Genomic DNA, 288,358 nt, shown 5'->3' with positions numbered 1-288,358 from the left:
CTCCCTCTTTGTGGCAACCCCTTAGATATTGGAACACTGCTATCATATCATCCCTAGTTCTTTCATTAAAGACAAGGTATACCCCTACTTTAGTATGTGAAATATAAATTTAAAACATCCCTTCAATTTTATGTTTAGGCTACAATGGCAGGGATATGTCTTCCCTGCAGGGATAAGCAGCGAGTTCCAAACATATATGCTGTGAATTCTGCAGCCTTGATCAATAATGCTATACCCAGGTAGGAAAATACTAGATCAGTGGGAATCCAAAGCTTCCCTGATATGTTCCCAAATCAGTTTCTAACCTTTGCTAACCCTGCAAACTGGACTGATTTCACTGGGACAGAACAGCCTCATTTGGAAAAAGGAAAAGGGTATAAGACAATATTTTTTTAAAGCACAAAAGTTGCTCTTCCCTCCATTTTGCAGTAGATTTTTTGCCTTGTCTGGTTCTAATGTCACAGCACTCCAAAATGTTAGGTTGGATTGCTGTATCTCTTTAGAAGAGGGGTCTTCTTCAACTTGGTCCTTTTATGACCCATGGACTTCAACTACCAGAGAAGTCCATGAGTCATAAAAGGGCCAAGTTTGAAAACCCCTGCTTTAGAACATGTTGACTGACAGGGTGACCTAGACTGACAGGGATTTTAATTATATTTACAATTCTAACTCTATTCTTTAATTTATTTTAATTTATTTCAAATTTTTATTTTTAATTTACTGTACAGAGACCTTTACGTTTTGTTGTTGTTAGCCGCCCTGAGTCCCTCGGGAGATAGGGCGGGATATAAATCCCATTAATAAATAAATAAATAAATAATCAAATTAATAGATTCAGCTTGTATGGAGCCTTGAAAGAGCACTTTGTTTCAATTGCATCTTCAAAGCACCACTTCAGTGGGATTCAGCATTCTACCAATAGACACTTCTGTGCAAAAGATATTTCCACTAAAGCAAAATGACCGGGCAAAATATTGAGTGTCACTTCTAGCAATTGTGTTTTGAATCAAGGCAGCTCTGCAAAGCAGCACCACATTACACTATATTAAGCAACACATTTGATTCAAATTGGTGAGAAAAACTACTTCAATACAAACATAAACAAAAACCTCATATTACAATAAAAGAACAGAATCTCCTGCAAAACAAAGACTTTTACAATATACTTTTACAAAACCCCCACAAGTTTTTAAGAACCCTTTGATGGCCAAATCCCTCAATTTTTTTAAATGGTCTTAAAGAGGATGGAACCACATCATAAATTGGGGTTGAGATGATTCCACACATTTCACCACCATTCTCTCTTTATCTTAGGCAGAAAGACATTGCTGAATCAGATATCTCTTCAGCTAGCATGATTATTACCACCATTTTCAAATCCTTTTAGATGTAAAAGAGGAGGCAGAGCCGGGTGGAATTAAGAAAGTGATCAGTTTGGAGTTATTATTTGCCATACTAAGTATCCAAGTTCAGCCCCCCCCCCAATTCCATTAACTCTTATCTAGCACCAATTTTGTATTGACCGTTAGTTGATTAGAACTCTTTATATAGACTTCAGCAATAAATCTTCTAAACCAGGGGTCCCCAACCTATGGGCTGTGGCCTAGGACCAGGCTACGGACTCTTAGCCAGTGGACTGCTGAAATGGCTGGCCGGTGCATACACACATGGGCGCGCATTCCCCCCCACACACACACTAGTACCTGCAGCCCCGTTTGTACATGATGCATGCGGGCACGAACAGATGTGCGTGGCCCACTTGTACATGCGCAAATAGTGCCGCTAGCTGCTGTGGGGGTGTGCAGCCATATGCACATTGCATCAGCCCATGCTGCATACATGAACGGGGCCACTAGTGCCACACCAGTGCGCATGGCCCCGTTTGTGTACATGCGCACCAATCTGGAAGCTGCTCTCCTTCCCTCCAGGCTGTGAGCCCAGAAAGGTTGGAGACCTCTGTTCTAAACTGCAACTTAATGTATGGTTCTGATCCTTTGTGCCTGAGACTAATAGTTTAGTTTATTGATTAGCCCATAGGCCATATCAAAATACAGACCTCTAAACCCAAATTATTAAAATCTTGTAAAACAATCTAAAATGAAACTGAAGTAAAATAAGATAGAAATATATTTCAGTATCACCCCTGCAATCTACCTCAATCAGTCCCACATATGCCAATCTCAGCCGAACATTTTACTCAAGTACTGTGCGTGTTAAATGTTGTTTTCAGAGTCTGCCCACATGTAAGGTATGTTTTAATATAGGGTTCTCAATGGGTCATTTGTTTAATATATGAACCCAGGTACCTGAGTCTCCCCCTCTTATACAAATAACAATCAAATAACTGACACTACTAGAATAACAAGAACCCTGTATATTACAATTAGAAATATATTTAGAAAGCCTCCAGCAATATAAAAAATGTCACAACTTACCCAAGAGGTCAAGAAACTCCAGTGTAGCAACACAGCAAAGCTGAATATTTTTGTCATAAAAACTATAAGAAAAAACATTGGGAAATTTAAAGTAGCTTCTGATTGTAGAAGTTGTACAATAATACAAAACAGTTCAAATCGTGGTATTAAATAATATTCCATACTGTACAAGTAGACCTCGATGTACGACCACAATTGAGCACAAAATTTCTGTTGCTAAGCGAGATAATAGTTAAGTGAGTTTTGTCTCATTTTAAAACCTTTCTTGCCAGTTATTAAATGAATCCCTGCAGTTGTTAAGTTAGCAACATTGTTGTCCAGTGAATCTGGCCTCCCATTTGACTTTGTCAGGTCTCAGAAGATGATCACATGATCTAGGACATTGCAATCATCATAAATATTAGTTGACAAGCATTTGAATTTTGATCATGTGACCATGGAGATGCTACAACAATCTGAAGTGTGAAAAAGGGTCATAATTCACTTTTTTCAATGCCATAACTTTGAATGGTCACTAAATGAATTGTTGTAAGTGAAGGACTATCTATATATCAAAATATCAAAGGTTCAGTTGCTAAGTTTCAGATAAATTTTAAAATATTTCAAGTGCTACTTAAAAATGTGGAACTGGTAAGTATAGTAATTTGCTAAACTGTTCACAAAAATGGCAACTTCCAAAAGAGTTCCATCTACCGGTATTAAACTTAAGGAAATTGAAAAGAAAAAATAGATCCAGTAAAACAGGAAAATAAACATTTTCCCTTCTGGCAAATTTCCATATTTTCTTAATAAAATGATAATTTAGCACAAAAAAACTAGCAACTTGTTCTCTTTATACTTTTTTGAGGAAAACATTTAAAATGCAATTCTGAATAGCTTTTTGCATAAGCAAGTCATCAAGGCAGTGAATTGAACCAAATGTGAAGACTTGTTTATGGTATATCAAGCTGCATGCAAAATGGTTTTTGAAATTCTCATTTCTATCTCAATCATGTTATTTTAATAAAAACACAGCTTCTCTGTTATTTACATATCTGGACATCTTCATGTGAAATGGCATTTGACATCTATGCTGAAAACTGGGACAATAAGCAAGCCCAATAATTTCCATTTGTTAAACATGGGAATTGCCTACTATTAAAATGTCCTTTCTCATCTTCCAAAATGCACTTAGTATTAAAACTAAAAAAGCTATTTTTATTCTAAATCTAGTACTTGTTCCCATATTTGAGAGAAAAAAAACATGCCACCTCTTTATTTATGTTCACTCACAAAAGTAGCAATAATTAATATCAAAATTCTCAGATCCATGATCAAATTTTATTGAATCTATTTTCCAGAGCTAATAGGAGTAGCCACTAAGAATACCCCTATTTTACAGTAATTGCTATTTTCTCCACAAATTGTAGTTACTCCTATTGCTCTATTAGGCCAGGAGTTACTGTAGGGTAGGGAAATTAGTCTGAAGTCACTTAACTAAGTGATCACAATTACTGAAAAGTGGTGACATACTTTCCTATCATTCTGAGATGGTAAATCCTTAAAGTCTGTATGTCAATCTGGAAACTTACCAACCAGTTTAAAAAGGATCCTTGAATCATCCAAAAATTTAACCTTCCCAATCCTGCTTACATTGTATCAGTCACTGTGCCCACTGTAATCCTTGTCCATCAAAAAATTGTGGACTTCGGTAATCAAGTACAATAGTTTCTAATCCACTGTAGAGTTAATACGATTACAACTACTGATTGTTCTAAAGATCAACAAGGCTATAACTGCCCCCAAAATAAGGAACATAATTTAAATGAGCAAAAATTCAAATAGAAAGACCTGGCAGTAGAATAAGTAAATATTGTTCCCAAATGATGGTATAGGGTTTCCTGCTTGAGCAGGCGGTTGGACTACAAGACCGCCAGGGTCTCTCCCAATTCTGTTATTCTGTTCTAAACATCAAGTTAGAAAACCAGGAAAGTTGTGAGATCTATTCCTGCCTTAATACAAACCCAACTGTGTGATCTTAGACTAGGTCATGGGTGTCAAAATTGCCACATCATGTGACATGTTGCAACATATCACGACTCTTTTTACATTGCTGGCAATGGGGTGGGCGCAGTTTCGGTATGATGAAACCTGCCCATGGGCTTGCAGTTTGACACCCCTGGGCTAGATGATCTCAGCCCTAGGAAGGAGACAATTAAAAAAACAGCAGGGACTAGCAACAGTTGCCAAGACTCAAGACAGACTTTAAGGCACTCCCCCCCCAAAAAAAGGGCTGCAATCCATACTGCATACACTATGGATTGCAGTGGGAATTATTTCTAATAAGCATCCGTTGTGCCAGTTGGAGTCCACCCACTTATCTAAAAAGTTGCTAAGGTTGAAAAAACACTGCCTTAGCCTCCCTGCGTATTGTGCCTAGTGAACTACATGAACAACTGTCATTCCCTGCTTTCTTTTAATTTTGAAATCAGATATTTTGGGTGATGGAAAGGCTGGTTCTTGCGAAGTACTCTTAGATTCATCTGACTTATTATTACTGGAGTTTAGAAGGATTTGCAAGCAGCGACATGAATACAGCTGCAAGACCATCAGTTCCTAGCACGAAGTCTCAGGAAAGACGCAATGACAAAGCTGTATTTTACTATATCCATCCATCTAGCCGAGGAACACACCTAATACTCCTGCCTCCTATTTTCCCCACACCCACACCCGCACGTGAGTTGGGTGGGGCTAAGAAAGACTGTGGCCCAAAGCGGAGCGGGCTGGGAATTACGGGACATTTGCCCCGCTGACTCCTGCTTCGGATCTACTGCGCCAGCGTGCGTAAGACTTCACCTGTTGAACTTCTGCAAGGGAGTGGGATGCGACAACAACACATTGGCAACCGTAAGAAAGCTGCGGGGAAGGTCGCCTGCGATTCTTAAGAAGCTCAGCGCCCGCCCCCGCGGACAGCAAGCCGAGGAAAGGGTCCGGATCGCCGGGACCGCGCAGGCGAGGAAGGAGCCGAGCTGGGGCGCGGGTACGTCTGGCGCGTGCACGACGGCGAGGCCCCGGACCGACGTAGCGCGCGCGGCCACCTTCCCTCCCTCCCCCGATGCGAGACGGCTGCGCCCCCCCCTCCGGTCCCCCCCCAAGATCTCGGCTCTAGGGTTCACTCACCCGCCAACCGGAAGGAGGAAGTAAAAGGAAGCCAACTTCCGACTGGAGCCCGCCTTCACCGGTATTCCCGAGCGGACGGGGAGGTGAAGGGAGGATTTACGTCGTCCCTTCCGGGTAGGAAACCCCGCCTCTGCCTTTAAAGGAACGGGACTTACTGGGGCAAACAAGAGAAAGACGAAACCTAACCCCGCCAAAAAACAGACTTGCACTGCGCCGGGCATAAACGCCTATGAATGCTATTATTAATACTAATATTAATCTTTTAAGTTTTAATGTTAATACTATTAGTATGGAAAATAATAGAGAAATATATGGGTGCGGTTGGATTGCTGGAAAGCCTTCCAGAAGCCCTGGTGGCTAGGGAATTCTGGGAGTTGAAGTTGCTGAGGTTGAGAAACGGGTGTAAACCATCTCTTGGTTATCTGATCTTTTGTATTCTTAATTGTAGCTAAATGAAACGGAGCGGCAACGCAGCCCAGTAAATATTTCCTCCACCCTTTGATTAATAAAGACCGCTCTTCAGATAGTCCTCAATAACTGTCCAGCCTTTTCCACTTTTTATAAATCCCAAATCTCCACTCCTTACTTGGCAGCTCCCTCTTTTGGGGCAAGAAAAGACTGGCTGAACCACTCTCAGATCAGAAAAATGTCTCGTCGTTTCGATAAGCATTCCCCTCCCCTCATTTTCTTGCTTTCGCCCGGCTGGGGAAAAAGAAAGCAAATTGAACCAAGAAGTGAACTACCTTTTTCTACCTCTGCACTTTTCTACCTTGGTAAGCCCAAGCGGCATGCTCTCCGGAGGGCGGGAGAGCCGGTGCAGGCGCCGAGCATGAGCGTTGGATGGAGGGAGTGGACGTGAAAGGGGCGGTGAGCACGTGGGTCTATTTATTTATTTTTATTTATTTTAATTCCATTTATATCCCGCCCTTCTCCGAAGACTCAGGGCGGCTTACAAACTTAGCAGTAGCCTTCATTCTATGTATATGCCTGCTTATTAGGGCTTTCACACACACCCCAAGCGGCATTATTACAAAGTCAGCTTAATTGCCCCCAACAATCTGGGTCCTCATTTTACCTACCTCGGAAGGATGGAAGGCTGAGTCAACCTTGAGCCTGGTGGGATGCGAACCTGCACTAATTGCAGGCAGCTGGGGTTACTTAAGGAGGCATTAGCCCACTGCTCCACCAAGGCTCTTTAGGCGGAAGATGTCCTGAAAAGGGCGTGGAGTCACGAAAAGCTGCTAGAAAGGTTAGGTCTTCCTGGTGGAAGATGTCCCACCCAGTAAAATGCAACTTTTGGTGGAATGAAGGTCTGTCTTTATTAAGTATTGGGTTCTGACACGTAGAGAAGACGCCAGGCAGATGAGTACAAACAAACTAATGTTTTATTAGCAGTCACTATCAGTACTGAGGGGTTAGGGATTACAAGCAAGCTTGTATATGTTCGTTCAACCAATCAGATTGAACCTAACAATCCCGCCACTAAAACTCCCGCCACTAAAACTCCCGCCAGTTCAAACATGTGAATAGCTGTTTCCCAAAACCTAATACACAACAGTCTCTGTATCCATCCATCACCTTGTTGGTCTCAGAAGGACTCCATCCGAGCAAGACTTCATGGAATTCAGTTCAGCCCAACAAACTGGATCTTCTTCCAATCATTCTCATTTCATTGGTGTTAATGTTTATTTTTAACTCTTGACAATATTGCAAATAATACTCAGGAATTATCTGTGGATTTCACTCAAAAACATATGTAACTGAAAATGCATGGACAAAAGGTTTACCACCCAGAGTTATACTGTAGTAAGATGGGTAGCCAATAAATTAAATAAATTTGTCCCTTTTTCTAAAGCAGTTGAGCAATGATTTACTTGAAAAACTAAATATTCTGCACTTAATTTGAATAATGTGGATAATACTATGTCAGAGCGTGCACAATCTTATTGTGCAAGATAACCCAGTAGTAAACACAGTAAACAGTGATATATATAAATGGTGCTAATACAGCAGGATCCAACACACCAGTTACAGCAGGAAATGGAAGAAAGAGCACACATCTGCGGAGCCTTCCCTTTTATACAAAGGCTCTTAAAGAGACATAGACCCAGCTGGCTTTTAAAGGGACATAAACCCTGCTGAGTCATTCCCAACATTACATCATACAACTTACATTACATCAGCTGGTTAGTTTCTAAGTCAGGGGTGTCAAACTGCCAGCCTGCAGGCCAGATGTGTCACACCAAAACCGCGCCCACCCCATTGCCGGTAATGGGAAAAAAGCCACGATACATCACAACACGTCATGTGACATTGCGAGTTTGACACTCGTATTCTAAATCATAACCTTGACACTCCTCCCATTTAAAGCTAAACAGCGGTTAACCCAAATGCTTTTACACATTCTTGATGCTTGCCTGCATTTAAAGGCTTAGTCAACATATGAACATTCCTTCTGTGTAAATCCTTGCATTATATTAACCGTGCCTTATACTGCAGTTTATTATTGTGTAAAACCTTTTTATATACCCATTTATACTCCATGGCCTTTTGTCCTTCTGTTAATCTCATAAGGGTAAACACCTGATGCACATTCATAGACTCCATTTCTCTGTCCAAAGCTTCCTTCCATTTATCCTGTTCTACTTTAGGCAATGATAACATCTCTTGGTAATTATGGGGTTCATACTTACACTATACGCTCTAACCCCACTTGCTGAGAACTGATCAGGAGGTACGCCTTTATTGCTACATTCAGACCTCCTCAGTAACATCTGTTCCTGTGTTTCTGTGACTTCTCTCTTTACCTCAGGTCTATCCTCTTTTATTCCTAGTATTTCGTACCTGCTATTCTGCTCATCCTTGGGCTTTGTGTAGCCTCTCCTTCCTGAGAACTAGCGCTACATGTTGGCATGAACACCTTGATGTTAGCATGCAAAACTAGCAGACCTTGAAATCACAACCTTCTTTGTTCCATCTGTGAATCTATATCCTCTGAAACCTGGCTCGTAGCCAACAAACCTAGGTTTCCTGGCCTTTTTCTGTCCCTTCCTTCTGGTGCTTTTGGGAATATGCACCCAGGCATAACTGCCAAATGTCCTTAGGTGAGCCAATGAAGGTTTCCTTCCATATAACAGGTAATATGGAGTTTCATTGATAGCAATGTCCTGTTTACTAGATAGTTGGCTGTTTTCATGGCTTTCCCCCGGTACATTTTACTTATTCCTGCATCTGCCAGCAGTGAGTCTTACATGGTTTTCAAAATGCCATTCCTCTGTTCAGCCACCCCATTTTCTTCTGGTGAGTATGGTTTTGTAGGGCTATGCCTTATGCCTAAGTTCCTCAGCCACTTTTGGAGATTGTCAGACATGAACTCTGTTCCCCTGTCTGTTTGCTGTTGGCATACTTTATGGCCATATCTTCGCTCTGCAAAGTTCACCCATTGCCTGAACTGTTGATGAACTTCTGTTTTGCTCTGTAATAAATAACAAAACCCATATCTGTTGTAGTCATCTACTAAGACTAGTATGTATTTAGCTCCTCCTAGAGAGGGCGCCATAGGACCAATTAAATCGGCATGCACTAACTGCAAAACTCTGTTTGCCTTGAGCTTTTCTTACTTACAGGATACACTCTGGACTTCGACTCCTTACAAATAATGCAATCTAAATATGTGTTGCATTGCTTAATTTTAAGTCCCACAGCTAGGTCTGGTATCCTTTGCAGGACTTGCATGACCTAACCTCCTGTGTAATAAATGTACGGAATTATCATGCGTGGGAGTGTTTGTAAGTGTTCATGCACAACCATCCTGCTTCTTTTTTAACACGTATAAATTATCCAGCATAACACCTTGTGCACAAATCCTCCCACCTTTTCTGATGGTGTATTGACCCTTTGCAAATAGTACTTCATACCCCATATTATCCAAGCTCGAAATACTGAGTAAATTATGGTCTAACTCTGGTACATATAATACATTATTCAATATTTTTCCCAGGTACATAAACTTTACCTTCTCCTTTAACAGCAGACTGTTGTCCATTAGCCAAGCTAACAAACATATGCTTAGCTGGTCTTAGTTTTGAAAACAGTTGTGTGTCATTTGTAATATGTTGACTCACCCCATGTCCAACAGCCAAGTGTTTTTTTTTCAGTTAAAGTTGCTGCTAGGGAAAATGTTGGTTGTGTAGTTCTACGATCATGTTTCATTGCTCCTCTGTTTTCCTCTCAGGGCAGAGTCTCTGGTGATGTTCTGCAGAACCACACGTGAAGCAGCGTTTCACCATACAAATGTTTTCAGCTGCTTTACTGGCATCTTTGGACATTGCAGTTGTAGGCCTGGTTTGTGCATTGTCACCCCACTCTCTGCTACCTGTCCAGCCATTTCTGTTCCTCCTCTAGCAACTGGCCAGTCAAATAACTCATGGTTAAGTCTTGCATGGACTCTAAACTGGTCACTATGATGTCCCATGAATTGTCTAAAGAACCTTATGTGCCTCAGTAAAAGTCATTCCTCTTCTAATTCTAGGAATGTCTTTCTCATGGACTGCAAATGAGTAGACATGCTCTCTCCCAGTTTCAGTTAGGCTTTATATAGCTTTCTTGTCAGCATTACTTTGCTGCTCACAGTCTCTCTCACGCACACACTGTGCTGAACTTCCCAGAACTCTTTGACAGACTGGAGACCCCTCACGTGTATCAGCTGGCTACCCTCCAAACTCAGGATTATGCGGGCCAATGCTTTCTCATTCTTTCTCCAGTCCCCATCATCCAGGGCTGCAGGTGGATCAGCAACTATCATCCACAACTACTACCTTCTCAGGTACATCTCCATTTTCAGACTTCAGGAGTGGTAGTTTGTCTCATTCAGATGAGATACTATGAAACCTTCTCCCATCATGTTGATGGAGTCCATGTTGCCTGCTACCACCACAAACCACTACAAATCACAACCCTTAACTTCTCTGGCTCTGGGTCAAGCTCTCACTGGGTTTCTCCTCACTCTGGGCCCATAACCGGTCAGAGCGTGCAGTGTCTTATTGCACGAGATAACCCAGGAGTAAACACAGTAAACAGTGGTCTATATTAAATGCTGGTTTATCTTACACTATCTATGATATCGTACACCAGGAACAATATACATACATGTGCTAATACAGTAGGATCCAACACACCATAGTTACAGGAGGAAACGGAAGAGAGAGCACACATCTGCAGAACCTTCCCTTTTATACAAAGGTTCTTAAAGAGACACAGACTCAGCTGGCTTTTAAAGGGACATAGACCCTGCTTAGTCATTCTCAATATTACATCATACAACTTACATTACATCAGCTTGTTAGTTTCTAAATCATAACCTTGACATCCTAGTTAGAAAATTCTTCCACCAATTTATTTGCAATTAATCTCCTTCAGATTCAGAATAGAGAACTTCTAGTTGAGGAGTTTTGGGGTGGGGTGAGTTGAGGTTTTCCCCCCCTAAAACTGTTAAATCTGTTTGGACGTCTGTGGTTTGAGTAGTTTTGGAAGCTTCAAGAAAATATTGGGGTATTGCATGTTGCCCATCCTACCATAAAATGTTGGTGGCAAAACCATCCAAATCTTTACATATGCCAGGTTTCATTAAACTGTATTTTTTTTTAGTATACAAGCATTTAAGAAAAAGGTGTAAGCAGTGAAAAAAATAGTAACTTCCTAACTGCCTCTCTGGGGCTGTATAATAAGTTCACTTTTTCCAAATAATTGTCTACTATTAGTAAACATTTCACGTTTAATATGTCTACTGCCCTAGAATCATTTAGTACTCATGCATCTTGCCTTTAAAATTAATCTTAAGGGTAGCAGAGTTGATTTTAATTCACTTACATAGAGTATGACTTTCAGGCTATTGCTCTGTAAAGAATTGTCCCCGGAGTGAATTAATGTTATGCTTCCTCACAAACTGTTTATCTGGCATAATTCCTTGACTCTTTTGTATTCTACTTGCTGAGTAATATCCCCCCTTGTTTCTGGGTGAATTATGCTGCTTCCGCTGCAAATCTACATTGGTGACGCTTTTCTGAAGGGCTGTGAGAATTAATTCTTTTTCCTGGTGCTTATTTTTTTCCAGCTTATAAAATAAGTGCTCTATCAGCACTTTGTCAGCCTTGTATGACATAGATCCAGTATTTACACATCACCAAATAGGTAATATAGCTGATACTTTCTTACACTTCTACTAGAAATAACCAAACTCCTTTTATGTTATTAAAAGTTAAACTGTTTTTTAAACATACAGGCATATGTGTTGCATAGTTACAGACCAGCAACATCTGCAAAGTAGAGTCAACATCTGTGAGCTTGCAACTGCAGTATATGTGCAAAAGAGGCAAAATTTGAATAATGTTATTGTGCCCTCCATATTGTAGATCCTCCAACACAAACCCAGTGGATGTTCAAGCTATTCTGTTATAATATAAAGTCTCATATTGTATCCATTACAGGATGCAGGCAGCCTTCAAACCAAATCAAGAAAGTTGAATTTAAGCAGGAACCTTGATTATACGAAGTTGCCAAATGTCCCTTGACCCCAAACAGCTCAGGTTAAGCAACTGGGACACACAACCTAAGGTCCAAGTAAAATCTGATTCTTTTCAGCCCAGAATTTTATGCTTATCCGTTTAGAAAGCAGTGAGCTTAAAGTGTCAAAGTCTTGGCTTCAAGCCTAGCACTCTTTTCTTGTAATTCATTGCTCCTATTTTTGATCTTGGATCAGAAATAAAATACTAGTTCACAGTCTTTTGATGATCTCAAACTGAGATGTTCTTGTCTGTGGCGTTTAAACTTTTTTTTTGTTACTATTATCACTTGGATGCCTGGCGCACTACAGCCAAGACCTACTATCAAAATGTCAGCCCCACTAGGTAGTTCATTCCAGAAAATCTGCTCCATAGGAACACTACAATTACTTTTATTGAAATTGGCTATAATAATGAAGTCTTGCTAGTTTGATTGTGTTGTACCTCTTCCTCCTGGTATGGTTTGGTGAATTAGGGAGGTATCTATCTGAGCCACATCCAACTGTTATCTTCATTGTTCTGGACCTAAATATGCTTCAGTTTCTTTAGCCTAGGTAACAGTTCCTGCATACCTTCCTCAAGGTTGTCTTCCTTACTTTCTATTTACAAGTTCTAAACTGGGTCTAAATTCTTCCATGACCTTCACTCTCCATATTTTACTTCTAGTTCCTAATTAGAGTCTTTTCCAATGCAGTGTTTTATATATATACTGTATTGAACTACAACACCCACCACCTCTGGTTGGAGTAGATATAAATTGTCCAACAGAGCAAGAATGAGAAAGACTGTTGATGTAGTGGAATATGCAGATGGGCTTGGGGGATGAGAGAAAGAGATGCTGTCTAGGAAATGATCATACAAAAGAAGGGGGAATTTCAGCAATCATTTAATAGAATCTTCACAAATACAATAGATATTAATTCTGAACAACCAGTTCTTTATAGTTCTTTTTTGTTTCATTGATTGGCTCTTAAGCTGAGTTCAACTTAGCTGCTCAGTCTCTACCCTACTGTAGACTTGGGGATGAATCTTGCAGAGAAGAATTACCCATAGGATTTAAAGCATCTGATACTATCAGATTAATACAAGACAGCATGGATTTCCAGTTTCAAGAATGTTACTTTTCTCAGAAGCAATGAACATTTCACACACCGATCATAAAATGTTGAAGTATAGTCTGTAAGGTTTAATTGTATTGATAGTCTTTCAATCTACCTCTTGTTATATTTTGCTGAAAGAGAAATGGAGATCAGAAAAATCCTAAGCCTGCAGCTATATTGCTGGAAGCAATAATTTTTTCTTACTTCCTGACTTAAATGCTAGCTGAATCACTGTTTAATATTTTGAACTATGTCTTTATAATTGGCCATGCAAAATGCATACAGCTAGTCCTAAACTGATCTCTCTTTTCAAGCCAGTGTAAGACATCAGAATATGTGGCAATCATTACAAATTTCCAGATTCATACGTGGTTAGATTAAAGAGGTTATATTTAATTGGTATATATATCAAAGTATCTTCCAAGTTGGAAATAGCTATTTATAAATAGGATTTTAATTATTTATAGAGATTTATTTGTAGAGAGCAAGAAAGAATAGGGAATCTTTTATCAAAACCTTGCTACATTTGAGTTTATTGAGGACTTTTACATGTCATTGTGACTTACATTATGAAAAAATGAGATTGAAATCCAACATCTGCCCTGTTGGGAACTGCTGTGATTCTTTAGCTTCTCCACACTGCTTTGCTGTTCTCCGGGTTCTTTTCTAAGATATGCCCATTAACTGCCTCTATGTATCACATTATTTTAATTTTTAGGATTTTTTTTAAACAATAGAAAATGCCAGCCTCACTTAGTCTTAAGAATGTTTTGGGGGGCTTTGTGTCTATATCACGGTTGTCCCAAAGGTGTTTTTTCAAAAAGCAACTGGTCTTTCTTTGTTTTTCCTGAAGACGTTTCACTGGATGAGGACTGAAGAAGCTTCTTGGATGAGAAGCAAGATGTCTTCAAGGAAAAACAAAGACAGTCCAGTTGCCTTTTGAAAAAGCACTCTTGGGGGCCTTTGTCCTCTGGAGACACTATTAGAAATCAAAACCAAAGGGTGCTGTCTCCCTGTGCTTTTAAAGCAAGCTGAAGTGCTAGAGGGAATCTACGTGAGATAGGAACAGGTTGTAGGAAGTTTGTCTCCTAGTAAATTGAGCTTTTGTGACAAGTTATGCCATTTAAAAGCAATGCTTTTAGCATGCTTTGAAAATTCCCAGTATGCCCACCGGCCCAAATGTTTAAGGATCTGTATGCCAAGATCAGAGTAAGTATCATGAGTTCAAAGCCTTTACTGATAGAATGGCCAATTCCTCCACATAAATGGAGACTAGTGATTATCCTCCTGGTTAACAATCAGGTGTAAAGCAAAACTGTCAGAATAAACATTATGCTTTTACACATTTGTAAATCCTTGATATACATCACTGGCTTATTCCAAAACATTCTTTATTGCAACATTTTTTTCCCTATTGAGAAAGGTAACATCATCTACTTGGTTAGCTTCAAAATCATACAGGATGCTGTTACGGTAGATTGGTTGAGGACAAAAAGCATGACCTATTGACTCGGAACACAGATTAATTTGCAATTTTTGCCCTTGAAGCTGAGATAAGAAGTATAGAATGTGCCGCTCTTCTCATCTCTGGTGCCTTTGAAACAAACATATTTGAGAAAAGATTACAGATAGCAATATTCAACAATTTATTGTGTTAGGTAGATAGAATTGGTTTCCTTGGTTGATGAGTTTGTTATCTAGCAATTCTAAAATGGGGGGAAAGGGTAGTGAACCAGCATTTTTGTTACATGTAAAATGAAAGCCTGTTAATATTGACTCCAAAGTCTTTTAACTAAACGCATTTAATGTGCAACACCTCATTTGTTCAAAAGGTGGGATTATGCAGTTCTGAGATAATGGCTCTTGAATTAGGTATGCTTTAAGTATAGCCAGCAGAAGAAGCACCATTTTAAACTAATGACAGGAAACATATTCATGGTCTTATGTGAGAGTCACAATGTTAGTTACAAACCAAATAAAAGAACAAATTGGAACTCACAAGGGAATTATTTGGGGGTGATGCTGTAACTTGTAATGGTTACATTTTTAACTTTCCATATTGTAAGTCCTGATTCCAGAACTGGTGGACATATAGCTTCTGACATGAGTTCAGCACACCATTGAGATCAGTGATTCAGGTCCTGGTTTTCAAACTTGTTTAGGTCTTGGAACCTGTCCCATAATCACTAATCAAAAGGCATTAGTGATAGAAAGTTGGTGATAAAAAATAATCTATTTATTGTAAAAGGAAAATTAATCTTAACAAAAAAAATTAGCATTAATCTTCACATTATTTTAGAAACTCTTGCATATTTTTCCAATAATTGATTTTATAATAGATTTTGAAATGTTACATCAGATGGTTGGTATACTTTACTGCATGAGGTATCCATGTAGATGGATACTTCAACATGGCATTATGTGAATTCAGGTGCTTTAGATATTTTTCTTAGGATATACAGGTGAAACTCAAAAAATTAGAATATTGTGCAAAAGTTCATTTATTTCAGTAATGCAACTTAAAAGGGGAAACTAATGTATGAGATAGACTCATTACATGGAAAGCAAGATAGTTCAAGCCGTGATTTGTCATAATTGTGATGATTATGGCTTACAGCTCATGAAAATCCCAAATCCACAATCTCAGAAAATTAGAATATTGTGAAAAGGTGCAATATTCTAGGCTCAAAGTGTCCACTCTAATCAGCTAATTAAGCCATAACACCTGCAAAGGGTTCCTGAGCCTTTAGATGGTCTCTCAGTCTGGTTCAGTAGGAATCACAATCATGGGGAAGACTGCTGACCTAACAGTTGTGCAGAAAACCATCACTGACACCCTCCATATGGAGGGAAAGCCTCAAAAGGTAATTGCAAAAGAAGTTGGATGTTCCCAAAGTGCTGTATCAAAGCACATTAATAGAAAGTTATGTGGAAGGGAAAAGTGTGGAAGAAAAAGGTGCACAAGCAGCAGGGATGACCGCAGCCTGGAAGGAAAAGGCCATTCAAAAGTGTTGGGGACTTTCACAAGGAGTGGACTGAGGCTGGAGTCAGTGCATCGAGAGCCACAACACACAGACGGATCCTGGAGATGGGCTTCAAATGTCGTATTCCTCATCAAGCCGCTTCAGAAGCATCTTACCTGGGCTAAAGAAAAACAGACCTGGTCTGTTGCTCAGTGGTCCAAAGTCCTCTTTTCTGATGAGAGCAACTTTTGCATCTCATTTGGAAACCAAGGACCCAGAGTCTGGAGGAAGAATGGAGAGGCACTCACTGCATGATGCTTGAAGTCCAGTGTGAAGTTTCCACAGTCTGTGTTGATTTGGGGAGCCATGTCATCTGCTGGTGTTGGTCCACTGTGCTTCATTAAGTCCAGGGTCAACACAGCCGTCTACCAGGAGATTTTGGAGCACTTCATGCTTCCTTCTGCAGACGAGCTTTATGGGGATGCTGACTTCATTTTCCAGCAGGACTTGGCACCTTCCCACACTGCCAAAAGCACCAAAACCTGGTTCAATGACCGTGGGATTACTGTGCTTGATCGGCCAGCAAACTCGCCTGACCTGAACCCCATAGAGAATCTATGGGGCATTGCCAAGAGAAAGATGAGAGACATGAGACCGAACAATGCAGAAGAGCTGAAGGCCGCTATTGAAGCATCCTGGTCTTCCATAACACCTCTGCAGTGCCACAGGCTGATAGCTTCCATGCCACGCCGCATTGAGGCAGTAATTGCTGCAAAAGGAGCCCAAACCAAGTACTGAGTACATATGCATGCTTATACTTTTCAGAGGTCCGATATTGTTCTATGTACACTCCTTGTTTTATTGATTGCATGTAATATTCTAATTTTCTGAGATTGTGGATTTGGGGTTTGCATGAGATGTAAGCCATAATATCACAATTATGACAAATCATGGATTGAACTATCTTGCTTTCCATGTAATGAGTCTATCTCATATATTAGTTTCCCCTTTTAAGTTGCATTACTGAAATAAATGAACTTTTCCACGATACTCTAATTTTTCGAGTTTCACCTGTATAAAGCTCTGCATTAATCCTTACTTTTCTTTAGCTCAAAAATGACATTTCACAGCTAAGCACTGGCTATCCACATCACTTTTTAATCTTCCCAGAATATCTCTGGATTCAGAAATGAAGGTATCAATTGGAGGTTGACATCTACTGCCCAGTCCTGACCACTTTTCAAAATAAAGAATTCAAGGGTTCCTACAATATTTGGACATATGATTATGCTAATAAGATGTATCATCAGAAGGTGATCAAAACACATGATTCCACTCATAAACCTTCTCTTGGGGAATCCAGGCAAAAGTAACAATTTTTATGTGTATTTTATTTAAATTATGTTATATTCCATTACTGTATTCTGTAATAATGAAAACCGAGGGCTGTAAGATATAATTGTCAATCTAAAACAGTATTTTATACCTTTCATCACTCCAGATATGTAGGAATTATCATTCCATTGACCACACTACAATACAATCACTTTGGCCCTGACTCTATTGGTTTTTGGCAAGGCCTTGAAAACCTAGTTTTGCCAATCGATAGTTCTATAAATTGGGATGATAGATGATAGATAGATGATAGATAGATAGATAGATAGATAGATAGATAGATAGATAGATAGATAGATAGATAAACTTAGTACTTAGTTTGATACTTGCACATAGCAGCAACTTAAAGATGGGCCCTGAAAATGCTTCAGCATGTTATTGTTATAAAAGAATTAGTTTATCAGATTCCTGTTCAATCAGTCAAAGAGTAGGAGAAACTAAGAACTTGAATATGAATTAGATATGTAAAACAGATGGAAATAGTTTATGCAGAATGTTTGAAAAAAATATAGTTACTTTGCAAACTGAAACAGAAGTATTATGTTTCTTTCAGATCCTCAAACTACAGATGGTTTATCTGTTTCCTTATGAACTCCAATTTTAAAACTCTTGACTATTATGGTAGTAAAACCACCTAATCTCCTTTATTATTTATTTACTGATTGCCAAACTTAGAGCCCCACTTGAAGAGAAATTGCTTTTGGTCCATATCATGATATTTCAGATATATTAATTGAAAGAAGTACCTTAAAGCAATAAGCTGTTCTGTTTCCTGTTTTATCGCTCAATGCTTCTGGCTATCAGGGAAATTGTGAAGATGGTGCTGTTTGGTCTAAGTGTGCTTTTCACAGAATACTTTTATTCCATTTGTAAACATTATTGTATATTACTGAATTTTTCTGACATGGGCTTGTATGAGGATGTATGATATTTCTTATTTATTATAATTCTCATAGACTCTATGTGTTTTAGAGATATTACATTTCCACTTGCCTATTTTAAAACTGGAAAATATTTTAATTTTGCACTGCATTTTGGAAAAAAAATATGAATAATGTCTTTGTCCTAATAAGAATGTGATTTCTGACAGGCTTTATCTCCTAATAGCTGCTCTTTGTTAGTCAATTATCCAAAGAAACAAACCTTTTCTATGGAGTGGAGGCTGTTTCAATCCCAGCTTGACAAATTTCAGGAAAAATGAGAGATGTCTTCAGATCACCTATGCAATAGAGTAGGTAAAATATCTTTGGGGTGAATGAGACAGATAATGTGTGGTTACACTTGTGTACTTTGCACTGATCTTTTTTATGTGTATCTGCACAGATAATGATAGTCATTCCAGGGTAGCGGTTGTAGGATTGTAACCTTAGTGTCTGATATACATGCACAGGAAAAAAGAAAGATTTCCTTGAAAATCAATTTCTGTAACATTGTCATTGATTTCAATGATGTAATTACACCATGTCTGGAATTCATAGTGGACCAACATCTGTCCATAGATTATTAAGATAGCATTAGACTGGAACCATATTAAACCAGATGTCATGTAGTCTTATAACCTGTATCTAAAGAATTAATTACTGTAAATCACAATCTCAAAAGAGCTCTGATTCAGGGGTCATTCTTGCTGGCTTGGAGGGACAGAATTATGCCATGGCTGAAAACTCAGTAACATCAGAAAATGCATAAAATTTTTCTTTCTTTCTTTTTCTTTCTTTCTTTCCTTCCTTTCTCTCTCTCTCTCTCTTTCTTTCTTTCTTTCTTTCTTTCTTTCCTCTCTTTTTCTCTTTTCTTTCTCTCTCTCTATTAATCCAAATATTTATATAAATGGTACCATCTGGATACTATCACAACAGCTCATTTCTCTCTCCTCTCTTTCTATAGTTTGGCACTATATATGGATGTAACAGAGGGCATTTGCTGGAATAAAAAATTTATAGATTGCATTGTTGCTTTGGATAATTGTTGGGTCTATGTGCCTTATAAAACTTTGTGTCCATTTTAACTGGATCACACATTTTGTGACTTCACTAGCTCCTCATTTCCATTAAAATATATCATCCATTTTGTTAAATTAAATCTCTCTGAAAGCTTAAACTGGTTCTATAATTTTAAAGAAAAATTATAAATTGCAGCCTGATACTGTGGATGTGCTCAAGATTTCACATGCAATGTAAGACATCACCAAGAGTGTTGCAGTGGGTATCGCTGTCCTTTTGTTCATTTTGCTGTGCCAGATCCTCTTCATATCTGCAATTTAATTATCCTCAAGGCAAACCCATTAAGTGAAATGTGACTTAAATGTTTACAGTTAAGGCATATAAATATTATGCGCTCCCCCCTCCTCCAGTCATTGAACAGACATTGGCAGGGAGAAAGGTGCTTGCCTGACTTTGAGACAAGATGTACAAGGGGAAGTTAATTTATCAGCTCAATCGAAATGGCTGCTAATTTTAAATAGCCCACTATATATTTCTTCAGCAAAAAGACCCATTTTCCTCCTTTCCATAAAACTGTCTCATAATGAGAATAAAGCAGTTCCCATGTGGGCTGTTATCCAAAGGTAATCACAGTACTCAGGGGTACAATTATGTTGATAACCATATTCTGTATTACATCTTATCGATTAACTAATAAAAGTGTAACAATGTTATTTCAGGAAGGCCAAAGATATTTCAGTGTTTAATACACAAGCATATTTCCTTCTTTTGTTCATCCCAAGTCACAATTACTCTAATTCTGTTTACAACCCTTGTGTAACAGCATTCTGAACACATTTCTAAATCAAGAAACAGATAAGAATGTGAAGCAGCCTTCCCTCAAGTCATGGGGATAAACTATACTTATATTTTTAAATAAATAAAATGTATTTATAAAATTAACAGGCGAGTTTGATACTCTTCAAGATGTCAGAGCTCTGGATGTTGTTCCTCATTATCTGGGTAAAGTACTTCAGTATCTCTCTTATAGAAAGATGAACCGGAAAAGTTTGCATCTGTGGTAAGACTGGGACAGTAGACATTGTCCCAATTTTATGAACCATTACAAGCTTCTTTGATCTCTCCTTATTTCATTGGATTTGGAAGCCTTAGCATCTGAATCAGTTCCAATGGAATACTAAAACAATACTGTTATTCATTTTTAGGGAATTATTGCTTTAAAAGAGTGGGAAACTTGCTGCTTATCGACTGGAGATTCTTTAACTCTAGGCTGAATGTAGATCTCATGATTTCAGGTGATTGTGGGCAGACTCACTTGACCAAAAGGAGTGGCAAAATTGTAGCTTGCCTCATATTTCGCCACTTTGCGTACAATCTAACATACACATATGGATGGTAAAAAGGTAAAGGTAAAGGTTCCCCCGCACATGCGTGCTAGTCGTTTTCCAACTCTAGGAGCCGGTGCTCATCTCCATTTCAAAGCCGAAGAGCCAGCGTTTGTCCGAGGACGTCTCCGTGGTCATGTGGCCAGCATGACTAGACACCAAAGGCGCACGGAACGCTGTTACCTTCCCACCGGAGTGGTCCCTATTTTTCTACTTGCATTTGTTTACATGCTTTCGAACTGCTAGGTTGGCAGAAGCTGGGACGAGTAACAGGTGCTCACTCTGTTACGTGGCACTCGGGATTCGACCTGCCAAACTGCCGACCTCCTGATTGACAAGCTTGGCGTCCTAACCCGATGGTACAAAACCATATTTTGAAAAGGTCTCTTAATATTTGGATATCAAAATAGAAGGTCTTTATGTATTTCCTAAATTCTAACTGGACTTCATTTTATTGATGAGAATTTCTAAAAGCTGGATGATAGCATGAGAAAACATACCTATAGTATGTGCTATCTTTGCTTGAAAAAGAGAGTAGAGATGTTTTAGATTTCATAGGAAATGTTCTCTAACAGAATGAAAAAAAAATGCAGAAGGGTTGGCTTTTGGGGTACGCCTTAAGAAGAAGGGAAGAAGGAAGGTAGGAGAACTTCAATGAAGGTAATAGACAGCAATTAGAAGGACTTGGCTCTGGCTGTGGAAAATGTACAATTTTAGGAAAAGCAACTGTGTGGCTGGTAAACCTACACTGCATTGGGCAGTGTTTGCACTGCTTGGTTGTTAGTTCAAGGGCAGTTCTGGAGAAGCTTGCAAGAGAGAGTTGTTGGTGATGATCTGGAGAAATGTGCTGAACCCTAAAAGGAGAGGAAGCATTATAGGTATGTATCTATCTAAAGCCAAAGGCTCTAGATCAGGGGTCCTCAACCTTGGCAACTTTAAGACTTGTGGACTTCCACTCCCAGAATTCCTCAGCCAGCTGCCTGAGGAATTCTGGGAGTGGAAGTCCACAAGTCTTAAAGTTGCCAAGGTTAAGGACCCCTGATCTAGATGGAACAAAAAGAAATGGAAGAAAAGATAAAAGGTTTTACAAGTCAGAAAACAGCCAGCTACCAACCTAACTGAAAGGAAATTGCAACCAACCTTAGTGCTAAATTAGGCAAGGTAAGTTAATATTAGGAATAGACTACTGCAAATAAATTAAGATGGTGCCATCATCTGGACATATATATATATATATATATATATATATATATATATATATATATATATATATATATATATATATATATATATATATATATATATATATATGCTTAAAGTGTTAAACCTATAAAAAATATATATGCTTAAAGTGTTAAACCTATAAAAAAACCCTTGCTCTTACCTAGCAGTTTTGACTGCTGATCAACTAAAGTTTGAGACGAGTCAGGAATTTGCAACGGGATGCACAACAATTAGTTGTACGTGACAATTGAAACTATAAGAATGAAAATGTTTTTCCATTGTTTCTTAAAAAATAAAAACAAAGTGAAGACTTGGACTGACTTTCTATCCAATCTTAAAAATTCAGAGAATGTCTGTCCCATTTGCAAGGTGGAAGAGGAACAAGAAATAATAAGGGTATTTTTGTTATTTATATCAGCTAATAAATTAGGCTCAGATTTCCTCCAGGCCACATGGAAAGGGTGACCCTTCTCTGTATTTTAATTTCCTAAAAGAGGACAAAGCTGTTATCTGCCCTTAGTCCGTAAATAGTTGCACAATAACAACTTCTTACTGATCTTGGATGTTTTATAATTAAGGCCACTATGGGGGGTGAGGTGTTACCCCCTGTTGATAGGGCCCGCAACTTGGGTGTCCTCCTGGATTCACGGCTCAGTTTGGAAGATCATATAGGAGCTGTGGCCAGGGGGGCTTTTGCCCAGGTTCGCCTGGTGCGCCAGTTACGGCCCTATCTGGACCGAGATGCGCTACGCACAGTCACCCATGCGCTCGTGACCTCCCGGCTAGACTACTGCAATGCTCTCTACATGGGGCTGCCCCTGAGGACCACTCGGAGGCTTCAGCTGGTGCAGAATGCAACCGCGCAAGTTGTGATGGGAGTCTCCCGATACTCCCATGTAACACCTCTTCTCCATGAGCTGCATTGGCTTCCAGGAGATTCAAGGTGCTGGTGATGACCTATAAAGCCCTAAATGGCATGGGCCCGGATTATCTAAGGGAACACCTGCTGCCAGCGTCAATTTCCCATTGTCCTGTGCGCTCCCACAGGGAGGGCCTCCTCAGGGTACCGCCGGTCAAGGATTGCTGACGGGCGATCCACAGGGGGAGGGCGTTCTCTGTGGGCGCGCCTGCCCTATGGAATCAACTGCCAACGGAACTCCGGATTGCCCCCGACCTTCGTTCATTTTGCCGGGACCTAAAAACCTGGCTCTTTGAGCTATCTGGTCTGGACTGAGGGGTTTAATGTTTTTAAATTGTGATTTAATTTTTGTGGCTAGACTGAATTTAATTTTATTTTAATTTTATATTGGATTGTTTTTAAATTTTGCCTTGTAAACCACCCTGAGTCCTTTGGGAATAGGGCGGTATATAAACCGAATCAATAAATAAATTTTGCCCTGATCCCTATACCCAAGGGTGAGTGGATGAAGAGTCACTGCTGGTAGAAACATTCTTTCACTGTGGCCTGGATCACCTTAATACCAGTTAATGAGGAGCAACAGACTAGAACAAATTGTGGTCAAAAGTACTGCAGGGTCTTTCCTTCGGTTACTGGTGGCATCAAGAGAGATTGTTCCCTGGTGGCCATTTTCTAGATGACTAAAATAATGAGTCTCTTTTCTTTTTAAAATCTGCAAAGCCTCCCTCTGAATTACCTGCTGGGTTGAATGGGAAAGAATGTTCTTTTTCCAAAGAGGGAAACCTAGTTCATAGATCATGAGGAAGAAGAAGAAAAAAACCACACCAGTGATTTTGGCATTCAGATTATCTGAAAAATGTCATTAGGGAAAAATGACAAATATTAAGAGCCTGATGAAATGTTAAATTTATGCATCTATTCAAGGATAGGCCCATTCTAATCTCCCATGGGGGAAGGCTTACAATTAGGGTGCCAAGACTGAAACTGCAACTGCCTTGGTGAAAGGTATAAAGGATTTTAACAGGCAGATTTGTGTCAATAGAAGGAGATTCTGTTCAAATATCCTGGCTGTGTTTGTAATTGCTAGAAAGGAATTAAGTGGATTGAACTCATCAAGAAAATTCACAAGCCCCCCCCCCACTGGCTCTAACTTTAGATGTCAAGACCCCTGACTGAAATAAATGCGCTCCACATACATTGATAAGTCTTTGCTACATCACATGATTATTGTGTTTCATTTTAGACTATGATATTTCCATTCAGTTGAGATACGCTATCAAGTTCACTTGATAATGGAATAAAGAATATTTGCTAGATTCTGACTGCTTCTGCATACTGAGAAATACATGACATTCATACTGTTATATTTGGCAGTCCCTTATTAATAAACACTCCATATTTAAAAAGAAAAAAGTATACTTAAAAACAAATATGAGTAGAAATATACTCATATTTTACTCATACTATTTAATCCATATTTACTATACTTTTCAGAATGGGAGCTAAGTAAAATTAATTGGTAGCAGAAAAGAGTCTCACCAGGAACAAAACTTTACTTAGAAGAGTAAACAGCTAGTTAAGAGAATTCAGTATTTGCACAGTCAGAGTAGATTTGTGTCTCTGTAGATTTTTTTCAAATGATACAGGTTGCTAATTATTTGAATGAGCTAATTAAGAAAACAAAGTGCACATGTTTGGTCTTCTGTTTACAATAAAAGTAGCCCAGAGAATTTTTAAAAAAAGAAGAGATAAAGGGCATACTTGCAATTATATATATTCCTGATTAGATGAAGTCTATATTTAAAGCCAATGGACTTCTGTTTCTGCAAAAGAAAAGTTAATGTAAATTTATCTTCTATTTGAATATATATTCAAATCCTATTTAGCATAAACCACACTATTTCAATAATCCATTTTAATAAAGAGCAGATGTGGATATTAATATATACAGGGAAGGGAGTGGGATTCTGAAATCAGGACCAGAAGAACTGGTAATATGGTAGAAGCGATGAGGGTGAGAATATCATCTCCAGAGAAGCTGAAGTTCAAGTCTGCACATGTTTTCTTCAGTCCTTCATTCCTTAGTCCTGACTTCAGACTAAGGGCAAGTAGGCAGTGGCCTAGTTCACTTGAATGAGTGGATAACCTTGGAGGATGAAGAACAAAGTTGTATAGAAACTGAATAAATAAAATAGGATTCCCATTGGGGAAGTACATCACTGCAGGTGGCTACTGGACTAATTAGCTGACTCCACCTCTCCCTTGCATTTTCTGTTAATGTAGCCTCACAATAAAGTTCATCTAGATGTGTATCTTGTCTGAATTACACAGGAGGGTTATCATCAATCTTGCGAGTCTGAAGGTTCAAACTTCCTTCTATCACTTTTCACCACCACTCAGTTAGGACAAGTACTTTCTAGGTTATTTCCTCTTGATACGTCATCCATTGGGAGCTCTCCCCTCTCTTGTGCCAATTCTGAGGGGGCACCACGATTACCCATCCTTCCAAATCATCCTAAAAATGCATTGTGGAGAAGTGGCACAATCAGTCAGTATGATCAAATAGGAGATCCACTTACCCTTGATTTGGTACTGCCCATGATTCATCCATAATAAAATTAAAGTTAATGAAAATTAAGTTTGAGCGAAATCAGAGTGATTTCTAAAAACAGTACATGCTTTGAAAATGAGCTGTAAGACTGAAAATGGGAATCAGTTTAAGCCACATGAACCTGCTTTGCAGAAGTGACAGGTAAACCACATCATACCAATGTGCAACCCTAAATACTAGAAATGTGTAAACATGATTTGTAATAATATATACCAATTTTTGGATAGAGATTTAACATGATAAATCAGAACAAAAACTTAAAAGAAAATATTTCACTTTATTTTCAACAAGATTTGGCTTTCCAAGTCCATTTCTCTTGAAAAATTAGCTATACTGCCTGGTTTTATTGTAAATCTCTCTCTTTGGAAAGCTTTTACCTGCTGCTCTTTATGAAAGAAACTATTTGTCAGTCAGGAAATAGCATAATAGTTTGTGAATTTATATTCTTGTTTAATAGTGGGGCCAGAGATCGATCAGTTATTTCTGTTTTATGTCTTGTAATTACCTATGCTCTGCAACTGCCTCACAGTCAGCACCTTAATTATTATTCAATATGTTTTTATGGTTATAGGAACCATTAGTAGGTATTTTATTTAGTATGTACCTAGTAAAAATGGAAAATTTCAATATAAAACAATGGTTTAAATTGGCCTCCTCACTGCTTCCCACACCTTTTTTTCCCTAGTCAATTTTAATTGCTATAATTTAAATAAACACATCTGATAAGCTGGCTTCTCTTCTTGAGATCTTCTCCAGAAGCAGAAATTTAGGATGGACAGCCTCTCTCTTAAGGGTCACATCCTGGGTTGTTACCAGTTGTTCAACAGGCATCAATTAGCTGTTACATCTTCCATTGTCTCCATGAGAGGTCAAACCACATGCTAAAAGTCTCCTGGCTGAGCATATGGAGTGGAGAAAAGCATCTTTTGGATCAGGTACTAGTCACCATGGGGCATGATGTTCAGGAGATGTAGTTCAGAAGTTTTACAATGCCAGAGGCTGCTCCTATGATCCTTATGGTTTTTTTTTAAGAGCAGAAGATGTTTGCTTCCTCTTTAGGCATGGGACAACAGATACTCTCACCCATAGTGACTTGGCTAACTCAATGTAATTCTCCTTTGGTCTTCACTGTGAGTCATGCTTCATTGTTACTGCCTTTCCATTTGCAATGAAGATACACAGAGTTTCAACTGAGAGCAACATGCCTCATCATTATCCTGTTGACCTTTAATTGGAAATTGATTCTTCTGCAAGGCTACAGCAACAAAAACAGAAAGAAATATATTGAATAATTTAAGATTTCCTAAATGATCATTTTCATGATTTCACAAAACTCAGGTATAGAATAGTCTTGTAGAACTATTCAATAAAAGCAAGAGAGTATCAATGCAGAGTTGCGTTTTGTTTTTTTTTTAAAGTGAGATTTCACTTTTTAAAAGGGAAAAAATTACCTCGCTGCCTTGGCCAGAAGAATAGATAAAGCAACACTTAGTGGTATGACTGCTATGAGGAATTGCAGTGGCTTTAGCGGAGCTTTTGGAAATGATACATTAGTTTGACCTTTTTTACTGCCTTTCTGTAGAATTTTAGGAAGAGCATATTTTCAGGCAATAAAAAAACTATTTCTTCTAGAAATATAATAAAGTCTTCTGCAAGTTGAGCTAACATCATTTGCTTCCATGGAAATAGAAAGACTTAGTTCTCTGGTTCTAAAGTTTAGAAAATTATAATGCTTAGAACAGGGGTCACCAACCCCTGGTCTGTGGGCCGGCACTGGTCCATGGCATACCAGCAACCAGGCTACACAAAACAACCAAAGTCCCATCCATGGGATGCAGGCAGCATGCAAAACCATGCCCCTCCAATCCATGGAAAAACTTTTCTCCACAGAACTGGTCCCTGGTGCTGAAAAGATTGGAGGCTCCTAGTTTAGATGATTCTAATGTTTAGCAGATTCAAATGCTAGGAAAGCTGGGAGGGAGGGAAGAAGTAGAAGACAACTAGCAATAATATGGATGGATCCAGTCACAGTGGCAATGAGTGTACCTTTGGATGACCTGAAGGATCAGGTTAGGGACAAATCATCACAGAGACAATCTATGTGGTTGCTAAGAATAATGACTTGATGGCACATCATCATAATCTCTTGGGATAGTTTTGCAGCTTCCTTTCTAGTTTACAGCCCAAGAATTATGAATAGTTTCCGATCCCAATACTAACCAATTCTGATCCAATTCAAATTTACCAAGATCAGCTAAGATTGTCTAAGCCCTACTGCCTGCTGGGTCAATAAGTAATAGAATTAGATAATTAAAATACATTTTTATTTAAAAAACTTTTAAAAGCTGATATATCTATTTAGTTCAAAATGTAGTCTAGTACATGCATTAACAGGTAATATCTGGTATTGCAGTTTTATTGTTTCTATTTAAAAATTGTATGCAAAGTATGGCTACTACAGACAGGTAACATTTCCTCTGTCAGCAGTTAAAGGGATAATGGTGGTGACTGGAAATCCCTCTTCCAAGTTCAGATGATTTCTAGGAAAAGTTTATGTGGCTAGGTCTAAACCAACCATGCTGGTTCTACCTTTTTTGTTCTTTTATTCTAAAAGCAGATTAAAAAAATGTTCCTTTTATTTTTATGTGACTTTTTTATTTTAAATATTTGTTTTTAATTCCCTGCAAAATGAACTAATTTAAAGCCAAATAATTTAAATTCTCTGATTTAATCCCCAAGAGTATTTGAAGAACCGATTTACAATATTTCCCATTTGAGATTCTGAAATGAGCTTTCTTGAACAAACATGGATATCCAGAAACTATTTAAAAATGCGGTATCTTCCTTTACACCAACTAGAGTTTTCAGTCACCAGTCCTGAAAAGAATATGTCCTTTGCTTAGAACAGCTATCTGTATCACCAGGGTATCTGATAGTCTGGATTTATTAGAACTACATTTCCCACAATTCCCAATTAGTAATGATTATACAGGTTGTGAGTTTGGGGAACAATAGTCTGGACATATTGAGGGTGCCATGGGTGTCCACAGAGTATGGTGAAAAAGTCAAGATCGCAACTGCAACAATGTGATCAAAGCTCTGATTATAGTCACCATCTTGATTTTTTTTTAACCATACCTTGAGGACACCCCTGGAGGGTGCCAGGCTGGAAGAGCTGGCCAAGAGACCAATTATTATCAGGGAGCAAAGTGATTTTTCTCAACTTTAGAAATCCTTTCACTTATGAAATTCTCCTTGAGCTCGCTAAGTGCTCAATGGCAGTGTAATCCAAATTTCGAACTTTTATTCTTTTTTGCTTACAAAGCAAGACTCAAAAAATAAAAGGCCACGGGGAACTTTTCTCCAGTAGCCACACAGCAAAGTTATTTGCCTGCAGTTGCCTGCCACTCAGGTATGAAGACAGGCTGTCATTTCCTGCACCCCACTGCCCCTTACTGCCTTGTTCCAATTTTTTCAAGCCCTACAGCATTATTGTTTGATGTGTCTGGTGGAGGAATTAAAGTAGATGAAGATTGAGGATACCACTCCCTTAGGTAATATGTATTCTGATTCCCTCCAGCTATCTGGCTGACAGTGCCTCTCTTCTCATCCCAGCCCCATTCCCTGCCCTTGAGATGGGGAATAATTAAAACTCCCCTAAATTAGGTGTGGCAGAGTTGGATGTGCAGCTGAGATCCAGAAAGGTGTACAAACTAGTTAAATTGGGGGGATATTATATGGAGAAAGTTAGCTGCATGCATAATTCAGCAAAAATAAAAAGAAAAGAAAAGAAGATAACTCCTGTTTTTGGTAATTATGAAATGATCTTTAACATAGTTTTGCATTTCTTCAAATAAAACTCAAAGCTAGGATAAATGGAATAAAAAGGCGAAATAAGATAGATTTGAATTGTTAGGCATTCTGGTTGCCCGAAATGTGTCCTCTAATGGTTAAAAAGTGCTATTTCTGTTTTGACAAAAGGGAGTCTGTGCCCAGAGCTTTTTCCCTCTCTCTTAAAAAGTAGATCCCTCTTTCTTCAGTTCATTGGAATTTCTGGTATCCACAAAAGCAACATTGAATCCTTTGCTTGATACAGAAAATTATTTAAATGGTGGGATCTCTATGTTAATTGCTGTTAGTTTTGTCTCTCAAGTTTTCAAGGGAATAAAATAATGGTGCATTGTAATTCTGTTTTTCTAACCAGGTATGGCTGCCGAAGACTGCTTTAGGAAATGGAATTTTGAAATGCTTTTTAAAAATAATTCATTGTCTGTAGTTTACAAGAAAAAGTGGGTTTCTCTAAGACCATATTAATATACCCTAATACCGGGGTGGCAAACCTATGGCACGAGTGCCACAGGTGGCACGCAGAGCCCTCTCTGTGGGCATGCATGCCATCGCCCCAGTCCTAGGCCTTCAATCCCCTCCATGAGCAACCTGCATCAATACCAGCGCAGGGCAAGGTTGCTGCGCCCGCCCTGGCCTCCTCAAGTGTTTTTTTTTTACTAACCTGCCTTTCAGCTGCATTCTGTTTCTCTGTTCACTTCTCAGCCTTCGCCGCATATTTGTGGGACTATCGGTAAAAAAAAAAGTTCCATCCGACTTTCTAACTTCTCTCAAGATCTCAAGAAGTTAGAAAGTCTGATGGAACGTTTCTTTTTTACCCATAATCCCACAAACATACGGTGAAGGATGAGAAACGAATGGAGAAATGGAATACAGCTGAAAGGCAGGTTAGTAAAAAAAACGCTTGGGGGAGGCGAGGCCATCTGGCCATCGTGGGCATGGCAACCTTACCCTGCATAGTGGCAGGAGGGTGGGGCGCGTGCCCTTCCCATACCAGGCCAGCCCCTGCAGCCTCTGGGCAGCCTTGCTGGGTGGCGGTGGGCAGGGTGTTGAGGTGGGGGCCAGCAGGCTGACCAAAGCCGCAGGTGGAGTGCCAGAGGCTTGGGAAGGGAGGGCGCTGAAGTGGGCAGCTGGGCCATTGGCAAGAGCAATGCGTCTAAGAGGAAAGTGGCCTCAGAACAAGTGGGGCAAGTAAGGAAAGAAATCGCTTCCCCCAGAAATTGCCTTTCTTTCCTTACCTGACTCTCAGCCCCATGCTGTTTCTCCTTTGCGATCTGCCGCCATTGCCGCATGCAAGAAAACAAAGGAAGGTTTTTTTGGGGTAAAAAGGTCAATCAATTGCAACTTCTCGTGAAAGACCTCAAAGTTGGAATTGATTGATTGACCTTTCCCCCCCCAAAAAACCTTAGTTTCCTTGCATGTGGCAGCGGTGGCAGATCGTAAAGGAGAAGTGGCGGCGGGAGAAGAGTGCTCTGCAAGGGTTGGGTCGGGGCGGTGGGAGAAGGACGTTCTGCGAGGGTTGGGTCGGGGCGGCAGGAGAAGGGTGCTCTACGAGGGTTGGGTCCAGGCAGTGGGAGAAGGGCGCTGTGCGAGGGTTGGGTTGGGGCGGCAGGAGAAGGGCGCTGTGTGAGGGTTGGGTTGGGGCGGTGGGAGAAGGGCGCTGTCCAAGGGTTGAGTCAGAGAAAAGAACTTTGCAGCTCTGCCTACAGAGCCACCAAAGCTGTAGCTGAATGGGCAGGTGAGGGGGATACCTGCCCCACTTGTTCCATGGCTGCTTTCAGCCAAGCTGCATTGCAGTAGCATTGGGCGCAATACATGAGGTGGCAAACAGCTGTGTCACGCTGAAACTGGCCGTTTGTCTCCTCCTACAGAATGCCGCTGCCATGAGGCCGCAGAACAAGCCGGGTGGCAGTAAGAAACCGGTATACTGGCAGCCTCATGGGAGTCACATTGGGTGCAACACGTGTGGTGACAAACAGCCACCTCGCACTGAAACTGAGGGGCCAGCAGGCTGTGGCTTCTGATGGACACAGTTGGCCCCCATGTGCTCACTGTGTGCAGGGACCAATGGTGTCAGGCAGCAGCTGCTCTGGCCCCTGCCTTGCCTCACCCTGCAGGACAAGCCTCCTGCCCACTGTCCCACCCACCAGAGACCCCCTGAATCTCCCCCAACCCTGCCAGGCCCCCGTAGGCGTTCCTCCCCACGAGCAACATTGAGGTGGCACATCCACCCCGGCCATGCCCACCTAGTCTGCCATGTCCACCACAGCCATGCCCTTCCAATGGGCCATGCCCACCCAATGGGCCACACCCACCCAATGGGCCACGCCCACCCAGCACCCGATGATACATGTGGGTTTTGGGTTGCAGTTTGGGCACTCGGTCTCTAAAAGGTTCGCCATCACTGCTCTAGAGCCTATTTCTGAGCCTAATGATACTACTAATGGCAGAGAATTTCTTGGCAATATTGCATCTATTCAAAGTATATTTTCACTAGAGTTGCAAACTGTCTTTGGGAGTTATTTCTCTTGAAAAATGACAGCAATGTCCAAAATAACAACCTAATCTGAAAATGGAGCTGAGAAAATCTAATCTATTCCCACATGATTGCGAATCTATCAGAATGGTATATATACAGTACAGTCCACCTTCCCTTAAGTTCTCAAAGCAGAGAAAATTCTTTTATTGGAGGCCACTATAGGGAGTAGCTTTCAAAGCCTAGGACCTTCAAGAAAAGGGAAAAGCATTTCAGGACATTTGTCAGCTTGATTTTTCAATTTTATAATGAATATTTAAAAAATACAGTGGAATTCCTGAAGTGCTCATAAGTTCCTGATTCAAGTCTACTGACTATAAGGTATGCTCTTGCAAATAAGTAGAAATTGGTTTTGCCCAGGGTCAAAAGTCCTGTGTACATTTGTGTTCACAAAACCATTTTTCAAATTTAGTTTGAATTGACTTAACTTTTCTGGGCAGAGTTACCACTAAAGAAGCATTTAGGAAAGCTGTTATCTTCTTACCTACCTACCTTATATATACCATGAATCATAACCACAATCTGATTCTTGTTAGATTAACTGATTGACTGATAATAGATTTCCTACATCTAATTGCTGTATTACTGCCCAATCAGACCTGAAGATGTATATCTTTTCAAATTCTTTTTTTTACAAATTTTATTGATTTTCTGATATTACATTTACATATTTGAAAAGCAATGTGGTGGTTGGGTAGTAGTAACTCAATTACATACAGATAGGTTGACTCAAGGTTGACTCAGCCTTCCATCCTTCTGAGGTAGGTAAAATGAGGACCCAGATTGTTGGGGGCAATTAAGCTGACTTTGTAATAATGCCGCTTGGGGTGTGTGTGAAAGCCCTAATAAGCAGGCATATACATAGAATGAAGGCTACTGCTAAGCTTGTAAGCCACCCTGAGTCTTCGGAGAAGGGCGGGATATAAATAGAATTAAAATAAAATAAAAAAAATAAAAAATATCATTAGTACAGATTTAAATTGCTACCATAAACATTACCTCTCTTTTTCCCTTCATATATACTATTTGTAGATTTAAAGACAAGTTTCATCCTATCAATCACATAGAAAATAACTTTCTCACATATATCCATAGTTTTTAGTTTACACATATTCTAATTGTTTTAACATACAATCTTTTAGACAATCAATGACCTAATAGATTTTTCAATTTTAATTTCCACTAACATTTAGATTTAACGTTTGATATTTATCATTCCCAAGATTTTTAATATACTCCCAATTCATCTATCACCATTTTTCACAAAATTTAATATTCAAAATACACATCCCATTTACTTAACTTCTCACCCTCTATGTCAACAAATTAAGGATACAATATGATATCCTTCCTTTTTGCTAATTTCCAATTGTTTTTTTAAGTAGTAATAAAAATTTCTTTTTATTTCAATATTTAATACTTCCTTTCTTCTTCTTTGTATCTGCTATCTCTTGCTTAAACTGATAATTTTCATCTTTAACATTTCATATAGACCTATTTATTACTTTCAACAATAGGTTTTTAGCTTGTCTACATTATTCACCTTTACATGACCTTTATGCACAAATCAATATTCAAATTAGCTATTAATATTTATAATGCTAAATTTTAATCACCAATTTTTTTTCTTTATCTCGGTTCATAACAATGTCATGTGTTCAACATACATATCTATTTAAGTACATTCTGTTTCAGATTTCAATAAGATGGTCGAAATTCCATTCTTCTTGAGTCTTATTCTGGCTTTTTTCTTTTGCCAAATCATCTTCCATGTCCTTGTTTTTGGGTCATCAAACCAATCTCCTTGTAATATCATGTATATTAATTGATACTGGCAAAACTATCTGATTGCCATTTTTTTGAGAGGACTTGTAGGTCTAGTGGGTCGTCTCTTTATTCTTCCATACCGACATAGTTGTTCTGAATTATTCCAACTGTTCTTTTTCTAAATCCTCTAGTTCCTTCTGAGTTATATAAGAAACCTTTTCCTTTTTCCAAGTTGTCAATGTCTTTTCTGGATTTTCAAATATCAATATTTGTTTAATAGTAGATTCTTCTGTCATCGTACTTGAATGTTTCATTTTTTCTATTGTATTTTGTATAGATGATTCTTTAGTTGTAGTCAAAGTTTGGGCTTTCATATCTGGGCTGTCTTCTTGTTTCTTCACATAGCCTCTTAGTATTTCATTGGTTGTGGTAAGAATTTGGATTAATGTTTTTAACATAGCAACAGTTTGTTGATCTTCATCCATAAATAAATTTTGTTCCTGGTCTTCTTCCATATTGGTATTTTAAGCTAAAGGCTTTACACTTAGAAAATCCAAAAGAGAGATTTTTTTTCCTAGGTAGGAAACACAAAGCCTTTCACAGCTGTTGTTTCAAAGTTCTCAAGGTTATGTATCTTATCTATTTCCCTGGGCAGTCAGCCAGGCCCCTTTTAAAGTTTCCCTTTGGGTCCCAAAGTTGTCTTAATCTTTTCAGTTTTTCTTTTCTTTTTTTCATAAGAAAGAATCCAGATTTCCAACACAAGTAGACAATGAAATATAGGAAATAAAAGATCTTTCAATCCACATGCTTTGAGAAATAAAGTTCCAATTGGGATTCAGTTACTTTTTCAACGTTTAAAACACCCCTGGGTATTTAGTTGCTGCTCTTTCTGGAGTGAGGACAAGAGTTCCCCTTCCCTCACCACAGGGGGGAAAATACATAGCAGCTTAAGGAGGTACAGAAAGTAATTAGGGTATAAAAGAGGTAAATCTCACCCAGTCTCTTCCGCACTGCTTTAAGAGTTGCCTGGTGGAAAATGTGACTTCAGCTGTTCACAGCCTAGGGACGAGCCATAATGGCCGATCCTTTCGTCCGCCAGTTTGGAGGGATCACCAGGTCTCACAGGAGAATTGTGGCTCTCCTGCGATCCAGCGAGCGCCCCTCCTTACTGGTTGCCTTTTCAGGGCAACTTTTGGCCCTTTTCAGGATCCCCAGCAATGCGAAACTGGATGGGGGGGAGAGAGCAAGTCTCCCAGCCGTCCATAGCAGCTGCGTGACAAACCAGAAGTCGTATATCTTTTAAAATTCTTTTTAGCACATTGTACAACACTTTATATTCCTAATATTTTTATCTCACTTGCCTGGTTCTTCTGTACTTCATTTTTTCATCATTCTAATTAATTTAGTGACATTCACAAGTAGGTCTGCTGCATTGTTCACTCTGAGTGGTAAACTGTAGCATATCCTGTAATTTCATAGCTGACAGATTCATGTTCTTAGTAGCATTAAAAAAATTTAAAGTCCTTTTTAAATGTGTTAGCTATCTGGAAAAATTGCCAGTTTTAGTTACAAGTTGTGTATTTTTGCCTTATATACCTTGTCACATTTGAGCTTCACATATTTTAAAGGATGAAATCATGGCAGCAACTGTATTCTGAAGAATACACTATGCAAAAATAATTGCTGACTATAGAAGGAATTGGAAAGAAGAGATCTCAATCACAAAACATCTTGTTTGTTACAAGCTGTCATGCACCTTAAAGTTTGGTAGAGGGATTTCTTAATGACGACTGATCTCTGAGAAGAGCAGGACAATTGATTCAAGAATTCACATAGGGATGTGAGGAATGAAATATAGTATTCAGACAAGGTTTAATAAATCATCTCCATGCTCTTTATAAATCCCAAGTACTCAAAAAGAGCACACACAGCAGTAAATAGGATGTTGCCACAAGTCTATCAGGATACGGGTTATGTGTTTGTAGCTATCTGCACCTACATTTAATACATTCTACTACTAATAAATTAGAAACTTGTAATAAACAAGCACAAACCTGCCTGCCTTGTTAAAAATAAAAAAGAAAGTGATGCTCTGACTGATTTGATTGAAGTGTCTCCATCGCAGAGGTGCTCATTACCCTGAGATGACACAACCAAGTTTTTTCCCAAAAGAGAAACCAGAAACTCAAATGAAGCACAGCTGTTTTTATAGCAAAGGAAAGTTTTTTTAGATTCTTAGAATTTTATTCCACAAAGCTGATTCAATTTAGATAAGACGACACTGTTTGCAGATCCTTTTGCTAGGATGGATGACTTATTAACATTTCTAACTTTTTGTACTTGAGTTAAACTGGACAAAGTTCTGGGTTCAGTATGAAACACAACAAGCTCTGCAACTCTGTTCCATGCTAGGCTAGTTTGGCAGAGTGAGGCTGTTTTTCAAATAATCTTTGATGTAAAAAATAAACAGAAAAGGTAACTGCTATGGGTAAATGTAGCTAAACAATGCCTGCAGCATGGGTGGCATCTTTTTAGTCTTGGCTAACCCCGGCAAACTTTTGCACCTGTTCTGCCTGAAAGCTAAAACAGAACAGCTGGACAGATCATGTCCTCTTCCTTGTAAGATGGATTCAAGGCAGGTAATGAACTGATTGTGTGCCATTTCTTTGCCTTTGTCTCATTTTCATAATACAAAGCAAGACAAGGACTCCCCGCATCCATGCAAGAGAGTCTTGAAAGAGTGCAAAAATTTTGGGCTCAATAATAAACAGATTGCCTTTTCTTCCTCACATCCTCTTAATCCACCAGTGCTCAAGCAGTGACAAATGAGGATTTATAGAGAAATGACTACATTTACCTGCTTTATTTACTTATTTACTTATCACATTTGTTTATTTTTTATAGGTCAGTCAAATTCATCACAACTCTGAGCACTCTGCATTTATTCCAGTTTTTTTTAAATTTCAAAACCATTTTGTTTCTGATCATCAAACTATTGCTCTGATGAAATCCACAACCATTTAGTTGCAGGAAGCAATGTAAAGTTTACCTGGAGATATCACAACTGTGATATGAGAATACCTACATCTGACGTTTGACTCCTGTTTTGCTACTATCTCACAAATTTTCAAGATAGTCCATAGTCTATCCATAGTCCATTGACCATAGTCATGAATTGACTTGTCAGTTCACCCTACTGGATGCTGCCTTGTTTTGTTCCCCTATCTAGATACTAAAAGTAGGATTCCTGTAACTTTTAACTGGGCAAAAGGATACACCCCAGAGCAAAACCTTTTGAATCAAGATACCTTAAATGGGCTTACAAAATGCCTCCAAAATCCAGGTCCATGACTCCATGGAATTGAAATCTGCAAATTTTATAAAACATTTTATGACATAAACATTCTCATAAAGCAGTTTATGATACACTACAAAAGTGTCATCAAATATCTCCTGTGCTGATGTGTGACTCTGCTATATAGCTCAATATGGACTATTTTCAAGGCAGATACAACTCTGAATGTAATCCCATTTTTTTCAGTGAAGGCAGTCTATTAGAAGTCTGTCATTGTAGAAATGAGGAAATACCTCTGAAACAATGACTCAGTGAGGCACGAGTTGTCTAGTTGCCAATAAATCCATTTAGTTAAAATTAGAGGATCAAAGGATTAGAAAATGAGTAAATTACAAAGAACTGTAAATCAATCTGTTTTAGAACAGAAAGCAAAAAACAGGATTATTAATTCAATCTGATATAACGTATACACAGCCTTTCCTGCTAAGTTTATTAACCCACAGTGTCATCTTTGTCTTATTCAGAGATGGCATCTGGATTCTAGAATGCTGTCTCCCAAAAATCAATAAAGAGCTTGTTGTTGTTGTCCTTTTGGTGTCTTCTGAAAGCTGAGCTACCCATCGAGGCTGGTTTTTGTTTAAATTAGAATTCCATATTACCCAAGGGGAAGAGAAAATTATTATTTAGACCAGGGGTCTTCAAACTCGGCCCTTTTATGACTCGTGGACTTCAACTCCCAGACTTCCTCAGACCCAGATTGTTGGGGGCAATTAAGCTGACTTTGTAATAATGCCACTTGGGGGTGTGTGAAAGCCCTAATAAGCAGGCATATACATAGAATGAAGGCTATTGCTAAGCTTGTAAGCCGCCCAGAGTCTTCGGAGAAGGGCGGGATATAAATGGAATTTAAAAAAAAATAGTAACATATTGTGTATTTAATGTATAGTATACTTCCCTTACTCAGCTATACATCTTTATGTTGCTATATGAGCCCTTGAAAATTAATTGTATATTTAAATTTGCAATTAGTTGTCAACTTTTTAACTAAGCTGTTCTGATCAGTTCCCAATTACATATAGCTGTTGTTCATGTCCTGCACCACAGAGCCAAAAACAAAATATAGACTCAATAAATATCTACTGGGGAAGTTCTACCAACTCAAAAATGTTAAATCAGTTTAGAATTATGTGCATGAAATATTTTCAGTTTTAAATAAAACATGAAATCACATATGAGAGATGTATGTATATCAGGACAGACAGTGTATATTACCTTTGATATGTGATCCATAATTAGAAAAAAAAATGTTGAAAGAGGCATGATACCTGTCAATTATCAGCTAGCAGAAAATTCAACTAAAATACATAATTCATCAACATGCTGTCCTTTGTTGTTAAGCTGATTGATACCCCTCTAATATAACATGCTTTATTCAAATGAAAGTGAATCTGGGTAAAATCTGATACACTGTATTGATTTTAAAATATGCACGAGATGTAAAATTTTAGCAATTAAAACACAGTAAAGTCCATATATCTGTTGCATAAAGCAAGAAATAACACTTCTAGTGTTAGATAGTCATTATAGTCACTAGATAAATGTATTTCAGGTTAGTCAACTGTAACATTTTAATGGGGATATGACATCTATTTTATTTTCAACTAGCATACTAGTTTTTGTAATTTTTATCTTTATGCTATATAAACTGCACTATACTAATTAGTAAGACAGCCAATGTGACTAAACAGAAAAATAATTGAAGTTAAATATTAATTTTTTAAAAATAGTTCAATGTAAATAAATAAAAAAGAAAACCATGAAGCTTTCAAATAAAAACTACACAAATAATACACCAGCAATGAAAGGCTCAAGCTACCACTCTGCTTTTTCCTTCCTGTCTTTGTTACTGGCTCCTTAATGTTCCTTTTGTTTTACTAAGTTTCTTCCCTGCAGCAGGGAACGTCATCTTACAAAAACGAGCAAACCTTTCAGATTCTGGGACTCTTCCTTGTGGCTGACTATCCAATAGTCCTTGAGCCAGAAGAAAACTATGCTGGCATAAAAATACTACAGCCTCTAGCAAATCTCTATTACTTGCAGGCACAATGCTGGCACCTTCTTTATGGTGTGCAGGCTGGGACAGAGGTTTGATTGTTCCAGATTGATTGTTCCATGCTGGTTTCCTTACCTTCCCACTCAACCTCACCACTGATGGAAAAGCATCCATCAGTCACTCTCCTTAATACGTGATGCACAGAGTAGTGCTATCTCTAGTCTCCTTTCGCATCCTGGTTTACTGCTTTTCCAGAAGAGAGGGCTAAAGCCAGGTTCAAAATCAGCCTAACAGCTGTGGAGATAGCTGTGCAGTGAAGTGGGAGAAAGGAAGGATTTTTCTGCCTTGCATTACCATGTAGTCCTTCCACTACTATTATTGGCCAGTGTTTCTATCCAGGGGATTGATTCAGAGATTGGATGATCAGAGGCAGAGCCCAGTCTGAAAGATACATTCTAGACACTACCTGCCATCTAAAGCAGGATGCTCTGGAAGATGGTGATAGGAACTGGAAGGAAGGAGCATGTCCAGGCAAGAATAGCCAACTGATGCTGGGCTGTTCTACCACCTAGGGGGGCCACCTGATTGTATCACGTGGTTGGTAAAACATATCACATTGCTATGTGCAGAGGAAAACATTTGTCACCAGTAGAATTTAAGTTTGACTTAGGAATTGGCTAGGGATAAGATGACAGGGACGCGGTGGCTCAGTGGGTTAGGACGCTGAGCTTGTCGATCGGAAGGTCGGCAGTTTGGCGGGTCGAATCCCGAGTGCCGCGTAACAGCGTAAGAGCCTAGGTGGAGCAGCGGGCTAATGCCTCCTTAAGTAACACCAGCTGCCTGCAATTAGTGCAGGTTCGCATCCCACCAGGTTCAAGGTTGACTCAGCCTTCCATCCTTCCGAGGTAGCTAAAATGAGGACCCAGATTGTTGGGGGAAATAAGCTGACTTTGTAATAATGCCGCTTGGGGTGTGTGTGAAAGCCCTAATAAGCAGGCATATACATAGAATGAAGGCTACTGCTAAGCTTGTAAGCCGCCCTGAGTCTTCGGAGAAGGGCGGGATATAAATGGAATTAAAATTAAAAAAAAATAAAACAGAGTGAGCGCCTGTTACTCGTCCCAGCTTCTGCCAACCTAGCAGTTTGAAAGCACGTAAAAATGCAAGTAGAAAAATAGGGACCGCGACGGTGGGAAGGTAACAGCGTTCCGTGCGCCTTTGGCGTCTAGTCATGCCAGCCACATGACCACGGAGACGTCCTCGGACAAACGCTGGCTCTTCTGCTTTGAAACGGAGATGAGCACCGGCCCCTAGAGTCGGAAACGACTAGCACGCATGTGCGGGGGAAACTTTACCTTTACCTTTACTTTAAGATGAAGGTATCATGAGGTCCCTGCAAAACAAAAAATGAAAATTGCTAAGATATATTTCTGCTGCAGTTAGATGCAAATGAGGAATGAACCTTAATTTGCTAGTCATCCAACTTCTCAGTGATTCATTTTGCTCCGCAATGCCTCTCTGGTCAGGTTTCTTTGTCAGCAATCTTCTTTGGATTAGTCAAGAGTAAACTTTCCTTCACTGATCTATACTCATTCATGTTGCAAACTGGATTTTCTCTATAATGGATGTATACCCTTTTGCGTTCTCAGAAGCTTGATTCATTTGAACATCAGTACCTTACCACAAAGGAGCATGGATAATTAAGTGCAAGCTAAGCAGGAAGCCTTCTATATGTAAAAACAGCAGTGTAGAAGGAAGTACACTGGATCTGGTTTCCTGAAGTTTTGCTGTGCTGCCTCATCATGATTGGAGGATGATCCTGGAAAGGATGAGTCAAGAATGCAGTGGATCTATCCACATCCAATATGCTGAATGCATATTGAAGAAAGCTGGACTGAAAGAAGTTGAGCATAATTTGAAAACTGGAGGGAGAAAGATATAGCTGAAAATAATTTGCAAGCTCTAGTAATGAAAGTAAAGTGAAAAAAATGGCACTAGGGTAAAATATAAAGATCAAACTCATGATAACAGGTACAGCCACCAGCCTTATAATTGAAATGAAAATATTGAAGTGATAAGACAGGTTCTGCCTATTAGAATCAACTATCAATAATAAAGGAAACAATTGTCAAAAAATATGTCACTTGGTAGAGGAGTCATGAAGACTTTGGAAAGGAGATTCAAATGCTGTGATGTGTCTATCTTCGAAGATCAAAATGGTGGAAGCATTGACTTTTGCTATTACTGTCTATGGGAGTGAAAATTGGACTTTCAAGAAGCAGCACAGAAAGAATATTGGCACTTTTGAAGTTTATTGCTGGAGAAAACTGAGAATATCATAGATAACCAACAAACCAACCCAGATTTCTCACTCAAGGCAGGAATGACCACACTCAAAAATTATAATTTGGACACATTATGTGACAACCTAGCTTTCTGGAGAAGTCCATAATGCTGGGAAAGGTGCAAGGAAAAAGGATGAGCAGCAAGGTAAGGGGTGTTAATTCAACTGGTGATGGATGCACAGCTGGAAGACCTGAAGGCTGGGGACAGGTTGACAAGGAAAAAGACATTGTCTCTAAGGGTTGACACTAACTTGATGGCACACAAACTGGTTTAATAAACATGCAAATGAATTTGTACTGGCTTGTGTGATAGTGGTCTTCAAATATGTGAAGGACTATCATTTAGAAGACAGAACAGGAGAAAGGACAAGAAACAATAGATTTAAAGTATAAGAAAGCTGATTTTAGTTGAGCATCAGAAAACAAAACTAACAGGAAAAGCAGTTCAACAGGAGAACATATGGTTTTGGAAGGTACTTAAACAGAGGCTGGATGGTCATCTGTCGTAGATGCTGTAATAACTGATTTCTGCACTTAACAGGGAGTTGTACTAGATGATCCTATAATCTTAGAATTTTATGAAATGAATTTCTGCTTCAACAAGGTAAAGCAGCCAAAATGATATGAATCAAACGGAATGACAAAGATATGTGAATAATACAATATGTAATCATGTTGCATAAAAGGGACCCATTATCTCTCTTTTAAACATTCCACAAATATTTTTGTACCCCACTTTTAAATTGCTTATGCTATTACTTTTCTCCAACATATATATTTTAGCGCCCTTTTGAAAAAAATGCTAGATCAATTTTTTTAGACAACAATATAATCAGATTCTAGATTTATTTTCTTTGTCAGGATTTTAAGAGAACTATTTTTAAAGCCTGCATTATTTATTAATTACAGTAACATTTGGTTTACTTTGCTTTCAGTTCATCTGCCAAACTAAGAGGCAATCTGGCTCAGCAATGCATGCGTGTATCACAGATTAATCCCCTTAGAAATTAACTGAAATGACTTATTAGAAATGAAAGCAAACATTTTGCCTGTAACACAGCCTGAATGGCCTCCACCCTTTGTAGACAATAATTGAGTTGAATGTGGGGTATGATAGCAAAATTAAAGAAAACTGGCACAGCAAGTTTTAGGAGTCTTACAAGGTGTGATAAAGGTTTCAAAAATGCCTGTGAGAAAAATAAGCAAAAAATAGAGGGAAAACCTCCTCAGTGTTTATAATATGTATAAAGTTGTTTTAGCAATATATTGACATAGCTACAAAAATAACTGGTGTATCTCTTCTAGGTAAGAAGGTAACATTGTCACCAGAAATGATGTCTGTATCACTTCAGATAAATGACAGCCTGGAGTTATAATGAAAGTACAAAAGATACATTGGTTAGTCTTGTTTTAAATAAATGTGCTATAAAATTACTATATGTGCATAGCTTGGAGTTAACAACACACTGTAGATTGATTATGTTACTACAATGTTATATTTTTCAATAATATTAAGGGTATTGGGTAAAATGCCTTTTAGTGGCCTCAACAACTTCCCCCACTAATCTATCATTTCTCTTGATTTTTCTTTCTTCCTTGACACTTCCATTTTGTGATTGCACTGCAGAGCTATGGACCTGTATACAGAAATTTTGCCCCAGAGAAATCACTACTAATTGCCTTCATAGTATTGCATTTATGCAGTTCAGAAAATTGTTTATAAAATCAAATTTGCTCAGAACATACAATTGAGGTTCAGTAATCTCAAGTACTGGAGAACAAAGAGAACCCAAAATAAAGTGGGTAATTATACTCTTCCCTCCAGACTATTCTGGATAGAAAGAAAGAAGTAATAGTAAAATGAACAGGGTGAGCTTCAGTCTATCCTGATATGTCTATGATACATCAGATAAATAAAGTACTATTGAATGAATTCATGAAGTCAAGTAATCTTAACCCATGGCATGAATTTCATTTGTTCCACCAAAAGTGTTTTTATTCTCAATCTGTTACATTGAATGAAAAACAAACTGCAGTAAATCCAAGAAGAATGCTTCAAATTTACTTAAAATAGAATTTCACTTTCTACAATGGAGAAAAGGGGAAAATGCATAACTTAAGTTTGAGATAAACATTTTATATGTGTACTTCAAATGAATCCCAAATGCATTTTCCCAGAGTTGTGATACTAACCATGCATTCTTTTTTTAAAGTAAAGTGAAGCATAAAAAGTATCTTATGGAAGAAAAAATCTTGATTATCATGTCCCTAATAAAGAATAGGATACTATTCCAAAAATCAATAACAGAAACAGTGCTATTAAATATAAGGTATTAGAACTTTCCCAATTATGATTCAAGAGAACATTAAAGAATAATGAGGCAAAGCTTGAACAGCTTTAGGCTTTGTACTATAATGAAACACAGTCAACATGATGGACAAAATAACTACAAAAACTGTGTTGCGTACATTTTTAAGATAAAAAATAATCATTAGATTCAAAGGAGGTATATTTACATCATTTCAGAATAAAGGGAATTCAAAGGAGCCAAGTTGGTAGTTTATCACAGATACTTGGAAGATGAGTTTCATTCCAGAGTATTATCCTGAGTGGTTGGACATCCCTGAGTACCAGGTTGCCAAGAAACAACTAAATAAAGAAGTGTTGAGTTCAAGGAAATGAAGGGACTGAATAGCTGCCAAAAGTATTTTGAAGTTTGGTTGCAAACACACTACTTGGAATGTAGAGTTTCCAAGTTCTGCACAGTTGCTGCAAAGCAATTCCTTTATGTTACACTGCAGAACAGGCAGGAGAATAAACTATAAAGTACACAACAACCAGGTAGAAGCATCAGGATCCTTTTTTTTCTAGCTGCCCTAAGGCTCATGTTTATCCAGTTTCTCTCAGAGCAACAGTGTAGAAAAAACAAAGTCCTGGGGTGGTAACAGGTATACAAAATACAAATTATAGATGAGTAAGAGGCATTCTCACTGAGCTGAATGCATTCATTCTCATCACAAACCAAACAAGTAATTATCCCTTGGATACACATATTGTGAAGATCATATGTACTGTACCTTTGTTTCCCAACCATTTTTTTTGCTTGTCTAAGCTGAATGTGATATCAGTATAAATATATTGTATAATTAGTGTGGGAATGCATGACTGATAAATGGCTGATATTTATTAATTTTGGGAAATGGTACTAATATACAGCTCAAGTCCTACAGGCAAGTTACATAAGATTTAAACAGCTTTAAAATGAATGTTTAACTAGGACAGAATTGCCACCAAGGAAAATTACAGTAACGTGACACACAATTTTTGCAATTTTATTTAAAGTAAAACAGAATCACAATTCTCTGAAGAACTTGTCAATATCATCTTGACCATTTACCATGTTCTGATCATGCAAATACAACATTCACAGTTGACAACTTTACTTTTGAAATAAAACCATTCAATATCACACAATCAGTAATATGCAGCAAAGTTATAGATGCCAGTTCCAAGCTTTTAGAGGTTCTTGCAGTTCTATAGTACTTAATTGTGTTTAGTATATAAATCCAAATACAGCATATCTGCATGGATCTGTATTCATCTTGCATGGGAAATTACTGAAATCTGCTACAGTATTACTACTGCTACTACTACATTATAACATTTGTGTTAGCTTCTCCTATAAAAAGGAGGCAGAAGCTTCACCAGTAGTGATGCAATCGAGAAACCAGACTGCATATGTCTCTACACACACTCGAGCTGAAATGTCAGTTCCCTATAGAAACTCTTACAGATAAAAAGCATTTTTCCTGTTGGCATTTTCCAAGGAGCAAAAAGTTTTTCAGACTCTTACTTTTTATTTTTTAAATGCCGTCTTTTCAATTATTCTCTTTATAGAGAAATAGGAAAATAATTTGGTTTTAATGATTAACATCTAAGGCTGAAAATAGAAGAAATAATAAACTACCACTACTACTACTACTAATAATAATAATAATATAATGATGATGATGATGATAATGTTGGAAGAGACCTTGTAAGTCTTCTAGTCCAACCCGCTGCTCAGGCAGGAAACCCTACCATTTCAGACAAATGGTTGTCCATTCTCTTAAAAACTTCCAGTGTTGGAACATTCACAACTTCTAGAGACAGGTTGTTCCACTGACTAATTGTTCTGTCAGGAAATTTCTCATTAGTTCTAGGTTGCTTCTCTCTTTGTTGCCATTCATTGCTTCTTGTCCTGCCTTCAGGTGCTTTGGAGAATAGTTTGACTCCCTCTTCTTTGTAGCAACCCCTGAGATATTAGACTACTATCGTGTCACCCCTAGTCCTTCTCTTCATTAAACTAGACATACCCAATTCCAGCAACCGTTCATTATGTTTTAGCCTCCAGTCCCGATCATCTTTGTTGCTCTTCTCTGTACTCTTTCTAGTCTCGTGGTGACCAAAACTGGATGCAGTATTCCAAAGGTGGCCTTACCAAGGTGTTATAAAATGGTATTAACGTGATAATGTTTTGCACATCCACACAGTACACCTCTTTTAGTGTGTGTGTGTGTGGGGGGAAATCAGCCCTGGGCTACCATTTTTCCTTTATTTCCCCTATTCCTGAGCTTGTAAAAATAACTACCAGGTTACGCCACATTGACAAAGAGATGAAGCATCAAAGCAGTTCAGACAATAAACACATCCTTTTGGGAAAAAAAAAGATCAACTGAGGTTGAGCCAGCATGAAGCTCCCTCACTCTACATGTTGCTTTCAGGTAGAATTTAAGGGAGGCATTTAGGCCACCAGGTTTAATCCCTGGTTCATTACAGAAACCCAAATGAATACATAGCTAAAAGATGTTTGTCCAGCCTCTGCTTGAACACATCTAGTGCAGAGGAACTCAAAACTCAACTCAATCCAGAACCTCTTTTTTAGGTTCCAATCTCAATTGGAAAAAATGAAAGGGAGGTAATAGGTTGAAACCATTTGTGAATCTTGAATTTGAAGACCAAGTGACTCATGCCACCAATAAGCTACATGATCATTTGTACATAGGTGGAAAAAAATTCCCATGCTCCTGGTCAGCTGTATATAGGATGGATGGAATCTGCCCAATAAATCTTAATGTTTGAAATGTTGCAGTAAAGTGTATTTCCATACCCAAGAAAATTAGGACTATTCTTAAAAGGGCTGGCAGGGCAGCTGAAACTAAAAATGGTAACTTTCCAGTAATGGAACTGAAGACCCTTAGAGAAGCATGGCACCTAGCCATATTTGAATACAGTATCTTGCAAATTTTGGTAGGAATGGCAATGCCTGAAGTGTAACTTGTTATTAATCAGCTGAAAAGCAGCAGTGCTGCAGCTGAACTTAGCAAAACCTATGAGTATGTTGGTCATGCAGGGAATAAGGCATGTAGTCAATCTGCCTTTTCTACAGTTTGATTATAGGGAGTCATCTATTGGGCAAGCAAGTCAATTCCTGAAGCTGTTGCACCATATTCTTTTTCAGGGTGTTCTGGAGTGTGGCAGATAGGAAAAAATTCTGTGATTCTTTGCTACTGACTCAAGTATTTATTAGGTTCTCTTGGAAAAAAAGCTGCTCTCCCTTGCCTTGATGCACCTAAATATCTGCTATTGTTTGAAGTGTGATTTCAATGGCATTGACTCTTCAGCCTGTCATAATCTACTGACCACAAGGGGGCAGTGGGTGTAAATAGTTAAGAATTTACTGTGTCATCTTTTGTCACTCTGTTTGCTCTTTGTCTAAGATATTGTTAATTTCATGTCACTTCCTTCTGCCTTTGTTCTCAGGCATGATGCATGAAGTATAGGCACTGTGGCTCTTCTCCTGGGAGGCTTTACCTCTCTCAATAAGGTATTTCCTTAAATAAATCCAATACTGTAGTTAGAAAATCTGCTTCACTAATTGATGCTCAGTTTCCACGTTTCAGGAGTTCTCATATGCAATTTCCAGCAACTGTACCATAAATTGATCATTAACCTTTTTGTAATGGAATAAAGGTAGATTAATTGAACATAAATTGATATTGGTTGATTGGAGGGATGGGGTACAATATTAAGAGATAATTTGGATGGAAGTTACCTAGGCCACTTCAGATGATACATAAATTCAAGCAATTATTTCAAATTATCAGTGTACATTCACATACACGCACACACGTATACACAAATTGCCACCTTTTCCAGGAAGACTGACTTAGAGAAAAAGTTGAAGGAAGAATCTTCAGGTCCATTCAATTTAGCTTAATGACTCCGTGTCTTAAAATCCAGCTCCAGGACCAAAACATCCATACTTGAAAAATGCTATTTTACTTGTTAACAAGGCAGTTCAGCTTTCTTAGTGGCAAAATAAACTTCTTAGATTTTCTAAGTGGGTAGTCTGTTGCAGAAGACACAATCATATTTATTATTATTATTATTATTATTATTATTATTATTATTATTATTATTATTATTATTCAGGTTTATTTAAGTTTTTATTTTGATTGTATTAATCTGTGATGTAATACTTCTAATCAGTGACCTGATTAGATACTAATTTAATACTAATGCTTGCCATTAAATAATACAGTGGAACTGAACACAACACTGTCACTGTCCATCAGTAGCAAGAACTTTATGGCCTCCTTAGCATTTCACATAAACCTTTGGATCCAAGCTGGAAATGCATTCTCAGTTTTTCATTAAACTGAGCGTTATACAGCAGGCTGTGCCATTCTGGTGAATAGGCAGAAAACAAGCATTTAAATTTGTTCTCATCACATTAGTATAATTCACAAATTAAGCAAAGAAAATGTATTTTACTTTCAGCGTATGCTTGCCTTTCTTCTTTTAAAGAAAACATTTTTGTCATTATTCCCTTAATTTCCAATGTTAGGCTATCACTGCCATTGCCATTGTGGCCAAGTCACCTCATGAATCCACAAGGAAGGCAGTTTGAGGCATAAAAGCAGCTGGAAGTTAAGAAAAACTAGTGGAGAAAATTGTAAAAAAAAACCAGCACAAAACCATGGTTTCAATAAACATGGAACAATTATTGGAAAGGACCTAAACTTTGTCTGGGTTCTCACAAATTATTTAATTTTTTTAAGAAATGTTATCAGAAAGGAGAGGAGGAAATAAATACAAGGTAAAAAAATCTCTAATTAATACCATATTTATAACCTGAAGGAATTTTAAATATTCCAAATATATACTGCTCAAAAATAAATAAATAAAGGGAACACAAGATAAGACTTCCTACTATTAAATACAGTACATTGTGTTGTTTAAGTGTTCCCTTTATTTTTTTTTGAGCAGTATATTTCGTTTTAATATCCTTTACTACATGGATCATAGAAATAGTTTTTCATTAAAACTGGTTATATAATCACAAATGAGTTGTGAACTGCCAATCACAGCCAAAATTTATTGCCAAGTATAAATAATACGGTGGGGGTCTATTAAACACTTTTTAAAATGCAGTTATTTATAAAAAGCCAAAAAGGGTAACAAACTAGAACAAACATGATGTGATAAAACTAATCTACAGAGAGCTATTTAATAGGTTACATAATTAAATTATGTTAAAACTAAGAATAAAAATTGCTAGGAACAGAAGATACCAAGTATCAGGCCTATCTTGTAACATGAATCAACAAGGCCAATTTACAGAAGCATATTCAAAGCCAAGAAACAAACTTGTGTGATGTTTTTAGCACAGTTGGAACCTCAGATTTCCAAATCAAATTCTCAATCAATAATAGGGGTTTAGAAGTAAATCACATAAGGCTTAGGCCAGAGAGCAGAAGGCACCAAATATTTTACATGCTGATATATTAGATTGCAGAGCATATCTAACTGAAGGCAAAAGAATACTTTTGGTAGTTGATGCATTAGAATTTCAATATAATCAATATACCTTATGTAAAAAGAATGAAAAAAGTGGAACCATGTTGAAAAATGTATAAAAGTGTACAATATATTTTGTGGATGTTTGTATTGTTTTAATGCTTTTGTAAATTTTTTAATTGTTTTATAATTTTAGAATTGTAAGCCACCCAGGCATTTGGTTGAGGAGGGGGGCTACAGAAATTAAATAAATAATAAACAGCCAAATCATGAATTCAAAAATTTAATATTAAAGTTAGGAAATTTGTTGTTGTTGTTGTTGTTGTTAGTTGCAAAGTCGTGTCTGACCCATCGCAACCCTATGGACAACGTTCCTCCTGGCCTTCCTGTCCTCTACCATCTTCTGGAGTCCATCTAAGCTCACGCCTACTGCTTCAGTGACTCCATCCAGCCACCTCATTCTCTGTCGTCCCCTTCTTCTCTTGCCCTCAATCTGTCCCAGCATTAGGCTCTTCTCCAGTGAGTCCTTCCTTCTCATTAGGTGGCCAAAGTATTTGAGTTTTAGCTTCAGGATCTGGCCTTCTAAAGAGCAGTCAGGGTTGATCTCTCAAATTATATTATGAGGCTGCTGCTTTATCAGTGATAAGTGATTGGTTTAATTTAACACAAGCGAGATTATTAAATCTTGAAGGTTATGATTTGTTATTTGGATGGCATGCATATTTATTGTAGGGTTGATCTCCTCTAGGACTGACTGGTTTGATCGCCTTGCAGTCCAAGGGACTCGCAGGAGTCTTCTCCAGCACCAGAGTTCAAAGGCCTCAATTCTTTGGCGCTCAGCCTTTTTTATGGTCCAACTTTCACTGCCATACATTGCAACTGGGAAGACCATAGCCTTGACTATACGCACTTTTGTTGACAGGGTGATGTCTCTGCTTTTTAGTGTGCTGTCTAGATTTGCCATGGCTTTCCTCCCCAGGAGCAAGCGTCTTTTAATTTCTTGGCTACAGTCCCCATCTGCAGTGATCTTGGAGCCCAGGAAAATAAAATCTATCACTACCTCCATTTCTTCCCCATCTATTTGCCAGGAATTGAGAGGACCAGATGCCATGATCTTGGTTTTCTTAATGTTTAGTTTCAACCCAAGTTTTGCACTCTCCTTCTTCACTTGCAACAAGAGGCTCTTTAGTTCCTCTTCACTTTCTGCCATTAGAGTGGTATCATCTGCATATCTTAGGTTGTTGATGTTTCTTCCGGCAATCTTAATTTTTGATTCATCTAGCCCTGCCTTTCTCATGATGTGCTCTGCATGTAAGTTAAATAGGCAAGGCAACAGTATACAGCCTTGCCGGACTCCTTTCCCAATTTTGAACCAATCAGTGGTTCTGTGTCCAGTTCTCATTGTTGCTTCTTGGCCCGCATATAGGTTTCTCAAGAGACAAGTAAGATGGTCTGGTACACCCATCTCTTTAAGGACTTGCCACAGTTTGTTATGATCCACACAATCAAAGGCTTTAGCATAGTCAATGAAGCAGATGTTTTTCTGGAACTCTCTAGCTTTCTCCATGATCCAGCGTATGTTGGCAATTTGATCTCTAGTTCCTCTGCCTCTTCGAAATCCTGCCTGCACTTCTGGTAGTTCTCGATCCACATACTGCTGAAGTCTAGCTTGTAGGATTTTAAGCATAACTTTACTAGCATGAGAAATGAGTGCAATGGTGCGATAGTTTGAACATTCTTTGGAACTGCCTTTCTTTGGAATTGGAATGTAAACTGATCTTTTCCAATCCTGTGGCCACTGTTGAGTTTTCCAAATTTGCTGCCAAATTGAGTGTAGCACTTTTACTGCATCGTCTTTTAAGATTTTGAATAGCTCAGCTGGAATACTGTCACCTCCACTAGCTTTGTTGTTGCTCAGCTTTTCTAAGGCCCACTTCACTTCACATTCTAGGATGTCTGGCTCGAGGTCACTGACCACCTCATCGTGGTTATCAGGGACGTTAAGATCATTCTTGTATAGTTCTTCTGTGTACTTTTGCCATCTCTTCTTAATCTCTTCTGCCTCTGTTAGGTCCCTGCCATTTTGGTCCTTTATCATGCCCATTTTTGCATTGAACGTTCCCTTCATCTCTCCAATTTTCTTGAAAAGATCTCTGGTCCACCCTATTCTATTGTTTTCTTCTATTTCTTTGCACTGTTCATTTAAGAAGGCATTCTTATCTCTTCTAGCTATTTTCTGGAATTCTGCATTCAATTGGGCGTATCTTTCTTTTTCACCCTTGCCTTTCACTTCTCTTTCTTCAGCTATTTGCAAAGCTTCCTCAGACAGCCATTTTGCTTTCTTGCATTTCTTTTTCTTTGGGATGGTTTTAGTTGCTACCTCTTGTACAATGTTGCGAACCTCTGTCCATAGTTCTTTAGGAACCCTGTCTATCAGATCTAATTCCTTAAATCTATTTGTCACCTCTACTGTATATTCAACAGGGATATGATTTAATTCATACCTGACTGGCCTAGCGCTTTTCCCTACTTTCTTCAGTTTAAGCCTAAACTTTGCAACGAGAAGCTCATGGTCTGAGCCACACTCAGCTCCTGGTCTTGTTTTTACTGACTGTATAGAGCTTCTCCATCTTTGGTTGCAGAGCATATAGTCAATCTGATTTCTGTGTTGACCATCTGGTGATGTCCATGTGTAGAGCCGTCTCTTGGGTTGTTGGAAAAGAGTGTTTGCTATGACCATCTTATTCTCTTGACAAAATTCTATCATCCTGTGCCCTGCTTTACTTGTGGATATAAGGGTTAGGGATATAAGGATATAAGGACAAGCAATTTTTCCTGCTGGGTAATATGTATCAGTCAATACAACTGTATTTATTTGCAGCAATGTCTTGTGACTTCAAAAAGACCCTATAAACATGGGAGAGTGTATCTTGTGGGCTTGTCCATTTTCTGTTAAATGCATAGTTCATAATCAGCTATACTATCATGGTATCCATTTACAAGAGCAGTGTACCAGAACAATCAGGAGAATCTCCCCCCCTGCCGTCCGGTCTTTCTTCCTCGGAGGACCCTGCAAAGGGTTAAAAGTCGCCCTGCAGGGGCGACCGCCGTGAGGAGGCTATCTCTCTGCGATTGCAGAAGGGCGGCAGCCCTCCGTTTGATCCGGAGCTACTCTACAGCTACTAAGCTGTTCCCTGCCGAAAGCCAAAATCACTATTAAGCACAAAGGGGACCTTACCCTTACTTCCCGAATTACTTTCCTGTGGGACTTTCTTGAAAATCTTTTTTCCCCTTCTTGAAAGATCGGTGACTGCTTACTTGGGGATTTACAACTTTAAAGCCTCAAAAGAAATCAAACGACTAAGCTAAATAACTAAGCAACCCTATCTGTACCTCTGAAATTTTTGGGCCACTAAAAAGCTTTTTATTGCTTATTTTTACGGGGACCTACTACCCTATTTATTACTAAAATGAATTAATTGGATAAAAGACTTATATTAGTCTGCAAAAGGATTGTACATGTTATTGAGGATATCTTGTGGCGAAACCTGGTATAGCCAGTAAACCTTTTTTTTACTCTGAGATCTGGCTGTAACAGATTTGTCCTTGACGTTATCTTTAAAGATAAAAAGTGGGAACACTTGGCACTGAAAACAACCTTTAGGAATAGTGGAGGTGGACTTTTATTAAAATAGCCTCCACTAAAGGCCTATTTGTAAAATACTAAAGAAATGGAAGAATATATGCCACCACTTGACTAAACTCATACTTGATACAATTTTGGCAATGACTGCAGAAATAAAAACCAGAGTTAAAGACAAATCTGACAGCACAAACCCACCAAATTAGATTCTTACTTCAACTGATGAACTGATAATCCAAAAACAAACAGAGGATGAGGAATTTAACAACAGGGGACTTTAAAGTACAACAAGTACAATCCACTGAGAGCCTTGATGCCCAAACTTTGATTTCAACTATAAAACCTACAATCCAACAAGCAACAGAACCTAAAGAAAGCAATACTAAGATGGAGGATGCCAAAGGCCTTCAAATACAGTACACCAAGACTTCAACCAATCAAACAATAACTACAATACCAGACATGACCTCTTACCTAGGCCAGATGGATTTGAAAGAAGACCAGATTGAATTAACAACAACTGCCCTATGCCAAACATGGAGATTGGATTTACTGGAACAAAAATTTAATGACTATAAAGGGGTCACTCTCTATGAAAAATTGATAACTGGATGGTCTCCCTGGATTCAAACGACGTGCATAGGAAGAAAGGGAGACACATTTGAAAAGCTAAAGGCAATGATATAGAAGCCTGCATGGCACAAGAAGAAAGCTAGAATTAGATTTTTAAAAAAATAAATGAATTTTTCTTATTTTTCTGTTGTAAGTGTTAGGACTTGCAATAATAAGACTTAAATTCTTCTCTCAATGGGCCAAAAAGAACTGTTAAAAGATATAAACTGAGTCTATATTTAGGATCTAGATTTTTAAGGGAATGAAAATTAGCTACAAACAATAAAACATACTTTGTTAACTATAGATGAATTGTAAGGATGACATATAGAATATGTATGTATTTCAGATATAATTACTATATAATGAAATAGATTAGCTATCATAACATAACTTTGAATTATACTATAGAATTTGCAATGATATAATAAAAGATTATTTTAAAAATTGATGAACTATTAAGATGATAAATTGAATATATCTGTTGTAATGATAGAGCTAAAAAATTTTTCTTAATGGGCTAAGGGGAATCTTTAAAAGATACATATTGATTTTATACTTAACTTTTAGACCTTTAAAGGAAAGGAAGGTTAGCTATTAGAATTGACTTATATTACAGAATTTGGAAGGATACAACATATTTTTTCAATAATTGGTGAACTATTAAGATGTTAAATAGAATAAATTTGTATAACATAAGAATACACTGAAATGAACGATATATGTATTTTAGACAGGATAATTACTATATAATGAAATGGGGGAAATGGGGACTACCCAAAAATTAAGTTTTCTTTTATATATTATAGGCTAGTTCAGAATATCTTGTTCCAATTAGGTAAAACTTAAAAACAGGACATGGATATGTATATGTGAAAATATATTGAAAATTGTTCAATAATTGACTGTGTTATAATTAGAAATTTATTAATTTGATTAATTTGACTAAGCTATTATAACTAAAGGAATTCGAGAGGGAATTCTTGTTGATGTAACTTGACCTTTCTACAAATGACTTTGTTATTTACTATTCTTTACTTTTAACTACCCAACCACCGTATTGCTTCATAAATACCTGGATGTAAAACTAAAAAATCAATAAAACTTGTATTAAAAAAAGAAAAAATACCTCATTACTTAGTCAAAAAGAACTAATGAATAATAAAAATATATTTTATTACCTTTGCTTTCAGGATGTGCTCTCTTCTGTGTCAAGAATTGTTTTTAAGATCCAATGGGTCTGTTGGCTTGAATTGAATAGAACTGCCATACACATGCAGTGCATCTTTTGTTAACAATAAAGGAAATCAATCTGTGTGCTTTTCTGTGTGCAAGTATGTGCATATAAATGTATTTTACAATCTTCCCATTTACTACTTTATTTTAGATGTACTTTACTTTAGATTTCTGTTCATTCTGTAACAGATTAAGTCAGACTCATTTTCTTCAAATTAACAGGAAATTACAAAGGTCAGATTATAATTTAAATGAATGCCAATGTCAAAGCCAAGAGATAAATTGATGGTAAAATGATGGAATCCAGATATCAATCACTTTGCTATTCTTTACTTTTACATGTCATATGTAGTTTAGTTGCAAGTTATTCTCCAGAATTTGTCCTTATATGTACAAGGCTGTTCTAAAAACATGACACAAGAAGACAAGTGATACATATTTCATCATTTTCTGAACTGAAGGATAAGATAGAATGTGCTTCTTTATCTCAAGATATCTTCACATAGTGGAGACTTTATGAAAATCTTTCTAAACGTAACATAAAAACATTCATGCATGTTGTACATTTACCAACTTGTATATTTCATCTAGGGACGCGGTGGCTCAGTGGGTTAGGACGCTGAGCTTGTCAATCAGAAGGTCGGCAGTTTGGCAGGTCAAATCCCGAGTGCCGCGTAACAGAGTGAGCGCCTGTTACTCGTCCCAGCTTCTGCCAACCTAGCAGTTCGAAAGCACGTAAAAATGCAAGTAGAAAAATAGGGACCACTATGGTGGGAAGGTAACAGCGTTCCATGCGCCTTTGGCGTCTAGTCATGCCGGCCACATGACCACGGAGACGTCCTCAGACAAGCGCTGGCTCTTCGGCTTTGAAACGGAGATGAGCACCGGCCCCTAGAGTTGGAAACGACTAGCACACATGTGCAGGGGAACCTTTACCTTTACCTTTATATTTCATCTTATGTATGTTCAGAGCATCATTACTGTCCTTCTTATAACACGTTTTTTCCCTTCAAATAAGAAAAAGCCCAAAGATTAAAATCAACAAACCATCTGCTTCATAACTGCTTCTTACATATTTTCTTGTAGTAGTTATGTCATTTAATAGTTGTGTTAAATTCTAAGCATGTTTTTGATAGTACTTTTCATTTCATGTCAGTATATTAGAAAGATGCAAATCAGTGCTGTGTTACATTTCCTGATTTATCCTGCCACTGATACTAATATAATCTACCTGCAATAATTAATTTAAATTGCAGATTTCAGTCCCTTATAAGCTCTGACCTTTTTCCAGGAAAAACAGATTCCACTTAACTTCAATCTTCTCTGAAGGAGCCTGGTACGTATTTCAACACCCATTTGTACGATTGGCAATTTGGGGTATTACAAATAACTTTCTTTAATGATTTTTCTAATTTCTGTATCAGGTGAGGTAGACTTTAATAGTGTACTACAAAACCTTTTAAAGTGGAGCTGGGAAATGAATATTCCATATCCAATACAGTATTATAACTCATATCATTGTAATTTGTATAATTTGAGAGGTTCCATAAAATATATTTTCCAATTACATAAAACAAGGCAGGCGTAATGAGAAAAAAGGTGCAAGAATCTCGAAGCTACTTTGTCAATTGACTAATGAAATGAAAAGCTAGTGAAAATCAGATTACAGAAGAGGAATTAGGGTATTTTTCTCATTCTGGACCATGTAGAGCTAAATGAGATTGTTAAGTAAATATAGTATATATAGGATGAAGGATTATGTTTCATTTTTAAAAAATACAAAAGGAAACTGCAATTTTAGCCAAAATTCAGGAGCTGCTTTTTCCCAAATAAGTTATAAAGGAAACATATGTCAGCTGCTCATTTATAAAATAACCCTCATGAAAACAGTGTTCCCCCCAAAAAAGTTCTTGCCATAAAGAATGGTGCAATTTATTAGGAGCCTCTATTTCACATTTTTTAATTCTTGATTATTAACTCTATCTGAAGTCTGTAGTTTCTTCTTTCAATAGACTAAAACGTATTGAAGTACATTGCCTAAAATGAAATCAGCATTATAAAGAATGTTAATTTTAAATTTGATTCCATATAAATAAATTAGCATATTCATGTGGTTTTCTTGACAAATATAATAAGCAGTTTGCCATTATTTTATTTTAGGAAGTTTTTTTTGCTCACTCTGGTCTACAGCCTTGGAATTTCAGTTCTTTATTACGGTAACTTCCCCATTAAATCAAACTGGGTAGTATTCAATCAGGTAATATTTAATGACTTTTAGGCAGAAAAATAACAAATTGACCTCAAAATCTATGACAACTTCCCCAAACACCAGAACATCACAACACTGGAAAAAAAATCAAAACTTACACTGCTCCATATTTGAAGCTTTATCTTCTACTCTCTAACTCCAGGTAAGCACTATAGGTATCAGCTAACGTCCATGTAAGCTAAAGTAGAATGTAAAAGATAGAATGGCCTAGAGAATATGTTATTGTATTAATACAATATGGAGCAGTGTAAGTTTTGATTTTTTTTCCAGTGTTGTGATGTTCTGGTGTTTGGGGAAGTTGTCATAGATTTTGAGGTCAATTTGTTATTAGCTTGAATTTTCAATTTCTCTGGGGGATGCCACCCTTTACAGATATATTTTTTATTAGGAAATGTCCTTTGTTTTCATGCTGGTAAGATTCAAGATTAACTTTTCCATGCTGTAGTCTAAAACTGGCATTTATTGCAAGCTGCCTTCAGTTCTTAAGATTTAGGTTCTTAACAAGATTAATTATGGGAAATTGAATTTATATTTTCAATTTTAGCTGACTTTTCATTTGAAATATTTTTAAAACATTTTGAAGTGGAAACTGGTGATTTCCTTAACTAGGCAAGAAAAACCAAATGCACAGGTATAATATAAGAGGTACCTTGATCAATAGTAGTAACTGTGAGAGGGATCTTGGAGTCCTAATGGACAATCACTTAAATATGAGCCAGAAGTGTGCCGCAGCTGCCAAAAAAGGCAAAACAGTGCTAGGCTGCATTAACAGAGGGATAGAATCAAGATCACGTGAAGTACTAATACCACTTTATAATGCCTTGGTAAGGCCACACCTGGAATACTGCATCCAGTTTTGGTCACCACGATGTAAAAAAGATGTTGAGACTCTAGAAAGAGTACAGAGAAGAGCAACAAAGTTGATTGGGGGACTGGAGGCTAAAAAATATAAGGAACGGTTGCTGGAATTGGGTATGTCTAGTTTAATGAAGAGAAGGACTAGGGGGTGACATGAGAGTAGTCGTCTAATATCTCAGGGGTTGCCACAAAGAAGAGGGAGTCAAACTATTCTCCAAAGCACCTGAAGGCAGGACAAGAAGTAACAGATGGAAACTAATCAGAGAGAGAAGCAACCTAGAACTAAGGAGAAACTTCCTGACAGTTAGAACAATTAATCAGTGGAATAACCTGCCTCCAGAAGATATAAAATGCTCCAACACTGAAAGTCTTAAGAAGAGATTGGACAGCCATTTGTCTGAAATGGTATAGGGTTTCCTGCCTGAGCAGGGGGTTGGACTAGATGACCTCCAAGGTCCCTTCCAACATTATTATTATTATTAGATTGCCTATGAAGGAATTAAAAAGAACTCTTTGAAAATAATCTCAACCATAAGTTTATATTCTGATATATATAATTTGGCTAAAATTCTCACCAACTGCATGACTACAGCAGGAAATTATTTAAACTAGAGTAATTTAGACTTATTCTGATTTGAACCCATACTTGCACTCTGTGGAGTTCTTCTCATAGTGGATTAAGATGTTAAAATGGCAAGTTTTCCTTCTCTGCATCCCCCATCTCCCAAAGAAAGCTGATGTGGATAGTGTCAGACCCACTATAACTGCATGAAAAGTGGTACCAGTTGCTTCAGATGAAGAAAAATGTGATCTTAATGGATTAATCTCTAAGTTAACGTAGGTTTCAATTCAAAGAACTGCATGAAATGTAGACTTCAAACCCTCAATGAACATCAAAAGTACTTTTGAAATCACAATTTCTTTCGATTGAGAAAGGATTGAGTTATTCCAGCTTGAATCTACTGAAAGGCAACTGTCAGCAACAGGTTCCATTGCTTTCATAAACAAAAACTCTATTGCGCAGATGAGGCTGTCTAGATACCACTTAATGTTACCTATGAGAAGTGTCCGTTAAGTTGAAATTGTTCAGTAATCATTAACCAGAGCAGATGGTTAATACCAATGTAGTTTTCTTTAAACACTAAATGCTTTAATTTCATCCAGTTTGTTAGCATTGTGGAATTAAGCTTTTCACCATAGGCTACCCATATTTAAGTTGGACCATATGTTAAATGAACTTATGCTACTTTCTTCACCTAAATTTATGTGGTATCTGTCTGTAGAAATAATGCTCCTTTGACAATCTATAGCTACCTAAGAACTGCTTGATAGACAGGTGTCACCTAAAATGTTTCCTTGTATCGTACATATTCCCATACTAATATTGGAATGGTGGGGTGTGCTTATCATGAAGCAAAGACTGTGGGGGGACGTAATAGCTCTGTTCAAATACTTGAAGGTTTGTCAGGTACGGTAGGAGAAAGGGCAGAGTTGCTGAGAGTTCTTCCAGAAGACAGCACAAAATGGGTTTATATTACAAAGTAGATTTTGATTGCACATCAAAAAGTATTTCTGAATAATAAGAACTATTTTGTAATGGAAGAAATTGGCGCTTTCTCCTTTGCTATAGATGTTGGTTCGTTGTTTGCCAGAGATGCTGTAGCAGTGGATTCTACACTGGCATAGGGTTAGATTAGATGATCTCCAAGATCTCTTCCAATTCTTTTACTCCATGAAGTATGTACGAACTTTGCTACCTCTAAAAGATTAGCAGGTAATAAACTAAAAGATTATTGTACGGTACCTAGTTTTGCAAAAAGAAGTGCAGCCCTTACACTGAATTAGATGATGAAAATATGAACCCTCAAGTCATAAAAGCACAAATCTGTTACAACACATACATTAAGTATGTCTTATTCACCCATCTCAGATCTAGATGGGAAGCTATTTTATCTATTGATGATCACGTTCCATTTTATAAAAATTAGACTTGATGGTTTAATAACACCGTCATACTTTTAGAAAATAATTTTCTAACAATTTAAACACAGAACATAATATTTAAATAATATGCTCTTTTTAAACCATGTAGTTTTTCTTTTCATATAAGCATGAGCTTGGGAGTTTTGAATCAAATGCCTACCTTACTTTGTACAAGACAGGAAAATGAACAGTAAATAATGTGCGGTTCAAGGTAGATTTTAAAAAATGGGAAGCAAACTAGATTTAGTTATCAATTTTAATATGTTTCTTTTCTAACAGGATTGTCCTTGACTCCTTTTTGTTTCACTAATCTTAACGATCACCAGCCAATTCTAGTTAGAACTTAGTACACTTTTCTACAATTATTTTATAAATCATTCAGGGAAGGTCATCTAGAAGCAGGGAAATCTGGGAGGAAACACACTTCAATCTATTTTCCATGTATATGCTGTTTCAAACATAAATAAAGAAAACTCCAAAGAAAAAATTCACTGAGGCACAGAAAAGTCGTGAGTGGATTGTAAACACTAAAGTGACTTTCATAGCTTTTCTGCTCTACTGCATGTCAAAGAGCTTTTAAAATTAAGGCAATATGTACTTATGAAGAAAAGGTAGTCATCCCAATATTTTCAGATCTATTCATACCAGCTTAGTTTGAATAATTATAAAATAATGTCTAGTTAAGTCTTAGTAAGGAAACAACTTATTTTTCTATAAAATGATTTACTTTTAATATTTTAATAACTTGTCAACCTACATATTGTGTATAAAAACAAGCTTCACTACTAAAATAAATCCTGAGTTTCCTAAAAACATTATTACAGCTAACAAAAGCAAGCACTGGGTTTATAGCAAAAGAAGCCATAATAAAGTTAACTACACTGAGGTCAGAGTGTGGAAGGTTATGATCATAGTATTAGACAACATTCCTAAATGTGTTTGGAAATCTCGTAGGTTCAGTAAGATTTCTTTAAGCAGTTACAAAAAAATCAAATAATTGTTCTTAGTACAACTTTAATGTTAAAGATTGGACTTTCTCATTCTCTTCATCTGATGCAGTTTATTTTCTTGAATTCCACAATGTACTTTTAATATTGAGACAATACTAACTTTAATCAAAGGTATCTTAAATTTAAGAACAGGAAACTACTAAAACACCTACTTTTCAGCAGATAAACATTGATATTTGCTCTGAAATAAATCATTAACCTTTCAAGTAATTCATCTTCAGGACATTCAAGTGACGATAAACAAAGGGGTAAGATAATCTCACAGAAGTACAACTAGCAGAGATAATCAGGCTGTCTCAGACAATTGGGTGGGAAAGACAGCACAATGTTGTTTGTAAAAACAAAGAAGAATGTAGCTGAAAAGAATGCATCATTTATTTCTGACAATTTAAATCTTCAGTTTATGTATATTTTTAAAATTTGAGAAATACTAATAATTTTTGACAACTTAATTTATACTTAACTTTATACAAAATTACCATTTACTGAGCAACCTAATTTTAGATAATAGTTCTCTGTAGTGTTAAAATAGCATTCTACTCAGATGAGTTCAGCCTCCATGATGCTTCTTGCCTATCCTCTTTTCAGTATCTTATTTGTCTATAATATGGAAAAATTATATTAACTATATAACTGCTGCTACCCTAATTTCTCCCTGGGGGCATATTACAGACATGTGTGAGACTTATTGTACATCTATAAGGAGCTGTGGGTACTTTCTAACATTTTCTTTTCGTAAGTTAATTGTACTAAAATACCTTACCCAGCCCCAAAACAAATATTACACATTTGCTTCTGATTTGTAATCCAGGTTTATTTCTAAGATTAGGAAATGTTGGGAAGTTTGTTTTTTCAAGCTCAAGCAAAAAATGAGTTAAGTTTTACCTTACAGAGCTTGCTGGCTAATATTTTTTAAATAATTGACAAACCTAACTGTAGATTTTCAGTCTAATGGTATACTTGGAGTACATATGGGCGGTATATAAATGTAATAAAATAAATAAATAAATAAATAAATAAATAAATATGCATTCCATTAAAAATTCTTTTCTGCCTCCATGCTATCATAAGCTTGAAGGAAGAAAAAATATATTGGCAATGACCTGGTATATTTTATATCAGTCAACTTTACTGATGTAAGGAATATTCGGTTCAGTACTGTAAAATATATGCGGCTTTTTTCAGCGTACAAATGGATTTCTTGTATAATGCAAACCCAGTATCAATAGCATGTCTCTTTATTACATCTTTTCAGCAATGTAAATGAAAACCTAACAGGTTTATCAAAATACCTACTGTTAGAATGCTTAGCTTAAAATAATTTGCAAGCGATAGACGTGGATCATTATTCATCATATCTGAAAAAGACAAAAAAATAGGCATACAGTATTTCAGTTTAATTTAAGCCTGTATCATCTAAAAAGCTAACTGGAGAAAAAATGAGGAAATGGGAAGATAATATTGAATAAACAAACAGCCTTTATAAATGATTTCTTAGAAAAAAACCTTGGTTATTTCTATTGCATTAATAAGAAATTCCAATGCAGTATGACTAATAGTTTATATTGGGCATCATTGCAACCTCATCGTATACTTGACAAACTACTAATTTCCGGAAAGTATTTAAAACAGCATTTAAAACATTTTATACTGTACAAATAAGAATTCTTTAAAGGCCAAACAGATTTTCATACTTAATTTTTATATAAGAAAATATATCAGCTATGGATCTCTTGTATCAGCTATGAATTTCTTATACTCTCCCTGGTACAAGAACACTAAAAAAGCAGAAACTGAATAAGAAATATATTACTTCATTTATTAATGTATTTAAGATGAATATCTATTTTACTACTCCAATTCCTAGGCTTCCTGACTCCACAATGATGCTGGGTGGCTGAAAACTTAAAAATGTTAAAGAAAACAACATATATAGGTACATCTCAAGTAACAACCACAACCGAGACCAGAATTTTGGTTGCTAAGCAAGGTGGTTGTTAAGGGAGTTACACCCAATTTTACAAGCTTTTTTGTCATGGTTAAGGGAATCACTGCAGTTAAGTAAATCATGTGGTGGTTAAGCAAATTGGCTTTGCTTGTCGGAAGCCAACTGGGAAGGTCACAAATAACAATCACATGGATCTAGTACAGACATGTCAAACTTGCAACATCACATGCCACACAACGTATCGGAGCTTTTTCGCCATTGCCAGTAATGGGTGGGCGTTGTTTCCCGATGATGATGTTTCCCGTCTGGCCCGTGGGCTGGCAGTCTGACACCCCTGCTATCATGCCGTAACTATCATAAATATATGCTGGCTGCCAAGTCCAAATTTTGATCACATGATTATGGAGATGCTGTGACAGTGTAAGTCACTTTGAGTGCTGTTACAGTCACTACAACTGTAAGTCAAGGACTACTGTATCAAAGAAAAAGAATGCAGCTGACGAGAAAACCAAAGGCAAAAGTGGCTCAACGACCATTCCAGCCTAAAGCCTTAGAGAAATCTTCAGAAATTCAAAAGAAATAACAGCACTACCCATCTGTGATGCAGTTGGAGAGAGCAATTGTCTATCAAACATTGAAAGATTAAGCTTTGACTGAAATTTATTTATAAGATCCATAAAGTACATCAAATATGAATATATCAACATCTGTCAGTAATGACCTGGTATACTTTATATCACCCGAATCAGTCAATCTCTATACAAAAAAAGAACCAACACAGATCCAATTATTAGAATTGTATACCAAATACAGTGACTTTTTTATTTGGTCATTTTCAAAGCAAGCTTTCCTCATTTTTCTTTCTTCTGAACTAGCACTGAGGCATAAACAAACTGTTAAGTCTATAAATCTCATGAGGGAGTTGTTGGTCTTTGGTGTACCATACGGTGCAATGTTTTGATGATTTTATTGCCTAGGCCCAGAGGAAAATAAAGCACCACACTTTATCTTTTTCCACATCTGAACTTCTAAATATTTTTGCTTATTCTCACTTTTTTTTTAAAAAAAAATCCTTTTCCTTCATTGCATAACCTAACAAGTTAAAGTACCATCAAGAAAAGCCTGACTTTAGAGCCATGAAATTTTGATGGCCCTTGGCCACGTTCAGGAAATGATTTTGCCCTTTTCTTCCCTTCAATATTCTATATCGGCCCAAACGCACGAAATTTCAAATGCTCTATCTATCCAAACGCTATCCAACATCAATCAAGGGCAGCCAGATGCTGCCATTCACCGAGATTATAAAATTCTGTCAAGAGAAATTTACACCCTCTAATGAGCCACAGAAACTTACATTATAACAAATTCTGCTAGTCCAGGGGTCTTCAAACTTGGCCCTTTTATGACTTGTGGACTTCAACTCCCAGAATTCCTCAGCCAGCTGGCTGAGGAATTCTGGGAGTTGAAGTCCACAAGTCATAAAAGGGCCAAGTTTGAAGACCCCTGTGCTAGTCTTTGTGCACGACAAATTTCTTTGGGCTTAACTCGCCTACCTCCTTTGGAAACGCCACGCCACAACCGAATCGGCCCTCCGTGAAGCTTTCCGCCACATTTCAGGCCCAATCTCAGATATCTCTATGGCCCCATCCGTTCCCCAGAACCCCCCCCCCCCGCGATGAGGCTTCTAACTGTCGGGGGAACAAGGCAAACACACAAGAACGTCGGAACCACCAGAAACAGCCACCTCTACGAAGCTCAAACCCCCCTCGAAATCCACAAAACGAAAAGCGAGTTCTTCCAACTTTATAGCGTCCACCCCCGGGAGGAACATCCTCATCATTCCGAGTTTCCGTGCCCAAGAAATAAAAAAATGCCCGCAGCCTCCCCTCAGCACGGCTGGTCATTCGCTTGACCTCCCGTTTCCTCTCAGGTGCAGCGCCGCCGCGGACTAAAGGAGAGCGGCCGGACGCCGAGCCGCGCGTCGGCGACAGCGGCGGCTAGCCTTCTTTCCTCGGCACGCGGATAAGAGGTTTTCGCCTAGGGCGGGTTCCGCCTTCCCGGCCGCGACTTTCTCCCCGGCTCCGGGGAGAGGCGAAGAGTACCCGGCGGGGTAAAGAGTAACGCGCTGGGCCCGCCCAACGCCGCCTCATTCGTTCCTTTCCGTAAACGGCGCCAGAAGAGTAAGCCCCGGAGCCCCGCCCACTCCGCCCACCAAGGACAGCGCGCGGGAAGCGGCATTTCCCTCCCCCCCCCCGGGAAGGTAGTCTTGGGCGAGGTCGCTGCGTAACGCTCGCGCGCCCCTGGCGTGTCTCCTTTTTACCTCCCTATCAACTCGGGACGTGCTTCCGAGAGCCGCGCTGGGAACCCCGCCCCCTGGCCCATTTGGGATCGGCCGAATACAGGCCTCCGGCTCGGAGCTCCACCCTACCACGTTTGAACACAGCCGCCGCCAAAGCCGTCACGGCTGACGCGGCGAGCACACGGCCGCAGGGCGCGTTCTATTTATGTTTGTGGCCGGCTAATTTTTGCATATGCCCGCCCCTTGCTCCTCCTCTCCTTTTGTGGTCCAGGCGGAAGGGTCCCTCCCCTTTTGCCCGTATATAGCTCTGGTAGGCGGGACCCGCCGCTCCGGCTGTCTCTCGCTGCCTTCCTGGTGCCGTTTATAGAGTAAAACCACTTCCGCTGTCTGCTTAGAAGCGGCGCGATCATGGCGGAGCGCGGACAGCTCCCTATCCCCGCCAAGCGCCTTTGCTGCAGACCTGGGTATGGGGCTGGTTGCAGGCCGGGGCAGCGGGCGGGCGGCGGCGGCGGCAGCGGCGGCGGCGTGGATGTCGGCCTCGGCGGCGGCGGGGCACTTTGCGTCGCGGGACCCTCGTCGGCCGCCGCTGCCGCTTCCTCCGCCGCCGTCGCTTTCCCCTCTGCCCTCGCCGCGGCTTATGCCGCCTTCGGAGTGCTTCCATTGGGCAAGACGCAGAGCCCGGAGTCGCTGCTGGACATCGCGGCGCGGCGGGTAGCGGAGAAGTGGCCCTTCCAACGGGTGGAGGAACGGTTCGAGCGCATCCCGGAGCCCGTGCAGCGCCGCATCGTCTACTGGTCCTTCCCCCGCAGCGAGAGAGAGATCTGCATGTATTCTTCCTTCAACACCGGCGCCGCCGCCGAGGATTCCTCCGCCGGCAGCGTTTCAGCCGCTTCCTCGGGCGGGGGTGCCGCCTCCGTGGCTTCCACGGGTACCGCCGGCGGTGGCGCCTCTCTCGCCAGCGCCGTCTCCAACAACAGCGGCGGAAGCGGGGGGACCAACAACGCCGCGCCCGGCGGCGGCGGCGGGACAGACCCCGCTGCCGACGAGAACCGCCTGCCCTTCCGCAGGGGCATTGCTTTGCTTGACGGCGGCTGCGTCGACAACGTTCTGCAAGTCGGTGAGTCATTCGGGCTTCGGTGGGTGGAAGCGGCGGCGGCGGCGGGAGGGTGATGCCATCGTTTCGCTCCCCCCGCCCGGCTTTGCTTCCCGTCCCACGGTCTTTGCTTCGGGTCACCGTCTCGTCGGAGTCCTCCCTCCCGCACGCATTCTTCAAGCTGACTCTCTTGCCTCATTCACCTGTACGCTCGGGCGCCGTCCTCTTGCTCCAGCCGCCCGAAACACAGCCCCCCCGGAACCTTTTTTTCCTATTAAGTTTTCTTTATTCTCATCCCCCCCGCCCCGTCAGTTCCCTAAGAATGCAGACTGCCCGGGCACCTTCCTTCTCCCCACACCCGCCCTCCCCTTCCCGGTAGCTTCTCTTTTAAATCTCCTGTCTTGCGGCTTCTCCTAATTCCAATTTGTCTCTTGCACCCAGTCAAGCAACCGCCCTCATATTTCTTGGGATTCCTTTATATATTTGTTAAAAAGACATTACTAATCCTAGAACGTTCTGCCAGTAGCTTATTTTTGCTGTCCCAACACCTTCCAGAACCTCACATTTCCCATCTTTTATCCTATACAAAATCACCCATCCATACAAAATCCATAACTGTTACTTTTATTTTTCTCTTTATTCTCCTCATTTTCCTCTCCCAAATATCCGGGAGTATGAATGGCAATGAATCAGCAAGAGAAATCCTCTGGGAAGCTTGGCAGGGAGAGATGGAGGAAGGGAGAGAGGGGAAGAGTATCTTTGGGATTTGCCAAGGGAGACTGTGAGCCTTTAAACAAAGACATTTCTAGGACAGCAGCACTTGAGAAGGAAATAACATCTAGTCTTGGTTTGGCACAGAGTCCTAGAGTGCTTTTGTGTCCAGCCTGCATCTCCAGGTTTTTGTTATCGATGGCAGTGAGGGTAGGTCATTGGGTCATAAAGCTGTCAGAATGCTGATGAAACAAGGAAGGTCTGTCTGCGATGCTATGCAGGGGCGGGGAAAATGGGCTGCCAAGGAGGAACTGTTGTGCAGGAAGGCAAAGCCTGCCTCAAGTGCTGCCAAATAGATAGAGGATGTAGTTGGTTTCTTTATCTCTCATTCTACCTTGCTGCAGAGCAGGGGAGACTGCTGATTTCTTCCTGAACTAATACTGTACTTTCTCCGCAGTACTTGGGCTGTTCTTTCCATTCCTCTTTAACTCTTGCTTTCTTTCAGTCATGGAGCTTTGTAGGTGGATTTCCATCCTATTTCTGTCCTTCAAGGAGGTGAAGGTGGGGAGTGGTGACTTCTTCCAGTTAAGGGGGTGCTAAGAGTCTGTAGGATGACTTCCCTTTGCCTCTGCTTGAAGGACAAAATGGACAGATGGTTCCCTTTTAAAAACTTCCTGCTCAGGGCAAGGCGAGGCTCTCTGTGGTGCTCAGCCTTTTTTGTTGATTTTTCAAGAGAGTTATATTTTGGCAGTACATCTGTGATGGCTTTTTGGAAATTCCCCCTTGAAGAAGCTACCATCCTTCATTTTCATGTTTGTGTCTTTTTCAGAGAGACTTTTTTTTCTGCATGAAAAGGAGAAGCCAAACAAAAGAGCTTCTTTCATTGCTTTTCACTGTCTACAAAATAGCAAGGAGCTGACAATGGGGAAGGCAATCTGGAGATGTTAAAGCTGCACAACTCTATTTGTCCTCTGTGCAGATTTGCTCAGCTTCCTCTCTCTGTTGGGAATGTAAATGCGATCTATGAGTTTTGTGGGTTTATTCTCCCCCACTTTCTAACCCTCCACTACGTAGACCTGTGTTTTCTTGGTATTTAAAAACGTGACTATTTCAGTTAAAATTGCCAGCTGTGTTACTATGGGATTTATATCTGTATGCAAGCTAAAAGGTTAAGGCCAGCCTGAGTCAAAATGGAATTGTTGAATTGTGAGGCAGACCACATTCTCCCCATATTGCCTTTCTGCTTTTACTGCAAATGGTTTAGCTTTGGGCACCTCTATGTTCTAATTAACATTCCTCAAGACTTCTGTTTCTATCCCTCTAGCAGAAGTTGGAGGCACCTCTCCATTTGTGGTGCCACCACTAGAACAGAGCCTCTTCTGGTTTGGCTGGTCTTTCTGAGAGTTCCCCCGCTCCCCCCCCCTTGATTCCACTTGTAAAGGATGAGAAATGACAGTAGTGTATGTAGTGAGGGTTTCTTGGCTGATTACATTTAAGCTTGGAATTCACTGTGAAAATAAAGCCAAGAGGTGATAAATAAAAGATGCAATCTTCTCTGAGAGACAGACACCCAGCATGGGCTTAGCTTTGCTTGCTTTCAGCATTTAGAAGAGGCCTCATTAAGAAATCGTGAAAAGAGGAGGGGGAACCCTTGTGAAACATCAACAGGAGAAGAGAAAGGGTCTTGAATGATGTTGTCAAAGGCCAATGCAAGGCCATATGCATTAATACAACTTGTGCCCACTGCTGCTTTTGGAACATCTAGTAAATACTTCATGCTAAAAATGTATTTTCATTTTCTTCTTTACATGATCTGTTTGGAAAACCTCCAGGTTAGTAATGGAAACTTTGCCTTTTACAGCATTATTTAAAATGTGACTTTATATGGGTGTGGTGAGAAAAAATATAACAAATCCGGAGGTTTCCCAAATCATGAATATGCATTACTGTATTTGCATGCTGTTCATTCCCAAGGGCTCTGAGAGCTAACAGGAACAACATACAGTAAAAATTCCCTGCAGTAAACGCTGGGCTTAGTAGGATTGGTAAAAAAAGTTTTATATAAGACAAGCAAACTAAATGAAAAAGTTTAGCAGACTTTTATAAATGGTCCTTTTCCTTAAGATGCTGAATACTATTATCATTTTAGATGTTATCTTTTAAATTGGTTTAAATAATTATTCTTGTTTAGATTAATGGGAAGCTGCCTTTGAAGCTGCTTTAACACAGCCCTTTGATTAAGAAAATGTCTGTATAAAAAAAACCATTCTCCTGTCATATTGTTCAAATGTGTACAGTGTATGACCAATCCACCAGGGTCATCTGTTGGCATAGTAACCTGTTAAAATACTGTTCTGCAGATTGGCATAATTTCTATGTAAACATTTATAGTGCTGGTTAATATGTCTTCAGTGTTAAAGAATTTAACAATAGTGACTAATACTTTGTGTTAGTCATTCAGTTTTGTTATCTGAAATTTAACAAAAACACAATATAGGAAGTTCAGATTGTTGCCTCTTACAACTTAGTATTGTCAGCACAGCCTAGACTCTTTCTACAACCTGCCTGCAAATTCTAAGTATTAAACCTAGAACTTTTCTAGTGCTAGGTAGGAACTCTGTCACTGAACTAAGGCCCTTTCCCTAATCAAAATAAATATTATTTGGAATTGTTTTAAATGAGAGTTTATATGACACCTCTGCTATGAAAAACATTAATATATAGTCCTATAGTCAATCTTACTGCTAAAAACCTACATTATAAATAAGCACATGGAACAGGTTTTAAAATGTTTTAATAGGCTAGAATTATGCCTCATATGGAATATCCTATGCTTCCATATTATTGTTGTCTAAAGTTCCATAGCTAGAATTTTTAAAATAAAAGATATGTTTGTCAAACTGCGGTCAAGGTTATATGCCGATTTGTTTGTGTGTGTGTGTGTGTGTGTGTGTGTGTGTACATTCTTAGTTCTTTAGTTCCTTGAATCTAGTGCATAGAGAGCATATCACAGCTATTACTAAATACTTCTATTGTATAGCCATAGTTGCATATTATATATTTGCGTAAAATCTATGGGAATTATTTTTTTAACTATAGTGTTAATGTTTAGAATGAAAGAAATGGGAACATACCGGTAATACATATGGTATGTTTATTGGAAATCTACATATTTTTATTATTTTTAATAAGAAATTAATCTGGCTTTGTCACTGGCTGGATTTGATCTGCAAAACAATTTAGCAACCCCAGATTTTGCTACTTTTAAGATAGCAAGATTTGCACTCTAATTCGCAAGGCTACTAAGAATAAGCATTTTCTTATGTTTACAGTAGATAAGCAATTACATGGCATTCTTTGTAATGAGAAGCCTTACAGTCACATTAAAAAAAAAAGCTTACAAAAAGATATAGTTCCTTTTGAAGCTCAACCCTTTGTCTAGAGCACAGGTCTGCAACCTGCGGCTCCGGAGCCGCATGCGGCTCTTTCAGCCGTCTCCTGCAGCTCCCAGTCCTCTGCCATGTGCATTTAAAAAAAAAAGTGGGACTAAAAAAGTTCAACCAATCAATTCAAATATGCAGGGTAAGTGCATATCTCGCCTTGGCTCCACTCTTCAGTCAAATCCTGTTCTGCGCATGTACGCGCATGTGCACACATTTTTTGCGGCTCCCAGTTTTTCCTTTTGTGAGGGAACCAGTTCCGAGTGGCTCTTTCACTGTTTCAGGTTGCTGACCCCTGGTCTAGAGATACACTTTTCTCCCTGCTAATGTTTTCAGTCAATAAAAATAATTGAAAATTATTAATGAAGTAACCTGGACATAAAAGCCTTAACTAGATTGATGGAATTTGGAGCATCTAAAACATCCGATTTTGGATTTTAAAGTTTGGTAGTTCTAATAATGTACTACATATTTATTAGGAATTTTCATTCAGCTGTGTCTATAGCTTGGTTTGTTTAAGTAGATAATTTAGTTTTCTGATTGCTCTTTCAGATATCAGCATCTGTCTTTGCTAGTTGGCATGATATTCAAGGTATTAGTTATGATCTTTAAGTCCCTACATGGCATGGGTCCGGGGTACCTCGGGGACCACCTGCTGCCGGCTTCAACTCCCCTCCGCCCTGTGCGTTCCCACAGAGAGGGCCTCCTCAGGGTGCCTCCGGTCAGGGAATGCCGACTGGCGGCCCCCAGGGGGAGAGCCTTCTCTGTGGGTGCCCCGGCTTTGTGGAACCAACTGCCGGTGGAGCTCCGGATGGCATCGGACCTCCGAACTTTCCGTCGTGGTCTGAAGACCCATTTGTTTGAATTGGCCGGTCTGGCCTGATGGGGGAGCTGGGTTTTAAATTGTTATTTTAGATTGCATTATTGTTTTTTTAATTGGGCACTGATTTAATCTTTGTTTTAACTTTTGTATAGTATGGTATTTTTATTTATATGCCCTGTGAACCGCCCTGAGTCCCCAGGGAGAAGGGCGGTATATAAATTAAATAAAACATAAAACATAAACATATATTTGAGATGAATAAATCATGCCAGCAGAGCTGTAGATTGATATGTGATAATTCCAGTTGTAGTTTCATTTGTACACATGTGTAATAATTGCTTCATAGCTGATGCTATGAAATTTAAAGGAGCTTGGCATATTTTGGAGAAAAAATTGTAACAAGGAAGTGTGGATAAAACTATAGCTTGAGCAAGTTCTGTTTCAGATTTTTTCCTGCCTCTTCTCATTCATGAGGACTTCTTATTCTCCAAGAGGTTCTTTGTATAAGATTCCAACACCCCTAGGTCAGGAACTAATAAACGATTTGTTTTCTAAAATGTTGGCATGGTTAATCTTCTTATGACTTTAGGCCTGAGAAAGGTGGAACAACCTGCCTCCAGAAACTCTGAATGCTCCGACACTGGACGTTTTTAAGAAGAGACTGGACAGCCATTTGTCTGAAATGGTATAGGGTTTCCTGCCTGAGCAGGGGGTTGGACTAGATGACCTCCAAGGTCCCTTCCAACATTATTGTTGTTGTTGTTGTTGTTGTTGTTGTTGTTATTATTATTATTATTATTATTATTATTATTATTATTATTATTAAATTCTGTTTCCAATCAGAGCATATTTACATAATTATTGCATAGTTAACTTTGAAAATTAGTTTATAGTTATTTTTTATGAGCCAATACTTCTGTCCATTAATATGTTTCTAAAGGTTACCTTTTTAAATGTAGTCTGTCTCTGTAACTTCTATATACAGAAATTTGAAGGTTGTTTTTTTAGCAGTACCTGTTTTCTATCCACTTCCAGTTCATATAAAAAATAAAAAAAAATGTGTTGGGATATTAGAAATCAAATGGCTTTTGAAATGAAGTTAGATTTACTTGATTATTACCTCATTTCTAGGGAAATTTTTAAATCTACATACTTGATGACTCTGTGTTAAATTTTGCACATTTTGGCACTAACTATGGTGTGTATAACCCACATCCCCTAAGCATGTGTGAAGTCAGTAGTAAAACAAAAATAGCTAAAACATTTTATATTGCACAACTTAAAATACTTCTAGAGGGTAAGCAGGTTAGAATTTCACCTAGTTAATCCAGTTTTGATGCCAAAAAGCCTATCGGGTGTTCATGCAGCACAACACCTGTACATTGTGTATACTTATAAGTACAAAAGTGGGTGTATTTGTTTGAATTTTTTTTTCATCAAAGCCATCTGATAGATTGTACCTAGGCATTCCAAAGCCAGCTGAATTTTAGTACTAAATGCAGATGGCATATAAATAATCAGATTGTCTTCTCTAGTTGCTATATTTTAATATCACTGTTTTTGAAAGACAATACAAAGACTGGCTGGAGGATATGGTTGTGCCATTGTTCTGGTTCACACAGCTGATAAACCATAATGCAGCGTATCTGATTTTATTTTAATCTCTTCTGTGAAAATAATCACTGTAGTGTGTGAAGCATGATTTACATGTTTTTCCATAGAAAAAGCAATGTATAATTTTTAAAAAATCTTTGTAAGAATTTTATATCCCTACTGAAATACTTTTCTAGTCTCATCTGTAGGTTTGTTTTTTTAAAGATGAGCCCAATAGTACTTTATTGCTTTATAACAAACCATTTACTGTGTCTCCAATTCCTGCCTGTTAAGGTTCCTAACTCTCAACTCCTGTTAAGGTCTCTAACTAAATTGGGCCTTTTAAAAAAACAACAACCAAGAATTTTATTTATATAAATATAAATATAAATAATATAAATATAAATAAATAAAAGACCTTGTTGCAAGTGTGTGGCAGTCTTTGAAATAGCTGGAAATTGTGTTTGGGCAGTGGCTGAAGAAGTCTGACATTAATTGGAACAATGCTGTAGAACTTGTCAATAAATTTAAATTCTCCCTTCTGGACTTAGCTGATCAGATATGCTGGAAGCTCATTTAAAAAATTAACATGTTGTAAATCTAGGTGATTTACCTCTTGTCTTGTTTTAGCAGCTTGTCTGTTTTTATAAGTTCCTCTTTTATTGTTAATTGGTGTCAGATCCATTGATGATAATAAAGAAATTCATGGAAGACTCAGCGGAAATGGAAGGTCAGGTTGAAGGGAGGCGAATCATTAGGCATAAATTCCAAGGGTTCTCTTATTCCATGAAGCCTGAAACTAGGAAATGTTTGGATTTTTAGGCATAAGGTCCTTGTTAATTTTAACATGCTAGTAATTTTTGGCCCTATTTAAATAAGCCCTTTAAACCTGTCTCTACCCTACGCCCTGTATGAGAGTGGACGATTTATTTATTCGCTAAATTTATTTTTATTTGCAGCCTCTCTCATCTTGGGGCTACTCTAGGTGGCTTACAATAATAAGGAAGAAAAGGAGTGCAAACAGAAGAGAAGTAAAAAAATAATGGAACAATAAAATTAATAATGATAAAGAAACACAATGAGAATAATACAACAGTATGATAACCAGAAAGATGGGTGGGTGGAGAAAAGAGACCAAGGGGTGGGGGAGGTGGAGTTTGTCACCAGTCTAGCGGCCACCTCCAGTGTAGAAGTCCCCCATTTGATCTCCTGGCCAGCTGGCAAAGCCAAGTCTTTAGTTTCTTGTGGAAAAATAGGATGATGGGACCCTTGTGAGGTATTTTGATCTTATGAATGATTCTTGCTTTTTTTCTGAGTTTTGAGTGATGTGGTTTCTTTATTTTTAATCTTCTGTTTTAATTGCTATATTTTAAGATGCCCAGAACCATGAGAGATTGGGGCAGTCTATCAGTTATTTAAAGAAATAAATTCCATAATATATTATTAAAATCTTAAATATTTCAGTAACAGAGCATGTTAATAAACTTTCATGTGTGGGCAGTTAGACTGTGGATTTGAAACCAGGGATTGGTGAGGTACCGGCTAGGTAGAGCACTCAGATTCTCTTACAGTAGGTCCAGATTACTTATGGCTGCTGAGCAGGACCAGTAGTCTGTGCCTTCACTGGCTGTTTCCTCTACAGCCATAGCCCCAAGGTAAGATCCAAGGTTAAAGTCCAGCAGATTGACCAAGATGGAGGAGGAAGAGGAGACGAGGCAAAACCAGTTATTGCAGACAAAACTGGTTGTCTAGTTTAGATAACATTGTGCAATAATTGCTTTATTAAATTATGCATTTGTAGATATTAGATTAAAGATTAGTACATCTAATCTAAGGGGACAACAGAGAATGAGGTAGCTGGATGGAGTCACTGAAGCAGTAGGCGTGAGCCTAAATGGACTCCAGAAGATGGTAGAGGACAGGAAGGCCTGGAGGAACGTTGTCCATGGGGTCATGATGGGTTGGACACGACTTCGCAACTAACAACAACAACATCTAAATATTTTAGCATCTGTATTCCACAGGAAATTCTTAAAACATAGTACAGAACTTGAACTATATATGATCATGGTTACCATCTTGAAATGTTTAGAATACTTCTATATAGTGGCTAAGTAACTGGAACATGATTTATTATTAGAACAGTTGAGCCCTGCATTATGTATTAAGCTGTAATACCTCTAAATCTTACGGGATGTATTTCTGAGTAGAAAATCATTACATGGAATAATGTAATTTAGAAATTAGAGCGGTCCAGCCAAGTTGTGTACTTTGAAGTCCCATTGATCTGAATGGAAAGGTGTTAAGCACATTCATAAATCTGGGAGCTAAATGCTTAGTTTTGTCTGGACAATGTCTAAATTATTGTGAAATGAGAATATATGAATATGTTAAGTTTGCTGTGTGACCATTCTTATCCTCACTGGTAATGTTATTTTGTAAACTGAAATCATTTTTATTTTTTAAAAATATTTTACTTTTGCTAATTCAAGATGATTAGAGTAACAAATATAAAACTTGTAAAAAATATAGTATGTTTGAAGGGAATTTTTTTTAAAAAAATATTTTTACAAACTAGATGTCTGCATTTGGAGTCAAGCAACTTTGAGCTTTCAACCCACCAAAGTAACCCTGTTTACTTCGTTTATATCCATTTATGAAACCTGGTGGCACTACATAGCTCATGGTGTAAAGCTAGATGTATTTATATCTTCTGTGAAGAAATAAAAAAAACTATGAAAATAATCATGTTAATATCTAGCCAGGTAAAAATAGAATAAACTTTACATTCAAGAGCTATTAAATATAGTGTCTAATATTAAAATAGAATTTAATTGTATTTCAAATCCTAATAAGACAAAGTGATAATAAGAAATTCTTATGTGAACACAGGACACTTCATATAGGCAAGAGCAGTCTTTCTCAACCTCACCGTTTATGATGTATGGACTTCAACTTCCAGAATTCAAGCCATGCTGGCTGAGGAATTCTCGGAGCTGAAGTCCACACATCTTAAACCCGCTGAGATTGAGAAACACTGGACTAGATTAAATAGTGGCAGTTAAGCTACTGATGAAGATCATCTGGCATAGGAAGTGGCAGATACCTGACTGGCCTCTGGATTGAGCTTCAGCTTTTTAAATAATTATGCAAATAGCTTGTCTACTCAGGATGTTGGCTGGCAGGGAAAATGTCTCTAATGCAAGTTCACTGATACTTATTTAACATCTAAATTCTCAGATATATTAAATATCAACTACATGTCTGATGGCTGTATTATATTTCCTAAATGTTTGAATTCCCCTCTCCCACCACCCCACTTTTCTAACTCTTTAACTGTAGGAATTTTTGCTTGCTGCTGGGCTGCAGTTAATTTCAGGTCTGAATCATTTTATTGAACACTTTTAAATTGTTGCTCTTCTGCACTTGATAACAGTGCTGTTTTTTGAGCAAAATGTGTTTCCCACTTGAGTCAGCATGAAAAAGATTTTCTGTTAAAGTAGTCAGCTGTTTACTTGAGAACAGCTGACAAAATTTCATAGTTTCAGGCTCAAAGGGTAAAATGAGCTTGTCCTTTAGGCAGGTTTGGATAGATTCCAGGCTTTGAGAAACAACCTAAGTATCCAAGGAATGGATTTTCCCCCCACTTTTCTCTCTTACATTTTGCCTCCTGAATAATCACAATGATTGGTAGAAGGTAATTTTGGTAATTTCCCATATGATTAAAACTAAAGCTTGTAAACAGCGATTTATTTCTAGATAATAATAGCAGAACTTGAGATATGAGTAGTTAAATAGTAGCAGTTCAATTTAAATGTAAGGAAGTTTTACAGATTATTTTTCTTCTGTAGATATGCTGATTCCATCTGAATATATATATATATATATATATATATATATATATATATTCATTCATTCATTCATTCATTCATTCATTCATTCATTCATTCATTCATTCATTCATGTATGTTTGGGGCCTAGCAAGGTAATCTAAATAGTTAACAAGCATTTAACACATATCTCCCTTGCTTCTCAGCTAACAAAGTGAGATAGAGTTTGTGGCCTAAAGGTTAAAACAACTGCATAATGTGCAATCAGCCCAGGTTCGAATCTCAGAAGGGTATGGCTGACTGATGAAAACAAATAAGTTTGAAATGCATATCAGTCTCCCTTTAATTCTTTGTTAGCAATCTAAAATTTACACAAATATGAGCTGTCACTGTTGTGACTACTGCCTGTGGATGGCCTTCGGTTAGGCCAAAACAGGAAATAAAGATTTGTCCCATGTTTGGGGCCTAGCAAGGTAATCTAAATAGTTAACAAGCATTTAACATATATATATATATATATATATATATATATATATATACATATACATATACATATACATATACATATACATATACATATACATATACATACATATACATATACATATACATATACATATACATATACATATACATATACATATACATATACATATACATATACATATACATATACATATATATATATATATATATATATATATATATATATGTTTTCTGAGGTTTTCGCGGGTGCCTGTATGTGGATCCTTGGTTTTTCGGGTTTTTCCCCGCGTAGAACTAAAGGTGTGGGCGCAACGTTTCGACGGAGTCCCATACATCATCATCAGGCTTTAGCTTCCTTCTTCTGGGAGAAGCATGTGGCTGTTAGTTCCTCTTTTTTAAACTGCCAGAGGGGGTGTGTTCTGTGGAGGTGTGCTCTGATTGGGTAGGGGACCAAGTGTGTTCTGATTGGGTGGGAGTGTGTTTTGAATGGTGGGTGTGTTCTGATTGGGTGGGGGGGTGTTCTGAGTGGATGGGCTGGTCTCAGCTGCCAGCTCCAGAACTGAGCTGGTGAGTTGTGCTGCTTTTGTTCGGCTTCGTGTTTGTGGTGGTGCCATGTTTTTATAGTGGGTGTCAGTTTGCTTATTGTGTGGTTTGGAGGGGTTTAAAGTGGCTGATGTTGCAGCTGTGGTTAGGTTTCTGTTTTGTGGTTGTGTGTCTTTATCGTTGTGGGTTCGGATTTGCTTTTTGAATGGTTGTGTGGTGGTGATGTCATGTGATGTTATCATGAGTTTGGGTTTGGTATCATTCTTGGTGGTTGGGCCTCGTCTGTCAATCAAGGCGGGTTTCCAAATGGCTGGTAGACGAGAGGTATCATCTTGTGTATTCATGCTGTGGGGGCATTTTTCTATCTCAATGGCTTCTCTGATTATTCTGTTGTTAAAATGTTCAATTTTGGCGATAGTTTTGGTTTTTTTAAAATCAATTTCATGTCCCGTAGCTTCAAAGTGTTGGACCAGGGATGAAGTTTGTTCTCCCTTTCTGAGTGAGTTTTTGTGCTCTTCAATGCGTGCACTTATTCTTCTGTTGGTCTGTCCGATGTATGTGGTGGGGCAGGTGGTGCATGGGATTTCGTATACTCCTTGGTTTTCTAACCCAATTATGTCCTTGGGGTTTCTTAGGATGGTGGATATTTTTCTGTCTGTGTAGAATGCTGTTTTGATGTTGTGTTTTTGGAGGACCTTGCTGATTCTGTCTGTGGTCCCTTTTAAGTATGGGAGGAGGGCTTTGCCATTTTCTTGTTCTCTGTCTTGGGTTTTTGTGGGTGTCTCTCTTCGGATTAAGTTGGTAATCGTGTTTCTTTGGAATCCATTGGCTGTTAGTACATTAGTGAGAGTGTGTAGTTCGGTTTTTAGGTGTTGTTCGTCAGCTAGGTGTTTTGTTCTGGAGATGAGTGTCTTGGCTACGGAGTTGATCTGTGCTGGGTGGTGGTGTGAGAGTGCGTTCAGATAGCGGTTTGTGTGTGTTTTTTTATGGTAGATAGTGTGTCCTAGGGAGCCGTTGGATTTCTTGTAGACTAAGACATCAAGGAAGGGAAGTTGATTGTTAGCTTCTGCTTCCATGGTGAATTGTATTTTGGGGTGTAGGCTATTGAGGTGTATGAGGAAGTCATCCAGTTTTTCTTTGCCGTGTGGCCAGATTACGAAGGTGTCATCTACGTATCTGAGCCAGAGTTTGGGTTTGTGGTTGGATTTTTCTAGAGCGAGGGTTTCAAAGTGTTCCATGTAGAGGTTTGCGATGACAGGTGAGAGGGGTGATCCCATGGGTGCTCCTTCCATTTGTTTGTATCTTTGTCCATTGTAGATGAAGTATGTGTTAGATAGGCAGTGGTTGGTCAGATCTTGGATGTGTTTTGGGGGGTTGTATTTATTTTGGATAGCTGTCAAGGCTTCTTTGATTGGCACTTGGGTGAAGAGGGATACAACATCGAAGCTCACAAGTAGGTCACAGGGCTGTAAGTTTAGTTTACTTATGATACACCTCAATAGCCTACACCCCAAAATACAATTCACCATGGAAACAGAAGCTAACAATCAACTTCCCTTCCTTGATGTCTTAGTCTACAAGAAATCCAACGGCTCCCTAGGACACACTATCTACAGAAACCTAACCACAGCTGCAACATCAGCCACTTTAAACCCCTCCAAACCACACAATAAGCAAACTGACACCCACTATAAAAACATGGCACCACCACAAACACGAAGCCGAACAAAAGCAGCACAACTCACCAGCTCAGTTCTGGAGCTGGCAACTGAGACCAGCCCATCTACTCAGAACACCCCCCCACCCAATCAGAACACACCCACCATTCAAAACACACTCCCACCCAATCAGAACACACTTGGTCCCCTACCCAATCAGAGCACACCTCCACAGAACACACCCCCTCTGGCAGTTTAAAAAAGAGGAACTAACAGCCACATGCTTCTCCCAGAAGAAGGAAGCTAAAGCCTGATGATGACGGATGGGACTCCGTCGAAACGTTGTGCCCACACCTTTAGTTCTACGCGGGGAAAAACCCGAAAAACCAAGGATCCATATATACTGTATGTATGTATATATATATATATATATATATATATATATATATATATATATATATATATATATATATATATATATATATATATATATATATATATATGTTTAAGTATTTGTCAAGGCTTTTTGAATGGACCTTGCTAATTAACTCTTTCATTCCTGTTTTGGCCCGGCTCAGGGCTTATCCACAGGAACTAGTCAACTTATGACAGCTCATTATTTGTGCAAATTATTCAAATTGCTAATAAAGAATTTGGGAGGCTAAGAGGCTAAAAGCAAGGTCCATTCAAAAAGCCTTGACAAATACTTAAACATATATTTGCCTTGCCTTCCAGCTAATATAAGAGAGAAAGAACCCCGTGGCTCAGGAGGTTAAAACACTCCCTGATATACAATCAGCCCGGGTTCGAATCTCAGATAAAGGGTATGACTAACTGATGAGAACATAAATGAGTTCGAAATGATCATCTTAGCCTCCCAAATTCTTTATTAGCAATTTGAATAATTTGCATATATATATATATATATATATATATATATATATATGTGTGTGTGTGTGTGTGTGTGTGTGTGTGTGTGTGAAATGCTTGTTAAGCATTCAGAATACACTTCCTTAGTCCTAGACACAGGACAAATCTTATTTCCTGTTTCAGCCTAGCCCAAGGCCATCTACAGGCAGTAGCCACAGCAGTGGCAGCTCATATTTGTGTAAAAAAATTATTTGGCTTGTTAGCAAGCCAAAATTTTTTTTTACATATATATACAGTTGCAAGAAAAAGTATGTGAACCCTTTGGGATTACGTGGAGTTTTGCATGAATTGGCCGTAAAATGCGCTCTAAACATCATGTAAGTCACAACAATAGAAAAACACAGTCTGCTTAAAATAATACTACACAAACATTAGCTGTTGTCATGTTTTAATTGAACATAAGATGGAAACATTCACAGTGCAGGGTGGAAAAAGTATGTGAACCCCTAGCCTAATGACTTCTCCAAGAGCTAATTGGAGCCAGGAGTGAGCCAACCTTGACTCCAATCAGTGTGATGATATTGGATGTGTTGCTGACAGCTGTCCTGCCCTTTAAAAACACACACCTGTTTTGGGTTTACTGGTCTCAAGAAGCACTGTCTGATGTGAACCATGCCTCGCAGAAAAGAGCTCTCAGAAGACCTACGATCAGGAATTGTTGACTTGCATGAAGCTGGAAAGGGTTACAAAAGTATCTCCAAAAGCCTTGATGTTCATGTGTCCACAGTAAGACAGACTGTCTACAAATGGAGAAAGTTTAGCACTGTTGCTACTCTCCCTAGGCGTGGTCGTCCTGTAAAAATGACTGCAAGAGCACAGCGCATAATGCTTAATGAGGTAAAGAAGAATCCTAGAGTGTCAGCTAAAGACCTACAGAAATCTCTGGCACATGTTAACATTTTTGTTGACACATCTACAATAAGGAAAACATTAAACAAGAATGGAGTACATGGGAGGACACCACGGAGGAAGCCATTGCTGTCCAAAAAAAATATTGCAGCACATTTGAAGTTTGCAAAAGAGCACCTGGATGTTCCACAGCACTACTGGCAAAATATACTGTGGACAGATGAAACCAAAATTGAGTTGTTTGGGAAAAACACACAACACTATGTGTGGAGAAAAAAAGGCACAGCACACCAACATCAAAACCTCATCCCCACTGTAAAACACGGTGGAGGGAACATCATGGTTTGGGTATGCTTTGCTGCCTCAGGGCCTGGACGGATTGTTGTCATTGAGGGGAAAATGAATTCCAGAGTTTATCAGGACATTTTGCAGGAAAATGTACGACCATCTGTCTGCCAACTGAAGCTCCGCAGAGGATGGGTGATGCAACAGGACAATGACCCAAAGCATACAAGTAATTCAACAAAACAATGGCTTCAACAGAACAGAATACGCCTTCTGGAGTGGCCCAGTCAGAGTCCTGACCTCAACCCAATTGAAATGCTGTGGCATGACCTTAAGAGCGATTCACACCAGACATCCCAAGAATATTGCTACACTGAAACAGTTTCATGAAGAGGAGTGGTCCAAAATTACTCCAGATCGTTGTGCAGGTCTGATCTGCAACTACAGGAAACATTTGGTTGAGTTTATTGCTGCCAAAGGAGGGTCAACCAGTTATTAAGTCCAAAGGTTCACATACTTTTTCCACCCTGCACTGTGAATGTTTCCATCTTATGTTCAATTAAAACATGACAACAGCTAATGTTTGTGTAGTATTATTTTAAGCAGACTGTGTTTTTCTATTGTTGTGACTTACATGACGTTTAGAGCGCATTTTATGGCCAATTCATGCAAAACTCCACGTAATCCCAAAGGGTTCACATACTTTTATCAGCCTAACCTAAGACCATCAACAAGCTGTAGTCACAACTGTGACAACTCATTATTTGTGTAAATTTTTTGGATTGCTAACAAAGAATTAAAGGGAGACTGATATGGCCATTTCAAACTCATTTGTTCTCATCAGTCAGCCATACCCTTCTGAGATTCGAACCTACCTACCTACATACATACATATACATATAAACATACATATACACACACATATACACACTCATCCAGCTGAGGATATAAGACCATAATTCTAAGATACAATTAATACGTCTTAGTTAATAATTTGAAGGGGAGATGGGAAGATGATTTGTCCTGATAACCACAAATATCTAAGACACATTGCCATATAAATTTTTCTTCTGGTAAGGAAAAATTTTACTTTATCAAAATATAACTGCCTTCCCCCTCCCCCCCCCGGTGCTTCCCTCTTTAATAATGAATTGGATGTAATTTCTTTTGGGGTCCTCCAGGTAACAAGGGAGCCAGTTTTCTTCTTTCTTTTTTCCATTTCTTTCTGCAGCTCTGAAGAATTACTTCTATTGTTGTTCCTCAGTCCCGCTGAACACTTTTTAAGGTGCGGGAGAAAATCAGCAAAAATCACCTCCTCTTATTTTAATCAGCAGAAATCGCCAATATGAATTAGAATTTGAAAGCAATCCATTGTTTATATAACAACTTCTGACACCCCTCCCAAAAAACCCAGAGCGTTGTGAAGGAAATGATAAGAAGAAATATAAGACAGTTATTGTAGATCAGGAATGGACAGTTTGTAGTCCTTTACCTGATGAGGGTGATCAATAGTGTTCATCATTTTTAATGATCATAGACTGTGTTGATGACATCATCTGTTAATCAATGTTGGTGAAGTAACATCAAGTTAAAAAAAACATGCATAGGTTATTAAAAGCCTGATGCAGGTCTTCTTGATTGTCATGATCAAATACTGTTTGCAGTCTATTTTGTAGATTGTAGATATATGAAATGCGTATGTACATTAATAACAAAGTAACCAAAATATTATTCCAGTTATAATTTTAAAATTGTTGAAAAGCATTTAAGATTGTGTTTCATTTGGAAGATAAATTTAATTTTCAAAGGTGGTAGGAATAAGACAACACCAGTATTGCTTTCTTTCCAATCTAGTGTGTCTACTACCTCATAATTTTGATTTTTCTTAGCATGTATTATGTGTTTATTAATGGCCTTTATGAGCATTTAGAGTAGATAAAATTGTATACATTTGTATGCACTTATATAAAGCTAAGTGAGGGACGCAGTGGCTCAGTGGGTTAGGACGCTGAGCTTGTCGATCAGAAGGTCGGCAGTTTGGCAGATCGAATCCTGAGTGCCGCGTAACAGAGTGAGCACCTGTTACTCATCCCAGCTTCTGCCAACCTACAGTTCGAAAACACATAAAAATGCAAGTAGAAAAATAGGGACCACTACGGTGGGAAGGTAACAGCGTTCCGTGCACCTTTGGCGTCTAGTCATGCCGGCCACATGACCATGGAGACGTCCTCGGACAAGCGCTGGCTCTTTGGCTTTGAAACGGAGATGAGCACCGGCCCCTAGAGTTGGAAACGACTAGCACGCATGTGCGGGGGAACCTTTACCTTACCTTTAAAGCTAAGTGACTTTAGAAGTGTGTTTTGTTGATTGTGGTTCAAGCCAGAATGCATTGGATGTGCTGACTGATGCCTGGAGGGAGACATTTAAATCTTCCTTGTGCAGCATCTTCTGTGATCACTTTTCTATTGAATAGACAAGGAAGATACTGAGTAAGAAGAATAACCCTTGTGGGCCATTATTAAGTAAGTTATGGCTTTCTCAGTCAACTAAACAGATAATAAGTGATGTTATGTAGTATGATTTGACAGTGGCAGATGACAAGAAAAATATAGCAATGGCTTGTCTCCCCACAAACACCACATCTTGTTGTCAATTGGTTACACATGAAGGAGGGAAACTTAGCTAGACATTTCCTTTTACGTGCCCTTTCCAAGAGTAGAACATTTTGACATTTGATTCTTGATTTTTCCTTTAATGTTCATTAGTAATAGATCTTCATGGAAAAAAATCATTTTCATAAAGGGCTGAGGTCTCCAAACCAGTTATGGCAAAAATAAAGTTATGGATTTTCTACTTTAGAAAATACAAATATATACTAATGTCAATACTTCCAAATGAGTGCTTCACTTTTTCCTTCTGGATTATACCAGCCCAGCGTTATTTGGAATTATTTTGTCTAAGGAAAACTCTGTAAATATGCTTAGTCCTCAGGAAATGATTTAAATATCACGTGTTCTGTCTACATTATTAAGATCCGTCTAAAAGCCTGGGACAGCTGTAAGTTTTTTTTATAGTCAGAAATTTTATTTTTTAATATAGTTTTATTAAAAATAGCTTTTAAAATAATGTATAATTACATGAACTTTATCTGATATAATTAATATGACATAATATTTACAGACAGTCTTAACTTATCACGTTTGGGGTCAATTTTCCATTGCTAAACAAGATGATTGTTAAGTGAATTGCACCAGATTTTACTATCTTTTTTGCCACACTTCTTCAGCTAATCATAGTAGTTGTTAAGGAAATCACTCAGTTATTAACTGAGTCTGGACTCTCTTGTTGACTTTGTTGGAAGCCAGCTGGGAAGGTTGCAAATGATCACATGACTCCAGGATTCTGCAACCATTGTAAACATATGCTGGTTGCCAATTGCCCAGATTTTGATCACATGACTGTGGTATCTGAAATGGTTGTAATTGTGAAGACTGGTCATAAGTCACTTTTTTCGGTGCTGTTGTAACTTTGAAGAGTTGCTAAATGAATGGTTGTAAATCAAGGACCACGATCATGGCATAGAAGAAATACTATCTGTATAAATTTTTGAGTGACTAGCTCCGAAGCTACAGCAATAATGATTATTGTATTCATTTGTCAAGGTTAGCTTAGCCCAGAAACTTCTTAGAAGTTGCAAAAATGTTCTTGATTAGCTGCCTTGTGTTCCTGGAATAAAGTTCCTAATGAACATTAAAATAAGATTTTTATTATGTTTAATGTCATTATTTTAAAAAAAACAAAGTCTGATCTTTATATATTTAACTCAGTTTGAGTTGATGAGTCTGGTAGAATTAGCTATGTTATGGTTTCTAATATTAGATGTGAGTTTCTAAGTGACATGCTTCCCAAACACATGTGATGAAATGATCTGGATTGAAAATTAGTTAAAATGTCTGGTGAGCCCAGTTGTTCTCTAACTTCAGCTTTTCAAAACAGGTTTTCAATTGTCATGTATATAAATATAAATGTTTTAGCGATTTGAGATCCTAATCTTCTATAAAATAACGTCTGTACTTGGTGAACTTTATGATCAGAGGTTCTTCTGTTCCAATCTTTCTTACATGAAGCTCAATTTTGATCCAGAAATATTATTTAGCATTAAATCGTCCAAAGGCTTAGATTTGGCTTGAGCTGTCTTAATACTTAGAAACTTACAGGTTGGCTACCTAGCCCTGGATCGCTCAATTTCACATATACTTTTATTTTTAAGGAGTCAAATTAATCCCATCTTTAATAGGTTTTTTTCCCAAAAAGAAATCCTTGTCCTTCATTAATTATTTTTTTAGAGTAAAAGTAATTCCAGATGAACTTTATATTTTTGTAATTTAGCAGAAGGCAGTGAATAAAGATATGAAATGTTTTTGCTCGAGTATAAAATAAAATGGTGTTCCACAAAAGTGTTTCAAAGTTTGGGTTAGGGCCAGAAGTCTATTTCTCCATAAACAGGTTATGTTACATTAGGATGAATCCAGACTTTATCATAATGAGTGGTAGTCTATGAGGTTAGTCAGAATTCAAAAGACGTTCTTTGCACACAGGAGACCATTAATGAAACATTTGTCTTTGAATTGTTAGAATAGCTACAATTTTTGAGTGCTTATAGGACAGTTTTCTGCTTGTTTTTTCATGTGTTTTGCATATGGAGTCAACTGAGAACAGCTGCAAGAGTTGTACAAAAGAGGTGGCTGCTTGAAGAGAGGTGGTTCATTTGTGCTCTTGCATATTGCACATGTTCTCTACTGTGTCTGACCCCGATGAGCGCCAGTGAACCTGTTGTGATGATGTAATAGTCTCTTGTAACAGAACAGCAAAGGGGGCATTTTTACCTCCTTAGTATCCTTACATTTTCATAATTTATTTCAAAAGACATCTGGGACATGAGAGGGGCTATAGATTTAAAGAAAGTGGGTGAGAGTCATATTCCTTGAGTAGAACTCTTCTCTCTCAATCGTAGATTTTGCCCTTTGACAGCATGCCTGGCATTAGTTTTGACTAATTTAATTTCCCTTGATTTCAATAGGTCTGTTCCTAATTTAGTCTGAAAAATATCAGTCAGTAAATTGGATTGAATCCAGAGCAGGAGCTGATCTTACCATTCTTAAAACTCACTGTTGTTATCTACAGCTTGAAACAATATTTTAATAAGATAAATCCTAGCCTAATATTCTAGCTGATTCGCTGAGATCTAGCCAACTTTGAATTAAAATTATAGCATTACCACATAAAGCAAATGGGAGAGGCTGTTGCTAGTGTCTGCTTGGTACTAATACAACATAAGATTAGAGTTCTCACAAATTCATTTCAAAACAGAATTAAGTATTAAGATGTTGGTAAGGATTGAAGGGTTGTGATATAAAAATGCTTACAGTACAAAACATATCACCAGCCTACCTTTTACAGTACAAATTATGTAAGGGCAATCATTGAGTAATGGAGATAAAGTGGTTTTCTTTACACCCGTGAGTAGTCGTTTCACACATTCCTCTTCTCCAATGCATACATAGCCTGCCTTACAGTTTTCCATTTTTTAGAACTTAGCATAGGTAATTCCTGTCTATCCATGACTTCTACATGGCCTAATTCTAAAATTCAAAAATCCATAGTAAGATTTACATTTTTAACTTTGCGGTTACAGAAATGCAGGTGATTCATCATTAGAAGGTAGACATATTTCTTCGTCCCAATCCGACCTTCTGGGTTTAGGTTCCTGGATTTCTTGGAAGGAAACTAGGTTCAGAAAAAGGTAAATCTACTCGGAAGGTCTGTCCAGTTAGATAAATGCTTCTGCTTTTACTTGCAGGCATAAAACTACATGATACATTTTGAAACTGAAAACTGAAGGAGCCATTTGTCTGTTACTAAACACTTTTTATAAGAAATCATGAGCGCATAGGAATCTAAGATTTTATCTCTGTAAACATAATAAACTACAGCTGGAAAAAAACATGAAAGGCTAGTCATATAATTATCTAATGGCTTCTTAGATATTACCAATTACTTTTTGATTAAATCAGGTAAAAGTCCCCTTGAAGTAATAATATTGCTTGGTATACAAATGAGTTCTCTCTAATTCTCCACTAAATTAGCCTTACTCAGACTTGTGGTGTTGGTAATGAATAGTGAAAGTGTAATTCCAATAAATTTGGAGGACACAGGGTGGGGTAAATATTTCCTCTATAATGCGTTAGCCAAAAATGAAATATATGATTCAGCAGTAAGAATCAATTCCCACTCACAAAAAAGAACCTAAATATAGGCTATTGGCTTCCTGAGTTCTCTTCATTTGCATGAGTTGACTAGGGCAAAAAATCCTCCCAAATTGCTCTGTCTTGAAAATACGTAGGGATTAGATGGGGAATCCTCTTTTTTCTCCTGACACAAGTAAGTAGATCATGGGTGTCAAACTCGATTGTGTTACGTGACGCATCGTGACGTATTGTGACAGTTTTTGCCTTTGCAGACCCGGGGTGGGCGTGGTCTGCTCATGACGCATCTGGTACATGGGCCGCCAGTTTGACACCCCGATGTAGATGAATTGGCAACTTACTGCTTCCTCCTCTAGTTAAATATAAAAGGATCAGCTAATTATAAATTAGAAACCACAAGTCAAAATCTGAAGGTTGTGTTTACTGTGTGACTTTAAGTCTGCTCTGTATGTATATGTATTAACATTCTGAAATGTTGGAATAATACATGTATGTTCTGGTATCTATAGGAAAAACCCATTCAGACAAATGGCTCAGAGCATTTGGAAGCGTTAAACTCATTCATTTTTTTTGAGAAATATTGGGTTAATTCAGTTTCTTTAAACTGATTTAAAGGTAACATAAGCTTTCTAGGAGCCTACCCAGATTATTTTATGAACCTGGGAATAAAAATGGATTGTTTTCATATCCCAAAGACTAGAAGGGAAAATAAATCTCTAAGCTGTTTCTTTTACAGTTAACATTTTGTAAACAATTCAAACACTATTTAAAAATGAAGCAGCAAAGCATTTTGAAATCCAAGAGCAGTGAGACATGTAGTTCTTCTGGTAAGGAACATTGTTTAAAATATGAATGCTTTTCCGGAAGTTTTAACCATGATGTGCTACTCCTGATATTTAGTTTACGTTATATATCTTATAAGTTCCTCATCTCTTAAACATTATACTGCTTCAAAATTGCAACAAAGTATAAATACTAAAACAGATGTCCCTGTAATTATTATACAAATGCTCTGTTGCTATTTAATAAGTCTTTGAGATAAAAACCCATTTCCTTAAAAGGTTTGGTGAACAGTAAATAGTATCTTTAACTGGTGCCGAGAAGTAATAAAAGAGGGCAGCCAAAAGGGGAACAAGAACAAATTCCATCAATAAGCTGGCAAAAACAAAAATCTCTTGTTTTTAGTTGCATTGGTCTCAAAAATGATTTTAACGGTATGCTGTTAAAGTGTAAAACATTCAGCTGGCTGTTTTCTTCATATTGCCTATTATAAAACCATTGTATTCACTTTAAGAGCAGCTTTTATGTTCATGGCAAACATATTAGGATAACAAAAGATCATTAATTAGCTAAAGCTGGAGTTGGGATTCTAGATCAGGAATGCTAGATGGGCTGACATCTGAGGTTGCAGAGAATATTAGGGGATTGGGTGAAATGTAACTGCAGGGATGTTCCTGTAGGTGGGAGATATGTCACAAGCTATGAGAATATTAATATTGCCTGTCACATAGGTGAAATATTACATGCAGTTAATATCTTGCTATTGTTGGTGAGAGTTATGAATTATAGAGAAGTGTGTATGGATGATATCAAAACTATGTTTGGTTATAGCCCATCACACTGACTCTAAGCTTAAACTCTCTGTGGGAGCGCCAGCCCTATGGAATCAGCTCCCCCCTGATCTTCGGATGGCCCAAAACCTCCAATCCTTTCGCCGCGGCCTCAAAACACTCCTGTTCCACCAGGCTGACCTGGACTGACAGGCATTTTAATTAATTATATTTAGAATTTTTAATTTATTTTTTAATCTTTAATGTTAATTTATTGCACAGATGATTTCAATTTTATTTTTATCTTGATTTCTGTGCTTATTATATGTTTTGTTGTTAGCCGCCCTGAGTCCTTCGGGAGATAGGGCGGGATATAAATCCCATCAAAAAATAAATAAATAAATAAACTGCTACCTTTGTACAATATTCTGTTGTTCTATGGTCAAGATGCCCCTCAAGAAGCTTCAGCTGAACTTCAACTGACCTCCCTGTCAGCATTTGGTGAGACAACCTAATTTCTTTTTTATATATCTGCAATCTAATCTTGCAGCAGCTAAAAAGAATATAATGGTATAAAAAACCATAATGGTTCTTGTGAAGGTATATGGATGGAAGTGGTAGACAGCAAAGCTGAAACATTCCATTGGCTCAGTTAAAAGACTGAGACTCAATAATAACATATTTTTAATTTAATTTTCTTTTTCTTTCCCTTTTTTTCTTTTATATTGGGTTTCTTTGACCACAGACCCGAAAATAGCATCTCATTTTTATTAATTAGTCAGAAAACTTTTCTGTATGAAATTAAAATAAATACTTTGAATCATATACAAATCCCCACCTGCATAATAGTTGATGTGGTCCAACAGCACCTAGTTGAAAATAAACTCTTTCCATCTGAGCAGTAAGGAAACTGCCCAAACAGCAGAGGAACAAAAGATCAGCTCCTAACTCACAGGATAATTTTGGACAACTGCAGAAGAAGAAAAACCATTTTGAATGTAGTTTGGATTGATTACAAGAAGGCACTCAACTCCTTGCTACGTGACTGAATAACCAAGTGCCCAGAAATAACAGGAGTCATAGAAACATAGAAGCTTTGTGCAAAGTTCAATAGCAGAGTGGAAGATGCAGTTGTGGTCAGTAGTGATAGACTGGGAGAGGTTACTATCAAGAGAGGAATCAGCAGAATAGAAGAGAAAGAGCAGGAGAAAATTACAAAACACAAAGATCTGCAAATACAAGTAGAATGACTGTGGAAAGGACTCAATAGATGGATAAAAATGCCACATCCAGTCTGAAGATCTGGCTGACTGTGCAATCAACCATAATAATAACTTTTCAAGGCAAGAATAGTGTATAATGTCCAAAAAGGAAATCAGACAAGATGATTATTCAAACAAGCAAGAATATTTGTATGACACTTTCAGGCATTCAGACCATTTCAAAAGCATTATCTTGCTATATTAAAACAACACAGTAAGGCTAAGCCTATATTACCTCCATCGCAGTTTAGATTCTAACTAATAATAGATCAGCTTAGATGCAAGAGCTTAGTAAAAGCTCTTTTTGAAGCTTCCTGTGATGCAGTTTTCCATAAGGAAATGCAGTATGAGGGCTAGAGAAGGGAGATGGCAGGATGACAATCAGATGAAAAAGAAAAGAGCTGAATATTTTGCAGATGGTTGCCTCCTTTACAGGTAGTCCTCAACTTAGAAAAGTTCATTTAGTGAGCATTCATAATTACAAAGGCACTGGAAAAAGTGATTTATGAACATTTTTCACAGTTACAATCTTTGCAGCATCCCATAATCATATGATCAAAATTCATATGAGTGGCAACTGGTTCATATTTATGACTCTTGCTGTGACCCGGGGTCATGTGATCACTTTTTGTGATCTTGTGACAAGCAAAGTCAATGGGGAAGCCAGATTCACTTAACAACCAAGTTACTGACTTAGCAGTTGTAGTTATTCTCTTAACAACTCAAGCAAGAAAAGTCGTAAAATGTCTCATTTAACAATAGAAATTTTGGGCTCAATTGTGTTCGTAAGTCAAGGACTACCTGTATTGTTAAACAATTCAGAAAGTTTTGAGGGGGGGGTCCTTGGTGTTCTCTGAGCTTGTCTGTTTTCTTTCGACCAGCACTGATCATGTTACCTAGTTTGGGTAAAACAACCCAAGCTCAGAGAGCACCAAGGACCCCTCATTTCAACCCTGAGCTACAAATATTCTCCTTCATCAGGATGTTTTCCTGGCCAGATTAATTTCAGATGTGTCTGGTAATAATGAGCCATACCTTCCAGACTGGTGCTTGTGTGCACATACTCCAGGCTAGTGTTAACTCTTGGTGACCACTTGGATAAATCTCTGCAGGTTTTTTGCTAAGTTTTTGGAAGTGGTTTGCCTTTGTCTGCTTCCTAGAGTAAGGGAGAGTGACAGGCCCAAGGTCACCCAGCCAGCTTTGTGCTTAAGGCAGGACCAGATTTCATAGTCTATTGGTTTCTAGCCAAATTTTAAATTAAACTTTTCCTTACTAGAATGTTGTTTTCTCCAAATATTCATTCCTCTTTGGTCAATCACTGTCTTTTATCCTGGCCTATCTTCTCTGTTGCTAAGAAGATAAAATGATTTTAGAACAATCTCTGCTGTCTGATTTCCAAAGAAGAATTGATCTGGTCAATGACTAAAGCTCTTTACTTGTTTACAGTGCCAAGCTGGGTCCTCAACTTGGTGCCCAGGGCTTCTAATGTTCCCACAAAAGTCTTCTTGCCTGTCAAATTCCTGGTTCCACCTGATTCTATAAATTTTTAAAAGTGTTTATTTAGCTAAAAAATAGAAATCTAGTAAAGGAAAAACAGAAAAACCACAGTAGCAGAATAACTGCAGGCAGAGGTTTAATTGACTGCCCAAAGAGAAGCAGAATTATTATTACCGTAATTATTATTAATGTCCAAGACCAAACCAAGTAAAGAAGAATTGTAGGTTTGTCTTTTGTGGAAAGAGGCTAAAAGGTGGTGAGACGGTGATATTTGGATAGCCCTCAGTAAATGAATTTCTCTCAGGAATGAGCAAGCTCCCAGTAACCATTTTGTGGGAGCATCCACAAAATATTCCCAAGACTTTAAATGTGTTCAGCAGACATTTTATTTTATTTTATTTTATTATTTATTTTATTTATTATTTTATTATTTATTTTATTTTATTTTATTTTTAAAGAAGTTGGGAACCCTTGCCATACTACATCAATTAAATTAATGTTTTTCAAACTTGGCAATTTTAAGATGTGTGGACTTCAATTCCCAGAATTCCCCAAAGAGCATGGGAAACATGGCTAAGGAATTCTGGGTGTTGAAATCTACACATTTTAAAGTTGCCGAGTTTGAAAACACTTGAGTTAACTTTTCAACCTAGTTTTAGTGAACGTTTCTTAATCTTACAATGCAATTGCTAGTATGTCCCTAATGATATCCTTGGCTTTACAGATACTTCCTCAAAAAGCTTTTTGTATGTAAGTTTTGGAAACCTTTGAGGTTGTGTTTTTTTTTTAAGAAAAATCACCTAGAAGGTCTTTAACTTTGGAATCATGCATGCTCTAGAAGCCTCAAACTCTCCTCAGCTTTTAAATGGGAAAGTTAAGCGGGCTGCTTAACCTCTCCCTCTCTCTCTCTCTCTCTCTCTCTCTCTCTCTCTCTCTCTCTCTCTCTCCTCTAACCTTATCTGTCTTCACACCCTGTCAGTTGTTCTGTCTCAATGCCATTTGGGAGATCAGGTAAAGAGAGGGTTAAAGGTGGCATGGGCTGAGGCATTATGCAAGCTGTTAAGCAAAAAGGAAGTGCATTACAAAATGCTGAGCTCAGTCGACTGGCCCACTGCCAAAGCTTGCTTTCTTCACTACAGCTGAGGGCTTTCTAAGCTTTCCACCAGTGGGTTTATCTGAACTGTTTAGGAATGCTGCCTGAGTCGCCAGCTGACGTCAGCAGCAGCAGTTCAGCTCAGGGCCAGGCCAGGCTGACGGTGAAAAGGGGAGAGGCGTCGCGTAGGCTGGCCGGCTGGCTGGATGTTTGTGTGTGTGCGCACAAGCAGATGCTTATATATGAACATGCACTCTTGCTGGACATGGCTGGAGGAGGAGAACTGCAGCTGAAACAACGGGTTTTACTTTCTCTGTAGCTTTTCTACAGGAAACTCCATTGTAGAAACTCCTGCTGTAGAAAATGAACTCCCCACTATCAACGCTGCTAACATCGAATGTTATGGCTTGACAAGAGATGAAGAAGTAGCCATTTCGTATGTTAAACTTGTGTATTGCTTTAAGACAGGGCTTTTCAACCTTTTCACCCGTTGTACCACTTTTAGGATAAGGCACTCTCCAAGTACCACCAGTCGCCCAGCAAGGTGTCAAAAATGTGACCACCACCCCCCCAAAAGGAAAAAAAATGATAAAGTACAGGTAGTCCTCGACTTACAACATTTCGCTTAGTGACTGTTCGAAGTTACGATGACACTGGAAAAAGTGACTTATGACCATTTTTCACACTTATGACTGTTGCAGCATCCCCAGGGTCATGTGATTTACATTCGGATGCTTGGCAACTGATTCATACTTATGACGGTCAGTGTCCCAGAGTCATGTGATCACCTTTTGCAACTTTTTGACAAGCAGAGTCAATGGCTGGGGGGGTAGCTCATCACTCAGGTTGCAGGGTGCCTGTGTGGGGGGAATCCATGGGTCTTTGGTGGAGGGGGTGGGACTGGGGTGGGTGCCTTCCTTCCCTACCTCTCTCCCATTGTCCCTTCCTTCTTTCCTTCCTTTCTTACCTACTTCTTTGTCCCTTCCTCCTTCCCTTCCTTCCATTGTCCCTCCCTCCCTCCCTCAGGTTACAGGGTGCCTATGTGTGTGTGTGCGGGGGGAATCCAGGGGTCTCTGGTAGAGGCGGGTGGGACTGGGGTGGGTGCCCTCCTTCCCTCCCTCTCTCCCATTGTCCTTCTTTCCTTCCTTTCTTACCTCCTTCTTTGTCCCTTCCTTCCTTCCCTCCCATCTCCCCCTCCCTCTGCCCCTTCCCTCCTCCCTCCCTCCCTTCTCTGGGAGCTTGAGGTTTCTAAGTGAGGCCAGTAAATACTTGCTGCAAGGAAAGCAATTGGGACGGTGCAGCAGAGCGAATTGGTGTTTCTCCACGCGTGCTGATCAGCCTGCGCGGAGAAACGCCGGATCTCGAGTCTTCGTCCCAACTGCTTGCCTTGCTGCAAGGAAAGCAATTGGGACGGTGCAGCAGAGGGAATTGGCGTTTCTCAGCACGCGTTGATCAACAGAAAGCAAGCTGAAACAAAGAGAGGGAGACTGTCAGGAGCGTGAGATCTCCTGCAAACTCTCTTGCTCGGTTGCAGCTTGCTTTCTGTTGCAGAAAGCAAACTGAAACAAAGAGAGGGAGACTGTCAAGAACGCGAGATCAGCACAGGCTGAGAAACGCCGATCTCGTGCTCCTGGCAATCTCCCTCGATTTCCACTTGTGAAGGTCGGGGCTGACCTTACGGAGTCGCCAGAGCTCCCGTGGGCCTGGGAGGATGCATACACAGGGCCGCTGATCAGCTGACGACTCTGTACCACCGGCCCCGACCTCCGCCGACAGGCTCGAGTCACCGGAGGTCGGGGCCAGCTGTACAGAGTCACCAGCAGTGGAGGGGGTAGGGAGTCAGGCGGGCGCATTTTTCCCTCCACATTCTGATGACTTCACCTACCTTGGCGTGGATCAGGAAAAAAAACATGGGCCTTGATTCCCACCTGCTGCTGCAGGATGAGTCCTGGGGACTCATTGCTGCTTTGCTTTCCCCTCCATAAAGAACATCGGGAAGAGGAGAGGGAGGAGGAAAAGAAAATGAACACCTACCTGCCGAGGATGTCTCTGTCCCCTTCAGGCTCAGGCTTGCTTCTGGGGGAAGGTTACTGACAATGAGTCCAAGGGGAGGGCGGGGCCTCACTCTGCGCCTGCGCTCTTCGCCTGCAGGCTGCCAGCAAGCAGCATATTTTCTGGCAGCAAGTGAGCTGGTAAGGTGGTAAGGAGCGGGGTGGGAGGAGGCGGGGGGGAGGAAGGCAACGCCGTGTACCACCAGCCAGGTGCTCACGTACCACCAGTGGTACACGTACCACTGGTTGAAAAGCCCTGCTTTAAGAGATTGGATTAAGGTTGGGAGGGGGAAGAGGAGGATTGTTCCTCAAGGCCATCTGAAATTAAAGAAGATAAGAGCTTGGCAGGTTTTCTAACAGAAGGGAAACTGATTCTTTAAATTAATTGGAGAATATGATTAATGACAAAATTAGAAAGGTGGAGAATTGTGTTTTAATATATTGTGCAAGGGGGTGGAGATTTCAGATTCCAGTTTCCTTCGAGCAAGCATTAGCCGGTGTATTAGGCTAATAAAGGACTTTTAAGGTAAACAATGCTTCAGAGTCACTTGAAAAGCCCATACGTCGGAAACTTGACACCCAGATTTTTAAGTACTGTTCGGCAAGGGGATAAGGCAGTCCTCTTCTAAATGTATATCTTAGAAAATTAATGCCACCCATTACAATCAAAATATTTGTGTGCTGTCATAGCCTGGGCTCCTCTTGTTTTATAACTGGATGAGAAAAACCTGGTATAAAAGTGGAGTCTCCAAAATCAGAATTCGCTTTACTATTGAAACAATGTTTGCTTTCCTTGCTGATTTCAGAAATGAATAGTTAATTGAGTCATTATGACCCAGATTCGTACTCATGCTCTATTGCCCAGCATTCAGAAAGCCAGGGCAGTTGATGAAAAATAAGGCTTTATAAACAAAGCCTTATTTATAAAGCCTTATTTTTAAATTATTTACAAATAGCTTTATGTCTATATAATGAAAACATGAATTGGAAATATTAGCTATAAAACATATGGTTGGATTTGCAGCAAGTTCTTCACAATTAAAGGAATGCTGTGAGGCTGCAATCCTGTAAATGTAATACATATATCAAGATGTTTCACATAGATTAATGAACATCTTTCATTTTAGGTCAGAAGAATGAAATGTTTTAGTTGTGTTGGTTTCCACCATGGTCACTATATATTTTTCATAGGGCATGGTGGCTGAGAGGTTAAGATATTGGTCTTGTTGACCAGAAGGTTGGCAGTTTGAGTCCTGAGTATCGCATGACGGAGTAAGCTTCCGTTATTTGCCCCAGTTTCTGCTGACTGAAAAGTTCGAAAGCAAGTAAATGCAAGAAGATAATAGATATCACTTTGATGGGATGGTAAAACTGTTCCATTCACTTTGGGTGCATAGTCATGGCAGCCACATGACCATGGAAGTGTCTTCGGCTGTGAATGGGAGATGAGCACTGCCCTCTGGAGTTGGATATGACTGGCAGGGGAAACCTTTACCTTTTTACCACTATGCTTTAGTTGTGTGGTTCTACATCATGGTCACTATGATCTCACAAAAACGTTTGAAAGCAATACTGGTTTTTTATTCTTTGAAGGATTTCCATTCGAAAACAGTTGCAAAAGGGAAGAGGAAAGAGTGATTCAAACTGGGAAGTTGTACTTTGCCCATTCTGAAATGGAATTGTAAGCATTTGTCTGCAAAATAGCCGTGGGTTAAGTAATTATACTAGTTTTCATTCCATTTTGCTTGCATTGTTTCACTGAAACCCCTTAGGATGGATGTCTGTTCCTCAATAATATTTATCCACTGGAATTTGATGTGCCCCTGTTTTTTTCTGATTGGTCCAAGGTTGACACAATTGTAAAGGAGGGATGATCTGTTTGTTCATTTAGGAAAGTGAATTAAAGCTTCGAATGACATGTCAGCATCAATAGAAATGGAGATATTTGAACTGGGGTTTGTATATAGGCCAGCACTATACAATTTTTAATCAGTAATATGCATATCCAATCAGTACTGATAATGTCATTTAGGAATGCTAAGCAACTTTGAATAAAGGCCTGATATGTAATACCTTTCTTAACGCAGGCCTGGTTGTTCAGGTTTATACATTTTCTCCTGGGAATTAGCCATATGGTATTCAAATTAAGACATAGATGTATCTTGTATCTATTACAAAGCCTTATTCAGGGGATTCCTGTGTATTTTATGGTTATCTTTCCAGGTTCCCTGCTTTTCCCAGCACATAGTCCAGATCATAAAATCTGTAATTTCTACAATCTGTTGAGAATTGTGGGGCATATGAAAAACATACAAAAATTTCTTTGCAAATACCAGGGAGGAAACTTGCTTCAAAGAGTCCAAGCTCCAGGCTGTATAAGTTGTTGCAGGAATGCAGAATGTCTAAAAACATTCATGATAAACAATCAGAAATAAAATGCTATTTGCTTTCCAAGAGTAACAGTGGAGTTCATTTGATCAGTGCAAAACCTATCCCCATTATTTTATATGTGTGTAATTAAATCTGTTTAATTCACAATGCTATACTTTGTCAAAAAGACTATGCTAGGGAATGTACTTCCAGTTGCTTTTAATTGAACTTTTAAAATCAAATTCAATGAGAAAAAATAAGTATTTTTTTCCCTAGTAAAAGTCATTGCAAAAAAACCCTTGGACAAATCTTAAAATTGGGCAACTTGTTATCTAATATTTCTGTCACAATATTTAAAATATTAAACTTACATTAGAAGCCAATTTGGAGCAGTCACCATAAATTTTGACATGGTAAAAGATGATTTTTAAAGCTTTGTTTCTCTAAATGCATTGGAAGCACTGAATGAGATATAGTTTTAGCTCCTCTCTTAAAGCCTTTCTGACTATTCACCCATTTTTCTTTATACCTCATGTAATAGCTGATTATTCTAGGATATAATTTGGCAAGATAGCAAAGTACAAATTCCTCATTTTTAAAGCTGTTTACATATGAAGGACAGTCACTTCTTGTAGTATCAGGTATCTTTTCCCAAAACATAAAGTCTTATTGTTGTAATGACTCAATGATCTTTCAAACTGTTGAGGAAACAGGTGTCTTTTTTTTCTTTGAGCACTGGAAAGCTCATTGCTTAAATACAAATTTGCACAGGAATTCTTCACAACAGAAAATCTCTGTTAAGCCTATTAAAATGTGGGGAAGAAATGTTAAGTGATGTTTATTACTCTTAACAAATGTTCATATGTTCATAAATGGGAAACACATCTGCATTTTAAAACACAAGCAGAACAGTTTGAGCCACATTTTGTAATGCTGACATTTTCCTGCTAAAATGTCAGTACTTTGTGTATATTGAACCCAAGGTGGTCAAAGTTCCTGAAATTAACACAGAATAGTTAATCAGCATAGTTTGTAATTTTTAACCTGTGAAGCCAGTAACTGAAGGAACAAAATTTAAAGATGGGTTACACAGTACATTATAAAATTTTGCATCTCTATAGGTACCTATTGAAAGCAGTTGTGGCTATGTGGAAACTATATCTTCTTAGAATTTGCCTCATATTACAGGTGAAACTCGAAAAATTAGAATGTCATGCAAAGCAAGATAGTTCAAGCCGTGATTTGTCATAATTGTGATGATTATGGCTTACAGCTCATGAAAACCCCAAATCCACAATCTCAGAAAATTAGAATATTACATGCAATCAATAAAACAAGGAGTGTACATAGAACAATATCGGACCTCTTAAAAGTAGAAGCATGCATATGTACTCAGTACTTGGTTTGGGCTCCTTTTGCAGCAATTACTGCCTCAATGCGGCGTGGCATGGAAGCTATCAGCCTGTGGCACTGCTGAGGTGTTATGGAAGATCAGGATGCTTCAATAGCGGCCTTCAGCTCTTCTGCATTGTTCGGTCTCATGTCTCTGATCTATCTCTTGGCAATGCCCCATAGATTCTCTATGGGGTTCAGGTCAGGCGAGTTTGCTGGCCAATCAAGCACAGTAACCCCACGGTCATTGAACCAGGTTTTGGTGCTTTTAGCAGTGTGGGCAGGTGCCAAGTCCTGCTGGAAAATGAAGTCAGCATCCCCATAAAGCTCGTCTGCGAAAGGAAGCATGAAGTGCTCCAAAATCTCCTGGTAGACGGCTGCGTTGACCCTGGACTTAATGAAACACAGTGGACCAACACCAGCAGATGACATGGCTCCCCAAATCAACACAGACTGGGGAAACTTCACACTGGACTTCAAGCATCTTGCAGTGTGTGCCTCTCCATTCTTCCTCCAGACTCTGGGTCCTTGGTTTCCAAATGACATGCAAAAGTTGCTCTCATCAGAAAAGAGGACTTTGGACCACTGAGCAACAGACCAGGTCTGTTTTTCTTTAGCCCAGGTAAGACAGTTCTGACGTTGTTTGTTGTTCAGGAGCAGCTTGACAAGAGGAATACGACATTTGAAGCCCATGTCCAGGATCCGTCTGTGAGTGGTGGCTCTTGATGCACTGACTCCAGCTTCAGTCCACTCCTTGTGAAAGTCCCCAACACTTTTGAATGGCCTTTTCCTGACAATCCTCTCCAGGCTGCGGTCATCCCTGCTGCTTGTGCACCTTTTTCTTCCACACTTTTCCCTTCCACATAGCTTTCTATTAATGTGCTTTGATACAGCACTTTGGGAACCTCCAACTTCTTTTGCAATTACCTTTTGAGACTTTCCCTCCTTATGGAGGGTGTCAATGATAGTTTTCTGCCCAACTGTCAGGTCAACAGTCTTCCCAATGATTGTGATTCCTACTGAACCAGACTGAGAGACCATTTAAAGGCTCAGGAACCCTTTGCAGGTGTTATGGCTTAATTAGCTGATTAGAGTGGGACACTTTGAGCCTAGAATATTGCACCTTTTCACAATATTCTAATTTTCTGAGATTGTGGATTTGGGGTTTTCATGAGATGTAAGCCATAATCATCACAATTATGACAAATCACGGCTTGAACTATCTTGCTTTGCATGTAATGAGTCTATCTCACATATCAGTTTCCCCTTTTAAGTTGCATTACTGAAATAAATGAACTTTTGCATGATATTCTAATTTTTCGAGTTTCACCTGTATATGTTAGAATTAGAAATTGTAAAGACATGAATTTCGATTGGCAGAAATAGTGTTAGGGTAGAGAGCCAGTTTTGTGTGGTGGTCAAAAAAGACTAGACATGGGATAGATACTGGGTGGCCTTGGGGAAGTCACTCTCTCTCAGCCCTAGGAAGGAGACAATGGCAAATCACTTCTGAACTCTTGCGAGAAATACTGTTCAGGGAATTGTTCAGGCACTCTCTGAGAATCAGACACAATTGAACAGAAGGGAAAAATGCAAGTTTAAGATAATAACATATCAATATAAGAAGAAAATGCAGCATTTTAAATACTATGATATTTAAATGTTCATATTTTCAGAACAGTAAGTGATTTAAGGGAAGAGATAGAAGAACAGTATTTTTTTAATGCAGGTCAAAGAATTGGAATATTACTCTGCAAGTTTTTAATGTGATTCATTATAACAATTTTTATTATGTTTTGTGGTTAATTTCATTAAAAAGATGAGGCAAATTCTGGCAGAATCAGGTTTGTACATAGCTAGGATATAGTGTCAATTTCTGTGCATGTTGCAACTAATAAGAATAATAATTCCTTATGTATCACCACTTTAAGTTCATACATATATATATAGAAAGCAACTGAGTTCTTGCTAGGGGAATAACAAAGAAATGTTCTAATAATACTTAGAAAAAACATAGGTGTAGCTCAGTAATTCCATTTCCCATGACATTGAACCTGCTTTTTCACCAGCAGATAGGCAAGATAAGCCTTTGACGGCCTGATGTGTTTCAAAACTATATTAAATTTCCCCTGGTTTCCAGACAGATATTTGCTAGAGGTGACTAAAATTGCAATTCAGCCAATCCAGAAAACACAAGATTTCAGAAAGGTAGACAAGATCAACTGACATGAGCTAGTATTGTTGTAGTATGCTAAAATAACAGTAGTGAGTAATGTCAAGAATTAATGAGATATAGCTGAGAACCAGTTATTCCAAATTAATATCCATTGTATAGAAATATAATTCTATATCCAAGAGCCCATTTTTTTTCTCTTTCATGGACATTATGAAATGTATGTTATATATACAGTATAGTATGTTACAGATACCATCTGGTGAATTGTATGAAGATAGGTTGAATAGTGATTGAGTTCTATATAACTGAAACCAATAAGATACAGACCTTAAAGCTGTTTTGACAACTGAGTAATAGAGAGTAATATCAAGGATTTTCTTAGCTGTAGCTATTTCTACAATTCAGTACGCTACGTTCATCCCTGTTTCAGAATAAAGATTGCTTAAGAATATGGGAAAGAGAGTAGATGAGCTATCCCATGATTTCCAGAATTGTTACATAGATCTTAAAATATATCAGGGCAGAAAGCGTAAAAGAAATTTATGTAGGTCTAACAAATCAGATTTAATTGGAGGAAAGGTCCCACAAGTGCCACTTTGGTATACTAACCAGCTATTATATATCCTTACCATTAGGTCTCTCTCCAGGCCTGCATAGAATTAATGGGAGCAGACACAGAGAGATTTCTCTGTGTGTGATGTACTCAGTGTTTAATCTAAGTACAGGCTGACTTAAGCAGGTTAGTTTTGTTAAGTCTTGATTTATTTGTTTTTGTTCATGAGCTCCTTAACAATATTTTCCGTTTCTAGAAATAGGAAACCTTATTAGATAAGTTCTAGAAGGGGGGAAATCAAATACTATCATTGTCATGCTGTTTCTGACAACCTATTGGTTGTGAGCATTATATCCTTTTGGAAAGACTTAGGTCATGCTGTCTTCCTGGTATGATTTGTACAGAGTTAAGAACATGCTGAAATTTGTAGAGCAAATTCTTCTCCAACTAATGATTTTGAGTTGGCAGATTACCACTGTCTTTTGATCTAATGTAATCTTGTATAGTAGCAAGTCATTCAAAATATCTTAGCTGTGTGGATGATGTATGACTAAACCTTCAGAAAAGAGATTGGAAATTTTTGTCCTTAACACTGAGGCACTAAAGCTTTGCTTTAAAAAATCTGAGAAGTTAAGTGGTAATCCATGTAAATTTGGTAATACTAGAACAGGGGTGTCAAACTCAATTTCATTGAGGGCCGCATCAGCATTGCGGTTGCCCTCGTGAGGAATGAAGAAATGGACCATCGCCTGGAAGTGGCCAGCACATGGCCCTTGCCTACTTCACATATCTGGCTTGGTGGGCTCTAGGGGAGGGGATGCCATGAGCAGCATGAGAGTCGATGTTACCTGCACAATGCTGCCCAGCCCCCAGCCTGCCCCGTTTTGGCAGGCAGCAGGGTGCTCTCCTCACAGTGCTGAGAGACTGAACCGGGTGGCATGAATCTGAAAAGAAGTGCAATGCTGCCCAGCCCCTAGCCTTCCCGAAGTAGGGAGGGCCATGTGCTGGCCACTTCAAGGCAATGGTGCATTTCTTCATTCCTCACAAAGGGGGATACCTCCCCAGCATGCGCCCAGTGGGTGGGGTCGACGCGGTAGGGGCTGGTCCCTTGCTGTTTCCAGACGGCCTTGTAGAGCTAAGACTGAATGCGTTTCAGCATAGATGGCCACCACAAAATTGTACATTGGCTCCTGGCCAGCCTGGTCCAAGGCCAAGGCAGCAGGGGCCGTTCCCTCACTGTTTCCAGGATGGGTTCGCGGGCCACATGAAAACACTTTGCGGGCCGGATCCAGCTCCCGGGCCTTGTGTTTGACATGTCTGCACTAGAATAATAGGGTCTTACAGTAAGAAAGTAAAGTCTGTCTTTAACCCAACAGATCAGCATGCCTTTCAGTTGATTTGAAATGAAACTCCTATCATCTAGAAAAATTGGCATTGAATAAGCTATCTTTCCTTTTTCTCAGAGTTATTCCTAACAAGGATATGGAAAGTAAGCTTTGACTAATCAGTTCATGTTATATCAGAACACATCAGTGACCTTGCTTTCCTCACTAAAAAGATGAAGATGAATATACATACTGAAACCATTGTTTTTTTCAGTACATTGAAATACTTTCTGATTCTGCAATCTGTAAGAATTTCGTGCAGTGCAAATGCCTGAACAGCATGTTATTTGCAACAAACAGTTCCATGCATATCACTAATTAAATCAATGTGGCGCATAAGTTCTTTGTCTATATTAATATTCAATGCACATATTGTACTTGAATTTTTTTAGAAGAGGCATGGATCTTTACGTTGAAATACCTACTAAAAGTATTGTGTACTAGTGGCAGGTATCAAGTAATTATGTTTATACCTGCATAGTGGGATTTCTTATTTTGTGTGGTTTCAAACTTAAATTCAAAGTAGGACCACCAAAGCTTCTATTTTCTTAGGCTTGGATAAATTAAAGCAAATAAATGTGGAGGAAAAAGTCTGTATCTGGAAGAAGACAGAATATAATTGATGGATGAATGGATATATATACCACAATTGGTAGCAATCTTTTCCTGCTATTTTCAAACTATGCTATATGCTCCAAAATTGGCATGATACAATTAAAATAAACAGTCCCCTGAAAAACCTATGAAAGCCCCATAAAACATGGTTCAGCCCACTATACATTGCTGTTTTGCCCACCTAGAGCCCAGCCAAGCAAAAAAAAATATTTAATTTAGGCTCCACTTATTTTTAAAGAACAAAACTCATCTAAAGAACATGGATAAAATTGAGAGGCTATATTCCAACCTCATCTCTAATTGGATAGATCTAATCAATGGAATAGCTTGCCTTCCAGAGTTGTGAGGACGCCACCAGGGATGGTTTTCAAAAATATACTGGACAAACATTTGACCAGGATGATATAAGGCAGGATGCATCATGCGCAGACCACACCCATCCCGGCTCTGCAAAGACAAAAAATGTCGCAATTTGTCATGATACGTCACGTGATGCGATCAGATTTTACACCCTTGGTATAACGTCTCCTGCCTTGAGCAGGGGGTTGGACTAGAAGACCTCTGAAATCCCTTCCAGTCCTATGATTCTTTGTTGTAATTTAAAATAAACTTCCTTTCTCTTTAAGAGAGAAAAAGGAGGAAATGAAGACAGTAGGATAAAAGATAACATAAAAAATTAACTGATTCCATTGTAGTATGAGTATGAATTTTGACTAGAATTTAAAGATTACTTGAGTACTTGATAATGAAGGCAAAGGGACCAGCATCTGACTGAAGAAGTTTGGCAGCAGCTATTTCAATGATGTTTGAGAAAAAAGAGCTGTCTTGCCTTTGGGCAGGAGTATATATTATGAAATATTTTTTTTTAAAGTTTGCCAAATTTATCACAAATAGAAAAGAACTGGAATAGAATTGTTCAAGCAAATACTATTTGTAGACATTTTTGTAAGGCTTTATTTCATGCCATATTTATGGAAACCAAGATTGGTGGGCAGACATGATGCATTATATTGTCCTGTGCGGATACATTTGCTCGGTTATTCTGCTTCCTGTGTGATGACGTATTTCTTTGTGGATTTTAATCATCAGGTAGAGTAAGATCAGGGCCTTTCTCTTCAGGTGGATTCCCATGGTATAAGTAAGCCATAATGGGGTTTGTTTCATTTTGGCTTATCACGAAGCAGGAAACCAGGTGCTGATTTGTTAAGGCAAGGATATGCCCCTTGTGTGATAAGTTATGGTTCATTTCTGTAGGTTTTATCAAATAAACTGCATGCGTGGTTTCACCTAGATACTAAGCTAAAGCGTGGTTTATAACCATAATGTTTGAGTATGTACAGTGTGTGCAACCCAAATGTGGAAGATTGTGAGGAAGGTGGGAAAGAAATGAAAATAGACATGAAGAATCAAGCAATGTTGGCAGTGAATCTGATGAACAGCAGTGTAGCCTGGTTGGCAGAAAACCTGGGAAGAAGCATTTCAAACCTTTCAGAAACTCCATCCTACTGTAGTTAATTCACTATGAAAAAGGTGGGAAATTCCTGTTATAGTTTCCAAGATTCCATATTTATTCTGGATTAATGTTAAGAATACCTTCCAGAAATCTTGCTTCTTTAATCTTATCCAACTCCATGGGTCTTGACCAATGTAGCTAGGGAATTCTGGGAGTTGAAGTCCACACATTTTAAACTTGCCACATTTGAAAAATGCTGGTTTAGGCCATCAAGTCCATTCCCTTGCTTAATGTAAGAACATGCTGGCTTGGTATTCCGTATTTTAATTGCCCAAGGATGTGTTGATTGCATATAGATTGCACATAATAAATCTATTATCAATATTAAAAGAAAGGACCAGAAAACTTTTTATTAATATTTCTGTGAAATTCCATAAGACTCCTCCTATGTAATTAAACAGTAATTTCCTTTCCATCATGTTCAATGAGTTTTATATCATTCTAGCCTACTGGCTTAAATCTTGTTTTAAAAATGAAGTTTAATTAAGATATACTCAGCATGTGCTGACATAGACATAAAATCAATGCTTACTTAGCTTGAGGAAAGACTACTTGCTTTCCTTTTAGATTGTGGATATGTTTTTTTCCTTTGTAAAGAAAATGCATTAGCAATTCAGAAAGCAGAATCAAATACCCATTTTTTAAATTCATGTCCTCCAAATGTTAATTTGGTGCTTTGAGGCATAAATGACCTTTCTAGCCAGCTCAAACTTGTTAAATAAAGGAGCGATAGAAACAAGCTGCTGTTTGTTCTTAAACAACAGTCTGCTTCTGTGAGAGAATTTCAAGGCAAGGATGCCATCCCCTGCCCCCTATTTCTCAACAACTTTAAAGGAAATTTGGTGTGTGCTGTGCTTGGAGTTTAGGAAAAGAAGTTGGCCATCTGTGCATCATTGCTTAGACAGTGATGACTCCAGACCTACTGGGCAAATTGAGCCAGAGGGTCTAACCTAGAAATCTTGTAGATAACAATGCATTGATCCATGCCTAGTCAAGATGGCATTTTGTAGTGCAATTCCAAAAGATTTTTGAAGTAAATAAATGAACATTTTCAATAATGCCAAGATAGAATAAAACAAATTGTTCTCAAGATTTAGGTCACAATAACCTTCCCAATCAGATGGCTTCTAAAAGTGATAGAATTGCAACTCCCAAGTCCCTCTGGAAAGTAACAAATTGAGGAAATGTGGATTATATCAATACCTTATATAGTTTTTGACTTCTGTGACCAGTTACTAAGCTTTGTCAGAGAAATCCTCCAAGGAGGTAACATAGCTTTGAGAGGATGAGGGGGAATAGTAAATTGCCCCGTTATTTTCCTTGTAAAAGCCATTGTACAGTCATTTTGGATAATTATGTAGTGGGATAGTGTCTCTTACTCCTACTTACTTCACAGAATTGTTATGGAGAAATACTAGAAGAGGGAGTGCATAAGCAGGTAAAGGTTTTCCTGTGTCATGTCAGAAATAGCTCTAGGAAGAAATGTGCTGTCCAAGATAAATTAATTTTCTTCCTTTTTGTTAAAATTCTTAAAAGATAGGAATTGCTTCAAAAACAGACCATGTGATAGAGCCTAATAATAAAATATTTGCACACCGTCAAATAACATGTTTAAAGGTCATATATTTGAATTATTACTGTATGGATTGTAATAAGAAATACACTGTTATGAAGAATGGAAATAATGCTTATTTAATTTATAGTTGATACTTTCTGATCAGTGAATCTAATTGCTGTCATGTATTTACTGGAAGGCAAATAGGTATTATTTTGGTTATAATTAAGATAATTTGGGCTGTGTTTGTGTGCATGTATGTAAAATATTTCTGAGGATATAAACATTGGCAGGAATTTTGTTTTAAATATGTTTGGCTTAATGAAGATGCATGAATATTGTCTTTTTGAAGGAGACGTGAGATCTTGGTAGCTGATCACCATGAAGTCTGAGGTAGGTGGTCAGTTCAAAAATGTGAAAAATAAGTAATGGTAAATTTGTACATTAGTTTTTCCGGTGTGAAAGGTCCAGTTATTAACTGCTGCAACACTATAAAAATTTCTATCTGTAAATATTTTAATGAATCTATAAGTTGATGAAGGAAAATGTATACCTGATCTGGTATATTAACCAGACATTAAGGCAGACATGAGAACTAGTTTGGTTTAATGGTTAAGGCATTGGGCTAGTAATTAGGAGACTGTAAACTCACTCCTGCCTTGGGCAGAAAGCCAACTGTTTGACCTTGGGCTAGCCATTCTCTCAGTTCTAACTAGGAAGGAGACAGTGGCAAACCACTTTGAAAAACCTTGCCAAGAAACTGCAGGAACTAGTCCAGGCAGTCTCCAGGACTCAAAAACTGAAGGCACACACTTACATAAGTGAAACATATGTAATTGTGTATGTTACACAATTTGCCTCCACCAACAGTATTGGGAGTAACTGAAACAGAGAACTGATGGGAATGTTTCTTGATGTTGAACTTTTTTTTAAAATCCCATTTATATCCCGCCCTTCTCTGAAAACTCAGGGCGGCTTACGATCTAAAGCACAAATCAATGTGCTTAGAAATGGTTTGTTCTGAGCCAGCAGAGGAAGATAGTGGCAGTATTATGCGATGATATTAAAGGCACTTGCAATCCATATTCTGTTGTCTGCATGAGAGACTCATCTCTCCCTCCTTTTTCCTAGTCACAGTCTTTAAAATACCATATGTTTTGTGTAGCTGAGTTCATTTCTTATCCAGGGAACAGTTCCAGACATCAGTGATAGTCCATGAAACTGGATGAGGGAAAAATAGAAGTATAAATACTATCCATGTACTTCATTTCATGAAAATGTCCTTCTTTTGAGTGCTTTTATTTTTTAACCAATATTACACTCATCTCTAGCCTGGTATCTCCTGGAAGTTTTTAAAAAGAGATTGGATAACCTTTTGTCTGAAATGGTATAGGGCAGTGGTGGCAAACCTATGGCACACGTGCCAGAGGCGGCACTCAGAGCCCTCTCTGTGGGCACGCGAGCCGTGCCCTGGAGATGGCGAGGGACTGGCCCCCGCTGCCCTGGCCCCGGCCACCCAGTCTGCCAGGACCACTGTGGCCACGCCCACCTGGCACCCAGTGATAGATAAGTGGGTTTTGGGTTGCAGTTTGGGCACTGGATCTCTAAAAGGTTTGCCATCACTGGTATAGGGTTTTCTGCCTGAGCAAGGGGTTGGACTAGAAGACCTCCAACGTTCCTTCCAACTCTGTTATTAAGTTCTGTTCTCTTGTGTTCTGTTCTAAAGCTTTAAAATGATTTTTTTGCATAGCTTTTTGGTTAGTTCAGTCAGTTGTAATTGGTGATCATCTGGCTTTTTTTCTTAATTCATGCCCAATAGCCCAAAAAATTTAACTCGTTTGCTGTCTCTCTGTCTCTCTAGAGTCTGCATTTCTTATTCTGTTTACTTCCCACGTTAGGCAGATGGGGATTCAATCAAGAAAAAGGAAGGAAGGGAAGGAAAACCAAACCAGCTCCAGGTGAAAAAATTAGTCTTCAGTCAGTGCCTAAAAAAAAATCTAAGAGTAGATACTTTACAGACTTCAAGGGCGTGTGGTAGAAGCTTCTCAAATGAATTAGTAATTTTCCAGGTCTGGCACTGGGAAAGGAATGTGTTTGTATAGTACATTTTTGAATTAGATACAAGTAATATTTTTAGGCACTGTTTGTAATGCTGTTTTTGTTCTGAGTGTTACTTTCTTATTATTTGAGATCATACTCAAATAGCAAGCCAGAAAGTTTTAATTTTGATCTATAGTGCTCATATATGCTGAACACCATCTTGAAACAAAACTGACAAGCAAGCCACTTTGGGGTGTGGGGAGCAGATTGCAAGGAGTAGTGGGAAAGGGAAGACACAGAGATCATTTTGAATAATGCTAGGTATTCATCATATCTGAATAAACAAGCAATGAACAGTGTATTATCTGTGGTGGCTTTAAATATACATGTTAGTAAGGTAGTGGATGCTTTCATTCTAAAAGTGACATGTAAAATGGCAGTCTTTCGCAACAGGGTGCACCTTTATCTGTAACTCCCTCACACATAATTAATAGCTAATTTATGCTGCATGGTCCACAAGACACTGGAGAGAGATGAAAAGTGGGGGGGGGGCATTTTGACTACCAGAGCCAGCAGGATGTGCTGAGATATGCTCTTAATGGAAGCATATCCAAGAATGTTTGAGGGGTGGGAGGCAGGAAGGTTGGAACTAGTTTATAAAGCAGATTGCTATCTGTTACATTGTATTAAATTTAAATTACTCCAAAGGACAAGCAGACATTTGTTCATGTTGCAATAAAAAATACCGGCAGGCAGTTTCTAACCATCTCTTCATGCAAGGAAGGAATCTCTAGTGTAATTTACACTTTTCAGTCCTCTCATTCAGTGACTAGATTATAAAGCTACTGTCTAGCATCACTGCCATGACTAGTCAATGTCCATTTGTCAAAAAAACCTCTACTTTTCAAGCAGAGTGTTATCTAGTGAGAGAAAATAGCTATTAGGTAGTTTTTTTATCTCCCCTCTTCCAACCTTTCTGACTGGGAGAGGCTGATCTATTTATCATGAGAAAACAAATGGCATATTTGTAGTTTCAAATAAACATTTCGCAGAAAGCACCCCCTCCCCAATTCTAAAGAGTAATGTAGTTTAACAGACATGTGTTTAAACTATGTAACCAAATGGTGACCCTGGACAGAACTAAACAAACAAAGGAAATGTTTGAGGCTCTTGATGGTTTCCACAATTCTTATCAGTAAAGACAGGCTTTGATTACTCCATAAACAGGAAAAGTGAATAAGGGTTTGTAGTAATTTAAATCCCAAACTCTGCTTTGGGTTTGTTGGGATCTGTGAGCTTTTGAGGCACAAGGAGCTCATTTACAGTAGCATGTTAATAAAACCTTTACTGATAATCACAAAATGGCTGTTGGAGAGAGGCACTGCCAGAGAGAAAAAGTTTGGCACATACCTTTCATGCTTACTGATGACATTTTTCCTCTGTCACTCTGACACACACAACCAGTGTAAGGTAGGGATTAAAGTGTTGCTTGAAGTCCCTAAAGAGCTAAAGAGCTTCCACCAACTGAGGTTCAGTCCAGGCTTGTGACAGGTTGCGGTGGGATCGGGCTTGGGTTGGGCGCCTTTGGGTCTCCGGAATGGGGGGTGGGGTTGTGGATCCCCATGACGATTGGGAATGGCAACAGGTGATTGCACGGGGGGGCATCAATATTCGGGAGCGCGCCCCCGCTATCTTTAAGAGGTGGCGCGCTCCGACCCCCCGGATTTACCCCGTATTCCCGGGAGCGGGGATGAGCAGGCCCCGGAGCTCAGGCTGGTGTACTTTAATGCCAGATCAGTAGTTAATAAGGCTCCCCTTATCCGAGAGTTGGTTGAGGAGGAGCGTGCCGATCTGGCTTGCATTACTGAGACCTGGTTGGGCCCAGAGGGAGGTGTCCCTCTGACTGAACTTTGCCCACCAGGTTTCCGTGTGCTTCACCAGCCTCGGGCTCAGGGAAGGGGTGGGGGTGTTGTGGTGGTTGTAAGGGAGACCTTGTGTCCGCAGGAGGCTACCGTTACTCAGATATTCGGGTGTGAGTCGCTCCTCCTGAGATTTGGCCCTGGGGCTCAGTTGGGTTTGTTGCTGGCATATGTTTCGCCTACCTGTGTAGCAGCAGCCCTGCCCAAGCTCCTCGACACCCTCTCTGGGTTGGCGGTTGAGCTCCCCAGACTTATGGTTCTGGGGGACTTTAACCTGCCATCCCTAGGAGGTTTGTCGGGGTTGGCTTGGGAGTTTATGGCCTCTATGACGGCCATGGACCTGACCCAAGTAATTCAGGGCCCGACTCATGGGGGGGGTCACACACTCAATCTTATTTTTCTATCTGGACGGTGGCTCGATGATCTGGGAGGGGGATCTCCAGCTATTACACCCCTGTCATGGACTGATCATCACCTCCTGCGGCTGTTTTCCGTTTTGCTCCCCCCTGTCACGGGGTTATGGAACTGACCAGGTGGTTCCGTCCCAGTTGCCTAATGGACCCTGAACGGTTCCAGGAGGTGCTTGGATCTGTGCCTGTCATCTTCGCTCACAGCCCGGTTGATGCCTTAGTGGAAGCCTGGGAAAGGGCGGCCACAGAGGCACTTGACCATGTTGTTCCCATGCGGCCCCTGACCCGGCGCAAATCCCGGCAGGCACCATGGTTCTCCATGGAGCTCCGGGAGATGAAGCGTTGGAGACGGAGCCTAGAGAGCTGTTGGAGGTCCAGACAGTCTGAGTCTGATCGATTGCAGTTAAGAACCTTCACGAGGTCTTATCTCGCAGCGATGGAGGCAGCGAAGTCTAATTACTTGGCTGCCCACATGGCGTCCGCAGATAATCGCCTGGCCGCCCTGTTTGGGGTGACTCGCTCCCTCCTGAATCAGGAGGTGAGGGAGGAGCCCCTGCAGGGTTGTGCCAAGGTGTTTAGTCAATATCTGGCGGACTCCGACTGGGCAGAGTCTGACAATGGGGAATCAAGCGGTCTTGAGAACATTACTTGGGAAGAATTTTATCCTGTGGCTCCGGAAGAAGTGGACAGGATCATGGGGAGGCTGAGTTTCACCACATGCTTATTGGACCCGTGCCCCTCCTGGCTGGTTTATGCAGTTCGGGAGGGGACACGAGGCTGGCTGCAGGTGGTAATAACTGCTTGTCTGAGAGAGGGTAGCTTCCCTGCCGCCTTGAAGGAGGCAGTGGTGAGGCCTCTCCTCAAGAAGCCTGCCCTGGACCTGGCCATTTTGAACAACTATCGTCCGGTCTCCAAACTTCGCTTTTTAGCGAAGGTTGTTGAGAGTGTGGTGGCACATCAGCTTTTTCTGTTCCTGGAGGAAACGGATTATCTGGACCCCTACCAATCATCCTTTAGGCCCAGGTACAGCACGGAGATGGCATTGGTCGCACTGGTGAATGATCTCTGGCGGGCTTGGGACAGGGGTTGCTCCTCTGTCCTAGTCCTATTAGACCTCTCAGCGGCTTTTGACACCATCGACCATGGTATCTTACTGCGGCGCTTCAGGGGGTTGGGAGTGGGTGGCACTGTTTTACAGTGGTTCTCCTCCTACCTCCTGAGTCGTTTGCAGTCAGTGTTGGCAGGGGGGCAGAGGTCGGCCTCGAGCCCTCTCATTTGTGGAGTCCCTCAGGGGTCGGTCCTCTCGCCCCTTCTGTTCAACATCTATATGAAGCCGCTGGGTGAGATCATTCGTGGTTTTGGGGTGGGGTATCATCAGTACGCTGGTGATACCCAGCTTTTGATTTCCACCCCAGATCAACCTGGTGATGCCCTCACCATGATGTCCTGTTGCCTGGAGGAACAGGCTTCGACTAAATCCTGACAAGACCGAGTGGCTGTGCATATCGGCATCTTGGGTTGTCCACTCTATTCCATCTTTATCTATAGGGGGTGAGGTGTTACCCCCGTAGATAGGGCTCGCAACTTGGGTGTCCTCCTTGACTCACAGCTCAGTTTAGAAGATCATATAGGAGTTGTGACCAGGGGGGCTTTTGCCCAGGTTCGCCTGGTGCATCAGTTGCGGCCCTATTTGGACTGAGATGCCCTATGCACAGTCACTCATGTGCTCGTGACGTCTTGGATAGACTACTGCAACACTCTCTACATGGGGCTGCCCTTGAATACCACTCGGAGGCTCCAGCTGGTGCGAGTTGTGATGGGGGGTCTCCCGATACTCCCATGTAACACCTCTGCTCCGCGAGCTGCATTGACTTCCAGTTGTCTTCCAGGTGAGATTCAAGGTGCTGGTGATGACCTACAAAGCCCTAAATGGCATGGGCCCGGATTATTTACGGGAGTACCTTTTGCCGGCGTTAACTTCCCATCGTCCTGTGCGCTCCCACAGACAGGGCCTCCTCAGGGTGCCATCGGTCAGGGAATGTCGACTGGCGGTCCCCAGGGGGAGAGCATTCTTTGTGGGCGCGCCTGCCCTCTGGAATCAGCTCCCTGTTGAGCTCCGAATGGCTCCCGACCTTCACTCTTTTCACCACGACCTATTTGAACTTGCCGGCCTGGACTGAGGGACTGGGGTTTTAGATTTTATATTTTAATTTTAGAATGTGTTTTATTGTTTAGGGCTACTTGGTTTAATTTATTTTAATTTTTGTATATTATGTGTTGTATATAGTGTTTTAATTGCCCTGTACACCGCCCCGAGTCCTTCGGGAGAGGGGCGGTATATAAATCCAAATAATAAATAAATATTCAAATTCTTATGCAGCCATGGAATTTATTGCATGATTTAGGATAGGTTACTTTTGCTGGTCCTAATCCACTTACAAGATTGTTGTAGAAATAAAATTAGTAGATTACTCCCAGTAGACTACTCTGAGGAAAGGTGGCATTCAGATAAATCCTATATTGTACACATAATTGTTCCCTTCATTCACATGATGCTGGTAACAATGAAAAGCAGCAGGTACCACGCTGACATGTAGCCTAGTTTTTATGGAGCTAACAAATATTTAATTTTACAGCAAGACTGTACTGGAAGTAAAACACATCGAATGCCCCCACATGTGAAATTCCTTATCTTCATCTCCATTGCCTAGATAAAGTACTATTTGAGAATAATAATTATTTTTAAGGAAATAGCATATGTAATCTAAAAATGCTAAAAAAGGGATTTAGCCCTTGATTATTCCAGATACACAAAGAAGTAAAAGGGATACATTTGAATGTGAATTTAAGGGGGAAAAAAGTTCTGAGTGCCTTTGATATGTCTGTTATGTGTATGATTCATTTATTGAGGTGGCTGATCATTTCTCTCCAGTTTTGCCCCTGATATTGCTTCAGGGGTAAGGTAATATAAATTGTTCAGATTTGCTATCTACAGAAGACTGTTAGTATCTTGCTAAAACGGATCACAGCTTGAACAGGATATGCATGATGGGAATAATTGGAAAACCCTTGAAGGGGAAATCTGTCTCTCTTTTACAACTATTAATTAAAGGCCACTTTTAAAAGGAAACTTTTAAAACTATAGTCTGAAAGAGTTAACTGGGATTACATTCCAGGTTTTTGGTCCATGAGGCCAAAGACATAGCAGGTAGAGCAAAATATGATTCTTAATTAACTTTAATATATATTGTAGAGCCCTCCTGGATAAAGAGGCTCCATCCACCTGGGTCCTCTTTCTTGTATAAGGGTGGCAAATGCTAGTTTACTTTATAGCAAATTAGTATTTTATGACGGGGAATGCCTACCACACAGTCATTTTATGAGTAGGCAAGATATATGATCTAATCCAAAAACCTTAATTGCTCTGTTTGGGATTGCTGGAAAACAATATGGGTTTGCCTTGTTTTTTCAAAATATACACATGTTCAAATGAGGTAGTAAGATTTGTGGCAAAACATACTTTGGAAGCAAAATGTTTCTGGTTCAGTCTCAGGCATAGGAGGGGATACCCTAGAGCAGGGCTTCTTAACCTCAGCAATTTTAAGATATGTAGACTTCATTTCCCAGAATCCCCCAGTTAACATATATATGTGAAGGAGTCATCTGGGTCAGTCTGGATCTTGAAGTTGAGGTAAGAGGCACTTTTCCTTGCTTCTCTTTTTGGAGTCCTTTCCTGCTGTGGGTTTTGGCAAAACTTTGCTGCTGTCTTGACTGGAAATTTAAGTATTTGTTAGAGGAGATTGCAGTAAACAATACATTCGTCCAAAGTAAAAAAGGGTAATTGTTAGAATTAAAAAATTCCCTGCATTATTTATGACAAAATTGTTTTTTCTTTCTGGTCTTCAGCATTTCTGTTCCCTGCAGGGGTATCAAATTGCTGGACCCCGCCGGCGATGGGAAAAAAGTCACGATATGTCATGTGACATCACAAGTTTGACACCCGTGTCTTAGGGCAGGGCTTTTCAACATTTTCACCCATTGTACCACTTTTAGAATATGGCAACATCCGAGTACCACCAGTTGCCTAGCAAACTTGGTGACCAAAAAAAGGAAAAAAGTGATGAAGTACAGGTAGTCCTCGACTTACAACAGTTCACTTAGTGACTGTTCGAAGTTACAACGGCACTGAAAAAAGTGCTCCCCAAGCCACAGCCGAGCAAGATGCCTGCCTGGAAGCGTTCTACCTCCTGTCTGAGGTTTTCATTGTTGTGAGCATTTCTTTTGAGGATTGGCAGTGGGGGTGGGGCGGGGGGTATTTGGTTTTTATTCCCCCCCCTGTCTGCTGGGTGGTTGCAGCAGGTTTTGACCCTGGGACACTGTGACCGTCATAAATATGAATCAGTTGCCTAGCGTCTGAATGTAAATCACAAGACCCTGGAGATGCTGCAACATTCCAGCTGATCAGCGCTTCTTCTGGGCTCAGAAGCACCAGGATCATTGCCAAGCTCCAGCTGGAGCCTGGCACTGATCCTGGCGCTTCCCCTGAGCCCTGACAGCCCTGCAGCTCCAGGCATCTCTCACTCAGGCTTGTGAGGTGCTGCCACCGGTTCAGTTCATTCCCCTCCCCCGCTACCACTTTTCTAGGATGGTTGCATACCATCTGTCAGGTGCCAATGTACCACAGGTGGTACCTGTACCACTGGTTAAAAAGCAGTAATTATTGGAGCTGCTGGGAAGCCACTGTATTCTTGAGAATACCTTGAGATCTTCTGTGATTCCATTTATATCCTTTCATTCAAGCAGTGGAGTGTTACTATGCTGGAGGTGAAAAATACTGGTTGTATTTTGTTAAATCACCTCAAACATAGTAACCAGTGGAGATGCCATGAATTTTCTGACAAATCTCCCCTGCTGTAAAAGATGGAAGTAAATCTTTACTGATTTTCCTTGCCTTCTCACTCACCCATTCTCTGCCCCAAATCTAATCAAGCATAAACGTTGATGAGGAGCTGAAAGAGAGAATTGTGTGTTTCTTTGTGTATTTGTTTATGTGTGTACCTATGAATTGTAGTCTTTACACTCACTGAGAAGAGCTGGTCATAAATAGAATTTTGTTTCATGAATATTCCATGATTATCCCACAAGTGATATTTTTTTCAGAGATGATATTAAAAAAAACCTAAGCCACTGAATTCTGACATCATATCAAAATTGTTTTTTTAAATAAATGATTACATGTAATTGAAAAAATATTAATTCATTGTCAAAATGGTATATATTAAACTATTATACATGTTTACATGTAGAAGATAGTTTTGCTTTTATTAAGTGTGACTATATTTGAGAAATAATTCTTTGTTGAAGCCTGTTGGGAGGAATGGGTTGATTCTTATTGATTTATAGAACTGTATTCACTCCAAAAATGAGTCTATGTGTCATTATCATGTTAAGATATTTTATTTTTTATTTTATTATTCTATTCTGTTCTGTTCTGTTCTATTCTAGTCTCATTTGGTTTCCATTTTAACTTCTCTTGACTTGCACAATACTAATACCCATTTGCAAACAAAGCACTCCCAAAATCACTTGTACTGATTTATTTGCAGTCTAATCTCTGATACTTGGCACTATAACTGGATATATTAGAAATGCATTTTATTGCATAGCTGTGGTCTCAGACCTACAAAGAAATTCTTTAAAAATGATTAAATATGCAGGAAAAAATGATGCAAAGTATTTTATGCTCATAAACTGGTTCCTAATGATCTTTGTTGATCTTTTAAAAATGTTTTAAAAAACTCTTATCAGCCATAGTTTTCTTAGTATGTCATGTCACCATAGGTATTTATATGTCATACTGAGAAAGAGGTGGGCCAACGTATTTAAGCGCTTTCTCCTCACACAAACAGTAACACATTAAAGCATTCTACAGGTAGTTCTCATTCAGTGACCACTTGAAATTATGATTATGGTGAACAACCATTCCTTGTAGTTGCAGCTGTTGCAGCAACTCTGCGATCATGTGATCATGAATCACTCTCTTGGCAAATGGCTTGCAATTACAAGAATCACAGTATCCTGTGGTCACATTATCATCATTTACAATCTTCACTGCTGGCTTCCAACAAGCAAAGTCAATGGGAAAGCCAGCATGAGGTTGCAAATAGTGATCATGGGATGTTGTGCTTAACAGGCCCACAGGATTTTCCTGACAAGCGCAACTGGAACTACCATTGTAAGTCAACCTGGTCATGTGATGTTGGTCTTTAAAATCACATTGCTTAGTGACAGACTTCCCAGTCCCAATTACCATAGTTGATCTGAAGACTGCCTATGTAAGAATTGGATGCCCATCATAGAATAATGGGCAAAAATAATACTATTCCAGCAAACTTATTCTCTGCATGAAACCAATTTGTTTCCTAACTAGAAACATTGAAAAGTGCTTGTTCTTGAAGCAGTTGTGATGACTCCACTGGGTGATCAAGCTTTTAGTTTGAGAAACAGGAGCAAGATTAACAGAAATAAGTGGATCTAAACGCCTGTGAAAAGTGAATATGTGATAATAAAGAGTAAAAGTTTCATAGAGTAGAAGTACTAGGATGTCACATAGCAACCTTACTTTAAAAAGTTGTATACAGAAGTCTGTTTTATATATTCTAGATCTGTGTGCATCAAATGAATACACTCAGTGGGATTTGGAAATCAATATAGCTTCCTCCAGAGTGTAGCCTTAATGCAGACTTTGTGATAGTACACTAACAGTTGAGAAGAAAAGCATAGTTTTCTGAATAATTTTTACCCTTATTGTTTTGTCATTTTTCAAGTGTGACTTACAGCATTAGGTTTAAAAATAAAGGCACTAAAATGTTGCCAGATTCCATTGATGGAAGGTTCCAGCTACCATTTGCAATAAGTAGAGATGGAAATTTAGTAATTTGGTGTATGAATGCCCGTTTCCTGTTTTTTCTGTATTCATCATCTACCATAGTTACCACTTCATTCATGTGGAATTATATATATATATATATAAATGTTTTTTTAGGTGACTTTAGTGGCTGCTGCTGAAGACCACAGTTGTTCTCTAAGGGGGTGAATTCTGTTTAAGTGCATTCTGCTTGTCAAACTTTGCTTGCTTAAAATGGCAAACATACATTTTGCTGTTTTTTAAAAAAATTACTATTTTCTTCTGATGAATAGGTTTCCACCTGAGTGGTACTGTGACTGAACCTGCCATGCAGTCCGAGCCAGAAACTGTTTGCAATGTGGCTATCAGCTTTGATCGTTGCAAGATTACCTCAGTGACCTGTAGCTGTGGAAACAAAGACATATTTTACTGTGCCCATGTTGTGGCCCTTTCTTTATACCGGATCCGCAAGCCAGATCAGGTCAAACTGCATCTTCCCATTTCAGAGACCCTTTTTCAAATGAACAGAGACCAGCTGCAAAAATTTGTACAGTATTTGATTACAGTGCACCATACTGAAGTTTTGCCAACTGCTCAGAAACTTGCAGATGAAATCCTTTCTCAGAATTCAGAGATCAATCAAGTTCATGGTGAGTTAGTTTTTTTTTCTCTCCACTGCTTGCTCCAGAATTCTTTTTTTCTTCTTCTAGGAAAGTACTTCAGTTTAATCCTATTGATACTGTATTTCCGTAAGCTTTTTGGACTTCCTTTCATGTTCTCTCTCCAAATATGTTTAGAACAAATAACACTTTTAGCCTGTTAGTTTAATTAGGCAATGTGCAGAAAGCTAACTGAAAACTGGGAAAGGCTGCCTGTTCTTGCAGAAAAGATTGTAGTTCCATTCATGTATTATAGCGTGTGAACCACATTGAGCAGTGCTGTCCCTCTAAATATTATGCTGCAATGCTAAATAAAAGAGAGAGATGAAGTGAAATGGTCTGTTGAGGCCTTCAGATATAGGTTATAGGCTTAGATTTGCATTATCAGAATTAGCATGTGCAGATTGGATACAGCTGTCAGAAATAATTTGTGTAAGGATTGGTTTCTAATGTTGTTCCAATGTGAGAGATGCAAAAGGAGCAAGACTTCAATTGTGAAATGATGGTTGCTAGTCTTAATTTTGACCATCCATTGTAAATGTCCCTGGATATGACAGTTTTCCATGGAGAACAACTGTGGTTCAGCCACATTGAGAAAAGATGTAAATGATTATGATCTCATCTAACAATTTTCCGGTGAATTGGTGTCTATAAATTGCTAACTGCATGGAGTAACTGTAAGTGCATGGGTGTGCACTTTAACAGCCATGAGATGAAGATGCTGCTTTGAATGTTTTTGCCCAGTCCCACAGTGTTGCTCTCCTCCAGTTATCAGGGACTTTACCACTTTTCCAGGAGTTCTCAAGGACAATGCATAAGGGTTTGGACAGGCTATCAGCAAGTCCCTTTGGTAGCCCAGGATGCAGTTCATTTGGCCTGAAAATTTCAATTAATATGAAGTAAATAGATACTTTCTAGCCATGTTTCTGTCAAACTTCAATCCTGCTCATAAAAGATTTGGCATCCATTTAATTTTTCAGATGTACTACATGAAAAATATAGGTGATAATTCCAATTTGGCTAATGTCTCTTCTTCCTTCCCCACTCATCCCTATAATCTCTAGCAATTCTTTGAGGAGATGACGAGGTTTCTTTGCCATTATGAATATTTGGTTACAAATAGGAAGTTGGTGGTTTGTGACTAGCACTGACATGAGCCATGCTAATATACATCTTTGGAAATGCCTACAGATTTTATCAGAGTTTAAATGTCCTTAGAATGCATACAGTTTTGAGTAAAGAGCAAATTCCAATTTCATGTATTGTAAGTGGGACTAAATTAATACGGCACCCAAAAATGAATTATTTACTTTCACAGAATTATCAAATTGAAAGATGCCATTTAAACTATCAAATCCAAACCCCAGCATCGCAGATAGTATCTCTTTAGCCTTCAGTTAAAATAATCAAGAAAGGGAAGCCCAACTACCCCCACAAACTGATTCTACCATTACTAGAACAATATTTTTTTCTATAAGGTTTGTTCTTGAGAAGTCCATGTGGACTCCGGGTTATTACTGTATTTTTTTCAAGTTGCTTATGGATTCATTTCTTTATAGTCTGCTTTAGAATTTTCCTAGGTAAAATCAAACTAATTTTTCTAATTAGCGAGGTCTTTTCCTTTTCTTTTTGGAAAATAATGGATAATATCCAGTCATCAGGCACTTCATCTCTTTTCCAGAATTTCTCAGAGATAATACATAAGGGTTTGGCAGATAACTAGTTTTTCAGCGACCCAGGCTGAAATTAATTTGGTCATGGAAAGTAAAGTAAAGAGGTAATCCCTGACTAGATTTCTCCAAGTTTCAGGGTTTAGTTCTGCCCAAAATTTCTTGGTAGTATTAGCATAATTACAGAGCCTTGGTGGAGCAGTGGGCTAATGCCTCCTTAAGTAACACCAGCTGCCTGCAATTAGTGCAGGTTCGCATCCCACCAGGCTCAAGGTTGACTCAGCCTTCCATCCTTCCGAGGTAGGTAAAATGAGGACCCAGATTGTTGGGGGCAATAAGCTGACTTTGTAATAATGCCGCTTGGGGGGTGTATGAAAGCCCTAATAAGCAGGCATATACATAGAATGAAGGCTACTGCTAAGCTTGTAAGCCGCCCTGAGTCTTCGGAGAAGGGCGGGATATAAATGGAATTAAAATAAAATAAAAATAAATAAAATAACCTTTGTTGGGGAAGAACTGAACCAAAACAGTTGAATATATCTGTGTTTCTTTGTTACTAATATTTTATAATGTTTATTTGGCTGCTAGTATACTGATAAAGGCTTTTCTTCCCTCTCAGCAGCCTTTCCTGAGCTCAGCTCATTATGAATTCTACTTTTCTGACACACCTGTGCTGTTCTGGACTACCTGTCTGTAGTCTTCCTTTGTGATCTATTCTTATATCCATTTCCTATATTGTATGTACTGTGTCCTTTCTTGCTTTCTGCCCTTCAGTTGTTTGTATATCTAATCTTCAAAGAGAGGTGTATGTGTATACGTTTTTATGTATGAAGCTACATTGGCTTCTTTTGCTGTCACTTTTTCTTTCATTATAATTTTTTGTTTATTTTTTAACTTTAATACCTCTTTGTTATGGACCTACACCCTTCTTGAGCTTCTCTTCCTATTGGCTTCAGGAACCATAGGATCATTCCCCAACTCAGAGCAGGTTTTGTTTGAATTTGCTTCTTTGAAGTCAAAGATCTGTATTTGCCCATGGTCACTTTTCTTAAAATGAAGAGTTCTGGCTTTATATGGTAACATTCAATCAACCCTGAAGTCTGTCTCCTCCTTTACTATGACCTTGATGGGTAGATATAAGCAAATCATGATGGAAAGCTTAGAATCTCATAACATTTTGGACAAACTATGATGGCACAACATCTCAGACCTAGAAAGCTAGCCAGTTAGCATGTGAGGGATAACTAATATTTTTCATTATAAAGTATTAATAGTTGTCTTAAGTTGGAGGTTAAGACTGTGTGCTCACTGTTTAGTTTTTAGGAAACATTTGTTCCCTTGTGGTTAAGATGGATAACTTGGAAAAACTGAGCAAGTCAGGGAAGTATGAAGATGACTTTTCAGTATTATTACCAACTCTTCAGCTGTTTTAAGATTTCTTGGAGATAAGCTGGCTGGCCTGGTTATCAACTGAAGTTGTGTTAACTAATATTTTGATGTCATCTACCAAAAATATTCTTTCATAGCCTCTTGGTTTTAATTATCCCATTTTCAAAACGTATATGATTCTAATCATTTGAAATTATTGTTTAAAATAATAGAAAATTCATTCTTTACTTAGAAGAAAATTCATGAAAGTGTCATCAGCTTGATGCTTCCTGTGATAAAAGCATGCATATGCTTTTGATACCATTTATTTTTTATGGAATTTTCTATATTGAGCCAGTAACTCTTTCTCAGCAGGAGTTGTTATTGTTAATAGGAGGAGAAAGAAACTTTGTGTGTTTGCCACCTTGAGTTACTTAGTCAAATATTTAAACATTTCCTACATTTCCAAACATGTTACATATAATGAAATACTTATAGGTACTAAAATAGAGCAAAACCATTTTCTTGTTGTTGTTGTTAGTTGAGAAGTCATGTCCGACCCATCGCGACCCCATGGACAACATTCCTACAGGCCTTCCTGTCCTCTACCATCTTCTGGAGTCCATTTAAGCTCACGCCTACTGCTTTAGTGACTCCATCCAGCCGCCTCATTCTCTGTCATCCCCTTGCCGGACTCCTTTCCCAATTTTGAACCAATCAGTGGTTCTGTGTCCAGTTCTCACTGTTGCTTCTAGGCCCACATATAGGTTTCTCAAGAGACAAATAAGATGGTCTGGTATTCCCATCTGTTTAAGAACTTGCCACAATTTGTTGTGATCCACACAATCAAATGCTTTAGCATAGTCAATGAAGCAGAAGATGTTTTTCTGGAACTCTTTAGCTTTCTCCATGATCCAGCGTATGTTGGCAATTTGATCTCTAGTTTCTCTGCCTCTTCAAAATCCTGCCTATACTTCTGGTAGTTCTTGATCCACATACTGCTGGAGTCTAGCTTGTAGGATTTTAAGCATAACTTTATTAGCATGTGAAATGAGTGCAATGGTGCGATAGTTTGAACATAACCATTTTCTAGAACACTACCATTCCAGTTTAAGCATGAAAAACATATAGAAGAAAAAAATAACCCAAAGTTGAATGGTCAGTCTTGAATGTGTTGCAGGTGGTCCCACCTTGGAATGACTTTTGTGAGACTGGATCACTTTGTGCAGTTGCTATTGTCTTGAGCTTTTTGCTGATGGAATTGTAAATATCACAGTTAAGCACTGCTTAATTGTAGATCACTGTCAAAAAATAATTAAAAGTGCTGTTTTCAGATAGTCAGGTTTCCTTTTTATAAAGAGTAATACCCTTTTTAGGAAAGAATTCACACCACAGGCAAAATAAATTATAGAAAATGTTGTGTCCCGTATTTGCCTGCTTTAATTTTTACTAATTTTTAAAAATATTTTAGCCTGCTTATTTAACATTTTAAGTTTTGATTTAAAATGGTGTAAACCATCTTGAACGATATGCATTATTTGTTTACTTGCATATTGCTGTAATTCTGAAGAATTTCTAATGGTTAACCCCCAAAATAAAACATCCCTGATTCAAAACAAATATAAAAACAGCAAAACAAAACAACTATGGTAAATAATACAAAATAACATAATAACAGTAAAGCGCCTAGAACAGGGGTCGGCAACCTCAGCTCTTTTATGACTCGTGGACTTCAACTCCCAGAATTCCTGAGCCAGCTATGCTGGCTCAGGAATTCTGGGAGTTGAAGTCCACGAGTCATAAAAGAGCCGAGGTTGCTGACCCCTGGCCTAGAATAATAGCCATGGATAGGTCCACTTTGTTATTTCCTAATACTGGTGAACCACAAGCAGTTTTTCTTGAGAGATTTGTACTCGGTGACTCAATTCTGATTAGAAAAAGTAGTTAGAAAAAGAAACTGCGTGGGAAACCGTGCACTTGAAAATGCACTTGAAACATATTGGAAACCTGTGCATTTTATTAGCTGATTATTGACAAAAAATATCCTGCTGCATTTTATTATCAGATGCAGTTTCTCAGTGGTCTGCAAAGGTATGAATACAATATGTATATTTAATACGCTGCAAGAATTTTGAGAAGGATATGAGTTACTCTTGCATTAGACTAGACATACCCATTTCTTTATCATGTGTTAGTTCCATCCCGCTAATCTATTTTGTTGCTCTTCTCTGCACTCTTTCTAGAATCTCAGCATCTTTTTTGTATCAAGCTGACCAAACTGACACAGTATTCCAAGTATGATATTACCAAAGCAGTATTTAATTTTAGCCTGTTTTGTCCCATCCAAACCCCAATAGTGTTCAGATACTGAGTCAAGATTTCCTGTTGTCTCCAACTTACCCAATTAAATGTCACCTTTCTCCAAACTGCAAAGTGATCTCTTCCAATAGTTCAAGAGAAAGATGGAAAAGATCAAACCCTATTAAGCCAACCTCCCCTTCTCCTCCCTATGTCCTGACTGGAATTACCTGGTAATGAAGGACCAGTGCTAATATAAAACAGTGGCTGCAGCCCTCATAATGTCTCCAGAGGAATGCTTGCTGTTGAAAAGTCTAATAGGATAGGAAGGATATATTACCTCCTCCCCATTCTGACATAGCTCACTGACCCAAGTAACCAGTACTATTTTGGTTCTATGTCTGGACCTGATCCCAGGCTGAAAAGGCTCCAAAAAAAATCTGCTTTCTTGATGGTGCTGCAATTGACCCTCACCATCTTTTCAACAGCCTTCTCCAAAAATAGAAATTGAAGACTGCATGATAGTTATTCGGTGTAGCTGTATCCAGAAAATGCCTCTTGAAGAGAAGGTATATTACAGTTGCCTTCAAATTGGAGAGGAGATGCCCTCCACTAATGGCATTGATTATTTTCCTGATCCAAGAAGTCACACCTCTTCTGCCTCAAAGAAGGGGCCTGGATAGAGAGTAACTTGCCTACCTTATTGGAATCTTCAAGCTGCAAGAAGCCCCAGATAATTAAAGACATTGCCTTAGTCATTACTTTAAATCCCACCTATGAAGAATCAAGGCTTGGGAGAATCTGAGTGATTTTATTGGTAAGCTGCTATGCAAAAAGTTCTGTGTAGTTCTTCTATTCCTCCTAAAAAGTGAGTTGATCACCTTGAACAGTGCTTCTAGCCATCTACAGTACATAGGGAGGAAGGGAGATAGAAAGATAGAAGTTACTACACAAGGTCAGTTTATTTATTCATTTATATATTTAAAATATTTGTGTGACAACATGTAGGCAGCTGGTAACAATAATAAAATTGCAGACTATAAAACCATAAAACTAAAAAATAAATTTAAATAATCCCAAATCCTGGTGCCCCAATCATCTCCTAGGACACCTCATAGGCTCCTATGACTCTATTGCAGTGCTGGGTAAAGACACGTCTTGATGGCCTTCAAGAAAGTGATTGGCCAGATCACTGGGGGCAGGATGTCCCACAGAGTAGGGACAGACTTGGATTTATCAGACTTGGGAGTCTTTTAATTTCAGAAGCTGAAAACTGAGCATGCAATTTTTGTGCAAAGCACATATTTTGCCAGTGAGTAACGATACCTATCTCTAAGTCATAGAGGGCTATTGCTCAAGCTTTCTTTTAGCTACTGACACAATAATCTAAAGTTGTGCACACCTCCGTTCCTTTAGAGTGCTAAATATGCACAGAATTCTACCATATCAGTGCTTAAGGTCAGTGTATATATAATAGGTACAATCATATAAATCATCAATAACTGTTTTTTAGGTGGGAACAACTGGATCCTCATGCATCAGTGAAAAGATTTAAATCATAGCCTTTGTTTCTGCTGTGTAGGTGCCCCTGATCCCACAGCAGGAGCAAGTATAGATGATGAAAACTGCTGGCATTTGGATGAAGAGCAAGTTCAGGAACAAGTTAAACTCTTTCTTTCCCAAGGTGGATACCATGGATCAGGGAAACAGCTCAATTTGCTTTTTGCAAAGGTATGTAAAAAGGGATGTTTTTTTCATTTTGACAGAATGCTTTTTTATTCTTCATTTTTATATTGACTTCATAATATTTAGCCTCTTAGTAATGTTCCTGCTCCATTTCTTGGGCTGATACCATCTGGATTTCTTGGGCTACATTTTTCAGAATTCTCGGCCATTTGGAAGATTTTAAGGTACAGAAGAAAGACTACTTGATTTTAGTAGTAAACTGTTTCTTTGGAAAAAATATAGCTCAACCTTGCCAAAACCCAACCAAACAAATCTCTTGAATTTTTAAATGTCATTGCTTTGATATTGATAATAGTATGCACCCCCCACCCAATATAAAAGGACTTTCAAAATACAAAGAAAAGTGACTGGCATCCTTTTATAACTTAAGGTCATGTGATAAATCTTACAATTGTTTAAAAATTTGGGAAATCTGTACTGCCATGGGAAGATGATTATTTAATGCAGATATGTCAAACTCGCGACGTCACATGACGTCGCAAGACGTATCAGGACTGTTTTGCCATTGCCGGCAATGGGGTGGGTGCGACTTCTGGATCACGCGTCCGACCCGTGGGATGGCCGTTTGACATCCCTGATTTAATGTAAGGAATGATAGAGCACGAAGCAAAACCAGAACATTGCTTTGCAAATACTTCTGTTGCTTCTTGGGCAGTGGCATGGAATCTGAGGTAAATTGACACCATTTGGTTGATCTGTTTTGCATGCTTTATTATCAGATTTATACACAAACTGCATAAAGCAGGGGTGTCAAACTCGCAACGTTACATGATGTGTTGTGACGTATCACGATTTTTTTCCATTGCGGGCAATGGGGTGGGCGCAGTTTCAGCGTGAAGCATCCAGCCCGTGGGCTGGCAGTTTGACACCCCTGGCATAGAGCATTAAAAGGATAGAACAAACTGAAATTGTGATAGAAGATTAGAATGTTTGTAGTCAAGGGTTATACTGGTATAATGTTATGATTCAAAGTGGAATGTTGAAATTTAAAGCTAATGCCAATTCACTGCAAAGTTGGAAAATATCAGAATAATGACTTATTCTGTGTTTGGTGTTTCCAAATCAGTGTGTGCCTTGGAAGTAAAACAGGCCACCTTCAGCATCAAACAAACATGAAGCAATCAACCTGCTAAGGTTTCTAATAATTGTATTGATAAGATCATAACTGTGCTTTATAGTTGAAGTACTATACCAATCAATGGAACCACTATAGGTTTTGTGCCTCTTTGACTTTTTATAATGCTGATGGTTCTTCTACCTTGCGTTTCTCCTTAAATTTGTTCTTTTGTACTGAGTGATCAGTAAACGTCTATAGCCATTTGGGTGGGAGAAAAGTAAATGTTTTAAGCATTTTTATTCAGAGTGTGTGTGAATTTTATTTCCAAAGGGTTCATAAGAACTTTGAACTATAGAATAGACTCCTCTCATGCTGAAGGAGTGCAAAGTATACCATTATATTCTGTGAAGAATTATTTTTGCAATATAGTACATTTGAGCTACCATGAAAAGCTTTATTTTTCTCCAAAATTGTGGAATTTTCAAGTTAGTTTATTAGTCTTTTGTATTTATACTGAACCATGTAGGGATTTGCAAATATAGAATAGCCATGCAAACCTATTGACAAGAGAAAAAAATGGCACGCAAGAGCTGTCTTTTTTGTTCTCTTTATTACAGATGTTTATAAGTGTAGCTTCTTTTTAGAATTAAATACTTTCAACTGCTCCTGTCCAGTGAATTAACTCTGTGTTTGGTGATGTGGTGCACACAGTGTACACTCATTTATCCCACTTCTGCCTTTGTCTACCATCATGTTAATATTTACTTCTCCTTCTTCTCCTTCTCCTTCTCCTTCTCCTCCTTCTCCTTCTTCTTCTCCTTCTCCTTAAATGCCAAGAACAACAGCTCTAAGCTAGAGGAACATCAGTTTGAAAGTATTTACTTTCTTTTTAATGTTTTTATTAAAGTTTTAAATATTTTTAAATTTAAATTAATAATTTCTCCTTCCTACATTTCTAATATGAGACGAGACAAATCGAGATGAAATCATGAGATCAGTATTGCGCTACTTCATAATAAAAAATTCTGTCTCTTCATTTTACAAATATTTACTTTTTAAAACTGTGTACTTACAATACTTACTGTTGGTATGAATTGGCAATTTTGATTGTTCAGTAGTAATCCTGTGTTTCCACTGACCTCTCACTTGCTTCTAGCAATATATTATTTCATTTGTTTTTTAAAAAATTGTAGTAAACTACATCTTTTATATTGTAGGTGCGAGAGATGTTAAAGATGAGAGATTCAAATGGTGCTCGTATGCTGACACTGATAACAGAACAGTTCATGGCTGACCCACGGCTGTCACTTTGGAGACAACAAGGAACTGCAATGACAGACAAATATAGGCAGCTGTGGGATGAACTAGGTAAATCCAAATAATTTTGCAGAAGCTTTTAACAGAGTGGAGGAAATATTAAGTGTTTTGAGTATCCCTAGTTCTTGTTAATAGAATGTGTATTTGTTGCCAGATTTTGGGAATATGGCAACCTGGGAACTTGTTTTCAGAGGCAAAATTAGTTCATTTTTGCTAAAGCCAAGGATGTACAGCCAAAAATAACTGCTCCATGAAATGTTTAATAGTAGAAGCTGGAATATAAACATTTCCTATGTAATAAGTAACCCATTGTATTAACAAGGGCTCGATCTGCAGTTATTAATAGTAAATGTTTACCTTCATAATTATGCACCTCTTTGATTCCAAAATGTCTTTGAAAGGGCATACTCCTTCACTAATCAGTTTTCAGTTGGTGTTGAAAATTGTATAATGTTAGTTCAAAACGCTTCTCACATATTTTTTTAATCAGGTGGGTGGTCTGTGTATATCTCAGTGTAACATATCTTTTTGGTGCTATACTTGAGTTTCTGCTCTGTAAAGATGAGCGGGGCAGGGAGGGGGAGAAACCCTGATAATTGGCCAAACTAGGGTCATTTATCAAATTCATTGCAAGCTCACTATCCTAACCAAAAGCTTTACGGTCCTATGTTTATATGAGTTACTGAATGTGCATTTGGAACTTTTTGTATGAAGAATGAGGTATGTACTTGCTGATTTGAGCTGGTAGTAGCAGCTGAACTTTGTGTTAAAATTTGTTCTGGGTCAAATAGAGTTTTCTGTTTGAAAATTAGAAGAACACAAGCTGAGAACAAGCTGTGTTTCATGCCTTTAAGTATGGTCTTATGAGTATCTTAATCAACTTTTAATTGAAACCAAAACTAAAACAAACACCATAGTTATAATTCATACAGTGTTATTTTGGTGTGTTGTGTATTTTGGAATAGGAGTACTATATTTCTATATGGCTCCAAATGAAATGAATATAACACTGAAAGTTCCAAAGGAGCAAATTACAAGCTGCAGCTATTTCAGTTTATCTTTCTTACAGACATGCAGTCAGTAAGGGAATCTTTGCAACAAATTCCATCAGCATTTCCCTGGATGTGCTATATTTAATAATAACCTTGTGTGTACAGTATTACCAAGATCTGTTTCCTGGGGCTGGGGCCATATTTTGGCTCAGTATGTATCAGTTTGACATTCTTAGAGGAATTGCTTAAGAATGGCTAGTTCAGGGAAACAATTACTTTTCAACATGTAAGTTCCATGTCCTTCAAATATTCCTAATAATCCATGCTGAGTGAGTAAACCTAAACATGGATTGTTGGATCAGAAGGGGACAAGTGTCTTTCTGACTGAATTTAACAAGGATCTGATGTATCATTGAGAACTCCTAGGTTAACAGCTAGATTTCATAGCAGCCTCAACTCCCTGTCTTAATTAAACACTATATTATAGTAGTATTATCTCTTCCGTGTTAGTAACTAATTTTCAGGTGTTGACATCTGATCAAATAGAGCTGCTAATCCTTCTCTTTGCCCACTTACCCCATATTCAGCTTCCAATGTGTAACTAGGCAGAAAAGGCCATTAGATTTTGTGTTGGTTAATATTAGCAAGTAGCTATTTCTCTGTGGTAGAATCTATTCTGGGAAGTTACAAGTAGGAGCAGGTAAATTACAGATTTTCTACTTCTGATTTAAAACTGAACAGGTGATATATTGATTCCAAGAATTTCTGGACAAAGCTGATTTTGTTGGTCAGCTTTTCACCTGATTTCAGGCCAGGGCTAAGAATGAAATTACTGATATTGGGAGAAAAATAGAATGTGTATCTCTGTTGGCTTCTTCAGGCTCCTTGCTGTACCATTAGAATGTATATGTAAATATGAACACCATTTCCAGTGTTGCTTCTCCACCCTTGCAGGGTAGTTTCAGGTTGTGTTGAAAAATTACTCTGCTCCAGGAGGTATGCCAATAGCTTTGATTTATTATCCAGTATAATTCTTATCTGCATGAAACCTCAGAGGAAACCTATGGGAAGCTTTCTGTATCAGTGAGTCTCTGAGCCTGGAAAAAAAAAACTGATCAAGAGTAAGTAGCTCACAGCTCAATCCACACAATAAATAGAATATGGAAGTTCAATTATGCCCTGAATCTTCTGTTCAATCCAGGACTTAAAATCCTCAAAATAATTGCTTTCTTATTACTTAATTTCTGTTTTCCCGCTTTTCAAATAATTGCTTGTGTCAGATTCCATTCAAACACCTGAAAGAGAAGAGAGTGCCAAATAAAGTGACCAACATAGATTTGTTAATTTTGTATTGGCCTGGTTTGGAAATAAGTCAGGTTAGATTTTCTCCCATTGAAAAGCTGTTACAACATTCCTTAATCTTTGGAAGCATCAGTATAAATATTCTGCTCATGGTTATTCAATGTGATTGTGATTTATAGTTTTATGTTTCCGTAATGTATTTTAGTTGTCTAAGCAATGGAACTACTCAAGGTGAGATTTTGATTTTATTTAGTCCTTTTTGAGAGGGCAAGTCATGAGCCTTGCATTAAAAGTTAATCCTCTAGTTTCCACTTAGCTCTTTTAGCTGTCCCCAGTTCTTTGAACCTACCTATTTCAGAGTATTGAGCTTAAATGGACTCCCGAAGATGGTAGAGGACAGGAAGGCCTGGAGGAACATTGTCCATAGGGTCGCGATGGGTCGGACACGACTTCGCAACTAACAACAACAACAACAATTTCAGAGTATCCCTAAAGAAGATTTGATATAACACCCTTTGAATGCCAGGATCTTCTCAATTTTCTCTTATAATCTTACTCCTCTAAAGTCCTCCAATATTTGAAATTTGATGTTTGTGCTTCATTACTTGAGCTTTGATGTTTGAGTTTGGGAATGGTTTTCAATCCGTATTTGCAAGAAAAAGGAAAATATTTTGTTTTAAAATCATAAAAAATCATAAACATTTTTTACCCCTCCTGCAAATGCAGAATGAAAGTCATTGGGCAATTTGAGCACGTATAAAAAGTGAAATAAAAGCTCACTTTCATTTGCAGGTTTACACCTGTTTACAGGTTAGCCCTAAAGTCAACTAGCTACTAAGCTTTCTTAAGCAAGTTCTCAGGTGGCAGAAATTTCCCAAGATCAGACAGGTTTCACTGCCTTTCCTCCCTTGGGAAGAGGCCACCTTTTATAAAAGGATGTTAAAGAAGTATTCTGCTTGTAGGAACAATATGTTTGCAGAAAGGCTAAAGTAACAAGATGCTAATTGAAGTTCAGCCAATGTTTGCGAGATTCCCACAGTCATGAGGGCTATGAGAATACTTCTTTTGAAGGTAACATTCACTTAATATGTTAATAATGAGTAAAAGGAATTTCCAGCTTTTCCTTTATAAGACTAAAGAGGTTAGCTGGCAGGGTGGCCTGTAAAAATCAAGAGTTGCTATTTTGACAGGAGACATACATTTACATTTGAATCACCAAACAAGCCAGGGAGGGGGTATTAATTATTCCTAGAAGTGGCAGGACATGTTTATATAGCAAACATGTGATTTGGTCAGCTTGCCCTTATTAATAATCAATTTAGTTTGTAGATGAGTTTGGGTCATGGAAGTGCTTTTCTGTCAAAACCCCAGACACAATATCTCAGTTTTTTGAACACTCTGTCAAAGGACATATGCATTGATACTGAATTTGCTTTCATTTTTAGAGCAAGTAAAAGTTAAAGTTAAAATTTAATGTGAATTAAACTGAATTTAGATTCTAAATTCTTTAAAAATTGGATTCTTTTTGATGCTATGTTATATTTGCTTTATGTGTGGCATGCATACATACTGGTGGATCTTTTGCAGATGATGGTTCAATTTAGATTTTATATGCATATTCCCCCCTTCATGGATTACTGCTTTGTCGTGGCAAAGGGGCTTGCGTAATTCAATGAAGCTATGAGCTATGCCGTGCAGGGCCACCCAAGACGGACAGGTCATAGCAGAGAGTTCTGACAAAACATGATCCACTGGAGAAGGAAATGGCAACCCAGTTCATTATCTTTGCCATGGAAACCCCATGGACAGTACCAAAAGGCAAAACGATATGATGCTGGAAGATGAGTCCCTCAGTTGGAAGGTGTCCAATATGCTATTGGGGAAGAGCAGAGAGCTAATACTAATAGCGCCAGAAAGAATGAAGCGACTGGGCCAAAGCCGAAAGGACGCTCAGCTGTGGATGTATCTGGTGGTGAAAGGAAAGTCCAATGCTGTAAAGATTTTTTCTCCATAGGAACCTGGAATGTAAGATCCATGAATCAAGGAAAGCTGGACGTGGTCAAACAAGAGATGACAAGACTGAACATCAACATCTTAGGTATCAGCGAACTAAAATGGACAGGAATGGGTGAATTCAGATGACCATCAGGTATACTACTGCGGGCAAGAATCCCTCAGAACAAATGGAATAGCTTTCATAGTCAATAAAATAGTAGGAAAAGCAGTACTGGAATACAATCCCCAAAATGACAGAATGATCTCTGTTCGAATCCAAGGCAAACCATTCAATATCACAGTAGTCCAAGTCTATTCCCCAACCACCGGTGCTGAAGAGGATGAAATTGACCAGTTCTATGAAGCCCTACAGCACCATATAGAACTAACACCAAAAATGATGTTCTTATCATCATGGGGAATTGGAATGCTAAAGTAGGAAGCCAAACGATAACTGGAATAACAGGCAAGTTTGGGCTTGGAATACAAAATGAAGCAGGGCACAGGCTGATAGAATTTTGTCAAGAGAATATGATGGTCACAGCAAACACTCTTTTCCAACAACCCAAGAAACGGCTCTACACATGGACATCACCAGACAGTCAACACAGAAATCAGATTGACTATGTGCTCTGCAGCCAAAGATGGAGAAGCTCTATCCAGTCAGTAAAAACAAGACCAGGAGCTGACTGTGGCTCAGACCATGAGCTTCTCGTTGCAAAATTTAAGCTTAAACTGAAGAAAGTAGGGAAAAGCACTAGGCCACTCAGGTATGAATTAAATCATATCCCTGACGAATCCACTGTAGAGGTGACAAATAGATTTAAGGAATTAGATCTGATAGACAGAATGCCTGAAGAACTATGGGCGAAGGTACGCAATATTGTACAAGAAGTAGCAACTAAAACCATCCCAAAGAAAAAGAAATGCAAGAAAGCAAAATGGCTGTCTGAGGAAGCTTTGCAAATAGCTGAAGAAAGGAGGGAAGCGAAAGGCAAGGGAGAAAAAGAAAGATACACCCAGCTGAATGCAGAATTCCATAGAATAGCTAGAAGAGATGCCTTCTTAAATGAACAGTGCAAAGAAATGGAAGAAAACAATAGAATATGGAGGACCAGAGATCTCTTCAAGAAAATTGGAAAGATGAAGGGAACGTTTCATGCAAAAATGGGCATGATAAAGGACCAAAATGGCAGGGACCTAACAGAGGCAGAAGAGATTAAGAAGAGGTGGCAAAATTACACAGAAGAACTATACAAGAATGAGCTTAATGTCCCTGATAACCACGATGAGGTGGTCACGGATCTTGAGCCAGACATCCTAGAATGTGAAGTGAAGTGGGCCTTAGGAAAGCTGAGTAACAACAAAGCTAGTGGAGGTGACAGTATTCCAGCTGAGCTATTCAAAATCTTAAAAGACGATGCAGTAAAAGTGCTACACTCAATTTGCCAACAAATTTGGAAAACTCAACAGTGGCCACAGGATTGGAAAAGATCAGTTTACATTCCAGTTCCAAAGAAAGGCAGTGCCAAAGAATGTTCAAACTATCGTACCATTGCACTTATTTCACACACTCCAGAAGATAGTAGAGGACAGGAAGGCCTGGAGGAACGTTGTCCATGGGGTCGCGATGGGTCGGACACGACTTCGCAGCTAACAACAACATACATATTCCACTTTAAAGTTGTGAAGAATTTACTAGGCATCTGGAAGATAAAGCATGTCCTATACATGGGACTAAGGTTATAATTTGTAAAGTACTCCGGAATGATTTTGAATACAGTGTATAATTATGAGGAAGTAAGAAGAATTTTTGTATTTTATCTACTGCTTGTAGACTGGATCTCTACCCCTTGTGCTGATGAACACCTTCAGGGCAGTAACAGGAAGCTGGATTAGAGTGGAAGTTAATGCATCCTTTAGGCAGGGACTTTTACTACCAGTTTAAAGAAGGCAGTGTTGAGTCTCTTCTTCAAGTAGCCATCACCTGATTAGATGTTTTGGAAAACTACCAGCCTGACTCCAAGGTAGTGGAAAAGGTGATATCTCTCCAGTTATAGAAGATCCTGGATGAACAGGTTATATGGATACTTTTCATGTGGTTTCAGGCCTAAGCATGGAACTGAGACTATTTTGCATATCAATCACAGTCTGAACAATTTATGCACAATTTATACCACTTAAAATATAAGTCAGTAATAATTCTAAAACTTTGCATTTTAGAGCTTGAATAAAGTTCTAGTTAGGCAAACATGTTTAAATAACTAGCTCTTTAAAAACCCACTGTAATATATATAGTGAGAGGGCTAATATTCTGGTTCTGTATTAAGGCATTCCTGTTTCCTGTGCCTATTGTGTTGTTGGGTCTTATGAATAGGACAGTGAATAAGACTACAGGTGCATATGTATAACATTTTTATTAAGGAAATGTTTTACAAAATTAGATAAATATGATAAAAATGTAAAATAAAAATGAAATAAAGAAAAAAGGTATTAAAAATAGAAAGTAAAGAGAGAAAATCAAAACAAAATAAAATAAAAACAGAAACCCTTAAAGAATCAGATTTCAATCTTTTTTACAGCAATTATAAACATACTTGAATCTGTTTTCCCCCTTCTAAATCATACAACGTAGTTCCCTTCTCTTCCTATCAACCTTTATTACCGTAATTGGTAAATCCCAAAATCACTATTTCATTTTTATCCATTTTCAGCAAAAAGTCCATAAAGCCTTTTCAGTCTTTTATAAAAGTAGTTGCTGTTCCTTTCTTAGACTTTATAGCAGACATGTCAAACACAAGGCCCGGGGGCCGGATCCGGCCCGCGAAGTGGTTTCATGTGGCCCGTGAAGCCATCCTGGAAACAGTGAGGGAACGGCCCCCACTGCCTTGGCCCTGGCCCAGAGACCCTCCTTCTGCCAGAGACCCTCAGATCTGTCCCACTCCTGCCCAGGCCCCCAAAGGCACCCTTGATGCGAATGATGTAGAGCTGGCCATGCCCACCCAGTAGGCCATACGCACTCTAGCCACGCCCACCCAGTAGGCCACACCCACCCTGGCCATACCCACCCGGCCCCTTGAGGGCAACCGCAATGCTGATGCGGCCCTCAATGAAATTGAGTTTGACACCCCTGCTTTATAGGCTTATTTTAATGGTCAGTTAGCTGTGTATGCAGAGCTATTAGGTGAGTTTGCTGTATGTCACTTAGATTTACTAAATCAGTGTTGTATATTTTCAGTTACTTGATCCAAAAGTATTGAATGACTTGGGCATTTCTGGCCCTCTGTAAGTACTACATTGCTGCAGGCTTGCTTTAGAATTAAATTCCGAGAGCTACTAGTTATAGAGAAAAGTGTTGTCAGCACATGGGATCTGCAAGTTAATTGGTGTTTTCTGTTTATTCCTGGCTGTGATATGGAATTGGAAGCCCTTTGGCACCTTGAAAGATGCAGGCCCTGAGTACAATTGTTACATATCACTTATCAGGAGCGACACAAATAGTGTTCCCTATTCAAAAGCTGAATTACTGACCATTTTAAATACAAGTATCACAGTTTTAAACTAAGCCCCAATATAATTAAGCCCTTGAATATAATTTAGATGTCCCATTAGCAAAAGCTAAGTGCAAAATTAAATGAAAATAAGTCTACATAAAAAAACTGAAATGCAAAACAGACTAACTAAATGTATCAACCTAAACCTTGGTGGAGCAGTGGCCTGATGCCTCCTTAAGTAACACCAGCTGCCTGCAATTAGTGCAGGTTCCCATCCCACCAGGCTCAAGGTTGACTCAGCCTTCCATCCTTCCGAGGTAGGTAAAATGAGGACCCAGATTGTTGGGGGCAATTAAGCTGACTTTGTAATAATGCCGCTTGGGGTGTGTGTGAAAGCCCTAATAAGCAGGCATATACATAGAATGAAGGCTACTGCTAAGTTTGTAAGCCACCCTGAGTCTTCGGAGAAGGGCGGGATATAAATAGAATGAAAATAAAAATAAAAAAATAAATAAACCAAACTGTAATTGGCACAGTTACTGTTATCGAAGTAGGGTTGCTCTTGTGACAGCTTAATAAAGCTGAAACTATTAAATTTCTGAGGCTTTATCTGATAAGTGCAGTCAAGCAGAAGAATCTGTGAGACAAGTATCTATGCCTGGTAGAGTGATGGAGCCCAGCAACTTGTCAACATATAGATTACAGGTCCAGATGTATGCGTGGTTTCCCCACAGTTTCTGTTTTTCATTACCCCTTCCTATCTTCTCCCATCCTATAATGTCTCCTATGCTAGCTATTATCACATAGATCTTGTATTTCAAAATGCTCATGTCAACTCCCTCAACATACATATAAGAGAGCTTTTTAAAATTAAAAATGTGCATCCAGCATCAATCAGCTCTCTTAAGAATGAGTGGAAACCATTGACAACAAACGTCCTTGTGCATCTAAGACAGAAATGGATTGTTGACCAGCTTATTTAAAATTCCTCAGCTTTGTTTCCCATTATTGACATGAGGTTTGTCCTTTTGTATTATAGAAGTACTCCAGTTTTCCCAACTTTCCCAAGGAACTTTATTTTTTTCCTGCACAGAGAAAAAAGAGCTAATTAGATTGCCGTGGCCTTTGCAATGATTGTTCATTGATTTCTCATTATAGAAGATGGGAGACACTGTTAATAATATATAGTAGTTAGTGCTTTAGTTTCCCAGTCAATGTGGAGTTCCTGCAGAATAGAATCATGTTTAAAGATGTAACTTGGCAACAGTTTATACAATGGCCCATTCAGGCTCACTGGGAAACCATGCCAGACCAAAGCCAAACCAAAGCAAAATGTTATACGAACCAAATAGCATAAACTAAAATAATAAATTAAAAATACAGATTTATAACAAAAATCATGAAAGTTACTACACATTGCAGGGTCAAGCAGAAATAGTGGTGGAATACAATTTAACAATTTAGCTATGAGGTTCTCAGCTAAGAGAAGACCATTCTCTTCTAAGTACCACAACTATGAGTTAGTGTAATATAGTTATGCAGTTCACCACGGCATATAAAAACAGCAGTGCAAAGCTCATGTGAACTGATTATACAACAGACAGGAAGGAATTTACTTTTGTACAAAGCTGTTGCTGGAGCTTCCTTCCACCAGTGAGGAGAGCAAATCATTAAATTGAGCAAAGTTACGGACTTTCTTGGGAGTTAGATGAAGAATATTAAGTTGGCATGGGACACATGACCACGGAGACATCCTCAGACAAGCGCTGGCTCTTCGGCTTTGAAACGGAGATGAGCACCGCCTCCTAGAGTTGGAAATGACTAGTGCGCATGTGCGGGGGAACCTTTACCTTTTACACACACACACACACACACACACACACATACACACACACACACGTGTGTGTGTGTGTGTGTGTGTAAATTTGTTTGGTTTTTTTGGATTGCTAACAAAGAATTAAAGGGAGACTGATACAGCTATTTCAAACTTATTTGTTCTCATCAGTCAACCACACCCTTCTGAGATTCGAACCTGGGCTGATTGCACATTAGGCAATTGTTCTAACCCTTAGGACACACACACACACACACACACACACACACACACACACACACACACACACAGAACCCTTATTTTAAAAACAATATAAAACAGTGGCTTCAGTTTCGAGCTTTGAATATTATTGTCTTTTGTATCTACTGAACCTTAAGAGATTCCCCTCTTTAAACTCATTTAAAATATTTTGAAAAATGAATAGAACAATGTGTTTTGGGAATATGTATATTTGTGTGTGAGTATATGCTGATCATTTCTGAAAGCTCTGGGCTTCTAGCATTATACAGATTTGTTGTTCTGAGCCACGCACACAAATCTAGAAATGCAGGGAAAGCTTGAAGCCAAAGGGCAGAGAGCTGCTGTTCATCAAAGAGTACTAATCTCATTTTTGCTGAGCTGTGTTTATGGTAGGGATCTATAGTCAGTTTTGGTTCTTTGTTACAGTCATATCTAGAAATACATTTTGTCAAATGACAATATGCCACACAGGCTGCACACTCTACTTCAAAATATATAAAGGTCTTAGATTGGTAGTGGGAAGGGGGAGGGGATTATAGAAGAAAAAGCCAGGACAAGATTCAAAACTGTCACCTTGTACAGGGACTGGGGTCCTTGGTGCTCTCTGAACTTGATTGGTTTTTTTGCAGTCTAATTAATAACTAGTCTATTTTCTACATTGCCTTGAGGTTCAAAAAGGAAAAAGAAAATATATGTTGAACTCTAATGACAATGATAAGTGGACTGTTCAGATTGTATTTTGAATTAGTGAAAATTATTCCTTTGGGAATTAGACCATAAACTCTTATCCCATATATCATAATTTCTTGACCCATTATTGTTCCCTTTATTTTTTTGCCTTTTAAATATTTGCAGTTGCTTATTCTAGGCTTGTCTGAAACAGTTTCCCTAAGTATTTCCTATTGTTGGTTGATTGTTTACAAAGCTGAAGTAATCAACCCATGCACAAAGCATTACTCCCTGGTGTCTGGATTAAACATCAAGGCCCCTTTTCCAATAATGGTATATCTGCAATCATTAAAATACTTGTAACTAAAGCAAAATCTGAGTATCCATGTTGCTTTTTTTTTTATTTAAAAAGTTTTACAATACATTTTGACTTTAATCCCCCCCTCCCCCACCCCTATCCCTCTCCCCCACTCCCCCCCCGACTTCCCAGAGCTAAATACAGGGCATAAAATCAAAAAACAAACATAAACACCCCTATATTATCAACAATAAACTATAAATTCTATCTCTCTCTAGCTCATATAAAATGAGTACAAACAATATTAATATTACAAATAAAGTAGAAAAAAAAAGAGGAAAACAGAAAAAGATCTTTACTCAAAATAAATTGAGAAAAGAAAAAAAAAAACTTTCGCCTGCTATTTGCATTCTCCCACCTTTCTCTAATTTCCAAACAAATTCTCAGTTACGCACCAAAAGCGCTTATCTCTATTAATCTTAATAATCTCCAACCAAACTAAACTATAGTCAAAAATAGTTCTTGCATATATCACGCCAAATGTCTCACAGTTCCAAATCATCCTTAAGTTCAAATAAAAGTTCAAATAAAAAGAGTATATATAAAAAAAAATTAGGCAATCTCTAAGACAACTTGTTGTTAATTAGGAGTTTACATACCCACTCTTAATTCAACACATACTTTAAGTCCATAACCCTAATATACTTTTCTAGCAAGCAAATAACATCAATCTTAAATTGTATAAAATATTAAAAAAAAGAAAAAAAACTTTCTTTCTCCTCTATAATAATTTTACTCCATTGACATTCTAATCTAAAAATTTAATCAGCAATCTTAACGCCCCAAAACTTTTGGAGCACCTCTGTCATGACCCCCAAAACTTCTTTAGACCGCTCTCCTCCTACATCTTCATTGTAAGCACACTTTGAAGATTCCATAACTTTCCGCTGGTCTTGCTCTTGCTCTCGTCTCGCTCTTCTTAGGGTGGCACGCGTCATCTTCTGGCCTCCTGCAGCAACCGATGAGACTGTAGCTTGATCCCCTCCAACACCATTGTCCACTGTCTGTCTATCTGCAACATCTTGAAACTTTCCCACACCGTATCCTTTTGCAGCTTCCAAAAATGATAGGGGGGTTGCTTTTAACACATTACTATAAAAATCACGTGCCTGAGCCACAGTAACCAAACGATGTCTTTTACCTTCGTGCGTTGTCACCAACCCAACTGGAATCTCCCATCTGAACTTAATATCACGTTTCTTAAGTTTCTGTACTAGAAATGCGAAATCTTTCCTTCTCCTTAAGATCTTCGGAGGAATCTCTTTTAAAACCAAAACTTCTTGCTCAGCCACTACCAAATTAGTATCATAAGCAGCTTGAATGACTTCATCTCTAATTACTCTCTTTGTAAAATAGACCACCACATCTCTGGGTAACTTCCTCTGTCTTGCAATCCATGAATTTACACGAAAAACTTTGTCCATATTTCCCTCAATTTCAGATGCTGAGTGGCCCAGTACCCCTTCCAGAGCCTCAGAAATCAGCTGCTTTAGATCTTCTTTACCATTCTCCTTTAAACCCCTAATTCTAATAGCATTCTGCATCTGATTATACTGAACAAGGCTCAATTCTTCGTCCATTTTATCCCTTATATTTTCATTTTCTAATACCTTTGCTTCTAATATAGAGTTCTTTTGACTGAGATCCTCCACTTTTATATCCAGCTGTAGCACACATTCAGCTATGGATTCAACCATAGACAAAATGTCCACCCTCATTGCTCTCAGCTTCTCTTCCATCTTCTTCTCCAATTTCTCCATTTTCTCCTCCATTTTCTTCTCCAATTTCTCCTCCAGCTTTTTCAACTTTTCATCCATCATATCAGACATCAGTTGTGCGTGCTTTCCAAGAGCATCTTGTAAATCCTTAAGCGTCAATACCGGGGGAGATGCAGGAGGAAGCAAAGCTTGCAGTGAGGTCTCTTGCACCAGGGAAGACCCCGCATTCCGAAGAGCTTTAGAAGTTTTAGCCGCCATCTTTCCCCACTTTCACTTATTACGCACTTTCACTTTAAAGCTATAAAATCCATTGAGCTAGAGAGTAAAGATAAAGAGTCCACTTCACCTTGACCTCCTGTACCGCTCTGCCTGCATCTTGATAATCAAAAGTATTTCCTTTTGGCAGGGGTGGTTGCTAACGCCTGGCTCTGCTCCAAGAATCCCAGAGCAGAGGCGCTGCGCAGCTCGGAGCAACCCAGGCTTCGGGGGGCTCATCTTTCAGCCGCCCTAGCTCTCAGCTCAGGCGGCCCCAGAGAGCTCAACCCCTACCTGGGGCCTCACCCCCTCCTCTTCTCCCAAGGAGGGGGCTTCAAATCCATCTAAACAGCTGATTGGCGCTGTTTACGATGGAAAAACACAGCTGCGGAGCGGGCAGCCCGAAAACGGCTGTCTTTCGATGTCGCGTCGCCACCGGAAGTCTCCATGTTGCTTTTGACATTGTTATTGAGCTTTACAGAATGGTAGCATCCAGTCCTTCTACACTAAGCAAATGAGCTAAGATACAGCATGATAAATAACCTGAAGACTTGCTTTCATTATAGTCTTATTGTTTCTCTCCTCCCTTCCTAGCATTTTCCTGCAAATGCAGGATCTTTTTTTCCTGGATCAACCAAGTATTGATTGATTGTTGCAACAGAAATTGACCCACTAGTTTGTTGTCTGAGTCTGACATTGCATGGGGAAAAAGAGTGAGTGGCCAAAAGCCATCCAGCTGGCTTTCATGCCTAAGGCAGGACTATATCTCAGTCTCCTGGTTTTTACCCAATGGCTTTACCACTAGACCAAACGGGATGTCATTGTAGCCTTATTGTATTGTGAATAATTTGATGTGAGGCAGAATAAAATTGAAATGACATTGCATTGGCCTGAATAATGAAAAAAAATGTCACTTGAGTCAACACACCATCAAATTTAGAGCATTTCTGGTTCACAGTTTGTACAAGAAAGATACCTCAAGTCTAGAAAATAGAATTTTGATGTTTTAATTCTTTATTTGCCTTCTTTGCATTTCATATACACCTATACAGTATACCACCTAAGTACTAGTTTTTATGGCCTTATTAAATCTCTTGACATAACTGTCTAAGTTGAAATGGAATGTTTTCTCGTGAAAGAAAAAAATTCTTCAAGGAAGTCTTTATACTTGTGTCCCTTTGTCATATCTTTCCTCTATCATCTTATACAGAATATAGTTTATGGAAACTACATCATTTTCCTTTTCCATAACTACTGCAAGTAATCTATTACATTAATCAGCCATCTAGTATGAAATGCACAGGGAGTGATTATACTATCATACACAGTGAAGCACTTGTCAAAACCAATATATCAAAGTTTGAATCAGTAACAGAATGAATTAGAACAAGATAAAGCATTCAGTAATCCAAGAACTTCAGTACTATGAGAAGTTGATACTGTGTAAGTGATTTGGATTTTACTGAGACTATGTTCATGAATAAAAGCTGGAGCCCTCAAACTTGGTAATATACAGTGGGGGGAAACATTATTTGATCCCCTGCTGATTTTGTATGTTGCCCACTGACAAAGAAATGATCAGTCTAATTTTAAAGGTAAGTTTATTTTAACAGTGAGAGACAGAATAACTACAAAACAATCCAGAAAAACACATTTTAAAAAAGTTATAAATTGATTTGCATTTTAATGAGTGAAATAAGTATTTGATCCCCTATCATTCAGCAAGATTTCAGGCTCCCAGGTATCTTTTATACAGGTACTGAGCTGAGATTAGGAGCCCTTTCTTAAAGGGAGTGCTCCTAATCACAACTTGTTACCTGTATAAAAGATACCTGTCTACAGAAGCAATCAATCAATCAGATTCCAAACTCTCCACCATGGCCAGACCAAAGAGCTGTCCAAGGATGTCAGGGACATGTTTGTAGACCTACACAAGGCTTGAATGGGCTACAAGACTATCGCCAAGCAGATTGATGAGAAGGTGACAACAGTTGGTGCGATTATTCACAAATGGGAGAAACACAAAATAACTGTCAATCTCCCTCAGTCTGGGGCTCCATACAAAATCTCACCTTGTGGAGTTTCAATGATCATGAGAATGGTGAGGAATCAGTCCAGAACTACATGGAATGATCTTGTCTATGATCTCAAGGCAGCTTGAACCATAGTCACCAAGAAAACAATTGGTAACACACTACAATGTGAAGGACTGAAATCCTGCAGCACCTGCAAGGTCCCCCTGCTCAAGAAAGCACATCTACAGGCCCATCTGATATTTGCCAGTGAACATCTGAATGATTCAGAGGAGAACTGAGTGAAAGTGTTGTGGTCAGATGAGATCAAAATCAAGCTCTTTGGCATCAACTCACCTCGCCATGTTTGGAGGAGGAGGAATGCTGCCTATGACCCCAAGAACACCATCACCACCGTCAAACATGGAGGTGTAAACATTATGCTTGGGGGTGTTTTTCTGCTAAGGGGATAGGACAACTTAACCACATTAAAGGGACCATGGACGGGGCCATGTACTGTCAAATCTTGAGTGAGAACCTCCTTCCCTCAGCCAGGGCATTGAAAATGGGTTGTGAATGGGTATTCCAGCATGGCAATGACCCAAAACACACAGCCAAAGCAACAAATGAGTGGCTCAATAAGAAGCACATTAAGGTCCTGGAGTGGCTAGCCAATCTCCAGACCTTAATCCCATAGAAAATCTGTGGAGGGAGCTGAAGGTTCGAGCTGTCAAATGTCAGCCCCAAAACCTTAATGACTTAAAGAGGATCTGAAAAGAGTAGTGGGACAAAATCCCTCCTAAGAAGTGTACAAACCTAGTGGCCAACTACAGGAAATTTCTGACCTCTGTGATTCCCAACAAGGGTTTTGCCACCAAGTATTAAGTCAAATACTTATTTCACTCATTAAAATGCAAATCAGTTTATAAATGCGTTTTTCTGGATTTTTGTTGTTGTTATTCTGTCTCTCGCTGTTAAAATAAACCTACCTTTAAAATTATAGACTGATCATTTCTTTGTCAGTGGGCAAACGTACAAATCAGCAGGGGATCAAATAATTTTTTCCCACTGTATGCTCATATCCTAGAGAGATTTTATGAATTAAACAGTACAAGAGTACTTATATATTCTGTTCATGATAATACTGATCTAATTAGATTGTTAGCCATTGGGACCTTGGATTTACTTTTAGCACTAATGCATCTCTAATGGGCTGAATTTGTTTTGGTAACAATTGTGAGTATTCATCTTTGAAGGAGGAAGGGATTTATTGAATAAGATCTGCCTTATAATAGCAATATTTCCTTATTTTCAGAAATGTCATCTATATTTCACAACACCAAAAATACTTTTTTTTTTTGGTGCTTTCAAGACATTGATTCACAGTTTCTGGTTTCTAGTTTGGTCCCTTTAACCACTATACCAAATTAGTTGTCAGTATTACCATGATGGTGTTAAAAGATCTAGACCGGTTTAAAGCTTGGATGTGTCATCAGGTGTCTACATGAACAAATATTCACCATCTTGATACTTTTCTAGTGTCTACCTCTATAACAGGCTGTGGTAAAATAACATTTTGAAAAAAATCTGCCATAACAAAAGTTGTAGTTTGAATAAATTGTGTTTTGGACTTATGAAAAAGTCTGTGCTTTATAGAAATTTTTTTAAAAATGCTGTCTTAAACTTAACTTGGCATTTCATTATTAATATTTCCCCCCATTAATATAGGATTTTAGGATGCATACTGACTGCATCATGCTCCATATTGCAGAATAATAATTTTCTACTACTTCTTGTCCCTAATGTGTAAAGAGCCCCTTTAAGATTGTTGGATTACATGGAGGCGAGTTTATGGAATATTTGCTTTTTTTTGGATGATGTCTCTGTTCCAGTAGCAGTTTTTTTTAAAAAAAAAGATTAGATTACGTTAGATTAGATTAGATTAGATTAGATTAGATTAGATTAGATTAGATTAGATTAGATTTACAATTTAGAGGTCACCTGACTCTGGGCAGCTTTCAATTAAAAAACTAGGAACAGTATAACAAAAGAGACAACTCATGAGCAGCCCAATGATAAACACGTAAACCATACTATATCTGACAAGGGTTCACCATCACCCTGCTCCAAAGCTGGAAGAACAGAAAATGTTTAATAGTTTCCGTAACATCATCGGACTGGGAGCTATCCAGATCTCTTGTGGGATATTATTCCAGAGGGGAAGCTTATTATTATAAGCTCTAAGTCCTAGCAGTGTACAGCATAGCAGTATAAACACGCACTAAATTAAAAAATAGTAATAAAAAAATCATTGGCACCTAACCAAAATATCAAACAACCGGGAATAGCTAATCCTCAAAAGCCTTATTTATTTATTTTTAATTTAAATTAGTTTAATTTGATTAATAATTAGAAAAACACTTCAAACCAAACTCTAGGGTACCTCACAATATAATAAACCATAAAAACACATTACAGAATAAAACAAGATGGGATTCAATCACTTTGTAAAAAAACATGGAAAAAAACCCATATTAAGTGAGGAGGTTCATACCTAACCCATCCCCTAAAAGAATAGCCAAGTGTTCAGCCTTAAAGAATGTCAACAGAGTGAGAGACTGATGGATTGATTGACTGACTGACTGACTTTCTGGACTTATGTGGCCACCTATCTCATATAATGACTCTAGGAAGCTCAAAATAATCCATAAAAATAATGATACAAAGAAAAGTATCCTTACCCTGAGGTGCAAGACCAAACAGCCTCCTAGATCAATCTCAATCTCATAGCAATTTTGGGGGAAAAGAGCCAGATCTTCATGGCTCTTCAGAAGGCTAAAAGTATAGGGATCCCTCAGATCTTGGGTGAGAAGCTTTTCCAAAGGGCTGGGATGGTCACCAAGAAGCTGACCTCTGAGGTCCCATCAGGTGGTAACATTTAAAGAACGGGACCTGGAGTGTATCTAGTCTTATCTAAATTAATAGGATGTGCAGATCCCCTCGGGGAGAGGCAGTTCCACAAACAGATATGGATTCAGCGGGATTTCATTCCAGAAAGTAGGGTCTATGGAAAAATGTTGAATTTGTAAGGCTGAGCAATTAAAAAAGCAATTCCAGAAAAAATGTCAGAATAGGTGCCAATCACCTTCTAAGGGAGTTTGTCATGGAGAAATGTTATGCTTGATTTATCCCTCCTGTCACCTAGCCTATCCATCTGAAATTAGAAAACAGGATGGACTAAGCTCCATATGGAAGAAGGGGTCCTGGGAGTATCTAAGAGCCAAATCTTTGTTTATCTCATTTTTTTTCAATTAATGCTTTGTTTCATTTATTCTTTAATCTAAGTAAATCTTTTATTTTTTCTCAGTAACTCTATTGGTTATCTTTGGATGGGAGGAGAAGATGTAAATTAACTTAGATAATACTCTTTTATGACAACCCAAATATCTTAATCTGTGTCTGTGGAAATTCTCAATCATCCAGGTGATGGTTGTCTCAAAAAGGCAACTGGACTTTGAAAATTATTTCCTTTGAAAATAAAGTTCAGAACTGAAGAAACTTTTGGGGTGAGAAGTGAAATGTTTTCAAAGGAAATAGCCAAGAAATTCCAGTTGCCTTTTGGAAATAGCTCCTTTGGGATATACTAATATTTATGGGAAACAATCATAAAACAGGAACTGCATATATGCTTAATAGCTGATATGTGGTGGAGAAATGTACGTATAACAGCACCTACTGCTAATATAATGCAGGACTTTAATAATATTTGTTTAAGTAATTTCTGATTACTGATTATATTCTGTTTATCTGATGGGGATAAAACACTAGTGTCCAATAGGTTTTGTAATGTCTGTATTGAAACAAGATTTGATGAAGTAAAGCCACCTCTAATTCAGAGCAAGATAGTAATTGTGAAACTAGAATTGACAATGCCTCACGAAGATGTGACAGTTTTAATATTCTTTCTCTTGTGTGAAATTAATACCAAATTGCAGTTGCAGCATGATGAGTCTTCTAATTATCTTCAGGGAAATATGGAATTTGCATATTGATTTATGATATGTGTTTATCTTTGTACCAGGAAAATCTCTTAGCAGGGTGAGTTGCAGCAATATTAAGGGAAAAAAAATCTATACATACTGTATATGTGTCTGTACCTTATATAACCAAGCTTAAGCCCACAATAAATTTCCGTGCTCTTGAAATTTTTTTACAGTTATATTAAGATTAAGGAGGAATTACCATTTTAGCGTTGTCACTGAACCCTTGTATGTTAAAAATGTCAAAATGCACTGAAATTGAACATCTATTATTTATTGAAGAAAGAATACATGGGCTGAATTTACCAGTTGCCAGGAAGAGGGGAAAAAAACCTTTTAAACTGTCAATAGACCGAATCATCTTGAATTCATGGACTGTAGTATTTAATGTAAAACTGATCTGATCACAGAATGAGTGTGGCCACATTGCATATTTGGACAGGATTGTTTTGGGGTTGGTAGTGAATGGGAGAGCTTTCTTTGTTTTAATTATATGGCTACTTTAGGGTTTACACTCATTTATGGGATTCTCAACTCAAAATGGCAAGAGAGAGCTCCAGAAGCCAGATTTTAGACCCACTCATTGCTCACCACTGCAATGCCATGGTCATACAAAATGTTAAGCAAAAACTATGATTTCATGCAGTGCACAAAACCAGTCTGTCTTCGTGCAGCTCTCTGAATGCATATTTCAGTAAATATGTTTCTCCCTCAACTGTGAAACAATAGTAGGTATTTTGTGTGTTAAACATCTACCAGCTTCTCTTGGAACCAAATGCTGTACATTTTGTAAAATAAAGATATATAAGGAAGGCTAGCATGAGCTTTTGGCTTGCTTCATTTTGCTGCTACTAAAAAAAATGATACTTTCCAAATTGTTGAGAAATAAAATCATTTGAACTGCTTTCAAAGATTGGTACAGTACGGCATAGATTGTGGCTTAGTTGCCAACTCCCATTTGCATTCTTTATCAGTCATATTCAGTTGCATGTCTTTTCTGAAAGGCTGTCATTCATTTTAACAGATTCTGAAGGCCTCTGTAAAAGTCTATGTAAAACTCTTCCTTGATGAACAAATGAAGTGTTGCTAAATAGTACTTGTAGACGTCTTCTCTGTGCTTGTCAAGAGTCTGCAACAGCCGATTTTAAGAGCAATATCTTTATATTTAAAAATGTTCCAACAGTGCCTGATTTATTCATGTCTCGATTAGCATGCAGTGTCAGAGATAGAGGTCCTGGATTGGTTCAGACTTAAATGTCAGCAGAAAATTAGATCTGTAAATTTCAATGAAGGATTTCTCATACATAATTGCAGCAATATTTATGAAGTATACTTCTGTCCTTGGCTAACAAAAGGCAAAAAATACTTGCAAAAAATCAGAAGTTGCTTATTCTCCCTCATGTTATGCAGAGAAGTACAGAACATCTGCACATTCAAATACTTTTAGATTTGAAAATAAAGATCAGTATAGAATTTATATAAAATAAAGATCAATATAAAGTAATAGTGGGAATCAAACATTTTCAGAGATTTTAATGAGATTGGGGGCCTATTTTCAAGGTGATTCTTTTGGTTAATTTGTTTGTTTTTTGTTGAAGGCTGGCAAGAGTCACTTGTTTGTAAGATGGGGGGAGTAGTTATATAAATTAGATAAATAAGGTAAAATTTCCTGCAAGCTCTCAAAGGTGCATTTTGCATGACCTGCTACAGAGCTTTGTTATTGCATCCATTTTAAAAACATGTATGTATAGTTCTTTTCATTACTTTCAAGGTATCCAGCCCAACTGGATATATTGTCTGTCTCTCTGTAGGTGCTCTTTGGATGTGCATAGTATTAAATCCCCATTGCAAGTTGGAACAAAAGGCCAGTTGGCTGAAACAGCTTAAGAAATGGAATAGTGTTGATGTGTGTCCCTGGGAAGATGGGAACCATGGAAATGACCTGCCAAGTCTAACCAATGCTCTGCCTCAGGGTGCAAATGGAATACAAGGTGAACTTTGGTTTGGGTTAATTGAAGATGCTGTGCCTTTACCATTTTGTAAAAGTATAATAATATTTTAATGCTGTTTTTCTGGATTTTTCAAGCCTTTGGTAAAAAAAGATTAACTAAAAGATGGTTTGTTTGTGAAGTGTACAGGTTTTGCTGGCTATATGTATAGTCACTGACAACACCTCAAGCCATTTTCAGTAATGTGAGTCATGTTATTTTCTTTTGGTCATTTCAAGGACTATATTTCAGCTAATAGAATGTTGGGTTGACATTTAGTTCTGAATTGCTTTTCATTGTGTAGATGTCCTTCCAATGTAAACACAGTATGCTGTACTAAATAGGAACTATGTGTGTTTTAGTTGCTGGTGTTGCAGTATCATGGAAATGTTTTAAATCAAACATTTTCCCCAAAATCAATATATAAAATATCAGTATTTTTATATCGTGATGTATATGTTGGTGCCTTATAAAACAGATGAAAGTAATTAATTTGAGGCTAATGCCTATAGTTCATTTTTTTTGTTCAAATGTTATACAAAGCAGCCCTGCTTCCCGGCTTCTCCCAATACTAGTATTTGGGTTGAAGCATTCAGTCCATAATTCCTTTAATATATTTTTCTCAGATCACTCATACTATTTCATTTAATTTACTAACCTTTCCTGCTGTGTGACACCCCCAACAAAAATTACTTTAGGATGTTGACAGTACTGCTGCACTTTCTAACAGATTAAAATTATAATTGCAGAGAGTGCATCTTCCAGCTACTTAAAACCACATTGCAAATTCCTGGTTGTGTGGTTTGAAGGGGTGTAGTTAAATGCCAAGTTAGCATTTAAATGCCAAGTTGGCATTGTACAGTAAAAAGAAAACTCAGTACCTCAGCAGCTTTTGTATTAATTTAAATCTGTATATCCTTGGTATGAATCTTCAACCTCTCCTCTATCAAAGAAATGATTATTCTTGTATATCTATAATTGTTCCTGTTTGAAACTGAATATTAAATATACATTGTGTGTGTGATTTGAAGCTATGCTGCAAACTAATCATTGGTGGACTAACTTGTAGTAGAATCATAAAAGTGGAATATTGTCTCCTCAGTCTTAACCGAACTTGGTGAACTGAGTATATAAAGCAACTATTCCAAACTTCATGATCCCCAGATATTGACTGGGAATTGTGAGAGTTAAGTCATTAGAGGAAACCAGTTTGGGGAAAGCTGATGTAGGGGAACTTCAGTTCCATACAAAATTATGGAATATATGTGAAAATGATGGTAATAAGAGAAAATGGAAAGTAGGGGATGAATGTGGAGGATTGGGGCCATATGAACATTTAAAAATATATAACTCTTTGAACTCTTTGGGCTGGCAGATTCATCAAACAGGTCTCATCGAACAGTGTTCACACGAGCTATTGAGGCATGCGATCTCCATTGGCAGGACAGTCACTTACAGCACATTATTAACAGTGATCTGTATATCAACTACTGTTACCATGAAGAAGCTCAAAACTCACTCTTTGATTCTCATGGGTGGCCCCTCTGGCATGGTAAGTGGCTTAGCAGGAAATACGTGTCCCTGATTTCAATGCTTTTGTTGTTGTTGTTGTTGAAGAGAAAAGACAGAAACATCTGGAGAGACCAACAGAGCTTCCTTTCAGATGGGCTGCTCGATTGGTTTTTTCCTGTAGATTCCTAAAATTATTTAATGGTCTTATTCCACACCCGGATGGACTTAACAATGCCTTCCCTTTCCCTTTGTCAGAGCATGTGCCTACAGCTTGTGCGCGAGTAGATGCACTCCGATCTCATGGCTACCCAAGAGAAGCACTGCGGCTTGCAATTGCTATTGTTAATACTCTAAGGAGGCAGCAGCAGAAGCAGCAGGAAATGTTCCGGTTCCAGAAGAAAGGTAAATGTGGGCAGGAGGAAAGGCCAAAGGACACAGCATGGTGAGAAAAAATCTGGAATGAGACTAAGAATAAGCAAGTGCTGGTTGAACGTATAGCACTGCAGGTTTGCAGTGACTGTAGCTGTGTGTTTGTGTGTGTGTGTGTGTGTGTGTGTGTGTGTGTGTGTGTGTTAAGAGCCAGTTCACTGTCAAATGTCTGATAGGAATAAAGCTGCTTCTCTGTATCTCTTAGTAAAACAACGGTACAAAGAGCTCTTTCATTCTCTTCTCTTAATCTTAAATTTAAGGTGAAAAACGTTATATAGAAAATATTCCTGAAACAAGCTACGGTAATTATAATCATCTATTTCTAAAATAGCAGAACCATCATCTGCACTTTTATTCGGGGCTTTTTAAATACTGATTTATTTAGGTGGGTAGTTAAGATTATTCATTTAACAGTTTAAAAATGTGATTGTGGGAAGCGGCTGTATCCATAAATCAGACAGATTCTCGCATGAGTTCCAGAAAAGCTGCCTCACGTAAGCTGAGCAAAAAAATTGGGTTTGTGAAACCATGGTCAGTTTACCCTCTTTGTTAGTACATTGCTCACTTGCTCATAAGTGAAATAATATACGAATGTCCTTGGATAAAAAGATAAGATCTCTGCCCTCTCACTGAAAGTATGTATGTGTAACTATGAAGCTCATTCCCATGCTTCTATACTTATTGTAGTTTAGATGTACATTTTCTTTCTTTCTTTCTTTCTTTCTTTCTTTCTTTCTTTCTTTCTTTCTTTCTTTCTTTCTTTCTTTCTTTCTTTCTTTCTTTCTTTCTTTCTTTCTTTCTTTCATCAATCAGCACTGGGTGAGGTCCTGCCTAGTAAAGTCCAAGAGATGGGCTCTAACCCAGTTTTGAATAACACCCTATCTACAAGATCAGAAATCTACCAAGTAAGGATTCTTGTTTATAGGGAAAATGGAAATAAAGCTGTCTTTTAAAATTGAAGAGGGTGTGTATAATGCTATTAATATGGTACAGAGAAAAAATAGGGAGATGTATATGATGAGCCCTTCCTCTACTTCCATCTATACATTTTTACATGTCTGCAGAAGATTAGGGCTGTAGGATTGGTTTCTGTAGGCCTGTTCACTTTTGGGATGACAGCCCCCCCTTTCCCTAATGTGGACAGCATTGGGTGGAACTGCTTGGAGACATAAGATAGAATCCAATGCACCCAGCCTTGCTTGTGCATTTTGCCCCTTATAATCATGCACTAGACTTCACCCACTTTCCCAGTCACAAATGAACTATATAGGCAGATCATGAGAAATGCAAGAACTACAGAAAAATTATTAGAGAAAGTAGGAAACCATGGCCAAAGAATTTCACCAACTACAGTTAGAGTTTGGGGCAGGATGACTTTTCTCCATTTGCCCTTTGTTTCTTTAACCCATCTGAGTTACTTTAAAGTTGTTTTTCCCTTACTGGGAACACAGGCATGATGCCCACACTCTAATATTTTGTTTAATAAAATTTTGTAAATCTGTTTGTGAGTTTATTCTTTTAAGAATTTGCTTGAAGACATTAGTGATAGAACACCTGCTGCTCATTCAGACATTTGCTTGAATGTCTAGAAAGCTAAAAGTGGGGAGAGTACTAACCAACCACATAGCCACTCTTCTGTCTTTCTCCAGCCTCCACTCATTCAGGTGAGAGGTCTGAATGATCTGTATTAATGTTGAGTTGTAATAAGTTCATATGGCAGTGTGATCAAGAGCCCAGCTTTATTCCAGACCTAGCTCATGTAGAAAACTGAACACAAGTTCATCTGCCTCTCAGACTTCCCACCTGAATACATAGAGGTATTCAGACAGTGAGGCTGGAGCTGTGTTTATGGGCTTCATTCTTTTGCACCTAAAATGTTCTGCAGATTGCTGTGAGCCTGAAGCAAAAAATTTATAGGAGCTGCTTGAGCTGAGTAACTTATCTGTAGTATCCCATATTACTGTTCCATTTGCTGCTATTGCCTCCAGTTCTAGTTTTCTTCCCTTTATGTAAAATCAATTTTTATTTTAGTATTTTCTGGAATCTTGAGTAGATAGTCAACCCTTTGCAGATTGGTGGGGGCTCAGGAAGTGTTTTTTGTCATTTACTGTCAGTGAACTATCCATAATGTACCTCTTCTATTCCATGCGACACAAATTCTCTTGGAAGTTATCCATTCGAATAGTTGGTCTCTTGGTTTCAGTTCTAAAGAATTCTTAATTAAAATAGAGAACATTTTTTAAATGCAGAAACTAAAATAAATATCTCTTCTGTGAATAGTATAAATATGCTTCCTGTTTATAAATTCTGTAGAAATAGCCCTAAAGATAGTTTGGATAGACTATTAACAACAACTGTAAAAACGTTAGACAGTTTTTGTAGCTGTTGTTAGTAGAGTCAACATTTTTGATTCCTAGGAAATGAGACATTGCTTGATCTTGATGATTTCCAACTGACCAGGATTCCTCTTCATTGCTGGAGTTTGAAAAAGCTAAGCAGTGCTGTAGTTAATCAAAATTTCAGCTACTGGCATTGTCACAATTCATCCATTGTGAACCTCTGATGGGCATTTTAGAGATCTGAATTTAGATTCTAGCTCATTTATGACCAGTAGTTCCTAGTATTTACTTTACTGATTTGGAAAAGTCTAACTGATAAGAAAAAGAAACGTGTGTTCTGCATTTTAAAATGCTGTAAACAATATCAGTACAATTATTATCATATAATCAATATGTGTGCTTGTGTTTTTATGTAGAACTTCTTCACAAAGGTGTTACCTCTATTACAAATCTAGAAGGTTGGGTTGGGCATCCATTGGATCCAATTGGCACTCTTTTCAGTAGCCTTATGGAAGCCTGCAGGGTGGATGATGAAAGCTTCCATGTGTTCTCAGATTTCACAGGTAAAATCTGATCTTATACTAGCTATGTATGTGGATTCAGCATTTTCAGACAAGTTTCATTTTATTATTTATTGCATGTTAACGAAAGAACTAGATCTGGAACTGTTAGTCAATTTGAGCCAAAATATTTCATAATTAAAACATTCCTTGAAACGGGATATTGAAAATGCTTAAGAAAGGGAAATTCAGGAAATAGAAGATTGTTCTGAGTAATCAGTGCCTTATCTTACTGACTGAATGTATCAACCTGCCTGATAGCAAGAGAGGTATAAGTTCACCCAACTGATGCCTTCCAAATGTGTTGGTACCCAGCCAACATGGCTGAAAAGATTTCAGAGAGTTATAACCCCAGCAAATCTGTAGAATACCAATTTAAGGAAAAATGTATCTAGCTAATCCTTTTTTAGTTTAGGATGTTGGACTGAATTTGAGATCTTTTCTGAATTCAGAGCATGTGGTCTTTATTACTTGACTTGATATTAAGAATATTAATATTGCATTGCATGTTTATCTGTTCATATTGTAAATAATTTAATTATAATTTATTTTTATTTTAAATTATTTAATATAATTTATTTATATTAAACATTTACATAACTGTCCATCTTATATTGAAATCTGGGTGGCTCCCAAAATGATTTTACTACTTTGCTATGATTTAGTTAGTATTGTTATCGTGCATATTGCAGATGAAGGATGGCAAAGAATAGGAAACAGAGATTTCCTTACAACCATATATAGTGAGCTCATGACAGAAGTAAGAATTTCTTAATTCATTGTTCAGTCTTTTGCTGTTTTTATTTAAGCTTTGAGTAGACAGCATTTGACTCCTTTCAAATTGCTATTAATACATTTTACAAAAATGCTGTTTTGTATGTTTTGAAATTTTGTGTTCTGATTGGCTTATTGTAAAACAGGATTCTCATATCACACCTCAACCATATTTTATTTATCTATGGTTTATTGGATAAAACATAATTGACTTGGTTAATGTTACATTATATGACATAAGCCATGATTTACAAACTACATTGCTATATTCATAGAAAATGCTGAAGCAAAAACAAATATTTGGCTTAGTGTGATGTACAAAAGAGACTTAAAATGTAACTATCCCAGTTTGTGCTACATTTATAGGAAGCTTATGAATGATAAAGAATAGGAATAAATAAGGCATATAATTTCAGAGAAACCATTTTCAGTGGCTTTATTGTTTTTATTTTGTAACTTTTTGTTCTAGAGAACATGGGCCCATGCAAATCTCTGGAATACTATCACTTGCCTACCCACAAATTCTTAGAAGAAGGAGAATCTTACTTAACGCTAGCAGTGGAAGTGGCATTGATAGGATTGGGTCAGCAGAGGATAATGCCTGATGGCTTGTATGCGCAAGAGAAGGTTTGTCGAAATGAGGAACAGCTAATTTCCAAGCTACATGAAATAGAATTGGATGACACTCTGGTGAAGATTTTCCAAAAGCAAGCAGTCTTCCTGTTAGAAGGTAGCTGATTACTGACGATAACTTTCTTTCTTAACAGCTTTTAACAAAAATAGGAGGCAGGTTCCTAAGTAGGTTCATTTCATAATCAACAAGCTCTTACAAATCTAATGACTGTTTGGAGAGCTTCTAACTATTCCCAATCTACAAATTTAAATATTGCACATATGAAGAGATAGTTATCCTTGATTCTACAGAATGGAAATTAAAATAGTTTGTTTATTTTGTTGTAATTCTAACTATTTGAAGCGAGCATGGAAAATTTCAATCTCACATTGTGAAATTATGAAATTCTTATAGTCATCACTATCGCTTTCAGATGAAACTTAAAACACATACAGTTAAGCTTTCTCTAGTCATGGAGATTCTCAATCATCCAAGTCAGTGGTGGGATTCAGACAGTTCGCACCACTTCAGCAGAACCGGTAGCTAAATTTTTGTTGCCCAGGCCCAAAATGGATTTGCGGAAGATACATCCACATAGAGAACTGGTTATTCACATATCTGAATCCCACCACTGATCCAAGTCACGGTTATCCTAAAGATGCTTTTTCCAAAAGGCAACTGGACTTTTGCTTCTTATACAAGAAGTTTCTTTCTCTAGTCGTGCTTTTCTATGACCATCTTATGTGGAACTTCACCCAGAAGTGTATGGAGATTTTTGTAATGATTGAAATAACTTTTATTAATGAAGTTTTTCTGGAAGCAAATATGACCTAAATTAAGAAGGATGGATAATACTTGAAACTTTGTGAGGGCAGAATTAAAATGCATTGTTGCTTCATGGATACAACAACAAATACAAAAATTCAAGTCAAGTAAATATAAGAGTGGGCATCTTTCTTACCTTTCCAAAGAAAAGCTCTTTCTGTAGATAAGTACAAGAATCAAAACTCAGGTATTGAGTTTTCTTTGAGGAACCTGGTGCAGTAACAAGGATAGGGTTGTATCAATTTTTAGAGACCTCTGACCTAAACTTAGTATTGCCTAAATGTAGGGCAGAGCCCTGAGAACTGTATTTATTCTGTTTAGGCTGTTGCGTGAGTATTTTTATACTGATGAATATCAAAATATCAAAAAATACAGTTGTGCATTAAAATCATTAATGATATAATGAATCTTATTGAATTAGACTGTAGTCACACCTTTCAAGGTTTCTATCCTTTTGGGGCTTGTTGTATATTTACAAAATTGCTAGGCAATTTATAAATAATAAAAAGATAGAAGTGATAAAAATTCAGTACACTGAATAAAATCAAGATAAAATTTATTTTCCACATCAAAACTAACTTCAGTATTGAGGAGCTTTGAAGAGCCTTGCAAAAGAGGTTAGTTTTCACTTTGATGCCATTCTGGGGATCAAAGTGGATAGAGTATTCCAAAGTGAGGCAGCTGTTGCCAAGAAGATCATCCTTGCAAGCTTCTGCTACTGCTTGTTTGATCTTTTGGAGGAAGGAAACTCAAAATACCCCTCCCGGTGGGCAGGCAGATTCTATGAGGACCAGACTGTCCCAAAGATATCAAAAGCCCAAACCATACAGAGCTTTAGAAGTAATCATCAGCACTTTGTATTGGGCTGAGGAGCTATTGCCAACCAATGATATTGTTCTACTGAACCATTTACTATCCATTCAGTAGTCAGGTAGCTGTGTTTTGGGGCAGCTATAGCTTCAGGATTGTGTTCAAGTACGTTTCCCCAACCCATAGATCAAATTGCGGTAGTCTAACTGTAAGATTATGGTGGTATGTTTTTAATGCTTCCTAATCCAAGAGAGTGAGCGTCTGTTACTCGTCCCAGCTTCTGCCAACCTAGCAGTTCGAAAGCACGTAAAAATGCAAGTAGAAAAATAGGGACCACTCCGGTGGGAAGGTAACAGCGTTCTGTGCGCCTTTGGCGTCTAGTCATGCTGGCCACATGACCACGGAGACGTCCTCGGACAAGCGCTGGCTCTTCAGCTTTGAAACGGAGATGAGCACCGGCCCCTAGAGTCAGAAACAACTAGCACGCATGTGCAGGGGAACCTTTACCTTTTTAATCCAAGAGAACTGCTCGTTGCTCTTGTCTTAGTCTAAATGCACACTCCAGCAAGAATTATGAGCCCCCAAAATTTGTTAATATTCCTGCTTTGTCATGGGCAGCACAACTCCATCAGGACTGGTGGAATGAATCTTTATGGATCCAGAAAGCCCTTTTTAACAGCAGCTTTGTCTTTCTGGGATTCAACTGTGCACAGATTTAAAATGCAGATGACCAAACTCATTCCACCGAAGAACCTACCCACTTCATAAGTCCCAGATAATTTTACAAGATATTATCTCTCTGCAATACTGTAGCCCTCAGTTATAATGACAAAGGTTTAAATGATTAAAACTGTAACATCTGAAAACACTTTCCATTATTTCATTGGCTAAGAGTAGAAGCAGTTAAATATGTACTGAAAGGAAACTCCTTGAAATGGTTCAAATGCAAAATTTTTGTTAATTTGTGTAAAGTAATAGTTCTGGAGATTTCATTGAGAAAAAAAAATTAAAAGATAGTTTATTTTCATTAAGGATCTTTCAAGCACAATCATTCGTATTTTTCTGCTACAGTTTTTCAGTATACTGTGGTCACAGGCTTCTTTTAGAAGGCTATTCAGGTTCGCCTAAGTCAGGAAAAATGTAATGGGATTAATAGGTAAAAACTGATAAAAACTTGCATGACTGATGTATTCTACGAAATCCAATTCTAAGAGTGATTATCTCCCTTTTCTTTTTAAAATAAGATTTATAGAAAAGTAGCTTATACTGATTTATACTAGCAGTTTGGGGAGCTCAACTGCACTCACTGACAATAGTTCCCCAGGATTTAAGAGAGAGATCTTTTCCTAAAAAAATATTCAAAGATACCAGAGATGCTTTCCGGTATATAAAAGTTTATATTTAAAGGCAACTATGCACTATCATTATTGTAGTAGTAGATCATATATCTAGTGTCATATATGTTCAGATCTTGAGAAGATCTTCATTATATACAGACCCTACAGAGTCATGGAAAGCTGCTTCCAAGGATATAGTTCCTTGAGTAGGCTGACTTGGTATGCCACACCTAAAATGTTCTGTTCCTGTATTTGCACTTATTGTGAATTTGGGTGAGTGATCCAAGGATACAAGCATTTCTTACAGTGACCTGCCTTAACATGCATGACACTCTAGGGAAAAATACACATTTTGGGTGACTGCATATAGATTGAGAGTTCTGCGTTGGAATATTGCTCGCTTTCAAATACTTTCTTGAGCTGCAAACTCTATTCTGCTAAAACGTATTTTAAAATACGATTCAAAAATCTATACAAGATTCAGTTCTTTGCTTCAATACAATATTTTCTACTTGGTATTCTTGCAGTTTTTGGAGAGGGCTCCTCACCAGAGACAGTTTTTACTTTACAGTGGGTGTTTTCTTTTTTTGGCAAAGATTAATGCAAAATTTCTGGCATTTTGATAAGTTTTTAATTTTATGTTCAATAACATTATAGTGTTCATTATAAGATTTTCTGTTCTTTTGCCTCCCCTCTCCAATAGCTGGACCCTATAGCGGTCTAGGTGAAATCATCCATCGGGAGAGTATTCCAATGCATACCTTTGCCAAGTATCTTTTCACCTCTCTCCTACCTCATGATGCTGAACTAGCATACAAAACTGCACTGAGAGCAATGCGGTACGTATTTTTAAACTCATTTGTAAAGGAAGCCCAATTCCAATTGCCAGCCCGGTTTTCCCTTCAAATCCTTAAAGTCACCGCAGAGGCCTCGCTCCAAACATGTGGTCCTTCAGAGGTTAAAAACATGGTGGAGGGGAAATAAGACCTTTTCTGTGGGTGGCCTCTTCTTATCAGATAAGAACCTTGTCTTTTAGAAAAGTGGACCATAACTTCAATTTTGGAAAACCACTGCCAGAGTGGTTTTGATAGTACATAGTATACAATTGATTTTTATATGTATTATAGTACAACCCTCCCTATGCTAGATGTGCTGCTCTAGGGAATTCTGGGACCTGCAATTCCAGCATGATTGGAGAGTGCCCAAGTAAGAAGCACTGCTTGCCCCCTGGGATTTATGCAAGTTACAAACTCAACACCTTTAGAAACTATCAAATTGAGGAAATAAAAGTTTGTATTTGAAGCGTGCCATCCTGGAAGTCTGATCACGAGGTGTGATATCTGGGTGAATGAATAACCTGCAAGAGTTGCAAGACTTATGTTTGTCTAACACACACCCTTTCTGACCCAAGCCTTTCATTTTAATTCCCCATCAGAAGATTCAATCATTTCAGAAGGAGCTCTGAGTTTGGTCCCTCTCTAAAAGATGCTTGACATACTTCCTGGTGGAAATTATATCTGACTCTTGAGAGGGTTGCCTATGTATGTTGACTGAAGCATACGCTATAATGTTGGGAATACAGAATTAAGGGTTTTTTTTCAGAATATTCTCTCAAGCACTCTTTGTAACTGGAAATAAATCCTCAAACTATACTCTGTTCTGCTGTGCTGTCTAAACTGATTTTTTGTCCCGCCATAGTTTCTTTTCCCTTTCATTTTCAAGGCAATTGCTTCTGTGCTACTGTACAAGCCAGTCCAGTTCTTATGTCTGCCTCATTACCTGTCATCATAGGACAACCAGGATAGAAAATTGGAAATAAATGAGGTGTGTCATGCTGTTAACACAGCTGATTGACCCCCCTCCTTCTTTCAGCACTTGGGAGTTCAACTGCCCCCAAGGGAATCCATAATCTCAGTTGAGCTTTACTCATGCAGGCAACTGTGGGTACAACTAGTTCAGTATATCTAGTGTGAAAAAAATCTGTCCTCTTGGAAAAGCAAGGGAGAACCGATATTGTCTAGGTGATTTCCAACATAACTGAGTGCTGAGTTGGGGAAGGCTGCCTTCTCTAATGCTTTATAATTTATTTCAGAAAATCATCCACTGGAACCAAGGGAGTGCAAGGGTGTGTGCAAAAAAAGCAAGATGGCACCTGTAACCATGGGATTAAAGCCTTGTCCCTTTTTATGGATATTGCATGTAAAACAGGGCTTTGACCCCATGGTTGTGATTGCCTTCTTGAACTCTCTCCCCCCCCTCCCCCCAATCTTGTGCACATTCTTGGCTTCAAAGGATGATTTCTAGAAATAAATTAGCATTACCAGAGTCAACTTCACTGGAGTGAAGCAGTGATCGGTATAATACAGGTTTATATCAAAGAGGAAGAATTTCATAATACATTCATTGAAAGTTTAGGTCTTCATTCATGTCTGTTAGGGCTGAAGTGCACTTCAGAATCAAAGGGAGAAATGTGATTCGGAGTTTCCATAGGCATGCACAGAGAACTTGTTGGAAATACCTTAAACCAAATGCATCTTTTCCAGGATAAAGTTGCAGCTGTGAAGAGCAGCCGTACAAGCTGGGGGGAGGAGGAGGGAAGTCACAGATGCTTTAAAGTGTCTCCAGCAGATGTTACGGGGGTACAAAATAACATTTCTTAGTTGGATTCCAAAGTTTTGCACAACATAAGGTTTATGTGTTGACAGAGAGAGTGCACACAAATATAAACCCATTTCCCCATTGCCATCATGTGATTAGGCTAACCAAACTGCTACCCCCAAAAAAACATTATACAAATCAAGCAAAAAAAAATATTTATTTTTGTCATACTTTATAATTCTTCATGAAACAGTCTGTTTATACAAATTGGGAAGAAATCAGTTCTGTGTAGGACACTGCAGAGCTTTCAGAATAGAAGAAAATATATGTAGCTCGGAGTTGAACTAAGGAGTCCTTGGTACTCTCTGAGCTTTGTTTACTTGCAGACATTTCATTAGCCAACTGTGTAATATCATGTGCTAAAGAGTGTGGGGCTTGCTCTTTGTTTATATACCCTTCCCCTGCCAATGTTGGTGAGGGTATAGTTTTCTCTTTGGTAGTTCTGCATGTTTGTCTGGTGTTAATCTCTGCTTACCTGGTTGGTAACTGCTGAGGAGAATGTGGTCTGGACTTTTTGTTTCTTTTTGGTTTTTTATTGTCTCTTTTAAATGATGTGCAAATGTGGTTTATCTCTATGTTTGTATTGATGGCAGATTTGTCTAAATGCCAAGCTTCCAGAAATTGGCTAGAGTTTTTGGATTTAGTTTACTCTAGGATGCTCAGAGTATCCTGGATGAAACTGTGGTTGAGCCTGTCTATGTGTTGTGAGATTAAGGAGTTTTATTATTAGATATGTTTGCCACCTTGAATTATTTATAAAAACAAAAGTGACATTAAAAACAATGAGCCTGTTGCCACCCTAACTCTAAATGCAATCATATGTCCATGGAGGCAGGGTGATGATCATAAGTTCAATTTTAGGTCATAATAGAATTTTTAGAGGCTGTTATTAATTCAAATTGTCATGGGTTGTGAGTTGAAGACTATTTTTACAGTGTCTAACATAGATAGTCCTTGACTTATGACTGAACACAGTTCTGAAGTTATGATGACTCTTCCCCCCCATGGTCACATGACCACATTTTGGACCTTTGCAACAAGTTTGCATTTACGGCCATTTGCAGCGCCCCACAGTCAGTATCCAGGAAAAAGAAAACATCCTACAGCAAGCAATGGGTCCACCTAATGATCACCACAAAGATCATAATATTGGTTCTGGTCATGTGATGACGCATTTTAGAACCATCATGACTTAACGACCAAATTGCCAGAGTTAGTTACAGCTGTAAATTGAGAACTACCTCTACTGCTTTCTGCATTCTTCTAGAGCAGACATGTCAAACACAAGGCCCGGGGGATGGATCCAGCCCGTGAAGTGGTTTCATGTGGCCCGAGAACCCATCCTGGAAACAGTGAGGGAACGGCCCCCGCTGCCTTGGCCCTGGCCCGCTGGGAGCCAATGTACAATTTTGTGGTGGCCATCTATGCTGAAACGCATTCAGTCTTAGCTCCACAAGGCCGTCTGGAAACAGCAAGGGACCAGCCCCTGCCGTGTCGGCCCCACCCACTGGGCACGTGCTGGGGAGGTATCACCCTTTGTGTGGAATGAAGAAATGCACCATTGCCTGGAAGTGGCCAGCACATGGCCCTGCCTACTTCGGGCAGGCTAGGGGCTGGGCAGCATTGCGCTTCTCTTCAGATTCATGCCACCCGGCTCAGCCTCTCAGCACTGTGAGGAGAGCACCCTGCTGCCTGCCAAAACCCAGAAAGCTGGGGGCTGGGCAGCACTGCACAGGTAACATTGACTCTCATGCTGCTCATGGCATCCCCTCCCCCAGAGCCCACCAAGCCGGATATGTGAAGTAGGTGAGGGCCATGTGCTGGCCACTTCCAGGCAATGGTGCATTTTCTTCATTCCTCACGAAGGATGACACTTCACCAGCTGTGTTTCTTGCCTGTTTTTCTCCCTCCCTCATCTCAAATATTTTCCCACTACTCTTAGGAAGGAAGGAAGGAAGGAAGGAAGGAAGGAAGGAAGGAAGGAAGGAAGGAAGGAAGGAAGGAAGGAAAGGGAGGGTCTGAGGGAAGTCCTGCCTTAGTCCTTCCCTGTTGCCCTTTCACCATCCCCTTGCCCCCTCCTGCTAGCCTATCCTGGGGTGTCTCCCATCCTATTGCTAAGGAACCTTTGGATACAAAGCCAGGTCTCCTCACATGGAGAGGGAGTGGGACTCCCTCTTGATTTTGCCCTCGTACCCATGAGCAATCTGGCTAAGGAGAGCAAGCACAGCAGCAGCAACCTTGAAGAATAAGTGCAGCTGGGCACCCCCTTGGGGAAGTGGGGCTGGGCTTAGTGCTGTGGGTGTTTGAGGACTGGGCTGGGCATTTGACCTCCGTGCCACCGTCCAACCCCCCCCCATGTCCTGAGAGGAACAGTGAGGCTCCTCCAGTGGACCATGACTTGGCAGTTGACCCGGTCCCATCTCCTTCTGCCAGAAACCCTCAGATCTGCCCCACTCCTGCCCAGGCCCCCAAAGGCACCCTTGACATGAAAGATGTATAGCTGGCCATGCCCACCCAGTAGGCCGCACACACTCCAGCCACGCCCACCCAGTAGGCTGCGCCCACCCTGGCCACACCCACCCGGCCCCCTGATGGCAACCGCAATGCTGATACGGCCCTCAATGAAATTGAGTTTGACATCCCTGTTGTAGAGTTTGTATATAACTTTCAAAATATTTGAGGTAGCATAAATCTACCAAATTTAAGTATTACAGGGAGTGCAGAATTATTAGGCAAATGAGTATTTTGACCACATCATCCTCTTTATGCATGTTGTCTTACTCCAAGCTGTATAGGCTCGAAAGCCTACTACCAATTAAGCATATTAGGTGATGTGCATCTCTGTAATGAGAAGGGGTGTGGTCTAATGACATCAACACCCTGTATCAGGTGTGCATAATTATTAGGCAACTTCCTTTCCTTTGGCAAAATGGGTCAAAAGAAGGACTTGACAGGCTCAGAAAAGTCAAAAATAGTGAGATATCTTGCAGAGGGATGCAGCACTCTTAAAATTGCAAAGCTTCTGAAGCGTGATCATCGAACAATCAAGCGTTTCATTCAAAATAGTCAACAGGGTCGCAAGAAGCGTGTGGAGAAACCAAGGCGCAAAATAACTGCCCATGAACTGAGAAAAGTCAAGCGTGCAGCTGCCAAGATGCCACTTGCCACCAGTTTGGCCATATTTCAGAGCTGCAACATCACTGGAGTGCCCAAAAGCACAAGGTGTGCAATACTCAGAGACATGGCCAAGGTAAGAAAGGCTGAAAGACGACCACCACTGAACAAGACACACAAGCTGAAACGTCAAGACTGGGCCAAGAAATATCTCAAGACTGATTTTTCTAAGGTTTTATCAACTGATGAAATGAGAGTGAGTCTTGATGGGCCAGATGGATGGGCCCGTGGCTGGATTGGTAAAGGGCAGAGAGCTCCAGTCCGACTCAGATGCCAGCAAGGTGGAGGTGGAGTACTGGTTTGGGCTGGTATCATCAAAGATGAGCTTGTGGGGCCTTTTCGGGTTGAGGATGGAGTCAAGCTCAACTCCCAGTCCTACTGCCAGTTTCTGGAAGACACCTTCTTCAAGCAGTGGTACAGGAAGAAGTCTGCATCCTTCAAGAAAAACATGATTTTCATGCAGGACAATGCTCCATCACATGCGTCCAAGTACTCCACAGCGTGGCTGGCAAGAAAGGGTATAAAAGAAGGAAATCTAATGACATGGCCTCCTTGTTCACCTGATCTGAACCCCATTGAGAACCTGTGGTCCATCATCAAATGTGAGATTTACAAGGAGGGAAAACAGTACACCTCTCTGAACAGTGTCTGGGAGGCTGTGGTTGCTGCTGCACGCAATGTTGATGGTGAACAGATCAAAACACTGACAGAATCCATGGATGGCAGGCTTTTGAGTGTCCTTGCAAAGAAAGGTGGCTATATTGGTCACTGATTTGTTTTTGTTATGTTTTTGAATGTCAGAAATGTATATTTGTGAATGTTGAGATGTTATATTGGTTTCACTGGTAAAAATAAATAATTGAAATGGGTATATATTTGTTTTTTGTTAAGTTGCCTAATAATTATGCACAGTAATAGTCACCTGCACACACAGATATCCCCCTAAAATAGCTATAACTAAAAACAAACTAAAAACTACTTCCAAAAATATTCAGCTTTGATATTAATGAGTTTTTTGGGTTCATTGAGAACATGGTTGTTGTTCAATAATAAAATTAATCCTCAAAAATACAACTTGCCTAATAATTCTGCACTCCCTGTAGTTGCAACTGAAAGGAGACATAGAAATGTTACCTGATGACAGTGGTACAGACAGGCTGTGACAAGCATTTTAAAGCACTGAAATTGTCCTGTCCTCTAGAAAGCTTTTCATGACTGGCTGCATTTGAGCGCAAATGCACAGCTACTTGGCTTGATTGGCAGTCTCTGCAGGAAAGTTTATGCATGTACACACAAAATTAAAGCAGTTGCTTTAATGCCTTGAAGGGGGTACTACTACACACTCATATAATTAGTGAAGCCTCCCCCATCCATTGGAATGTTTTGCACAGTCCTAGTATATAGAATTGTCCAATTAATGGCTATAACCTTATGTCCAGTTTTTTTTCTTCTGCATTGATATGATTAGATAAAATTACCATTCGCCCAAAACTAAAAGAGAGAGAGAGAGGAAAAGACAAAAGAGCAGTTGGTTAGCTTTTTATGCAGTGAGATCTTCTCTTGCCTTCCAGCTTATATGTAAGCTTCTTTTCAGGTAAAATCAGATTTCAATTTTTCTGATTGTTAGGTATCCTCCAAAGTGGTTGATGAAATTTCTCCTCCCAAAGGATACTTGCTGCTATATTTTTAGTGCCACACTTATCTCTTCCAGACATTTTGAATTTGTAAGAGTTGAATTTTTAAGCACTGCACAGTGTTGAGATAGCTGCTTTTGCATATTCATGTTTTTTCCCTGTGCATAATTATTTTGTCTTTTATTCCTTGCTTCTCATTTTGTATATTTTCACCCAATAACAGATGTTCTGAAGATAGAATACAAAGTGTTCTCTTTGCATGCATGTGCAAAGGGATATAGAAGGAGGCAGATCAAGAATATCATTTGCTTTGAAAACTTTTGCTACTGGGTGGATTAAGGTATTGATTTTTGGAGAGGTCTATTTAGACTATTTAGCGCAGCCTTCCTCAACCTGGTAATGTCTGGATCGTTTGAAGTACACACTTTTCTTTGATCTTCACCCAGCAGGTTTATGGAAAGTGCAGTTCAACATATAAGATTGGAAAAAGGTCCTACCAGTATTACAGAAGAGGTCTTGTTCTCTATTGCCATCACAGAGAGCTTTTCCAAATTTGGAAGGGCTATCAGAACTGAGATTCCAACTCAGCGCTATACAAATCATATTTCGGTGTTTTAGTTGCCGTGCTATATATATATGATATGGTGAAATTCATAAAAGAGACATCTGGATTGACTTGATGGAGAAAGATCTTCTAAAGTTTCTCTGATAATTTCAGAATGGAGAGAGGCTTGCCTCCTTCTAAGTGTGGTGACTATTTTTCCAAATCTGTTATCTGAATGACTGTAAAAGTTCCATTGTTAGTTGTAGAGATCAATACAAATGACAGTGATGTCCTCCCCAAACAAACACAAAAAGCTTATAAATTCCTTTTCCAGCTGATTTTCAATGGGTTTTTCCAGATAGAGTTGTAGGGACAAGTTTAATGTGAATGGAATCCCCTGCTGATTAGCTGATTTTTTTGCTCAGTACTTGCTGATTGCCTTTTTCTGAGTTTCTTCCAGCTGCAGTTATGAGGCTTGTTGTAAACCGGGTACAGTCCTTCTGTTTTTAGGCATTGTGGGTCACTGCAGAAGCAGCGCGATTGTATGGGATTATGTTGACAGGACAGTGATTGGCAAGGATGCTCAGCTTGTCCCAGCTTCTAACTCCCAGTGTCTCAGCCCTGTGTCAGGAAGTCAGGGCTAGTAGAAGAACTGCGGAAACAGAATAAGGCATCTGGAATTTGCCACCCTGATGAATATCAAAAATGCCTGCAATTTTTAAAATTTATTTTAAAGAAGGAAAGAAACCCTGGGGGTGGGTTAAGCTTTTTTTTAATCACCCTGCCAGAAAGGGTAAGCTCAGATAGGCTGGCAGTTTTCAGTGAGTATGATAGTCTTTCTTTCTTTCTTTCTTTCTTTCTTTCTTTCTTTCTTTCTTTCTTTCTTTCTTTCTTTCTTTCTTTCTTTCTTTCTCTTTCCTTCCATCCATCTATCCATCCATCCAACTTTTATCTAATTTATATACTGCTCATCTCACAGTTCACAAAGTAAACATGCCTGCTCTTGTGATGTACTAGTGATATTAAATAGCAGGGGAAAAACCAGTCAAGCCTTTCTGAATGTTCATTGTGAAATCAGAGAACTTGAGCAATGAGGAGGCTGGTTGTATGGAAATGCCCTGTATCATCACTTTTGACCTTTCAAATGCTGAAGCTGCTCTGAATCATCATGGTACGAAGCTCATATGCAAAAAAACAAAAACAAAATCAACCATCCTATTTTCATTCAAGTAGATTACAGTGTAGTCTCTTCTAATAATAGCCCTGTAGGAGGGATAGAAATAACTTATCAGCAAAAAGCAACTATTTCTGTACAGCTGTAGTATCTCTTTAAACCACTGTTTGAATGTAGGCTTGGTCTCATATTTATTTTTTTATCTTGCATGGAATTACTTTTGATAGACTTGCCTCTGCAAGTAAAATGAAGCAAATGAACGGCTGCTTGCTCTATTACAATAGTCTATATTTTGAGATTTTAAACCAGCATTTGTTTAATATGACAATATTGTTTGGCATCTCAACTCTTTTTACTAAATAGCTGTTAACATTCCAGTGCAATTGGTGGGATTGATATCTCTAATAATAGCTATGGTGGAATGCAAAGGTTACTGAGATAGCTTCTTTGCATACTGTGAGATGATTTTATATATACATTGTCCGCCCATGTCTCTTAAAATCCAGTGCTGAGTGCATATTATTTCAGAGATGCTGTACCATTTGCATGGAAAAGTCTGAGATAGAAGCTAATATATTGATTTATGAAACATATATTATATATATTATATTTATGATATATATGTGTGTGTGTGTGTGTGTAATTTATATAAATAATATCAGCATACTATTGTAAACAGACACTCACAATAAGTGTGTCAATCTTTACAGGTTGCAATCTTATGCACATTTCATTGGGAATGAACCCCGTTATATTTAGTGATGCTTGCTTTTTAAAAAAATAATGCAGAGAATCTGGTTGCAAATGTCATAGTAACTGTACAGAAAAATAGAAACACAGAACTGGGTCAATATATCATTAATTATTAAGAGTATAATTCACAGTCCAAATCTCTAATAATAATCCCATTTAGAATGGGATGCCACATTTACCTTTACATACCATAGGCATATGTGTGTGTCTGTGTGTGTTGATAATTATCAGCTTTTCTTAGTGTGCAATATGAATAGGAAGCACAGGAGAAACAAAATAATTTAGAGAATATATTGTATAAGGACCTTACCACAATGTTATGGTTACATTGAATTTTAACATATATAGCTTGCTCAGTATGGGGTTCTTCCTCATGGCCCACTCACCCTTGAGTTGGCAGAAAAAGTTGGTAGTATAAAATGTGATGTCCCTATTGGTGAATCTTTAGGTTATAGGGCACATTAAGCAGAGGTTAGAGAACCCCTCCAACTTTGTTCCCTTCCCTCCCATCAAATATCATACACCAGTGGAAGAATGTTGACCTGTCAGTCTTCATACATATGCTGAGGAGGAGGCAAGGTTGGTCAGATGTTCAGAATGGTAGATATAGCTTTGTTTCAAACTTGTGTTCTTTCAGAATGGGGCTTTTTTGGAATAGTGCCATAATGTCCAATTCATGTTCCAAAGAAGCCCCATTTTCAACTGATAACAAGGTTTCCTTAGGTCATGGCTGTTCCAAAGATTGACTGTTGATCCAGCCTGATCAAGAGCTGGAAACACCAGGGAGAGATGCACCATGGAGCAGAACAGAGAGGGAGACTCTTTTCTGTCTCTCACTTCATTCTCTCTTCCTTTTCAACAGATTGTCATACTGAACTAGGGATTGGCTTGAAGTCCCAGAATTACAGCGGGGTGGGGGGGGAGCCTGGTTTTAAAGAAATGGACTGTCCTGCTGCTCAAGAGTAGAATGATCATGGAAGGCTATGCCCAGAAGCCAAAGATAATGCCTACACCAAGCTATCATGGCCAATAAATGCAAGGCTGATGCCACCATCATGGGGGGAATGGTCATTTGATCACCCACGAGCAAACTGGTCAGTGAGGTGTATTAAATGGTTTCCAGACCAGAACTTTTTTGGAGATGGAGGAGAAAATGCTATTTAATTAGGAAATTAATTAGGAAAATCTAATGATGGTGCTACCCTACTTCAGAGGGTGATATGAAGGCAGTGTTATCAGGACTCAGTAGAAAAAAGAAGTTACCAAGGCTTGTTTATACTGCACATCTGAAGAAAGGCTTATAGTAGCATTGTCCTTGGTTAACAATGGTAAGTGAGACTGGAAATTCTGTCACTAAGTAAAGCAATCATAAAGTGTGATGCCATGTGACTGCTGACTTACAATTGCAGTTCCAGGTGCAGCCATTAGGCAAATCCCATGCAGTTGTTATTTGCAATGTCATGTGATCATCATTTATTTATTAAATTTACATGCTGCCCTCTCACTCTGAAAAATGACTCAGCGGTTTCCCCATTGACTTTATTAGTTCGAAGCTGGCAGTAAGCTCACAAATGGTGATCACATGACCATGAGAATGCTGCACAGGCAGCATTTGAAAAGTAGTTGTAAGTACCATTGTAATTGTGAATGGTAACTGAATGAATGATCCTTTAACCAAGGACCACCTGTACTACAGTTCTACTGTTTCTCTGGTTTGTCACTTGTTTACGTTCACATTTGCAGAAACTTGCTGTTCAAAATCATATTAAGGAAAATTACATATATAGAAGTTCAAGGTTTTTCTGTCTAAAGTGAATGAATTGATTAGTTGTAGAGGAAAAATAAATGTTGTACTTTGATGATCTACAATAATAATAATTTGCCTAAGAATAACCATTAGGCCAGGGGTCTTCAAACTTGGCTCTTTTATGACTTGTGGACTTCAACTCCCAGAATTCCTCAGCCAGGCATGCTGGCTGAGGAATTCTGGGAGTTGAAGTCCACAAGTCATAAAAGGGCCAAGTTTGAAGACCCTTACATTAGGCACTCACTTTTCCCTTCCCATATGTTGGGAGAAACCATGCTATTTTAACTGTGGTAAATTTTAAAGAAGGTTGAAATGGTCAAACTATATGGCTTTTGGATATTGAGTTTCTGTAGAAGGAAAATCGTACTTGTGATCAACTAGGCTACAGGTTTGCATGATCTGTAAGAGTATATATTTTTTTACTTGCAGGTTACTGGTATTGGAATCAACAGCTCCGGCAGGAGATATGACTCGTCCTCATCACATAGCATCAGTTGTTCCAAACCGGTATCCCCGTTGGTTCACTCTGAGTCACATTGAATCTCAGCAGTGTGAGTTAGCATCAACTATGCTAACAGCAGCCAAAGGTACAATCCTGACAATGAAGCAATTTGAAATTTTAGTTTACTAAAATTTAATTTGTGTTTAGTTGATCAGTGTAACAAATTTAGTTGATAAGTGTATTTTTTTTCAGTTTGTCAGTTTCCCTCTTCTTCTGTTGCATCCCCAGAGAGATTAGAAAGTTTATATGAGTTTAGACACATTTTATGTTTTAACCATATAGGGCAGTATGTAAATGATGTAATTGCCTTGTTTCCTTAAACCAAGATGAGTAGCTCCTGGCTTCAGTTTCCTCTTCCCAGATCACAGAGCTCAAAATGAGGGCCATAGTTGGTAGGAGTAAATTCAGGACAAGAGATACACTCAGCAAAAAGTTAAAGTAGAAATTTCTGACAAGGGAAAGAAAGTTGTGAGAGTTTGCACAACGTCCAAGCCAGACCATATATATTTAAAACAAAAGGAACATAGTTTTTTGACAGGTTGTTTGTTTTAAAAATGTATAAGGCTGCCAAACTCTACAACAACTCTGGGCAGCATAGAGTAAAAACAATCATAAAATGCAATTTTTTAAAAACATTGACAACAACCAAATGCCAGAAAAAACCCAACTATTAAAAGACAATCAAAGCTGAAGGAAGGCATGTTTAGAGCCATGTCAAAAGATCGATACGTTGAGGAAACCAATTCTTTCTTTTTTCTAGTAAAAAGCAGCACAGCTTATCAAAGCAAGATTGCCGGGTACTTGGTCAATACAGTGGTAGCTCAGAATAGAAGCAGAACCATCTTGGATGAGATTACTTTTCCCTATAAAATTCAAAGTTGCAGTTTGAATGTATTCTGAACTTCAACCCTGAATTATTTTTGTACAGTCTTTTTAGTGCACTAAGTCTGTTCTATCCTAAAGGTGTTAGATCTTACTGTGGTAACACCTGCCTTAGTTACAATCCATTTTTGGAGTTTTCTAAAGCACTCTAAATGGGACTGACTGCCTTAGAATAGTAATTAAAAAATTCAGCTAGTTGAAACTAGTCAAACAATAATCAGTTGGATTATTAAACAAGATTGTATATAGGGGTTACACACCTCCATTTATTTCAAAGCTATTAGCTCTATTTTTGGCCATCATTCATTGTTGTTTATAATTAATCACTTCACAACTTGGGTATGGGCTATTAAAAAAACCAATTCCCTTATATGAGTCCACCCAGTTTTAATATAACCTGGACTCCCAAGAGTCACATGTCTACATATCATCTTGATAGGAACACATGGGGAGCCTTCAGGATAGTTGCTTCTATAATTTGGAAATCTCTGTAAGCATAGTTTAGGCTAACTGACACATGAATTTTAAAAAAGTATATTTAGTTAAGACCAACATCAGCAGATACGCCAACTTAAAAGGCAAACACATGCCTGAATACAATGTATTTTATTTAGCAGTTGGCTGTCTTACATTGTCCTTACCAAGGCTGTGGAAATCATTCAAAGGATGCTTCAGAAAGCATGGGTTTTCAGTGATGGATTAATCATATTTACCTCCTTAAGAGCACCAGTGTTCTACCAATATATCAATCGACTGACAATGTGTCCCTGGTAAACTAGGATTACTGCTGTAAACACCTTCAGAAATCACTTTTCGGATATGAAAAATGGAATCCTTAAAACATGGAAATTGTATATTAGCTAACCACAATGAAAAACTCTTCTCTCTTACTGAGCTGTTTTAGTATTTATCAGGCAACACTAGAACAATATTTTGCACAAATAAATGCAATCCACATTCTTTCCCCACATTTCATATAAAAGTATATCCACCATTATCACTTCTTTTAGTGTTTATAGAGATCTTTCCTGCTGGCCTCTGCACTGAATTTTGCCAACTAACAAGGATACCACGCCTTCTCAATCTGTTTAATAGGGTGGAAGAGGATTCCAGTCAAAAGGTTCAGATTAGGAAATTCCCAAATGCTACTTCCATGCAGGGTAGAATGTATATTTATTTATTTTTCACATTTCTGAACGCCCCATCTCCCTCAAAGAGGGATATGTTTGAGTGCATAGATGATCAATCACAGATACATAGTTAAAAGCAAACAGACTAGTTCTTTGCACTAATATCTCTGAGGCTGTGAAGCAATAATCAAATCTACCTACTTAGCACATTATTAATTTCTCCATTCCTTTCGTATTTTAGTATAAATTTCTTTACATTAAAGTGTATACCCTCAGAATTCTTCTCTTCAGATTCTATACAGGAAGTTTGATTAAGGAAGAAGTATGCTAGTCCACTGACCTTATGAATGAAGAAAGGTTTTGATTTGTTAACTTCAGCTTAGCCTTAAATTTTCCTTTTATTTGCTAATGATAGCACGCCTGTACGTAGTGCAGATACTGATTCACTACAGTACAGCTGGGTTTATTGTATCCTTTGTAAAATGGCTGAATATGTTTTCATTGAACCATACTTTAGCAAATATGTTAGGAAGCCTTTTTGTCACAATTATCTGTAACCCACCATCTATCACAACATTTATATAGATATATGTTTAGAAACTGCAAATATAAATCTAGATTATTTAAGCTTTTATATCTATTCATAAAAATATTTTTAAAAGATCTATTAGTTGCCTTTTTTATTCATACACATGCTTCCCTCATTACTAATTTCATTTCCCTTTTCCGGACTGGATCCACTGGCTGCACATTATGAACTATCTTATTTACCAGTGATACATTATATGCAGAATCCCTGAAATAAGTACATAAAATATACATTACAGTATCTGTCAGCGTTATTTGTTTTCATGCCATAAAAGTAGCATTCACAGTTATTTCATTTCATCTTGCTTTTGCTGTTCTTGCAGGTGATGTTCGAAGGCTTGAAACAGTGTTAGAATCTATTCAGAAAAATATTCACTCCTCATCACATATTTTCAAGCTTGCCCAAGACGCTTTTAAAATAGCAACACTAATGGACAGTTTGCCAGATATTACCCTTCTAAAAGTCTCTCTGGAGCTGGGTCTTCAGGTATTTTTCCATAATGGCATTTTAATGCTATAATTAGAAAACAAAATACTTATACGTATTCAGATCTGGTTTGCTATTGCTTTCTTCTAATATGTGGGCTTTTTTTCAATTTTTCTACAACTTTGGGGTTTCCTGGTGCTGTCTAGTGTCCAAAGTCCAAAACTGCTTATCTTTTGAAGCCAGGCATAATTGGCTGATATTGCAGCAAGAATTATAGCTGCTTGGATTAATCTTTGACATATATTTACATATATACATATGTACATATAAACACACACACACGCATCTACTTTGGAATTGAAATTGTCTTAATCTGTGTGGGATCAATAAGTTGCTGCTTGCAATAGAGTAAAATAGAATTAAACCTAGAAATGAATGAGATTAGTTGGTCACCGTCTCCCATTGCAGCAAAGTTCCCAGATGCTACCTAGTGATTCTGGGACTTGAAACCCACACATCTTAATGTTGCTGAGGTTGAGAAACACTGCATTGGAGGAATGGGACAGTTTCCACACAACTGTCGTGTTCAGAGTTTGAAGAAATACAGGAGGAAAATGGTCATGGATGGATTTTTGCTGATGAATGGGCTTTATTGAATGCCACCTTTTGGACATTCAAGTGACACTGTACGGGTAGTTCCTGACCTACAGTCATTTGTTTAGAAACCGTTCAGAGTTGCAACAGACTGAAAAAAGTGATGTATGACAGTTTTTCACACTTACCATCGTTGCAGCATCTCGTGGTCACGTGATGAAAATTCAGACACTTGACAACTGGCATGTACTTACGATAGTTGCAGTGTCCCAGGGTCATGTGATTGTCTTTTGTGATCTTCTCACAAGCAAAGTCAATGGGAAAGCCAGATTCATTTAACAACAATGTTATTGAATTAACAACAGCAAGAATTTACTTAATGGTGGCAAGAAAGGTCCTAAAAATGGGGCAAACCTCACTTAACAACTGTCTTGTTTAGCAATGGAAATGTTGGGCTCAATTGTGGTCATAAATCGAGGACTATTTCTTCTTAATACAAAGAACATAGGTGGATAGCAATGGACATTAATAAAGTTATGTGTATTTTGTAATTTCAGTTCATAAATAAGAGAATGTTTTTAATGGGTTTACAGATAATACCAGAATGTGGAAAATACTCAGAAGCTATTCACCTAGCAGCCATAAAAATGGCATCTGGGAAGAACAAGCAAATTAAAACAGAATGTGTGATATAACAAAATATAAAATTGACTGCTGTAGGGTGTGATTTACCTTTTCTGAGTCTTTCCCACTCTGGACAATATTTAATTGCTTTAGAAAAGGTATGATTGTGTCAAAGAGAAATGAATGTGAAATGTTGTGGTATATCCCCATCTCATTCATTCTAGAAACTGAATTGTAAGATTTACTTTGATTCCGTTTCAGGAAATAACTAGAAAATGAGTATGAGGTAATATTACACAACTCAGGTGAAAGAATACAGCACAAAGAGGTACAAATATTAGGGTATTATTTCCTTCCTCTCATTTCTTTTGCAGTGCTGATGCATGACATAAGATACATTGATTACAGATATAATTTTTGCAGCTGATCTGGATAAATATTTTTACATACTCACCACAGTGTGTTTGGCTATTCAGAGCTAACCTATCTTAAAACAACACAAATGTCTCAAGGGAATATTTCTCTTTTTTAATAGGTGATGCGCATGACATTGTCAACATTAAATTGGCGGCGGCGGGAAATGGTGAGGTGGTTGGTGACATGTGCAACAGAAGTAGGTATGTGTTGTCACTGATCTCTGCAGAATCCTGATTTAATTTGTGTGGTAAACAACATAATCAGTTCTGGTACACAAGAATTTGCATGGTATTTTCTCCTGATTGCCATATAGATTTCCAGAAAATTGTAGCAGCCGTACATAAAACAATATGCTGGGTTGATATTGTGGGCTCTGTCCAGTAATGTCACATAAATTGGGGGTACAAAATGGTAGCATTTTATACAGAAATGTAACCCTAGTCTTTTTTAATTATGTGAAGGAAATTTATTCACTACCTTTTCTATTTAAGATAGCACAAATTGCTAAGAATGCAGTTCATGAGACTGCAGTGGTACCTTGGTATTCAACTGTTTTGAAACTCATCAAATTTGTTACTCAACACATTTTGATGTGAAAATTTTGTCCTGGTACTCATCATTTGTTTGGTAATCAACGCATAAGCTAGAACGTGTCAGTGTCAGCTGCCTTGACTCACTATGTTATTCCTTATGGGGAAAAAATAGTTTGATACTCATAGTTTTTGGTACTCATCGCATCTCCTGGGACCAACTAAGGACAAAGACTGAGGTACCACTGTATAGAATTTTATCCACAGTGCATTTATAGTTATAAGGAGAACTTATTTGTTATAATTCGTTTGAAAACAACACCTAAAAGATAATGTTTGGATTTGCTATAAGAACCAGGGTGTTAATACAGAGGAATTTATGATAGGTCTCTGATGTTCTAATGTAAAAGAAGTGTTCCCAAGAATAGGCAAGTTCTCAAAGTAAATTCAATTTGAGAAAGGATTTGCATTCTCCACAAATTCTGCTGAAGTTTCTAACTAGTCCAAACCCCTGAACATAGTATTAATGTATCCAAAACTTACAGTTGCTTTTCTTGAAATATTTAAAATTTGTTAATGGCCATAAAAGTTTAGACTCATCAGCTGCAAGCAATTTCTAAGAAACCCAAATCAGTCCACATTTCATTTGGTCTGTAAATGAATTTTTAATTGTAACTGTAAACTTTCCCTAAAATGAATTGCTCTTATTGACTAATCTGTGGCTGAAAAACAGTAGCTTGTTAGGATTTCACTTTCTCCTTTCTAAGATTTACCTTTCCTAATCTTCATACCAAAGGAGGTATATCTGGTGATTTAATAGTATCCCATTGGTAAGCAAATTGCTTTTTTTGTTTGTGGTACATTTTTTGTGTGTATGTGTCACTTCCATAAGAAAACTATGATGCAATGCAAAGATCACTTTTGAGACATACATAAGCTTATAAATAAATGAGGATGTGTTTGTTTATGTAAATGAAGGAAAGCATTGAATGGTGCAGGAGAAAGGTGTACATGTATATGCAAGCGCATAGTACAACAGGACCCAGATGAGTAAAATGAGGACGTTTGGGTGTGGTTAGCTGAGTGCACAGATGTGTGCAAATTATTTCAAGCAATAATGAGGCACTCAAGCTGCCTGTAAGTTTCAGTTTATAGACCCTATCAGTCATTGTTTGACCTCATAAGAACAACAAAAGGGCACTAAAGAAACCAGCTCATTTCAAACAGGGAATCTGGCTGTGACTATAGGCGAAGGTATTTCAGTCAAGACACAAATTTCTGTTTTCCTGCTGAGCTTATATTCAGTGCTATATAGACATCTTCTATCTTATTTGGGGGATGGAATGGTGTAAAAGGATGCCCGTTCCGTGGGGAATATGTTGGATGCTAGGACTTGTTTGTAGAAATGTGCAGTGCTAGATTGAGAGTTTATTATAGTCTTGAGGTGTTTTTTTTAATCTGTAGCCATTCATATCTACATGAAGCTTTCAACTTCAAATGGGGTATAGGCTAAAGTAGCAACAAGCAGCAATCTGTGACAAATCAAGGAGACTGAGGCTGTAAATTGCTTTTTTTTCTATTGAGGGCAATTGGGAAAGAGCTGCCATATCTGCTTAGAGAATTCAAACATTTTGAAACATCTTCAGGTTTGAACAGAGGGGGATAGCTAGTCACTGTTGAGATTGCTGGATTAGTTAAATTATTTTTACAATTATTAGCCACCCTTCAAAATCAAGTTTTTTCAGGATAGCACATGGAAATTACATGATAAAAATTTGGAAGAGAAACACTTCACAATCCATAGAAACAACCAAAGGCAATGTAATGAGGTAAAATAAATAATAGGCTCATATAAGCTACCTAGTATACCAGTGGTGAAGCACTTAAGAGCAATAGATGGATACTGATAAATTGATTAAAATGTCTGGCAGAAGAAAACATATGTTGCTTGCCATCAAGAACTGCAGCAGGCACACTTATCAGGAAGAATATTCCACAATAGGTGGTGTGAAGGAATGTAGACTTGGTCTCAGAAATGGGGAAGGACTAAGTGAGCTGTTAAGGGGAGAATTTCAGAGAAAAAGTCCTGAGAAAGAGAAAAAGGTAGGAAAGAAAGTTAAAATAATTCAACCTTGATTTTCTTTGCTACACACAAGGTTAGATAGAAACTCTGTCAAGATTCTGTTATTCTATCCCACAAAATAGAGATTATTCTTGAAATTTCTGCCATGCCATATTATTTGACCTTGCCTATCTTGAAGGGCTGACAAGACTATCACTGAAAAGAGTCATTACTGTGAAGCCATTTTCTGCACCTCAGCATTGGGGAGGGGGAGCAGCCAGAGTAAGGCCGCCAAAGGTTAACTTAAGAAATGTTTAGGAAGATATAGGTGGAGTATTTCTTCAGATGTCTCAAAGGTACTTTTTCAAAAGGTAGCTGGACTGTCTCCTTGAGGAAAAAGAAGAAGATATTTTGCTTCTCATCCAAGAAGCTTCATCAGTTGTGACTAGATAATGGGGGATGGAAGGATAGGTACTCCTATAGATTCTCTCCCCCCATTCAGCCATAACTGATGAAGCTTCTTGGATTAGAAGTGAAACACCTTCTTCTTCCTCAAGGAAAATCAGTTCAGTTGCCTTTTGAAAAAGTACCTTTTTGAGACAACTGTGACCTGCATGAGTGAGAATTTCCATAGACTTATTTCTTCAGGTACTGTGGCTTTACATGTTAATGCCAATTGCCTGAATTCAGTAAAAATCATAAAAGTCCATTGATTATGTTGCTGGTAGCTGTCATTTGGCAGAATCTAGAGGGTCACAAGTTCCCTTATTTTTATTGTTTTATTTTATGGATTTATAAAAGGTAAAGGTAAAGGTTCCCCCGCACATGCGTGCTAGTCGTTTCCGACTCTAGGGGCCAGTGCTCATCTCCGTTTCAAAGCCAAAGAGCCAGCGTTTGTCCGAGGACGTCTCCTTGGTCATGTGGCCGGCATGACAAATAAAGTGACTCAAGACAGCGTACAACAAAAAACAAATAATAAACCATCACAATAGCCACCTAATATTAAAAGACCGAAACCCATCATGTTACATGGTAACTGAACACAATAATTAAACAATCAAAGGGGGACTCCACTCAAGAGGACCCAAATATTTGGGGAAAAGCAGGCCTTAATAGCTTTTCTAATAGCAAGCAGAGTTGAGCTCTGCAATATATTGGAAGGGAGGAAGTGTGGGTGTGTTTAGAGCATAAGGGCAGCTACAAAAAAGCAACTTCCTAGGTCTCATAAGATAGCAGGGTTTAACTGAAGAAAACTGGAGCATATTTTCTATATGGGAGCAAACGGGACACACAAATTACTTGTAAAAAGGCAATCCTGCAAATAACCCAGCCTATGACATGAGGGCTATGAAGATGATAAGCTGTGCCTTGAGTCTCACATGAAAATACTGCCATAGAGTAGCAGTGGCACAAGCTTAACATGATGTGGCCATAACTCCAGTCCACATGACTGAATTCTGGACCAACTGAAACCTGAAGGGCAGCCCCATGCAATAGTCCAGTTTAGTAGTATTTAAAGCAAGGTTAAATATGAGCATGGCCTCCTGGTCCAGAAATAAGCACAAATGGCATGAAGAGGTTGTTTTACAACAGCCTCCTGGCCACAGCTGCCATCTGCTTGTTGAGCAGGAGCTGTGAATCCAGGAGGACTCACTCCCAGGTTGCTCATAAGTTCTGAATGGGGCAGTGCTGTTCCATCAAAACCAAAGATGTAAACACTCCATTTCCTGGACCCATAACCCTATTTTTCCCCATTCAGGCCCTCACAGCCTCTACCTGTGATACTTGGGGGTGGGGGGGAGGCCTATGAAGCAGTGACTGCAACTTGACACCTCCCTGGAAGTGGCCTTGGTGGAAGAGAGGCACTACAAAGCTGTGCCCTTCATACCCAGCACCCTCAGCCAGCATAGACGAATGCTGTGGCGGATGGTATCAATTCTCAATACTGTTCCCCAGTCTGAATACCAACTGGAGTGGTCTGCATAATTCACTTCCTCCTGGGTCTTCTGAAGATATACTGACACATCACTATCCATTCTTAAATATCCAGATTCTGTGTGTGTCACACTGAGAATACAGTTCACCTTCAAGCAATCAAGTTTTTTAACCTGCATAAACTATGCAAGAATACTTACAATCCTGCTTCTGTATTAATGCCTGTGTGGAATACACATAATAATGGGACAGAGAGTATGGGATGGGCGAAAGGGGGCCAGGGAGATTATCCACTTCAACTTTGAGACTGATTTATACCTTCCATTGATCAGCATGCAGGGATGTGCAAAACAGGTTGTTCAAATCATTTTAGAAATGTTTCACTCTTGAAACAGTCCCTTCGGAAGCTGAAAATTCCTGTTTCCAATTCATAGCTGTGTCAAGGAAACATTTGCAGAATGATCAAAACATTTCTTTTGAATGTGATTTTTTTTTTGTACTCCCATATTACTACTATAGGAGGGAAAAGCAGAACGCTGTAATTTTGTTTTTCAACAGTATAAAATGAAAATTGCAAGAAAATTATGAAAGGAAATGAATAATGATGAAAATTATTACACAGAAATAGGTGAAAGGGTTTTAGAGCAAGGCTCTTTTGAGTTCTGATTTTTAAAGTGGATTTCCCTTTTATGTTTTAGGCAGAATTAGATTAGAATTGCAGGTACCACTTTCTAAACAAATTGCAGGATAAACCCTTCAGACAAATAGGTAAAGGAGTTTTGTGCAATGGGAATCTTTACAGAATTTTTTTCAGCTGTGTCCTATCCATTAAGGCAACAGAAGGCAGCTAAGCTCTTGGAGATGAGTAGAAGGTGGGAGAGATGGCAAGTTTATCAAATACTATAGTATATTGGAGAGAGCTGTACAGTGCATAAAAGACAGTGCTATTGGCCTTGTGATATGCAGGGTGTTGCTGTATCTGCTGCTACAGATGCCAGAAGCAGTTGCTGGGCAAACCACTTCCTGTTATTAACAGGTAGTTCTGTTGGCCACTTGGTCCCATTGCTCTTTTCAAATTGGCTTTTTATAGAGAAAGGGGGAAAAAGAATGTTTATTTTGATGGTGCAGCATTTGTGTCTCTTTAGGACCCAAAAGTACCAAATCGCTCATAAAGTTTTCCATTCAAGTTAACTCTGCTTTGCTTCAGACAGCCATGAATTTGATAGAAATATCCTATTTCAGCTTATTATTTGATTTAGAGCAGGCTCGGGGATGTTTAATGAAGCTACTTGGGTTTGCCAACATATTCCGAAAGGACCTTTGTAAAAAAAACAGGATATTTCTGTTTTAAAGAAGAAAGATAAGATACTCTGATGCTGAATTCAATCTTTGGTGCAGAGCACACTGTGTTTTCAAAGTGCAGGTACCTTTGGAAGCCTCTAAGTGGTTCTCCCAAGTATCTGGCTCTTTCTTCAGTCTTCTGTTTGCATCCCTCTGTGTGACAAATAATTTTCTGTGTCTTATAGGTGTGTATGCACTGGACAGCATCATGCAAAGCTGGTTTACACTTTTCACTCCAACTGAAGCTACTAGTATTGTTGCTACCACAGTAATGTCCAACAGCACTATAGTCCGCTTGCATCTAGACTGCCATCAGCAGGAGAAACTGGCCAGCAGTGCTAGGACGCTTGCTCTACAGTGTGCCATGAAGGATCCTCAGAACTGTGCCCTCTCTGCACTGACCTTATGTGAAAAGGATCACATAGCTTTTGAGACTGCTTACCAAATTGTTCTTGACGCCGCTGCAACTGGCATGAGCTATACACAGCTTTTCACCATAGCACGATACATGGAACATCGAGGTTACCCTGTGCGGGCCTATAAACTGGCTACATTGGCCATGACACATCTCAACCTGAGTTACAATCAGGATACACACCCTGCCATTAATGATGTTTTATGGGCTTGTGCACTCAGTCACTCTCTTGGAAAGAATGAATTGGCGGCTATAATACCTCTGGTGGTCAAAAGTGTCAAATGTGCAACAGTACTGTCCGATATCTTGCGTAGATGTACTTTGACCACTCCTGGAATGGTGGGACTTCATGGAAGGAGGAACTCTGGTAAGCTCATGTCCTTGGACAAAGCCCCATTAAGGCAACTCCTAGATGCCACAATTGGAGCATACATTAACACAACACACTCTCGGCTCACGCACATCAGTCCACGGCATTACAGCGAGTTTATAGAATTCCTGAGTAAGGCCCGTGAGACTTTTTTGATGGCTCATGATGGACACATTCAGTTTACCCAGTTCATTGACAACCTAAAACAAATCTACAAAGGCAAAAAGAAACTGATGATGTTGGTTCGTGAACGATTTGGTTGACAAAAAGAGAAAAAGTGTGAATGGATAGGGAAGGGGGTGGGAGGGCAATACATTTTTACTTGAGCCTGCCTTTGTATCCTTTTTAACTTAAACAGAGCCACGCTGGTATTATTTGTGTATAGTTCTATACTAAGTTTGCAAAACTAAAATGTCACATTGTGAAAGTGTGTGTGTTCCCCCCCCCGCCCTTTCCTTTTCTGTTTTGTATGAAAGATTGAGAGGCTTAAAAGAGAAGTTTGGTTTACACTGAGTCTATGTTGTCAAGTGGCAAAAGTCCACCAAGCTCTCCCATTCTTTCTGTCTAATTCACAGCCTCAAATCAAAGAGAGAGAGAGAGAGAGAGAAAGAGAGAAAAAAGAAAAAAAATATATTGCAATGGCTTTAAAAAAAAACCAAACAAAAACACCTCCATCCTGTGATAAGTACCTCGAATGGCTCCAGCTTTACTCTTTTGTAACTCATCCTGACATTTCAGCTTATTTAAATGAACCAACCTCCCAAATAACTAATAGTTCTTAAGGCTGACCCACGTGGCTTTGCAGTGCTTGTTCATCCAGAAGCATGGCACACACAACGCTTGCGCATGTGGAAACTTAGCGACTGTCAACATACATTCTCAGGGATTTATCTGAAAAAAATGAAATAAAATTAAAGAATGAGAGCATTTATTGTACTGTATATATATATATTATAGTATATGTCGGAATATTGAAAAAATATAACGTTAACTAATTTATTTAAAAAATCTATAATGCGAAATACTTGAAGCTGCAGTAGCTTGGTTTTAAACAAAAAATAAGGAAACGTTAAAAAGACTCAAGTGCGCCTAGCTTCAAGGGTTGGCTCAGGTGACGAACTGAATATGCTGGGCATCTATGCAGAGCCACCTTTTGGATTGCATTCTTGGATGGAAATTAGGGGAAAACTATACGTATATATATATATATTTATACAGATGCGTGTATGCATATGTATATGTATACACACTTGTGCACTTGTAACAGGCACTCTAGTAAAGAGGGGACAACACAGCCAGAGCAGCAAGCCTTAGCATTAAGAATACAGTATGCCAGATTTGGGGTTTGTGCCTCCTAGCCTAGAAAACTTAAAATATCCCTTTTTTTCATATCATGGGATGGCTATGGATAATAATGGACCACATTGTTACTACTTGTAAACTTAGCAGTGTGCGTGCAAATTATATTGGATTCCAGTCCCTGAAACGCCTGGCTATTTTGTTGAAACAATTTATTTAACCACTTCCCATAAAGTATATTCCAGAAGCAACAGTATAGTGAAAATGGCTGCAGCATCTAGCCAGTTGTTGCAAGGAGCTGGTTATCCCACGTGATTTGTGTGCGTTGCCCTTCCGTCGTTGGTGGTAGCCGTGTAGTACATCCTTGTCTGTAGCTACCTGCAGTGTTTCCCAAATGATTGACATGATACATTACGCCTTTGCAGGAGCTATTAATAAGCTCATTTTATTCTGCATAGGTATTTGACTTTGTGCAGGACAGAAAGTTGGTATGACTGTTCTACTTTTCAGTTAGCTTTTTTTAAAACAAACACAAAACCAACAAAGTATTTTTATTTCCTCTAGAATTACTTCTGAAGAAAAGCAGCCTTCTATCTTTGCCTTGTCTTAATGCTTTAAAATAACCAAACTGGAGATCTAACTACCAAACTGTTCATTATATTCTTATTACCATTTTGGTTACAGTATAGTGTCTTTTACTTTAGCTGATGGTTCTGTACCTTTGTGCATTTAATACATTTTTTTAAAAAAAAGTTTTGGTGCAAAAGTTGTCCCGTGTCTCTTGTTCTTTTCACTAGAGAACATGCTAGAGTATGTTTGTAGTTTTTTTTTATTATTTAGAGGGGAAAAAATGTTCCATGCTCTCCATTTTATTTATTATACTAGGAAAAAAGGTTGTACTTCCTCACCCATGTAAACATCCTCATGAAGTTGAAAGTAATTAAGATTTGATACACTGATATCAATTTATTTATGTAACTAAATCACTGTTTTATAAACTTGTTAATGATCAATGATTCTTTTGTTTTGATTAAAATTAGTTTTTTGAAAGTTGATTTTAGACTCCTTTATGTGTCTGTTGCTTGGGTATGGATACTGAAAACATTTTTTCTGAATAGACACTTTATTTTCCTAACTTAGAAGCTATAACCACAAATTAGTAACATGCATTTTGACTTAGTATGTTGTATGAACTTAGTGTGGTTTATTTTGACTATGTCTTGGAAAGCCAGGAAAAAAATGACTTGTGTAAATCATGGTTCCATAAACTGTTGCTAAGTGTATCATGTAAGTACAGCCTTATCACCAATGAGATATTTCATAGTTATGCTCAGTGCTTTTTTTGTACATATGTGAAATACATGCGCACACACAAGCACACACACACGCACACACGTAAGCTGCTAGCACAGGGTTTATAGGATAGAAACCATATTTTACCTGAATCATGGTTTCTGTAGTCTTCTCATGCATTACAAGTAGAGCTAATGCATAACAAATGCACTAGCAAATTGTTTGGAGACATAATCCATTCATTTATCAATAAAATCTGTATTGGACAAACACAAGATCCATGATTAATTTATTTTGCAGTCAGTACTTTACATGTACACCTTTTTATTCATTCATTCATTTCATTCATTTATTGGATTTTTATACCACCCTTCTCCCGAAGGACTCAGGGCGGTGAACAGGGCATATAAATAGGATTACAAAAGTTAAAAAAAAGATTAAATAAATTGCCCAGTTAAAACAATCAATGTAAAAACCCATAAAAACCCTGACATTCCCCCATCAGGCCAGGCCAGCTTGTTCGAACAGATGGGTCTTTAACCCGCGACGGAAGGAGCGGAGATCCGGTGCCATCCGGAGCTCCACCGGCAGTTGATTCCATAAAGCCGGGGCGCCCACAGAGAAGGCCCTCCCCCTGGGGGCCACCAGCCGACATTCTCTGACCGGAGGCACCCTGTTTGGAATTATATAACTGACACAGACATATAGAGGTAAATATAAAAAGAAGTGCAGTAGAACAATATCAGCAGTATAGTCTAGTGCAGGGGTCTAGTGGGTAAGGCATCAGGCTACAAAGTGGGAGACTTGAGTTCTAGTCCTGTCTTAGGCAAAAACCGAACTAGGTGACTTGACCACACACCATCACCAGGAGTCAACACTGATACAAAGACACAAGAAATTTTTTTTATTGATAATGCAATTCAATGTACAGCATCTTAATTCAAGAATAAGCACATCAATGGAGCTTCAAAATTTTTGAATATTTTGATGCAGTTAAGCATTAAAACAGCTTTATCATGTGAAACATTGAGGATCAAAACCTCAGGTTTTCATCAATTGCTGTATCATTTTTTAAAAAATCAGTTAAATGATGTGGCTTTTTCTATGTACTATATAGATCAGGAAAAGAAAAAAAAGTTTTTTTTTTCATGGAGTGGAGCATGAGACATCGATTATTCCAATTTAATTTTGTGAAATTTTAAGCACCCACAAATCTCGCCCAGATTTCCCCACTTTAATTGATGAGATAAATATGCTTATAATTAAAATGACAAGAAAGATGCAGCAATGTAGTAAAAACTTCTGTTTACCTGCAAACCTCTGTACAGTATATGGAAACAAAATGTTTTTTATTGAAAAAAAATCACTTATTTTCTGCCAATTAACAACCAATACTCTTGTAAATCTTTGGAGGAGTTTACATTGCCAAATGTTTTGTGTTGACAGTGCCTCAGCAGAAAATAGTTCAGTTTTGTTTGTTTTTTTAAAGGGTGGGTAGGCTTTCGATTCTCAAGCATTATTTAATAGCCCACAATATTATGCAATATAGTGAAGAAAAAAATAAATTTGGATACTTAAAACCATGCTATTTATAAGTGCTGAAATGGAGACAGTAGATTGAACACGACGTTGATTTGGTGTCCTTGTAAGATTATACCTGATTGCAAAGGATAAAGGTAATATTAGTACCCTCCAACTTTGAAAGTATAAATAAAAAGTATAATTCCAAGTAACCTGAAATATGGTACAGTCTTCTGGGTTAATTTGATTGTTTCTAATAAAAAATGTCACCAACCATGATTTGGACAAATCTAAAATAATATGTTGACAGCCAGTTTTGTGCAGTGGTTAAAGATGTTAGGTTAAGAGCCGTGAGACTATAGGCAGGAAGCCAGCTGAGTGACCTTGGGCTAGTTTCTGTCTCTCAGCCTTAGGAAGGGGTTAATCAAGAACCACTTCTGAAAAACTTTGCCAAGAAAACTGCAGGGAATTGTCCAGGCAGTCTCCAGGAGTCAAGACTGATTTCAAGGATGCCCATATTTTCACACAGACAAAATACTTGAAATAAATATTATAATGGTAGCAGAAAAATTAGATAAATGGATGTGAAAAACAGATTAGGAGACAAATAGTAGCTTGGCAATCTTCTTTGTGTTTCATACTGATGTTGTTTCCCATACTTTATGAAAGGTACTTTTTACACTCTTTAGTAACAAGGGACTCTGGTCCATAATATATCTGACTTCATTGCTTACCATGAATTCTAAGATGCAATTTCACTATTGGCTCTATCTTGTTTTCTAGCCATTTTGTCATCTGCTTTGAAGTGCTTTCTGTTGGGCAAACTTTCAGACTTTGCCTTTGTCTGCATTTTTTACACTTTATGTTACCAGCCCTGTCTTCCTGGAACAAATCCTTTGCAGGCAATTTTTATAACTTTATCCACCTAGAATGGAACTCTTCAATTTCCTTCTCATTCTCCTCTACAACACTGTAACAGAACCTGCAACGTGAAGTTTTTCTCCAAACCTACACCAAAACGTTGTACTGCTTTTCCTATATGTACTCTACTTTTAGTTGCAAGTTTTTGACTGATTCTCAGTTGTAGGTGAGGAACCCTAGAACAATATTGCAGAACAACATTATTATGTTCCTACTATTTTACTGGACTACACAAATATACCCACTGATGTGGATTTCACTCCATTTTACAAGAATTATAAAAAAAGTATAAAAATGTCTGCGAAAACTATGTTTATCTGAAAATCAGTATAAAACAACAGCTGAGAATGAATATCGATGTATCTTGATCCCATTTAAACCAATGGAAACTACAATTTAACATCAGATATAGAAAAGAGCCTGAAATGATACAGACATACTGTATTGTATATTACTTTTCCTTTTTTGGATCTCTTTTCCTATCTCATGCCAGTGAATTCTGGGAGGATTTAAAAGAAAAGACGAATATCCAATGGAAATAGAGTTGGCATCTATAACTTCTGAAAATAAGTTGTTTTCCACATTGATGATGTTACCTAGTTCTGGTAATGAAACATCTGCAAGAAAACATCCAAGCTTAGAGAGCACCAAGGACCCATCATTTCAATCCTGAGCTACAAATATTCTCCTTTATGGATATGCAAACACTAAATCCAACCCTTTCACTTATCTCTATAGATACGCTCTATAGAAACGCCATCATTAAATCAATAAAACAACCATTGCTATAAATGCACTTCTTTATTTAGACTTTGAGAAAAGTTCAAATTCCTTATGGTAAAATAATCTAACTGTTCTTTATCTTCATCTGGGAGTTTTGGAACTCCCAGAGGCCAATAATCTTTGTCAGCTCTCTACAACTGCATAGCGTTATGCAGCCATTGTAGGAGAAAAAAACATTAGTTTGTGGTAGCAGCTCCTCCAACCATTGTTATTAAAATGCATAAGCTTTCATGAAGTAAACTCAGCTCACAAAAGCTTATAATAAAAATTGTTAGTTGGGAAATCTGCTACCAAAAGCCTTCCAGTTTAAAGCTGTGCAGTACTTTTGCAATAGCTCTTAAGGTTCTGCCCTTGGATTTTCTTTCCCAGTTTGCAATCCAGATGTGCATGCATTTACACAGCAACAGGCCTAAATGGCTTCTAAAGCAGCTGTACAAAAGAAGTGGTACTTTGTACAAGCTCCCATGCATTGCAAAAGATCACTTTCACATTTTTCAACATTGATGGATAGTGGGACAAATGGGTTACATTACAGAGAAGAGGTGAAGATAACTAAGAATCCTGAAGCAGTTCCTTTCATGAGCTCACTGGAATATGTTATGGATTCTCTCTTCAATTTTCTATTGGTTTATAAAGCATCAATTTATCAAAATGTTCCCAGATATTCCCTTTACTCCCATTCCAAAGGATGCTTACTTCTACACCTATTTTATCCTTTCTGGAATGATAGACATATTTCCAAATAAAACATTCAGCTGCAGTAGTTCTTCATTATATTTCCTAAGAAAACTTAGGTGCACAGGGGCATTATGGAAAATAATGATGCTAGCCGCTGTTTTGCTTGGTCTGTTACCTCATATAGTTCCTGATTTTCTTAATTAACATTACCTGTCACATGTCAGAAGAGGAAAGAAGTCAGCAAATTCCAAGCAAAATTTCTGCAGGTTCATGGGTGCTCCAAAGTGACACATTGGAAGTCCCTTAAAATCCAGATCCAGAGAATTGAATTGTAGATCAAAATAGTTTCCATGCATGGATAAATTTTGAATGAAAATGCCAGTATTATGTTTGGAAATAGTACTGGGGATGGAGCATATACCATTCTGGAGTAGTATTTTGTTGTTTTGTTAATCACAAACATGTTACCATCCCACCCCACAATATACATCTGAGTTTGGCTTCTTAATTGTAAGACCACAGTGACAATCCAGTACAAAACGTTAACACAAGAAATTTACAAGGTATCAAATATCAAGAGTTTTTATTAACCAATTTTAGTGGTAGAGAAGTTTGCAGATGACATCAATGCTCCAAAGAAACCTGGAGCTGTGCATTGCATTCCAGAGCAAAGGCAAGGACTGGGTCCAGACTTTCAGTCTAAAACAGTGTTTTTCAAAAGTGGCAACTTTAAAGAAGTGTGGGCTTCAATTCTCAGAATTTCCCAGTGAGCATTCTAGAAATTGAAGTCCACACATCTTAAATTTGCCACTTTAAGCTAAATAAACTTGGAATTAAGAAAGGACATGTGAAAGTATTTTCTTTTACACTATGTTTAACCAGACCTGGTAGATCTTTTACTACTTGAAATGGGGAAAGGTTAAGAATCCAAGTTGTCTGCAAGGGCTTCCATTACTGTGGCTACATACTGTATTCCTTTAGTCATGGTGTCATCCTATGCAAACTGGTTTTGCAAGCATTTAAAACAGTGCAGGGTTTTGAAAGCCCATGCCAAACTTGTTTAAGCAGCAGCCAAATTGGGAAGCAGTGATCCCTCCTTGAAATGTCTGTTGCTTTTGTTTTGAAGGGGAAAATGGTTCTTGCCCCACTGGCTGCTTTCAGTATCCAGCTAGGACTGCATTTCAGGTCCTGCATTTAAGAAAGACCGAAAAAAGGGGGTGGGGGTGGGGAGGAGAAATAGGTAACAATAGTTCTTTTTCAGCTGATATGAGTAGGCTAGAAATCAGTGGTGCCGTTGTCCTACTACAACATCCTTTAAAATGATGTACAGTATTTTATAGGCATGGAATACCTGGGTATGTATTAAAAATATAAATTAACATAATAACAGAGTTGGGAGAGACCTTGGAGGTCTTCTAGCCCAATCCCCTGCTCATTTCAGACAAATGATTGTCTAATCTCTTCTTTAAAATCCTCAGTGCTGGAGCACCCACAACTTCTTCATCTTTTTTCTACAACCAATACTTCTTCCTGATGAAAAGAAAGATCCTTTAGATCATTAATAGCAGAAGGTGGTATTAATGATCTAAAGGAATTCAAATGAAAACTGCACAAGTGAAACCTGTTTTTAATCAGGGTTGGCAATCTGCTTTATTAATATGAAATGGGAATGGATGAAGAAAACCACATGGCTGTTCCAAAGGATTCCCATAAACTCATAAAAGAGGTGAGAGATACAATCGTCTCTTGTATCACTGCCCAATACTGCCCAAATTCATCCTATGAGTACTTTTTTTTTCATTTTCCCAATTGCACAATTTAACCTGCTATTGGGAATTCATAACATGAAGGAACACCTGAAAGGAAAATATTGAAGGGCTAACTGTTCTACTCATGTATTTGGGATTTATGAACTGTCCACCTAGATCACCTTTTCTCCAATTTCATGCCTTCAATCTGGAGGCTACCACATTTAAGGCAGCCACTGTAGATTAGAAGAGCAATAAGTTATAAATGGATTGTTTTTAAAAAGAAACTCAGTCTGCCAGCAGTTGGAAGGTATGGGCTGGAAAAAAGAACATTACTCTGCTCCAGCAGTTATGAAACTTTGGCATGCAATTTTTATAGTTCAGTTGTCAATGTTTTTGGGATGAGGGGGACTAAGAGTAAGACCTCAACAATGCAAACCATAGCATAAACTTTTAAAGTGTTGGCATGGGTTGTCTTACTAATTCAGACAGTTATTAACACTCCATTATCCAGATTTGTCAAATAAAGCATTTAAGTATGTAGTTTTGCTATTCAGGAAAAGGAAGGTCTGTAAACTCTAGCTTCTGGCATGGGCAAACGTATAGGTTGGTCTGCCTCTCAAGAATTTGTCTCCCCTTGGATTTTGTTGACAAGTATCCAGATTGCACAAAGTCACAAAACTCTGCAGGGAAGTAGCCTTGGTGGAGCAATGGGCTAATGCCTCCTTAAGTAACACCAGCTGCCTGCAATTAGTGCAGGTTTGCATCCCACCAGGCTCAAGGTTGACTCAGCCTTCCATCCTTCCGAGGTAGGTAAAATGAGGACCCAGATTGTTGGGGGCAATAAGCTGACTTTGTAATAATGCCGCTTTGGGGGGGGGGGCGAAAGCCCTAATAAGCAGGCATATACATAGAATGAAGGCTATTGCTAAGCACATTGATTTGTGCTTAGATTGTAAGCCGCCCTGAGTCTTCGGAGAAGGGCAGGATATAAATGGGATTAAAAAAAAAAGTTCACAAAAAAGGCCATTTTGTTTCATATATGAAGGGTGAAGTTCCACAGCACATTTATTTACTTGTTTACTAGGTTTATATGCCAGTGTTTAATCCTGAGCAGCTTATAGGCCTCCATGTTGTTGTTGTTAGTTGCGAAGTCGTGTCCGACCCATCGCGACCCTATGGACAATGTTCCTCCAGGCCTTCCTGTCCTCTACCAATAGGCCTCCATAGTAGCTATAAAATTAAAAATACACAGAACAGTAGATACAGAATAAAATAACAATTAGCATAGCATGTGCCAAGAAAATCATAATACCATTCTCATTGGGAGAGGCTATCACGAATCCCTTAGCCCCCCAAAAGGCCTCCTGGAACTGCCAGGTCCATCTGATATTGGGGGAACATTATTATTCTAGAAAAGGGGGGCAGCAATAGAAAAAGTCCAGCCCCAGGCTTCCTGGCAATGACATTCCCTACAGCATTTTCTATTATGCAACCCATCCTATGGATTGCTCTATATAAATCTATATCAGGATGTCTGAGCCCCAAAGTTTCAGTTAATGCAAACACAAATACATGCTATCTTATTATGCTATACTCTTATGATGTACAATCCTCTTTCCCCAAATAATTACAGAGAGAAGACACACAGAAGACAACGCCTGTCAGGAACATCTTTTTCAGCTAGGTTCCCCTGGAACAGAAGAATGAATCCTATCTAAAATTTAGCAATATCATGATAGAATACCAAACTATGTAAGATCAAAAAGACATTCTGCAAGGATAGCAAAAAAACAAAAACAAATCCCACCTATATACAATGGCAAAATAACCAGAGAGAGTAATCTTAAAACAGCAGATGTCAGCAAAGGGGCTACAAGCAGTATTTGTCTAAGCATGTTAGAGACATGACGCCAGGCCAACGGTCTGCACATCTATTGAGTCATGGATCAAGTGCAGCAAAGGAGAATGAAAACTGTTGCAAGTAGTGAAATTTGGGACAGGAATATGCATGAATGAAATAGGATGGGGAAAAACTGATACACAAATAGGACAAAAATCAGGGAGCTGAAACCTAGGCATCTAAAGCTGAATGATAGGGCCTAAATAAAAGATTAACAGATCTCCTGGAAATCTCCAAATATGTAACTCTGAAGATACAAGAGCCCCATAAACTGCTTCAGGTAATAATAGAAGAGACTACCAGTACAAAAGAGTCAGCTAAATTTAATAGTGGACACATGCATGTACAATATGTTCTTATACCCCTGTTTTTGTGTGTGTGTGTGGATGGAACATGAATAAAAGCATTAACAGAGGTTACCATTACAGCAAAGATTTCCATGCATTCCAGACCTTTGTGCAATTGGAATTCTGTAATTTGTGATAGCACCCTCGAATAAAAATCAGATTAATTTTAGAGAGGAAGATTAGCCAGGTTCATAAACATATAAATAAATAAATGAGGGGAACAGGGAGGGGGTTGTGTGTGAAAAAGTACCTTTGTGGGGAAAAATGCAGTTCTGGAAATACCATCAAATTATGAATTTTGAAAGTTCCATGGATTTCGAGTTGATCCAATGAATCCTGGAAAACGTAATGACTGACTTAAACTCTGAGGTCCTGGATAAGCAGATGATGGACTAGAAACCCCATCCCCATGTCTATCTACCACAACTAACCTTGATAGAGTTGAGGGAAGTAGAAGGGAAGGTTAATGGATAAAGGATTGATAGGATCAAGATGACCAGTGGAAAGGCTGCAATTTATCTTAACAGGATACATAAATTATCATTTGAGATAAATTGAAATGTCAAGCATTTGTCCATTCGGGGTTGGACCCAGCATGATGTCTCCTAATTAAAACAAACCAAGATGCCCATACTATTCTTCTTCTATTTGAGAAACAAAGAAAAATATTGATTATTCTCTTATCATGTCTGTTTGCATCATTCTGCCAAATGTAATGAAGGTTTTACAAATAAAGTCATTCACATTTGCTCTGAGGTTGACTTCACTTGGGCAGAATTTGACAACATGAATGGCACAATGTTTTGCAAGGTTAAAGGACTGTCTTTGGCATGATATCTGCAACCTGTAAGATTGATCTATATCTCACCTAGCTCATTGAGATAACTGTGAGGGGCACATATTGCCTAATTTGGGAAATGATCAATGCTTTATTAAAGCAGGAATGTGCCAAGGGGCCTTGAAGGACAAGGACGATCCACCTCTCAGTCAAGCCATTCAAGTCAAATATTGGTTGATCTTCAATTTCTCCTTTTGAGAAAAGGTTGTACATGAGATTCTATCGATACCTATTTGTATATCTCTATGTCTCTATGTCTCTATGTCTCTATCTATCTATCTATCTATCTATCTATCTATCTATCTATCTATCTATCTATCTATCTACATACATACATACCTACTTACCTACCTACCAATTGATCGATTGATCTAACCATCTACCTATCTATCTGCCCATCAAGTGACAATGTGTGGTTTATGGCTAAAAGCTTAAAAGTATATAAAAACAATACATAAGTAAAATGGTCATCATGATGTAAAAAAGATGTTGAGAGTCTAGAAAGAGTACAGAGAAGAGCAACAAAGATGACTAGGGGACTGGAGGCTAAAACATATAAGGAACAGTTGCTGGAATTGGGTTTGTCTAGTTTAAAGAAAAGAAGGGTGAGGGGTGAAATGATAGCAGTATTCCAATATCTCAGGGGCTGCCACAAAGAAGAGGGAGTCAAGCTATTTTCCAAAGCACCTGAAGGCAGGACAAGAGCCTATGGATAGAAACTAATGAAGAAGAGAAGCAACTTAGAACTAAGGAGAAACTTCCTGACAGTTAGAACAATTAACCAGTGGAACAACCTGCCTCCAGAAGCGGTGAATGTTCCAACACTGGAAGTTTTTGAGAAGAGACTGGACAGCCATTTTTCTGAAATGGTATAGGGTTTCCTGCCTGAGCAAGACTAGATGACCTCCAAGGTCCCTTCCATCATCATCATCATTATCCATGTAAAAGCAAGAACAGAATAAGTTAAAAATTAAAATATGGAGAGAGCTAACCACCCACAGAATTGCATAACACTCTGTAACCCACAGAAGTTGGCCGAGCCAGGTTTTCACATCTTCTGAAAGGCCAGGGGAGTAGGAAAGATGGTAGGAAATCTACTGTAAAAGATATTAGTTGAAAAGGATTTCCTAAATTCTTGCAGTCCAGATTCAGAACTGAATACAGACAGATACGGCTTTGGTCACTCTGGATGACATTCATTGGAATCTGGTGCATGCCTCTTGGTGTTTTTGGACCTTCAGTGTCATCAGTCAAGGTACCTTTAGGGATTGTCCACAAGTGTTGATGTTCTGTGCCAACAATTACAAGTGCAGGAGGCCAGACAAAGATAAGACTTTTCCATAGTAGCTATAAATCTTATCACAGTGCTGGAATATGAGAGCTAAGGAAAAACAGACAAGCTTATTTCAAAAGCCAAAGTTCCATGAAATTCATTCCAAGATCTAGAAATAATGTATCATTCCAAAAATCAGTCATGGAATCAGTAGAGGAACAGATTGAAGAAATCAGGTCCAAGGTTATAAGTTGTTTGTAACTGACTCTCAACTTATTGCTCTAACTTTTCTGATGATGCATCTTTATTTTGCATAGCCTCATTAAAACCATTTGTTTGATTTTTCTTTTTATTTAATGAGGGCTTAAAATGTTTTCTTGCTCAGACTTCAGGTCAATTGATCTAGCCTGATGTAACAGTTGGTTCCAGCCCTGCAAACTCATCCTACAACAAGACCTACTCTTTCTGATGTTCATTTGGAGGTATCCAAGAGCCTAACATCTCTGAGCTGCAAGGTTAGAAACTGTTAATCCCTACTCCTCCAATCCAGAGTCTGATTTATCAGACAAGTCCATAACAGTTGGGGCAGGGAAGGACTGCTCTACAAGAGTTGTTCTCCTTCCTGAGCATTTCCAATTGATGTGCACAGGGAAGAACAACTATCAGATAGTTGTTAGAACAACTAACAACAACTATATCATGGCTACTAGAAGAGTGCAGTTGCACAGAGAATAATGGGCATGTCTCAGGATGCCCATAGGATACTACTGCTCCACATGCTGCATTGGTTGCAGGTTGGTTGCTGGGTGCAATCAAAAGTATTTATTATCTTTAAAGCTCTTCATGGCGTAGGATCAAGCCCTCTTAAGAACTGCTTCTCTGATAGTTTCTGCCTGTTCTGTAAGACTGAGCATAGTAGGTGTGCCCCAGTTCCTTTCAATCAAACAGCATCATCTCTCTGGACCTAGATAGCATGTCTTCTTTGTTACAGTGGCTGCCTGTGGAACAGCATCTCCCCACAGACCACCCATCCCAGTGATGTTCAAAAGATCTTGAAACCTTAGCTGTTCCCCCAACCTGGGGATATAATGGCATCAAGCTGCTATAGAATTTTATCAGTTTCACTATCTTCTTTCTTCTGCTTTCACATGATCTTTATTCCCTTTGGTTTTATTGTCTTCTTGCTTTTAATGTTCTACAGCCTCTAAATTGAATAAATGAATGAACAATATAAAATCACATATCTCTTACAGATGCATTTTGGCAGAGATGACAACAATGGTTGTCTGTGTTATCTAAATATGCACAAAAGATATACAAGGTGGGAAAAACCTGCTGATTAACATAGACATTTTCTTTCTCTTATTTTATGGGAGGAGTATGTGTATGTGTGGAATTTGTTATCTTACTTTCCTGTATGGCAATCAAAGCTGCATACGAAAACAAGTTTTGTTAGATGAATTGCTTGGCTGTCAAACAAGCCTCTTCTGAATTTTCATCTATTTGTAATACTTGAGGGTTTTTTTTAGCTTTATGTTGGCATTCTCTACATGGTGTATATGAAGTGTAGGGAGAATGGGATGAAATATTTATGTTGCAACTATGCATTCTAAAAATGAATTAAAGTAACAATAATAAGAAAAACATTTTCTGAAATGTACACAGCACACTTGCTGCTTATTTTCTTCTTTTGCAAGGATTTTTTTACATAGTTTGTTTTGCACTTGTAATTCAAGGAAATTGTTTTATATTCCACTAACAGTAAGCTTTCATTGCTAAAGAAATCCAGGCTGCTTCCATATGGTTGCTACTTTTGTCTCCCAGTAACAGTTTTTGCACAACTGTGATGCTCTTTGAATGTATTCACATTTCTTCCCCTTGAGCAATTTAGCATTCTCACTAGCTGACCAATTTGGGAGTGATGGAGTGGGCATGACTTTTCCTTCCTTATTTTTTTTCCCTCTTTTCACATGAACAAGGGAAATAAACAATAATAAAAAGGGAACAATTACTACTATTACAAAGAGAGCCAGGTCTGGTCCAGGAATTATGGAACCAGGCTAGAAATCAAGAGACTGTGAGTTCTAGTTCTAGTTCTAGGCATGAAAACCAGCTGGGTCATTCTCTCTCTCAGCCCAATTCATCTTACAGGGTTGTTGCTGTGGGGAAAATAGGAGGAGGAAGGAGTATTGTGTGTATCTGTTGCTTGAAGTTATTTATGGAGATAATAAAGCTGGTATATAAATACAAACACTGCAGCAGCAGTGGGGCTGACTGCTGCCTCCGAATGTGTAGCAACTGCTGAGGGGCCTGCAATCGATGGGGATCCAGCAACAACCACCTCCGGGGCTGCAGGGGGGGCTGCAGCAACTGGGGTCACCACAACCCCCTGCAGGCCAGCAGCAGTGGGGATGGCAGCAGCCCCCATCCATGCAGCAACCGTTGGGAGTCCCACAGCAGCTGGGGGTGCCATTACAGCAGCTGCTGAGACCAGTGGGGTCATACAGCAATTGGGGGTGCCACAGCTGCTGGCAATGCAACAACAGCCGTGGGGGTGGCAACAGCCCCTGGGTGCGCAACAACCGCTGGGAGGCTTCCAGCAACTGGGGATGTGGCAGCCCCCATGGGTGGGCCAGCAACAGTTGGGGATGCAACATCCGCAGTGGGGAGGCCAGCAACCACTGATGGTGCCACCTCTTAGAGCCACCTTCGATGGAGACCCGGAGAAGCTAATCTTTTTCCTCAATCAGGTGCACTCTCACTTGAACCGCTGTGCCTATTTCTATCCGAACTCAGCCGCTATAGTCAACGTGATTGCATCCAGCTTGAAAGGAGAAGCATCTGAGTGGCTGAAAAATTTATATAACAAGCAAGTACCCAAGTTAGAGGACCCCCATCTCTTCCTCCTAGGACTGAGAGCAAGGTTTGAGGACCCATCCATTGCCCTCAAAGTGGAGGAGCAAGTCCACAAAATAAAACAAGCCGGCAGGCCTGCACTGGAATACATACAAGAGTTTTGCAAAATAGCCAGCTGAATACAGAGGTGGCCTGAGCAATCCCTAGCCCATCACTTCAAGGAGGGACTAGACGACCACCTCTCCCAGGCTTGTATCTATCGAGCAGTCCCTGATCAGCAGCAAGAGTGGTACCATGTAACAGTAAAACTAGATGTTCAGCTTGTTCGCTATAAGAAGCCACCCCCACAGGAAGCCATCGCGATCTCAAGACATTTTTGTTTGTACAAGCCGGCTTAGCCTGATGGGGGATTGGTGGGGTTTTTTATTTTTGTATTCTTAATATTATCTTTGGGGTTTTATAATTGTAATATATCAATTGTTTTAAAATCGGGCAATTATTTAATTCCCTTTTAATATTTGTAATTTTGTATTTTACTCTTGCCCTGTGAACCGCCCTGAGTCCTCAGGGAGAAGGGCGGTATAGAAATATTATTAAATTAAATTAAATTAAATTAAAGTTGAGGCCAAAGCAACCCAAATGACAGCCACCCCCCTGAAAGACTCCAACCGCTGTGGCTACTGAAAATCCCAGACCACCTGCTGGCCCACTGATGAAGTGTTTCAGATGTGGACAACAGAGACTTTGAGCAGTGAATTGCCCAGTCCCTTACCCACAGCAGCAGAATAGACCGGGACCACCAGCGAGAAAGAAACCAGCCCAGCAGTCAACATAAGAGAAATCCAACTGGATCATGCAGAAACCCATTGCCCAAGTCACATCCCCAGCCAGACCTGCCTCTGTTCTACCTTCCTATGACAGCAATGACGAAGGAAAGAACGACCCGATGGTGAGTTGACGTGTTCCACCTTTCTCTACCTGCCAAACTCATAATCCCTAAGATGAGGGCACAGGTAGATTTAAAAGTAGTAGTTGATTCCGGATGCTCCTGGTGCATTATTAGGTTGTCACGTGCTCTGAAGATGGTCATACAAGCAAGGCTACTCTCCAAACCCGTGAGGTTTGAGCAAGCTGATGGCTCCCTAATGGGAGGAGCTTTAGTCACGCAATTGACTGAACCCCTACACTTAGAAATAGGTGAGTACTGGGAGTTCATTTGTTTCATGGTGGCTCCAAAGATGACTGAGGCTGTGATCCTAGGGCTAGCCTGGTTGGACAAATGGAAGCTGTTTATCTCGTAGGAGAAGGGAATGAGGTCTGTGAGGTTACCTATAGGACCCAAGCCCCCCCCTTAACTTGACGGATGTTACAGGAGATTTTAGCCCACCCAATGAGCTAGCACATATGGCCACCTTGTCTCAACCAGGTGAGCCACTCATCCCCACTGAATACTGGGACCTAGTGGAAGCATTTAGTGAGAAGGAATGAGACATCCTGCCTCCTCACCAACCCAATGATTGCTCTATTAAACTTTGTTGTTGTTGTTAGCTGTGAAGTCGTGTGCGACCCATTGGGACCCTATGGACAACATTCCTCCAGGCCTTCCTGTCCTCTACCATCTTCTGGAGTCCATTTAAGCTCACGCCTACTGCTTCAGTGACTCCATCCAGCAACCACATTCTTTGTCGTCCCCTTCTTCTCTTGCCCTCAATCTTTCCCAGCATTAGGCTCTTCTCCAGTGAGTCCTTCCTTCTCATTAGGTGGCCAAAGTATTTGAGTTTTAGCATCAGGATCTGTCCTTCTAAAGAGCAGTCAGGGTTGATCTCCTCTAGGACTGACCGGTTTGATTGGCTTGCAGTCCAAGGGACTCGCAGGAGTCTTCTCCAGCACCAGAGTTCAAAGGCCTCCATTCTTTGGTGCTCTGCCTTTTTTATGGTCCAGCTTTCACTGCCATACATTGCAACTGGGAAGACCATAGCCTTGACTATACGCACTTTTGTTGACAGGGTCTCTGCTTTTTAGTGTGCTGTCTAGATTTGCCATGGCTTTCCTCCCCAGGAGCAAGCGTCTTTTAATTTCTTGGCTACAGTCCCCATCTGCAGTGATCTTGGAGCCCAGGAAAATAAAATCTGTCACTACCTCCATTTCTTCCCCATCTATTTGCCAGGAATTGAGAGGGCCGGATGCCATGATCTTGGTTTTTTTAATGTTAAGTTTCAACCCAACGTTTGGACTCTCCTTCTTCACCCGCAACAAGAGGCTCTTTAGTTTTTCTTCACTTTCTGTCATTAGAGGGTATCCAGTGCTTTTTTTGTAAGAGAAAAAGGTGCCGGAACTCACACATGTCGTACAACCCGCCTTGGCTACCCTACAAGGTTCCATCCAAAAAAGGTGCCGGAACTCCGTTCTGAGCATTCTATGAGAACAAAAGCCCTGAGGGCATCATCTGCATATCTTAGGTTGTTGATATTTCTTCCGGCAATCTTAATTCCAACTTTTGATTCATCTAGCCCTGCCTTTCTCATGATGTGCTCTGCATATAAGTTAAATAGGCAGGGCGACAGTATACAGCCTTGCCGGACTCCTTTCCCAATTTTGAACCAATCAGTGGTTCCATGTCCAGTTCTCACTGTTGCTTCTTGGCCCACATATAGGTTTCTCAAGAGACAAATAAGATGGTCTGGTACACCCATCTCTTCAAGAATTTGCCACAGTTTGTTATGATCCACACAATCAAAGGCTTTAGCATAGTCAATGAAGCAGAAGTAGATGTTTTTTTGGAACTCTCTAGCTTTCTCCATGATCCAGCATATGTTGGCAATTTGATCTCTAGTTCCTCTGCCTCTTCGAAATCCTGCCTGTACTTCTGGTAGTTCTCGATCCACATATTGCTGGAGTCTAGCTTGTAGGATTTTAAGCATAACTTTACTAGCATGAGAAATGAGTGCAATGGTACGATAGTTTGAACATTCTTTGGCACTGCCTTTCTTTGGAATTGGAATGTAAACTGATCTTTTCCAATCCTGTGGCCACTGTTGAGTTTTCCAAATTTGCTGGCAAATTGAGTGGAGCACTTTTACTGCATTGTCTTTTAAGATTTTGAATAGCTCAGCTGGAATACTGTCACCTCCACTAGCTTTGTTGTTGCTCAGCTTTTCTAAGGCCCATTTCACTTCACATTCTAGGATGTCTGGCTCGAGTTCAGTGACCACCTCATTGTGATTATCAGGGACATTAAGCTCATTCTTGTATAGTTCTTCTGTGTAATTTTGCCACCTCTTCTTAATCTCTTCTGCCTCTGTTAGGTCCCTGCCATTTTGGTCCTTTATCATGCCCATTTTTGCATGAAATGTTCCCTTCATCTCTCCAATTTTCTTGAAAAGATCTCTGGTTCTGCCTATTCTATTGTTTTCTTCTATTTCTTTGCATTGTTCATTTAAGAAGGCATTCTTATCTTTTCTAGCTATTCTCTGGAATTCTGCATTCATTTGGGCGTATCTTTCTTTTTCTCCCTTGCCTTTCGCTTCCCTCCTTTCCTCAGCTATTTGCAAAGCTTCCTCAGACAGCCATTTTGCTTTCTTGCATTTCTTTTTCTTTGGGATGGTTTTGGTTGCTACCTGTTGTACAATGTTGCGAACCTCTGTCCATAGTTCTTCAGGCACTCTGTCTATCAGATCTAATTCCTTAAATCTATTTGTCACCTCTACTGTATATTCAACAGGGATATGATTTAATTCATACCTGAGTGGCTTAGTGCTTTTCCCTACTTTCTTCAGTTTAAGCCTAAACTTTTCAATGAGAAGCTCATGGTCTGAGCCATAGTCAGCTCCTGGTCTTGTTTTTACTGACTGTATAGAGCTTCTCCATCTTTGGCTGCAGAGCATATAGTCAATTTAAAGTCATGCCTTTTGGACTGCAAGGGGCTCCAGCTGTCTTCATGCAGCTGATTAATCAGGTACTACATGACCATTTGTACAAAAGGGTTTTGGTGTACCTTGATGACATCCTGATATACAGCATGAATATGGCTGACCACATAAAACTAGTGAGAGAAGTGCTAAAGAAACTGTTGAACGCCAAACTTTATGTTAAACTATCAAAGTGTGAGTTTCACCAGACCCAACTGGATTATCTTGGCTACAGAATTTCCAGTGAGGGCATTGAAATGGACCTGACCCAAGTAAAAGCCATAATTGAATGGCAACCCCAAAGACTCACAAACAGCTCCAGAGCTTTCTGGGATTTGCCAACTTCTACCATCAATTCATCCCCTTATTTGCTGAAATTGCCCTGCCCCTTATGGAATTACTAAAAACAGGTAAAGGGGGAGGAAAGCTGTATCCAGGCCAACCACTAGCATGGACTACGAATTGTCAAACTGCTTTTGAAAATTTTAAAAGACTATTTGCACTCAAACTGCTCTTAAAACATCCTTGCCCAGGGAAGCCCTTTGTGATTCAAGCCGATGCCAGAGATATGGCCATCGAAGGTGTGCTACTGCAAAAGAACCAGAGTGGGATCCTACAACCCTGCACCTACACCTCAAAAAGGTTCACTGACTGTGAGAGGAGGTGGGCTGTGTGGGAAAAGGAAGCTTTTGCAATCCGCTGGGCTCTATTAAACTGGTGACACTAGAGGGGAGTAAGGTGCCTTTCGAGGTATGGACTGATCACAAAAACCTAGAAGCACTAAAGACTCCCCACAAATTGTCCCCAAAACAAGTACAATGGGTGCAGTACTTTAACCATTTTAACTTCACCTTAAAGTACATACCGGGAGGAAAAAACATCTTAGCTGATTATCCAGACTTCCCCAGTACAAAAGCCAGCATGAAGAGGTTAATGAGGCAATTATCTCCAATCCATAAACTGCTTCTCAACTTATGCCACACAGGAGGCCAGCACTGTGGTGGGACAACACATCCCTTGGGAGCTCCCGAAGGATTGTCGCTTTTCAGCTGTTTGGGGGGTCTGTCTGAGTTCCAGACAGATCAGAGCCATCCTGTAGGGATGGTGAAGAGGGGAAGCACAGTTTGGAAGCACAGGAGGGTTCACAACCTCCTGGAGAGCCGATGGAAGCTTCCCGGACCAGCAGCTGTCAGATGGCCATTGCGAGCCATCACAAGCTGGGGCGGCCACTTGGAAGATCTGGAAAGTAAGTTTGGAGGATTGTCTGGGTGAGACAATTGAGAGACCTTAAATACTGGAAATTGTGGGGGCAAAATAAGAAGATTTTGAAGTCGTGGAGAAGTGTGTAGGGGGGAAGCGGATGTTCAAACTGCTCCTCTTCCAGAATTGTAGCAGCAGAAAACAATGGAAGGCAAAAGAAGGCAATGAATTAAGTATCTCGGCTGAGAATACTCTTGAAGCTATTATAAAAAATAATGGAGAGTAAGTGACCTTGAATGTTATCTGCTGGACTCACTGATAAGAAGCTTACAGAATCTGTCTTTTGGTTTGCTGAATGGTGGATTGTTTTTCTACTTTGGAGACAATTTTTTTGGGTTTTCTCTTCTTTTGGATTAAGGCACGGAGAACTTGAAATGAATAAAGAGTGTAACCTGTATGGATTAATTTTTCCCCCTCTTTTTTTCTGATATAAGGATATTTGGCTTTTTCCTTTTCTTTTTTTTTCCCCTTCTTTGTTTGCTCTCCCCTTTTCTTGTCATTGAAATCCTTCGCACCTTTTTTTTTTGGAGCACATTCGGATTATAATACTCCATTGACATTTGGATTACAAATTATTGGAGGAAATGAAGAAGACTACAATACACCCAGCAACAGCTGCCCCAATATCACAGAGTCCGGTGGCACCGAAAACACTGGACACTATAACGCAGCAAGATAGATCTAACATGGAATTGAAAAATATGATACTGGCTCTACACACAGACTTCAAGGAAGAGATAGGCAAACTAGAAGAGGACTTAAAAGAGGTCAAAGATCTGATGGAGAAAAATGAACAAAGACTGCAACAAGCTGAAGAAAGAATTGAACTAACAGATAAGAGACTAGAGGAGATTGAGAACCGACTTACATCAACAGACAGGAATCAGGAAAAATGATTATCTCCTTAGAGATGGATAGAGCTGATTATTATTTAAGATTCCAAAATGTTGAAGAAGAAAAGGGAGAGAACCTAGCAGATGTAATGGCGAGAATATTAGCAGAAGCATTGGAGGAAAGCAAGGAAAAGGTAATTAATGATATAGATGAGATATTTAGAATACATACTAGATATGCAATGAGAAATACTCTCCCCATAGAGGTGCATATAAGATTTACTAAAAAGCATTAAGGGCAGATATATTACAGAAGCTAAGAAATGCTACAATAAAATACAAAGGAAGAGAGATAGTGATATTAAAACAGATCCCAAGAAGAGTGAGAGACCTGAGAAAGGAGTATCAATTTTTGACAAAATGCTTAATTAAAAAAGGGATAAATTTTAGATAGTTAATACCAGAAGGAGTAATGATAAATTGGCAAGAACAGAAACATAGACTGGACATAATAGAGAAAGCAGAACTTTTCTATGATCAATACTTTGGGCAGCAAGAAGAAGAAAGGCTGAGAGGGGAAAGAGTAATCAGACAGCAGGGAGACGAGATAGAGAAGCAACGGAGTAAGTATAGTATAGAACAGGAGGAAAAGGTGTTGAGAGAAGGAACAAGAGCAAAAGAGGCAAAAGAGCAAAGAGAGATGAGAATAACGAGAGCAAGTAAAACTGAATAAATAATCATGGAGGAAGAGATAAAAGCAATTTTGATAAATGTAAATGGACTAAATTCGGCTATAAAAAGAAAAAGAACACTAAATAAATTAGGGAAATTAAAAATGGACATAATTTGCTTGCAAGAAGTTCATATTAGGAAACAACATAAAAATCTATTAGAATATCCAAAATTGGGAGAATCATATACCTCACTTGCAGATCAGAGTAAAAGAGGTGTGGTATTATATATTCAAAAAGCAATACAATTTACACTGATATATTCAGATGAAGAAGGGCGAATTCTAATGGTGGAAATAAGTATGAATTGTAAAAAAAAACTTTATTGGTAGTGATTTACGCCCCAAATCAAAACCAAGAAAATTTCTATTCAAAATTACACCAGAAAATAGTAGAAATGGAATTTGAAAGCATATGTATGATTGGAGATTTCAATGCTATCATAAAGGCTGAGCTGGATTATAATACGACAAAAAAAACCCAAGACTCTAAGGAGAACACTTCCAAAATCTTTTCATAATATGGTGGACGAGAGAAAAATACCCAGAAAAGAAGCAATAGACATTCTATTCTAACAGACACCTGTCCTGGTTGAGAATAGATATGATATGGACGTCAATAGACTTATTCATAAATACACAAAATATAACCATAGAAACAAATACATGGGCGGACCACAACCCAGTCACAATTATATGGAAAGGACAAAAAAAAAGAACAAGATGGACATTAAACCAAACCGTATTGAATGAAAAAGACTTTCAGCAATATATGGAAAAAGAAATGTCTTTCTTCTTCAAGGAAAAAAAAAAGAAGATACCTCACTTCAAAATGTCTGGGACACGGTGAAAGCGTACATGAAAGGACTTGCTATAACTTATTTGTGGAAAAAGAATAAACAGAAAAGACAAAATAGGAAAAAACTGGAGGAAGAATATAAGACACTTGAGAAAGAATTAAAGAAGGATACACAAAACAAAAATGTTGACTGAAAATATGACTGAAAAACAAAAAAAGAATTGATGGGAAAGTTAGATATACAGATTGTAAAGAAGGTAAAATATCTGGGAATTCACCTGACAGCAAGATGTATAACAATTAAAGAAGATAACTATTACAAATTGAAAAGACAAATTGAAGTAGATTTAGATAAATGGAAAAAAGTACAATTATCATTAATGGGTAGGATTGCAATAATCAAAATGAATATACTACCACGATTGTTGTTTTTGTTTTCAACAATACCAATAAGATTGGAAAAGAAATATTTTGAGGGGCTAAATAAAATACTTTTGAAATATATTTGGCAGGGGAAAAAAGCAAGGATTAATTTAAAAATGTTACAGGGTGCAAGACTCAGAGGTGGATTTGGTTTACCTACTTGGGAACTATATTATCAAGCTGCAGCATTATCATGGATGAGAGAATGGACCTTACTGAGGAATTCTAGATTATTGACATTAGAGGGACATGACTTACAGTTGGGATGGCATGTTTTCATATGGTATGGGAAAAATAGAATACACAGCTATTTCCAGAGACATCATATTAGGAATTCTTTATTGATGGTTTGGGAGAAAATAAAGAGAAAGCATTACTTGAAGATTCCAGATTGGCTCTCAACTATGGAAGCATTAATACACCCCAACATGTTTAACATGGGAAACATTATAATATATAAAGACCTACTAACAGACACGGGGGAGCTGAAAACCAAACAAAAATTAGAGGAACAAGGAATAAAGATGGACAGGTACATGAGAACGCAAATACAATCTAGATATTTGCTAAAATAGATGGTTTTAATTTGGGGAGAACAGAGTTAGGTGAAATACTTATGGGAACTGAAGAAAAATGGATTAAAAATGTATAGCTACTTACTATATAGGGAATTAGAAGAGGAGCAAGTTAAGGAGTCAATGATAAAATGGACAAGAAACTTTGGATATACGATTGAATTAGATAGATGGCAGCAATTATGGGAAAGAAATTATAAACTGACAATGGCAACAGCGTATAAAGAAAATATGTACAAGATGTTCTACAGATGGCATATGTCCCCAGAAAGACTAGCTAAAATGTTCAAGGACAGATCTATGAAATGTTGGAAATGTCATCAAATACCAGGCTTTTTCTATTATATCTGGTGGATGTGTGTAGAAGCTAAAACCTAATGGAATATAATTAGAACATGGATAGAAAAGATGATAAAACAACGTATAGAACTAAGACCAGAAATATTCCTGTTGGGTATTTTACCAGAGAAATATAGCAAAGAGAACACATATTTGATTATTCATATAACCACTGCAGCTAGGATTGTGTTTGCACGAAACTGGAAGGCACTGAAAGCTCCTCCAGAAGAAGAGGTGATTGGGAAAATATGGAATGTGCAGAAATGAACAGATTAACAATGATAATTAAAGATAAGACAGAGTCAGAGTATTATGAAATCTGGGGAAATTTTTATGAGTGGGTGAAAAAGAGAATATGCCTAAAAGATGGCCAATACTAATTTAGATGGAAGAAAAAGGAGGAGATAAGGAGGGAGACCCAGGCAACACTGTATTACATAACCAGAGGTAGTATAAAAATTTATATAAGTATATACGGAGAAGGCCAGATTTATAGAAATATTGATGTAATAGAAAATTAATGTTATCATATCTAATATAGATATTGGAAATCTAAGGAGAGGAGCTGCTTGAACATTACCCCTGAATTGTATTGGAAGAGGAATGGGAGGGAAGAAAGGAGAGGAGAGAGGGAAGAGAGTAGAGGAGGGGGAAGGAAGTAGAAAGGTTAGAGGAAAAGAGGAGAAGTGGGGAGAAATGGGAGGGGAGTGGTGAAGGAAAGAGGAGAGGAGAGGAAGAAGAGGGAAGTAGGAAAGAAAGGAGAAAGGGAAAAAGAAAGTAGAGAAGAGGAAAGAGAGAGATGGAGGGTAGATACAATGAAAGGGGAAATGGGTGAGCAGCACCCAAACTTACGAGTATGTATTGTGGTATATGTATTGTGGTATATGTGTTGACTTGTTTGTGGAAGAAATAGAAAAATAAAAATAAATAAATAAACCTTACACCGCACAGAGTCCCACCTCCAAGAGCCCCTAATTCCAATGACCCTGGGGCAAAGAAAATAAAACAAGAGCTCCTCACCAACCACTGGTTCAAGGACAGTTAAACCTCCCTAACATGCGGGGATGGTTTGGCTTACAAAGGTGGAAAACTATATTTGCCAGAGACCCTCCACCTTCATGTGCTCCAAAATGGCCAAGACATAAAACAGGCTGAGCACTTTGGATATTTAAAAACACTACACCTCATCCACCGTCAATTCTGGTGGCTGGGATTGAAACAGGACATGGAAAACTATGTCCGGAGTTGTGCTGTATGTGCCACATGAAAAGAATTCTGGGGAAACCCTCTGGTTATTGCAACCAGTGGCAGACCCTTCCCAACCATGGGAAGAAATTACTATGGATTTTTTAGTAGATCTACCTGAAAGTAGGGGAAATACAGTCATCTGGACTGTGATAGACCTGTTCTCAAAGCAGGCTCACTTCATTGCCTGCAAAGGGCTCCTGTCTGCCCAACGACTAACCAAAATATTCCTGAAACACATCTACAGGCTGCATGGCACACCTAAACAATCTCTGACAGGGAGGTGCAGTTCACAGCTAAGTTTTGGAGGAGTTTTCTTAAACTAATTGGCTCATCTCAAGAACTATCATCTGCTTTCCACCCGTTTACTAATGGGGTGGCTGAATCCACGAACTCAATGGTCCAGCAGTATCTCAGATGCTATGTTGATTATCAACAAATGAATTGGACTGACCTCCTCCCTTTTGCAGAGGTGCTTACAATAACTCTGTTCACAGCAGCACCGGCTTCACGCTTTTTAAAGTGGCCACAGGAAAAGAGCTCAGCCCAATACCTGAATACTTCCAAGCACCCTCCACTTCCCAGACTCTTGATCAATGGTAAAAGGGGGTGGGAAGAAGTTTGGAAAACCACAAAAACTGCTTTGAAAAAGGCTTCCGAGACATACAAAAAACAGGTAGATAAAAAAGGGCTCCTCAAAGAACATTCCAAGTTGTGGAAAAGGTTTAACTGTCAACTAAATATTTACAGCTTAAGTTACCTAGTAAGAAGTTAGGACCGAAGTACTTAGGACCCTTGCCCATTGTAAAGAACATTAACCTGGTCACAGTGGAATTAAAACTTCCTAGGCTCTTAGGAAAAGTTCACCCTGTTTTCCATTGTAGCCTGTTGAAACTTTTTTGGGTTTCCACTTTAAGACCTCCCCCTAAGAAGGCAACTGAACCCCTTGTGATGGCAGGACAGACTCAATATGAAGTAAATCATATTCTTGATTCTAGAATTTTTAAGGGAAAATTGCATTACTTAGTGCAATGGAAGGGATATTTGTTCTCTGAGGCCACCTGGGTGAAGTCTAGTGATGTAAAGGCTGACAGATAGGTTCTATAAGAAACACCCTAATAAACCAAGAGGCAACCCCTAACCTGTGCTTTTGTTTACATTACAGGATTTGTCCTTTTTGTAAGGGGGGGGGGCGTATGTCAACGTTGCTAACATCGGATGTTCTTGCTTTGACAACAGATGGAAATGTAGCCATCTTTTCTCTTTCACTTTTAGAGTTAGATGATGCTGGGAGGGGGGAGGGGGATGAGACTCCAATTAGTCATAACAACAGTAACTCAGCCGTGGGAATCAAGGTTATTGTACCCAGAGCTGATAAAGATTTGGCGGGCTGGAGAGCTGGGGAGAAAGCCTGCACTTCAAGCTAATTGGGGAATGTGATTTATGACTGTTAATTGGAGGAGAGAATTGTGCTTTGCTGCTTTGTGCCCAGGGGAGGGGAATTCAGTTTTTGGCTTTAACTATGTAGTGCCAATACTTTGTTTTCTGGAATAAAAGATTCTTTAAAGTAAACAATGCCTCAAAGTTCTTTTAAAGAGTTTCATCTGTTGGAACCATGACAGCAGCCACAACTGTGTGGTTGAAACCCTATCCCTGTGTTACATGACTGGAAATTCAATATACAGGGCTTTTTTTCTCATAGAATGCTCAGAACGGCGTTCTGGCACCTTTTTTTGCAATAAAAAAGGCTCCCTCTATTGGCTTTCCTAAGCCTATTGCAGGGCTAGGCAATTTTGGCTCTTTTTTATGACTCGTGGACTTCAACTCCCAGAAATCCTGAGCCAGCCACGCTGAGGGGAAAGAGAGAGGTTTCCAAGCTGAGCCATGCTGGCTCAAGAATTCTGGGAGTTGAAGTCCACGAGTAATAAAAGAGCCAAGGTTGCTTACCCCTGCACTAGAGGAGGACATTAAAATTATTTACAGGGTTACTTCTTTAGGAACTAAACTTTTAGAATCTAAAGCAGCTAATTCAAAAAAGCCAACAGGAAAGAACCTCAGATTTTTCATCTGCTTCTGTCTTTTGGAAGGTAAAATTAGATAACAAAATAATCTATTTCCTATGTTAACATCTCTGCAATGATGATTTCATAAAGTTAACAGGAAAGAAATGAGAAACATTTTTCTCAATTTAATATGTCTAATTTAGCTGATGCTAGAAAAAAATAGTATCTTTTGTACTATTTTGTACTGTTGAAAACTATTTTGAATCTAACCATCTATTACAACTAAACCACTTTAAATTAAACAATTCTTAACAATGAAATATTCTTAATTTGGACTTTACTTTTACTGTTTGGAGTGTTGTGTATTTTGAAAAACAGATTATTTAGAATCTAATTATGTTGCACTTCAGTCTTTAAATAATTAACCTAGTACGTACATAACAATATATGATGTTTTCCATGGTGAGCTTAACATCAATAACAACATTTATTAAAAAGGCTAAAATAGTTTCTGGTGGTATTATCTGTACATTAAAATTTTGTTTAGTCACAATCTTTCACTTTTCACATTCTGGAAAAGCAGTGGTCATGTATTCTAGCAAAAGATGTTACATATGTACATAAGCATAGTCAGTAGCATATGCCTTTTTAAAAATATCAAACATGCAAAGAAACAAAAATAAGTCCAAAATATCTGTATTACATCCAGAAATGCCAACTTTGCAACCAATATTTCTCATCCATAACTATGGCACCCTAAGGATACCTGCATACATGCAAATGCTTCTCTGGGATCAGTAAGGCAGCAGGGATTGCTTTTTCCTTCCAGTAACATATACCTGCATTTGGCAATTGTACTTTAAAAAAATATCTCATTGTCAACGAATATAATTCATTTAATTTCAAATCAAGTGAAAAATTGATTTAAATTATTTTATTAAAACAAATTAATGGCAATTCTTTTATAAGAAGTTGCCTCAAACAAAATGAGTTTGACATGCCTGCTCTAGATAGTTGAATGTTCCAAAATAAATTCTAGACCAGGCCTGTACATGCAGCCTACAAAGCACCCTTGGACAGAGCACAGACTTTTAAAAAAAAAAAAGTAATAAAATCACCACCACTGCCCTAAAAGTCATGTTGCCTAGTGTCTCCATGGCTTACCATGACCACGAGCTCCAACACTGTAGATGCTCCTCTAGTCACCAAATCATTGATTAGCCAACCAGCAATCCTTTGCAGACCACAAAGATTTTTAATTTATCAGTGTGGGCCTTTTCCTTCTACAAGTTGCACAGATCTCTTCTAGATTTTCCTCTTGCCTTTCTGAGTTAACTCCTTGGTTTGTCACTGAGCAAGAATTGACTTTGTAGGGAAGCATATTATCATTTGATGTATATTTAACATATGTTCTACCTTTATTTACCGATTATATAACATTTGTATGCAATCCACATGGCGAGGTTTAACTTACAATAGAAAAAAAATATTTTTAAAACCATAAGATTAAAACATAAAAGCAGGGCTTTTTTTCTCATTGAACGCTCTGAATGGCATTCCGGCACCTTTTTTTTGCACAAAAAAAACCCTTTCCACAAGCTATGCTACTCCCTCCCTCCCACAAGCTATGCTACTCGAAAGCCAATAGGAATTGCTGCTGAGATCGCCCAAAGACCCAGCCGGCAAACGTTGCACCGGCGAAGGTGAGTTGGCAGGAAGTTTGCATCCCTCCCTGCTGCCCAACTACACCATCTCAAGTAGGTAAATAAGAGAGGACAAGAATTGGGAGGTGGGTTCTGCGGAGTCCATGTGCACTCCTTCCTTGTGCTCACCTGTGTCAGCCAGGCTGGTGGCCTACCCAGTGCTGGACCTGCGCCACCATCGCCTCGCCCTGCGTGCCTGTGGCCACCCTGCATTGCCTGGCCTGCCATGCCTCTGCCACCCGCCCCGCGCAGCCCCGCCATATAGAGCAGGCTCCGCTGCTCCCACTGCACCAGCCACGCTGGCTCTGGCTACAGGGGACAGCCTGCCGCCAACACCCCTCATGTCCATGACCGCAGCAGCGCTGCCCCCCCGCCTCCTGCACCCGCCAAGATGAGAGTTCTGGCACCTTTTTTTTTTTTTAGAAAAAAAGCCCTGTCAATATATATATAAAAGGGACAGAGAAATGATTGTGTGGCGATATGACTGCCTTATCATCTTTTATGACATCTCCCCTGTGGATTGCCCCCTATGATGGCAGAATGACCCCTTCATGAAGTCAATTTGTCCTTGCTGAATTTTCTGTGGAGCAGTTGTACAGCTCATTAACTTCTAAGATTAATTGACTCCACATGTAAAAACTGCCACAAGCCATACAGCATTACGGGACATGCAAAGGCTGTACCCATTCCAGACTGTGTTCCTTGCACATGATACAGCAAAAGAAGACATCTGCAAAGGAAATGCTATTGTGCAAGTCTCGTCTGTTATGTGGAATCTCATCAGTGGAGAACAACTGTACCAGATGTCAGCTAAGCTCCATTTGTCCCCAGCACTGCCATTTCGTAGGCCATTTTTAAATACTAGGGTTAAGCAGTGTGATGTCTGCAGATACTTTCCATTATCTACACATTCCTGCCTATGCTTGACATTAATTTACTTTATATCCTTTAATTTCTTTTCAAATTAGAAATGAGTATCCTGCAAAGAGGGCCACAGCACCAACCTGGCTTATCATCCTGATTTCTGAGAATGCATCTGGGTCCCATATTAGCCAATAGTATTAAAAATAAATATGCTGCATGATTACAGGCCAGTGCCTTTGTTTAAAAGAGTGGCCCCTTCTTCAGAAAAAAAAACCACAACAGAATAAGTGGAGTAGCAGGTATTCTGGGAAGCTAGAGGATTGGAATGGCTGAAACCCAATCTCTTTTCTACTTGTGTTACATGTACAATGCATTTTAAAAAAATGTTGTGATTATTGTTTTGAACTTTTTGATACCTCCTTGCCTAAATTAATGCTTGTGATGGAGAGTATTCCCTCAACATGTTCTGTAACTGGATTGACATACCATGGCAGCCATTTTGTGTTAAAGCCCATAACATCAATTCAAAATTCTAGATGTGCCCATTGGCACAAAACTATTCCTCTCTTCAGGTAATATAACATAGTCAGTATTATCAGGAAAATAAAACTGCTATCAAACAATAGGTGTGAGCAAAGAGATGTTTAAACAGGACTCCCTTTTCATGCAGGAGGCATTTATCTGAAACTATTCCATTAGTCTTCAAAGAGCAGCACATGATGTTCAGTGTACACTTTTTGAGTGCCCTGAAGTAGAAAATAAAAAGAAAGCTTTAGACAAAGAATGCAAGAAGCGATTGTTCAGCAGCTAGTCAGGTACAATTTTCTCTGGCTTTAGAGTAGCCATCAGAAAGCCAGTTTGATGTTAAGACATGGGAATAGAAACCAGGAATTAGGTATGAAAATAGCTAAATGGTTTTGGGACAGTCACTTTCTCTTAGCCCTAGGAAGAAAACAAAGGCAAACCACTTCTGAAAATTTTGCCAAGAAAACTGCAGGGACTAGTTCAGACAGGATGTCAGGAGTCAAGACTGTTTTGAATGTGAAAAGAAGTGGTTATTTAGTTGCAAAGTCCTGACAAGATCACCTTCTTTCCTCTCTGGGGATACCGTATTTTCCGGCGTATAAGACGACTGGGCGTATAAGACAACCCCCTACATTTCCTGTTAAATTATAGGGTTTGGGCTATACTCGCCGTATAAGACTACCCCTCTTCCAACGCACACCAAATAAAAATTAAGAAACATCAGATTTGATTTTAATATGGTAATTTTAATTCAAATGCTTATGACATGCAGGTGCTTAGGAAAACTGTCACTTATAAACATAAGGCTGTTTGTCATCAAACATGTAAACATAAAACAGTGCAAGTGGATTAAACTATAATAATAATAATAATAATAATAATAATAATAATAATAATAATAATAATAAGAAGAAGAAGAAGAAGAAGAAGAAGAAGAAGAAGTAGTTGGAGGGGACCTTGGAGGTCATCTAGTCCAACCCCCTGCTCAGGCAGGAAACCCTATACCATTTCAGACAAATGGCTGTCCAGTCTCTTCTTAAAAACTTCCAGTGTTGGAGCATTCACCACTTCTGGAGGAAGGTTGTTCCACTGGTTTATTGTTCTAACTGTCAGGAAGTTTCTCCTTAGTTCTAGGTTGCTTCTCTCCTTGATTAGTTTCCATCCATTAGTTCTTGTCCTGCTTTCAGGTGCTTTGGAGAATAGATTGACTCCCTCTTCTTTGTGGCAGCCCCTGATTCCAGCAACCATTCCCTATTTTCCTAATTCACTTTTTCACTTTTCCTAATTCACTCTAAAGCTTTCCCTGCGCAGAGCCTTAAGTAACACAAGCTGCCTGCAATTAGTGCAGGTTCGCATCCCACCAGGCTCAAGGTTGACTCAGCTTTCCATCCTTCCAAGGTAGGTAAAATGAGGACCCAGATTGTTGGGGGCAATAAGCTGACTTTGTAATAATGCTGCTTGGGTGTGTGTGTGTGAAAGCCCTAATAAACAGGCATATACACAGAATGAAGGCTATTGCTAAGCACATTGATTTGTGCTTTAAATTGTAAGCCACCCTGAGTCTTCGGAGAAGGGCAGGATATAAATGGGATTTTTTTAAAAAAAAGACCAAATGGGAGATCCGCTCCAGGTTTGCCAGCCAGCCCGCCCAGTTCCTGAGTCAAATGTGTTCTTAGAGCTAAGCTGCTGCTCTGGCTGCTGCCTTCCCCACCTGCCTTTCAAGTTGGGATATACTACAGCTGCTCTTCAACTTTAGAAGAAAAGACGCCCAGACCCCAGCCTGTAAAAAATCACAGACTGCAGCTTCTTCTCCAATTGGTCCCGCTTTCCCTGCGCAGACTAAATGGGAGATCCGCTCCAGGTTTTCCAGCCAGCCCTGTCCCTAAATTTTCAGCACCCGGCGTATAAGACGACCCCTGACTTTTGAGAAGATTTTCATGGGTTAAAAAGTAGTCTTATACGCCGGAAACTACGGTATTTCTGATGTAGTTTTTCTCAAAATTTCTTTATTTTATATCATTTTAATCATTTGAAGATGTGGAAATGGGTGTAGAGAAAGGCCAGACAAATCACTCTAGAAAAGCATGGGTTTAATTTTAATTTTAATTTTATTTTATTAGATTTATATACCGCCCTTTCCCGAAGGACTCAGGGCGGTTTACAGGGCATTTTAAAATCACACCAATACAAAATACAAAAGTTAAAAGACAATTAAAAAGATTAAATTATCCCTGAAAATAAAACCCCAGTTAAAATTCTCAGCCTGGGCCAGAGAGCTCAAAGAGCCAAGTCTTCAGGTCCCGGTGGAATGAACGCAGGTCAGGTTTGTGAAATCACACCCATCTCCTTCAAATTGACACACATACACCCCTCCCCATTGCTTCACATTCTTTCAAGAGGCTGATATCAGGCTGAAAAGGAGTACTGTAGCTGCAAAACTGCAGTGACAATCCATTAACACACAAACAAATCAGGACATCACATACAGTATTTGGAAGTGATGCCAATAGAGGCAGGGTAGAGATTGGCAATGCTGCCCCTGATTTGTGCTGACTCAAGAAGGGTGGTGGCAGACGTGATCTCAGAACCACTGAACTATATTTTTCAAAGATCCTGGAGCACTGGGGAACTACCAGAGGACTGGAAGAGAGCTGATGTAGTTCCCATCTTCAAAAAAGGGAAAAAATAGATCCAGGAAACTACAGACCTATCAGCCTGACCTCAATACCTGGGAAGATTCTGGAAAAGATAATCAAACAACAAATCAGCGAACACCTTGATGCGAACAAAGTTATCACTAAAAGTCAACATGGGTTTATCAAAAACAGATCATGCCAGACAAATCTTATTGCATTCTTTGACCAAGTGACAAAATTAGTGGACCAGAGGAATGCTGTAGATATAATTTACTTGGACTTCAGTAAGGCATTTGATAAAGTAGATCACAACCTACTACTTGATAAGATAGAAAAATGTGGGTTAGATAGCATCACCACCAGATGGATTCGTAGCTGGCTGACAGGCCGTACTCAGTGTGTGGTCCTCAATGGAACGGCATCTACATGGAAGGAAGTGTGTAGTGGGGTGCCCCAGGGCTCTGTTCTGGGCCCAGTGCTCTTCAACATCTTCATCAACGATTTGGATTAGGGGATAGATGGGGAACTCATCAAATTTGCAGACGACACCAAGTTGGCAGGAATAGCCAATACTCCAGAAGATAGGCTTAAGATACAGGAGGATCTGGACAAACTCGAACACTGGGCACTATCTAACAAAATGAAATTCAATGGTGAAAAAAGTAAGGTTCTACATTTAGGCAGGAAAAATCAAATGCACAGGTATAGTATAAGAGGTACCTTGCTCAATAGTAGCAACTGTGAGAGAGATCTTGGAGTCTTAGTGGACAATCACTTAAATATGAGCCAGCAGTCTGCTGCAGCTGCCAAAAAAGCCAACACAGTGCTAGGCTGCATTAACAGAGGGATAGAATCAAGATCGCGTGAAGTACTAATACCACTTTACAATGCCTTGGTAAGGCCACACCTGGAAAACTGCATCCAGTTTTGGTCACCACGATGGAAAAAAGATGTCGAGACTCTAGAAAGAGAACAGAGAAGAGCAACAAAGATGATTGGGGGACTGGAGGCTAAAACATATAGGGAACGGTTGCTGGAATTGGGTATGTGTAGTTTAACGAAGAGAAGGGTGAGGGGTGACATGATAGCAGTGTTCCAATATCTCAGGGGCTGCCACAAAGAAGAGGGAGTCAAGCTATTCTCCAAAGCACCTGAAAGCAGGACAAGAAGCAATGGATGGAAACTAGTCAAGGAGAGAAGCAACCTAGAACTAAGGAGAAACTTCCTGACAGTTAGAACAATTAACCAGTGGAACAACCTGCCTCCAGAAGTGGTGAATGCTCCAACACTGGAAATTTTTAAGAAGAGACTGGCCAGCCACTTGTCTGAAATGGTATAGGGTTTCCTGCCTGAGCAGGGGGTTGGACTAGATCACCTCCAAGGTCCCTTCCAACTTATTATTATTATTATTACTTTGGCCCAGTAGTAGCAAAAGAACTGTAGCTGAATTATGACACTGCTTCTTTATACTTTCTCTAGATTTATTAGCGGCCTGCACCTTTATCGGTATCAATAATGATGATGGAATACAGTTGTGGTTAAACACCTTGGAATGCAGAATGTTGCCCAGCCTTCCTTTACAACTATATTCAGTTCAAGTATATATATATTTTCTTTCTGCTTTCCCAATGGATTAATTTCTAATTTATATTTTCTGCTTTCCTGGGCAAAATAAAAGATTTAGATAAGGCCAGTAAATTTGAAGCAATTTTATGGCAATTTCTTTTCATCACTTCTTTTTTTAAAATGGGAATAACAGATTTGCTATAATTCTGAAAGGAAATATTATTTCAAACCAGCAAAAATTCTCAGTAGTCCCTTAAAGACTAATAATATCTTCTGATAGCCACCAAGTTACTTCTTTCTTGTTCCACTAGACCAGGGGTCGGCAACCTTAATCACTCAAAGAGCCACTTGGACCCGTTTCCCACAGAAAAGAAAAAACTGGGAGCCGCAAAAGCCTTTTGACATCTACAATGAAGATAACACTGCACATATCCTTTTTTACCTTTAAGCTGTGTATAAAAAACTATAGTGTGTTGCATTTATGAAATCAATGAACTGCTACAAAGAAATTTTTATGCAGGAGAAAGAGGGGGAAAAAACCCCTTTATCCTTCATCTCAACAGGTGAAAACAATTTTAGTAGCTTATCTACCATCTTTAAATACAGCATAATTATCCACATATCTCATTTCTTAATTTAAAAAAAACATCAAAATATTTCATTAAACCTTCTTTACTAAAAGTCCAGTAAGGACAACCACATATATTCATATACAGTATATATTTTTTCTCTCTCTCTCCCTCTCTTCCTTTCTCTCTCCCTCCTTCCCTCTCCCTCCCTCTCCCTCTCTCTCTTTCTGCCCTTGGTCTGCCAGTCCTCTTCCCCCACTCAGTGCCTTTGTGTGTGTGTCTCTCTCTCTCTCTGTGTGTGTGTGTGTGTGTGTGTGTCCTTCCCTTCCCTTCTCTTCCCTTGCCCTTCCCTTCTCTCTCTCTCTCTCTCTCTCTCTCTCTCGTTCCAACCAAATGCTCTGTATCTTGCTGAGGTCCCCGGGCTGTAGCCAAAATAGCTGCAATCGGAATACGCAGATAAAGCAGTGTTACGCTGGCATTGAAGGCAAACAGAGGCAGCGGATGGAGCAGGCAGGGCTCACTCTCCTAGCCTGCCACTTGCCCTTCCCAGGACAGCCTCATGAGCTCTCTCACTTGCCTCTTCCAGATGAGGCAGTGGTGTCCCAACTGCGGGAGATGGAGGAGCCCCGCTGGGTGGAGGCGCTGCTGAAGAAGCGGGACCTGGGCGAGGGGAAACAAGGGAAAGGCAAGCAGGCCGAGGAGGGAGCAGGTGCCATGGGCATTGCACCAGCAGCAGAAGGCAGCTCTGCTGCAAGCAGCAGAGGAGAAATGGGGGTGGCAGTCAGACTTGCTCGCCAGGCTGCCAGCTTCAAGTGCTTAGCTAGCAGGCAGTCTGTTACCCAAAGGAACCTCTCTCTCTCTCTCTCTCTCTCTCTCCCCTCTCCCTCTCTCTCTCCCCCTCCCTCCCTTGCTGCTTCTCTGCCACAATGTAAGCCCTGTATGCAAGGAAAACCCAGCATTGGGGACTAGTTGTTTACCTTTTCCGGGCGATGGGAAAGGAGCAGGCCAATTGCCTTCCCAGCAGCCAGGACTCCAGCGTGCCTTCCCAGCCAGTGGGGCCAATGGTAGCACTGGCTGGGGATCGCAGGGGCTGCACTCCCTCAGGGCTGTGGTTTGCGGGAGGGCTGGCCCACTCAGCGAAGGCTCCGGTAGGCCGCTCCCAGGGGGGATCCCGGGGCTGCCCCACATGGCTCCCCGGCCACATGCAACTTGTATGAGGCCAGCCCAGGAAAGGGACTTCCTGGCGGGGTGGGGCGCCCAGGCTCAGGGCCAATCAGGAGCAGAGAGAGAGAGGGGGGGGGGAAAGCGAAGCACAAGTGCCTCTCTCTGTCTCTGCAAATGGTGGAGGAGGACTAGAACCGCAGTAGAAGGCTGAAAGAGCCGCATGCGGCTCCAGAGCTGTGGTTTGCCGACCTGTGCACTAGACAAATATTTGAAGGTTTTCTAGAGCAAAGCTGGAGGACATGCAGAGAGGTGAAGAGAATAAGTTAGAATTACTAAATGTCTGGGAAAAGGAGGTCATGACCTTTTTTCCCTCATGTTCTCAAACTGCCAGGCATATATTGTCCGGCTTTTCCACTATTTTTTAATTATTATTTTGGACTGTTTTTTACAACAGTAGCCATTTACATTTTTGTGTAATGTGTAAATAGTCTGCTTCATTCTTTTCCACACCCATCAACAGACTAGATTTATGTTGTTTATTTCCTGATTCCAGCAATTGGCTTCAACCCAGCACCTTGAAATCTAGTAGCGCTGTGTTCTGTAGACCATATGACCCATCATTTATTTCTATGGTAAAATTTGAAAAGAGCATTGTTGTCAGTTTTGTATTATCACTGGCATATGTTCTTGAACATACAGACCTGTTGGAAAATATTTCAATTGAAAACCCAGTTTTTTCTGATGCTGGAAATTACATGTTGACCCAAGTACATGGCTTTGCTGTTTTTTGCTGTAATTTTTGTCATGGATGCCAAGAAAGTTAAACAATGTCTCCTCCTTTTCTCTCCATTGTCCTCCTTTATCTGTCCAGATATCTGGTAACTCTAGGATAAGAGGACAGCAGAAAGTCTCAAAAATGAGTGGAACTCCTACTCACATAGTCTCAGCTGTAGATCTAACAATTTTAGTATGCATATAGTATCAAGAGCTTAGGGAAGATGGAAAGATAAAGAGTAAACAACAAAGAGATGTGTGGTAATTTGAAGAGTACCAGGGGTATTAACTGTATGGCATTAATGTTCCTGCATTTTTGTGTACCAGATCTCATTCAATTTGAAGGAAGAACACTCATTTTTTAAAAAGAAATATTTCAAAAGGAAAACAAATTTCAGAGACATTCTTGTAGGTGGAATGTAGTCCTACTGAAATTAGTTTTGTGTGTATGAATGTCCCTTTTTTCATTGGGTGATATGCTCTCCAGTTGTCTGCAACCTCCTAGACCTTCTATCTGTCAGAATTCATGCTGTTGTCACCCAAGCATTTTGTATTCAAAGAGAGACCTACTACCAGCTGACATTGGTTGATAGTTAGACTTCTTTTGGTGATGGTGGGAGTGGTGGGAGTTGCACTATGTTCAAAAGGAGTGAAAAGGTTATAGTATTCTTCTGTAGTATTATATTCATGTTATTTAAAAAGCTGGATATGACTTCAGCAGTTTTTCTGAAGAGTCCTAAGCCTATGTTTAAAAGCAGATTAAATAGTAAAAATTGACAAGTACAGTAGATGTTGTTTCCATATGGAGAGAGAGGGAGAGAGAGAGAGAGAGAGAGAGAGAGAGAGAGAGAGAGAGAGAGAGAGAGAGAGAGAGAGAGAGAGAGAGAGAGAGAGAGAGAGAGTCAACTACCTTTCTCCCACTCCTGCAGTATTCCTCAATGTTGGTCAGCTGTCATTCAGGTGGTTTGAGGTCCCTAGATACTGGAGGTCATCCTGGAGGATACTGTCTAGGGACTTGAATGGGCAGGGAATGCCCCACCAGCTAAAGATTCCCCAGTCTCCTTGGGAGAACCTGGATCGATCTCATTCCCTAGCAATCCCTTTATTGTGCCACCAAGAGAATAGTTAATGAAGCATATCAGATTAAACAAACAGTAAAGCTGCCTTGGCTTGTTGGCTGCTTAAGGGGAAAAAGACAACTTCAAAACTGGAACAGCTAAGACTTAAGGCTGCCTCAGGTATGGGCTGGGAAGAAGATGAAGACAACATGATGAGAATGTGACAGAGAAAAGACGTAGCTGGATTAAAGGCAAGTACAGAAAGGTTCACAGTTGCTGCATTTCACACTTCCATTTTGTTTCATTATTTGATGGTTGGGGCTATAGAACTATTGAAATAATGACACAAATTATGTGGGTGGAAATAATAACTTTTCTGGTAGTTGGGTGGGAAAATAGAAAAAATATTTGTTTTAAAAGCATATTTTATGGTCTATATTAATTTTTTTGTGTGTTTCCTAGTTCAAATGTCAGGGACCTATATATTTGCCAAGTTCATGAATATTAGTTCAATATTAGCAAACAAGGGACGTGGGAGGCCAAATCAAACATCCTGGGACCTCAGTTCATCTCCCTGTAATAAATCCATTGAACCTTTAGATGTAGAAGCCTTATGAATTCCCTTCATTCTTCTTTCTTCGCCACCCCAGTTTTTGCTCATAGTTTTGTTTTTAAAGATTTTACAGTTTTAATCATTATTGTCAATTGAGAATAGGTAATCTGGCTATAATTTATTCCACACTGGAGAAAAATGAATGGTGCCTTCCTAATGCCCTCGTCCTTTTTTTTTTAAATAAAGTGTTATGGATTTCCTGACCATTATTCTTATGCAAAGCAACTATCACATTAAAAGAAAGAAAGTGGGGGTAGGAAAGCAGAGAAAGAGAATGGTAAAACTTCTTCAGTCAGCAAGTAGTCACTGAAATCTCCAGGGTTAGATGCTAATTGGCTATCTTGCACATTAAATGTGTACTATTCTTCTGCTAAAGCTATTGAAGTGTGTTATGCCAGTAGCTACTAACTGCTGATCTTGCCACTAAAATTAGTTTGTTGTTATCCTGTTGTCATGGAGTGAGAACTGTTGTGTATGTAATTTGAACAAAGCTATAATACTGAATGAAGAAGAAAATGTTAATGATCTTCTTTCCAACAAGGAGTCCTTTTTTCTTGTTAATTGCTAAATTGTAAGTTACCTTACATTACTTTCAATATCTCAAAAACATATCAAATATAATTTGGGTGCTAGGAGGAACATATTAGTTTGGATAATAGCACTCTTTTTAATCTTCCAGTGAATTTAACTGATAAAAAAGAAACTCTGGCCAACACAGCTTAAAAACAGGGAAAGAGTTTAAAAAATTGTATGGGGGAAAGGGTAGGTATGATCTCTTTAAGATTTGCAATAAAAGTTGCAATGGATTCAAAATAAGACATAATAATTTGCTACGTACCAAAACTATTATACTCATCTCCCACGGATATATAGTGAACTATTTAGCCATCAGTGATATAATGTTTCCATGGTCAACTTTAAAACCTAGGATAAAATTAAACAGAGATGAATATAAAACTCTGCATCTAAGTATGAAAAATAAAAGGCAAAAATACAAGATGTGGGGGGAGACCTGATTTAGCAATAGCACATGTGAAATAATCTGAGTGTCCTTTAAAGTTGAGCACAAGTTATACATCGGCCAGGAGTATGATGCAACTGCTAAAAAGGCAAATGCTATATTTGGTACATTAATGGAAGCATAATGTCTAAATCACAAGAAATAATTGTTCCTCTCTGACCTGGATAAAAACCACATAGAATATTGTGTCCTGTTCAGGGCAACACAGTTCCAAAAGGATAGTGACAAGGAGGATATTCAGACAAGACTACCAGAATAGTGAGTGATCTGGAAAGCAAACCCTGTAAGAAATGGTAAAAGGAACTAGGTATATCTTGTTTGGTTCAGGTAGACAAGGACTCAGAGTGGTTCACAATGAAAGAGTTTATTCAATACACATAAGTCAACTGACAACTGTCAAATGTTTCAAGCTTTTATAGTAGAACTGTTTAAACTGTAACCAATCATCAATCACTATTTTCCCGCTTCTTGTTACTTTAACCAATGGTTGCACCAGAATCTCCCACTTCAAGAACCTACTTTTGCAACCTGCTATTTTTCATGTTTGCAACTATTTACAGACACAACACCCCTTACCCCCCAGTTGTTGTTATTTATTGACAATCTTTTAAATATTTGGGTGGCCTATGGACTCTTGAAGGGTATCTATTGCTATGGATACCAGAGTCATTCCTATCAGATTGTCTGCTTGGCTGGCTTACTCTGGTGGACCTGGACTCTTGGCTAACTGGCTCTGACGCTTCTCTGTTAACACTTTGTGGTTGTTGTTGTGTTTGATGATCAGCTATTGCTGGCCTACTCAGAGGGGGCAGTTCCCAGTCAATTTGACTGTGTTGTTGTTGGTTACCAGTGGACGGGCTATTTTGCATTTCTGCTTCCCCACTATCTGGCGTGTTGTTATCAATAAGCCTTGATGCAAGGTTTCCCCCGTGTATACTTTGATCCCCTTCAACTGGCATACAGCCAATAGTTCTCTTTCTTAGCTGATCTATATGTCTTTTGCTGATCCTATTCCCTTCCCCCTCAATAGTGTAAGACAAGGGACCCAATATCTCAGTGACCACCCCTGGGACCCATTTGTACCCTTGTGCATAATTCCTGGCCCAGATTAGATCCCCAATTTTGAATGATCTGTTTGGAATGTCCAGTTCCGCACTTGATGGAAGTCTGTCAGGATGTAACCTGTCCAATTTGGTGGTTAGTCTCTTCCCCCACCTCATTTCAGCTGGGCTTTTACCAGTAGCCGTGCATGGGGTCGTATGTTGGGTCAGCAAGAATTCGGCCAGTCTTTGGTGCCAGTCGCCACGGATGATTCTCTTTAATGCATCTTTAGTGGTCCTCACATTCCGTTCAGCCAAGCCGTTGGTGGACGGGTGGAAGGGTGCTGATGTCTTGTGTTTAATCGAGTTGGCCCTGAGGAAATCCTGGAATTCAACAGAGGTGAATTGGGGCCCATTATCTGACACAATTACATCAGGTAACCCGTGAGTGGCAAAGAGGCCCCTTAAAACTTGTATTGTTTTACCTGAAGTCAATGAACTGACGGGTACTACCTCTAGCCATCTAGAGAAACTGTCCACTACTACAAGGAAGGTTAACCCTTGGAAAGGTCCAGCAAAATCAATATGAATCCTGGACCAAGGATTCCTGGCTAACTCCCACTTATGAGTACGTGTGTGTTGCTGCTCAGGCCTAGAACGTTGGCACAAATAGCAATTAGAAACGCATTCTTCAATGTCTTTGTCTAGTCCTGGCCACCACAAGTGGCTCCTAGCCAATGCCTTCATACGTACTATTCCAGGGTGCCCCTCATGTAGTTCTAATAAAATTGTGGGTCTGTGGATTTCGGGAATGACCACACGGTTTCCCCACAGCACACATCCCAAATGAGCTGACAGTTCATCCTTCCTTCTAAAATAAGGAATGTACTTGGCATCCGGGTTAGTATTTGGCCACCCACTAAGGACCCAGGCCATAATTCTCTTTAGAGTATGGTCATTATTTGTTGCTACAGCTATATCTTTAGCGGTTAAAGGCCAGTCAGGAATGTCCAGTAAGGACATTATTTGTCCCACAGGGGCAGGATGAATTCCATTTTTGTCTAACCTAAATCCAAGGAATTCAGTGGACTTAACTCCAATGCAACATTTTTCCTTTTTTAATTTCAGTCCAGCCCTCCTAAATCTTTCCAATACCTGTTCCAGCCACTCTGCTAATATTTCTTCATTTTTCCCAGTTATCAAAACATCATCAAAGTAAGGGCATACACCAGGTATGCCCTTTAAGGTCCTCTCCATCACTTCTTGAAAGATGCCTGGAGCTGCTGCAATACCAAATTGCAGTCTGTGGACTCGGAACGCCCCCTTGTGGGTAACTATCGTCTGAGCTTCTGCAGCCTCTTCAGAAACAGTTAATTGCAAATACGCCTGCGCCAAGTCTAACTTGGCAAACATGGCGCCGTCCTGTATCGTGGCGAGGACCTGCTTCACCGTCGGGACCGGGTAAGCATGTTTTTTCATTCCGAGGTTCAGGGTGGCTTTGTAGTCAGCGCAGATCCTCACATCCCCGTTAGGTTTAAGGGGTGTGACGATCGGCGTTTCCCACAAACCTCCCTCGACTGGTTCTAAGACGCCTTGGCCTACAAGCTTGTCGAGCTCGGCCTCGATTTTTTGCTTCAGGGCGAAAGGCACCCTTCGGGCCTTAAGCCTGATGGGTTTAACCGACGGGTCTAGATTAAATTTAATTGGGGGCCCTTTGTATTTACCTAGAGACCCATCGAATACGTCTGCAAATTCATTGCAGACTGATTCGAGGGTCTTATTTTTAATAACTGTATTTATTCCCCCAATCCAAATGCCCAGGGCAGGGAACCAGTTAAGGCCAATTAGACTAGTCCTCTGGCCCTCAGTAACTATTAAATCTAAAACTCCCTTAAACCCCTTAAATTTAACACTAAGGGTAATCTTCCCTTTAATTTTTATTGGGGTTTTTTGAAAATCGGTTAATTGGATTTTTGTTGAACTAAGTGGAATTTTTCTGCCACTTATTTGTTCAATCCTTTCCAGGGTTTCACTGGATATTATGGACACTGAGGCCCCTGAGTCTATTTCCATTTTGCAAGGAACCCCTTGCAAATGGACTATGATTTTTAATTTTCCTTCTGGAAAATTACTATTTTTCCCTTTCCTACTACGATTGACTCGCGCCACCTCCCCGCGGTTCGGAATTTTAGCCCTCAGTCTAGGGGTCTCTTTGCCACTATAGTAAGGGGTTACCTTACCTTCGGGCCAAACATCGACTTCATGAAGGCGATTGTCGCGTGCACGACTCCTGCAGATGGCTTGGATGTGGCCGGTCTTCCCACACGATCTACATCTGGCGGTACGGAATTGGCAAGTGGCGCGGGGATGGTTGCCCCCGCAGCTGCCACACCGGTTGTCATTGTCGCGCGGTCTCGTTGTGGAGTCTCTCCATGGTCGTTGGGCCACTGTCGTTTGTCGTTGCGGTGTTGCGGGTTGGTGACGACGGTTCAGTTCAGGCCCCTCACTTCGGGATGGTTTTGGCGCCATTTTCCCGAATCGTCTGGAGACTTCGGCGATGTCGTCTTCCCATTGCTGGTCCACCTCCCCGCAGTCCACAAAGCCTTCTTGGTTGATCTCGGCAGACGCGGCCATGCTACTACGGGGGGGGTCACGATACCCGGTGGATTCGTACGTTAATAGTTCGTCCAGCACTTCTTGCAAATCGCCGGTGGGCTTGGCGATTATTCTATTTTGCAGCTGCTCGTCTCGCAAGCCCAGTACTACTCGGTCCCGAATTCTTATTTCCAAGTTGTCATACTTGCATTGTACTGCGGCTTCCCTGACGGCAGCAACGAATTTTTGAATTGATTCGCCCGGTCTCTGGTTCCTTTTTTCAAAAATACGATGCCAAAAGAGTTCGGATCTCCTAGGCGTGAAATGTACTTTTAGTTTAGCTAACAGGTCAGCATACGGAACACTTGAGACCGGCTGTGGTTGACAAAGTCCTACAGCGATCCGATATACTGGTGTGCCGCAAATTGTCAGTAACGCTGCCGCCTTTTTCCGGTCGTCCGTTATCCCGTTCACAAGCAGGAACCCTTCGACCTGTCCTATATATTCTTCCCAGTCCTCTGGGAAGTTTGGGTCGAATTCTTTCAAGGACCCGATTTGCGCCATTCGGAGGATTTTTTTTATTCCGCCGCGGCCGCTTGGTTGACTGTGACTTCTTTCAAATTTGCCGCCTTTGCGCAGCTGTTTCGCCGAACCTTCTCTGGTCTTCCGTCTATCCCACCTTCGTCGCCAATTGTTTGGTTCAGGTAGACAAGGACTCAGAGTGGTTCACAATGAAAGAGTTTATTCAATACACATAAGTCAACTGACAACTGTCAAATGTTTCAAGCTTTTATAGTAGAACTGTTTAAACTGTAACCAATCATCAATCACTATTTTCCCGCTTCTTGTTACTTTAACCAATGGTTGCACCAGAATCTCCCGCTTCAAGAACCTACTTTTGCAACCTGCTATTTTTCATGTTTGCAACTATTTACAGACACAACATATCTCATCTACAGAAATGGTTATTAAAGGGGAATATTATAGAAGTCTTTCAAATTCAAATGAAGGTTGTCAGACGCAAGAGGAAATTGAGTGTTTCTACAATACCCTAGAAGGCAAGACCAGAGCCAGTAGGTTAAAATTACAAGAATGTAGGTTCAGATTAGACATCAGGAAGTCATGAATTGGTGAATTCCCTTTTGTTGAAGATTTTCATACAGAAGCTAGATGATCGTCTCTCAGAGATGCTCTAAGACTCTTGCACTGAGCAGGTGTTGACCTTTATGGTCACTTCCAATGCTTCAATTATTATATGATCCTGCATAAAATGACTTTCCAAAGAACTTTCTTTATGTTTGTTAACTGTGCCAAGCTTATACTGTTAAAGACAGATGTTAAATGTTTTAATGGTTGTCTATACTGAAGGTACTACAGATGACTCTGTCCTACAGTTTTCAAAAGATTATTCATTAATCTTTGAGAGGAGGCCTAAGAGGTTTCTGAGTCAAAAGAGACTAGGAGTAACTAAGAGCATTTTTATAATAGATTCCTGTTGTATTCCTATTTGTCATGTATTTATAGGCTTCTTGTTTATTGTATATTTCATTTCTTATGCTTCTAATTTATTTATTTTTTGTATATTGTACAGTTCCAAGAATCCTTGGGATTTGGTGATCTATATTCCTTGATGATCTAATTAATAATAATAATGACAATAAATCTGCTCCTCAATTCTGCCTTGCATCATATAAGATCTTATCCAGAAACTTCTCATCATAGATTTGACCAGTCACTCACTTTATCCAAAATATTGTTAAAACTGAGAAAAAAAATGAATGAGCAACAGGCAGAGTTACCAAGGACACGAGAGTAGAAGCACAGAAGTGCAGGAGCTATTGGCATAGAAGTTGACACAGACAATATGATCTCCCATGACATCTATGTACCCCAAGTTGACTACATGTAGCCACTTAAGCTACAATAAATTGAAAAACACTACCTGAGTTGTGGAACACCTAAACTTAACCTGAGGCTGCCTCTGACTCTGATTTGCCTCAAGGTATAGGTGAGAACGTCCAGACAGATGGCCAGATTATTTATTTATTTATTTATTTATTTATTTATTTATTTATTTATTTATTTATTTATTGAATTTGTATACCACCCTATTCCCATAGGACTCAGGGCGGTTTGCAGGGCAGTTAAAAACCATAAAATACAAAAATTAAAATCAATTAAAACAATTAATTAAATTTAAGCCCCAAAAGTAAATCTAAAACCCAATTAAAATTAAAAACCCCTCAGTCTGGGCCAAAAAGCTCAAAGTGCCAAGTTTTCAGGTCCCGGTGAAAGGAGCGAAGGTCGGGGGCAGTCCTAAGTTGCGTAGGTAGTTGGTTCCATAGGGCAGGCGCACTCACAGAGAACACCCTTCCCCTGGGAATGACCCGTCGGCGTTCATTAACCGGTGGTACCCTGAGAAGGCCCTCCCTGTGGGAGCGCACAGGACGATGGGAAGATAATGCCGGCAGCAGGTGTTCCCTTAGATAGATTATGATGGCTGGAGTGTTCTCACACTATGGTAAGAATGCTGTTTGGATTTGCCTTCAGAAAATTATGTGGAAAATAGGTCGCTTTAGTTATAATCTTAAAATACAGCAGTTAAATAGGGAGCTCTTGAAGAGACTGTGCAAACAACATTTACAACTAAGGAAAATAAGTCATGATCTATGTTGTGTAGGTCATCTAGAAATTCACAAGCCTAAGTGTCTCCAGATATGTATTTTTACTATGGAATTGCTTACCTCCAGAGATTAGCAAAGTGCCCTCCCAAATAGTTTTTCGGAACACTCCACAGAGTTTTTAATGAAATAGAGATATTCAGGAAGTTGCTTTCGAACAATTGATTTGGGGCTGTGAAAAATTTGTTATAGTTTGTACACTCAGCTTTTTGTAAACCACTGGGAATCCTTGTGGGAACTAGTCGTATATAAATTCTGTAAATAAATATAATTAATAAAGAAGCATAGACCCCATGCAAATTTTTATGGGCATAGCAGAATACAAAAATTCAAACATATCATATAAAAAGTTTTAACATACCTTAAAAACCACTGCCTGTTACAGTAATGATAAAACTTTTAGCTTTTTTCATAAAAGCAAATTAAAAAATAAAAGAAACTAATGGATCGCATTAAAAGATACAAAGCAGGAGCTGTAACAACCAACAAAGCTTCAATAATTGTTGAAACCTTTTTTCCAGTTACAATATTTCCCTATGAAATCATTTCAGATAAAGGGACTAATTATATGTGTGGAAACATATTTCAAAACAACAAACAACTAGTTTTACAAACTCAAAAAATGTACCATTAGTCTTATGTTAGGAAAATTTCCTGTAACCTTGGTGAAGAATTATCATACTTTGTCTTTGCTTATCAGCTGAATTTGCTCTTTTTGGATTAATGTATGGAAGCAACTCTAGCAAACACACTTTTCCAACAACCCAAGAGATGGCTCTACACATGTTCATCACTAGACGGTCAACACAGAAATCAGATTGACTATATGCTCTGCAGCCAAAGATGGAGAAGCTCTATACAGTCAGTAAAAACAAGACCAGGAGCTGACTGTGGCTCAGACCATGAGCTTCTCATTGCAAAGTTTAGGCTTAAACTGAAGAAAGTAGGGAAAAGGACTAGGCCACTCAGGTATGAATTAAATCATATCCCTGTTGAATATACAGTAGAGGTGACAAATAGATTTAAGGAATTAGATCTGATAGACAGAGTGCCTGAAGATCTATGGACAGAGGTTCGCAACATTGTACAAGAGGTAGCAACTAAAACCATCCCAAAGAAAAAGAAATGCAAGAAAGCAAAATGGCTGTCTGAGGAAGCTTTGCAAATAGCTGAGGAAAGGAGGGAAGCAAAAGGCAAAGGGAGGAAAAGAAAGATACACCCAGCTGAATGCAGAATTCCAGAGAATAGCTAGAAAAGATAAGAATGCCTTCTTAAATGAACAGTGCAAAGAAATAGAAGAAAACAATAGAATAGGGAGGACCAGAGATCTTTTCAAGAAAATTGGTGAGATGAAGGGAACGTTCAATGCAAAAATGGGCATGATAAAGGACCAAAATGGCAGGGACCTAACAGAGGCAGAAGAGATTAAAAAGAGATGGCAAAATTACACAGAAGAACTATACAAGAATGAGCTTAATGTCCCTGATAATCACAATGAGGTGGTCACTGACCTCGAGCCAGACATCCTAGAATGTGAAGTGAAGTGGGCCTTAGAAAAACTGAGCAACAACAAAGCTAGTGGAGGTGACAGTATTCCAGCTGAGCTATTCAAAAGTGCTACACTCAATTTGCCAGCAAATTTGGAAAACTCAACAGTGGCCACAGGATTGGAAAAGATCAGTTTACATTCCAATTCCAAAGAAAGGCAGTGCCAAAGAATGTTCAAACTATCGCACCATTGCACTCATTTCACATGCTAGTAAAGTTATGCTTAAAATCCTACAAGCTAGACTCCAGCAGTATGTGGATGGAGAACTACCAAAAGTACAGGCAGGATTTCGAAGAGGCAGAGGAACTAGAGATCAAATTGCCAACATACGCTGGATCATGGAGAAAGCTAGAGAGTTCCAGAAAAACATCTACTTCTGCTTCATTGACTATGCTAAAGCCTTTGATTGTGTGGATCATAACAAACTGTGTCAAATTCTTAAATAGATGGGCATACCAGACCATCTTATTTGTCTCTTGAGAAACCTATATGTGGGCCAAGAAGCAACAGTGAGAACTGGACACGGAACCACTGATTGGTTCAAAATTGGGAAAGGAGTCCGGCAAGGCTGTATACTGTCACCCTGCCTATTTAACTTATATGCAGAGCACATCATGAGAAAGGCAGGGCTAGATGAATCAAAAGTTGGAATTAAGATTGCCGGAAAAATTATCAACCACCTAAGATATGCAGATGATACCACTCTAGTGACAGAAAGTGAAGAAGAACTAAAGAGCCTCGTGTTACGGGTAAAGAAGGAGAGTGCAAAAGTTGGGTTGAAACTTAACATTAAGAAAACCAAGATCATGACGTCCGGCCCTCTCAATTCCTGCCTAATAGATGGGGAAGAAATGGAGGTAGTGACAGATTTTATTTTCCTGGGCTCCAAGATCACTGCAGATGGGGATTGTAGCCAAGAAATTAAAAGACGCTTGTTCCTGGGGAGGAAAGCCATGGCAAATCTAGGCAGCACACTAAAAAGCAGAGACATCACCCTGTCAACAAAAGTCTGTCTAGTCAAGGCTATAGTCTTCCCAGTTGCAATGTATGGCAGTGAAAGTTGGACCATAAAAAAGGCTGAGCGCCAAAGAATTGAGGCCTTTGAACTCTGGTGCTGGAGAAGACTCCTGCGAGTCCCTTGGACTGCAAGACGATCAAACCGGTCAGTCCTAGAGAAGATCAACCCTGACTGCTCTTTAGAAGGCCAGATCCTGAAGCTAAAACTCAAATCCTTTGGCCACCTAATGAGAAGGAAGGACTCACTGGAGAAGAGCCTAATGCTGGGAAAGATTGAGGGCAAGAGAAGAAGGAGACGACAGAGAATGAGGTGGCTGGATGGAGTCACTGAAGCAGTAGGCGTGAGCTTAAATGGACTCCAGCAGATGGTAGAGGACAGGAAGGCCTGGAGGAACTTCCATAGGGTCGCGATGGGTCGGACACAACTTCGCAGCTAACAACAACAATGGAAGCAACTTAAGAGAACCTTTGGATCCATTAAAAGGAAACTGGAAGAATATTTCTGTAGTGTGTTTTGTACTGCAACTGAAAAAAAAGTTTGGAAAGATGATGAAATAAGCAAAGAGAATGTTTCTGCTACTTGATCGCTGCCTCAATGAAACAGTCAATCTTTACTGGATCTTTTATTGGTTTTTTTTGTAGTTCATGATTTTCTTTGTAATGGTCTCCCACTTGGTTCTTCAAAATTCTCAGCCTTCTCTACTTGGCTTAGCAAATCAAAATTGCTGTGCTCACATATGCTTGATCAAAAAACTAAACCGTTATACTGTTTATCAGAGTGGTTCAACACAAGAGACTAAGACAATGGTAGTTTAGATTAAGATATTGTTTAATGCTAATCACTACATGTTTTCAGATTCTTTTTTTTATTAAGTTTATTGTTTAAAAACATTGGACACAGTACCAGCGGGCTGACAAGCCTTCTTGTCTACAATGTTCAAATATATATATATACATGTATATATGTACATCAAAAATACACTTAAATACACTTAAATTACAAATCAGTGAAATAACACAATATTTAAAACAATGAGCTAGTCTGTAAAACCTAATAGTCTGGGGGCGGAGCCAGCTGTCAGAGCGGGCGGCTGTGTGAACGGAGTTCATTCCACGCACAACCTCTCACCCAGTGTTCGCGGGGGCTTTTCGGAGCTTCAGGAGGTCCTGTAGGGACATCCGAAGTTGCAGGCAGCCCGGAGAACCTTCATGAGGGGCGGTTCGTGTTGGAGATCCGGAGAAAGTCTGATGCGAGTGAACCGGGGAGAAGGAGGCCAGTAATGGCCGACATGAAGATCTGACAGAGGGACGGAGCTAGCACGAACTTAGCGGGACAACGGTAGAGCGGAGCTGACGGAGAGTATATCCGAATATTTACATTTGGAAACAATAGGAAGCGCTTGAGAAAGAGGTACTGGTTTGAAGTGGGTGCCTCATGGAGAGGGTACAAGCGGCGATAGAAGCCCCGAGGGAGGCGTTTGGCAAGAACAGCAAGAAAAGGAAACCCGAAGACCATATGACTGCATTCTAGCTGGGGATAAAATACAACAGGTCAAAGTCTGATCTTGGAGCCTTGGAGACTGAACTCTTGAATATCGGGCGTGGAAAGCGATCAGCCTGGTTTATCCTGGTCTATCCTGGTAAATTTTGAACTTTTGAAACTTTTGAAATTTTACTCTACTTGTTGCGGGCGGCCATTTGACATAGCAATTTAGTAATTGGAGGTCTGTTTAGTGGGACACCTACTGGTCTTTGACAGTAGAGGAAGACGGAAAAGGTGTTAATCTCTGCGCCGGAAACGGGGTTAAAAAAAAAAAAGAACGTGACTTTGAATATATCTAGACATATATATTATAGAATTCTATTATAAAAATTGCTTAGTTGGTAATAAGTATCTGGTTGTAACTGTTATACATACTTTTTGTCATAGAGTTAAAAGGTTCATATAAGATTAAGGGTATTACATATTGATAAAACACGTGTTACAACCGGGAAAACATGACAAGTATTTCAGGAGTAACTAAGCCTAGCACTGGCAAAAAGGCGGCAACACAGGGACAAGGGATGTCCTCAAGTCCCTCCAATCAGAAATCTATAGAGGATATGCTGCAAAGGGAAAGATCTAACTCAAATTCTTTTAAAGATCTACATGCCCTTTTGCAAAACTTACACGAGGCAATGGCCAAAAACCATGAGGAGATGAAGAGAGAAATAGGCCAAATAAGAAACGATACTGGTGAACTTAAGGGGAAAATCCAAGCGATAGATGATAAATTTGAAGGGATTCAACAACAATTAGTTAAAAATGAACAAAGACTTCAAGATATGGAAGCTAGAATGGAAAAAGAGGAAAAGAGAGTCGATGATTTAAATGAAACACTTCTTCAGGCTAATAAGGAGTTAGAGACAACAGTCATTTTTTTGGAAGCAGAAAAGGCTGCTCATTATCTACGCTTCCAAAATGTTCAAGAAAAAAGAGGGGAAGATTTGTTGGTTATGATGGCAGAACTAATGGCAAAGGCACTCGGTGTAGGGAAGGAGGAAATGTTGGTGGAAATTGATGAAACATACAGGGTTCAAACTAATTATGCGAGAAGGCACAACCTCCCAAAAGAAGTACATGTAAGGCTAGTTAAAAAATCAATTCGGGATGAGCTTTTGCATAGATCTAGAGAGGAACCATTAGAATTTCGGGGTCAACCAATTACTATCCTTAAACAGATACCTAAAAGGATGAGGGATCTGAGACGTGGCTACCAATTCTTAACATCTAAATTAATTAGGGAAAATGTAAACTTTAGATGGCTAACTCCAGAGGGTATTCTAGTCACATGGCAGGATAGAAGGCATAGACTGGACACGATAGAGAAGGCAGAAGATTTTTACAAACTCCACTTTCATGTTTTCAGATTCTTTGTCTGTTACAGTATATCAAAATATTGTAGGAGTTCTCAATGAACAACTTCAACCAGATGTAATTGTCAAACACTTTGCATATCTTTTGGATATATTGGAAATCAACTCTCATTATCTCAACAGTCATGACCCTGGTGGCTCAGTGGTTAGAATGCAATATTGCAGGCAAACTCTTCCCACAGCCTGGAGTTTGATCCTGATGTGGTTCAAGGTTGACTCAGCTTTCCACCTGTCTATGAAGATTCTCAGTCACCTAAGTCATGGTTATCCCAATAGTGCTTTTTTCAAAAGGCAATTGGACTTTCTTTGTTTTTCAAATCCTTCCATTCCCACCATTCAGTCAGAACTGAAGAAGCTTCCTGGATGAGAAGTGAACATCTTCCAGGAAAAACAAAGAAAGTCCAGTAGCCTTTTGAAAAAGCACCTTTGGGTCAGCCTTTCATCCTTCCAAACTTGGTAAAATGAGGACTCAGATTGTTGGGGGCAATATGTTGACATTGTAAACTTCCCAGAGAGTGCTGAAAAGCACTATGGGGTGGTATATAAGTCTATGTGCTATTGCTGTGTTGGGTAGAGATTACAACTGTAAATGCCTAAGAAGAGCACCTGATTCTGGAAGACAGGGTTTGGGCATTCAAGTAAGCTTGTGGAAGTTCTTTTCAGCCATTCAGGTAGGGGGTAAGTCATTTCTCTATGTCTAACCTAATTCACAAAGCCACAAAAAATAAAATGGATGAATGGATGATTCAGATCAAGGGGAGGGAAGGCCAACAGCATGAGATAATTTTAGCCCTGGCAGTGATCAATTACTGCAAATAGGAAAGGCCATCTTCAGATCAGAAGTCATGATAGTGGGTGGGAAAAAGGCCTTGGGATGGCGATTGTTGAACAAGAAAAAAAAACAACAACCCTAAGGCATGAAAATAGCAGTACATATCCCATAATTTATCTGGAATGTATTTCAGGCTGGCCAATCTGTAATGGAATATAATGAACACAATATATCTCAAATATCTTATATGTGGCACTTTCCTGCATATAATATTCTTCCCACTGTAGACTTCCAGTGAAAATGAACAGCTATCTTAGGGTAGGCTAAAGGAAAATTGAAAAGGAAGAGAGATCATCTTAAAACTCAGCATATTAAGAGAAAGCTTGAAAATAAAGGATGCATTTTCAGGCAAAGAGAAGAATGGACTGATTCATTTGAATCTAGACAGGCAATGAGTATCAAAGATCAAGTGCTCCTAATAAAAATGAATGAATGTATAAATCAATGGATACATTCTTTTTAAAATGAAAAGAGAGAAATGTTAAATAGTTATGGGAGCAGGCAAAGTTTGGTTAAATATGTCCCTGGCTCTGTTTTATGTATAACAAGTGTTAGTGCTTAAATGGATTTAAATCCCAGAAGGCTTACTAACATCCACATGAGCCCATCTGCACTCTACATAGAAGGGCCATTTGACACATGACTAAAAAAATTAAGGGCAAAAGTGACAGCCTTTTGCATTCAATTAGCATACCTAATGAATGTGTGGAGATGCATAATTAGAAGAAACTACTAATAATTTAAGTAGAAGTGCAATACACTGTAATAAGGAAGAGTATGACCAGGTGGGCTGTGCACTGCTCATTCTGTCATCAAGGTACAACGTGATGATGGATAACTTTAATACGAGCTATTTTCCCTACTTTGGCTTCAAAGCAGTCTTGAAAATGTCTTCAAACACAGGAAATCCATGTAGTGTTGAATATGTAACTATCCTGTACTCAGATAACCTTCAAGGCATCTTATCTTAAATGAGAAGGGTAATAACTGGAAGAACAGGCTTTGGGGTTGGGGCATCCCACTTGTGAAATATAAATACATTTAGGTACTATACACAATCATTTTAAAATTTCCTTGGATCTAATCTTTCTTTTAAATTTTGGTGGTATGCTTTTAATTGTAACTTTTATTTTGATGTTGGCTCACTGATCTTACTTTTTTGTCTTTTTTGCATGGTTTTATAGTATTACCCAAAATATATGTTTATAATGAACAACCAGTCATAATAAGGGCAAATAAAGAAATAAAGTCAGTTTAGTCTGAGGTAGTTTTTTGAGAGTGAATTTCAGATGTGAACAAGAAACACTCTAAAGTTTATATTATTTATACTATGCAGATAAAATAGAATATATGTGTTGTGATTCAGTGTCAGCCTGCGATACCAGCAGCTGAGTCTGATGAGTCTGAAGAGGAGGAGGAGGATGGGTTTGGAGAGCCTTTGGTGTCAGAGGGAGGCTCTGATGCACTGCAGGACTCTCAGCCTGGCCCCTCCCATCATGTTCCTCATCAGACTCAGCCATGTGAGCACGAGGTATTGGACATAGATGATTCACAGCTGGATCTATTCAGGGATGCTAGGAGCAGGAGGCAATCCAACAGAGTAGAACAGAGAAAGGCCATGAGGCAATTGGATGAGACGAGGAGAAGGCAATGAGAAGCCACACCTTAGGACTGCTGATAAAAGGGGAAGGTGTGGGAGGTTGCTGAAGGCAACTGTTTGAAGATCTTCTGCTAGAGTCCTGGTCTATTATTCCTATTTAACTCTTGTTTGAACTTTTGGTTTAACTCTTGTTTGAATTTTTGATTTCTTTGTAAATAAATTTGGTTCGGTTTTTCCAGCCTGTTAACTATAAAAGGGGTTGTCCCTGACATTCAAACAGGGCCGGTCGTAGGCTGGAACAGAACAATAAGGCACAATAACAATACAGAAGTGCAGGCTGTCCAGGATCAGTAACAGGGTCCAAGGTTGTTACTGATATTGTTTTGGCATTTATTTGTTTTTTTTATTTAGCTTCTACCTGCATCCAGTGGTATTACATATTATGGATCAGGATTCAGCACAAATTAAAAGAAACTCTGAAATCCCAAATACAGTGTTACATTCAATGCTTTCTTTCTTGAAACCTAGACCTGGATGAGATTATGGTTTCCTATGATGTGACTTCCATCTTCACCTGCATTCCAACAACTGAAGCTGACACAGTAGTAAAGAAATGACTACTTCAAGACAGCACCTTAGGTGACAGAACCAACCTCAGCCCAGAACACATATGTGCCATGCTGGACCTCTGCCTGACCACTACCTATTTTAAATACAATGAAGGTTTCTACAGACAGAAACACGGCTGTACCATGGGTTCACCTGTTTCACCCATTGTGGCCAATCTCTACATGGGAGAGGTAGAAACCAAAGCTCTAAACTCCTTCACAGGAATTCTACTCATTCACTGGTATATATATATATGTGGACGATACTTTGGTCAAGATCAAAATACAGGAATTGGAAGTGTTCACCAAACACATCAACTCTGTAGACAGACACATCAAATTCACACAGGAAGATGTTAAGGAAAATAGTCTGGCCTTCCTGGATTGTGCAATACACATTAAGGAAGACAGAAGCCTTAACACTGAAACTTACATTTTGATTCTCATCACCCACTGGAGCAAAATAGGAGTTATCAGAACCCTACACCACCGAGCTGAAGGTCTGCCTACTAGCAAAGACAGGAAAGAAAAAGAACTAAAACACATTAAAGGAACCCTCAGAACATGTGGCTATCCCAAGTGGGTCTTTATCAGATCCCAAAAAAGACCCAGCTCCATAACAGACAAAGAAGAAAACAATAAATGAAGCAAAATTATCATTCCATATGTAGCAGGAATATCAGAACAGCTCAGGAGAATCTTCAGCCAACCTGCACACTTCAAGCTCATGAATACACTAAGGCAGAAGCTTGTCCACCCCAAGGATAAAACACTCAGACATAAACTGAACAATGTGGTATATGCAATACAGTGCAGTGAGTCATGTGCAGATCTGTACATTGGGGAAACAAAACAACCACTTCATAAATGCATAACATAACATAGGAGAATAAAACCATCAGGACCAGATTCAGCAGTCCATCTGCATTTAAAAGACAAAGGCCACTCTTTCGAAGACAGCAAAGTCCACATTTTGGACAAGGATAACTAGTTTGAAAGAGGGGTCAAAGAGACCATCTATCTCAAAACTGAACAGCCCTCTCTCAACAGAGGGAGAGATAAGACATCATCTATCTCCAGTCTATAACACAGTCATTTCAGCAGTTCCAAGAAGGCTCCACACCCATTTGCACTACTCAGTTGACCTTGTAGACACAGATAAACCTCCAGGTGGCCTCAACAATGTTCTAAAGGAATGCAAATGACCATCTTTCTGCAAGGAATATAAATCCTTCCATTCCCCACCATCCAGTCAGAGCTGAAGATGCTTCTTGGATAAGAAACGAAATGTCTTCAAAGAAAAACAAGGAAGTCCAGTTGTCTCGTGAAAAGCACCTTTGGGATAACTATGACCTGGATGACTGAGAATCTCCATAGATATTGAAACCTGGTGTTCTGTTTTACTTTTCTTTGGTTAGCAATTCAATATTGCTGATACCCTAGTAAGATGTAAGTTCAACTAGAGCTGAAGAACAAAACCATGGAATTAAAGGGGGTGGAAATTGCTTCTGTCATAAGCTTAGTGTTGTATTCTGACATTTTGGGATCAATCTCAGCCTGTTCTTCCTCCCCTACAGAAGACAATTCATGGGTGGGGGGAGGGGGGGTCATAGTATCTAATAATATGGTGCTGGCAGGACAGAATAACTAATTGGTTATTTGTTCATTTTATTTGTTCAGTGTTTTTCATGTAAACTATTAAATATGAGGTTAAGGCCTATTTTAATTATTATGCAGGTCATTGTTATGCAATATTACTCAGAGATAAACCACTATGCGGGTTAACTGGCCAATGCCCCATTTGAATTGAAGCATGAAACACTAATATTTGGCAGTCACTGATGCAAAAATTATTCAGCACTCAAAGAGGTCAAGACATCACAAATAAATCAATATGTCAGGAAATACTGTTCTGAATATAATCAGCATGTCATTTTTCATTTCTCTGGCCTTAGGAAAATTATTTCCTTGGTCTTCCAGCTCCATTCCCATAGGCTGTTGCTCTGAGGGGAGAATGCAATCTTTCAAGCAGGAATTCTATCTTGGGTGGATCTTGTCTCTAAGCAGTCATTGGCATAATGATGCCCCCAGGTAAAGATATTGAGAAATGGTAATATAGTTGGAAATCAAATGGCTAATTCATTAAAAAGGACTCAATTTTTTGACTAAATTATTCATTGCAAACCATTCTTAGCTTCCATAAGCACTTTCACAGTGTTATCTTCTACCTAAGCTGCATGGAGTGAATATGAAAGTGGTCTTCAGAATTGTAAAGTATTTTCTAATTAGCCAGACACACATGGACAAGCTGGAGTTTACTTTTGCAGCATACCTAATATGATGAAGACGATGATCAATAGACATGATCATGGGAGTCACCTGATCTGGTTTGGTCTGAACCACAGATACCAAGTGACCCAATACTGGCAGAAGACATTTGGTTTTAGCCTATTGCACTAGTTCTGATACTTGGGACTCCTGCCACTTTGTCCTCGTTTGACAGGGAGAAATAAATGGATTGTCCCAGCAGAAGTGGATAGGAGGCTGCAGCAGAGCCAGCCAGTTTTGCATTCATCTGTTTTCAGTCTATCTTGCATCATTTTTGCTAAGTTTGGTTCACAAATAATATTGTCTCTCTTTTTTAAATTATAGTTCTCTGACTGCTGCATGAAGCTCAAATTTATATTGTAATAACATTAACAATAATAGAGTTGGAATGGACCTTAGAGGTTTTCTAGTCTAACCCCCTGCTCAGGCAGAAAACTCTATACCATTTCAGACAAATGGCTGTCCAGCCTCTTCTTAGAAACTTCCAGTGTTGGAGCATTCACAACTTCTGGAGGCAGGTTGTTTTAACTCTCAGGAAATTTCTCCTTTGTTCTAGGTTGCTTCTCTCTTTGATTAGTTTCCATCCATTGTTTCTTGTCCTGCCTTCAGGTGCTTTGGAGAATAGCTTGACTCCTTCTTCTTTGTGGCAACCCCTGAGATATTGGAACACTGCTATCATGTCACCCTTAGTCCTTCTTTTCATTAAACCAGCGATACCCAATTCAAGCAACCATTCCTTGTATGTTTTATCCAGTCCCCTAATCATTTTGTTGCTCTTCTCTGCACTCTTTCTAGAGTCTCAACATCTTTTTTACATTGTGATGACCAAAACTGAATGCAGTATTCCAAGTGTGGCCTTACCAAGGCATTATAAAGTGGTATTAACACTTCACATGAAATTGATTCTATCCCTCTGTTAATCCCACTCAATACAGTAAAGCTGTTTATATAGTGTTTTCCTTCACAATGATTAAGCCCATCATGCATTATTGTGCATCCTTGCCTTTTCTCAAGCATTAGAATTATATTTTTCTGAAGGTGGAAGAAGATTTGGCATATGTATGTATGTTTGTATGTATGTATGTATGTATGTATGTATGTATGTATGTATGTAGGGCTTTTTTGTCATAGAATGCCCAGAATGGAGTTCCAGCACCTTTTTTGATGGAAACTTGTAGGGTAGGCAAGGCAGGTTGTATGACATGTGTGAGTTCCGGCACTGTTTTTTTTTGTTGTTTTTTTACAAAAAAGCACTGTATGTATGTATGCATGTATGTATGTATGTATGTATGTATGTCATAAATGAGTATGTATGTTACAGAAGCTTTTTCTCTGAAAAGTTGTTAGTAAACTTTTCTCATCTAAGCAAGCAGCAGCCTAAATTCCTTGGTTTGTATCATCAACTTGTCTCAAAGTGCCATGTTAAATGAGTAAGAATAAAGAAAGTAAACACCTTCCCCACATGTGAAAAAGGGCAAAAGGGACAAATATTGCTAACATCAAAAGGATGGTGTTATGTTGTCTGATTAGCATGGATCCTCACCAAGAGAAAAACTTCCTTAGATGACTTTTGACAAATCCCTCTCTCTCAAGCTATGCAGGCTCACAGAATAGTTGTGGGAATAAAATTGGAGAAGAGAAAACTATTTGTGCAATTTTAAGCTTTTGTAGAGAAGGTGGGATAGAAGTGTAACAAGCAAATAATCATCTTTTGCCCCATTGCCCCTTTTGAAAGAAACTAAAACTGCATTTAATATTGCATATAGAATTTATGGGGGGGGGGAAACCAAGGGAATCTATTTACCACATTTTTACAGATTCAGATTTGTGACTAATTCAATACAGTTATTATTTTACTGAATATTTATGCATTAGGTTTTTACTGAACATTCATGCATTGTGTTTAAGAAGAAATTGGTGAGTTAACTGGACCTGTGCAGCTCAAAATATAACACTGGACCATGAAATATAGGCATGTGGTATTATGATGGAAGAAAAGTAACATTTTTTTACTATTTGTTTATTTATTATTTATTAAATTTGTAGGCTGTCTGATTTCATCATGACTCTGGGTAGCATACAAGTAGTAAAAAAATTAAAAGACAAAATAAAAATAAAATCAAACATATGGGGGAAAACCCCACAATCTAGGTCTATAGACAGAGCCAGGTTGTAAGTCTTTTTCCAACAAGATCATGGTGGGAACTTATGAACCTCTGGGGAGATATTACTCCAAAGGGCAGATGTTATGGCAAAGAGGTCCTCCAACTTAGTTTCATTCATCTAGAGACTATCCCTCACAACAGCCATACAGATGGCTCTGCGGCTGTTCTCTCCCTACAAGGAACAAGTCATTTTTAAAAGGGCTTCTGTATGGGTTTCTGTGGACATAAAATAATTCAACTTATGCTAAATTACAGTCTATGTAAAAGAACGTTTTTAGGAATCAATGAATGCAGTTCATTTAAATTAATTTAATTCTTAAAGCAGCAGCACCTCATTTTTTTTTAAAAAAAGACTTGCCCAGAAGTCTTGACAGAAAATCAAGTTGTTCCAACAAAAAGCAGAGAGGTGCTGTGTTCACATGAAATCTGAAGTAATTCTTCTGAAACTTTCTCAAAGTGTGCACAGCCCCAGTTCAGAATGTCATGGTATATAACAGGATATTTGTTTAGAAAAAATAAAAGTTTGGAGGGGTTTTTTCCCCCTATCATTTTCACTTATAACTAAAATATAAAATATCTATGGGCAATGCTACTTTTCCTTGGCTTAATTATTTGTTGTAGTTTTCATGCCAGTGAAATTAAAATTAAATTGGTTCAGACTTACCAACTTTCTGGGGTATGATTCTCAGTATACCAGTCAATGGCAGCAGCATCTAATAGAAACCACAATGACATCATTGTGCAAATGATATGACTATGTGACTCACACAAACAGCACTACAATGTACATGTTGTCATTTGCCCCCTCCCTTATAAACATCTGGCCAAAAAATGGATCATCGACTATGGTAATTCATCTTTCCTCCATTTATTGCTCTTCCTGCTTTGACGTATCTATCAGCAATACTTCCTTTTGAATAGTTTTTGCCTGCTGCCTGGCAATATTTACCAAGGGAGCACAGCATTTCAGCCAACTTATACAGCATGTGATTAATGCACAGAACCTCACTACTAATGTGTTATAATGATTTCACTTAGTGTTAGGCTTCAGCCAGACAAACATTGTTTTGCATCTTCATGTGAAAAATAAATTGCCAGTAGAATGGTGAGCATTCCCAATTCAGAATGGAGAAGTGATTTTGTCTAATGCTATCCTTGCCAGGACATGCCTTTTAAAAATTACTTTGTTCTTCCATAGTTTAATATATTATTTTTAAAGGACGAAATCATGTAAAGGCAATGTTAGCAAACTGAACATTGTTTTCTACTCCCCTTGGTAGCACCACAGAAGTTAAAGCAGGGGTGGGGAAATATAGCCTTTTTATGACTTGCGGACTTCAACTCCCATGCTGGCTCCGGAATTCTAGGAGTTGAAATACATGTCATAAAGGGACCACAGTTCCCCACCTCTGAGTTAAAAGGTACTAGATAGGCTAAGTGCCATATATAGTTTTGCCCTCCAAAATGAAGAACACATGGTAACTTGGGAGAAACAAATGGGAATCTACCTCAATCATCAGTATGTTAGCCTCTCTACCTCTATGTGTTTGTGACTGGACAGGTACTCCTCAACTTATAAACGGTAACTTAGCACCCATTCAAACTGATGATGGACCTCCCCAGAGTGAGAAGCCACTGGGAGCCATTTGATTGCATTTTGGATACTCAGCAACTGGTTTGCATTTATGGTGTTTTGTTGTATCCTGTGGCCACATGATTGTAACAATGTTTTTTGTTGTAAATCGGCATTTACTTTTGGTTTCTGGCAAAAAAAACACCCATTGCAGATAATAGATTTGCTTAATGACAATGGTGTTTGCTTAACGGCTGCTGTAAAACAGGTTATAAAATGGGGCATGGTCACACAGTGACCCATTTAATGGCTTATACCTGTAATTTTGGATTCAGTTTTTGTCATATGTCAAGGACTACCGGTAATGGTAGAGCAAGCCTTGGTTGACAATCTACTGAAATATCATCCCCTTCAATGGCTCCATAGAATATTTTAATTATTCTTTCATCCAGTGGTCTCCCTGATGAAGTTGATAGAAGTTACCTTGCATATGGTGTTGTAGAGTAGAAACTAACTTTTTTGATACATTAAATCCTCAAAGAAATTTAATGTTGCTACATCCCCATGCATATGGAAGATCGTATTGTTATTGCTTATTATTTATTCATTTATTTCTCAATTCTATATGGCTTCCGATCTCACATAAAGTGATTCTGAGTGGCATATATAAAACCAGCAATTAAAACCACTTAACAACAAACAAAGATAAAAGCAATCAGGGAGGGCGAGAGTGCATCAGAAAATTGCACAAGGTGCAACTAGCATGTGGGATTCCCAGGCCCATTGGGGGAAAAACACACACAATTTGAAGCTTTTTTAAAGGTCATTAGTATAGGGGCATGCTTCATCTTGAGGGGGTGATGTTCCAGAGGGTAGGTTCCACAGCAGAAAAAGCTCTTCATAGAGTTGACACATTTATCATAACAGGATTTAGAAGAACAAAGAGAATTTGAGAAAACAAGTAAGAGTTTCATCAATAATAATAAATAAATAAAACAATAAATCAAAACTATCTATAACATTGTATCCTGATCCTGACCCTCCAACCTGGTGGCTGTTATAAATAAGGATGATCAAAGTTGTAATCTACCATATCCAGTGGCTGCCAGATGAGGGAAAGCCAATCTAGACTTGTTTTTTAAGGGTTTCTTTTCATTTTAGCACTACACACATCAAAAGGCTTTCATTTGTTCCCCTTTATAAATTGTTAGGTGGGGAGGAACAGTTCAATATTATAAATTGTTAAAACTCAATTAAAATTTAAATAATATAAACAGTGCTGCATACAGTAATCAAGTGGAAAGTTGTGGTCAATTTCCTGATCTGGCTATTTTGCCTGATTTGTTGTAATTGCTTTATAAAAAATTTATTTTGCTATCCACCTTGAGAATACCAATATGAGAATATCAATATGAAAGAGAAATAATATAAATAAATAAATCAATGTCCAAGATGCCGCTGGGTAAGGCAGTCTTTTCTGCCCTGAGTATATGGAACTGATGGGATGGTAGGAGTCAACAAATAATCCTTAAATTGAAGTCCTCTTTTGGGACCGGACTGTTGTTGCTTGTTCTAGGTGGATTCTGCAAGCTCCTTGAGAGGCTAAGCTTTTTACTCCAAGGTCATTTAGTCAGCTGAGCCTCAAGGACCAGTCTCTGTCCACCAAAAGCTATAAGGTTCTTGCTGCAGAGTTTATTGATCAGTTTGACTAAGTGATGGAAGAACATTGCTAAAAGCCCATTCCTCAAGGTGCATTCACTTTTCAAGAGACTTTTGGCAAAATGTTTATTTTAAGGTCAGTGTCCCCTACCCATCCCCCTTTATATGAGTGATCCCCATTAGTCTTCCTTAGTAATGGCCAGCAGCAGTGCTTAGTTCAGTATTGGGAGCTGCCATTTTGATCTTCTACAACAGGGATGTCAAACTCACAACGTCACGTGATGTGGCGTGATGTATCGTGACTTTTTTCCCATTGCCGGCAATGGGGTGGGCGTGGTTTCGGCATGACACATCTGGTCCACGGTCCGGCAGTTCGACACCCCTGTTCTACAATGTCTCCAGTGAAGGACTACTTGATGTCAATAATGACAGTTCCAAAACAACTTTTCTGTTTTCTAAAAGAAAATATTTTCCATAATCACAGAAAATATGGGTGGCCCCATAGTTTTCTAGGTGTTTTTTTAAAAGCTGTTTCAAGCTGCAATTACAGCTTAAGATCTTGAATCCCATCTGATCTTTTAATAAAAAGCAGGTGGTCCCTTAGTCATGCAAGATACATCATGTGAATTCAATTGTATACAAGGAATATAACACACAGTGGCAGCAATGTATTTCTATAAATTGTGATTTCCTTTTTTGGAAACATGCCAATATGGCAGCTAGTCCACATTCATCCATGCAGAAAAAAGCTACCATTTATGCATGTGCAAAATGTTTACTAATCTAGCTGAAAGCTGATTTGTAAAAGAACTCCAGGAACAGAACAGTGCCATTAATCAGGGACATGAATTCTTTCCTGCTCTGTAACTCAATTCTTCTTTGTTTTGATTCTTGAATGAACCTTTTGATTCATGTTTGCTTCTATGGGACTTGAGTGCTGGCCAGATTCAATCATTGTTTTTCCCCTAGATGTCTGCTACACACTTCCCCAGAATAGATCACCATCACTTTTGCCCACCAGCTTTTGCATACTTAGGTAGTCAAAGCTTAGGTAAACATTTCCTGACCTCAGCTAAAGAAACCCAATACTGGAAAATTTGAATATTGCAAACTCCCATATTGTCCAGTAGATCAAGATCATGAGATTATCTACATACTAGTTGGGAATTCTGTGAATTGCATTGGCTGTATGTTTGGAAGGCATTGGTTTGGGGAAATTTAGATCAAGTAAAAACAAATTAGTGGGGCTGTTGGGCATATTTGGATTTCTGAAAACAACAAAGATGATTAGGGGACTGGAGGTAAAAACATGAAGAACGGTTGCAGGAACTGGGTATGTCTATTCTAATCAAAAGAAGGATTAGGGGTGACATGATAGCAATGTTCCACTATTTGAGGGGCTGCCACAAAGAAGAGGGGCAGGGGTCATCCTATTCTGCAAAATTCCTGGATGGAAACTAATGAATGAAAGAACTAACCTTGAAATAAGGAGAAATTTCCTGACAGAACAACTAATCACTTGCCTTCAGAAGTTGTGGGTGCTCCATTACAGGAGATATTTTAGAAAAGATTGGACAGCCATTTGTCTGAAATGGTATAAAGTCTACTCCTTGAGCAGTGGGTTGGATTAGAAGACTTCAAGGTCCCTTCCAACTGTTGTTATTCTGTTATTGTAGCACTCTCCATAATCGTTGCAGTAATATGGTTATGTCATACCTAGTTTTTCCCAGACATGCCCTCCATTTAAGTTCTTAAAATTTTGCTTGGCCAGTTCTTTTGCATAATTAAAAATGTTTGGGAGTCAGCAGGCGGACAATCTGACCAACTAGTTTCTTGATGCTAGCTGATGAACTGTAATAGTAACAGAGCAGTAGGAGGATTGGGTGTGGCGGTTTTTAAAAGAAAACACTTCCCAATAGTCTAGACCAGGGGTGTCAAACTGCTGGCCTATGGGCCAAATGCGTCATGCCAAAACCGCACCCACACCATTGCTGGCAATGGAAAAAAGTCATGATATGTCGCGACACATCATGTGATGTTGCAAGTTTGATAGCCCTGGTCTAGACACATGACAACCCCCAACCTTGGCTGCATCAGTAAAAGTTGCCCATGTGCCTCCTCCCACAAGCTCTTCAGGCAAATCCAATAAGTGTAGACCTACATCAAGGTGGTGAGAGTAATTTGACCTGGGGCTGCAATTGGATCAAAACTGATGACTGAAGAGAACCAGCACCAAACCTACTAGAAGAGCAAGGAAGTTCAATAACCGTCCTGCATGTAAGATGGGATCTCAAAGGCCAGATATAGTGAAAGTACAGAATGGAGCCTTGAATAACCACAAAACAACTGTTTATTCCAAGGTAAACTGCTGAAATGGCTTGCTGCCATCCAGCACCCCCAACCCTCCAGCAGGCTCTGTTTCACCACAACTTTTTTGAGCATATTTTCATAAGATTGAGGAGTATACACCCATTATTGTTAGATTTCTAATTAATGGTTACAAAGACATTTGACATATAAAAGTGATACCAGAGGCAGATGGCTGGTGCTCTGCAATGCAGTATGTTGGCTTCTCATTTAACTGATTTTAATGAACATTTTAAAAAAGTAAAGTAAGGTAGAGCAAGAAGACTATTAAGTACAGAACATCTCCCTGGATAAATAGGTACCCATAAGTATTGTATTACTCAGCTGGACATTGCACACATTCTGTACCTCATAATCCCACAAACTACTGCAGTTTTTCCAGTGACTAAAGTATTTCAGGCTGCACTTTGGCCCATTCAATTTCGGAGTGAATATATGCAGTGTCATCTCTTGGCATTTGTGCCTAGGGTTTCTTACTGTTCCATCTTCCTGCATTCTTTGACTTTCTATCCTTGAGCGCTACTATTCATAATTCCAACCCCAAGAGATGCAAATTGCTCTCCTGCATCCACCCTATAGTGGTTGCTATCAAGTATCAACTTGTTTCTTCCCATGGATTTTATTCAAGGATCCTAATGGCATTGCTTCACACCTAATGTATGTCACTTTAAGAAATAGTGCCTGTCTGCCTTTAGGATGGGGTAGGTGGAAAATTTTAATAATATCCTATCCTATCAGCATTTCTCTCACTACCTTTGTCTCCTCTCTTTTAACTCAATCAACTTTAATTCACTTTCAACTCTTTTCCTGCCTTTAGCAACTTCACCTATTTCCCCCTGGTTCTTTTTTTTTTATAATTGCAACTTTCTCCCAGAACACTTTACTTCATTTCACTTCCCTCTTATCTTTCCAGTCATGCTGCTTAACCTTTACTTTGTTATAAAGCCCCTTTGTTTTTCCCCCTCTCCCACACTATAATTTTTGCAGTGGGATTTGTTCAAAGGATTTTATAAATCCTTTTCCATCTCCTTCTTTTGGCTGAACCTTACTCAAGGTCAGCCAGATCTGGCCTGCATTCTGTGTCTCTTGGCTACAATCTATTGGTGATCCAGATTTTTGCATTCCAGCTCTCTTTGTAGTAATTATTTCAAAAGGACCTATTGGGGTCCTTGATTTGGGAAATATTTCTCTGACTTTTAGTTTAATTTAATGTGAGTAGTGTGTACTCTCACACTGAGAAAGAAAAATGGGAAGAAAAGTTGGGTTTGTTCTTCTAGAATTTATGTGACAAGCAGGTATCTAGATCTCCAATCTTTTTAGATCGAATATGCATCTTTTGTGGTATATTCCAGCATGACCATCATTTGTACAATGGATAATAACTGTTAGATGTGCTGGAATCTAGATTTATGACTCATACTTAGGAAAAAGCTTCCTTTGATCACTTTAAAACTAGGTGAGCCTCTATGCACGACAGCTGATGAGTAAAAGCAAACTCTTACCAGAGAGAGAAAGAGTTCCAGTTTCTGACAGAGCATATTTTACAAAGACCCCAGCAGAGAAATGTTCAGAAATGACAAGAAAGAAATGAAATAGAGTTAGAAAATAAACTTTTAAATCTTCAGTAAAGGAGAGTCCAAAGTGAAGACTCTTGGGAAGCCAGGGCATGATATTTAGCTGTTATGGAGCTACATAAAAATGAAAGAAGCACTGACAGAGCAAGCACATCTGGGCAGGTCCCAGACCAGTTTTCTTTGTGGTTTGTGAGAGGTTTAGAAATTTCTTTATCTTATTGGAACTCCTTGGCTTCTGTTTTTATCCTTCCTGTCTCAAAATGTTGGAAAACCATACAATTTTTCTGAAGATGTGTTTGGAGATAGCACTGGAGGCTACAGAAAAGAAGTTGAGGAGCAGCAAGCAATGCTGAACCTTCAGGCAGCCCTCTTCTGCCACATCTCACCAGACTCTTCCTAACATATTACAAGACTTACTAAGTTCTGGACTCTAAGCAGAAAAATCTAAAGCATTTCTCTTTCTATTTTTCTTAGAACTCAGCTGAAGAGAGCAATTCTTGGAAGAAGGGCTTAGAATTCCCCAGCTGGGGAGACATCTTGGGCTGCTTGGCACACTTGAAATGTTGGGAACAGAAGAGTGGTCTTGCAAAATAATTGCTGAGAAGAGGCTTGGCAGTTCACACAATATCGACCAAGGGCACATAGGCAACCAGGCACAAAGCATGGATTTATGAGATCTAGATCCATTATTGTAAAAAAAAAAGATTCTGGAAGCTGGTGTTTTTCCTTATGGCATTTAAGTCAGCTTAACTACTTTGGGTGTGTGTGTGTGGGGGGGGTTAGAGGTTGGTTTGTATCCCTTCCAATACAGAAGCCAAGGTAAAAGCCAAAATCTGTACTGGGTTATCACAGAATATATAGACAGGAAAAAAATAATCTGTACAATCTGAAAACGTGAAGCTCAAATTTGTTTAAATTTAAGTAGTCCTTGGCCAAATGAGTTGTATGCATTTTTGTAGACTGAAGTTCTGCTGATCTAAGCTAGACTTTGGCAATCTTGTGACTTTGGATGAAGCTATTGAGGTTTTCTGTATTTAACTTCTGTCAAAATATTTCTTTTAGGATTTCAAAATGCCTGTCACTTCCATTGTGCTTCTGCGGAAAAGATCTTTGGAAGGCTGACACAGGGTGTGCATACACACACACACACACACACACATATAAACCAACAAATCTTGCAACAGCTCCTTGGCAAATTCTCAAGTCGTCATTTCCCTTCTTTTTTGCAGTATCCAAATGTTACATAAAAAGTCACCAGAGAATTATAGCCTAAATAACACATCTACCTTCCTTTTCCAGATGCAGCTGCCCAGAATCTGTCTTTTCCCACATGACTGTCCTAGTCATTTATTGTGAGTGTGAGCTACTGCAAGGCATCTTTTTAACATGGCTCATCCTGCTCCATCTTCACAAAGGCCAACATTAGAATATAAGTTGGCAAGGACAACCATAGAAAAATGAGATGAGTTCAAAACCAGGAGAGATTTATCTGCTTTAGCTTACTTTATTGTTGTTTGGACATGGATCTTATAATGTAGAAAATCCAATTCATGCAAACATCTTCTTGTACTAAGCTAATTGGCATATAGAAAGTGTTAAATTATTGACATATCTAGCCCAGTTTAGTCTACATGAGCATTAGCAGAGGTGACAAGTGACGTCTTGTTGTGTTGAGACCATCATGCAAATGATACAAATTATAGTTTGTGACACTTATACAGTAACATCCTGATACACATGTCATCACTGTGGCTTTTGGATGCCTAGGATTGTGTATCTAACTCACAGCTGACAGTAACAATCTAGGGCATTGGGATTCCACTCATCACCTGCCACCTGACCTTTTTAAACTGGAAATTCCTGGAAATTGCTGCTTGCTTATCTTCATCAACAACAGCAGCAACAGCATTTGCATGTTACCTACTCAAATGACTCTAAGTAGATGATGCATCACTGAGATATGAACAGTGGTCAATCTTTAATTGACAGGCATTAGTAATCTATTCAAATCATGTTTTATTTGGCTTTCTAGCTAGAAAAGTGTGTTGGAACCACCAGCTGAAATAGAGGAGGCACCATCTGGGGGAGTAAAAAGACACTCCAGCCTGGATCCCATTTGGGGAAGAAATGTCTTAAATCAAACCACTAGGTCTATATCTACCATTTCCCAAGGAAAGGCAGACAGTCAATAATAAGGAAAGCTACTTTGCTCTGTACACTGAGTTCTGGTTGCTTGTCCTAAGAATTAGAAGAAAACAAGCTGGAAATAGTTTTCCCTAAACTGATGCTTTTCAGATTTGTCGGAATTCTTAATAATCTACAACAGTGTTTCTCAACCTCAGCCACTTTAAGAAATGTGGACTTCAACTTTCAGAATTCCCTATCGAGTACAGCTGACTGGAGTATTCTGGGAATTGAAGTCCACATATCTTCAAGTGGCTGAGGTTGAGTGATCTACAAGGTAGCCTGAGTCAAGCATAAAACGTAATAAAACAAAGCCATAAAACATATATGTATTTTTTGAAGGGGGTGTTGTTTGTTTTGATTTCACCTAGTGTAACATGCAAACTTTGTTGCTGAAGTTTCAGAATGATTATTTATGGGCCACAGACAATGAACACAACAATTAGCTAATTCATTACCAAGGCATCTTGCTTCTCCCAGTCTAGTATTACAAAGACATGGTCCATCTCTTCTATTTTCTTGGTTAGAACTGTGGTTTGTATCCTGCTTGTTGTCCAACTTAAGCATTGCATATTTCTTCTTTTCTCAATCATATATCACCTGTTTTGGTTAGTGGAAAGTTCCCAATAATGTAATCTCTCCTGAAAATATATATTTGAAGATGCTAAAAACAACATGACACCATGCTAATGAAAGTCTTCAAAGACAGAGCATGTTCTATTAACTATCCATTTGATCAGTTATGGAGAATGACACACACACACACACACACACACACACACACACACACAGAGAGAGAGAGAGAGAGAGAGAGAGAGAGAGAGAGAGAGAGAGAGAGAGACTGGCACTATTTATTATTAATAATGTGTCACTGTAGTTGAAGAAAAGGGATGCCCTCAGATATCTCCGAAGCACTTCATGATTTATTGGAAGCACTGAGAGAAATATAAAGTCAAATAGCAACATACCCCAAGGAAGGTTTACTCTTTGTTCTGCAAGCAGTTGGATTAAGATAAAATACACACAGAGGCAAATGTTGGACCTGAATTTTCCTTTTGAAAAATGGCACTGTTTGATGTTAGATGTCAAGAGAGTAGAGCTATGCTCAAGTACAGCAAGTCTGCCTCCATTTTTAGATTATAAATACCAAAGTTCATAGACCCTTAAAACACCAAACTAAAGGAGCAGCACAACCATTTTAAATGCAAGAGTCTGAAGGCAGGGATGATAAGCCTTCTCTGTATTACAATGGCCATTCAGAAATACAGTTTTTTTCATGGAACATTTGTATATGCCCATAACTACTACCCCATTCTTTGTATCTAGTTTCATTGAAATCATTGCATTTAGTTTTGAACTGATCTATGGCATACCTTTTAATCCTACATTAATTAAAATTCACCTCATAGCTTTATTTCAAGAAATCCTGGAATAGGATAGTTTTTCTGAAGCTGAATTCCTTCACAAGCTTTACTGTAGGAATATAATTTTCATCTTTCCTTTACTATGGACAGTTGAAAAAAATGGAAAAAAGCAGTTCATCATAATGTCAGATGTTTTTAATCTGCCCACAGTCAAAAGTGTGAATTTCTCCTAATTTCAAAAGAGGGCTTTTTTTAAAAATAATAATAATAATAATAATAATAATAATAATAATAATAATAATAATAATAATAATAATAATAATAATATTTAAACCATTTCATTTGTTCTTAAATTTTCATTTTGTTTATGGGGAAAAGAGTCATTATGGTAATGCAATGATTTGCTGAAAATTATTCCAAGCATGGCTTCTGTTTTTTCAGATATTTTATTCTCTCCCCCCCCCCCCGACCTCCGCCCTGGTGTGTAAGAGAAACTGACCGGCTCAAGATTACCTCATGCACTTTGTGTTCAATTGGTAGAGAAGAGAAAGAAGAAAAGAAGAGCAACTAAGACGATTAAAGGCCTAGAGACTAAAACATATGAAGAACGTTTGCAGGATTTAGGTTTGGCTAATCTAGAGAAAAGAGGACTAAGGGTTTCATGATAGCAGTATTCTGGTATTTGAGACATTGCCACAAAGAGGAGGGGGGTCAACATATTTTCCAAAGCATTTCAGAGGGCAGGACAAGAAACAACGGATGGAAACTAATCAAGGAGAGAAGCAACCTGTAATTAAAGAGAAACTTCCTAACTGTGAGAACAATTAACCAGTAGAACAGCTTTTGCCTTTAGACATTGTGGATGCTTCATCACTGCAGTTTTTAAAAAAGAAACTGGACAGTCACTTGTCTGGAATAGTATAGGCAGGGCTTTTTTTGTAAAAGAAAAAGGTGCCGGAACTCACACATGTCACACAACCTGCCTTGCCTACCCTACAAGGTTCCATCCAAAAAAGGTGCCGGAACTCCGTTCTGAGCATTCTATGAGGAAAAAAGCCCTGAGTATAGGTTCTCCTGCTTGAGCAGGGGGTTGGACTAGAGGACCTTGAGCTCTTCTAGTCCAACCCCATTCCAATCATCTGGTAAATCCAAATGATTAGATTGTGTTTTAATCTAGAACAGGGGTGTCAAACTGGCGGCTCACAGGCCATGCCCATCCCAGTTCCACAAAGGCAAAAAAAGTCACGATACGTCAAGATATATCATGTGACGCGATCGAGTTTGACACCCATGATATAGAAAGAGCCATCTTTATATCAAAGATGGCAACAATAATCCTTGGTATTTACAGATAAGGCTGAGAAACCTCCCAGGATCACTGACATTCAATATTTGAACCAAGGGACTACTGGAATAACATTGCTTCAATGTTATTCCCAAAATATTGTAATTAATTGTTTAAAAAACTCCTTCATCTTTACTACTGATGGCATAGAACAATGTTTCTCAACCTTAGCAACTTTAAGATATTTCCCCATGCTGGCTGGAGAAGTCTGGGAGCTGGTCCACTGATCTCTCTAAGGTTGAGAAACATTAATATAGAATAATAGTTAAGGCCTTAAATTCACACTAAAGTCTCCTAGGATCAAATCTGTCCTCACTCATAAAATCTTCCTGAATGACTTCAATTATATCTGAGTCTAAGTATCCAATTTATCAATGTGGATATAAAATTAGAGAAAATACTTGTGTAAGTGCTCCTAGATTTTCCAAGGAAAAGTAAAATATAAATGCAATAATTAAGAAATATTGCACCATGTTGGTGAATACTGATGATCAAACAAATATACACTTACCTGGAAAGATGCTTCATTGACATCTATGGGGGCTGACCTCCAAGTGAATGTGCACCAGATTATATTATTCATTCCTGAGTGGATGCAATAATCCTTTTATAAGCCATCTAAGCCAATGATAATCTCATGGCCCCTGACCTGAAAGAGTTAATCAGATCCTTTTACCTTCAAAGCAGACTCTTATCTAAGCCTTTCAGAGGGCAGGTTCCAGTAGGTTTTCTTCCAATTATGTGTACATCATGACTGCTCTTTCAGAAACAGAACTGAATTAAAAATGTTCCCAGTGCCCTGCCTGAAATAGGATATATACATGGAACTGTAAAATAAGGATTGAAAGCTTTCTCTTGATCCTGGTTGAAATAAACATTTACAGCATTTCTGACCTTTTCCCATGGATCAAATATAGCCCTTCATTATGTCTGGTATGATTTGAAATTTCAAGCAACACTCCCTTTAGGCTGTGTATATTTAATTCCTGGATGGGAAAGTTTCAAACTCAATTTGAAATTTTCCACTAACTTCCAAATGTAATACCCGTAGGCAATCATGACAGGATTAGCTCTGCTACCCTTTCCACTCCACACTTTTTGCTTTGTTTCATACAAAAAGTGTTGTTTTTCCTATCACATCATCAGAAATGGATTTCCACAAACCCGTATAAAATTAGAGCGTGATAAATCCCATTGACTGAAATCAATGAACTTCACCCTGTTTCTGCTTCTGGCCATGGTAGTTACTCTTATCTTTCTAAGGAAGCCAATACTGTAATGCTTGCTAGCTTCATTTTGTGAAGGATTTTTTATTGTCATATTTCTGAAATGCAACAATTTTATTGTGGTATAGTAGTTATGGATGTAGTCCATAATAGTAGCAATGTAATACCGATAGTAATTAGTCAGCTATGAAGGCCTGGCTAGTTTGTGCCTTGGACAGTACTTTGAGGCAGCAGACAGCAGGCAATATTATTGTCCAGTGGAAAAATAGGATATTCATACCAACCCCTTTACCACTAAATACATGCAGAAACATCCCACATGAGCCATGAGATATTCAGCCAATTTTTCTTTTTCATTTTTTTCTATCTCTTTTAAAAAAAATGAAGGAAGCAGTAAACAAGAATTATGTTTATTTTAGATTGATTTTCACAAGCTGTATATAATTTAAAATATTTTTCCTGACTCCAATTATACTATTACCTCTACCCATATGCCTACTGACACAGTAAAAAGTCTCCAGACAGTTGAGGATGCAGGCAAGGTAGAATATAAAGGTGCTGATCATTCCTCTGCATCAGTCTTTTTCAAGCTTGGCCACTTGAAGGTGGATTTCATCTCCCAGAAGTCCTCTGAGTTCTGCTGGTTGAAGTCTACACATCTCCAAGTGGCCAAATTTGAAAAACACTGCTCTGTATGCTTAAGGTATTATTATTATGGTTGATCACATAGTCAGCAAGATCATAAGATTGGATTTGGCAATTTTATCTACCTATCGAGTCCTTCCCAAGGCCCTGGGATAGGCAGATGTCATTGTTTGATGGCCTTAAAGGTATCGTCACAAGTTGTAAGCTGTTCCAAGTAAAGCTGCCTTTTGCAATTGACTGATGGTGATTTCGTCAATGCTGGTGGTGTCCAAGTACTGCTCCAATCATTTTTTTTAAATCCCATTTATATCCTGCCTTTCTCCGAAGACTCAGGGTGGCTTACAATCTAAAGCACAAATCAATGTGCTTAGCAATAGCCTTCATTCTATGTATATTATGCTTATTAGGGCTTTCGCCCCCCCCCCAAGCGGCATTATTACAAAGTCAGCTTATTGCCCCCAACAATCTGGGTCCTCATTTTACCTACCTCGGAAGGATGGAAGGCTGAGTCAACCTTGAGCCTGGTGGGACTCGAACCTGCACTAATTGCAGGCAGCTGGTGTTACTTAAGGAGGCGTTAGCCCACTGCTCCACCAAGGCTCTTGGTGGAATTTTGATATTTCACCCAAGGCACCTATTACATTTGGTACTACCTTTGCTTTCTTTTGCCACAGTATTGTAATGCTAGTATATTTTATGTTTTTCTCCAGTTCTTTCTCTTCTATTTTGCTATCTCCGGGTACTGGTGGTCCTCAACTTATGACCATAATTGCGCCCAAAATTTTGCTTGCTAAGTGAGACAGTTGTGAGTTTTGCCCCATTTTACATTTCTTGCCACAATGCTGGTAGTAACTTGGTAACTTAGCTGTTAAGTGAATCTAGCTTTCCCATTGACTTTGCTTGTCAGAAGGTCACAAAAGGTGATCATATGACCTGGAACACTGCAACCTTCATAAATATGAGTTAATTGCTAAGCATCTGAATTTTGATCATGTGACCATGCATAAATCATTTTTTAAAGTGCAGTTGTAACTTTGAATGGTCCCTAAATAAACTGTTCTAAGTCAAGGACTACTTGCATTGCAATCTCCTCTATTCAGACTTTTTTTTATCTTTCTTACAATAGTTGTTAAGTCCAGTGTTATGTGGCAGATGCTTGTCTGTTTGAAATCTAAAATCCCAAATTATGTTCTTGCTTGCAGGCAAGTGATAATTCTTGCAAGTAGTCCAATGCATCACTATTGCTACTATGTCATGGCCATTGTTTGTGGCCAGTCTCTGTGATCTTCTTGCAGCAGCTAACGTGGTGGTCCATTATTTATTTAGCTTTTTTGCAGAGGCAGAATTTGCTGTTTATAGTTCTCTTCTCAATTCTGGCTTTGTATATATTTGCCCTTAAGGCCTGGTCTTGTAGAGCCAAAATTAGTCCCTCTGGCTCTTTCTTCAAGTTTCCTGCTCTTAGCCATTGCCAGGTCTTTTTGTTAACTGCTTTGCCTACTAGGTTTTTTTTTTTGTGTACTGACTGTGTAATACTTTGCCTCACCGTGTCTTTTTTCTGTACTTCATTTGGTCTTTCTTGTAGACCAGTTCACTTTCCTTCTTCAAATGCCCTTTTTCCTTCTTCAGCTTTCTGGTGTACTTGCAACTTTCACACTAACCTATTCTTCTTGGGGTGTGGATGAAGGGCATGATTGTCATTATTTTCCTGGTCTTGCTATCTAGGGCTTATATCTCAGCTTGAGTTTAGTCTATTATACTGGCTGTGTAGCTAATGATTGGAATTGCCTGGGTGTTAATTGCCTTGTTGGCATTTACTCCACTGAGTTTGGACTTGGAACTTCACTCTCTTGATGTTTCCACTGCTAACTTTCTTTTGACCTCAGTGTGCTGGATGTGAGGGATGCCCAAGTATTTGTAGTGAAATTCATCCAGATTCTTGATGTTATTTCTATAGGGCATTTGATTACTTCCGTTTTTCACTATTTTCTCCCTGTTGATATTAACTATTAAATGCACATCTGAGACTGATGTAGACAATCCTGCTGAAAATACTCAGCAACTATTGTATATTCCTGTGTAATATGAAACTTGGTGAGATAGATTTCCATTTCCTGGTTAGAAAGAAAGCAGACTAAATTTGATTTGGTGTTGCTATTCATTATTCAAACCAAGGAAAGTGAAAAGTAACCATTCAGAATTTTAATAAATGATTAACCTACCTACCTAACCAACTTACATAAATAATTCAGAAGGGAGGAAGTCTTTAACTTTTGTCCATAGCCAAAATAAACCCATAAACACAAAATTTTTCAGCACTGGCAAATAATTATACAATTATACAAATAATTATACACATAAAGGCTTGTGCTACCTGATCTGGACTGCAAAAAAAAATGTGATGACAGCAAAAGGAAAAAATATTGAGTGGCTATCTGGAGTTTAACTTTCCAAATATGGTAGCACTACTAAATGTATCCAGGCAGAAGTCCCACTGAATTTAATATTACTCTGAAGCTTGTGGGTATAAAATTTGCAGCATAAAAGCATTATAAAACCCTTTTCTTCCATTCAACACACCATAAGGCATGCTAAAATCTTATAACTAGGGTTCTTGTATTTTTGTTAAGTATAAACTTGCTAGCTTTCTTTTCATATTAGATCCACTGGAATTTTGGCTGAGTAAAGTGCCAGCGTACAGCACGTACTTGCAATTACTGCTAGGATGTACACCAACAAGAAATGTGAAATGGTGCTTATTTCTTTTTCAAACCATCTGTTATTAAACACTTTTAGCCTAATCACATTTAAAGAACATTTCTAGAAGTTCATCCATCTACCCAGCGACCTTTTAAAAAGGAAAATAAGTTGGAGGGGAGAACAAATGGGTGAACAGAGAAATTCATTGCTTCTGTTTAACAAATTGTAGCAACTTGGTTAAATTAGCCATTATGCACAGAAGCATGCAATAGGCTGTATTCATGGTGCATGCTAACTCTATTATTAACTGCACTTAAGGAATTAATAAAACTGATTCCATTTGCACAGCAACTGGCTACATTCATACAATATATATAACCCTGGTTACTGATTTAACCCATTCTCAGGATAATGTATCAAACCCCAGATTTACCAAAGTGGCTGGGGCACAAAGTAGCTAGCCATATTTTTTAGCTACTTTATTGTTCAAACCTACATTATAAAATCAATGGACTGAGGCTTTAAGGCACATTAAGCAAGGTTCTTAGGATTTAAGAAGTAGACTAGGTTAAGATCTTTTGGTCCTGTGATGCTTGCTGGATTCCTCAATGGGTATTTGAAAAAGGTTGGTTATCATCCTTGCCAGGATGAAAAGGTAAAAAAGTTTAAAAGAATATTAATTGTTTGCAATGGTTAAGTCCACTAGTAGTTCCATTTTGCTCAGGAACTACAGTGGTGAACCACGTAATAGAAGGAACTGAAGGCTTGAAGATGGTATAATATTGTTAAATTATTTTCCCCAAATTTGGAACTCATTCAGTTATGAAGACATTCAGATAAATTGTGCTTGGAATCACTGTTACAAAAAATGTGATTATGTATTCCTGGAAGGATATGTGCATGTTGGCTTATGAAGTAAGCCAAAACCCCAACCAGAACTGGCTCTCTATCAGTGGCAAAATTAAGAATGGAAAACGTGATTCTGTATGGGTTTTTTTTGTTCATTTCTTTAGTGATTTGCATAATCATAGCATTAGCATTTTTATTATTGTAGAAAATAGAGAAATGTTATTGTATTATTGTATTTTTCTTTTTATTTCAGGTAGCTCTTCCCTGTTGTACCAAAAAAGATGTGCCTCTTAGTGTCAAATGTTAGAGAATCAGTGCAGAGTTGGAGTTAATAATTGGTAGGACTGATCCCAGAAGAACCATGGAGCTCACTTGGTGTCTTTGGGCCAGTCACATATTTCTCTATTCAATCTGCCTTAAAACACTGTCACAGAAGGAATCAAATGTAAGAGATTACTACATGTGCCATCTGAAGATCCAGAAAAAGTTGGGATACTAAAATAATATGACAGAATGAGGAGAAGGAGAAGCTATCAATCGCTACTTGGATCAAATACCTATTGACATATCTCAAGAGTTTTTGAACTTAGAACTGCTTGTGCCAGTCAAGAGCACATAAGTTCAAAGTTTTTGTTAACTAAAAGTTATTTGCTATCAAAATATTCATTTCCTGGACATGTAGCCCAAAGCTTTAAGTGAATCTATCAAAGTTGGTACGTTGTAAATCACAGCTGCCATCACGGCATAAAGAAATGCAAAATCTACTAGTATCATGCAATAAACACCCAATTAAATAAAGAGAGACTGCACTTCAAAGTTGTTCCTTTTTATGATGCCATAGAGAGCATTTTCCAACCAGAAAGACTAATAATAATAATAATAATAATAATAATAATAATAATAATGATGATGATGATGATGATGATGATGGAAGGGAACTTGGAGGTCATCTAGTCCAAGCCCCTGCTCAGGCAGTAAACCCTATACCAATCATTGCAAACCTTTTAGAGTCCGAGTGCCCAAACTGCAACACAAAACCCACTTATGTATCGTGGGATGCCAGGTGGGCGTGGCCCATTCGGTGGGTGTGGTTGCGGTGGTAAAGGCAAACCTGGTGGGACTAAAAAGTTCAATCAATTAATTCCAACATTGCCAGATCTTTTTTTTCCCCAGCGAGAAGTCAAAATTGATTGATTGAACATTTCTTTTTTTTGCACACGGCGACGGAGGCCTAAAGTGAAAAGGTTTTATAAAAGCCAGCTGAAGGCCTAGGACTGGGGCGATGGTGCGCATGCACACAGAGAGGGCTCTGAGAGCCACCTGTGGCATATGTCCCATAGGTTCACCACCATGGACTTAGGGTTAGAAGGTAAGTGGAATTTTCCTCAAATGGGATTTTCCTATGTATTTTACCAGGAAACATAGATAGAGCAGCCTAGAAAAGTAAGTGCCCTCCTAACCATACCCAAGCACTCTGAGTTTGTTGGCGATGTCCATTTTGCTCTATGAGTTCATGGTGACCTAACCCTAACCCAAAGTGGAATTTTCCTCCAATGGGATTTCCCCATGCATTTTACCAGGAAACATAGATAGGGCAGCGTAGAAAAGTAAGTGTCCCTCTAACCGTACCCAAGGACTCCGGGTTTGATAGCAATGTCCATTTTGCTCTATGAGTTCATGGTGACCTAACCCTAACCCAAAGTGGAATTTTCCTCCAATGGGATTTCCCCATGCATTTTACCAGGAAACATAGATAGGGCAGCGTAGAAAAGTAAGTGTCCCTCTAACCGTACCCAAGGACTCCGGGTTTGATAGCAATGTCCATTTTGCTCTATGAGTTCATGGTGACCTAAACCTAACCCTAAGTGGAATTTTCCTCCAATGGGATTTTCACATGCATTTTACCAGGAAACATAGATAGGGCAGCCTAGAAAAGTAAGTGTCCCCCTAACCGTACCCAAGGACTCCAGGTTTGATAGCAATGTCCATTTTGCTCTATGAGTTCATGGTGACCTAAACCTAACCCTAAGTGGAATTTTCCTCCAATGGGATTTTCACATGCATTTTACCAGGAAACATAGATAGGGCAGCCTAGAAAAGTAAGTGCCCTCCTAACCATACACAAGCACTCTGAGTTTGTTGGTGAATTCCAAGTAAATTATATCCACAGCATTCATCTGGTCTGCTAATTTTGTCACCTGGTCAAAGAATGCAATAAGATTTGTCTGGCATGATCTGTTTTTGACAAACCCATATTGGCTTTTAGTAATGACTTTGTTTGCCTCTCGGTGTTCACTCATTTGTTGTTTGATTATCTTTTCCAGAATCTTCTCAGGTATTTATTTATTTATTTATTGAATTTATATACCGCCCTATTCCCGAAGGACTCAGGGCGGTTCACAGGGCAAGTTAAAAACAATACAAAAAGAGAGAATAAAATAAGATTAAATTAATACAAGCCCACAAAATTAAGATAACATTAAAATTGAAATTTAAAATTAATTTAATTAATTTAATTTAATTTAATTTAATTTAATTTAATTTAATTTAATTTAATTTAATTTAATTTAATAATTTAATTTAATTTAATAATATAATTTAAAATCCCTCAGTCCAGGCCAGACAATTCAAACAAGCAGGTTTTTAAGTCCCGGCGAAACGAGCGAAGGTCGGGGGCAGTCCGAAGTTCCATTGGCAGTTCGTTCCAAAGGGCAGGCGCACCCACAGAGAACACCCTCCCCCTGGGAATCACCCGCTGAGAATCTCTAACCAGCAGAACCCTGAGGAAGCCCTCCCTGTGGGCGTGCACAGGACAATGGGAAGCTGATGCTTAGGTGCTCCCTAAGGTAATCCGGACCCATGCCATTTAGGGCTTTATAGGTCATCACCAGCACCTTGAATCTCACCCGGAGGGCAACTGGAAGCCAATGCAGCTCACGGAGAAGAGGTGTTACATGAGAGTATTGGGAAACTCCCATTACTACTTACGCAGCTGCATTCTGCACCAGCTGAAGCCTCCGAGTGGTCCTCAGGGGCAGCCCCATGTAGAGAGCATTGCAGTAGTCTAACAGGGAGGTCACAAGCACATGAGTGACTGTGCGTAGGGCATCTCGGTCCAGAAAGGGCCGCAACTGGTACACCAGGCAAACCTGGGCAAAAGCCCCCCTGATCACGGCTTCTATATGATCTTCCAAACTGAGCCGTGAATCCAGGAGGACACCCAAGTTACGAGCCCCATCGACGGGGGGTAACACCTCACCCCCTCATCATTAAAGATGGAGAAGAATGGTTCACTTGAGATGCCAGTATGCACAGCCACTCAGTCTTGGCAGGATTGAGTCGGAGCCTGTTTCTCCCCATCCAAACCTGAACCACCTCCAGGCAACGGGACATCACGTCGAGGGCATCATTGAATTGGTTTGGGGTGGAAAGAAAAAGTTAGGTATCATCAGCGTACTGATGATACCCCACCCCGAAACCACAAATGATCTCACCCAGCGGCTTCATATAGATGTTGAACAGGAGGGGAGAGAGGACCGACCCCTGAGAAACTCCACAAACAAGAGGCCTCGGGGCGGACCTCTGCCCTCCCATCAACACCGACTGCGAACGGCCCAGGAGGTAGGAGGAAAACCACCGTAAAACAGTGCCCCCCCTCCCAACCCCCTGAGACGTTGCAGCAGGATACCATGGTCGATGGTATCAAAAGCCACTGAGAGATCTAATAGGACTAGGACAGAGGAACAACCCCTGTCCCGAGCCCGCCAGACATCATTCATCAGTGCGACCAATGCCGTCTCCGTGCTGTACCCGGGCCTGAAGCAAGATTGGTACGGGTCAAGATAATCAGTTTCCTCCAGGAACAGAGGAAGCTGATGCGCTACCACACTCTCAACAACCTTCGCCAAAAAGTGAAGGTTGGAGACTGGATGATAGTTATTCAGAATAGCTGGATCCAGGGCAGGCTTCTTGAGAAGGGGTCTCACCACCGCCTCCTTCAAGGCGGCAGGGAAGACACCCTCACTCAAAGAAGCAGATATCATTGCCTGGAACCAGCCTCGTGTCTCCTCCCGAGCTGAATAAACCAGCCAGGAGGGGCACGGGTCCAATAAACAGGTGGTAGAGCTCAGCCTCCCCATAATCCTGTCCTATTGAGGTCAGGCTGATAGGTTTGTAGTTTCCTGGATCTATTTTTTCCCTTTTCTGAAGATGGGAACTATATCAGGTCTTTTCCAGTTCTCTGGTAGTTCCCCGGTGCTCCAGGATCTTTAAAAATATAGTTCAGTAGTTCTGAGATCACAACTGCCAGTTCCTTGAGAACGTTGGGGTGTAATCCATCTGGTCCTGGTGATTTGAATTCGTCTAGGCTGGACAGGTGCTCACTTACCATTTTCTTGCCTATCTTTCTGTTTTTTATGGCACTGTTTTTGATAGGTTGGGCTGTTTTACCCTTTGTGTAAAGACAGATGCAAAAAACGAGTTAAATAGTTCTGCTTTCTCCCTGTTGCTTGTCACCTTCTTGCCACTTTCCCCCACTAATGGACCAATAATTTCCTTAACTTTTTTCTTGTTTTTTACATGTTGAAAGAAGCTTTTTTTGTTATTTTTGACTTTGGTTGCAAGGCTTAGTTCATTTTGAGCCTTAGCTTTCCTCACTTCATCTTTGCAGGCACGGGCTATTTGCTGATATTCTGCCTTAGTTATGTGTCCCTCTTTCCACTTTTTATACTTGTCCTTTTTATCTTTCAATTTATCAGAGAGTTCTTTATGCAGCCATGCTGGTTTCTTTTGAGAGCTGACTTCTTTCCCACCTATTTACTTAAGATTTTGCTGTGTGGAAATGGGCAAACCCCTCAAAGTAGGTTCAGAGTTTAATTTGGAAAAAGGGCAAGATAAGTGTATAATGATAATATAAACAGGGTTTCATACAATAACTAATATACTGTTTTTAGATGCAAACAATATTTTACAGACAGACAGAGACATTCACATATAAAATAGTGAGAAATGATTTATTCTGCAAATAGAAAAGATATTTTAAAATAATACAAAAATAAAATAATTAAACTTAAATACATGTTGTAGAAATAAATAAATTGCATCCCATTGTAGATTTAGAAATGTAAATTTCTAAACATTTACTTCTTCAGTTCAAGCAACAGCTTGATGTCACTTTAATGAGTTACCCTGTCAGAGCTCTGGACCATTTAGTTCAGCACTGCCTACATTGTCTTCTTGGAATTTGAGTTGCCAGATGAAATTGAACACGCTCCTCTTTGAATACAAAGTAAGTGCTCAACATCTTCCATTAGAATTCATCAAGTAGTAGAGACATTACACAATGATTTCTCCCTCATGCTGACTCTGTAAACTGGTTAGAGAGGGCTGTAAAACACTGTGAAGACGTATATAAATCTGGGTGTTACTGCTATTTCCAATCCATGTCAGCAACATTCATAAAATACACAAAGAACCATTCTGGATAACATAAAATGTCCAGCTAGTCCAGTGACTAATCCAACCCAGTCTCTTAACAGAACATCAATGGCAAAATTATGCTTCCTCTAGATCTCAGTTGTCAATGTCACCTGTCATTTTGATGCCTTCTTGAACAATTACTTGAATTAATTTACATTCAGGAGGACATTTGATGTATATCTAACTCTGCACACTAGCATACAAATTCTGTAACAGTGATATGACTGTTTCCTAACCTGATAGTCTCATGACCCTGCTAGTTGGAAAAAAACAGGTACTGAATTCCAACATAACATTGGACACAGATTAGGATACCTAGAATGATGAATTGCTTGTAAAATACATACCCAGAAAAGCTACTGTACAACTTTATGGAAACAAGACTAATTTGCAGCTATTTTGCTGATTGTGCCCCTGAGATTATAAAGTGTTTTCAGAAAGGTCTTCCCTAACATCTTTTATAGCTTTCCAAGGAAGCTGCAGATATTGCTGCATGTTGTCTGGTGTCTAAATAGCTGCATTGATGCTTCTGTCTAGGAATATTAAATGAAAAAGATTTTGGCATGATTGAGCAGATAAGCATAACTCTATTCAACTCAGATTCTCAGCAAGCAAATTGTTGGTTCTGTGGATAAGCTCTAAGTAAGAGAAACAAACCAATTTTCTTGTCAGGACCCACCCCAAACCACGTCTTAGGAAGACAAAAACTCTTGGAGTCAGGTTTTTAGTCCAAAAGAAATCTTCACTATGACATGCTTGGTTGTAGGAAATGAGACAGGGCTTAATGGTTCCACGATGTAAATCCTTATAAAGAGTTCCCGGTTTAACCCCCCTTCATCCCCATTTGGTCAGTCCCCCCCATCCTTCCTCTCGTATCATCCATCTCGTGGGGAAAAGGAAGTTAGGACCCTTTTGTTTATTGCTGTCTACCGTGACAAAAGCCAGATGCTAGCCCCCCTTTTGTTTCCCCAGTTCAAAAGGCTTCTCCTTTCCTTTGAAATGCCTATTGCCGGTTCAATACACATCTATCCTCTTCTCTTCCGGAGATGGCAGAATCCATGGGATATGTTTGAAACATTCCATTTATGAATATGATATAAATGGATTCTGACAGTCCGCTCTCCTTAGAAGAAAGATGTGTCCATCTGTAGGGGGAGAAAAGAAAAGAGAAGAAAAAATAACATGTGTAAATGTTAACTCGGTTTGTTTGGATATTCTGTATGAAATCTCTTAAGCAGCTTTGGTGCTTTAACGTGGTGTTTGCTGACCCATTCATTTTCTGAGGAGGGGAGGTGTTTCCAAGCCACTAGATATTGAGTTGTTCCATGATGTCTCCTGGAATCCAGAATTTCCTTCACCTCGAAATGTTGTTCTCCTTCCACCATGATGGGAGGTGGTGGTGGTGGAATTTTTGTTCGTAGGGGAGATTGTTGTTCTCTCTTTATTAGACTGCAGTGAAAGATTGGGTGTATTCGTCTAAGATTTTTAGGTAGTTCTAATTCAACTGTTACTGGGTTTATGATTCTTTTAATTGGAAAAGGTCCAATGTATTTTGGTCCTAGTTTTTTACAGGGTTGGAGAGACTTAAGGTATTTTGTAGACAGATATACCATCTCTCCCACCTTGAACGGTGTGGGATCAGATCTTTTCTTGTCTGCCTGTGTCTTGTGTGCTAATCTAGCCTCTGTTAATGCTTTTCTGACAATAGGCCAGGTGTATTGTAACTGAGCAATCCATTCCTTTAGTTCTGGAATTACCGGTTCTTTTGGAGTTAGATCAGGTATGGGGTTGAAGCTCTGGCCTGTGGCTACTTGAAAAGGAGTGTAACCTGTGCTGGAGTGAATTGCGTTGTTATATGCCACTTCTGAGAAAGGCAGCAGGTCTGTCCAATTGTTCTGCTGAAAATGTACATAACATCTTAAATATTGTTCAAGTACAGAGTTAGCCCTTTCCGATTGACCATTACCCTGAGGGTGATGACTAGATGTCAGTCCTTGGGTGGTTCCTAACAGAGATAAAAATTCCTTCCAGAATGCTGAGGTAAATTGCACCCCCCTGTCAGATATGATGCGTTGTGGTGCTCCATGCAATCTGTAAATATGTTGTACAAAAAGTTTTGCTAATGTTTTTGCAGTAGGAATTTTTGGGCAAGGTATGAAATGGACTTGCTTAGAGAACAGATCAGTAACAGTCCAGATAACAGTGTTTCCGTTGCTTTCTGGTAGTTCCACAATAAAATCCATGGCTATTTCTTTCCATGGGGCTGAGGGATTCGCCACTGGTTGTAACAGTCCTGGCGATTTCCCTTGTAACCTCTTGGCCATTGCGCAAATTTGACAGCTACCCACATAGCTTTCTATGTCCTTTTTCATAGATGGCCACCAAAATTGCCTTTTAGTTAAGTGTAAGGTTTTTACAAAGCCAAAGTGTCCTGCTGATTTTGTATCATGGCACAGTTGCATGAAATTGATTCTCTGTGTGGCAGGTATATATAGCTTCTCCCCCACCCACGGCAGTCCATCTTTAATTGTGCACACATGTTTATTTTTCTGGAACCATTCATCACTTTCCAAAGATTTCCTGAATTCTATTCCATTTTGGCTATCTACCTTCGGCTTCATTTTTTCTTGTGCCCTGGTGGTGACTGGTGCTGCCAGTTGTTGTTCCGGTACAAGTGGTTTAAAGTCAGTAACTCTTGTGCTGTTATATTGGGGCATGCGGGATAATGCATCTGCCAGGAAGTTCTTTCCCCCCGGTAAGTGTTTGAGAGTGAAATTGAATCGGTGAAAGTGTTACAGTGATATGACTGTTTCCTAACCTGATAGTCTCATGACCCTGCTAGTTGGAAAAAAACAGGTACTGAATTCCAACATAACATTGGACACAGATTAGGATACCTAGAATGATGAATTGCTTGTAAAATACATACCCAGAAAAGCTACTGTACAACTTTATGGAAACAAGACTAATTTGCAGCTATTTTGCTGATTGTGCCCCTGAGATTATAAAGTGTTTTCAGAAAGGTCTTCCCTAACATCTTTTATAGCTTTCCAAGGAAGCTGCAGATATTGCTGCATGTTGTCTGGTGTCTAAATAGCTGCATTGATGCTTCTGTCTAGGAATATTAAATGAAAAAGATTTTGGCATGATTGAGCAGATAAGCATAACTCTATTCAACTCAGATTCTCAGCAAGCAAATTGTTGGTTCTGTGGATAAGCTCTAAGTAAGAGAAACAAACCAATTTTCTCTTTTTAACTTCTCAGATAAGGCATTCCAGTGTTGAAAGCTCTTTGGTCCTAGGAGAGTCATTTTTCAACACTTTTCTCCATTTAATCCAATCTCCCTGCTTTCTGTCCCTGCATCAGTAAAGAATCAGGCTTTAAAGAGTGAAAGTATATGCTGAAGCATTGCAGAGGCTGGGTGCAAAAGAGCCTTTGTGAATTGCAGTTTCCCCTGGAGACCTATGATGATTACCTTCATGAAGCTTGTAGTCTTAAAGCAAATAACCCAAGGAGACTAATGGAAACCACATTTCCCTTTTGACAGCACATGGCATGAAGTTGTTAAACTGGGCCTTGGCATTTTGCTCCCTGGCACTTATTAATTTCAATACACATTGCTCCTGGTTTGGCTTGTCTGTGGCTTGAGCTGTTTCTGCTGTAATGGAAAATAGGTTCATAAAAGAAGAGATTTTTAAATTAGCAAAGAAACTTCAGGAACTGAACTTCTAAAATGTGTATGTTTCAACTACCCTATGCCACCAAACTAGGGGTTGATTAAAAGGGTTAGAGGGTGTTGCAAGCATACCAACCCCCAAGTTTGCTATAACTGAGTCATGCAAACAGGGCAGGAGAATAGGTGAACCAAGTGTAAACATTGTTGGCTGGTGTGTGGATCAGTATATGAATCCAGGCACTGTGATTACAGTAGATATAGTATGTTCTGCAAAGCTAAGAAATTGGATTTATTTTGTAAAAGAAGGATTAAGATGTTTTGCTAACACAGCCAGAGTCTTGCTACTTGCTCTTAACTTTAGGCTACAGTTTTCCTTAGGCATTGATAATCTAGCTGGACTGAACTTAGATTCTGCTTTTGGAACTAAAAAGCTGAATAATTGGAATATGCATTAGGGATATCTGAACAGGGCTGCAAAAAATATGGACAACCATCAGATGAAATTAAAAGAGTCTCTTCACAACGACTGTTTATCCCTGAATATACCAGGCATTAGTTAATGTTTGTATTGAATTGGTATAAAAAAAGAGTTGGGACCATTTTATATTGATCACAATAAAGCTGTTTTTACCTAAGGTTATTCTTGGTGTGTCTGAAGTGATCTTTGATTTCTTTTGCTGATAAATTCCTTTCTGGAGAGAACATAGTGAAGGTAAAGAAACTTGAGGAACATAGAGAACATGATGGTGGGGATTATAATGACAACTACGACATGAGTTCTTCCAAACAACAGAAAATTGCAATTTGAGGTAAATGCAGGACTCTGTAACATAAGTACTGTCTACAGTAAAATGCAAGTGAACAGCAAGAGCATATTTATTGTACCAAGTCAATAGTTGTAAAAGACCTTTCTTGCTTACCTGTAGGAATCACATGGAGGATGGGGCAATTGTGCAACTGAGACCTTTTGATCACCTGAGCAGCTTCTAGCATATATAAGTCTAAAGCTGAGGCAATGAGGGAAATAATATACCGTAAACCAATGCCAAGTAATTCCCTCTAAATGTTTTTCTTGACTCTTCTAGACTAGAGGCAGTACTCAACTATCAGAACTAATTCAGTGAGGAATGGGAGATCAGCTGATATATGCTGTTGATCCTTTTCTTTTTATTATTATTATTAAGTATATACTTCAGCAATGTAACCCTCCCTCCCTCCCTCCCTTCCTTCTTTCCTTCCTTCCTTCCTTCCTTCCTTCCTTCCTTCCTTCCTTCCTTCCTTCCTTCCTTCCTTCCTTCCTTTTTCTTTCTTTCTTTCTTTCTTTCTTTCTTTCTTTCTTTCTTTCTTTCTTTCTTTCTTTCTTTCTTTCTTTCTTTCTTTCTTTTTCTCTCTTTCTCTTTCTCTTTCTCTCTTTCTTCTTTCCTCCCTCCCTCTGATCATGAACAAATGAAGTGACCATGAAATGTGATCACTATTAACATTAAAAATGGAGGAAAGCGCATCCTCACACTACACTTTTAAAGGGGAAAAATGTCAGTCACCAACAAAGAAGTTGATTTGTCTCCACAAATTCTGAGGAGACTTGACCCTCTCATCTGCATTTATGTCACCTTAACTGCATCCCAATCTCCCTTTCATGAATAGATGAAAATAAAGTGGCACAGGACCATACTTCTCTCCTCACCCTTATGTTATTCTTAAATAAAACTATTCTTTAAGAAAGAGAACATTCTTATTATAATACTATTATTTTATTTATTATATTTATAATTCATAATACTGATAAACATTTATTATATAAAGACAATATTTACACTATGTACAATGTTTATTATTAATATTTATTGTAATCTTAAATTAAAATTATAAAACAAGCATCAATAATTATGTACATGCTTCACAAGATGTTCCTTTTATTAACTGTGGGAGAAGGGGAGTGGGAAGAAGGAGGAAGAAGAAGAGGAGAACGAGAAGGAGAAGGAGAAGGTATGCATATGCTATGGCATCATTATATCAGCCTAGGGCAGTGGATCTGTTTGCTACTGCCCTGATCATCTGCCATTCTTATTGGCCATGGGGTCCTGAGTATTTGTCCTAAACTCCAAATCCTTGGTGCTCCATTGAGCATGGTGAAAGTGCCTGGTGGTAAATTCCTCTTGTATATTTATTTATATATTTATAGGAAAAGTGAATACCATTGGCAAAGACTGTGTTTATTGAGTTACACTGGTTAATTTTATTACACCAAACTATAGGTATAGAAACATGCTAATCAATAGCAGAAGCTTGACAATTGATTAGAACATAGTATATTTGCTGACATGTATTCTTTCATATTTCAGAAGTATTATTTGATACATTGAACAACTCTTGTGTCATGCATTTTCATACTGAAGGATTTTTTTTGCCATCCTCTTTATCTTGACTGCTGTTTGCTCTTAATTGTTCCCTGAAGATTTGGCAGTCAAATTTCACATGGCAAACCTGTTTTACCCTTCCACTGCCCTCTGGCTGCAGTAGTGCCATTCTCGGTTAGTGTGTGCCATGATGAAATGGTGCAGGTTATGGCAGAGCTTTCTGCATAATGGCAAGAACCAGTTTCTATTCCATTGCTCTTATCCAAAGTTGTATTTTATATTGTATCTCACTGGTCTTTGTCAGTAGATGTTTTGTAATCAAGCTGTTTCTGTGCTGTTTCTTTGCTCTCTGTTTAAGAATGCATAAGCCTTTCCCAATCTGGCAATCTGCAAGTCTCTCAAGACTGCAAGAGAGTTGGGTGGGAATGCTAGGAGCTGCGATCTCATCTGAGGGATGCCAGGAAGACTGATATTGATATTCTGCCTGAGAATTGTCAGGCAAGATTATGTTAAAGTAGCCTTACAATAAAGTAGAATTAGCTCATCTGGTCGTGTTTCCTGTCTGGCCTATCTGGGAAGGCTGGCCTCAATCTTCCAAATCTCAAAGTACAGTTCTCCTGCCATCTCCTTTACAGCCCAATAACTTAGGGAGGATCCCTCCTGAGCCTCTTGTCCTCCCATTATGCAGCTATGTACTATGTTCCCTCTTATCTGAGCGTTCCCTAGGTAGTATCTCTTCACCCATCTCCCAAGGTCATTCTCACATACCATTACATATATTCCCAATAGTATCCAATTACTGTACTGGACTTTCTTCTTTTCTTTCCGATTGTAAAATCTGTATACTTTTCAATTATTGCCAGAGGTTGCATTCTTTCTCTTGGCTTTAAACACTTCAATAATCATACCTGGTAAGTATATAAAAACTAGGAAGAACTGCATTCAGCACAAAGGTCTCTAACTTCAGTGATAAATGTCGTATCTACAAATGTCCTCATGATACTCCATAAATAATTTGTGTGCTGTTGTAAAACAGACAGTCAAGCTACATTTGGTATGAATGGAACAATTGCTGGTTTGTTTATTTGTTTACAAGCTAACTTGAGGGCTAATCCACATGGAGCCCCATTTCCATCTGTCCTGTGTGCCATCGTTCACTCCCTAGAGACTAAAATGGACAATGTGAAATTTGAGCGGGCCCCGAACAAGGAGTATATATCGGAGGTGGTGACCCTTTGAGAGCTGTATGCAACGAAATTTCATTTTGATGTATGCCGATTGGTGTACATTCAAAGTGACAATAAAGTTATCATTATAACACTGATAGTCCAGCCATTTCCTACAGGATCCCATGGAGGGTTACAATCTCAAGGTGAAATCATAAAAAAGAGGGTGAAATCACAAAATCAAATAAATTAAAAAATAAATTGGCTGTAGACACACCATTTCAAACACTAAATGATAAGCAAGTAATGGTAAACAAAAGATGGACAAACATCCTCAAACTCTGGAATTCTAAATCCTGCATGGTACAGAAAAGAAGACCTTTTCTGGCACCCCCTTGCAACATGACTCTCCAGGTCATTGGATGCCAAAGAGGACACTCCTTGCATTTCTTTAAAACCTAATAAGTTTCAAAAATTCCAACAGCAGAGTTGTATATATTTTGTATTTATTTGTGTGCAAAATATTCAAGCACTATCAAATGAAGAGCCAGCCCTGTGGATGTGTTTTCAGGCCTTCATGGAGAGAAAAGTCTCAGGAGAACACTAAAACGTCTTTGAAAGAGTAGGACTACTACAAGGTCTTAGAGAACAGATCCAAAGGAGCACAATAGTTTGAAATAAAGCAAACCCCACCACACTTTACTCCATATTTGGGGGCTAATCATCCTTTCTACCTTGTCAGAAAGTGTCAGAATCTATGTACACTGACTTGTAATTACATCCAAACACTGAAGTCATTTAGACAAGCTAAGAACTTTTTGAAAACCCAAATAACTATGGATCTTTGTCAATAGTAATTTGTATATTTTCATGGATTCTATGAGGAATCCTTGGTGTTCTCTCAGTTTGGTTGTTTTCTTGCAAATGTTTCATTACCAAAACTAGGTAACATCTGATGATATCTCATTTCAGCTCTAAGATACAAATATTGTCCTGTATTGTATTCCATGCAATTGCCCAGATGCTTCTTCTAATGCATACTTTCCAAATACTGTCTGGAAGAATTGGCTTACATCTTGAGCATTCGTGGAGTAGATTAGAAGAAAAGAAAAGAAAGAAGTAATCTTTACACTGATTACAGAATCCAAGCCCAAACCCAGTTTTGAAGAATTTCTTCTCCAATCACATTTCTTCTGTCCAACTCTCCATTGACGCTTTTCTAGAGTCAGAGTAGCTATGTAGAATGAAAATTTTACTTCTGTTAACTTAGCATAGGATCCTCCTAGCATAATAATTAATTTAAACAATACTTCAGCATTAATGCCAGCAAAATATGTATGTTGTTTATGCATGCCCCAGGGAAAGTATGCCATCAAAGCAAATCTAAAATTGAGTAATGCCTTTGATTAAAACTGGCTTTAGTGGTACAGCAGAATTTCAGATGAAAAAAAAGGGTATCGCAGAACAAGGATATCTGACTTAGGGTAAGTTGAATGAGTTGCTTCTGAGGATTACCACATCCTCATCATCATATGATGCATTAAATGTCTTGATGCATCATAAGAAAATGCAGGCTTGGCATTTCCAAGTCCCAGCAGGGTCAGGATCAAAGCTGCTCTACAGTATATTTACACAGGGCTTCCCCCTTTGGACTTATGTAAATCTGTGCAATGAGAATAGCAGAGTTGGGTGATTATGACGGGGACAACTCCCACTGCAGGCCTAAAACAGAAATACAACAATCAACCCAGATTAGGAAATGAAAGAAAAAAGAGTCGAGAGGGCAGCACAATTGTGTTAAGTGAAACTCTGTTTGTTTTTATGGTGTCACAAAGAACTTTGATTGTACCATGGCAGCTATCATTCTGACTTTTTTTATCATATCCTGCAGACAGTCCTGATTCAGACACATAGACTGGAGGAATGCTATTTAATAAAAAGTCCTATATTTTTAAATCTTCTTTTAAGAAACAATCTTCACAAGCTATATCATTAAAATTTGTAGATTTTGACAAATTCTTGCCTTCCAAAACTGAATAGAAGCAAAGTAGGTGGGATATACATTTATTCATCTGAAATATTCCTATGTAGGCATTTGTCATACATGCTGTTAAATACATTATAAATGAAGATCATTATAATAAAACAAATTTAGATACTAGGACAGAAGTGACCAATTCTTCTATGTTTAAGGCCTTTCAATGGAATTCACTGGTACTTCAAAAAGTGGGTGGGAATGAAACAGCTGAATTTGATTTTAATGTTAAACTTAATTACAAATATAAAACCAGGGCTTTTTTTCTCATAGAACGCTCAGAACGGAGTTCCGGCACCTTTTTTGGATGGAACCTTGTAGGGTAGGCAAGGCGGGTTTTATGACGTGTGAGTTCCGGCACCTTTTTCTTTTACAAAAAAAGCACTGTATAAAACAGTTGCTCGCCTCATAAACTGGGGAAATATTCTCCCAAGGTTTTGCTTGGTTGAGGAAGATGGACTGAAAAGGACATCAAGATCCATCTAGACAAAGCCAGTGCCATATAGTTGCTTAGGACAGGAATCACATCCAATCTTATTGATCTGCTAGTCATAAAGACTTCTTCTGATCAAACCAAAGAGCAACCTAATATAGGATCTATGCAGAAGCCCCACAGAAACCTCCAAAAAGCTCACAAACAGGACCTGAAGGCAATTGCTCAAACTCCATTACGTCACCATGGTTATTTATCCTTGATAATTTTGTCTAAAATCTTTGTGATCTAAACCAGACGGTATAATCAGTTCAAAAAGGACCATGATTGTCCAGCAAAATGGAGTTTGGCTGAAACCAGAGATGATTTATTTATTTTATTTATTATTTATTATATTTTTATACCGCCCTTCTCCCGAAGGACTCAGGGCGGTGTACAGGGCAATAAATACAAAAACAGAATACAAAAGTTAAAAGCGATTAAATAAATGCCCAAGGTTAAAACAATAATTAAGACATATTAAAACCCCAACCCTAACCCATCAGACCAGGTCAGACTGCTCAAATAGATACGTTTTTAGATCGCGCCGGAAGGAGTGAAGATCGGGGGCCGTCCAGAGCTCAACCGGCAAGCGGTTCCACAGGTCTGGCGCGCCCACAGAGAACACCCTCCCCCTGGGGGCCACCAATCAACATTCTTTGATTGGAGGCACCCTGAGGAGGCCCTCTCTGTGGGAGCGCACTGGACGGAGGGAAGTTGACACCGGCCGCAGGTGTTGCCGTAGGTAATCCGGACCCATGCCATGTAGGGCTTTGTAAGTCATTACTAACACCTTGAATCTCACCCGGAGGGCAGCCGGCAGCCAATGCAGCTCGCGGAGCAAAGGTGTAACATGGGAGTATCGGGAAACCCCCAGCACAACTCGCGTGGCTGCATTCTGCACCAGTTGGAGCCTCTGAGTGGACTTCAAGGGCAGCCCCATGTAGAGAGCATTACAGTAGTCTAGACGAGAAGTCACGAGCGCATGAGTGACTGTACGCAAGGCATCCCGGTCTAGATAGGGTCGCAACTGGCGCACCAGGCGAACCTGGGCAAATGATAACATTGCCAGCACAGGATTGCTATCAGTTTTTAAAGTATGGATTTGTTAAACAGGAATAAATATTGCAATTATGTCTTCCCACAAATGACTACCCCACACAAAGTGTGACACCAGCCTATATCAATTATAAGGGATGATTGGATTGTTACCACTTAAACTCTAAAGACAGCCACATCTTTAGAAAAGTTTGGATTGAGTTTTATCACACTGGTCAAACTGCTTATTCAACATGGATGCTAGATATAAGTTGATTGAAGACAGAACAAAATGATCCCTTATTACTAGAAGCTGCTATAGAATCAAAGGCTTTTATCAAAATGATTAAAGCAGAGGGACTCCACCCCTTTCTTAGTGTGCAACATCACAAAGCACATAACAAAAAGACAGAAATTGGATTGCAGTGCACAGTATCCCTTTCGTCATCCAGCCTCCACCCTCCCTTGCAATCCTCCCTATGGATTCCTCTGCTTATTTTTTTGCATTCATTGCATCTATTTTACAAAATATATTGATGAATCTGCTAATGGCCACTAGATGGCCAAAATAATTCCAAGAATATCTGTGACCTGAATGGAAGAGAGTCTTCTTTCTCACCTGGTGATTCTTTCCCTCCCAAACAACCACATAACTTCATGAGACCCTTATGCATGTATTGAGCAGACGTTTTAGCTAGTTCATGTCTTAAGACTTTTATTGTATGAGGAAAGAAGTTCTTAACACAGAAGTTTTCAACCCCAGTATATATATATAAAAAAATGTGGCCTGGTGTTACTTGATCTTTTGAAATGAAAATAGTGGGGATTGAATTAAGGGGGCTTCTGCGCTCAAACACTTTCCCCACTGCAGAGCTTTATGTGACTGGGTCATTTTGCAAAGGAAACAATGCCACAAAGATGATAAAACATTTATCTGTGTTACTGTTAAATAATAACCAGGACATCTGCATCACAATATCTTCTGTTTTTAACAGCAATAATAAAAATGCATTATTTGCTCTAACATTGCTAATTGTTCAGTAATGTACAAGTTCCTAGTTTGTATCTGTAAACAATCCAAGCAGTGTTTTGGGATTACTATATAGTTCCTATTAAAAACATTAAAAATAACTGTATCTTGGCACATTAATAGAATTTAATGGTTGAGCAGGAAGATAGTACAAAAATTAATGTTAAAAATGCAGCAGATGGATTTCATATTTTACTGATAGTGTGCAAAGTTGCTATTGCCAAAATAGCTCTGAAGTCCTATCATTCACTAAAGACTTTCCATAGCCAGCATCCAATGTGACATTGGCTATTTTTTTGTAATTGCATAATAAATTTCCTTCTCTGTCAAAAAAATTCTGGTTTATTCAGATATATTTGCTGCAATTTTTCTCAGCACGAGGAAGATTCCATTCTAAATACAAATTGGTAACACAAGTATAAACTGCTCAGATTCATGGGGGTCTTTTCATATGTATAAAGCTTAAAAAAAATTCAGCCTGAGAAGTGATTCCATATATTTTTTTTCCATTTGTTGTTCTCATGCAATTTTAAAACCTGCTTCAAGTAAATTGTAAAACCTGTTTTACAAATGTTCTCTTCCTGTTTCTTCTTTTACCTGAGAATGCTCAGACTTTCACATGAGAAAACAGAATTAAAGGCAATTTAAAGCCTTGAATAAGAAAACCATGACCCCGAGGGAGCTCTAATTGCCTTTATTTCATTTCATTTATTTATTGTTTTTCTTCGGGGAACATTAATTGTCTTTGTTTTTTTTCCATTTATTTACTTTTCTTCCAAGGAGATAAAGAGGTATATGGTCTTCACCGTTTCAGCCTTACAATAAACCTGGAAGGTAGGCTAAGCATAAAGCTGTTATCTAGCCTGGTCAGCATCACTATTAAGTAGATGATATAAAACAAATCTGATATTAGTCTGATACTCTAATAGATTGTGCTTGAAAAAAAAGCATAGACTCTCAGGGTTTTGATTACTACAGGCCTACTTGTATCCTACTAGAGCTGAATCCTTGCTCTCTAAGAATGTGTGTGTACACACAAATAGTGTGCATGATTGGATGGCAAAAGAAAGTAATAGTCACAGCTTCCATTGGGATCTACTGTAGGATGAAGAAAAGGAGTAGACAAGCAGAAGATCAGCAGCAGTGAAGAGACTTGCTTTTGGCCCTATTTACTGTCTGTGGCTTTTTTCTATTTTAAAAATAACATTTTTGAACAATTGGTGATTTGCAATTTGCATGAGTGTTGTTTTGTAGGTTTGAAAACACCAAGATTGCAGTTATGATGCAACCTATATTGAGAATAGCAGCTTTTACTTTCTATAGAAGAAGAATTGTGTGAGAGAGGAAAGTTTGTGTGCTACCTAGATACATATTCTAGTTATATTGTGCACATCTATTATTTTGGACTTTGATTACATTGCAAAAATATAAAATATCTCCTCCTCCTCGCTCTCCCCCTCCCCTCCTCCTCCCTTGGTTAAAATCAGAAACGATAGCTCAAATGCACTGAGGTTCAGTCTATTTGTTATTTGGTTCCTGGCAGGCTGATCAATGTATTTTTCAAAACACTTAAGAGTTGTTGACCCAAGCTCTTGTAATGATTCTCAAAACAGTTCACAATAGATTCAGTTCAAATTGGTCAGATAAACTGTGATATTTTAGGTTTGTTTTGCAATCTCAGCAAAAGAATACAATCCTAACTGTGTTAGTTGGAACAGTAGGATTCAAGAGTTTGGATTTATCATTGCACATTTGGAACAATGTCTGAAAGTATTTACATAGGTGGGGAAAAGCACAGAGGCAATTGCTCCAGGTCCCACATATGGAAGGCAGCCCATTAAAAATATGCTTTGGTATTTTAAATTGATCTCAAGAATCAACAGTTTTCATTTGAGGCAATTAAAATATAATCCTAAGAGTTATTTCAGGATTTCTTCATTTATTCCTATATAGTGAGCCATTAACCTTAAGAGACAAATAGAAATAAAAACAAACATGGAGAAATCAATAAAGTTGACAATAGCTACTCCCTGGGAAGAGACTTAAATTAATATTCCAATCCCAGCCATCAGTATATACCACAACCATCTGCATGCAAATCTTTTCTGACAAATTTAACTTGATCAAACCTGGTTAATGGTGATCCAGAAACACTAACTAGACAAAGCCTTCATTTTAGGGAATAGAAAACCCACTTACTATCTTTAGAAAATATCTAGTATCCTACGAACCTTTATACTGGGATCATAGTGGCAAGGCTTGTCACATCTCTTGCCTTTCCTCATTAGCTGATAGTCTCTGTCTCTGTTATTTAAAGAAACCAGTGGAATCCACTAGTGAAAATGTTCTGTGCATATTCATTGGACTCTATGTCCAAGGTCAGAATTATAGGAAAACATTTTAGCAAAATCTGATTTAATAAAATCACTGCTGGTTCCTCTCCCCCTTTCCACTCTGAAGTCATGTGAGCTATAAAGTGCTGATGTGATGCTTTGGGGCCATTTTATGTTTAGAAACAACTTCTGGCATATGGGAAACAGTGACAAATCCCAGCTGAATATTTCAACCAGATGGGGACATGTAAGTGGAACAGCTCCTCAAAACTATGACATTTACAAACATGATACATTTGAGAGTTGGATTCTCTTTTTGATGCCCAGCTTCTCAGCATTGTTAGCAGATTAGTGCTATATATACTGCTCAAAAAAATAAAGGGAACACAAGAGAAGACATCCTACTATTATTACAGTACATTGTGTTGTTTAAGTGTTCCCTTTATTTTTTTGACTATATTTTATGCTTGTGCCTACAAGCACAAGTGCTGGAATTTTAATCATATTTTATACATCAAAACCATTCTCAACTAGCTCTTTCAATGAGCTGGATAATGCAATGGTTCCATTTCTATTGTATATGTAAGTCTTTAGAAGATCTTGTGCAAAACAGAGGACATCCCTGGAAGTTTATCTTATTATAATCCTTATTGTGAAGTGACACAAGAGTGTCAATAAGCTTCAAACTGTGGATAATAATAATAATAATAATAATAATAATAATAATAATAATAATAATAATAATAATAATAATAAGAAGAAGAAGAAGAAGAAGAAGAAGAAGTTGGAAGGGACCTTGGAGGTCATCTAGTCCAACTTCCTGCTTGGGCAGGAAACCCTGTACCACTTCGGACAAATGGCTGTCCAGTCTCTTCTTAAAAATTTCCAGTGTTCGAGCATTCACCACTTCTGGAGGCAGGTTGTTCCACTGGTTAATTGTTCTAACTGTCAGGAAGTTTCTCCTTAGTTTTAGGTTGCTTCTCTCCTTGACTAGTTTCCATCTGTTGCTTCTTGTCCTGCTTTCAGGTGCTTTGGAGAATAGCTTGGTTCCCTCTTCTTTGTGGCAGCCCCTGAGATATTGGAACACTGCTATCATGTCACCCCTCACCCTTCTCTTCGTTAAACTAGACATACCCAATTCCAGCAACCGTTCCTTATATGTTTTAGCCTCCAGTCCCCCAATCATCTTTGTTGCTCTTCTCTGTACTCTTTCTAGAGTCTCAACATCTTTTTTCCATCGTGGTGACCAAAACTGGATGCAGTATTCCAGGTGTGGCCTTACCAAGGCATTGTTTAAGTGGTATTAGTACTTCACGTGATCAATAAATAGAACAATAAATATTTAGAACTTATTGAATTTGATTATGTTCGTTCAGAAAAGGACTGTCAAAAAGATCATTTTGTTGAAGATGTAATGTGGATAAGGAATTACTTGGTGTATGTTTTTACAATGTCCTACACTTAGCAAGTTTTGGGAGAAGGTAGTGGCTTATATAAATATGATTGTGCAACAAAAGCTAAAATTTTCAGAGTATAATATTATTTTGAATTACGTACCGAGCACATGGAATTGGACAATGTAGGCAACATAAATGAATTTTCCATGTCTTTACTATGGCTGAAAGACTGATATTGCAGCCTTGGGAAGAGAAATTATAATTTATTCAATCAAATGAATAAATCAATTTTATTCAATTGATTGAAGACCTGATTACAGTACCTACTTATCAGTGGATTACCTAGAGACAGAGACTTTGTATAGACAAGTATAATGAAATATGGATTCTGTAATGTATTGGGCTTGATTGTAACACCACGTAGTAAGCTGGAGCTAGCTAATGGCTCCCAGCTCCTCAGACACCCTGTCTCCGGTGCTGCTATTGGCTGCCCCTAGGCGGCAATAGGTTGCTTTAAACCTATTGGCTGCCGCCTAGGGGCCAGGCTATAAATTGCTGCAGCTGAAGCCCAGTTCTCCAGTTCAGATCCTGCAAGCAAATAAACATGATCATTGCTGAACTCACTCGCCTCGTCTCCATTCCTGTGCAACGAACCCAGTACACAACAGATTCATTTATACGAAAAGCAGATTTAAAAAATTGGAAATATATACATAGATGAATAATATTTGCATGTATAAGTATATACAGAATTATAACTTCTTACTGTTACAATGACATATCATACTGTCTTTCTTTTGTTGTATTTCTTTCGCTTTTTTTGTTGAAGCACTTTTTATGTCTCCTTTTTTCCTCTTCTTTTTGACAATATATGCAACTCCATCACTGTTATATTTTGTGTTTTTTTGTTTTTTTGTTATTAATTTAAAGCAATAAAAAATAAATTAAAAATGTAGAGTGGCAGAATCATACACCAGAAAATGTGATGGGTGAGGTCAAAGAGATGATGATAAAAAAGCAGGAACAAAATATATTGGCAAATTGATATTCAGGCCCAGAGGATCAGATTAATATTTCAGAAGAGAAAAGGGCAGGAAGAAATTAAAGCAACTAACCACAACTCTACATGGACCCTCTGTCTCACAAAATGCCCAACATGTTTCAGTGGAAAGATAATGGAAAAGGATATTTCACTTTTCTGTGATCACAGAGCGACAGTGTAACATGTGAAGGACACCACTTTTCATGTCAGTTATACAATGGTTTGAAAGGCTTGCCTCTTTTATATATTTGAACAACAGTTTACCACCAGCAATCTTATTTGGGAAAAATATATTAGATTATATGCTTAATTTTCCATTTTTCCTGTTTTTAAACAAATGTTAATAATATAATTAATGTTTACTAATTAACAAGAGATGAATATTTGTGTAACATGAATAAATGTTTAATGCATCAGACTTGTAATTTATAATAGTTTTTTTCTTTTCCTTTTACCTTTCTCTTATTAAAAATATATCTCAGATCATCCCGGTGCTATGCAAAAGAAAAAATCAGGACATGTAGGATTTTGATCACAAGTCATTTTTGCTGCAATTCCATCCTCTAACAATAGTTAAACATAGGAGCTTGAGTCCCTTTGCACTTAGTGATCTACAAAAATCACCCCTGATAATAATGTGTGATCAGACACATCCCAGATATGGAGGAGGTCTCACTAATATTATGTGATGGTAATACAGAAAATCAAATATTTTGTGGATTTCTTGCTTAGATGAAACATTTAAACATCTTGGCTTCTGAGGAAGAAATAATTGCAACTTTTTAGGCCCAATATAAATTAGGAGACAAGGCTTAGTAAGTGAACTGGAGCTGAACAACATGGTGTTTATGGACACCTACTCTATGTTTTTCAAGTTGTCTAATGAAACTTGACTTTCATGTTTGTTTGTTTGTTTGTCTGTTTGTTTGAACAGCAAATTTTTTTAGTTTATAGCAAGCTGCCTCACTGATTTCCTGATTGACTTTGGGGCCATGTAGAACCACAAGAAACATTCATAGGAGTTAGCAGTTGGGTAGAAGGTAATAATTCAGCTGCCATTTTTACTGAGGTCTATTCATAGAATCATGAAAAACTTGCATTTCATTCTTTGCATCAGGAAAACAAATGTCTAATATCAGTCCTGCTGCTTCAGGTTATGGCATTCTAACGTTCAAGAAAATACGTGGAAACTTAAAACTGCAATTCAATGCCTTGGAAGAAACATGTACTGAGAACAGTATGCCAAATGAATGTGTTAATGAATAAATGGCTCACTGCACTCAAGGAGCAGCATAAGGGTAGACCATTTTTCTGAGCAATCATGTAAAAGATTGATTTATTAGGATTATAAACTATTTTTTCCCCCTAGACTTCTAAATTTATTGTGGCTTTTCAATATATGGGCCAATTCTAGAACATGAATACAGGTTTTTTTCTCATTCTTACTGTTTGCCAATACACAAATACATGTCTCCAATGGTCTCCTATACTAAACAGAATGGCTGTCAGTACAAAGTCTGTCATTTCTAGAATTAGAAATAAGCCTTCAGGATCTTACTAGAACTTCCTTTCTCAAACTGCAATTCTAGGAAATACAGTTTTCATTTTTGCGTAAATTTTTGTTGTGAAAATAGCACTTTTTGCTACTTTCCTACAATTATCCATCTACAAACATAACTGAATATTTCAGATACCATTCTCTTCCACATGTGAAGTTTAAACTACAGAGAGCAACCAGCAAAGAAACACAAATGGAATAAAAAACCAAGGAGAACATTTCTTGTGAAATGACCTTAAAATGTTCTCCTTGTGTTGCCCACAGATTTTATGGAAGGCCATGTCCCTGTTTAAAAACTAATGTATTTGGAGAGCAATAAAAACCTCTCTGTTATTGGGGAGAATCCCTTTTATATGCAGCGAATTGGATCAATTTGACCTTGATTGTCTCTCTTCTCTTTTGGTCTGACTATTTCAAACGCCAGGCTCTTGGCATTAACTTAAGGAAGAAGCTGATTGAACCATAGGCCTGACACTTGTCAGTAGTGGATAATGCTGGTTTCAATCTGTCATGTTCGCACATAAATGAGCAGTGACAGAGATAGACTGTTGAATAGAAAAAGCAGTTTTACTGTGGCTAACCTTTCCTTGTATAAATGCAACCAGTAACAAGGCCTGAAAATAGCTTGTAGAGCTTAGAAAGAACATTCTGAAACATATAACAGAATGATGTATTATCTCTTTGGCTATCAGAAATTGCCCCATTAACAATGGACACCTTCCTGAGTATAAAGATATAATGGACCTTCATTAGAAAAAATGACACAGGCACATTCACTTCAGTGTGGATTGTCGATACAATATTTAGTAGGAAGCCAATGTCACTCTGCTACTTGGGAGGAAAACATTGCCCTGTCTGCAAGTTAAGAAAAGAACTTTGTCAAAAGTTCTTTGATAAAATAGCTTTTTTTTAAAAAAAAAAAAGAGAAATAATAATTTGTTTATTCCATTTTAATCAACAGCAGAATTCTTTAAATTTAAAAGCAAATTTAATTCTGCCATGGGGTGTTTGTGTGTGTGTGTGTGTGTGTGTGTGTGTGTGTGACCCCAAGTTTCTAATGAAATACTAATTAGTACTATCACCAGAATTATCTTCCAGGCTTTGTCACTTTGATTAATGCATAGTCATTTATTAACTTATTTAACTAGCTGAGGTGCTTCATGACAAACCAGATTAAATTATTCTCATAATAATATTGTTACTAGGGAGAAAAAAGAAGAAGAATTTTAAACTTAATAAAAATTACCCTCTATAATCTTACAGCTTTTCCACATCACCCTTAAAAGATGGAAATTGGCTCCGTGTTTGATTTATAATGTATGGGGTTGTATAAAGCATCCATTAATAAAATTTATGTGTTCATTTAAGCAGGAGCTTTACAGTGGTACTGTAGCCCTGAGTGCTTATTATTTAACTTTTTCTATAGTTATGAAAATAATTAATGTTCAGACTAGACAGGACTAAAATACCCACTAGAAAGAGATAATTAGAGGCATAAATAATGCGTAGACCTAGCATGTTGGTTTAAAAATATATATATTAATTGTCTTTGCTTCCCAGTTAAACTTTATCAAAGAGGAATAGTTTATGTAGGCTGTTAGCTTTAAGAGAAATAATGTTCCAGCTAATATGAAGGTGGGGGATAGTTCAATATGAAATAATGGGAGATTTGTGAATCTGAAGAGCACAAGAATTAAGGCTAAATGATGTTTGTGATAAATATTGACTAGTCCACCCCATACAAGTGATGGCAGGAGAGTAATAAAGACAAAGCTATGTACAAAATCCCTTCCCCTCATTGGGTTGTAAATAAGTCATGGTGCAAAGCAGAATAACAAGTGTAATGCTTTTTAGTATATTCTAGTTTAATATTTGTCCCCAGGAATATCACCAACCTATGTTGATGTGATAACATCAAAGTAAATGACAAACTAATTCCATATCAAGAGAGAGATCCAGTGTGAATCTTTCCTCCCAACCTCAAAACACTGGACAAATGATGATGCATTAAAATAAACTTGAAATAATTTAGTAAATATTATTTAGTATCATATTTCAGTATTAAATAACACCATGCACTCAGATGAAATTTAAATATTTTTGTGAATATCACCAGTAAAGTGATCATAATAAATCTAGATGTAGAGCTTCTGTCTTCTGTAAGGGTAAACTATGGTACTGTATGGTCTATCACATTTGTATTTATTTTGGATTGGTCAACAGGACAGAGAAATCTTCAAGCACAGAGTCTTGGATATCAGTATTCAAACTATATATTATCATTCCTAAATTCCTAAAATGGTCAGCCAACGACAAAAGAGCATTGAAAAAGAAAAATACTTAATTATGGGCCTGACACAGTGACAGGAATGATCTTTACCAGGGTAAGCTTTGAACTACTGGACTCCATGGTAGATGCAGTTGATTCTAGAAAATAATACATTAGGGATGGGTATTCATATATACACCAGCTATAGAAGACATCCCCTTCATGGATTACTGCCTTGTCGTGGTGAAGGAGCTTGCATAATTCAATGAAGCTATGAGCTATGCTGTGCAGGGCCACCCAAGACGGACAGGTCATAGCAGAAAGTTCTGACAAAACGTGATCCACTGGAGAAGGAAATGGCAACCCACTCCAGTATCTTTGCCATGAAAACCCTATGGACAGTACCAAAAGGAAAAAAAAGATATGACACTGGAAGATGAGCGCCTCAGGTTGGAAGGCGTCCAATATGCTACTGGGGAAGAGCAGAGGGCTAGTACTAGTAGCGCCAGAAAGAATGAAGCGACTGGGCCAAAGCCAAAAGGACACTCAGCTGTGGATGTATCTGGTGGTGAAAGGAAAGTCCGATGCTGTAAAGATTTTTTCTCCATAAGAACCTGGAATGTAAGATCCATGAATCAAGGCAAGCTGGACATGGTCAAACAAGAGATGACAAGATTGAACATCGACATCTTAGGAATCAGTGAACTAAAATGGACAGGAATGGGTGAATTTAATTCAGATGACCATCAGGTATACTACTGCGGGCAAGAATCCCTCAGAAGAAATGGAGTTGCCTTCATAGTCAGTAAAAGAGTAGAAAAAGCAATACTGGGATACAATCCCCAAAATGACAGAATTATCTCAGTTCGAATCCAAGGCAAACCAATCAATATCACAGCAGTCCAACTCTATGCCCCAACCACCAATGTTGAAGAGGATGAAATTGATCGGTTCTATGAAGCTCTACAGCACCTTATAGAACTAACACCAAAAAATGATGTCCTGAATGCTAAAGTAGGAAGCCAAAAGATAACCAGAATAACAGGCAAGTTTGGCCTTTGGAGTACAAAATGAAGCAGGGCACAGACTGATAGAATTTTGTCAAGAAAATACAATGGTCATAGTAAACACTCTTTTCCAACAACCCAAGAGATGGCTCTACACATTGACATCACCAGACAGTCAACACAGAAATCAGATTGACTATGTGCTCTGCAGCCAAAGATGGAGAAGCTCTATACAGTCAGTAAAAACAAGACCAGGAGCTGACTGTGGCTCAGACCATGAGCTTCTCGTTGCAAAATTTAAGCTTAAACTGAAGAAAGTAGGGAAAAGCACTAGGCCACTCAGGTATGAACATATCCCTGTTGAATATACAGTAGAGGTGACAAATAGATTTAAGAAATTAGATCTGATAGAGTGCCTGAAGAACTATGGACGGAGGTTCGCAACGTTGTACAAGATGTAGCAACTAAAACCATCCCAAAGAAAAAGAAATGCAAGAAAGCAAAATGGCTGTCTGAGGAAGCTTTGCAAATAGCTGAGGAAGAAATTCCTGGCAAATAGATGGGGAAGAAATGGAGGTAGTGACAGATTTTATTTTCCTGGGCTCCAAGATCACCGCAGATGGGGACTGCAGCCAAGAAATTAAAAGACGCCTGCTCTTGGGGAGGAAAGCCATGGCAAACCTAGACAGCACACTAAAAAGCAGAGACATCACCCTGCCAACAAAAGTGTGTATAGTCAAGGCTATGGTCTTCCCAGTTGCAATGTATGGCAGTGAAAGTTGGACCATAAAAAAGGCTGAGCGCCAAAGAACTGAAGCCTTTGAACTATGGTGCTGGAGAAGACTCCTGCGAGTCCCTTGGACTGCAAGGCGATCAAACAGGTAAGTCCTAGAGGAGATCAACCCTGACTGCTCTTTAGAAGGCCAGATCCTGAAATTGAAACTCAAATACTTTGGCCACCTTATTTATTTATTTATTTATTTATTTATTTATTTATTTATTTATTTATTATTTAAATTTGTATACCGCCCTATTCCCGTAGGACTCAGGGTGGTTTACAGGGAAAAATAAAAAATACATACATACAAAGTTAAAATCGATTAAAACTAAAATTAAATTAAGTCCCTGAATTTAAACTAAAACCCCATTAATAAATAATTAAAACCCCTCAGTCTGGGCCAGACAGCATAAAAAGCCAAGTTTTCAAATCCCTGCAAAATGAGCGAAGGTCGGGGGCAGTCCTAAGCTCCGTGGGAAGATGGTTCCAAAGGGCCAGCGCGCCCACAGAGAACGCCCTTCCCCTGGGGATAACCCGCCGGCATTCCTTGACCGGCGGTACCCTAAGAAGGCCCTCCCTGTGGGAGCGCATGGGACGATGGGAAGTTGATGCCGGCAGCAGGTGAGAAGGAAGGACCCACTGGAGAAGAGCCCAATGCTGGGAAAGGTTGAGGGCAAGAGAAGAAGGGGACAACAGAGAATGAGGTGGCTGGATGGAGTCACTGAAGCAGTAAGCATGAGCCTAAATGGACTCCAGAAGATGGTAGAGGACAGGAAGGCCTGGAGGAACGTTGTCCATGGGGTCGTGATGGGTCAGACATGACTTCACAACTAACAACAATAGAAGACATAACACATACTTTATTTGATTCATTTATATGCTTCAGTGAGGATCCAGTACTAGATCCATTACTAATTAGAACAGTTCCCTCCGTTCTTCATCTTATATTGCCTTATCTCCTTCAGGAGGTAAATGTAAATGTTGTTAGCCACACTGTCAAGTTTGTAGTTATGTCTGCCCAAATGAGAGATAATTTTCTAGGAGAGATCATTTACAAAAGATGTTGAACTTTAACATAGTGAAATACTTGTACTTATTCTGTCTTACTGTTGTTGATGTGGCATTGTGTGTTTTTTATTCTCAGATGGTCTTTTGACTAATCAATAACAACCCACTACTGCTACCCAGAAGATGAGCATATTGATTTGCTAATGTATCAAGGTCATGACTGGATACAATTGGAGATAATGAATATGCAGGATTTCCTTTTGTTCTTATTACCAAAGATCCACTGCCTGGTTCAAAGGGCATAACCAGAAAGCACCTCTAGAGTGTGATCCAATGGAATGTGCAGTGGAGTGATTTCAGTGGGCATGCCTGCCCTTTGGAACCAGCTGCCCATGGAGCTTAGGACTGCCCCCGACCTCCGTTCATTCCGCCGGGACCTGAAGACCTGGCTCTTCGAGCTCTCTGGCCCAGGCTGAGAATTTTTTAATTTTTAATTTTAACTGGGTTTTTATTTTTTCTCAGGGTTTCATTTAATCTTTAAAAATTTGTTTTAACTTTTGTATTGATTTTCTTTTAAATATCCTGTAAACTGCCCTGAGTCCTTCGGGAAAGGGCGGTATATAAATCTAAATAAATAAATAAATCTAAATAAATAAAAGGGATTTCAAAGGGATCATCCTCAAATCTCATTATGGTACACAGGAGATGCAGACCAAATGACCCATCTAAAAAAACATTCATCACCATCATCATGGCAAATTAAAATTAGGATCTTTGGCAACCTCATTGTTCTTAAGTCTTATTAAAATCAATGTCAAATGTTCTTCATTTCATGGGACTTAGCTGCATATTTGCTCAGAAGTGTATTGTCAAAATATACTATAAGCTTCTTTTGTATTGGAAAATAGTTTATGCAAGTTTTGCATGCCAAACAATTAGATACAGAGACAGGTTTTTCTCTTGTGCCATCACACCTGCAGAGCTTGCAGGAATGGCTAAATTGACTGATTCAGAAGGGAACAAATTCCCGC

The 288,358-nt window shown here is 38.8% G+C and overlaps 2 protein-coding genes across 3 annotated transcripts in view; one reads left to right on the top strand and one right to left on the bottom strand.

Moving 5' to 3' along the window:
* The window catches only part of SMIM15 (small integral membrane protein 15), a 6,444-nt gene extending 779 nt beyond the window's left edge, over window positions 1-5,665 (bottom strand). Inside the window, exons 1-2 of the mRNA XM_083356312.1 lie at window positions 5,595-5,665; window positions 2,436-2,497 (exon numbers count right to left, since the gene is read on the bottom strand). The gene's annotated coding sequence lies outside the window, so the exon portion shown is untranslated. The remainder of the gene's footprint in view (window positions 1-2,435; window positions 2,498-5,594) is intronic.
* A 59,962-nt stretch (window positions 5,666-65,627) lies between these two features.
* On the top strand, window positions 65,628-184,153 carry ZSWIM6 (zinc finger SWIM-type containing 6; the record flags this gene model as incomplete). Of its 2 annotated transcripts, XM_083351504.1 has the most annotated exons (15): window positions 65,643-66,351; window positions 108,652-108,711; window positions 118,323-118,679; window positions 125,607-125,755; window positions 128,045-128,195; window positions 148,865-149,044; window positions 150,417-150,593; window positions 150,809-150,955; window positions 153,738-153,884; window positions 155,125-155,385; window positions 158,944-159,079; window positions 170,414-170,571; window positions 173,410-173,573; window positions 175,267-175,348; window positions 181,202-184,153. In XM_083351504.1, the coding sequence occupies 15 exons, from the start codon at window positions 65,643-65,645 to the stop codon at window positions 182,062-182,064; spliced, it is 3,741 nt and encodes a 1,246-aa protein (XP_083207630.1). In that variant the 3' UTR covers window positions 182,065-184,153. The 2 variants fall into 2 exon arrangements, with proteins under 2 accessions (XP_083207631.1, XP_083207630.1); XM_083351505.1 differs by lacking the exon at window positions 108,652-108,711 and having other exon boundaries at window positions 65,628-66,351.
* Window positions 184,154-288,358: the final 104,205 nt, after the last annotated feature.

Source organism: Vipera ursinii (assembly GCF_947247035.1).
Source record: "Vipera ursinii genome assembly, chromosome: 2".
Classification (NCBI taxonomy): Eukaryota; Metazoa; Chordata; class Lepidosauria; order Squamata; family Viperidae; genus Vipera; species Vipera ursinii.
Note: the sequence above shows the minus strand (reverse complement) of the source record. Positions and strands in the feature narration are given on the sequence as shown.